Source organism: Macaca thibetana, chromosome 15 (assembly GCF_024542745.1).
Source record: "Macaca thibetana thibetana isolate TM-01 chromosome 15, ASM2454274v1, whole genome shotgun sequence".
Classification (NCBI taxonomy): Eukaryota; Metazoa; Chordata; class Mammalia; order Primates; family Cercopithecidae; genus Macaca; species Macaca thibetana.
The window spans coordinates 64,995,759-65,199,376 of record NC_065592.1 but is presented as its reverse complement, the minus strand read 5'-3'; the positions used below and the strand labels follow the sequence as shown (position 1 = coordinate 65,199,376).

The 203,618-nt window shown below is 41.3% G+C and overlaps 3 protein-coding genes and 1 non-coding gene across 11 annotated transcripts; 1 reads left to right on the top strand and 3 right to left on the bottom strand.

The window, feature by feature from the left end:
* Positions 1–87,945: 87,945 nt before the first annotated feature.
* SNAPC3 (small nuclear RNA activating complex polypeptide 3) lies at positions 87,946–139,862 on the top strand. Of its 5 annotated transcripts, XR_007719878.1 has the most exons (12): positions 87,946–88,459; positions 89,150–89,227; positions 104,050–104,134; positions 113,997–114,101; positions 116,818–116,967; positions 121,051–121,133; positions 123,112–123,276; positions 128,014–128,121; positions 130,080–130,663; positions 132,310–132,490; positions 133,823–133,948; positions 139,524–139,862. XR_007719878.1 is itself a non-coding variant. In XM_050761645.1 (9 exons), the coding sequence occupies exons 1-9, from the start codon at positions 88,143–88,145 to the stop codon at positions 130,225–130,227; spliced, it is 1,239 nt and encodes a 412-aa protein (XP_050617602.1). In that variant the 5' UTR covers positions 87,946–88,142; the 3' UTR covers positions 130,228–131,401. The 5 variants fall into 5 exon arrangements, 2 of the variants coding, with proteins under 2 accessions (XP_050617602.1, XP_050617603.1); XR_007719877.1 differs by lacking the exons at positions 133,823–133,948; positions 139,524–139,862 and having other exon boundaries at positions 132,310–132,874; XR_007719879.1 differs by lacking the exons at positions 123,112–123,276; positions 133,823–133,948; positions 139,524–139,862 and having other exon boundaries at positions 132,310–132,874.
* LOC126938146 (U6 spliceosomal RNA) lies at positions 102,431–102,539 on the bottom strand. The gene has a single exon (XR_007719976.1). It is a non-coding gene; the product is annotated as a U6 spliceosomal RNA (small nuclear RNA).
* Positions 135,032–185,708, bottom strand: PSIP1 (PC4 and SRSF1 interacting protein 1). 4 transcript variants are annotated; one of them, XM_050761640.1, is made up of 16 exons: positions 185,526–185,708; positions 184,837–185,036; positions 181,381–181,457; positions 162,148–162,286; positions 158,665–158,769; positions 157,861–157,923; positions 151,195–151,291; positions 150,095–150,170; positions 145,196–145,424; positions 143,855–143,973; positions 141,165–141,220; positions 140,503–140,573; positions 140,192–140,293; positions 139,868–140,081; positions 137,614–137,725; positions 135,032–136,480 (listed from the first exon to the last, which is right to left on the bottom strand). In XM_050761640.1, exons 2-16 carry the CDS (start codon positions 184,906–184,908, stop codon positions 136,420–136,422), a joined length of 1,593 nt encoding a protein of 530 aa, XP_050617597.1. In that variant the 5' UTR covers positions 184,909–185,036; positions 185,526–185,708; the 3' UTR covers positions 135,032–136,419. The 4 variants fall into 4 exon arrangements, with proteins under 4 accessions (XP_050617597.1, XP_050617598.1, XP_050617601.1 ...); XM_050761641.1 differs by lacking the exon at positions 135,032–136,480 and adding an exon at positions 136,507–137,087 and having other exon boundaries at positions 185,526–185,675; XM_050761644.1 differs by lacking the exons at positions 135,032–136,480; positions 137,614–137,725; positions 139,868–140,081; ... (1 more) ...; positions 140,503–140,573; positions 141,165–141,220 and adding an exon at positions 141,888–142,550 and having other exon boundaries at positions 185,526–185,695.
* Positions 185,709–199,324: 13,616 nt separating this feature from the next.
* Positions 199,325–199,471, bottom strand: LOC126937295 (thymosin beta-10-like). Its single transcript, XM_050760702.1, has one exon. The coding sequence runs from the start codon at positions 199,469–199,471 to the stop codon at positions 199,325–199,327; it is 147 nt and encodes a 48-aa protein (XP_050616659.1).
* Between the last annotated feature and the right edge of the window lie 4,147 nt (positions 199,472–203,618).

Genomic DNA, 203,618 nt, shown 5'->3' with positions numbered 1-203,618 from the left:
ACTAAAAAATACAAAAAACTAGCCAGGGGAAGTGGCAGGCGCCTGTAGTCCCAGCTACTCAGGAGGCTGAGGCAGGAGAATGGCGTGAACCTGGGAGGCGGAGCTTGCAGTGAGCTGAGATCCGGCCACTGCACTCCAGCCTGGGCGACAGAGCGAGACTCCATCTCAAAAAAAAAAAAAAAAAAAAAAAGATACCAGGCCAGGCGTGGTGGCTCACACCTGTCGTCTCAGCACATTGGGAGATGAAGGTGGGCGGATCACATGGTCAAGAGATCAAGACCATCCTGGTCAAGATGGTGAAACCCCATCTCTACTAAAAATACAAAAATTAGCTGGGTGTGGTGGCATGTGCCTGTAGTCCCAGCTACTCAGGAGGCTGAGGCAGGAGAATTGCTTGAACTCAGGAGATGGAGGTTGCAGTGAGCTGAGACTGCACCACTGCACTCCAGCCTGGCAACAGAGCAAGGCTCCATCAAAAAAAAAGATACAGAATGGCAGAATGGACAAAAATCCACAAACCAGAGTCCTAGCATAGTGGTTCATGCCTATAATCCCAGCACTTTGGGAGGCCAAGGTGGGCAGATCACCTGAGGTCAGGAGTTTGAGACCAACCTGTTCAACGGGCAAAAGCCTGTCTCTACTAAAATTACAAAAATTAGCCAGGTGTGGTTGTGGGTGCCTGTAATCCTAGCTACTTGGGAAGCTAAGGCAGGGAGTATTGCTTGAACCTGGGAGGTGGAGGTTGCAGTGAGCCAAGATCATGCCACTGCACTCCAGCCTGGGTGACAGAGCAGGCTCCATCTCAAAAAAAAAAAAAAAAAAAAAAAAAATTCACCAACCAGGCCAAGTGTGGGGTCTCATACCTGTAATCCCAGCAGTTTGTGAGGCCAAGGTGGGTGGCTCACTTGAGGTCAGGAGTTCAAAAACAGCCTGCTCAACATGGTGAAACCCCATCTCTACTATAAAAACAAAAATTATCCAGGCATGGTGGCACAGGAGAATCACTTGAACCAGAAAGGCAGAGACTGCAGTGAGCCAAGATCATGCCATTGTACTCCAGCCTGGGCAACAGAGCAAAACTGTGTTTCTTTTTTTTTTTTTTAGACGGAGTCTCACTGGAGTGCAGTGCCACAATCTCGGCTCACTGCAAGCTCCGCCTCCCAGGTTCATGCCATTCTCCTGTCTCAGCCTCCCTAGTAGCTGGGACTACAGGTGCCCACCACCAAGCCCGGCTAATTTTTTGTATTTTTAGTAGAGATGAGGTTTCACCATGTTAGCCAGGATGGTCTCGATCTCCTGACTTCATGATCCGCCCACCTGGGCCTCCCAAAGTGCTGAGATTACAGGTGTGAGCCACTGTGCCCAGCCCTAAAACTCTGTTTCAAGAAGAAAAAGAAAAAAAAAAATCCACCAATCAAGGATCTGCTGTCTTCAAGAGACTCACCTAACACATAGTGACACACATAAACTTAAGGTAAAGGTGTGGAAAAAGATATTCCATGCAAATGAAAACCAAAAGTGAGGAGGAATAGCTATTCTTTTTTTTTTTCTTTTTTGAGACAGAGTCTCGCTCTGTCGCCTAGGCTGGAGTGCAGTGGCATAATCTCGGCTCACTGCAAGCTCCACCTCCTGGGTTCACACCATTCTCCTGCCTCAGCCTCCCATGTAGCTGGGACTACAGGTGCCTGCCACCATGGCCGGCTAATTTTTTTGTGTGTGTGTATTTTTAGTAGAGACTGGGTTTCACTGTGTTAGCCAGGATGGTCTCTATCTCCTGACCTCGTGATCCACCCGCCTTGGCCTCCCAAAGTGCTGGGATTACAGTCATGAGCCACTGTGCCCTGCCAGGAATAGCTATTCATATACCAGACAAAACAGACTTTAAAGCAACAACAGTTAAAAGACAAAGAGGGACATTAAATAATGACAAAAGTATAAGTCCAACAGGAAAATATCACAATCATAGATATATATGCACCAAACACTGGAGGTCTCCAATTTATAAAACGATTATTACTAAGCTTAAGAAATGAGACTGATGGCAACATGATAATAGTGGAGTACTTCAATACTCCACTGACAGCACTAGACAGCCATCAAGATCGAAAGTCAAAAAAGAAACAATAGACTTAAACTATACCCTAGAACAAATGGACTTAACAGATACTTACAGAACATTCTACCCAATACCTGTAGAAAATACATTATTTTCATCAGAATAGGGAACATTCTCCTAGGTAGACCATATGATAGGCCACAAAACAAGTCTCAATAAATTTAAGAAAATCAAAGTTATACTAAGTACTTTCTCAGACCACAGTGGAATAAAACTGGAAATTAACTCCAAAAGGAGCCCTCAAAACTATACATATACATGGAAATTATATAATGTGCTCCTGAATGATCTCTGGGTCAACAATGAAATCAAGATGGAAATTTGAAATTCTTTGAACTGAATGACATAGTGACACAACCTATGACAACCTCTGGGATACTGCAGAAGAGGGGCTAAGAGGAAAGTTCATAGCACTAAATGCCTACATCAAAAAGTCTAATAGAATACACATAGACAATCTAAGCTCACACCTGAAGGAACTATAGAAACAAGAACAAACCAATCTCAAACCCAGGAGAAAAAAGAAATAAGAAGGATCAGAACAGAACTAAATGAAATTGAAACAAACAAACAAAAAACAGTATGAAAGATAAATGAAACAAAAACCTGATCTTTTGAAAAGATGAACAAAGTCGATAGACCGTTAGCGAGATTAACCAAGAAAAGAAGAGAGAAGATCAAAATAAGCTCAATTAGAAACAAAATGGAAGATATTACAGCAGATACCACATTACTACAAAAGATCATTCAAGGCTACTATGAACACCTTTATACACACAAACTAGAAAACCTAGAAGAGATGGAGAAATTCCTGGAAATATACAACCCTCCTAGATTAAATTAGGAAGAATTAAAAACTCTAAACAGACCAATAACAAGTAGCAAGATTGAAACAGTAATAAAAAAATATTGTGAACAAAAAAAGTCCAGGACCATATGGATTCACAGTTGAATACTAACAGAAATTCAAAGAACTGGTACCAATCTTACTGAAACTATTCCAAAAGACAGAGAAAGAGGGAATACTCCCTAAATCATTCTATGAAGCCAGTACTACCCTAATACCGAAACCAGGAAATGACATAACAAAAAAAGAAAACTACAGACCAACATCCCTGATGAGTATTGATGCAAAAATCCTCAACAAAATACTAGGTAACCAAATCCAACAGCATATCAAAAAGATAATCCAGCATAATCAAGTGGTTTTCACACCAGGGATGCAGGGTTGGTTTAACATACGCAAGTCAATAAATGTGATACACCACATAAACAGAAACAAAAATAAAAGTTAAATAATCATCTCAATAGATGTAAAAAAAGCATTTGACAAAAATCAGCATCCCTTTTGATTAAAACCCTCAACAAAATTAGCATTGAAGGGCATACCTTAAGGTAATAAAAGCCATCTATGACAAATCCACAGCCAACATTATACTGAACAGAGAACAGTTGAATGCATTTCCCATAAGAAGTGGAAGAAAGCAAGTTGCTCACTTTCGCCACTTCTGTTCAACAAGGTAATGGAAGTCCTAGTTAAAGCAATCAGACAAGAGACAGATATAAAGGGCATCCAAATTGGTGAAGAGGAAGTCAAAAAGTTGCTGTTCACCAATGATATGATCGTATACCTAGAAAACCAAGACTCATCCAAAAAGCTCCTAGGAATGATAAATGAATTCAGTAAAGTTTCATGATACAAAATCAATGTATACAAATCTGTAGCACTGCTGTACACCAAAGTGACCAAGCTGAGAATCAAACCAGAAACTCAATCCCTTTTACAACAGCTGCAAAAAAATAAAATAAAACACTTAGAAATATACATAACCAAAGACTTGAAAGATCTCTACAAGAAAAACTATACAACACTGCTGAAAGAAATCATAGATCACACAAAAATAATGGAAATACATCCTATGTTCATGAATGGGTAGAATCAATATTGTAAAAATGACCATACTGCCAAAAACAATCTGCAAATTCAATACAGTTCTCATCAAAATACCATCATCTTTCTTCACAGAACTAGAAAAAAAAATCCTAAAATTCCTATGGAACAAAAAAGAGAGCCCACATAGCCAAAGCAAGACTAAGCAAAAAGAATAAATCTGGAGGCATTACAATTACCTAACTTTGAACTGTACTACAAGTCCATAGTTATTAAAACAGCATGGTACTGGTATAAAAACAAGCACATAAATCAATGGAACAGAATAAAGAATCCAGAAATAAAATCAAATACCTACAACCAACTGATTTTCGACAAAGCAAACAAAAACATAAAATGAGGAAAGGACACCCTATTCAACAAATGGTGCTGGGATAATTGGCAAGCCCCACGTAGAAGAATGAAACTAGATCTTCATCTCTCACATTATACAAAAATCAACTCAAGATGGTCAAAGGCTTAAATCTAAGACCTGAAACAAAATTTTTAGAAGACAACACTGGAGAAACTCTTCTAGACATTGGCTTAGGCAAAGAGTTCAAAGAGTTCATAACCAAGAACCCAAAAGGAAATGCAACAACAACAAAGATAAATAGATGGGACCTAACTAAACTAAAAAGCTTTTGTGCCAGCAAAAGAAATGATCAGCAGAGTAAATAGACAACCCATGGAGTGGGAGAAAATCTTCACGAACTATGCATCTGACAAAGGACTAAGATCTGGCATCTACAAGGATCTCAAACAAATCAGCAAGGAAAAAAACAAATAATCCCATCAAAAAGTGGGCTAAGAACATGCATAGACAATTCTTTTTTTTTTTTTTTTTTTTTTTTGAGACAGAGTCTCGCTTAGTCGCCCAGGCTGGAGTGCAGTGGCGCGATCTCGGCTCACTGCAAGCTCCGCCTCCCGGGTTCACGCCATTCTCCTGCCTCAGCCTCCCGAGTAGCTGGGACTACAGGTGCCCGCCGCCTCGCCCGGCTAATTTTTTGCATTTTTAGTAGAGACGGGGTTTCACCGTGTTAGCCAGGATGGTCTCGATCTCCTGACCTTGTGATCCGCCCGTCTCGGCCTCCCAAAGTGCTGGGATTACAGGCTTGAGCCACCGCGCCCGGCCGACAATTCTTTTTTTTTTTTTTTTTTTTTTTTTGAGACGGAGTCTCGCTCTGTCGCCCAGGCTGGAGTGCAGTGGCCAGATCTCAGCTCACTGCAAGCTCCGCCTCCCGGGTTCATGCCATTCTCCTGCCTCAGCCTCCCGAGTAGCTGGGACCACAGGCGCCGCCACCTCGCCCGGCTAATTTTTTTGTGTTTTTAGTAGAGACGGGGTTTCGCCGTGTTAGCCAGGATGGTCTCGATCTCCTGACCTTGTGATCCGCCCGTCTCGGCCTCCCAAAGTGCTGGGATTACAGGCTTGAGCCACCGCGCCCGGCTGGGCCGACAATTCTTAAAAGAAGATATACAAATGGCCAACAAACATATGAAACAATGCTCAATATCACTAATTATCAGGGAAATGCAGAGCAAAACCACAATATGGTACCACCTTACTCCTGTAAGAATGACCATGATCAAAAAATAAAAAAATATAGATGCTGGCATCAATGTGGTGAAAAGGGAACACTTTTATGCTGCTGGTGGGAATATAAACTAGTACAACCACTATGGAAAACAGTGTGGAGATTCCTCAAAGAACTAAAAGTAGAACTACTATTTGATCCAGCGATCCCACTACTGGGTGTCTACCCAGAGGAAAATAAGTTATTATATGAGAAAGACACTTGCACAGGCATGTTTATAGCTGTACAATTCTCAATTATGAAAATATGGAGGCCGGGCGCGGTGGCTCAAGCCTGTAATCTCAGCACTTTGGGAGGCCGAGACGGGTGGATCACAAGGTCAGGAGATCGAGACCATCCTGGCTAACACGGTGAAACCCCGTCTCTACTAAAAAATACAAAAACTAGCCGGGCGAGGTGGCGGACGCCTGTAGTCCCAGCTACTCGGGAGTCTGAGGCAGGAGAATGGCCTGAACCCGGGAGGCGGAGCTTGCAGTGAGCTGAGATCCGGCCACTGCACTCCAGTCTGGGCGACACAGGGAGACTCTGTCTCAACAAAAAAAAAAAAAAAAAAAAAAAAAAAGAAAATATGGAACCAGCTGAAATGCCCATCAATCAATGAGTGGATAAAGAAAATATGGTATCTATATACCACAGAATACTACTTAGCCATAAAAAGGAATAAAATAATGGCATTTGCAGCAACCTGGATGGAGTTGGAAACCATTATTTTAAGTGAAGTAACTCAGGAATGGAAGACCAAACATTGCATATTCTCACTTAGAGACTATACGATGGAATATAAGTGGAAGTTAAACTATGAGGAGGCAAAGGCATAAGAATGATAGGATGAACTTTGGGGACTCAGGGAATAGTGGGAGAGGGGTAAGGGATAAAAGACTACACATTGGGTGCAGTGTACACTGCTTGGGTAATGGGTATACCAAAATCTCAGAAATCACCACTAAAGTACTTATCTATGTAACCAAATATCACCTATTCCCCAAAAACTACTGACATAATAATAATAAATTATTTTATTTTATTTTTTTTTTTTTTTGAGACGGAGTCTCGCTCTGTCGCCCAGGCTGGAGTGCAGTGGCCCGATCTCAGCTCACTGCAAGCTCCGCCTCCCGGGTTTACGCCATTCTCCTGCCTCAGCCTCCCGAGTAGCTGGGACCACAGGCGCCGCCACCTCGCCCGGCTAATTTTTTGTGTTTTTAGTAGAGACGGGGTTTCACCGTGTTAGCCAGGATGGTCTCGATCTCCTGACCTCGTGATCCGCCCGTCTCGGCCTCCCAAAGTGCTGGGATTACAGGCTTGAGCCACCGCGCCCGGCAATAATAATAAATTAATCAAAAAATAAAACAAAATTAGTCTACCTATCTAAATAAAATTGGTCTCCCCATACAACCCTATGATAGATTTCTACAATTTTATGTTTTTGCTTTGTTTTGTTTTGTTTTTTTGGAGGCAGAGTCTTGCTCTATCCCCCAGGCCAGAGTGCAGTGGTGCAATCTTGGCTCACTGCAACTTCCGCCTCCCAGGTTCAAGCAATTCTCCTGCCTCAGCCTCCCAAGTAGCTAGGATTACAGGGGCCTGCTACCACATCTGACTAATTTTTGTATTTTTAGTAGAAACGGGGTTTTGCCATGTTGGCCAGGCTGGTCTCAAACTCCTGACCTCAGGTGATCTGCCTGCCTCAGGCTCCGAAAGTGCTGGGATTACAGGCATGAGCCACCATGCCTGGCCTACAATTTTATGTTTAACTTGGCAGTTAAATCCATTTTAATTTCCCTCTAGCACACTAGAATTTTTCTCTCTACTTTGATTTTCCACCTAAGAGTTGTTTTCTTTAACATGCAAATTTAGGGCTACTTAGCTGACAACTGCCTTGGGTAATGAAAGAGGTTATCAAGAATTTGGAAGTCTGAAACAGGAAAAAAAGAGGCCTTGTGTATCTATAAAATGTACTTCTATCCACATGCCTAATATATCTCTGTACTTATGTGTAATGTATATAATGTTTCACTACTAAAAATATGTAAAAGAGCTCTAATTAATTGGCTTAAAGAAAAATAAAAACACTGAAATTTTTATTAGAAAAAAATAGAGACTTTAAGTCTAATGCTTTCCCAGGATCATATGACTTAAATAAAATCTTTAATAAATAAGCAGGCTTTAAAATTATTTGTATAACAATATAAATGTCTTAAGAATTGTTAGGATTTTTATTTGCACTTGTTGATCAAGTGGTTTCATGCTCATCCCTGCAGAATACTACAAGGTGTCAGGATTTGTCACAGGGTTATTAAACTATAAACCTAGCCCAAAACAGAATTATCTTTGCTCGTGTAATTTTTGATAAATAAAACATGTAACATTGTGGGTTTAATGAAAACAGCTAAATCCTGAGTTATTGGTAAAAATACCCTTATTTAAGCATAGATTTTCTTACTTAGGTCAACACCTGAAATTCATAGTTTATAAAATTGGTTAACAGGGAATTAACTTTAAGTGATGACTATCACAGTTTTCATAAATAATCTAGGTAAACTATTAAATAAATTAATCAAGTAAATGTAATGAAATAAATGCTTATATATAAACTTGTCATATAATTTAGAATCTAAGGTTATATTAAATAATAGATAATAATTAAAGGTCTGGGTAATTTTTCAATTTAAAAATTATAGGAAAAATTTTTTTAAATGTGTTTTTATTAATAGGTAAACATTTCTGTCTAATTCAAACCTTACTTAAAGGTTATGTATATAACAAGGTAAAAGGAACCAGGAAATAAGAGATGGAAAGAAAGTTACAGCTATGAAGAGGTATTTCGGGTAAGAAAGGTAAAAAACAAAAGTAATTTTATATGAGAAAGAATCTGGTATGGTGAGTTTTTGTTCTAAAATAAGATGACTGATCGGTCAAAACAGTCCAAGTATGTCATGGATGGTCTATGTAAATAGTAATAAAGTTAGTAAAAATAAATATTTTTTTCAAAAAACATTTGTATAATTTGGTTGGATATAATCTTTTAAAATTATCATAATCCATTTAGAGAGATGGGTCTTTGTTATTAAAAATACAGTAATATGCCGGGTGCAGTGGCTCATGCCTGTAATCCCAGCACTTTAGGAGGCTGAGGTAGGCAGATTATGAGGTCAAGAGATCAAGACCATCCTTGCCAACTTGGTGAAACCCCATCTCTACTAAAAAATAGAAAAATTAGCTGAGCGTGGTGGCATGTGCCTGTAACCCCAGCTACTTGGGAGGCTAAGGCAAGAGAATTGCTTGAACTTGGGATGCAGATGTTGCAGTGAGCCGAGATCGCGCCACTGCCCTCTAGCCTGGCGACAAAGCGAGACTTCGTTTTGAAAACAAAAAATTAAATTAAAAAATACAAATACAGTAATACAAAACTAAAGAATTGGTTAAAATAAGATTTTACAGTAATAAATAACTAAAGAATTGGTTAAAATAAGATTTTATTTAAAATATTTTTTCTTAATGCAAGAATTTTTCAATTTTTAAATTCTATAATCTGTTTATTCGAAATTCTTCAAATTGATATCTCAAAAATTCAGTTCTTTTTTGAAAAGACCTTGGATGGTTACTCTCTCCTTCACTTTTTGTCGGCTCCTGTAGCTTTTTAAAATTAATAATCCAAATGAAGGGTAAACATTTTCAAAAACAGGCAAATGAAAAATCTTTTGAGCCTGCCTTTTTACTCTGTGTGCCTGTTATATTTATATGTTTATTGTATCATGTCAAAGAGATATTTCACTACCAAATTATATGAAAGAGCTAATCAATTGACTTTTTAAAAAAGTAGTGTTGCCTGTAATCCCAGCACTTTGGGAGGCCGAGGCGGGCGGATCACAAGGTCAGGAGATCGAGACCACAGTGAAACCCCGTCTCTACTAAAAATACAAAAAATTAGCCGGGCGCGGTTGTGGGCGCCTGTAGTCCCAGCTACTCGGGAGGATGAGGCAGGAGAATGGCGTGAACCCGGGAGGCGGAGCTTGCAGTGAGCCGAGATCGCGCCACTGCACTCCAGCCTGGGCGACAGAGCGAGACTCCGTCTCAAAAAAAAAAAAAAAAAAAAAAAAAGTAGTGTTTATCAGATTGGTACAGGGTAGTTCAGATGCTTTTAATTTGCATAACCTTAGTAATCTCTGGTAAGATTAATTTGGTAAATTTAATCTCAAAATTATCTTTAGTAGTTTAAAAATCTTAAAGTCATGTTAAACCCTCAAGTTTTTCACTGGAAACTTGGGTTACTAAGAGTTAAAATAGTAGGAGCATAAAATATGTTTTTGGTGAAGCTTATAAAACACAAAGATGTGGCTTTTGCTAAAGAAAATGTAGGGGGTTTTTTTCTAGTTAAGAGACTATTCAAGAGTTGCTTTAAAATAAAGGAAAAATTACACACAAAACTAAGTGTATAAAAAGAAGAATTAAACCAGGGCAACGAAAGTTAGAACTCTAAGACCTATGACTACCAAGAAGATAGTAAATGTGGGGGAAGGGAAAACCAAGTAACTATTAAAACCAGCGGGTATAGTGTAAAGGAATAGTTCTGTTTTGTAAATTGGTATCATCAGCTTCTTGAGAAACCTTTACTATAATGGATTGTAAAAATAACCACTTTAAGGACAAAATCCTTAATTTTAACTGCTACAGAATTTAAGAGCTTGTTTGGGTTGATGCAGGACACACAGCTCACTATTAAACAATCACTGAACATATGTGATCCACACGCATGGGGGTTATCCCTGAGAAAACAACCAGCCTAGTGAACCAGTAAACACCACTGTAAAGTCTCTTTGCCCTGAGAAGGGAACTGCCCAACTCTCCCTATAAAATACCAAGTGGAGCACTCCAGATGAAGTTGTTAATATGCTTCATGTGCAAGCCATGTTGGACTGGCCTTATAATAACTGGGATATCCTCCCACCAAATATGCCTATTACTCAGGTCATGCTAAATTTTTTGGGGGGAGGGTTCCCCTTTTACATGGGTGCCCCTCCCACAGAATCATAAGACTGTTTGAGAAGACTTACCAAATTTGCTGTCTTTCATGGGTCCTTGCATATGCAACTCCCTGCTGGGAACCCAAATCCCTTTTCACCAGAAAAGGTAAAATAGTCTGGGGCAGAAAAAAAAGTTCCTGGAACTGAAATATAAAAACATATAGGTTAATAAAATTAGGAAATTCAAGGTGTTTAAACAGGCTTTATGTAAGGTAATTGTAACCCCTTTACCTAAATGTCTTCTGAAAATGAGTATTGTATCTAACTGGGGGATCTTTTTCCTATCTAGTACTATAAAACTGAAGGCATGTAAATCTGCTTTCTTGGGAAATGTTAATGGGACATGCTAAATAGGAACTAGTAAGATTGCTTGAGCCCACAAAGTATAGCGTAGAAGCTGGAGTGCTAGTTGGGACAAATCCTCCATTTCATAGCCCTTTGTGGAGCATTTTTTGGTTGGGGCTGATGGCAAAAGACTGTGAGTACTTCCCAACGACAAAAATTGGACTAAAGAATTTCCACTTGAGGGGCATTTACTGCCTTGCTATGAAGTGCTAACTGAAGCTACCCCTATGCTAATGGAAATAATGATGCCCAAGAGTTCCATGATAAAACAAAAGTGGCTTACATAGAATCTTGCTACCTGGGGATGCAAAGAGGAGATACTCATGAGCAGAGAGCCTCTTTTCCTCAGAGCTAGTTCTAACTATGTGAGGAGCTGCTAGATTCTACAGTGCCTGATAGGCAGCTCTCGTGAACTGTTTGGCCTGTGAATGGCATTTCGAACAAACATCTTGTTTGAAATCTGCTGCTCTGGTTAAAGAAAGATCAAGAAACTCTTTTTCTTTTGAATTATTTCTGTGAAGTATGGTTTTGTAAGCAAATTTGCCTTTCTCTCTGGTTCTCCAAAATTCGGAATGTAATTTTGTGACAACATAGTTATTTGTGTAAGTTTAATAAGAGTTTTAAAAACAGAACAATTGGAGACACTGGTTATTTTACCAAGACTTTAAAATAACATATTGTTAGGTCAAGTTCCAGCAAAGCCAACTTAAAAGGAGCCTATATGACCAATCAACTCTTGCTGCATTTTATACAAATAGTCAGGCCAAGCATAATAAGCCTAAAACTTATTTAGCACATAAATTAGTCTATAATTTCTCTTTAATAGAATAAAAGGGGAGCTAGAGAAAGAGAAATTGTTTCCAAGAAAATATATAACTAGATTTCAGCCCTAACTTTTGTTTTTTGGTTTGTTTTTGTTTTTGACTGCAGATTTCAAGAATTATTGAAATTCTTGGCTACAATAATCCTACAGAGAGTCCCAGATTATAATTTTTCTTCATATCTTTAGTTGGTACCTTAATGGAATAGGTTCCTTTTTCTGTTCTAACACACACATACTCTTTCGATAGTCAAAATAATAATATTATTTATCTCTCCTTGTTTTAGTTCCAAGGAAACCAAAATCGTGGTATTCTGAAAACCAGAGATGCGAATCTCCCTCATTTGGCATCATACTGCGCCCAATCTGTTTTTCACTGCAAATGTTCTGATGCTAAAACTATACAAACACCCTCCCTCTAGGCCCAGGGACTGCCGTGGAAGAGGTGGGCACATGAGATTGTAACGGCCGGTTTTGAGGGATAGAATTAGGTCAAGGTCAGATCCTCCAAGTCAAGGAGGGGTACAAAGATGCCTAAACATCTGGTAAAATAAGGGACTTTGCCTCCTAAGCTATCATGTGTCACTTTTGCATCCACCCCCAACCATAGAGTACTTTCTGCTTCCCATAGACTTAAAAGAAAATATTTACCGACAGGATGAAGATACTTTGTGAGAAAACCTCCTGAGCATAATACTCCCAGTTATGAGTTACGAAGATTGATATTTTTTATGATTTTTTTCAGAACAATGCTTATGTTTTGTATAGCTAGTTGTCATAAGTCTGTAACCTAAATCCAAGCTTTCAGTAGCTCAACGCATGGAAGTTAAAGTCAGTTTTGTAACTTTGCCTTCGGTTTTTGTTTGTTGGCTTTTTACTTAAAATAATAATTTTAAGAGATAATGAATGACTGTCCATGTCTCTTGCTATCTGGCCTAGAACAATTAATTGCCTGTAAGTCTTTTGACTCTTATGTGCCTCAGTCATAGAGAGTCCTACCAAGGGACAGGATGGACCCAGGGCAGGCAGCCCTGCCATCCTTGCAACGCTATGGGACAAAATAAAGATTTGCTGGCCTTTGATGTTGCCTCTGGCTAATCTTGGCCAGAAGGGAGAGAACGTAAACCAAAAAATAAAATTCTAAGGCCCCCCCTAACCATCTGAATGGACTTTCTCCTTGGCAAGGGCACATATTCTCAGAATCTCCTGAGGGATGTGTCACGGGCCATGGTCACTCATATTTGGCTCAGAATGAATGTCTTTAAATATTTTACAGAGTTTGACTCTTCGTCAACAACACTCAGGGCTATTGTAGATGGTCAGGCCCCAAACTCCATACCATAGACACAGATGCAAATATAACATCTTAGGAAAAAAAATCCATTGCCAAAAGATGTAAATTTTCCACAGACATAAGCCATATGTTACAGAGCCCATACCAGTCTGTGGCCAGGAATGAAGTCACATTAACATCAATAACCTTGTCTGGCTAGATCATTCAAATACCCACATCCCCCTTCTTCCTTACCAACTAAAACCCAAGTTTATTAAGTGCAGCAATGTGTTAAGCTACAAAAAACTACTTTCTCAGCTTCTTTTCAAAGGACAACTGATGAGATATGAGTGGTGATTCTTGGGGTGGGGGGACTTCAGAGAAAGCTCTTTAAGGAGGGCTGATTAGCTGAGACACACTTTTTTGCATTTTCCCCTTTGCTTTGGGATGAATTAGGTGTCCTCACCCACCCCACTCCAAAGGTATGTGTTAAAGTCCTAATCCTCAGTATCTCAGAATGTGACTGTATTTGGAGATAGAACTTTTAATGAGGTCATTAAGTTCAAATGAAGTCATTAGAGTGGGTCCCACTCCAGTATGATTGGGAGCTGTATAAGAAGAGGAAATCAGGACACAAACAGGTACTGAGGGAAGACCATGTGAAGACACACGGAGAAGGCCATCTACAAGTCAAAGAGAGTGGCCTCAGAAGAAACCAACCCTAATGACACCTTGATCTTGAACTTCCAGCCTCCAGAATTATGAAAAAATAAATTTTCACCCAGTTTGTGTTAGTTTGCTATGGCAGCCCTAAAAATGAATACCCCCTCCTCCATCTTCCTGCCTCAAAGTGGATATGATAGAAGGAGCTGCAGCAGTCATTTTGAAACCATGAAAAACCTTGTGCTCCTTGTTAAGGATGTGGAGCAGAAAGTTGGAATAAACTCAGGACATGAATGATACTATGGAGCCACCCTCGCCTGAATTGTTTAGGCCTCTGTAATTTCAGCCAATGATTTGGCTGTCATTAACAGTCAATTGCAATTCATAATGAATACACCTGGTTACTGATTTTGCCTTTTATATTCAAACAGGATCTCTAACTCTCCTTACAAAGATATCATCCCTTTACCCTGATTTTCTGGGACTCCTCAAAAGAGAGCCTCTCACGCAGTAGCCTGCCCACTCCAGGTTTTTCATCTCTTTCTTTACCTTCCACTTGTGCACAACCCCTGGGCATTCTGGCACTTGGGGATCTTCCTTGTTGCCACTGCTAATGACACCTTTGAGAGATCTCTAAGCTGACCTCAAAGGTGCTATCACCCAAACCTAAACCTGATGCCAGAGCAGGCTGACCTCTGCCTCCATCAGTGCCACAATCTGCCACCAGGCCCTGAAGGCCCAGTTCTTCAGATCCTCAAAGTCTCTCAACAAATCAGCTCCTCCAGCTTCAGGCTCAGCCCAGGCCAGAGATCTGGGCAGGAGCACACACCATACTCATCTCTGGTCTGCGTCCCTCTCTCTTCTCTGCCCCTCGAAACTCCCGAAACTCCTCTCTTCTTTAATTACAAGGTAAAGTCATCTTGTATTCACTTTTCCTTTTCTCTAAATATTTGAACCAGCAGAAGCATTCATGGAAATCACTTATGCTTAAATAAAAATAATCCAAATAACCTTAAATATCAAATTCCAGACCTCTCCTATAATATTCAGGGGAATGCCCAATTGTAAAAAGGGTTAGAATTGCCAATTACTATAGTAACTCTGGTGGAAGGGGTATATCTGTGAAAAGAAAACAAGATCTCAGGACCCCAAACTCACTATGCCAAAGCAAAAAAGTTAAGCTTGAGAACTGAGTCATGAGAAAATTGCCTTCCTTTCCTTCCCAAACAGATAGCTGTAATTTCACATATTTATTTTGTCTTATGTAAAATGTAGATTTACTGAGCCAAGAGGAATGCAAAACTGACTCCTCCCCTTTCTCTTCACATGTAAAATGTAGATTCACGGAGTGCTAATCAGAGTTTCACAAGAATACCACCACTTGCCTCATTGCCTACCCTCCTTTTTTTTCACTTTCTTCGTCCTCCTGTTTGCTCTTTCCTATGTAAATACTGAAGTTTCCAAAACTCTCTTTGAAGAAAGTGCAGGACACAGATACTACTGTGACTTGTGTTTCTTGCCCCCCAGCCCCGGGCACATCCTCAACCTTGGCAAAATAAACCTCTAAATCGATTGAGATCTGCCTTGGTCACTTTTCAGTTTACATGTCTATGAGAGCCTGAAAGTGTTTTTTTTTTTTTTTTTTTGAGACGGAGTCTCGCTCTGTCACCCGGGCTGGAGTGCAGTGGCCGGATCTCAGCTCACTGCAAGCTCCGCCTCCTGGGTTCACGCCATTCTCCTGCCTCAGCCTCCCGAGTAGCTGGGACTACAGGCGCCCGCCACCTCGCCCGGCTAGCTTTTTGTATTTTTTAGTAGAGACGGGGTTTCACCGTGTTAGCCAGGATGGTCTCAATCTCCTGACCTTGTGATCCGCCTGTCTCAGCCTCCCAAAGTGCTGGGATTACAGGCTTGAGCCACCGCGCCCGGCTCTGAAAGTGTTTTTGAGCAATCTGAAAGTTCACACTGTCTTCTGTTACTAAGAACTGATTATATCAGAGCAAGGGTAGAAAGCATTGAAAGGTTTCTCAGTTGGTTCACCTTCTTTCCCTTGAATTTTGGGCAGTGACTTCACTGATCCTATTATTTTCCAGCTGGATTCTTTCCATCTGAAGAAATCTCTTTTCTTGGCTGGAGAGAAACACACACTAGAAGGTTCACAGTAGCTGTCTCCCGGAGGAGGAATTTGGAATTGTTATTTCTTCTTTATATGTTCCTGTAATTTCCAAAGTTTTTATAATAAGACACATGGGTACTGAAAATAGAAAAATGCTGTTTTTAAAAAGAAGAAAATCTGTTTTCATTTTATATGTATCTTTATTAAAACCCAATTCAAATAATTGGACATTTCTATTTTTTCCTCCCTATATGAAAAAATTAATGTCTAAGCAGCTTGCATTTATTAATACCACTAACATGATGATTATTCTCTACCCTCCTTAATACTGAAGAATTTCCCTCCACATTTTGCATCCTAGTTAAATTAGATTTTTAAAGAAAGTATGAACATAACTTCAATAATCTAAATCATAGAATTAAAAATAAAAATTCTGGCTCATGCCTGTAATCCCAGAACTTTAGGAGGATGAGGTGGGTGGATCACGAGGTCAGGAGATCAAGACCATCCTGGCGAACATGGTGAAACCCTGTCTCTACTAAAAATACAAAAATTAGCTGGGCGTGGTGGTGTGTGCCTGTAGTCCCAGCTACTCAGGAGGCTGAGGCAGGAGAATTGCTTGAACCCCTGTTATATATAAAGTTTCAGTGCCGCAAAAGAAATAGCACTCGAATATAAAATTTTCTTTTTAATTCTCAGCAAGGCAAGGTACTTCTATAGAAGGGTGCGCCCTTACAGATGGAGCAATGGTGAGCGCACACCTGGACAAGAGAGGGGAAGGGGTTCTTATCCCTGACGCACGTGGCCCCTGCTGCTGTGTTGTTCCCCTATTGGCTAGGGTTAGACCACACAGGCTAAACTAATTCCTATTGGCTAATTTAAAGACAGTGTGTGAGTGGTTCAGAGGGAAGAATGGTTCTGACAGAGTAGGTAATCAGAATGAGTCAGGGTGGAGCAGGCAGTTGGAATGAGGGTGGAGCAGGTGATTGAAATGAGTCAGGGAGGCCGGGCGCGGTGGCTCAAGCCTGTAATCCCAGCACTTTGGGAGGCCGAGACGGGTGGATCACGAGGTCAGGAGATCGAGACTATCCTGGCTAATTCGGTGAAACCCCGTCTCTACTAAAAAATACAAAAAAAAAAACTAGCTGGGCGAGGTGGCGGGCGCCTGTAGTCCCAGCTACTCGGGAGGCTGAGGCAGGAGAATGGCGTGAACCCGGGAGGCGGAGCTTGCAGTGAGCTGAGATCCGGCCACTGCACTCCAGCCTGGGCGACAGAGCGAGACTCCGTCTCAAAAAAAAAAAAAAAAGAAAAGAAATGAGTCAGGGTGGAGCAGGTAATCAAAAAAGGTTGCTTTATAAGGATGTTAAGTTTAAAAGTAGAAAGTAAAGATTTGAACATACTGACATATTGATTATTTGAAAAGAAATTTAGAACTCATATCTAACACCCAGGAGGCAGAGGTTGCAGTGAGCCAAAATCGTGCCACTGCACTCTAGCCTGGGTGACAGAGTGAGACTCCTGTCACCCGCATCTGTGTGAAAAGACCACCAAACAGGCTTTGTGTGAGCGATAAAGCTTTGTAATCACCTGGGTGCAGGCGGGCTGAGTCCAAAAAGAGAGTCAGAAAAGGTTGGTGGGATTATCATTAGTTCTTATATGTTTGGGATAGGCGGTGGAGTTAGGAGCAATTTTTTGTGGGCAGGGGGTGGACCTCACAAAGTACATTCTCAAGGGCAGGGAGAATATTACAAAGTACCTTCTTAAAGGCGGGGGAATATCACAAAGTACATTATTGCAAGGGTGGGGAGGGTGTATTGTCATAAGGTGAATTGATCAGTTAGGGTGGGGCAGTAACGTATCACAATGGTGGAATGTCATTTTTTGTGGTACTTCAGTTGCTTCAGGCCATCTGGATGTATACGTGCAGGTCACAGGAGATATGATGGCTTAGCTTGGACTGAGGCCTGACAACTCCGTCTCAAAATAAACAAACAAACAAACAAACAAATAAAAATAAAAATTCTAACACCAGAAGAAACCGCAACTATAATAAGAAAATCAATCTGAAAAATAGCTCTCAGATGATAAACTGGAGAAGCTGAGCATATGACAACATGAAACAGAATGGGCTTTTTTTTTTTTTTTTTTTTTTTTTTTTTTGAGACGGAGTCTCACTCTGTCGCCCAGGCTGGAGCGTAGTGGCGCGATCTCTGCTCACTGCAAGCTCCGCCTCCCGGGTTCACGCCATTCTCCTGCCTCAGCCTCCCGAGTAGCTGGGACTACAGGCACCCGCCACCTCGCCCAGCTTATGTTTTGCATTTTTAGTAGAGACAGGGTTTCACCATGTTAGCCAGGATGGTCTCGATCTCTTGACCTCATGATCCACCTGCCTCCGCCTCTCAAAGTGCTGGGATTACAGGCGTGAGCCACCACGCCCAGCCACCAGCATGGGCTTATTGTAAGACTGCCCAGGTAGTCAAATTTTATTACAAGAGAGTTTTCGAAATCAAGAGAGAGGAAGTAAATGTGCTGAAAGTCAGTTGTCTATACTGCACAGTACTCTTAACAGCTGGTGGGTAGGAAATAACACTCGAGTTTATTTGGAATCATTTTAGAAATATTGTCTAATCTCTCTTGCCCTCAGTTTCCTCCTCTGTAAAGTGGGATAGTAACACCAGTAGAGGTGTTATCAGAATAAAAGGAGATGTTCATTCATTTATTCGGCTAGTAGTGACTTCATTTTGATGTGAATAGTTGAGGAATTGATTAACCAGTTTAAAGATTTCCCCACCCTTTTCTCTCCCTCCTCTTGTCTGGCTTTTGATAACTTCAATCCCTTTCATTTCCCTGCCTCAGTGTGCAGATAGGGGTGTAAAAGGAAAATCAGTCCATTTTGTTTTCTATTTCAGCAATTTCTGGTTAGAGAGTGTTGTTGAACAAATAAGGGCTTTAATTGACCAGTCCTCAGTTTCATTACCCATGCTCTCTTGGTCTTTTCAACCCTGGGATTCTTTTTTTTTTTTTTTTGACAGAGTCTCACTCTGTCGCCCAGGCTGGAGCACAGTGGTGCGATCTTGGCTCACTGCAACCTCCGCCCCCCAGGTTCAAGCGATTCTCCTGCCTCAGCCCCCAAAGTAGCTGGGATTACAGGCATGTGCCACCACACCTGGCTAATTTTTGTATTTTTAGTAGAGACAGGGTTTCACCATGTTGGCTAGGCTGGTCTCAAACTCCTGACCTCAGGTGATCTGCCTGCCACGGCCGCCCAAAGTGTTGGGATTACAGGCGTGAGCCACCATGCCCAGCCAACCCTGGGATCCTTTTTACCCAGAACACTGAACAAGAATATTTGTTGGTTTAAAAAAAAAAAAATCAAGGTCTCATTAAAGAGGCAGCAGCTCCACTGACTAGAGCCCAGAGCTGGAGGTGATCTCACTATCCCCTGTCTGCCTGCTCCAGGAGCTGAATTAAAAGCCTCAGAGCTATCTTTGGCTCTTCAGGTCAGAGTTCACCTCAGCCTCCAGCCCAAGCCTAAACCTGTTAATAAAGATTGATCCTCCATAATGTACCTATATCCCATCTATTCTTCCACTTAATATCTAGCCCATTTGCCCTTTTCATATGAAATTGCCATTTCTGTCCACCAAAAAAATGGTTGAATATCTGTAATTTCACATGGTCCGTATCTGTCATTATTGGTATGCCCATTTCACAGATGAGGAAACTGAGGCTCCTAAAAAAGCCCCCAATCTTTTCACTATGGCCTCCTGAGCCACTTGAAGGAAAGAGTCCAGCCTGGGAAACACCATTTATAAAGGGAGGCCCCGTTCTCACCATGTTAACCCCTTAACCTCTGGCCCTCAGTCCTGCTCCTTCTCGCTCCTTCCAGCACCTTGTTGGCTTTCTGGCTTAGTCAAAACTTGGAGATGAACATTCTGAACTAACCATTTTTAATCTGTATAAAGATCCACTTCAGGGGTGGGTTATGGTGGCTCACATAATCATAGCATTTTGGGAGGCCAAGGCAATAGGATTGCTTGAGGCTAAGAGTTTGAAAAAATTAGCTGGCCACGGTGGTACATTCCTAGCTAGATTCCTAGCTACTTGGGAGGGTCAGGTGGGAGGACTGCTTGAGCCCAGACTACAGTGAGCTATGATCCTACCACTGCCTGGGTGACAGACCAAGACCCTGTATCTAAAAAAAAAAAAAAGAACCACTTCAAAGCCTTCTTATTTTCCTCTTAAAATGTTTTAATTGGTACCACAACAATTAACAGTAAAATAATTTTGATCAAAGTTTATTAATGCCATATTTCCCCCATCTAGAATAAAAGTAATTGGATGGATATACTTCATGTGTCCATGTATCTAAATTTGTCTAATTCACAAATATATGTATTCTCTCTCTGTTTTTTGGAGGGCATTCTGATGGCATCCTGCTCAATGAACAAAATCTGATTATTCTATTACTCGTTAAGAACATTTTGGCCGGGCGCGGTGGCTCAAGCCTGTAATCCCAGCACTTTGGGAGGCCGAGACGGGCAGATCACGAGGTCAGGAGATCGACACCATCCTGGCTAATGTGGTGAAACCCCGTCTCTACTAAAAAATACAAAAAACTAGCCAGGTGAGGTGGCGGGCGCCTGTAGTCCCAGCTACTCGGGAGGCTGAGGCAGGAGAATGGCGTAAACCCGGGAGGCGGAGCTTGCAGTAAGCTGAGATCCGGCCACTGCACTCCAGCCTGGGCGACAGAGCGAGACTTCGTCTCAAAAAAAAAAAAAAAAAAAGAACATTTTAAGTCTGGAAATCCATGTCAAAGCCCATTGCTCTTTTCTCTGAACTTGTGTAACACTTACTGTGTTGAATGAATAAATCTACTCATTTATTTATGCAACAAACATTTATTAAGCACTATGATGATCAATTTATGTGTCTTCTTGGCTAGTCTATGGTATCCAGTTGTGTGGTCAAAGACTTGTCTACGTGCTGCCCTCAAGGTATTTGTGACCAAGGTATAACATTTATTATCAGTGGACTTTCAGTTAAGCAGATTACTTCAATAAAGATTCATCTGATCAGTTGAAGGCTTCAAGGGCAAAGACTGAGGTTCTCTGAAGAAGAAGCAATTCTGCCTCCACAAAGAAATCCTACCTGACCTTCCAAGCTGCTGACCTCCCTGAAATTTTTCAAGGCTGCAATGTCAGCTCATACCAGAATTTCTAGCCTGCAAGTTTCAGACTTGCCAGCCCCCACAACGATATGAACCAATTCCTTGAAATTAATCCTAATAGTTCTGTTTCTCTGGAGAACCATAAATAATATAAGCACCCACTGTGTGGTAGGCACTATGCTCATCAATGAGGACCCAGACTGGCCAGGTGCGGTGGATCATATCTGTAATTTCGGCACTTAGGGAGGCTGAGGTGGGAGAATCGCCTGAGCCCAGGAGTTCAAGACCAGCCTGGGAAACATAGTGGGACCCCTGTCTCTACAAAAAATTAATTAAAAAAAAAATTAGCCAGGTGTGGTGATGCATATTTGTGGTTCCAGCTACTCAGGAGGAGGCTGAGGCAGGAGGATCCCTTAAGCCAAGGATCACTTAAGCCAAGCAAGGAGACCAAGGCTGTAGTGAGCTATGATCACACCATGGCACTCCAGCCTTGGCTACAGAGTGAGACCCTGTCTCAAAAATATATATAAGTAAATAAATATGGACCCACCTATTCATGAGGTGACCCCTTCAATGCAGAAGAAACAGGTCGAGAGAGAAATCAGGATACCTCAAGGTAAGGGCTATGAGACTGAGAACAAAGGGCTGAGGAAATAAGCAAGGAGGTGACTAATTCTGCCTGGGGGACTGGAGAAGTTATACCTAAAGAGGTGATATTTTGTTTGGGACTCAGGGTGAGTGGGCATTCCTACGGTTGATTAGTGGTAGAAGGCATTATAGGAACCAGGCCAGGAGCGTTTGTGATTCAAGAACATGTCCTAAGGCCTATATATTGCAGAAGCACATGATGAAATGCTGTAAGACCAGGATGAAAAAGATCAGGACCAAGTTGTGAAGATTATATTGAAACTGAGATGCCAACGGCTGAAAACTTCTTAGCTAACGTTGGTAGGGAAGTCTAGAATTAAGTGCTAGCTGGGACATAGAAAGAAAAGGCAAAATAAACATCATTTCAACATGGGAGAAAACTCTTCATTTTGTAGATAAAAGAGAGAGAGCACGTCAAGAGAATGTAGCTCTTCATTCAAAAAACATTTAGTGAGTATCCTGAGCCATGAAATGTTTTAGAAACTGGAAATATAACTATGTATAAGATATAGTCCTTAGGTTCAAGGAGCATGTCATCTAGGGAACAGGTAGAAAGTTAGTAAATCCTCCCCACCCATCCCAACCTGGAAAAACAGATTACATTCACAGCGTCATCCATCTCCTTGTAAAGTTTCCTGGTTATTTTTAGGAACTTCGGTAGTATCTACTATTCTCTCCATGTTTGGGTCTTGTTCCCATCAAAGCTGTCTGCTATTGAGGTCTCTGCTACCAGGGAAATCTGCCTGTGGCCAACCCCACCGCTCCCACCCACCTCCACAGGGCGCCCACCTTCAATCCAGTGTCCCAGGTGGTGGTTTCACAGACATATACTATATTTTAAAAATCATCAGGGCCGGGCGAGGTGGCTCAAGCCTGTAATCCCAGCACTTTGGGAGGCCGAGACGGGCGGATCACGAGGTCAGGAGATCGAGACCATCCTGGCTAACATGGTGAAACCCCGTCTCTACTAAAAAAAATACAAAAAACTAGCCGGGCGAGGTGGCAGGCACCTGTAGTCCCAGCTACTCGGGAGGCTGAGGCAGGAGAATGGCGTGAACCCGGGAGGCGGAGCTTGCAGTGAGCTGAGATCCGGCCACTGCACTCCAGCCCGGGCGACAGAGCGAGAGTCCGTCTCAAATAAACAAACAAAAAAAACAAAAACAAACAAAATCATCAAGCTGTTGTATTAGTTCTCTGTGGTAGCTGTGAAATATTGCAGCATTTTAAGAATTAAAATGATGAGGCCGGGCATGGTGGCTCAAGCCTGTAATCCCAGCACTTTGGGAGCCCAAGGCGGGTGGATCACCTGAGGTCAGAAGTTCGAGACCAGCCTGGCCAGTATGATGAAACCCCTTCTCTACCAAAAATACAAAAAATTAGCTGGGTGTGGTGGCAGGCGCCTGTAATCCCAGCTACTCAGGAGGCTGAGGCAGAGGAATTGCTTGAACCCAGGAGGTTCAGCAATGAACCTCCTTGTGGTGAGCCAAGATCATACCATTGCACTCCAGCATGGGGAACAAGGTGGCGGGCACCTGTAACCCCAGCTACTCGGGAGGCTGAGGCAGGAGAATCGCTTGAACCCGGGAGGCAGAGGTTACAGTGAGCTGAGATTATGCCACTGCACTCCCGCCTGGGTGACACAGCAAGACTCCATCTCCAAAAAAAAATAATAATAATAAAAAAGAGAATAATTAAGGAAGAGAGGAGGTGGGGAGACAGTCCAACCCAGAGTAGTTAAAGTGACTTATTCAGGCCACAAAACTGCCTTTCAGTACCAATTTGCCTCTGGGAACAGAGAAAATAATACCTCTTGACATAACGTTTTTCTTTTCATCACCTTACCTTTTCCTTGAAGCCGGTATCAGTATATTTAGCTTGGACACTGGAAACAACTAAGCTTGGCTCTGAGTGCTGAGATTTCCGCTGGGAATTGCTTTGGTTCAAGCTAGCCAAAGAAACCAAATCCCATGTGTTTTTCTTAATTGCTGGTTCATACTTTTAGCTCATTGGTTGTTTTATTTGGAGCCCTTTAATGAAGGGCTGGTAGGATTGGGCGTGATGGCTCACACCTGTAATCCCAGCACTTTGGGAAGCCAAGGTGGGAGGATCGCTTGAGGCCAGGAGTTTGAGACCAGTCTGGACAACATAGCAAGATCCTATCCCTGCAAATACAAAATAATTAGTCAGGCACATTGGCATGCACCTGTAGTCCCAGCCACTTGGGAGGCTGAGGCAAAAGTTCCACACTGCAGTGAGCTGCGATTGTGTCACTGCACTCCAGCCTAGGCAACAGAGCAAGACTCTGTCTCTTTATAAAAAGAAAAAAAAAAAAAAAGTCATAATTTAAATACTCGCAAACTGTATGAGCAACATATGGTATAACTATTTTGTTCTGGAAAATTCTGAAATGGTAGCTCTTACCGAGAGACTGGTTTTCATTACAAGCTGTCTTCTTTTTGGATAAGATCTTTAGCGACGCTAAATCTGGGTCTATGTGTTCCACCCTTGAGGAACCCTTCAGAGCCAACCCAGGACTGAACATAGCCTGTTTCCACTTGGAAGTATGTTCTCCTGGGGCTATTCCAGGTGTGGGGGGATGATACCAGGCAACCCTCTTCTGACACCTTAATTTAACCAAGACATGCTCTGCAAGAGCAAGGCAGTCACCTTGACTGCCAGGTGTTGATAAATAACCCTCTACTGAAAATTCAGGGAGCACAAGCCTATTGTGTAGCCACACCTGTTGATCAGTTCCCAGGTGCCTATCTTCAGGCCTCTTTCTAGTAAGTATTATAGAGTTTTACTCCAAGCATTATTAAACATAAATGGAAGCTTTCTATAATCATTTATCTTTCTTCCTTTCCCTCCTTCTCGTCCTTTCTTACGTCCTTCCTTTCCTTCTTTCCTTTGTAAAAGCTATAAGATGCTTTATTTAACAAGCAAATGAAAAGGTACTCCTTGTAAGGGCACTATATTTTCCCTAGAAATTGATTTTACTGATATATAATTTACATTTTATTTATTTATTTATTTATTTATTTTTGAGACAGAGTCTCGCATTGTTGCCTGGGCTGGAGTGCAGTGGTGCAATCTCGGCTCACTGCAACCTTTGCCTCCCAGGTTCACACAATTCTCCTGCCTCAGCTTCCCGAGTAGCTGGGATTACAGGCACACACCCCCATACCCGGCTAATTTTTTGTATTTTTTTTTTTAGTAGAGATGGGGTTTCACTATGCTGACCTCGTGATCCACCCACCTCAGCCTCCCAAAGTGCTGGGATTACAGGCATGAGCCACCAGGCCCTGCCTACGTTTTTTTTTTTTTTTTTTTTTTCAAGAGAGACAGGGTCTCAGTCTGTGGCACCCAGGCTGCAGTGCACTGGTGTGATCATAGCTCACGGCATCCTCAAACTCCTGGCCTCAAGGGATCCTCCTGCCACCGCCTCCCGTGTAGCGGGACTACAGGCACAAGCCACCACACCCAACCAACTTTTAGATTTTTTTGGAGAGACAGGGTCTGGCTCTATTGCCTGGTCTCGTCCTGAACTCCTAACCTCAAGTGATCCTCCCACCTCAGCCTCCCAAAATACTGGGATTACAGGCATGAGCCACTGCTCCCAGCCAGTTTGATAAGTTTTGACAAATATATACTGTCTCACAATCATGACCAAAATCAAGGTATAGGACATTCCATCACACCAAAAAGTTTTCTCATGCAAGTTTGCAGTCATTCCTCTCTCCCAACCCTCAGGCCCAGGCAACCACTGATCTATCACAATGGTTTTGCCTTTTATAGAATTTCACACGAATAAAACTCTTGTTTTGCTTAGCAAGCTTTAATTAATATCAAATTAATATTATATTAATCAATATTTTTGCATGTATCAGTAGTGCTTTCCATCTTATTAACGACTAGTATTTTATGGACTGGAATTATCACAATTTTTTGTGATTTTTAAAAATATCACAATATGGCCGGTCACAGTGGCTCACGCCTGTAATCCCAGCACTTTGGGAGAGGCCGAGGCTGGCAGATCATGAGGTCAGGAGATCAAGACCATCCTGGCTAACACGGTGAAACCCCGTCTCTACTAAAAATACAAAAAAAAAAAAAATTAGCCGGGCATGGCAGCATACACCTGTAGTCCCAGCTGCTGGGGAGGCTGAGGCAGGAGAATGATGTGAAACTGGGAGGCGGAGCTTGCAGTGAGCCGACATAGCACCACTGCACTCCAGCCTGGGTGACAGAGCAAGACTCTGTCTCAAAAAAAAAAAAAAATATAAAATATATATATATTTATTATTTATATATTATTTATATTATATATATTCACAATATAATTTATTATAGTCCCTATATGCCTATTATATCCTAGATATATTGATATACAATATTATTTTATATAGCCATTATGAGTTTTTTATAGCCTGGACAAAGCAAGACCCCCATCTCTACAAAAAACTTTTTAAAAACATTAACTGGGGCCAGGAGCGGTGGCTCACACCTGTAATCCCCAGCACTTTGGGAGGCCCAGACAGGCGGATCATCTTGAGGCCAGGAGTTCAAGACCAGCCTGGCCAACATGGCAAAACCTACTAAAAATACAAAATTAGCTATGCATGTTAGCGCATACCTGTAATCCCAGCTACACTGAAGGCTGAGGCTCGAGAATCACTTGAACTTGGGAGGCAGAGGTTGCAATGAGCAGAGATCACACTGCTGCACTCCAGTCTGGGCGACAGAATGAGACTGTTTCTAAAATTAAAAAAAAAAAAAAAATTAGTTGGGGGCAGTGGCGCATGCTTGTAGTCCCAGTTCCTTGCAAGGCTGAGGTGAGAAGATCGCTTAAGCCCAGAAGTTTGAGACTGCAGTGAGCTATGGTAGGCACCACTGCGCTCCAGCCTGGGTGACAGAGCAAGACACTGTCTCAAGAAAAAAAAAATCACAATGTGTTTAGCCATTCAGCAGTTGGTGAACACCTGGATTTTTTCTAGTGTTTGGATGTTGTCAATAAAACTGATATGAACATCTTAGTACAGGGTTTTGCATGGATAAATGTTTTCATTTCTTTTGGGTAACTATCTTGTAGTGAGATTGCTGGCGCATATATTAAATGTATTTCAACTTTAAAAAAAAAAAACCCCAACTATTAGTCAGAGTAGTAGTTGCTTCATATGCTTGCCAAAAATTAATATCACCACTCATTTAATTTTATCATTCTAGTGCTTTGTAATGCTACCTTATTGTGGTTTTATTTGCATTTCCCCAATGAATAATGATGCTGAGTATCTTTTCATATGCTTATTTTTCAGTTTTAAAATATTCTTTGGGGTCGTTGAGGTGGCTTACGCCTGTAATCGCAACACTTTGGGAGGATGGGGGAGGGGTGGGGGGTGGATCATGAGGTCAGGAGTTCGAGACCAACCTGGCCAACATGGTGAAACCCCGTCTCTACTAAGAATACAAAAATTAGCTGGGTGGGCGTGGTGGCACACACCTGTAATCCTACCTACTCAGGAGGCTGAGGCAGAATTGCTTGAACCCAAGAGGCAGAGGTTGCAGTGAGCCAAGATTGTGCCACTGCACTCCAGCCCGGATGACAGAGTGAGCCTCCATCTCACAAATAAAATAAAATAAAATAAAATAAAATAAAGTAAAATATTCTTTGATGAAAAGTCTATACTGTTTTGCCCATTCTTAACTATATTACTTAATTATTGAATTATAAAAGATTTTTATATATTCTAGATACAAATCCTTTGTAAAATATAAATTTTTAAATATTTTCTCTGTGTGGTTTGTCATTAGAGTTCTCAGAGCGTCTTTGGAAGAGCAAAAGTTTTCAATTTTGATTAAGTTCAACTTATGGATTCTTTTTATGGCTAATGTTTTTGTGTCCTAAGAAAACTGCCTAACCCAAAATCACAAAGATTTTCTCCTTGACTTTCATCTGGAAGTTTTATAGTTTTAGCTCTTATTTTTACATCTATGACATATTTCAAGTTAATTGTTGTAAATGGTATGAGGTAAAGGTCATGTTTCTTATATATATGTATATATTCTTATGTTGATTCAGCATGCTTTAAGATTATACTGCATTGGCCGGGCGCGGTGGCTCAAGCCTGTAATCCCAGCACTTTGGGAGGCCGAGGCGGGCGGATCACAAGGTCAGGAGATCGAGACCACAGTGAAACCCCGTCTCTACTAAAAATACAAAAAATTAGCCGGGCGCGGTGGCGGGCGCCTGTAGTCCCAGCTACTCAGGAGGCTGAGGCAGGAGAATGGCGGGAACCCGGGAGGCAGAGCTTGCAGTGAGCCGAGATCGCGCCACTGCACTCCAGCCTGGGCAACAGCGTGAGACTCCATCTCAAAAAAAAAAAAAAAAAAAAAAAAAAAAAAAAAGCAAAGATTATACTGCATTGAACCTTGAAAATCAATTGACCATATATAGGTGAGTCTAGTTCTGACCATGATATTCTGTTCAATTGCTATCATTATATGATTATACCATCTTAATATTGTAGCTATCTCATAAGCCTTAAAATCATGAAGTATAAATCCTCTGATTTTGTCCCTTTTCAATATTATTTTAGCTATTCTAGGTCCTTTGCATTTCTACATACATTTGAGAATCAGCTAGTCATTGTCTACATACAAACTGCTGGGAATTTAATTAGAATTGCAATTAATCTATAAATAATTTTAAAAGTGGGAGTGTTATTAACATCTTAAGAATACGGAGTCTGCCAATCTCTGAATATGTATACATCTCCTAAGTAGGTCTTTAATTTCTCTCAGCAATGTCATATAGGTTTCATTATATAGCTCTTACACTTATTTTATTAAATGCAAACCTAAGGGTTCATGTTTTTGGTGATATTTTGACTTTTTATTTTAACTTCCAATTGTTTTTTGCTATAATATAGAAATACTGTCTATTATTTATCTTTTGTCCTGCAGCCTTGCTAATTTACTTATTATTTTTAGTCATTTTTAAATAGATTCCTTAGGAATTACTATGCAGGCAATCACGTTGTTTGTGACATTTTCTCTTCTGTTTTATCTGTAAACTTTTATTCCTTTTTCTTGCTGTATTAAACAGGTGAGGACCTCCAACACAATGCTGCCTAAAAACAGTAGAAGTGAAGATCCTCACCTTGTTCACAGTCTTGGGAGAAAGCATTCAGTCTGTCATCATTAAATATAAAATTAGCTGTAACTTTTTGTGGATGTTCTTTATCAGATTAAGAAAATTCTCTACTGAGTATGGTGGCTCACACGTGGAATCCCAGAACTTTAGGAAGTCCAAACAGGCCGATGGCTTGAGTCCAGGAGTTCGAGACCAGCCTGAGCAACATGGCAAGACCATGTCCGTACAAAAAAAAAAAATACAAAAAATTAGCCGGGCTTAGTGGCAGAAACCTGTAGTCCCAGCTACTCAGGAGGCTGAGGTGGGAGGATGGCTTGAGCCCAGGAAGCAGTAGTTGCAGTGAGCGGAGATCACTCCACTGCACTCCAGCCTAGGTGACAGAGTGAGACCCTGCCTTAAGAATAAATAAGGAAAAAAGAAAATTCTCTTTTTTTCATAGTTTGCTGAAAATTTTCAAAAATGGATGTTGGATTTTGTGAAATTCTTTTTCTGTGTCTGTGGAGATATAATTTCTTTCCCTTTATTCTGTTAATATCATGAATTATACTGATTGATTTTTGTTTGATACAAGCTCTCACTGTGTTACCCAAGCCGGAGTGCAGTGGTACAATAATGGCTCACTGCAGCCTCAACCTCCCAGGTTCAAGTGATCCTTCCATCTCAGCCTCCCAAGTGGCTGAGACTACAGTTACGACTGTGCTCAGCTTGAGATTTTGTAAAATTACAAATTCAATTTATTTAGCAGTTATGGACTTACACGTATTTTCTATTTATTTTTGTATCAGTTTTGGTTAAATAGGTTTTTCTAAGAATTTGTATATTTTCGCTAAGTTGTCAAATTTATTAGCATAAAGTTCATCATAATATTCCCTTATTACCTTTCTTTCCATAGGATTTCTTGTGATGTCCTCTTTTTGACTACTGATAATTTTAATTTGTCTCTTCTCTGTTTTCTCTTTATCATTTTCCCTCAATTTTTTTGACCTTTTCAATGAATTAACTTTTGGCTTTAATAGTTTGATCTCTCTTTTCTGTGATTTATCTTTCTTATTTACATTCTTATTGGTTCTTCTACTTACTTTTTGTTTATTTTTCTTCCAGCTTCTTAAGGTGGAAACTCAGAGCATTAATTCAATGCTCTGAATTATTTATTTTCTAATATAATCAATCATTTTAGACTATAAATTTCCCCCTAAGTGCTGCATTAGCTACATTACACATATTTTGATATGTTGTGTTTTCATTATCATTCAGTTTTAAATACTTTAAAACTTCTCTTGGAATTTCTTTTCTGACCTGTAGGTTGTTTAAAAGTATGTCATTTGCCAGGCACGGTGGCTCACGCTTGTAATCCCAGCACTTTGGGAGGCCGAGGCGGGCGGATCATGAGGTCAGGGGATCCAGATTATCCTGGCCAACATGGTGAAACCCTGTCTCTACTGAAAATACAAAAATTAGCCAGGCATGGTGGCACAGGCCTGTAGTCCCAGCTACTCAGGAGACTGAGGCAGGAGAATCGCTTGAACCCGGGAGGCGGAGGTTGCAGTGAGCTGAGATCACGCCACTGCACTCCAACCTGGATGACAGAATGACACTCTGTCTCAACAAAAAGAAGCATGTCATTTAATATCCAAAATATTTGGGCTTTTTTTGTTTGTTTGTTTACTAGAGACAGGGTCCCACTCTGTTACCCAGGCTGGAGTGTAGTAGCACCATCATGGCTCACTATAACCTTGAACTCCTGAGCTCAAGTGATCCTTCCACCCCAACCTTCCAAGTAGCTAGGACTACAGGCACACGCCACCATGCCTGGGTAATTTTTTAATTTTTTTGTAGAGACAAGGTCTCACAATGTTGCCCGGGCTGGTCTCAAACTCCTTAGCTAGAGCTATCCTCCTACCTCAGCACTGAGATTACAGGCATGAGCCACCATGTCCAGCTTGGGCTTTATTATTTTTAAAGATGTCTATGGCAACTCATTTCTAGTTTTATTTTTCAGTGATCAGAGAACATACTCTGCATTACTTCCATCTTTTGAAATTTGAGACATATTTTATGGCCCAGCATATAGTTTATCTTGCTGAACATTCCGAGTGACTTGAAAAGAATGTACCCTCTGCAGTTCTTGGGTTAGTGTTCTCTAAATGTCAATTCGGCCAATTAGGATATGGACCTCAAATGTTCCATATCCAAGATAATTTGTCTTTTTGTTCTACCAATTGTTGAAAGAATGGTTAAAATCTCCAGCTATAATTTGAACTTATCTACTTCTCCTTTCAGTTCTTCAACTTTTTGCTTTTGCTAGGCCTTGCAGATCCTTGCCTTACATACACCCACTTCAGCCTCAGCCAAGAAGCCCACAGGAGCTACCCCACAAACATTTCTGGCCCCTTTCTTCTCCATTCTCCTTCAAGTGCAGAGCCCCCTCAATGGTTCATTGTACCACAAATTCCAACCCTCTCAGCAGCTTCAGAAACCCATCATTGTCTGCTTGGGCTCTGTACTCTGCAGTCCAGACAGTACCGGCAGATAAACTTCGAGCTCACCTCACTAGTTTCCCTTCTTTAAAGGATTATAACCCATAATATCTGTCATCGCAAGCCTGAAAATAGTTGTTCTATATATTTTGTTTAGATATTTTTAAACTTTATTTTATCTTTTATAAGTAGAGACAAGATCTCTCTACGTTGCCCAGGCTGGCCTCAAATTCCTGGCCTCAAGCAATCCTCCTGCCTCAGCCTCCCAAAGTGCTGGGATTACAGGCATAAGACACCAAACTCGGCTAGGACTTTGACATACAAAATATTTCAATAACAAAAACAAAACCAACTCAGAAGGAAGAATATAAAGAAGAGTAGAAAGCATAACTGGCTACTAGTTTCAGGTTTTTGTAGTTCCGGTGACTAAATCCCTGTCCATCATGGTTTTTGGTGATGGATCCCCACCAGGTTACTTAAGGATGCGTGTCCACTCCTTGAGCCCTGAAGGCTGGGCAGTGAGCCAAGGCTGTGATGACCAGCTGAAAAGAAAGTGTCCCTAAGAAACTAAACACCCCACAGCATGTCTGGGAACATACCAAGATAAACAGTCTCATTGCACACAGTAGGCAAAGAGCCAAAAAAAAAAAAAATAGCTTAAAAGCAGTTTAGAGATGGGTGGCAGAGCAGTTCTCTGGAGATGTCCTGCTGCGGCCCAGGAATGTCCTGTCCGTAAGTCCTAATTAAGTAATCTACTCATCAAACTAGACTTCTCTGGTCATTCTTTGGTCTCCCGACTCCGTCCCAATTTGGAAGGATGTTCTTCTACACAGTCATGGGTCTTTCCCATAACACATGGGCAGCCATAAAGAGCAATGACTGGATTACAGATCACGAGGTCAGGAGATCACGAGATCAGAAGATTGAGACCATCCTGGCTAACCTGGTGAAACCCCGTCTCTACTAAAAATACAAAAAAATTAGCCAGGCATGGTGGCGGGCCCCTGTAGTCCCAGCTACTTGGGAGGCTGAGGCAGGAGAATGGCGTGAACCCAGGAGGCGGAGCTTGCAGTGAGCCCAGCTTTAGCCACTGCGCTCCAGCCTGGGCGACAGTGTGAGACTCCGTGTCGAAAAAAAAAAAAAGAAAGAAAAGAAAAGGAAAAAAAAAGGAACTATAGGTAAGTTGCAAGCTTCCTTGGGAATCACACTGGTGTGGCACTCAGTCCTGCTTCATTAAATTATATGGAGTTTGGAGTCAGGCAAATCTGAATTCAAGTCTTATTCTCAGCATTTGCTCCTTGGATAACTTGGTACAAATAATGTGTATTTTCCCCAAGAAATATTATTATTTCTTGAAAACAGAAATAATAATAGGCTCTAATTCCTAGAATAGTTTAGAAGATTAAATGTATCAGATATATTGCCTGGAACCCAGAAGCACTTGATAAATGATAGTTTCTGCTTTCAATGAATTAGTTTTCATGGAACTCAGTCCTTTTCCTTATTTTGCACCCCTACTACCCCCCCTACACAAACAAACAAAATGCCCAAGTTACATAAGGGCGTTAGTGTATATAGCAGACAAAGTTGAGGAAATGGGCAGGATTTAAATCACGGAAACCTAACACCTTAAAATCGAACATTACACACATCTACTCCTAAAAAGGTCTTACCATTAATTCCAGGAATCTTGAGCTCCAGCCCATCACTCTGTTGCTGAGCCCTCTCTACCCATTTCCATGCGATCCCTCTACCTTCACATTTCTGTTAATTTCTTATGCACAAAAGTTTGCCTCACATTCTATCCATAAAGGTATTTTCAAATTCAAAAACCTTTTTTTCCCAGAAGGATATTTTTCCTCAGTTGTTGATAGAACTTTCTTTCTTACTCATTTACATTTGGTTTACATTTTGGAATTCTGAATAAGTACTCCATTTGAAAAAAAAAAAAAAAAGGTTTTCATTTCCAAAAATTGGGAGGGGGATAGTACAAAAACTTTTATAGACCAGAGAAGTAGAGAAGACAATATGCCAAATTCTACTTTAGAAACTATAGGGGCTGGGCGCGGTGGCTCATGCCTGTAATCCCAGCATTTTGGGATTACAGATCACGAGGTCAGGAGATCACGAGGTCAGGAGATCGAGACCATCTTGGCTAACATGGTGAAACTCTGTCTCTACTAAAAATACAAAAAATTAGCCGGGCGTGGTGGCGGGTCCCTGTAGTCCCAGCTACTTGGGAGGCTGAGGCAGGAGAACGGCGTGAACCCAGGAGGTGGAGCTTGCAGTGAGCCCAGCTTTAGCCACTGCACTCCAGCCTGGGCGACAGTGCGAGACTCCATGTCGAAAAAAAAAAAGAAAGAAAAGAAAAGAAAAAAAAAAAGGAACTATAGGTAAGTTGCAAGCTTCCTTGGGAATCACACTGGTGTGGCACTCAGTCCTGCTTCATTAAATCATATGTTATGTGTAAAAAAAAAAAAAGCAAAGAAGTAGAGAAGAATGTCAAGGACACTGGCATATTTTTGTGGAGGCTAACAAAATGTGGCACCAGTATGGCATAGATCTGCAGACCAAATTAAAGCTCTCTAAGGCAGAAGTGATCTCTAATTGCCTTAAAGGCTGTAAAACCAGAGGCAAGCCATTTTTAGAGCAATGAAAGAGCTTAGATGTCATCTGATCAACCCCTCACTTTACAGATGAGAAACAAAGCCACCAGCTAATTAACAGCACAGCTGAGTTACAGTGGAAGGTTCCTGACTCCAAGTGCATTCTATTGTCCCTGACATATTGGCTGGCTTATAGTCAACATCCAGACAGGTACCATGGGCCCTGTCTGCATGTGATGAGACTCAAGAGGACCTAGAGGGCGCTGTGATAGGGAAAATGTGATCACTGGAGGCTCAGATAATTTTGTTCATGTTACTTTACCTTCCTCTGCTTAAATTAATTTATCTATCAAAAGAGTCCTAATCCTGTAAGGAAACTTTTGGAGGTAGGATATGTTCATGGCATAGATTGTGGTGATGTTTTAACGGGTGTATACTCATCACCAAACTCATTAAATTGTATACATTAAATATGTACAGCTTTTTATATGTCACTTATACTTCAATAAAGTGTACTTTTAGGCTGGGCATGGTGGCTCATGCCTGTAATCCCAGTACTTGGAGAGGGCAAGGTAGGTGGATCACCTGAGGTCAGGTGTTCAAGACCAGCCTGGCCAACATGGTGAAACCCCGTCACTACTAAAAATACAAAACTTAGTCAGGCATGGTGGTGGGCGCCTGTAATCCCAGCTACTCGGGAGACTGAGGCAGGAGAATCGCTTGAACCCAGGAGGTAGAGGTTGCAGTGAGCCAAGATCACGCCACTGCACTCCAGCCTGTGTGACAGAGCAAGACTCTGTCTCAAAAAAAAAAAAAAAAAAAATTGCATTTTTTTTAAAGATGCTAAAATTTGCCCTCAAATGGCCATTTTGGGGAATAAAAATGTAATAATGTGTATGAGATCCGAACCACTAACTGTCTGGAGCATAGTAGGTGTGAAATGCATGCTAGTACTCTCCCCTGTCTCAGTCACACCAGCATAGAAGTTGGATTCAACGTCAAATAACATGAACTAGAGGCCGGGCGCAGTGGCTCAAGCCTGTAATCCCAGCACTTTGGGAGGCCGAGATGGGTGGATCACAAGGTCAGGAGATCGAGACCATCCTGGCTAACATGGTGAAACCCCATCTCTACTAAAAAATACAAAAAACTAGCTGGGCGAGGTGACGGGCGCCTGTAGTCCCAGCTACTCGGGAGGCTGAGGCAGGAGAATGGCGTGAACCCGGGAGGCGGAGCTTGCAGTGAGCTGAGATCCGGCCATTGCACTCCAGCCTGGGCTACAGAGCAAGACTCCATCTCAAAAAAAAAAAAAAAAAGAAAGAAATAACATGAACTAGAAAAAAAATAACAAGCACCAATAGTTAGCAGACAATGAAATACACAAGTGTTTAGTTGGTATATTTTGTGAGGATTAAGGCAGGCTGCCCCTGTCCTTCACAGTGGTGATGCGTGAATTTAGATGCATGCATGGATAGGTCTGCTCCAAGTTCTGTACCAAGGAACAATGCGTGCCAGGCCCAGGTTGGCTTCCAAGCTGAACACTCATTTCCCAAGGGCAGGCTCAGTCTTCTAGTTCCCACAGCCAATCTTGACCTGAGGCCATATGTGTTCAGTTGACTCCTACTCCACATTTGGCTGCCAGTCTAATCCCAATCTATTGCCAACCTCTTGGTGGCTGGACTTCTGCTTGCTGTCCTATCTGAGTCCCTGCCCCATTAACCTGCTTTCTACTTTGCCCTGGCTTCTTTGTCACTCTACCACACATAACCAATAGGAAGCCCACCTACTTGTCACTTTGGCACCTCTAGTAGTTAAAAATTGCAATGGTTTCCCAGCACATAGTGATTTCCTGAGAGGTCTTGCCTGTGTTGATCCATTCTGTCCTTTAGCTATGCCTAAATGAGCCAAAGGAAGGAGCTGCTGACCTATCTGGCTCTTTTCTGAGAATTTTTGAGAACCTAATGAGAGACAAGAAATAGTAAGAGCTGAATTGTCTCCAGAAATGCTCAGAAAAGAAGCCCACAAGCTCTTCCTGTTTCAGAAGCCCTGGCCTTGTTACCATTCTTCCTGAGACTTGGCTGTTCAAGCCTTCTATTGTAAGCTTCCACAATCAAATTTTTGCTTAAATGATGGAAGATCCATTTCTGGTGTTTGTTTCCAACATGAACCTTATCCAGCACTTATCTGAGCTCCTGTGTCCTGCTCCTGGTTCAGTACCTCTGAGTCAACTCACGCAGCCAGGCCAAATACTAAAGCATAACAACACACACTGATATTTAACATTGACACCTGTCTCAGGTTCTCCATAGGAAAATAATTTTTGGAATTTACTCCAGTCCTAGTAATGTCCTTGGCTGTATTCATTTATTCATCTATAATCCATCCATGTATCCACCCAGCCATCCATACTGAGTATCTACAATACACTGGGCACTGTCTGTGGTTCTGGGGTTACAAAAAATATAGCCGACAGCATCCCTGCTTTCCAACACCACAAACCAGTAGAGGAGACTGCCATACCAACAGGTAATCTCAGTACAAAGGGCTAAGAACTATAATGGAGCTACAAATATGGAGCAATGAGAGAATAGAGGTGGGAGCAAGCCTCACAAAGCAAGAAAGTCTTCAACAAGTAGCTAAAGTGAGTATTGGAGAATGAAGAAGAGTTCACCAAGAGAAGAAGAGTAGTACTGCATTTTAAACACGCACACACACACACCACAAGAATGACAAATTTGGTAACTATTAAACCTAAGAATGCGTTTTCTGGGGTTTATTCTACAGACATATTTGTATATATAACAAACAACTTATACATCAAATTAAATATTGAAGTACTGTTTGTGAGAGTAAGAGACTGAAACCAATCCAAATGTAAATTAATAGAGCACTGGGTAAGTAAATATGGTATATCCACTTGATGGAAAACTATACAACTGCAAAGAAAATGGGGAAGATCTCTGTTTGCCAACATGAAAGATCTTTAAGATACAATGCTAAGTTAAAAAAGAAAGGTGTAGGCCAGGCACAGTGGCTCACCCTGTAATCCCAGCACTTTGGGAGGCTAAGGCAGGCAGATCACAAGGTCAGGAGTTCGAGATAAGCCTGACCAACATGGTGAAACCCTGTCTCTACTAAAAATACAAAAACTAGCCGGGCATGGTGGCATGCATCTGTAATCCCAGCTACTCAGGAGGCTGAAGCTGAAGAATCACTTGAACCCAGGAGACAGAGGTTGCAGTGAGCTGAGATTGCACCACTGCACTCCAGCCTGGGTGACAGAGCAAGCCTCTGTCTCAAAAAAAAAAAGAAAAAAAAGAAAAAGAGAAGAAAAAGAAAAAGAATGGTTTACAACAATACTACCTGTTATTTTAAACACGGTAAAATATAAATATAATTTGTTATTTGTTCACTTTTATCTTAAAAGCTGCAAGAGTACTATACACCTGATAAAAGTGGTTCCTGTTAGGTATGGGGTGGTGATTGTTAAAAAGTGAAAAAAGTGAAAGTGAAAATTTTCACTCAATGCTAACTAATTGAACTAAGTGAGAATACCATCAATTAAAGATTGTTTTCAAAGAATACATTGCAAGGAAACACCAAAGTTAGATACAGGACTCAGAAGATGACACTTTTTAAAGACTTTTCAAATAGCTATCTGTTCACAGCAATTACGTAATGTGAGAATGGGCACCTTTAGAAACACAGACATGAGTGGAGATCTAAAGCTGATGAGAAAGAAAGATGTTGGCAGGGAAATCTACAATACAGATTTGGAAGCAGAATTTTTATTTCTTCTTATGTGAGTGTATTCATTCCATTTAAACAACACTTTCTGCCTTATTCCTGAAAAGATGTGAAGACTTTTCATTGAAAACACTGGGAAAAGAAGACAAATAAAACTGCTTTCTTACTTGGGAGCTGCCTTAACAAAATACTATAGACTGGGTGGCTTATCAACAACAGAATTTTATTTCTCACAATTCTGGAGGCTGGGAAGTCCGTAAGCAAGATGCCTGCAGATTCCATGTCTGGTGAGGGCAGCTTCCTGCTCCACACATAACACCTTCTCTCTGTGTCTTCACCTGGTGGAAGGGACAAGGCACCTCTCCCGGGGCTTTTTTTCCTTTTCTTTTTCTTTTTCTTTTTTTTTGAGACAGCATTTTACTCTTACACCCAGGCTGGATTGCAGTGGCATGATCTGGGGCTCAGGTGATCCTCCTACCTCTGCCCCCAAGTAACTGGGATTACAGGTGTGTGCCACCATGCCTGGCTAATTTTTGTATTTTTAGTAGACACAGGGTTTCGCCATGTTGCCCAGGCTGGTCTTGAATTCCTGGCCTCCAGTGATCCTCCACCTTGGCCTTCCAAAGTGCTGGGATTACAGAACCACTGTGCCTGGCCTTCGGGGCTCTTTCATAAGCACTCTAATCCCATTCATGAGGCATCTACCCTCATGACCTAATCACCTCCCAAAGGCCTCCCACTTCCTAACATCTTCACATTGGTGAGTTTCAACATATAAATTTAAGGAGGAAACAAACATTCAGACCATAGCAACTGCATACCCTAAAGTCATCTTGCAATTTAAAAGTCTGAAATTTTGATCTTTAGAAGCCTCCCTTGTGGAGACCATAAGATACAAGGCTGAAAAGTAATTACTTTCCCCTAAGCAATGGCTTGTGAATGTTATTAGACAGGATTGGCTTTTTTGTTTGTTTGTTTTTTATTTCATAGGTTTTTGGGGAACAGATGGGGTTTGGTTACATGAGTAAGTTCTTCAGTGGTGATTTGTGAGATTTTGGTGCACCTGTCACCTAAGCAGTATACACTGAACCCAATTTTTAGTCTTTTGTCCCTCACCTTCTTCCCACTCTTTCCCCCTGAGTCCCCAAAGTCCACTGTGTCATTCTTATGCTTTGCATCCTCATAGCTTAGCTCCCACTTATGAGTGAGAACATACAATGTTTGGTTTTTCATTCCTGAGTTACTTCATTTAGAATAATAGTCTCCAATCTCATCCAGGTTGCTCACTGCAAGTGCCATTAATTCATTGCTTTTTTTTTGGCTGAGTCATATTCCATTCTGTGTGTGTGTGTGTGTATATGTACATATGTACATATATATACACATATATATACACACACATACTTTAGCAACTCATTGATTGATGGGCATTTGGGTTGGTTCCACATTTTTGTGGAACCACATTTTTGCAATTGCGAATTGTGCTGCTATAAACATGCATGTGCAAGTATCTTTTTTGTATAATGACTTCTTTTCCTCTGGGTAGATACCCAGTAGTGGAACTGCTGGATCAAATGGTAGTTCTACTTTTAGTTCTGTAAGGAATCTCCACACCATTTTCCATAGTGGTTGTACTAGTTTACATTCCCACCAGCAGTGTAGAAGTGTTCCCTGTTCACACCATCCATGCCAACCTCTATTATTTTTAAATTTTTTGATTATGGCCATTCTTGCAAAAGTAAGGTGGTATCACATTGTTTGATTTACATTTCCCTGATCATTAGTGATATTGAGCAGTTTTTCACATCTTTGTTGGCCATTTGTGAATCTTCTTTTGAGAATCGTGTATTCGTGTTCTTACCCCATTTTTTGATGGGGTTGTTTGGTTTTTTCTTGCTAATTTGTTTGAGTTCATTGAAGATTCTGGATATTAGTCCTTTGTCAGATTTATAGATTGTGAAGATTTTCTCCCACTCTTTGGGTTGTCTGTTTACTCTGCTGACTGTTCCTTTTGCCATGCAAAAGCTCTTTAGTTTAATTAAGTCCCATCTATTTATCTGTGTTTTTGTTGCGTTTTCTTGTGGGTCCTTGGTCATGAAATCCTTTTCTAAGCCAATGTGTAAACGAGTTTTTCCAATGTTATCTTCTATAATTTTTATGGTTTTAGGTCTTAGATTTCAGTCCCTGATCCATTTTGAGTTAGTATTTGTATAAGGTAAGAGATGAGGATCCAGTTTCATTCTCCTACGTGTGGCTTGCCGATCATCCCATCACCATTTGTTGAATAGGGTGTCCTATCCCCACTTTATGCTTTTGTTTGCTTTGTCAAAGATCAGTTGGCTATAAGTATTTGGGTTTATTTCCCAGTTCTCTATTCTGTTCCATTGGTCTATGAGCCTATTTTTATACCAGTACCATGCTGTTTTGGTGACTATGGCCTTATAGAATAGTTTGAAATCAGGTAATGTGATCCCTCCAGATTTGTTCTTTTCACTTAGTCTTGCTTCGGCTATGTGGCTCTTTTTTTGATTCTATATGAATTTTAGAATTGTTTTTCTAGTTCTGTGAAGAATGATGATGGTATTTTGATGGGAATTGCGTTGAATTTGTAGATTGCTTTTGGCAGTATGGTCATTTTCACAATATTGATTCTACCCATCCCTGAGTCTTGCTCTGTCGCCCAGGTTGGAGCGCAGTGGCACAATTTCGGCTCACTGCAAACTCTGCCTCCTAGGTTCAAGCCATTCTCGTGCCTCAGCCTCCCCAGTAGCTGGGATTACAGGCACACACCACCACGCCCAGCTAATTTTTGTATTTTTAGTAGAGACAGGGTTTCACCATATTGGCCAGGCTGGTCTCAAACTCCTGACCTCGTGATCTGCCGGCCTTGACCTCTCAAAAGTGCTTGGATTACAGGCGTGAGCCACCGCACCCAGCCAAGAGTTTTAATCATAAAGGGACACTGGATTTTGTCGAATGCTTTTTCTGTGTCTATTGAGATGATCATGTGATTTTTGTTTTTAATTCTGTTTATGTGATGTAACACATTTATTGACTTGAGAATGTTAAACCATCTCTGCATCCTGGTATGAAACCCACTTGATCATGGTGGATTATCTTTTTGATATGTTGTTGGATTTGGTTAGCTAATCCTTTTCTTTTGTTAACGATTTTTGCATCTATATTAATAACGGATATTGGTCTGTAGCTTTCTATTTTGGTAATGTATTTTCCTGGTTTTGGTATTAGGGTAATACTGGCTTCACTGGATGATTTAGGAAGAATTCCCTCTTTCTCTATCTTGTGGAATAGTGTCAATAGGATTGACACCAATTCCTCTTTGAATGTCTGATAAAATTCTGCTGTGAATCCGTCTGGTCCTGGACTTCTATTTGTTGATAATTGTTTTATTACTATTTTAATCTTGCTGCTTGTTATTGGTCTGTTCAGGGTACCTAATTCTTCCTGATTTAAGCTAGGAGGGGTATATTTTTTCAGGAATTTATCCATCTCCTCTAGGTTTTCTAGTTTATGTGCATAAAAGTTTCATAGTATCCTTGAATGATCTTTTGACTTTCTGTGGTGTCAGTTGTAATATCTCCCATTTCATTTCTAATTGAGCTTATCTGGATTTTCTCTCTTCTTTTCTAGGTTAATCTTGGTAATGGTCTATCAATTTGGTTTGTCTTTTCAAAGAACCAGGGTTTTTTTTCTGTTTATCTTTTTTTGTTTGTTTGTTTGTTTCAATTTAATTTAGTTCTGCTGTGATCTTGGTTATTTCCTTTCTTCTTCTGGGTTTGGGTTTGGTTTGTTCTTGTTTCTCAAGTTCCTTGAGGTGTAACCTTAGATTGTTTGTGTCCTTTCAGTCTTTTTGATATAGGCATTTAGGGCTATGAACTTTCCTTTTAGCATCACCTTTGCTGTCTCCCAGAGGTTTTGACACTTTGGGTCATTATTGTCATTCAGTTTGATGAATTTTTAAATTTTCATCTTGATTTTATTTTTGACCCAGTGATCATTCAGGAGCAGGTTTTTTAATTTCCATGTATTTGGATGGTTTTGAAGGTTCCTTTTGGGTTGATTTCCAGTTTTATTCCACTGTGGTCTGAGAGAGTGCTTGATATAATTTCCATTTTCTTAAATTTATTGAGGCTTGTTTTGTGGCCTATCATATGGTCTGTCTTGGAGAAAGTTTCATGTGCTGATGAATAGAATGTATATTCTGTGGTTGTTGAGTAGAATGTTCTGTAAATATCTATTAAGTCCATTTGTTCATGGGTTTGATTTAAACCCATTGCTTCCTTGTGGACTTTGTGTCTTGATTACTTGTCTAGTGCTGCCAGTGGAGTATTGAAGTCCGCCACTATTACTGTGTTGTTCTCAGTCTCACTTCTTAGATCTATTAGTAATTGTTTTATACATTTGGGATCTCCAATATTAGATGCTTATATATTTAGAATTGTGACATTTTCCTGTTGGACAAGGCCTTTTAGCATTATATAATGTACCTCTTTGTCTATTTCAACTGTTATTGCTTTAAAGTTTGTTTTGTCTGATGTAAGAATAGCCACTCCTCCTTGATTTTGATGTCCACTTACATGGAATGTCTGTTTCCACCCCTTTACCTTAAGTTTATGTGAGTCTCTTAAAGGCAGCTGATAGCTGGTTGGTGAATTCTTATTCATTCTGTAATTTATATGTGTGTGTGTGTGTATATATATATATATATAGTTGTTGTTGTTGTTGTTGTTGTTGTTTTGAGACAGAGTCTCACTCTGTTGCCCAGGCTGGAGTGCAGTGTTGCAATCTCGGCTCACTGCAAGCTCTGCCTTCTGGGTTCACGCCATTCTCCTGCCTCAGCCTCCTGAGTAGCTGGGACTACAGGTGCCTGCCACCACACCCAGCTAACTTTTTGTACTTTTAGTAGAGACAGGGTTTCACTGTGTTAGCCAGGTTGGTCTCGATATCCTGACCTCGTGATCCAACTGCCTCAGCCTCCCAAAGTGCTGGAATTACAGGCTTGAGCCACCATGCCCAGTCTAATTCTATATCTTTTAAGTGGAGCATTTAGGTCATTTACATTTAATGTTACTATTGAGATGTGAGGTACCATTCCATTCATCATGATATTTTTTGCCTGTATGCCTTGCTTTTGGTTTTGTTTTTTAATTGTATTTTTGTTTTATAAGTTCTGTGAGATATATGCTTTAAAGGGGTTCTGTTTTCATGTGTTTCCAGGATTTGTTTCAAGATTTAGAGCTCCTCTTAGCAGTTCTAGTATTGCTGGCTTTGTAGTGGTGAATTCTCTCGCATTTGTTTGTCTGAAAAAGACTGTATATTTTCTTCATTTATGAAGCTTGCTTTTGCTGGAGAAGTAATTATTGACTGGTAATTGTTTTGCCTAAGGAGGCTGAAGATAGGGCCCCAATCCCTTCTAGCTTGAAGAGTTTCTGCTGAGAAGTTTGCTGTTAATCTGATAGGTTTTCCTTTATATGTTACCTGGTGCTTTTGCCTCACAGCTCTTAAGATTCTTTCCTTCATCTTAACTTTAGATAACCCGATGACAATGTGCCTAAGCGATGAGCTTTTTGTGATGCATTTCCCAGGTGTTCTTTGAGCTTCTTGTGTTTGGATGTCTAGATCTCCAGCAAATCTGGGAAGTTTTCCTTGATTTTTTCCCCCAAATATGTTTTCCAAACTTTTAGATTTCTCTTCTTTCTCAGGAACAACAATTCTTCTTAGGTTTGGTCATTTAACGTAATCCCAGACTTCTTGGAGGCTTTATTCATGTTTTCTTTTTTTTTTTTTTTTTTTCTGGTTGGATTGGGTTAATTCGAAAACTTTGTTTTCGAGCTCCGAAGTTCTTTCTTCTGCTTGTTCAGTTCTATTGCTGAGACTTTCCAGAGTGTTTTGCATTTCTGTAAGTGCATCCATTGTTTCCTGAAGTTTTAATTTTGTTTATTTCTGCTATCTATTTCATTGAAAATTTCTCCCCTCATTTCTTGTATTTTTTTTTTTTTTAATTTCCTTAAACTGGGCTTTGCCTTTCTCTGGTGCCTCCTTGATTAGCTTAATAACTGACCTTCTGAATTCTTTTTCAGGTAAATCAGGGATTTCTTCTTGGTTTGGATCCACTGCTTGTGAACTAGTGTAATTATTTGGGGGGTGTTAAAGAACCTTGTTTTGTCATATTATCAGAGTCGGTTTTGTGGTGCCTTCTCATTTAGGAAGTCTCTGTCAGAGGGAAGGTCTAGGGCTCAAGGCTGTTGTTCAGATTCTTTTGTCCCACAAGGTGTTCTCTTGATGTAGTACTCTCCCCCTTTTCCTAGGTATGTGACTTCCTGAGAGTCAGGCTGTAGTGATTGTTACCTCTCTTCTGGATCTAGCCACCCAGCAAGTCTCCAGGCTCTGGGCTGGTACTGGGGGTTGTCTGCACAGAGTCCTGTGATGTGAATCATCTGTGGGTCTCTCAGCCATGGATACCAGCACCTGCTCCGGTGGAGGTGGGGGGTGAAATGGACTCTGTGAGGGTCCTTAGTTTGGGTTGTTTAATGCACTATTTCTGTGCTGATTGACCTCCTGCTGGGAGGTGGCGCTTTCAAGAAAGCATCAGCTGTGGTACCATGGGGAGAATCAGGTGGTGGGCAGAGCCCTAGAACTCCCAAGAGTATATGCCCTTTGTCTTCAGCTACCAGGGTGGATAGGGAAGGACCATTAGGTGGGCGCAGGGCTACGAGTGTCTGAGCTCAGACTCTCCTTGGGTGGGTCTTGCTGCGGCTGCTGTGGGGGATGGGGGTGTGGTTCTCAGGTCAATAGAGTTATGTTCCTAGGAGGATTATGGCTGCTTCTATGGTGTAATGCAGGTTGTCAGGGAAGTAGGGGAAAGTCTACAGTCACAGGCCTCACCCAGCTCCCACGCAACCCAAAAAGCCAGTCTCACTCCCACTGTGCCCCCACAAAAGCACTGAGTCTGTTTCCAAGCAGTGGGTGAGCAGAGCTGAGAACTTGCCCCAGGCTACCCACCTCCCAGTTGCAACAGTAGGTAGGGACTTTTTTCTCTGTCCCTCCTCCGCTCCCCCCCCCCCCTCCCTCCCCACTCCCCTAACCTCTGCCTGTGGCATCTGCACACCAGATTCACACTATCCCCTGAGTTCTCGCCAGGAGACCTCTTGTTCAAATTGTTACAAAGTTCAGATGGAGGTTTCCTTCTCCTTGTGGCCTTTTCCCAGTTTCTCTGGCACCCCTCCCCAAGGATCCCTGTGAGGCAAGGCAGAAATGGCTTACTAGGGGACCCAGTGAGCCCACAGGGCTTTTCCCACTGCTTCTTCTACCCCTGTGTTTCGCTCAGCTCTCTAAATTGACTCATCTCCAGTTAAGGTCAGAGTCTTCTCCCGTGATCTAGACCTTCAGGTTCCCCAGTGTTCAGGGGAGGATAATCCCCCTCTCCCACTTCCACAGTTTGGGCACTCACAATATTTGGGGTGTCTCCTGGGTTCTGCAGGAGCAATCTGCTTCCTTCAGAGGGTCTGTGGGTTCTCTTGGCTTTCCTGCAGTCATTCTGGGGCAAAAGTTCACAGTGCAAGTCTCCACACGCTGCTCTGTCTGTCCAAGTGGGAGCTGCAATCTAGTCCTGCCCCCATCCACCATGATCCCCAGGACTGGCTTCTTTCTTTGTTTTTGTTTTGTTTGCATCCCTCCAAGACTCAGTGTACTGTTCTTTCTTTTCTTTTCCTTTCTTTTCTCTCTTTCTTTCTTTCTTTCTTTCTTCTTTTTTTTTTGAGAAGGAGTTTTGCTCTTGTTGCCCAGGCTGTAGTGCAGTGGGGCAATCTCAGCTCACTGCAACCTTTGCCTCCGGGGTTCAAGCAATTCTCCTGCCTCAGCCTCCCGAGTTGCTGGGATTACAGTGGCCTGCCAACATGCCCGCCTAATTTTTTGTATTTTTAGTAGAGACAGGGTTTCACCCATTTGGACAGGCTGATTTTGAACTCCTGGCTTCAAACAATCCATCTGCCTCAGCCTCCCAAAGTGCTAGGATTACAGGCATGAGCCACCACACCCAACCAATGTACTACTCTTTAAAAGGAGAACAATTATCCCATCTTACACTTTCTATGCCATCTGGTTATCATAAAATTTATTCTGACACTCAAATGAAAGAAAATATAATTAAAATCAATATTATTCAAATCAGAGTATCCTCTAACAGGTATCACTGGCTGAGAGTTTAGTTCTCATTTTTATAGTTTCAAAACTTTTTGTTTATAATTCGCCAAAGAATGACCAAATTTGAAGGGTCTAGGTCATTCTACCAAAACTTAGAAGAACATTTATTTTTAGATGGCTATTGTTTCTGTCTGTCCATTATTGCCAGTTCCACCTGTTGATACTCATCCACTGTTTCTGTCAATCTGGTGGGACTATCAATCAGAGCATCTAATCATATGGCCACAGTGATATGGTTTGGATCTTTTTCTCCACCAAATCTCATGTTGAATTGTAGTCCCCAGTGTTGGAGATGGGGGCCCAGTGGGAGGTGATTGGATAATGGAGGCGTTTCTCATGAACGATTTAGCACCATCCCCTTGGTGCTGTTCTTGTGATAGTGAGTGAGTGAATCATCATGAGATCTGGTTGTTTAAAATGTGTAGCACCTCTCCCCCAACCTCTTGCTCCTGCTCCTGCTCTGTAAGACATCTGCTCTCCCTTTGCTTTCAACTATGATTGGAAGCTTCCTGAGGCCTCCCCAGAAGCCAAGCAGATGCTAGCATTATGCTTCCTGTTCAGCCTGCAGAACCATGAGCCAACTAAGTCTCTTTTCATTATAAAAGAGGACTGGTGTGGCCAAAGTGGGCAGCAATATGTTGCCAGAACCAAAACTACAGTGCAACCAGCCCAGCTGGTAGGGAGAAGGAGGCCTGCCTAGCAGGACCATCCACCCCTGTCCTGGCCTCAAGCCCAGACTGCCTGCCTGTACTGGACATTGCCTGGTCTGGGAGGCCTGGGCATGATGGTCAGGTGGTGTGTCCCTGGGTTCCAGGCCTTGGTGGTCCCTTGGGAGCTGAGCATCCTCTGGGCAGGAGGAGGGCCTGTGGTCCACTGTTTGCATTTGCCCCTGGGGGTGTGCCCCCACCCCAGCTTCTCAGCCCCATGGGGATGTGGCCAGGGCTCCCCACCTGCTCTGTGGCTCAAGTTCTGATCAGCTCACTTGGTGACTCTGACAGCTTCCTCCCCAAAGCTTGGGTCCTCATCTGTGGGAATGGGGTGTCCCAGACCCCCTGCAGGCAGGAACCCACCCCCAGCTCCTCTGGTGGGCCCTACTGGGCTTTCTTACCTACTGGTTTGTGAGATCCGGTTGGCCAAACTTGGTGTCCTATTTTTATTTGGGCCTTTTTCTTAGTGTGTGTTTTCTGTAACTACTGCTGTGTAGAACTTCTATATGAGTTTTAGGTAGAGAATCTTGCCCACCCAGAGGTCCCCCACCCCAGAGAGCCTCCACTTCAGCCCCCGCTGGTCCTGCCTGTGCTCCGCTTGGTGTGAATGTTGAGTGTGATCGATCCATGCGGCTGCTTGACCCTGCATCTCCTTCCTTCTTGTTGCTGAGGCCAGTTCTGTTCTCTCTTTCTCCACCTGAACTGCACTTGAAGCCAAGATGAAGGATGAGAAGTGGTTGCTAAGAAGGACCTTCCTGCAGCGAATCCACTGTGAGGAGCTGCGCTGGCCCAGTCTGTCATTTCCTTCTCTAAGCTCATTCCAGAGGTCGGCAAGGGGCAGCCTGTCCCTGTCTTGTGGCCCATGAATCAAGAATGGATTTTACATTTCCAAATGGTTGAACAAATAAAAAAAAACCACTTCATGACACTGAGAAGTTTCCATGTCCATAAGTAAAGTTTTATGGGGGTGCAGTCATGCCCATCTCTTCACAGGTCACCTGCAGAAGGCTGCTGTTGTGCAGCCATGGCAGAGTTGCATCCTTGAGGCAAAGATCAGTTGGCAAAGCTGAAAATACTGACTCCTGGCTCTTTAGGGAAACAGTTTCCAGTCCCTGGTTTAAGGGCTGTGTGGCAGGACCCCAGGATCTTGGTCAGATTGTTCCTCATTCAGGGCCTGCTGTGGCCTTCGCTAGTATGTCTCCTAAGTCTGTGTGCTGTGGTGCATGTCATCGGGGCGTTGAGCTCTGTCATGCCAGATTTCAGGGTGTCTGCCTCATGGTCATCTGTCTAACCAACAGAGACCCTGTGGCCAGATTCAAACTAGCAGGAACAGTTGGTCTTTGGCAGCAGGGATACCTTAGAGCTGAACTGCCACCCACCCTGAGGTGGTCCCATGACACCCACTATCTGGGTCAAGGTTGGGGCAGGGCTGGTGTCCTGAACTGCTCTGCGATGTGGACCTTAATAGCCAGTGGGGAGAGGGGGTTGCTATTACTGCCCATATCGTGGAGGTGCCTCACCCCCCTGCCATGTGTGTCGTAATAGCCAATTACTCCCCCCGCAATGTGTGTCCATTATTAGCAGTCTCTTTTGTTCAGGATATTAGGAACAATTTCACAGGTTGTGTGTACACAGCCTGCACCTCTGGCTATTAGGAACCATATCACACAATGGGTATACACTTTTTGGGAGATTTGGGGTAATGTCGTCCTGTGTTTCCCTGAATATTTGGAGAAATATCACAGGGCGGCTGTATACCCACTACTGTCTTGGCAGGAACATCATACTTTACCTACCAGAAATTAGGAGCAATATCACAGACTGGGTGTCAAGCCACTGTCATATTGGAAGTGATATCATGCTCTCCCCCACAAGTTATGAGGAACAATATCACAGGGGTGTGTGTACCTTCTCTGGTAGTGGGAGTAGTATCATCATCTCTTCCTTTAGATGACAGGAACAATATCACAGGGTGGGTGTACACCCCATGTATTTTGGGAAGCAATGTCATTCTCTCTTCTTCTAGGTTTTACAATTCATATCACAGGCGGGGTGTACACCCCCTGTTACATTGGATGGAATCTCATCCTCTTTCTGTATCTTTAGAACAATATCCCATGGGGGCTGTCCATCCCTTCCATATTGATACTAATACCATCTTCTCATTTCCTGGATATCAGAAACAATATCACAGGAGGGGTGTACACCCTTTGCAATATTGGTAGTAATATCACCTCTCCCCTGTGGTTATTAAGGACAAAATCCCAGGGTGGCTGTATGGTTCCTACTTTATTGGGAGTAATATCATCCACTCAGCCCCTGGATATCAGGAACCATATCACTGAAGAGGTGTCCACCCCCTTCGATATTGTCAGTCATGTCATCTTCTTCCCACCTGGATATTAGGAACGATACGCCAGGTTTGGGGGCAGTGTACACCCACTGCGATATCGAAAGTAAAATCAGCCTCTTTCCTGATGGATTTTAGGAACTATATCACAGGTGTGTGTGCACCTTCTGGGATATTGGGAGTACTATCAGCTTCCACCCCGCTACATATTAGGAACAATATACGGGGGGCAGGTTGGTTACACCCTCTGTGATATTGAGAGCAATATTCTTCTCTTTCCCCTGTACATTAGGAACTACATAACAGGGGTCTGTACACCTTCTGCGATATTGGGATTAATGTTATCCTCTCCCCCACTGAAGGTCAAAAACAATATCACAGAAGAGTGTACACCCCCTGTGATATGGCCAGTAATATCATTGTCTCTACCTTTGGATACTAGGAACAACATCACAGAGGATATGTACACTCCCCTGCGATGTTGGGCATAATGTTATCCTCTCTTCCCCTGGATATTAGGAATGATATCCCTGGTGGTGTCAGGTGTAGTACATTAAGAACAATATCACTGGGTGGGTGTACACCCCCTGCGATATTGGGTGTAGTATCATCCTCTCTTCCCTAAGATATTAAGAACAGTATCACAGGAGGGGTGTACAGCCACAGCCCCTGCGTTATTGGGAGCAATAGCATCTTCTCCCCCTCTCGATATAAGGAACAATATCCCAGGGTGGGTATACATCCCCTGCCATATTGAGCATATTGTCATCGTCTCCCAATGTGGATATTGGGCACAGTGTCACAGAGGGGTGTACACCTTCTTTGATATTGGGAGTAATATCATCCTCTCCCCTCAGGATTGTAGGCAAAATATCAAAGGGGTTTTACAACTCGTGCGATATGGGCAGTAATATCATCCTCTCCCCACCTAGATGTTAGCAACTATATCACAGGCGGCTGTACACGTCTTGCGATATTGGGAGTCATATCATCCTCTCCCATCATGGATATTAAGAACAATATCACAAAGTAGGTGTACACCCCCTACGATATTGAGAGTAATATTATGCTCTCCCCTACTGGATATTAGGGACAATATCGCAGGAGATGCGTACAACCCCTGCGATATTGGGAGTAATATCATCTTCTCCCTCTGAATATAAGAAACAATATCACAGGAGGATGTACAACCCCTGTGATATTGGGAGTCACATCATTTTCTCTCCCTCTGGCTATTCGGAGCAATATCACAGTGGGTTTGTACACCCCCTGCAATATTGCCACTAGTATCATTGTCTCCCTCCCAGGATATAGGGAAAAATATTACAAGGGGGTGTACACCCCTGCCGTATTGGGGATAATATCTTCCTCTCCTCAGCTGGCTATTAGGAACAATGTCACAGAAGGGGTGTACACCCCCTGCTCTATTGGGAGTGATATCATCCTCTCCATCCCTGGATATTAGGAACAATATCACTAGGGAGTGTACACCTCCTGCAATATTGAGACTAATATCATCCTCTCGCCCCCTGGATATTAGGAACCATTTAACAGGGGTGGTGTACACCCCCTGCAAAATCGGAAGAAATATCATCCTCTACACCTTTGGATGTTAGGGACAATATCACGGGGGAGATCTACGCCCCCTGCGATATTGGGAGTCATACCATCCTATCCCACCCAGGATATAAGGAACAAGATGACGGAAGGGAAGTACACCCACTGCGATAGTTTCAATAATGTCATCCTCTAATCCGTTGCTATTAGGAATAACATCATAGAGGGTTGTACACTTTCCTTGATATTGGGAGTAATATCCTCTCCCTGCTGGATATCAGGAACAATTCTATCAATTATTAATATTAATAAACATAATAAAAATTAATAGTAATCATCGATATTAATAATCACAATAAAGATAGTAAAAATTAATACTGGTTAAAAATGTTACCGATTAGTAACAATAATTAATAGTAATATCACTATTAATAATAAAATAATGATATCAGCAATTAATGTTACTTAAATCAATACTGATGTTGGCAATAAAAAAATTAATATTAGGAACTAATAATATTGTTAAATGCCATTAATATGAACAATTATATTAAGCGTGCATAATGATATATTTAAAACAACCATCCATAATTAATAAAAGTAATCTGTTAATAGTATCATTGATAATTATTAAAATTAATAAATATAATAAAAATTAATAGTAATTATCAATATTAATGATCCCAATAAAGATAGTAAAAATTAATACTGGTTAAAAATGTTAACGATTTGTAATAATAATTAATAGTAATATCACCATTAATAAAATAATGATATCAGCAATTAATGTTACTTAAATCAATACTAAGTGATGCTGGTAATAAAATACTAATTAATATTAAGAATTAATAATATTGCTAATGATATTAATATGAAAAATTAATTTTAATCGTGCATAATCATGTATTTAAAACAGTCATCTATAATTAATAATGGTATCCTATTAATTATTAGTATCACTGATAATTATTAAAATCGATCATTGATGTTTAATAATCATAGTATTCCTCCTAATACCACAGGGAGTGTACACCTACCTGTGATGTTGTTCCTAAAATCCAGGGACGAAGAGCATGATTTTAGTATTAATATCGCAGTAGGTGTACACTCACCTTGTGACACTGATCCTAATATCCAAGGGGGTAGAGTATGACATGACTTCCAACATAGCAATGAATGGACAGCCACCCGGTAATATGGCTCCTAATGTTCACGGAAAAAGCCTATGCTATTACTCCCAATACCGCAGGAAGAGTACAGCTCTTCTGTGATATTGTTCCTAGTATCCAGAGGGGGAGAGGATGATAATAATTCCAGTATCGCAGGCTGTGTTCACGCGCCCTGTGATATTGTTATTAATATCCTGGAAGGGAGAGGGTGATATTAGTCTCCGTACAGCAGGAGGCGTACACCCAGCCTGGGATATTGCTCCTAATATCCACGGAGGGGAGAGGCTGATATTATTCCCAATATGGCAGAGGGTGTACATCCACCCTGTGACATTCTTCGTAATATTCCAAGGCCGAGGGGTTGATATTACTCCCAGTATCGCAGGCACTGTACAACCCCGTGTGATACTCTTCCTGATATACACAAGGGGAGAAGATGGTATTAAACCCCGTATCACAGGAGGTGAACACAAACTATGCGATATCTGTGAGGCACCCCCCACGATGTGGGAACTAATAGCCAATCCCTCTCCCCCCTGGCTACCGGGAGCCGCAACGCCAGGGGATGAGGCACTCTCCCATATGGCTCCCAATAGCCACCCCCCCACCCCCCTGGCTATTGGGAGCCACATCGCTGGGAAGTGAGGCAGCCCCCGCGATGTGGCTCCCAATAGCCACCCTCCTTGCCCTCTCTCTATTGGGAGCCGTATCGCCGGGGGGTGGGGCAACCCCCAATATGTGGCTCCCAGTCGCCACCCCCTCTACCCCCCTGGCTATTACGATCCACCTCATAGGGGGTTGAGGCACCCCCCGCGAGGTGGGGAGTAAGAGCCACCCCCTCTCCCTCCCTGGCTGTTATGATCTAGGGTGGACTCACAGCCTGTTTACGATATTGTGAGTAATAACTTCTCTCCCTCTGGAAGTTAGGAACTATTTCACAGACGGGTGTATACCTTCGGTATACAGAATGTGTACACCTGTGTGTATTGGTAGTAATGTCATCCTCTTCCTCCCTGAATATTAAGAACCGTATCACAGGATTGTTTCTACTCCCTGTGATATTGGGTATCTTGTCCTCCTCTCCCACGTTGAAATTACAAACAGTATCATTGGGGGCGTGTACACCTTCTGTGATATTTAAAGTAATATCATCCTCTTCCCTCCAGGATCATGGCAACAATATCCCTGGGGGAGTGTACACTTTCTGCGATATATGTAGTAATATCCTCCCCTCCGCCTTGTAATATTATTAAGGACCATCTCACATGGGGTGTATGACCCTTGCAATACTGGGAATGTTACTATCCTCTTTCCCCCCTGCATATTTGGAAAAATATCAAAGTGAGTGTATCCCTCCTGCAATATGGGGATTAATATCCTCTTCTTCCTTTCTGGATATTAGAAAGAATATCACACCGGGGTTTACACTTTCTTCGATATCTGGAGTCATGCCATCCTCTCCTGTTTTGAATGGCAAGAACAATATCTCAGGAGGGATGTAGACCCCCTGCCATTTTGGGAGTAATATTCCGCTCTCACCTCCTTGATATTAGGAACAAAATCCCAGCGTGGGTGTATACCTCCTACTATATAGAAGGTCACACTGTCCTCTCCCTTCCTGGATTTTAGGAACAATATCACAGGGTGGGTGGGTGTACACAGCCTTCAATGTGGAATGTAATATCATCCTCTTCCCCACCAGATATCAGGAACAATATCACAGAAGGGTTGTACACTCTCTGCGGTATTGGGAGTAATACCTCTTTCGCCTTCCCTGAATATTAGGAGCAATATCCCCGGGTGGCTGTACATCCACTGTTAAATTGGGAGTAATGTCATACTCTACCCCCTGGATATTAGGAGCAATATCACAAAGTGGGTGTACACCCACGGCAAGACTGGGGGTAATATCATGCTCTCCCTCCCTGGATATTAGGAACAATATCACAGGTGGGTGTACACCCCCTGCAGTACAAAGAATAATATTTTCTTCTTTGCCTTTAGCTATTGAGAACAATATCACATGGTGGGCGGGTACACCCCCTGCACTGTTGGGAGTAATATCGTTCTCTCTTATTCTGGATTGTAGGAAAAATATCACAGGCGGTGTGTACAGCCCCTGTGATATTGAGAGTAAGTTCATCCTCTCCCAGCGTGCATGTTAGGAACCATATCACCGGGGGCGTGTACACTTCTTCAATATTGGTAGCAATATCATCCTCTCCTCCCCAGATATAAGAAACTATATGACATGCGGGGTGGGCACCCCCCTCGATAAGGGAAGTAATATCCCTCCCTGGATATTGGGATCCACGGTGGACACACAGTGTGTTTACGATTTTGTGAATACTATTGTAGCAGGATGAGCCGCAGACAAAACTCCTCAGACACTAGATTAAAGGAGGAAGAGGTTTTTTATTTGGCCGGGAGCGTCTGCAGACTCACGTCCTAAGAGCTGAGCTCCCCGAGAAAGAAATATTTGGCCTTTTTAAAGGCTTACAACTTTAAGGGGTCCACGTGAAAGGGTCGTGATAAATCGAGCAAGCGTGGGAAATGTGACTGGGGGCTACATGCATGAGCTAACAGAACAAAAAGTTTTACAATGCTTTTTCCATAGTGTCTGGAATTTACAGATAACACAAGTTGTTTAGGCCAGGGGTTGATGTTATTATTATTACTTTGTTTAACTCCTAGGACTGGGTGGTGGTGCCAAGGTTGTCTGGCTATTTATCTTACTTTTGTTTCTCTCTCTCTTTTCTCCTGTCTTTGAACTAGGCAAGGTGGGGGGAGGAGGGCAGCAGGAGTAGTAGTGGTCTCCTCCCTTACTATCATCCCCTCTTCTAGAGATTGTGAACAATATCAAAGATTGCATACACCCTCTGCAATATAGAGAGGAATATCATCCTCTCCACCGCCCTGGATGTTAGGAGCAATAGCAAAGGAGTGTTTTTGACCCCTGCAATATTGGGAGTAATATCATCTTCTCCCACGTGGAAATTAGGAACAGTATCACTGGGGGCCTGTACACCCCCTGCGATCTTGAAAGCAATATCATCCTCTTCCCTCCTGGATCATGGGAACTCTATCACTGGGGGGTGTATACTTTCTGCGATATTGGAGTAATATCATCTTCTCCGGCTTGGAATATTAAGGACAATATCACAGGGGCGGGGGGGTGTACACCTTCTGCAATATTGGGAATAATATTATCCTCTCTCCCCCTTCATATTCAGAAAGTTATCAGAGTGGGTGTTCACCTCCTGTGATATGGGGAGTAATATCATCTTCTCCCCTTCTGGATATCAGCAACAGTATTACACAGGGGTGTACACTTTCTGCGATATTTCGAGTAATATCAACCTCTTGGCCTTTGAATAGTAAAATCAATATTATGGGGTGGATGTACACCCCATGGCATATTGGGAGTAATATCAGCCTCTGCCCTCCATGGATATTAGGAACAATATCCCAGGGTGGGTGTGCACCTCCTGCTCTATGGGGACTAATATCATCCTCTCCCTTCCAGGATATTAATAACAATATCACAGGGCAGGTGAACACAGCCTGCAATACTGGAATTATCATCCTCTCCCCCTCTGGATACTAGGAACAATATCACAGAAGAGGGGTACACTCACTGCAATATTGAGCATAATAGCATAGGCTTCTTCTGTGAATATTAGGAGCAATATCACTGGGTGGCTGTCCATTCATTGCTCTGTTGGGAGTCATGTCATACTCTAGCCCCTGGATATTAGGATTAATGTCACAGAGTGAGTGTACACCTACTGCTATGTTAAAACTAGTATCATGCTCTCCATCTCTGGATATTAGGAACAATATCACAGGTAGGTGTACACCCCCTGCGGTATTAAGAGTAATAATATTACTAATGACCAAACATCAGTTTTATTAATAATTATCAATGTTAGTATTAATAGTATAATGTCATTAATTTTTAATAAATATTATAAATATATGATTATGCATGGTTCAATTAACTATTACTATTCATGTTGTTTATCAATATTTGTTATTAATCTTAATATTAATTATTATTTTATTACCAATGTCACTTATTGATTTAATTAAGTAACATGGATTACTGACATGATTATTCTATTATTAATAGTGATATTACTATTAACTATTAGTAGTAACTGTCAACATTTTTATCAGCATTAACTTTTACTCTTTTTATTGTAATTATTAATATCAATGATTACTATTAAATGTGCTTATATTTATTAATACTAATAATTAATATAATTGTTCCTGATATCTGGGGGGGAGAGGATATTACTTACAATATCGCAGAAAGGGTACACCCCTCTATGATGTTATTCCTAATAGCCAGGGGGTAGAAGATGACATTATTGAAAATATCGCAGTGGGTGTACGTCCCTTTGGTCATCTTGTTCCTCATATCCTGGGTGGGAGAGGATGGTAAGACTCCCAATATCACAGGAGGTGCAGACCTCCATCGTGGTATTGTCCCTAACATCCAAATGTGGAGAGGATGATATTTCTTCCAATGTCGCAGTGGGTGTACACCACCCCTGTGATATTGTTCCTAATATCCAGGGGGCAAGAGGATGATATTAGTCTCAATATAGCAGGGGGTGTACACCCCTTCTGTGACATTGTTCCTAATAGCCAGCGGGGGAGAGGAAGATATTACCCCCAATATCGCAGGGGGTGTACACCCCCTTGTGACATTGTTCCTTATATCCTGGGAGGGACAGGATGATACCAGTGGCAATATCACAGGGTGTGTACACACCCACTGTGATATTGTTCTGAATATCCAGAGGGGGAGAAAACGATATTACTTCCAATATCGCAGGCGGTGTACATCCTCCTGTGATATTGTTTCTTACATTCAGGGGGAGAGGATGATATTACCCCCAATATCACAGGGGTTGTACACACCTCCTGCGATGTTGTTCCTAATATCACGAAGGGGAGAGCATAATATTACTCTCAATGTTGCGGGGCGGGGGGGCCTCCCTGGTAATATTGTTCTAAATATCCATGATGGGAGAGGATGATATGACTCCCAATATTACGAGAAGTGTACAGCTGCCTGTGATATAGTTCCTAATACCCAAGTGGGGAGAGGATGATATTACTGCCCATATCGCACAAGTTGTAAGACCCCTTCGATATTTTGCCTACAATCCCAAGGGGAGAGGATGATACTACTCCCAATATTGAAGAAGGTGTACACTCCCCTGTGACATTATTCCCAATATCCACGTTGGGAGACGATGACATTACGCCCAATATCGCAGGGGATGTACACTCACCCTGGGTTATTGTTCCTTATATCGAGAGGGGTAGAGGATGATGTTACTCCCAATATCGCAGGGGCTGTACAGCCCTCCTGTGATATTGTTCTGAGTATCCTAGGGAAGGGAGGATGATACTACACCCAATATCGCAGCAGTTGTACACCCACCCAGTGATACTGTTCTTAAGGTACTCCACCTCCCCAAACCAGCGATATTGTTTCTCATATCCAAGGGAAGAGAGGATAACATTATGCCCAATATCGCAGTGGGTGTACACATTCTTTGTGATGTTGTTCCTAGTATCCAAAGGTAGAGACGATGCCATTACTGGCCATTTCGCAGGGGGTGTACACCTTGCTGTGATATTCCTTTTGATATTCGTGGGGGGAGAGGATAACATTGATCCCAATATCCGCAGAATGTCTACAGACCCCTGTGATATAGTTCCTAAGGTACAGAGAAAAGAGAATAATATTACTCTCAATATTGCAGGGGGTGTAATCCCGCCGCCCCCCATATATTGTTCCCAATAGGCAGCAGGGTAGAGGCTGATATTACTCCCAATATTGCAGAAGGTGCACACACACCTGTGATATAATTCCTAATATCCAGCGGGAAAGAGGCTGATATTACTCTGGATCTCACAGTGGATGTACACCCCCGACCCCCCGTGGTATTGTTCCTAATATCCAGGTGCGAAGAGGATGATGATATTGCTGATGATATCGAAGGAGGTGTACAACTCTTCTGCGATGTGGCTCCTGATATCCAGGGGGTGAGTGGATGATATTACTCCCAAAAACGGAGTACGTGTACATCACCCTGTGATTTTGTCCTTAATAAGCACATGGGGACAGGTGATATTACTTCCAATATAGCAAGAGGTGTACACCCCACGTGTTATATGAATCGTAAAATTGAGAAGAAGAGTGAATGACATTGCTTCCAAAATACACGGGGTGTACACCCGCTCTGTGATCTTGTTCCTATCATCTAAAGGAAGAGATGATGATATTATTCCCAATATGGCAGAAGGTATACACCCCCCCGCCCCGTGATATTGCTCCTCACAACTCGTGGAGGAGAGCATGATAGTACTTGAGATACGTCAGTGGCTCTACACCCCATCTGTGATATAGCTCCTAATTTCCAGTAGCTAAGGTAGGATGTGCCTCCCAACAGACTAGCGGATGGACACCCGCCCTGTGATATTTCCCCGAATATTCAGGGAAACCAAGGATGACATTACCCCAAATCTCGCAAAAAGTGTACACCCGTGGTGTGATACAGTTCCTAATCTTCGGAGGTGCAGAGGATGCTATTAGTTTTCATATCGCAGGCTGTGTACGCACACCCTGTGAAATTGTCACTGATACCAGAAAAAAAGAGAATGGTGATAATGGACACAGAACGCAGGAGGGTGAGGCACTCCCCACGATATGGGGAGTAACAGCCACCCCCTCTCCCCCCGGCTCTTACGATCCACATCGCAGGGGACCTTTACTAGGCACTCTGCTGAATAACTGGAGTGGCACTTGTACTTTAAGTCCAATTGGCTATCCCTTTCCCCATGGCATTTCATCAACCAGAAGGAAAAAAATAATAATAAGAAGAAGACATCATAAAGCGAGAGAAGCCCCTTATGGGTCTTTTGACTCTCATGTCTATTTAGACACAATTGGAGTCCCACGAGGAATACCAGATCAATTTAAAGCTTGAAATCAAATAGCTGCAGGATTTGAGTCAATATTTTAGTAGGTGGCAGTTAACAAAATTGTAGATTATCTATTACAACCAATAGCAACGAACTTTTCATGAGTTAAAAGAAAAACTCATGTGGGCCCCAGTCCTGAGGCTACCTGACCTGACAAAACTCTTTACACTCAATGTGTCAGAAAGAGAAAAAATGGCAGTTGGAGTTTTAACCCAGACTGTGGGGCCTGGCCAAGGCCTGTGGCCTATCTCTCAAAACAACTAGACAGGGTTTCCAAAGGCTGGCCCCCAGGTCTACGGGCCCTAGCAGCAAAGGCCCTGTTAGCACAAGAAGCAGATAAACTAACCCTTAGGCAAAACCTGAATATAAAGCCCCCCCATGCTGTGGTAACTTTAATAAACACCAAAGGACATCATTGGTTAAAAAATGCTAGATTAACCAAGTACCAAAGCTTGCCATGTGAAACTCCCCACATAGCTGTTGAAGTTTGCAACACCCTAAACCCCACCACCTTGTTCCCAGTATCAGAGAGCCCAGTTGAACATAACTGTGTAGAGGTGTTGGACTCAGTTTATTCTAGCAGGCCCGACCTCCAAGACCATCCTTAAACATTAGTAGACTGTAAGCAGTACATGGACGGGAGCAGCTTCGCCAATCCCTGCAAAGTGACTCTGAAGAAGACGACAAGCCCTGCTCCAGTCACACCCGGAAGCTGACTGGTCCATACACGGCTGAAGCATGAGGAAAGTCATTGCGGGACTCATTTTCCTTAAAATTTGGACTTGTACAGTAAGGACTTCAGCTGACCTTCCTCAGACTTACGGCTGTTCCCAGTGTATACATCAAGTCACTGAGGTGGGACAAAAGGTTGCTACGGTCCTATTATTTTACGGTTATTATAAGTGTACTGGAACTCTAAAAAGAACTAGTTTGTTTAATATTATTCTATACAAGGTATGTAGCCCAGGAATTGACCAACCTGATGTGTGTTACGACCCATCTGAGCCTCCCATGACCACAGTTCTTAAAATAAGATTAAGGGCTAGGAACTGGTGGGAGCTCATAAATGATATTAGTAAAGTATTAGCCAAAACAGGAAAAAAAAAAAAAGAGTGTCCAAACAAGTCACCTTAAAATTTGATGCCTGTGCTGTCATTAATAGTAATAAGTTAGGAATAAGATGTTGTTCTCTTAATTAGAAAAGAGGCTATATGGCAGAAAATAAGTACATCTGTCATAAATTAGGACTGCGTGGAAATAAATGTAAATACTGGTCTTGTGTCATTTAGGCCACTTGGATAAAAGAAAAAAAAAATGATCAAAAGGATCCAGTCAACCTTCAGAGAGGAAAAAATGGTCCTTCCTGTACTAAGGGACAAGGTAACCCCTTAGAGCTAGTAATAACCGATACCCTTGATCCTTGCTGGAAAAAAGAGGAGTGTGTGACCTTAGGAATTGATGGGGCCAGACTGGATCCTCGAGTAAGTATCTTGGTTTGACGAGAAGTTGACAAACGCTCTCCTGAGCCAGTGTTTCAAACTTTCTATGATGAACTAACTGTACCAGTACCAGAAATTCCAGGAAAAACAAGAAATTTGTTTTTGCAATTAGCCGAGTATGTAGCCCAGCCTGTCAATGTCACTTCATGTTATGTATGTAGAGGAACTCTAATGGGAGATCAATGGCCATGGGAACCCTGAGAATTAGTGCCTACAGACCCAGCTCCTGATGAATTCCCAGCTCAAAAGAATCACCCTGATAATTTCTGGGTCCTAAAAGCCTCAATTATTGGACAATATTGCATAGCTAGGGAAGGAAAAGAATTCACCCACCCCATAGGACGACTTAGTTGTCTGGGGCAGAAACTGTATAATGGTACCACAAAAACAGTCACTTGATGGAGTTCAAATCACACAGAGAGGAATCCATTTAGCAAATTCCCAAAGTTACAAACCGTGTGGACCCACCTGGAGTCCCACTGGGACTGGACAGCCCCCACTGGATTGTATTGGATATGTGGGCATAGAGTTTATGCCAAATTACCTGACCAGTGGGGAGGTAGTTGGGTTACTGGCACTATTAAACCATCTTTCTTCCTACTGCCCATAAAAACAGGCGAACTCCTGAGTTTCCCTGTCTATGCTTCCCGTGAAAAGAGAAGCACAGCTATAGGAAATTGGAAAGATGATGAACGGCCCCCTGAGAGAATCATACAATATTATGGGCCTGCTACTTGGGCACAAAACGGCTCATGGGGATACCGGACTCCCGTTTACATGATCAACCGAATCATACGGTTACAAGCTATCTTAGAAATAATCACTAATAAAACCGGCAGAGCCTTGACTATTCTGGCCCAGCAAGAAACTCTGATGAGAAATGCTATCTATCAAAATAGATTAGCTCTCGACTACTTACTAGAAGCTGAAGGAGAGATCTGCAGGAAATTTAACCTTACTAATTGCTGCCTACGCATAGATAATCAAGGGCATGTAGTTGAAGACATAGTTAGAGATATGACAAAACTGGCACATGTGCCCGTGCAAGTGTGGCATGGATTTGATCCTCGGGCCTTGTTTGGAAAATGGTTCCCAGCGCTAGGAGGATTTAAAACTCTTGTAATAGGAGTTATAATAATAATAGGAACCTGCCTACTGCTCCCTTGTTTGATACCTACACTTCTTCGAATGATAAAAAGCTTCATCGCTACCTTAGTTCACCAAAATGCCTCAGCACACATATACTATATAAATCACCATCGATCTGTCTTGCAAGAAGACATGGGTAGTGAAAATGAAAGTAAGAACTCCCACTAATAAAATGAGTGAGAGTCTCAAAAGGGAGGAATAAGGGAAGAGACCATCCCTCATATTGTCTTACGCCCAATTTCTGCCTCCAGAGAAAGAAGTAGAAACTAAAAGGCAGAAATGAAATCCACAGGCAGACAGCCCAGCGCCACACCCTGGGCCTAGTAGTTAAGGATCGACCCCTGACCTAATTGGTTTTGTTATCTATAGATTACAGACATTATATAGAAATGCACTGTGAAAATCCCTATCTTGTTTTGTTCCAATGTAATTACCAGTGCATGCAGCCCCTAGTCACGTACCCCCTGCTTGCTGTATCCCCTGCTTGCTCAATCAGTCACGACCCTCTCACATGCACCCCCTTAGAGTTGTGAGCCCTTAAAAGGGATAGGAATTGCTCACTAGGGGAGCTGGGCTCTTGAGACTGAAGTCTTGCCGATGCCCCCGGCCGAATAAACCCCTTCCTTCTGTAACTCGGTGTCTGAGTTTTGTCTGTCACTCGTCCTGCTACAGGATTACAGGCATAATAAACTATTTCTGTAATGGTGTGAAAGTAAATATTTCAAATTTTGCAGGCCACACAGTTTCCTACAACTTCTCAACTCTAGCATTGTAATGCAAAAACAGCCATAGACAACATGAAAATAAATGACCTTGCCTGTGTTCCAATAAAACTTTAACAAAAAAAACGATGGCAATGTATTCTCCAGTGATAGAAACCTGGGCTCCTTGAAGAAATGGCTGATTCTAGGCATGGGGCAGGGAAAATATAAGATGAGCCAGGGCATCTTATAGTGCCAGAAAGTAAAGAAGTACTCAAAACACAAGAGGACTGGGAGCATGTCAAAGGGACACAGGAGTCAAACTAAAAGAGCTCTCAATAGCTGTGAGAAAGAAAAATCTAGGGCTGGGCATGGTGCCTCATGCCTGTAATCCCAGAACTTTGGGACGCCAAGGCGGGCGGATCATGAGGTCGGGAGATCGAGACTATCCTGGCTAACATGGTGAAACCCTGTCTCCACTAAAAACACAAAAAATTAGCCGGGTGTGGTAGTGGTCTCCTGTAGTCCCAGCTACTCAGGAGGCTGAGGCAGGAGAATGGCATGAACTCTGGAGGCGGAGCTTGCAGTGAGCCGAGATCATGCCACTGCACTCCCACCTGGGCAATAGAGGAAGGAAGGGAGGGAGGGAGGAAGGGAAGGAAGGAAGGAGGGAGGAAGGAGGAAGGAAGGAAAGGGGAAGGAAGGAAGGAAGGAAGGAGGAAGGAAGGAGGAAGGAGGGAGGAGGAGGGAGGGAGGGAGGGAGGAAGGAAGGAAGGAAGGAAGGAAGGAAGGCAGGTCTTTTTTCTACAACCTCCTAGGAAGGTCAAGGAAGGAAGGAAGGAAGGAAGGAAGGAAGGAGGGAGGGAGGGAGGGAGGGAGGGAGGGAGGGAGGAGGAGGAAGGAAGGCAGGCAGGGGTCTTTTTTCTACAACCTCCTAGGGATGGGAGGAAGGAAGGAAGGAAGGAAGGAAGGAAGGAAGGAGGGAGGGAAGGAGGGAGGGAGGGAGGAAGGAAGGAAGGAAGGCAGGCAGGAAGGCAGGCAGGTCTTTTTTCTACAACCTCCTAGGTTCACTAGATGGGTCAAGGAAGGAAGGAAGGAAGGAAGGAAGGAAGGAAGGAAGGAAAGAAGGAAGGAAGATCTTTTTTCTACAACCTCCTAGATTCATTAGATGGGTCCTGGAAATCAAACTGAGAAAAGACAAACCAGAGCAAAACAGTTTTAATTACAAACCTGTGCAGAGGACTTCACAAAGAAAAAACTGTGGTTCAAGGAGGCAGCCAGATGATTGAGGCTTATATATCCTATTAGACTAAACAAAGGAAAATGGGATTGGAGATTCCAAGTCAGGCAGAATTTTACAGTTGAAAAATGCTTTTCTTCTATGATGGGATCAGAATCTTATGTTAGCATCAGATTACCCAGTCCCATAACTTTTCACCTTCAATCATTTCATTTCATTTCCAGGATCCATTACCTTTGTTTCAGGGTGTGTGTCTCACCAGAGGTACAGGGTAACTTAAGCACATTTTAAAAAATGGTTGATTGGCAGAATCTAAGGATGATGTCAGCCTCATGTCATGGGAGTCAGACAACATCCTGGTCCAAGTCACTCTTCAAAAAATTACAGCTTCTCCCAAATGTCACCTCCATGTTGACAATCTTTATAACCCAAAGGGGCCAGAATATTTTCTCATATATTTTTCTCTGATTCTCTATTTTCTATCAGTAGACTTTCTTGCTCTCTTTGCTAATCCCAAGATTTAAAACAAGTTATAATAAATTAGTCACTATTATTGGAAAAAGCTAATTACCTAATTTTTACATATCAATAGAGCTGGGATGGTGGGGGTGGAAGAACAAGGAACAGTAGAGATATCCTAAGGCAATTAGTTGGAGGCAATTTAAAGAATAAAAATAAAGTTATTATGCAAATATGTATCTATTAGCAGTTAATCAGCCTTGAAAAGAAGCATGGCTTAGAATTAAAGAGGACAGGAGATTCAGGTTTTTCACCTCAGCTTTTAGAATTCCATATAACTAGGCCAGGGTGGGTGGCTCACGCTTGTAATCCCAGTACTTTGGGAGGCTGAGGAAGGAGAATCGCTTGAGCCCAGATGCTCAATAACAGCCTGAACAACACAATGAGACCCGCATCTCTGAAAAAAAAACTGAAAAAAAAAAAATTCTAGCCTGGTGCGGGGGTAACCAGACCCCCATCTCTAAAAATAAATAAATAAATGAATCCACCCTGGCATGGTGGCTCACGACCGTAATCCCAGCACTTGGGGAGGCCAAGGTGGGCAGATCACTTGAGGTTGGATCACTTGAGGTCAGACAACATGGCAAAACTCCATCTGTACTGAAAATACAAAAATTAGCCAGGCATAGTGGTACGCACCTAAGTCCTAACTACTCAGGAGGCTGAGGCAAGACAATCCCTTGAACCTGGGAGGCAGAGTTTGAAGTGAGCTGAGATGGTACCACTCCATTCCAGCCTGGGGAATAGAGCAACACTCCATCTCAAAAAAAAAAAAAAAGAAATTTCCTGTAATAAATGCCAGACCTTAGAATGATTATAAATCTGCCAGGCAAGGTGGCTCATGCCTGTAATCCCAGCACTTTGGGAAGTGGAGGCGGGCAGATCATCTGAGGTCAGGAGTTCGAGACCAGCCTGCCCAACATGGCGAAACCCCATCTCTACTAAAAATACAAAAATTAGCTGGGCTTGGTGGCACGTGCCTGTAATCCCAGCTGCTCAGGAGGCTGAGGCAGGAGAATCGCTTGAACCTGGGAGGTGGAGGTTGCAGCGAGCCGAGATAGTGCCACTGCACTCCAGCCTGGGTGACAAGAGCGAAACTCCATCTCAAAAAAAAGAGTGATTATAAATCTATTCCTTACTAAATGTTTATTATTATTTTACCAACTGCCTTTCCGACTAAGAGCTCTTCAGCTGTCTTTCTCATTCGCATGATTCTCCTTTCATTGACTCTATTCCTCCTTTCTTTTTTTTTTTTTTTTTTTGAGACAGAGTCTCACTATGTCACCCAGGGTGGAGTGCAGTGGCCGGATCTCAGCTCACTGCAAGCTCCGCCTCCCGGGTTTTTACGCCATTCTCCTGCCTCAGCCTCCCGAGTAGACGGGACTACAGGCGCCCACCACCTCGTCCGGCTAGTTTTTTGTATTTTTTAGTAGAGACGGGGTTTCACCGTGTTAGCTAGGATGGTCTCGAACTCCTGACCTCGTGATCCGCCCGTCTCGGCCTCCCAAAGTGCTGGGATTACAGGCTTGAGCCACCGCGCCCGGCCTCTATTCCTCCTTTCATTGACAGAGAAGCCCCTATGTGGTAACTTGGATTCAGGAAAGCAACCTGAACAATCAACCTGTTGAAGCAGAGGATCCAGGAAAAACACCAAGCAAAGATTTTCTCCTTTTCATATCTTCAACAAGTCCCCAACCATTTTGCAGGGAAGAGTTTGCTAGTTATTTTCCTAAAGTCCCACAATGCCTAAGGCATGGGTGTGGACTGGGCATTTGCCCCTCCCCACTGCTCACTAGAAATGCCAAAGTGATGTAGTCATACTTACAGCTATTTCAGAGCAATGCAGGAACTTTTTTTCTGAACCTGATGCGAATGCCTGCCCTTCAGAGCAGGAAGGAAAGACCACGCACTTTGTAATTGTCACTAAAAAGAATTGGGCCGGGCGCGGTAGCTCACGCTTGTAATCCCAGCACTTTGGGAGGCCGAGGAGGGTGGATCAGGAACTCAGGAGATCGAGACCATCCTGGCTAACATGGTGAAACCCCGTCTCTACAAAAAATGCAAAAAAAAAAATTAGCCAGGGGTAGCGGTGGGCGCCTGTAGTCCCAGTTACGTGGGAGGCTGAGGCAGGAGAATGGCATGAACCCGGGAGGCGGAGCTTGCAGTGAGCCGAGATCCTTCCACTGCATTCCAGCCTGGAGGACTGAGCGAGACTCCGCCTCAAAAAAAAAAAAAGTTAGAATTGAGGTATGCTTCTGTCTTAGTCTGTTTATGCTGCTGTAACAAAATACCACAGAATAAGTGATTTATAGACAAAAGAAATTTAGTTCTGGAGGCTGAGAAGTCCAAGGTTAAGGTATGGTTGTCATGTGTGTCCGTGTCCCTGTGAAGAGACCACCAAACAGGCTTTGTGTGAGCAACATGGCTGTTTATTTACCTGGGCGCAGGCGGGCTGAGTCTGAAAAGAGAGTCAGCGAAGGGAGATAAGGGTGGGGCCGTTTTATAGATTTGGGTAGGTAAAGAAAAATTACAGTCAAATGGAGGGTTGTTCTCTGGAGGGCCAGAGTGGGAGTCACAAGGTGCTCAGTGGGGGAGCTTTTTGAGCCAGGATGAGCCAGGAAAAGGACTTTTGAAAGAAATCAGGCACATTCCTCAGCCCTGGGCTCAACACAAACAGGCCCAGTACAAACACCATATATCTCTCAACTTCCTGAGCCCAGTACAAACACTATATATCTCTCAACTTCCTGAGCCCAGTACAAACACCATATATCTCTCAACTTCCTGAGCCCAGTACAAACACCATATATCTCTCAACTTCCTGAGCCCAGTACAAACACCATATATCTCTCAACTTCCTGAGCCCAGTACAAACACATCCCACCATATATCTCTCAATTTCCTGACAAACACCACCTGGAAAATCCCCGATAAGGACACAGCGTTTGAGGTTTTACTGAAAGCGCGGGAACCAATAGAAAAACTACTAAATGTATAACTTAAAATGTAAACCAATTGTAATGCTGTAACCAAAAGAATTCCCTTATTCCTCTGTAACTTCACGTATCCTATTTACATCGGGCTATAAAAAGCAAGCACTCGCATTGTTCGGGGCCCTCTTGTATGCTGTGGAATGGAGGGACCAAGTTCGAACTTGCAGTAAAAGATCCTTGCCGCTTGGCTTTGACTCTGGACTCTGGTGGTCTTCTTTGGGGAACAAACGGTCTGGGCATAACACTTTCACATAGTAATGTCATCACTTAAGGCAAGGACTGGCCATTTTCACTTCTTTTGTGATGGAATGTCATCGGTTAAGGTGGGGTAAGGCATTTTCACTTCTTTTGTGATTCTTCAGTTACTTCAGGCCATCTGGGCGGACGTGCAAGTTACAGGGGATGCGATGGCTTGGCTTGGGCTCAGCGACCTGACACTGGCATATTCAGTGTCTAGTGAGGGCCGGCTTTTTGGTTCATAGATGGTACCTTCTGAGACAGCCAAGGAGAAAGGGCTCCCCAGAGAACCTCCAACCAGCCTGTGCACTGGGAGGAATCCACATTGGGGTGGAGCCTCAGAAAGTTCACACCTTTTGCAGCAGGGAGGAGCCTGGCCTCTTCTGTTCCAGGTTGGTAACTTACTGGGCTTCAGTCTGTGAGGCAGGAAACCTGCTGAAAGGAATGAGGCACATCCCCCATATATCTCCCAAATTCCTGAGCCCAGCACAAACACATTCCTCCATATTTCTTTCAAACTTCAGAAAAATATCACCTGGGAGATCTCCGATAAGGAATGCTAAATGTATAATGTTAATCAATTGTAATGCTGTAACCGAGAGAATTACCTTGTTCCCTGTAACTTTACATATCTTGTTTACATCGGGCTATAAAAAGCAAGCACTCACATTGTTCCAGGCCCTCTTGTATGCTGTGGAACGGAGGGACCAAGTTCGAACTTGTAGTAAAGATCCTTGCCACTTGGCTTTGACTCTGCACTCTGGTGGTCTTCTTTGGGGAACAAACGGTCTGGGCATAACACTGCTAGCAGGACTCTCACTGTACTGAAAGCCCGTTTCCCTTTTTTTCTCTTTTTGCCCAATAAATTCCATTTTGCTTACCCTTCTATGTGTCTATGAGCCTAATCTTTCCTGGTTAGGTGACAAGAACTCTAAGGAGAAAGTCCTACAACACTTCTACCTGTGTCCTCACATGGTAGAAGGGGCTAGACAGCTCTCTAGGATCTCTTTTATTTATTTATTTATTATTATTATTATTAAATTTTTTTTTATACAGTCTCACTCTGTTACTGTTATGCCCAGACCGTTTATTCCCCGAAGAAGACCACCAGAGTCCAGAGTCAAAGCTAAGCAGCAAGGATCTTTATTACAGGTTCGAACCTGGAACTCTCCCTCGCTCGTGAAACGAGACGGGCAGGAGAGCTCCCCCACTCAGCTCCGAACAATGTTATATAGTCTAAGAAAAGTGGGCATAGAGTTATTCTACAAATCAGATATATGATTGGCTAGTGTTTGAACAAGGCGATTTGGCTAACTATGATTGGTTCCTGCCATTTCTGATATTTTGGTTCAAACTTTGAGGCGGGAGAGCAGGTTTATGGCAGCAAGAGTTTATCTTACTTAAACACGTCTTGTGACCTTGCCTCAGAACTTACAAAATCTCTGGTATGTGCAAAACAAAATCTCTGGTACGTGCAGAAAACCAGGTACTCACAGAACTTACGAAATCTCTGGTATGTGCAAAGATTAGAGAGCAGAACAAGGGTGTAGCGGGTGGGGGGCGGGTACACATCTATCTTTGTGTCCTTTCATTTCCCCCTTCTCATAAGTAACTGGATGTCCAATCTTGGATTTCTAGAGTCTTATAATATAGCCTCACTTTCTGGGTGCAGGAGAGGCTGGTGATGGCTACGGAGGACCATTAGTTGTATGGTATCAAACCTTTCTCTGACAAATTGTAAAATTTTATTTACCACACAGGGGCCTATAGTGAATAGAAGTAGTAAAGACATTAGGGGGCCTAAAAGGGGTGCCAGAAGGGAAAACATTGAAGAGCTCCACCAATTGTTAGCGGCTGTAGTGAATTGTTGCTTTTTCATTTCTAAGCTTAGTTCGTGTAGGCATTGGACTCTTTCCTCAACTAACCCTGACTCATTTATATAGAAACAGCATTCTTCTTTGAGGAACATACAGGTACCTCCTTTCTCAGCTGTGAGTAAGTCTAAGGCTCTGCGGTTTTGAAGGGTGACCTGTGCTAGGGAGGTGAGCTGCCACTGAAGGGAGGCTAGGGAATAGGCGGAGTCTTCCATAGCAACAGAGAATTGTTGTAACAGCTTGTCGTTTTCTATCATGGAGTGTTGTAGGGCCTCTCCTGCTAACCCCGCTGCGACAACAGAGGTGGTTAAGGATATTCCGGCAATTAGTGGTAGAAAAACTGCTCGTCTATGTCACGCAGTTTTAGTTGGGGCGGTCCTTGCCCAGCCTATGAACTCTGCCGGGGTTAGCAGTGTCAGTCGGGGAACTAGGGTAACAGGGATACACAACTGTCCGTCAGAGATGCTTTTGGACAGAGTTTTTAACAGAGTCATATTACACCAGAAGAACACACCAGGGGGAGCATATATGGGACTATTAGGGTATGTAGCCGATTGGTTACAGAGGCTGTTGCTAAATGCCGAATAACAATAGGGGTATTTCTCTTGGTATGGGTCACGGTACAGGGCCACATCAGGTATCGTGACTATCGATGAGTTAAAACCTGTATAGTTTGTGGGAGGGGAGGATAGAGGAACAGCCGTTAATGGTGGTCTTCCTAGGGTTGCACACATAAAGCAAGAGGACAGGTCGCCTAAACCAGTGAGGTTGGCGAATGCTAGCCCTTCCCGTAATAGAGTTAGCCAGGAGAAGGGCTGCAAGTCTTGTGATAGCTTGGTTTCTTGCCTGTGGATTTGTGTGTGGATTAAGGGTTGAATCTGGACTAGACTTCTCCACAGATATAAATGGCTACTGGGCCAGGTATTAGCTGATGAGTAATATACTCCCCCATGTTGTGGGGTTGTCCACCGGGAGTCCTATGGGTCTTTAATTATCCAAGTGTAAGTGACGGGAGACTCAGTTTTGTAAAAATACCACCTTTGTCATTCTCTCCAGTATCGGACAGAGTGCGTCTTACAGTAGCTATATGGGCAACCTGCACTCTGGTGCCACCAATAATTTTTACAATTATATTCAGTTTGATTATATTCAAAACAGATCATGGGTATTGCTGGTTGGGCAATCTGGAACCTAGTGAAATTGAGGTAAACTATAGTATTACACCCTGAGTGGGGGCAGTCTGCGCTAGCTAGCAGTTTACCTGCTTGGGGGGTTTCCCTGGGGTGAGTTTTGTTCTCATAGAGCCAGAACCTCCAGACATAGGGATTAGACGGCGCAGCAGTGAGGAGAGTCAGGTGCATAAGGCATAAAAGCATAGGTAAGCTAGACATGGTTACGGCTATGGGGATGACGGCGCAGGGTTAGCTTTAAGGGATTGTTCTTAGCTTTGTCTACAGTCCATGTAACCGGTGCTCCAGACGGCTCGAGAAGGTCGGATGTTGGGTCCACTGGTTTGACGTGTGTGTAGTGGATCCACGAAGCGATGCCTTCTACTTTGAGAGCGGTGGGAGTAGTCAGGAGTACTTGCAGTGGTCCTTTCCACCTGGGTTGAAGAGTTTCTTGCCGGTGGCGCTTGACTAGGACCCAGTCTCCCGGCTGGAACGGATGAGGCGTCGGTGGAGGTCCTGCCTCGTACAGTTCTCGTAGTCTGGGCCAAATTTCCTGGTGAATTTTCTGTAAGGCTTGTAAGGAGAACAGGAGCTCAGAGACATTTTTAGTTTCAGGTTTGAGTAAGTCATCTTTTAGACTGGGGACCAGGGGTGGGGGTCTGCCATACATGATTTCATATGGTGTGAGGCCCAGTCTGTAAGGGGTATTTCGGGCCCGGAACAGAGCGTAGGGGAGAAGTACTACCTAATTAGCACCAGTCTCCATGGTCAATTTAGTTAAGGTCTTCTTCAGAGTCCGATTCATCCTTTCTACCTGTCCTGAGCTTTGGGGCCTATAAGCACAATGTAATTTCTAATTTGCCCCTAGAATGGAAGCCAAATCCTGACTTACCTTAGCAACGAAGGCTGGTCCATTGTCTGACCCTATTTGGACAGGAAAGCCATACCTGGGGAGGATTTCTTCCAAAATTTTCTTTGCTACAACCTGAGCAGTTTCTCTCTTAGTTGGGAACGCTTCTGTCCATCCTGAAAAAGTATCTACAAAGACAAGTAAGTACTGATACCTATATTTTCCAGGCTTTATCTCAGTAAAGTCTATTTCTTAATAGATACCAGGCCTAGTTCCTCTACACCTAATTCCTGCGGTGGTCTGGGTTTGGGGGCAAGCGTTGTTTAGTTGGCAGGCTTTGCAATTTGTTGTGACATCGCTGGCCAGTTCAGCTATGTGCCTGATTCTAAACTTGGCGTGCCTGATTAAGTCCATCATTTGCCGGGCACCCAGGTGGGTTGTCCGGTGGATGTGTTCCAACACCTGCCGTCCTAATTTTTCTGGTAGGATGGTTTGGTCATTTATATCAGTCCACCACCCATTTTGAACCTGTTTTAGGGGAAGCGTGTTCATCCATTCGCCATCCTGTTTGGTATAGTCGGGAAAACATGGCAAATTTCGCGGGCCAGGATCGGGGAGCTGGAGCGTGAGGAGCTGACTGGGAGCTTTTGCTATGCTCCTTGCGGTTTGGTCGGCTAAGAAGTTGCCTCGAGCAATTGGCGTAGTTGGTTTCTGATGCCCAGGGCAATGTACGATAGCCAATTTCTTTGGTTTCCACAAAGCAGTTAATAGAGCTAGGATCTCTTGCTTGTTTTTTATTTCTTTGCCTTCGGCTGTTAATAGTCCCCTTTCTCTGTAGATGGCCCCATGTATGTGCGCAGTAGCGAAAGCATAGCGGCTATCCATGTATACTGTTAGTTTTTTCTCTGCCCCTAGGGTGAGGGCCTGTGTAAGGGCTATCAGTTCGGCTCTTTGGGCCGATGTCCCTGGAGGCAAGGGTTCCGCCCAGATTACCTCAGTCTCTGACGTTACAGCCGCTCCTGCATACCGCTGGCCTTGGTGGACATAGCTGCTGCCATCAGTGAACCAGGTGAATTCTGTGTCGGGGAGCGGACGATCTTGCAGGTCCTCCTGCACCCCATGCACCTGAGCCAGTATCTCAGTGCACTCATGGGACGGGGCGTCCAAGTCTGGATTTGGCAGCAGTGAAGCAGGGTTTAAAGAGGTTGGGGGCAGAAAAGTTATTCTGAGGGGGTTTAACAGCAGTCCTTGATAGTGGGTGAGCCGGGCGTTACTCATCCATCGGTCCGGCGGCTGCCGGAGGATGCCTTCAATGGCAGGAGGGGTTATAACGCGCAACTCTTGCCCCATGATAAGTTTATCAGCGTCTCGGACCATTAGGGCGGTCGCCGCGATTATCCGGAGGCAGGGTGGCCAGCCAGCAGCCACTGAATCTAATTTTTTTGACAAATAGGCAACTGGCCTCTGCCAGGGGCCTAGGTACTGTGTTAACACGGCTTTTGCAACACCCTTACTTTCATCCACGTATAAGTGGAAGGGCTTGGAGACATCAGGGAGCCCCAGCGCGGGGGCTGATAACAAGGCAGTTTTGATTTGCTGAAAGGCCAGCTCAGCCTCATCCGTCCAATTGAAGGGCTGCCGTTCCTTTGTTGCCTGGTATAGGGGCTTGGCTAACTCAGCAAATCCGGGTATCCGTAACCTACAGAACCCTGCCGACCCCAGGAATTCTCTCACTTGCCGTGTCGACTGGGGTCTAGGGATGCATAGGACTGTTTCCTTTCGGGCTTTGGTTAGCCAGCATTGCCCCCTTTTAATAGGTACCTCAGATAAGTTACCTCCGACTTGCAGATCTGAGCCTTTGTTGCTGAGGCTCGGTAGCCTAGCTCCCCCAGAGTCTTCAAGAGGTCCTCAGTCCCTTGAACACAAGTTTCCGGGGATCTGGCTGCTATTAAGAGATCATCAACATATTGCAAAAGAGTTATTTCAGGGTGTTGCCGCCGGTACTCACCCAGATGTTCATGAAGGGCTTCATCGAACAGGGTTGGCGAGTTCTTGAACCTTGTGGCAGCCTGGTCCATGTTAGCTGACCGTTGATGCCCCTCTCAGGATCCGTCCATTGAAATGCAAAGAGTCCTTGACTTTTGGGAGCCAGAGGAAGGCTGAAGAAAGCATCTTTTAGATCAAGAACGGTATACCACTGTTTTTCGGGATGTAAAGCACTCAGAAGGGTGTATGGATTGGCCACAGTGGGATGTATGTCCATGACCCTTTTATTAACTTCTTTTAAATCCTGTACTGGCCTGTAGTCCGTACTGTTGGGTTTACGAACAGGTAACAGTGGAGTATTCCAGGATGAGTGGCAAGCCCGTAGGACTCCCTGGTCTAGGAGTCGGCGGATATGGGGCGTAATTCCTTCTTTTGCCTCCAGGGGCATAGGATATTGCCGAACCCGAACCGGGTCCGTCCCTGGCTTAACTTCCACAAATATGGCAGGTCGATGTTTAGCTAGCCCTAAGCCCCCAGTTTCTGCCCACGCTTCAGGGAAACGCTGGAGCCAAGAGTCAATTTCCTGATCAGGGGGCTTTTGCTCTTGATGGAGTCTGTACTCATCTTCTAAGGTGACAGTCAGGATAGATATTGGCCTGTTTTGGGAATCAGTTATCTTGGGCCCTTCTGGCTCAAAGTGGATTTGGGCCCCCATTTTTGTCAGCAAGTCCCTCCCTAGTAGAGGGCAGGGGCTCTCTGGGATGACTAGGAAGGAATGGGAGACTTTTCCCGTTCTTAAGTCTACAGTCCTCTGGGTTGTCCAGGGGTATTTTTTGATGCCTGTGGCCCCGTGCACCTAGGATGTTTTCTTAGACATTTTTCCAATTGGTTTGGTTAGGACTGAGCGTTCCGCCCCAGTATCGACCAAGAAGTGAACTGGGGACCCCTCCACTTGCAAAGTTACCCTGGGTTCGGGGAGGGGGTCCGAACCCCGTCCTCTCTAGTCAGAGTCCTGGGTAACGAGTACGGAGGTAGGGTTAGCTAGTCTCCGTTTCTTTGGGCAGTCCTTAATCCAGTGACCACATTCCTTGCAATAAGCACACTGATCCTTTTCTAATCCTTGCCTAGAGCCTTGCTTTGTCTGCTTTCTGCTTTGGCCATTCCCTGCCTGGGGGAAAGCTGCTACTAAAACTTTGGTCATTTCTTTGGTTGCCTTGAACTGTTTTTCTTCTGGAGTATCCTTATTATTATAAACTCGCTGGGCCATCTGAAGGAGGTCCTGAATCTGCTTTCCTTCTAAACCTTCTAATTTCTGGAGTTTTCTTCTAATATCTGATGCTGCCTGGTTTACAAAGGACATTACTACCACAGCCTGATTTTCCGGTGCTTCCGGGTCCATAGGGGTATACTGTCTGAAAGCTTCCATTAATCTCTCTAAATACACAGCGGGGCTTTCTGTCTTACCTTGTAACACAGAATATACTTTAGCCAAATTGATGGGCTTGCGAGCTGCAGCCCAGAGACCCGCCATTAGAGTCTGGCGATAAATGAGCAGTCGTCCCCTACCTTCTGCCGTGTTGTAGTCCCATCTGGGCCGGGTCAAAGGAAAAGCCGCGTTAATGAGTTCAGGATTTGCAGTTGGCTGGCCGTCATCTCCTGGAACCAGCTTTCTGGCCTCAACTTGGATTCTTTCCCGCTCCTCCGTTGTGAACAGGATTCGGAGGAGCTGTTGACAGTCATCCTAGGTTGGCTGGTGAGTAAACATGACACTGTCTAACAACGAGGTTAGATCTTTGGGATTATCGGAGAACCGAGCATTTTGGGACTTCCAATTGTATAAATCACTAGTGGAAAAAGGCCAATACATGAGACGGGAGAGCCCGGTGTCATCGAGCGATCCTATTTCTCTGAGAGGCAGGGCTATGGTGGAGTCAGGGAGTCGGGAAGCTTGGTCTTGCAGTACGCGGCCTCGTGTTCGGCCGGCCGGCCTCCCCGGGTTACTTTCGCTCTCGGCTGCTTCCGCTTCTCGGTTTCCTTCTACGGAAGCACCACCCTGGGGGACTGGGTCCTGCGGGATAAGGTGCGGATATGGTGGGGGAAGTGTGGGTTCTAACGTTAGGGGGTCCTGGCTGTCTGGCAGCACAGGGGCTGAGGGAGCAGAGGGAGTCCTTTGTCTTGTAGGTCGCATTACTAGGACCTTGCAAGGCTCAAGGATGAATGGAGTTATCCAGGGCGGTGGGTCTTCCACAAGATTTTGCCACACTAGAATATAAGGAATTTGATCAGGATGTCCTGACTGCCCTGGCAGGAAAATCTTAGTTTTTACCTTAGTAATAATAGAGAGACAGAAAGTTCCTTCGGAGGGCCACCCTACGCCGAAAGAGGGCCACTCCGAACGGCAGAAAGTAACTAGCTTTCCTTTCTTTAGTTCTACTCTTAAGTTACGCCCCCGAGCCTTCACATCCTTAAAATTGGTAACAAGGAGTGAGAGCGGCGTGCTCTGGTTGTTGCCTATCTTTGGACTGCTCCTACAAAGAGAAGGGGGGACGAAAATGAGTGTGAAGCAGAGGGGAGTATCCGACAGGTCCGGTCCTGGAAGGGGAAGAAAAGGTTTTATGTTTCGTTTTGGACTTACACTTAACACTTAACAATAACGGACAGACAGTGAGAAACGATGAGCCTTCGCGAGTGCGTGTCGGACTTCCGACCTGAGTCAGATGGGGCAACCAAGGATGGAGGCCCCCAGATGGGCACTGGGGGACGTCTCCCACCAGTCCCGAGTGGCTGTCTTTTAGCGCGTCCGCCAAGACCATGCCACTTATAAAACAGACCAATACAGATTACAGATTACGGATTTCGCGAAATTTCAGGGAGACAGACAGAGACAAAGACAGAGACAGTAACAAAGCCGGCTTACCTACAGATTAAGATCCATTGACTTGGGGGTCTGGTGGGCTTGGGGGAAATCCCGGACGAGCCCCCATTTGTTATGCCCAAACCGTTTATTCCCCGAAGAAGACCACCAGAGTCCAGAGTCAAAGCTAAGCAGCAAGGATCTTTATTACAGGTTCGAACCTGGAACTCTCCCTCGCTCGTGAAACAAGACGGGCAGGAGAGCTCCCCCACTCAGCTCCGAACAATGTTATATAGTCTAAGAAAAGTGGGCATAGAGTTATTATACAAATCAGATATATGATTGGCTAGTGTTTGAACAAGGCGATTTGGCTAACTATGATTGGTTCCTGCCATTTCTGATATTTTGGTTCAAACTTTGAGGCGGGAGAGCAGGTTTATGGCAGCAAGAGTTTATCTTACTTAAACACGTCTTGTGACCTTGCCTCAGAACTTACAAAATCTCTGGTATGTGCAAAACAAAATCTCTGGTACGTGCAGAAAACCAGGTACTCACAGAACTTACGAAATCTCTGGTATGTGCAAAGATTAGAGAGCAGAACAAGGGTGTAGCGGGTGGGGGGCGGGTACACATCTATCTTTGTGTCCTTTCGTTACCCAGGCTGGAATACAGTGGCACGACCTCGACTCACTACACCCTCTGCCTCTAGAGTTCAAGTGATTCTTTTGTCTCAGCCTCCAGAGCAGGTGGGATTACAGGTGTGCCCCACCACGCCTGGCTAATTTTTTTGTATTTTTAGTAGAGACGGCATTTTGCCATGTTGGCCAGGCTGGTCTTGGACTCCTGATCTCAGGTAATCCATCTGCCTTGGCCTCCCAAACTGCTGGGATTACAGGCATGAGCCACTGTGCCCGGCCTATTTATTTACTTTTCTAGTTTTAATTTTTTTCCTTTTTTGGAAAGAAGCTTCCCTAGTCAGATAAGGAAATTCCAGAAAGAGTTCTTCCCAGTTCTTTGGGAAAGAAATGTTGGGGACCACTGGTCTAAGGTGTCAAGTTTACATAGCTAGAAAGATTATTATAGAAATAGGAAACAATGTCCTGGCACAGTGGCTCACGGTTGTAATCCCAGCATTTTGGGAAGTCAAGGCAAGCAGATCACTTGAATTCCGGAGTTTGAGACCAGCCTGATCAATATGATGAAACACTGTCTCTACTAAAAATACAAAAATTAGCTGGACATGGTGGCATGCACCTGTAATCCCAGCTACTCAGGAGGCTGAGACAGGAGAATCACTTGAACCCAGGAGGCGGAGGTTGTAGTGAGCTGAGATCGTGCCATTGCATTCCAGCCTGGGTGACAAGAGCGAAACTCCGTCTCAAAAACAAAAAAAGAAAGAAATAGGGAACAATGGAGGGAAAAGCAAATGTATGAGAGAGAAATAGTAACTTTCAGGCCAGGCGTGTTGGCTCAAGCCGGTAATCCTAACACTTTGGGAGGCCGAGGTGGGCAGATCACTTGAGGTCAGGAGTTCGAGTCCAGCCTGGCCAACATGGTGAAATCCCATCTCTACTAAAAATACAAAAAAAAAAAAAAAAAAAAAAAAAAAAAGCTGGGTGTGGTGTCAGGCACCTGTAATTCCAGCTACTTGGGAGGCTGAGGCAGAAGAATTGCTTGAACCTGGGAGGTGAAGGTTGCAGTGAGCCAAGATCACTCCACTGTACTCGAGCCTGGGTGACGGAGCGACTCTGTCTCCAAAAGAAAAAAAGAAATAGTAACTTTCAGAGTAATCTTCTAAGATATTTTTATTTTTATAGAAATTTGTATTTTCCCCAATTAAGAATTTGAGGGTTAGAGAGACAGGGTAATGGAGGAAGGACAGAGAGACCTTGGTTCTGAGGCTTATTGCTGAAGCCTTTCAATTTTCTTTAATTCAAAGCAACCAGCACGCCACAGCAACATCTTTTGAGGCATTGTTTTCTGAGGTCAGCGTCATAACTCTATGAAACCAAGCCCATCACTGAATCATTCTCAGCCTCAAATTCTTAACTGGGCAAAATACAAATTTCTATAAAAATAAAAATATCTTAGAAGATTACTCTGAAAGTTACTATTTCTCTTCCATACATTTGCTTCTCCTTCCATTGTTCCCTATTTCTATAACATTGCCACCATCTTTCTAGCTATATAAGATGGAAACCTTACACCAGTGGTCTGCAACCTTTTTGGCACCAGGAACCGGTTTCCTGGAAGACACTTTTTCCATGGACAGGGCCAGTGGGGATAGTTTTAGGATGAGTCAAACACATTCCATTTATTGTGGACTTTATTTCTATTATTATACATTGTAATATATAATGAAATAATTATACAACTCACCATAATGCAGAATCAGTTGGAGCCCTGAGCTTGTTTTCCTGCAACTAGTCAGTCCCATCTGGGGGTGATGTAAGATAGTAACAGATCATCAGGGATTAGATTCTCATAAGAAGAGTGAAACCCAGATCCCGCCCATGCACAGTTCACAATAGGGTTTACACTCCTACAAATCTAATGCTGACACTGATCTGACAGGAGGCAGAGCTCAGGCAGTAGTGCTCACTCACCCACCACTCACCTCCTGCTGTGTGGCCCAGTTCCTAACAGGCCATAGACCAGTAACAATCCATGGTCCGGGGGGTTGGGGAACCCTGCCTTAGACCTAGCCTTCTTCCTTGAGTCTCTCATGTTTCCTTTTCTTCTCTACTTCTCTCATGAATCCCTTTCTCTATTCTTAAACCGTTATTGCCTCTGACTGGACTATCATACTTGTTTTCTGAAGTATTTCCATTTCTAGTCTGTCTCCCTAGGCCCACTTAGATTTACCCCACAAACACATGGTTCTGTTCATATCGTTGTCTATATTAGTTATCTATCGCAATGTAACAAATTATTCCAAAACTTGGCAGCTTACAAACATAAATATTTATTATCTCACACATTTTCTGTGGGTTGGGAATTTGGGAGCAGCTAAGCTACGTCGTTGTAGCTCAGGGTATCTATGAGATGGTAGTCATGACATTGGCAGGACTCTAATTACCTAAAGGTTCAACTGGAGCTAACGGGCCTGCTTCCCAAGTAACTCACTCACATACCTGGCAGGTTAGTGCTGGTTATTCACAAGAGGCCTTTTCACATTTACCTCCCCATAGCCCTGTCTGAGTGTCTCATAACATAGAGCTAGCTTCCTTCAGGGTGAATGATCTAACAGAGTGCAACAGAAGAAATGTTTAAAAAAAATTTTTTAAAGAGATAGGGTTTCTCTAAGTTGTCCAGGCTGGACTTGAATCCTAGGTTCAAGCAATCTTCCCACCTCAACCTCCCACGTAGCTGGGTTTACAGGCATGTGCCACCATGCCCAGTTTAAGAATAATCTTTTGGCTGGGCACAGTGGCTCACGCCTATAATCTCAAAACTTTGGGAGGACAAGGGGGGTGGATCACGAAGTTAAGACAGAGAGACCATCCTGGCCAACATGGTGAAACCCTGTCCCTGCTAAAACTATGAAAATTAGCTGGGTGTGGTGGTGCACGCCTGCTAGTCCTGGCTACTTGGGAGTCTGAGGTAGGAGAATCGCTTCAACCCCAGAGGCGGAGCTTGCAGTGAGCCGAGGTGGCGCCACTGCACTCCAGACTAGCGACAGAGTGAGACTCTGTCTCAAAAAAAAAAACTAAAGATTTTTTTTTTGTTTTTTGAAATGGAGTCTTGCAATGTCACCCAGGCTGGAGTACAGTGGCGCCATCTCGGCTCACTGCAAGCTCCGCCTTCCAGGTTCACACCATTCTCCTGCCTCAGCCTCCCCAGTAGCTGGGACTACAGGCACCCACCACCACGCCCGGCTAATTTTTTTGTATTTTTAGTAGAAACGGGGTCTCACTGCGTTAGCCAGGATGGTCTCGATCTTCTGACCTCGTGATCCGCCCGTCTCGGCCTCCCAAGATGCTGGGATTACAGGCATGAGCCACCGCGCCCGGCCTTAAATAGATTTATTAATTAAGGTCAGAGCACAGATATACATGAGCAAAATGACTGTAAGATTATTCATTGTTGCCTTATTTGTAGTAGCAAAAGACTACAAATAACCTAAATGTATTTCAAGAATAGAAGAATTAGGATACTTTTTATATGTTAATATATGAGGAAGTCTAAGATATGTGGTGAAGTAGGAAACCTGAAGTATAGACTATAGAACAGTGTGTGTAGTATGTATGCTATCACTGTGTGCCAAAAATTGTGTGTGCCTGTGTGTTTCTGTGTGTGTGTGTATCTGGAATACCAAAAAAATCTGCTAACATAATTACAGTTGTCTCCAGGAAAGAGCTCTACATGGCTGGGGAAGAGGGAAGGGAAAATTCTCTTTTAGTGTATAAAATCTGTACATTATAAATATTTAATACTATTTTCATAAATAGAAACAACAATAATATAAATAACAAATGTATAATTTATTATATCTTTTAAATTATGTGCCTTATAAAGTTATTACCTATTCAGAATTATTATTTTATTTTATTTTTTTGAGACAGAGCCTTGCCCTGTCACCAGGCTGGAGTGCAGTGGCGTGATCTCGGCTCACTGCAACCTCTGACTCCCTGGTTCAAGTGATTCTCCTGCCTCAGCCTCCCGAGTAGCTGGAATTACAGGCACACGCCACCATGCCCAGCTAATTTTTGTGTTTTTAGTACAGACGGGGTTTCGCCATGTTGGCCAGGATGGTCTCGATCTACTGACCTTGTGATCCACCCACCATGGCCTCCCAAAGTGCTGGGATTACAGGCGTGAGCCACCATGCCCGGCCTTATTACTATTTTTTTTTAATTCTTTTTGAGATAGGGTCTCTCTCCGTCACCCAGGCTGGAGTGCAGTGGTGCAGTCTAGGCTCTGTCACTCAAACTCAAGCCATCCTTCCACTTCAGCCTCCTGAGTAGTTGGGACTACAGGCATGCACCACCACACCAGACAAATTTTCTTTTTCTTTTTCTTTTTTTTTTTTTACCAGGCAAATTTTCTGTATTTTTAGTAGAAAAATACTAAATGCCATGCTGCCCAAGCTGGTAAAAATAATTGTTAAAAATCTAGACCAATTCTACACTCAGAGAAAAAGAAACTGAAGCCAGAGAAGTAGAATAAAATAAATGATTTATCATAGGAAAGATTTAGACAGTAGGGGAAACTAACTGGAAATACAACTTGGATAGCCAACACTGAAATGGTGGGATACACACATGACCTCAATCCCAGGGAGACTCCCAGGTACCTATAACCTTATTACAAGAAAGAAGGCCTTCGGGCAGTGGCAGAATTAAACAAACTGAAAGAATTTTACATGTGGAATTGCATAAACTGGGAGCTGGATGGATTTTAGAGATATGAAAGACCAGAAATCACAGTACAGATCAGAGATCACGAACGCCAGATGCCTGTGAGTTGTGTTTGACTTGAATACTGCATACTGTTGTTATTTATTTATTTATTTATTTAGAGATGCAGTCTCGCTCTGTCGCCCAGGCTGGGGTGCAGTGGCATGATCTCGGCTCACTGCAACCTCCACCTCCCAGGTTCAAGTGATTCTTTTACCTCAGCCTCCAGAATAGCTGTGGTTACAGGTATACACCACCACACCTGGCTAATTTTTGTATTTTTAGTAGAGACGGGTCTTGCCACGTTGGCCAGGCTGGTCTCAAACTCCTAACCTGAGGTGATCCACCCACCTCAGCCTCCCTCCAAAGGTGCTGGGATTATGGGTGTGAGCCACTGTGCCCCGCCTATTGTTTTAATTTTTTTTAGAGACACAGCCTCACTATGTTTCTCAGACTAGCCTGGAAGGAAATACCGTGTTTAAATGTTGTATAAGTTAATTGCCAACATTTTAAGATCAAGAGATTTCACACTTAAACAAATTGGCTATCTGGCTTCTTTTGAAATTCCTATTTTTTATTTTTATTTTGTTATTTTTTTAGACCTCTATGGTTTAACTCTGGAATCTTTTGAAATTATGAAAACTCTGGTAGATGAGGCCCACATTCTCACATGGCACCATCATAGCTGCCCCCATTAGAGAGGATAGAGTACTCGCCAGTTTGCCACAGTTCCCACCAGCCAGTGTTTCTCATTTTCATCACCTGCAGAGCCCATATAAGTATCTCAGGTGAGGAAGCTGGTTCAGAGGCCAACTGTAAGAGTTAGTGGCCCCTTTTCCTACTCCCCAGTTTTTAATATTTTCTTCAATAAGCAGAGTTGGGAACTCAAGAGCCAGATAACACTCCATAATGATCTTGGTTTGACCCACTACTCAGTATTCCTGATTCTAAATTCCACACCACTACCCCAACCTAGTGGTCAGGTGCAATAACCATAATCAGGAAACCTTAGGGGTTTTTCCCCCAGGAATTATAGAAAGCTCATACAGAATTTCAGGAACTATTCTTATCCCAGGACCTTGGAGTCTTTCCACTTCCTTGCTGCTATTCCTAGTGCCAGGACTACGACACTCCCATCTTTTGCCAAATTTGCCACAGACCTAGAAGCTGCCTTTGCCATGACCTTATCCCAAGAAGGGCAGCTGCTAATATGATTATGGTTGCTTCCAGGAAGGGGCGTTACATGGAGGCTAAGACCCAAATGACTGCCATGTTGTTGTGACTGCTGCTGATGCTCACCATGAATTCTTCTTTCCCCAGTGATCCCTGTAATTCCCACCTCTGAAGCTGCTGCTCCCAAGTGGTACTCCTCACTGTGACAATGAACCACCTCCCTTGGTTACAGCCATTCTGATCCTGCCTTTGCCCACTGCTGCCCGGGAACCTGTGTGGTCACCAGTCCTGAAGCCAATGCTACTAAATCTCTAGATAATATGTTAGACCAGTTCTACCTGAAACATGACCTCATTCTCTCAAGTGAGGGCACCCCCTGTTGAGGAATTTGGGTCAAGTATTTCAGGACCTCAGAAGACTTTAGGTTGCAAGAGAATCCAACTCAAACTAGTTTAAGATTAACACAAAAAGGCCGGGAACGTAATCCCAGCACTTTGGGAGGCCGAGGCGGGTGAATCACGAGGTCAGGAGATCAAGACCATCCTGGCTAACACAGTGAAACCCCGTCTCTACTAAAAAATACAAAAAATTAGCCGGGCGTGGTGGTGGGCGCCTGTAGTCCCAGCTTCTTGGGAGGCTGAGGCAGGAGAATGGAGTGAACCCGGGAGGCGGAGCTTGCAGTGAGCCGAGATTGCGCCACAGCACTCCAGCCTGGGCGACAGAGCAAGACTCCATCTCAAAAATAAATAAATAAAAACATAAAAAGTTACTAGTAAAGGAGTTAAGAATATACCACCCCAAAGTAGTGGCATACTATTTTGAGTTAAAGGCACTTGTGTGGTAGGGGTTTTTTGTTTGTTTGTTTTCTTTTTTGAGACAGAGTCTCACTTTGTCGCCCAGGCTGGAGTGCAGTGGCACACTGCAACCTCCGCCTCCCTGGTTCAAGCAATTCTCCTGCCTCAGCCTCCTGAGTAGCTGGGATTACAGGAGCCCGCCACCACGCCCAGCTAATTTTTGTATTTTTAGTAGAGACGGGGTTTCACTAAGTTGGTCAGGCTGGTCTTGAACCCCTGACCTTGTGATCCACCCACCTTGGCCTCCCAAAGTGCTGGGATTACAGGCGTGAGCCACCGCGCCCGGCCAAGAGTTATTAAGAAATTATTTTAGGCGGGGGGGGGGGAAGGGGTCCCTGGGGAGTTTATGGTTTTTAAAGCCTCTCTGGAAAAGTTTCTTGTAAAGCTCGGGCTCTTAGAGCCAGGCTGGCAACCTTTGATATGCAAATGCAGGCCGTTAGAAACTGGGTCCACCTAATATAGCAATTCCTGCGGACTTCTTGCCCTTGCCCCACATGTTCCTGGCAACATGGCCTCCCCACATATCTCCACATGTGTAGAACATCCAGAGTGCCCTGCATTTGCATATTAAAAGGCTAGGATGAGAGGGCCAGCTTTTTCCGAGGGCTACATGAATGACATGCCTGGTCAAACCAATCCCCTGAGCCCTATGCAAATCAGATATCGCCTTCTCCAGCCTCTGCATATATACCTGGCTGGTATCCGCGGCAGGTGGGGACCTCCTCTTTCGGCTTTGGAGCCAGCCTCCCTCTGTCTCTCTACTGGGGAGCTTCTTCCCTCTATCTCCTCCCTTCCTTCTTGCCTAATAAACTCTCCGCTCCTTAAAACCACTCCACTTGTGTCCATGTTGTTTTATCTAAACCGGCATGAGGACCAACAACCCCGGTGTTCCTCCACTCATCTGAGCTGTATCACTTGGAAAACGGCAGGTGCAAAGAGTTCACTCTGACTTTTCTTCTGTTTCTTAAAAGCAGGAGATGAAATTCCCATGTAAAAGGTGTCCTCCCTATACCCAGAAGGAAAACATCATTCTTCTCATCAAGGACAGGAAGTTGAGGCTGAGGGAAATCTGTACAAACCAACCTTGTTAAACTAACTCTTATCTTCCTAGTCACTCCTCCACTCAATTAACTACCCTATCCTCGTGTGCTTTGTGTCAGGCCTCCGAGTCCAAGCCAAGTCATCGCGTCCCCTGTGACTTGCACATATACACCCAGATGACCTGAAGTAACTGAAGAATCACAAAACAAGTGCAAATGCCCTGCCCCACCTTAACTGATGACATTCCACCACAAAAGAAGTGAAAATGGCCAGTCCTTGCCATAAGCGATGACATTATCTTGTTCCTGGCTCATCCTGTCTCAAAAAGCTCCCCCACTGAGCACCTTGTGCCCACTCCTGCCCGCCAGAGAACAACCTCCCTTTGACTGTAATTTTCCATTACCTATCCAAATCCTATAAAACGGCCCCACCCTTATCTCCCTTCACTGACTCTCTTTTCGGACTCAGCCCGCCTGCACCCAGGTGAAATAAACAGCCATGTTGCTAACACAAAGCCTGTTTGGTGGTCTCTTCACACGGATGTGCATGACACTTTGCCTTGTCACATTTTCATAATTCACTACTCTTTATCCAATTCAGTTTATAAGTGTTCAATTGTAACTGCTTCTTTGGGTCTTCATTTCCTTATGAAGGATCGTATGCCACATAACACTTGTATGAAATTAATTTGTACGTTTTTCTCCTGTTGCTCTGTCTTACGTCAATTTAATTCTCAGGCCCAGCTGAAAAATCCTAACAGAGTAGAGGTAAAATTTTGCCTCTTTTACCTAATGGCAAATATAAGGAAGCACATGGCCTCAGCCCCAATACCTCCAAGTCACTGGACTTCTCTCTTCTCCATTTTCTGCCTTTGCTTTTTCAAACTCTTGCCTCTGTTCCTTCTGACTCTTCCACTGGCAGGAACAGTCTGTGTCTAGGACACATTATTAGGTCCTTAGAACAGATAAAGAGCTTCTTGGTTTATAGATAAAACCCCACAGAATTCTGATTGGCTCTATTTGAGACACTCGCTCATCCTTGGACTAACCACTATGGCCAGACTGGGAATGGTTCTGTGACTGGCAGCCACAGGAGGATCAAAAGTAGTAGGGAAGGTCAGTTCTAGTAAACAATACTAGGCTGACAAAAACAACAGATATTCCCTACAATGATATACTGATAAAAACCAGAGCTCCAGCTGGGCGTGGTGGCTCATGCCTGTAATCCCAACAATTTGGGAGGCCAAGGCAGGAGGATAACTTGAACCCAGGAGTTCAAGACCAGCCTGGGCAATATGGCGAAACCTCTTCTCTACAAAAAATAAAAAAATTAGCTGGATGTGGAGGCAGTGTACCTGTAGTCCCAACTACTCAGGAGATTGAGATGGGAGGATCACCTGAGCTTGGGAGGTCTATGCTGTGTCACGTTCGTCTGTGTGAAGAGACCACCAAACAGGTTTTGTGTGAGCAATAAAACTTTTTAATCACCTGGGTGCAGGTGGGCTGAATCTGAAAAGAGAGTCAGCAAAGGGTGGTGGGATTATCATTAGCTGTTTTCTTTTTTTGTTTTTTGAGACAGAGTCTCACTCTGTCGCCCAGGCTAGAGTGCAATGGCACAATCTCAGCTCACTGCAACCTCTGCCTCCCGGGTTCAAGCGATTCTACTGCCTCAGCCTCCCAAGTAGCTGGGACTACAGGCATCTGCCACCACACCCAGCTAATTTTTGTATTTTCAGTAGAGATGGGGTTTCACCATATTGGCCAGGCTGGTCTCGAAGTCCCGACCTTGTGATCCGCCTGCTTCAGCCTCCCAAAGCGCTGGGATTACAGGCGTGAGCCACGCCGCCCAGCCTATCATTAGTTCTTATATGTTTGGGATAAGCGGTGGAGTTAGGAGCAATTTTTTGTGGGCAGGGGGTGGGTCTCACAAAGTACATTCTCAAGGGTGGGGAGAATATTACAAAGTATGTTATCACAAGGGCAGGGAAGGTGTATTGTCATAAGGTCAATTGATCAGCTAGGGTGGGGCAGGAACAGATCACAATGGTGGAATGTCATCTTTTGTGGTTCTTCAGTTGCTTCAGGCTATCTGGATGTATACATGCAGGTCACAGGGGATATAATGACTTAGCTTGACACGCTTCGGTGAGCCATGATTGTGCCAGTGCACTCGTCTCGGTGACAGAGCAAGACGCTATCTCAAACAAACAACAACAACAAAACAACCAGAAGGCTGGGCGCGGTGGCTCACCCCGGTAATCCCAGCACTTTGGGAGGCTGAGGCAGGCGGATCACAAGGTCGGGAGTTCAGAAGAAAGAATTTAACTGAGGAGCAATAAGGCAGAAAAAGAGGCAAGTTTCAGAGCAGGAGTGGAAGTTTATTTAAAAGGCCTTTAGAATAGGAAAGAAAGGAAAGCACGCTCGGAAGAGTCCCAAGCCATCACTGAGTTCAACTGTGATATTGACCTTGATCCTAGGACTTTATAGGCTGGCTCCTTTCCCATGATTCTTCCCTTAGGGTGGGCTGCCTGCATGCGCAGTGCCCTCCTTATCATTGGGAAGTGAGCACAGCGCAGTATGTAGGCAGTTGCACGCATGCCCATCTGAGGCTTTCTTGCCTTTTCCGATAGAGTCCTCTTGGAAGGTCATACTCCCCGATTTTGTCTCTTAATGCATATGCCCAAGAAGTTGCTTCTCCCTGTCATCTGCATTCAACTAACACTTTAGTGCAACAGGTGTGGGCCATCAGGAAATGGCCTCTCCCCGGCACCGGCTGCCAATTTATCACTATCAGAGGCAATATGCATTCCTAGTGGGTGAGGGAAGAGCCCTCTCCTGCCCTGCTCATGCCTAACTACCTGTAACAAACCTTGCAAATATTAAGCCAGCCACCAAAAGACCATATAATTCCATTTATATTAAATGTCCAGATTAGTTAAATCTAGAGAGACAGAAAGTAGGTTCTTGGTTGGCTAGGGCTGGAGGAGGTGGGAGGATCAGGGGTGATAGCTAAAAGATACAAGTTTCTTCTTTGGAGTGGTAAAAGATGTTTTCAAATAGTGGTGATGGTTGCCCAAGTCTGTTAATATACTAAAAAGCATTGAACACTTCAAATGGGTGTATTAAATGGCATGTGATTACAGCCTAATAAATAAATAGTATGTCCTGCTATATCCTTTAGGGCCTCTGAGAAATGGAGAGGGCTCCATCTGAAGCCAGACTGATTGAGTTCCGATCCTGCTTCCATTTTCCCCGCAGGTAACTCCTTCCTTAACAGCATCACGGGGTGATACTCTCTATCCGGAAAGGTCATTGTAATTTTTAAAAACATTAAAAACATACACCAGGGTTAATCATGTGCAGTGTGTGATACACAGACGCTCTGAAACACTACTGCACACACACACACACGCACATGGCGCCTCTGGGAAGGTTCTGAAAGAACCAGATCTGGAGGACTGATCGTGTCCCTGGTCTCGGCCCTCGCCCTCCTTGTTTCTTAGACTCTAAAGCAAGCAGGCAGCAGAGCAGTCCTTGAAATCCAGAGTCAAGAAAAAGCCCTGCACCCCTTGGTCCAAGAGCCGCAAGGAGCGGGGCCTAAGCGCCTGGCGAGGCCGCCCTACCCAGCAGAGGCAGTTGCTTTGTAACTCGGGGACCAGACACCCAGCCTCACCCGCTGCGGTTAACCGACAGCCGCAACGGTTCCCGCCCCGCCCAGGTCGGAGAACAATGCTGCACCCTGCCCGTAGAGCCTCGCGGTGCCGCGCCCTGGGGCGGGCCTGCCGGGAAATGTAGTTTCCGAAGCCCCGCCCTTGCCGCCCCGTGGCTCGCCGGCCGGGAGCTCCAAGCAACTACAAGTTCCATCACGCTCTGCGAGGCCTTGATCGCCAGGCTTTTGCAGGGAAGGGAGTGGGGCGAACATGGCTGAAGGAAGCCGAGGTGTACCAACGTGTAGTGGGGTGGCTGGCAGGCAGGACCCAGTCTCCGGCAGTGGCGGCTGCAACTTTCCAGAGTATGAGCTTCCGGAGCTAAATACGCGCGCTTTCCATGTGGGCGCCTTTGGGGAGCTGTGGCGGGGCCGTCTGCGCGGGGCCGGGGACTTGTCGCTGAGGGAGCCGCCGGCGTCCGCTCTGCCTGGGAGCCGGGGGATTGCGGACTCCGACCGGGAGGATGCCGCGGTGGCCAGGGATCTCGACTGCAGCCTGGAGGCGGCGGCTGAACTGAGGGCGGTGTGCGGGTGAGTGCGGAGCAAAGGGGCTCTTGCAGCTTAGGGTCAAACAGGGTGCGTCCTTGCTTTTGCGCTCCTCTGGGACTCATCCCTGAGAAGGCCTGTGGTTTGGACCTGCTTTCAACCCGCTGGAGCCTCCCTGGAACACCAGGAGAAGTCCTGGGACCCGAATGTCCAGTTTCCGCGAGTTGGAGCAAAGGGCCAAGACAGCTGCATCAAAGACTAGTTTTTCTATTTGCCTCTTCTAAAAGTGCTTGTTAATAAAGAATAGCAGTCAGGGCAACAGCGAGGTGTACCTGCCATTGACAGACACTTTGACAGTGGAGGAATCTGAGTAATGGTGAAGCTGCGGTAGACTTCATCAAAGGAGTGTTAAAACCCCGACTAACTGGTTTCTTTTGGGGACCTTCCGGGTATTCTGGTACTGAAATTTTTCCTAAAAGTGCCTTATTTGGGGATGAAAATATAAAAATAAGTTTAATCTCTTTCTCCATTTAACAGTACTGGCTGCCTTCATCGGCCTTTTCATTATAAAATATAACCACAGAAATCTTTGTCTTAAGTTCTGGTCTCTCTGAGCCGCCTGCTGGATTTTATCTGACTTCGTAATTCAGTAATGTATTTAGGAAAACAACCCTAACTCGCTGTGAACCAGATGCAGAGTCGACCTTAAAGTATTGCTTTTCCTTTTTGTTTTAGCCTTGATAAACTGAAATGCCTTGAGGACGGTGAGGATCCTGAAGTCATTCCGGAGAATACTGACCTGGTGACTTTGGGGTATGGAGGACTTGGGTTTTATGACGTATTTATTTAAACATTTTTTCAACCTTATGTTTTGAAAAGTTGAAAGTACAGTGTTGATTGTTATCTGTATACGCACCCCCTAAATTCAGCTGTTCTTAACATTTGGCCGTATTTACTTTAGCCGTGTGTATGGGATGCCTGCTGTGTGTTTTTTCATTTTGCTATCCCCAATTCAGTAAGTTAGACATGATGATTTACCCTTAAATACATAAGCATATAGCTTCTAAAAGTATCATTCTCCTACATAATTATCGTGGTATTATTATACCTGAGAAAATTAACCATAAATGCATAATCTGTAATATTCAGTCCATATTCAAACTTGTGTTTATTTTTTAATATTCTTGAATGTGTGTTTATAGAGGTGGAGTTAATCTACTTAGATCTGGGGGGCAAGCTAAATACTCTGATAGTGTTTCTCAAACTATTTGTGGTAAAGGACAGTTTTTGTTTTTAAAAATTTTAAATTTTTGACAGATTTATACTTTGATAAAATACTACAAAAAGAATTGCTAGAAAAATGGAATTAAAAAAGACAAACACAATGTAAGTTCAAATTTTTAATTAAATTCAACAGACATAAAAATACTGTCAACTGATAATGGAAGTTTCTAAATGCTTAATCGCATTTTCTGTACAGATTGGTTAACAAATAGGTCGTAGATGAATTCTGGTCTGCCTACCACTCTTTGAGAGGCACTGTTGTATGATAATATAGAGAAATTGTGCATGTAATAGTGAAATTTATAATTTCCAGTTTATAGTCCACTTATTTCATACCACCTCAGCTATGTTCTGTCGTTCTTGATCCTCTGATATTATCCCCCTCAAATATTCAGGCAGTCATTTCAACTCTACTTGGGTTTTCTTTCATAATAACTGCCAAATCTGTTCCCCTGGTCCCTACTGCTAACTTTTACAGCAGCAACACCTGGAGCGCTATGCAAGGTTCTTAACTGTCTTTGCTAAGTACAGTCGTTTCTCCCACTGATTTATCCATCATGCTATCGCCTGAGCATGTATTTTGCTTAAAAATGGTCTATGGCCCTACACCTCCTATATGGAAAAATTTCAAACTCCTTAGCTAGACATTTGAAGCCTTCCACATGTATCCCAAATCTGCCTTTCCAGATTTATTTTCAACCACTTTCAGATGGCTCAGGATGCATGTGGCCTCTCTCCCATCTGAAACATACCACTTATGTTATGTTATGTTTTGTTATGTTATGTTATGTTATGTTATGTTATGTTATTTTTTGAGATGGAGTCTCACTCTGTTGCCCAGGGTGGAGTGCAGTGGCGTGATCTCTGCTCATTGCAACCTCTGCCTCCGAGTTCAAGTGATTCTCCTGCCTGAGCCTCTGGAGTAGCTGGAATTACAGGCGCCCGCCACCTGGGCTGGCTAACTTTTTTGCATTTTTAGTAGAGACTGGTTTCACCGTGATGGCCAGGCTGGTTTCAACTCCTGACCTCAAGTGATCCGCCCACCTCGGCCTCCCAAAGTGCTAGGATTACATGCCTGAGCCCCACCACACCTGGCCCATACCAACTTCTTTAAAAACCTAAAGATTCCTTTCCAGATTACCACAACCCATCTTTCCCTTAGGAAACAGGTACATTTGTACTGCCTTAAACTCTGCCATTTCTAAAGTCCTTGAAGGCTCAATGAGAGTCCAAACTCCCATCTATGTATTGTTCTCAGAGCCACTATACTGCCTTACTCCAATTGGTGCTCTGTAACTATTGTTGATTGATTAGTTGTATTTGTCTAAAATGCACATCTGATTGTTACTCCCTTGCCTAAAACCTTTTGATGTCCCTTAGGCTGAAGTCCTGAGTCTGTAGTGGCTCACAAAGGCCTCTAAGGAATGGACATTGCTGTTTTCATTTTGTTTGTTTTTGAGATAGAGTTTTGCTCTTGTTGCCCAGGCCTGAGTGCAATGGCCCGATCTCCACTCATGGCAGCCTCCGCCTCCTGGGTTCAAGTGATTCTCCTGCCTCAGCCTCCCAAGTAGCTGGGATTACAGGCATGTGCCACCATGCCTGGCTAATTTTGTATTTTTAGTAGGGATGGGGTTTCTCCATGTTGGTCAGGCTGGTCTCAAACTCGCAACCTCACGTGATCTGCCCACCTTGGCCTCCTAAAGTGTTGGGATTACAGACGTGAGCCACCGTGCCTGGCTGACCTTGCTGATTTTTTTCAACTTTCTCTCTGCAGTGTTAACAGCCACACTGCACTGTGTTTCAGTTCCTGGAATGTGTTCTCTCACTCCAGGCTTTTGCCCAGAACAGTCATTCTTGCTTATCTCCTGACCCTGCTGACTTCTACTCATCCTGCAAGTGTTAGCTAAAGGATTACGGACTCCATTTAGGTCCTCTTGTATGCTTATGTAGCACCCCATGCTTCCCTAATGAAATGCTCATCACATCTGTAATATACGTGTTTAATTTTCTGTCTTCTTAGCTACACTTGAAAGTTCCTTAAGTTATATCTGCCGCACTCACTGTTCTAGGAATTGGTATATAGCAGTGAGTGTGGCAGATATAACATGAGCATACAAGAGGACCTAAGTGGAGTCCATAATCCTTTAGCTAACACTAACAAATATTTGTAGAATGAGTGGAATAAATGAAACTTTCAGAAGACTCAGGAAGTGATTTCTGAGATAGACTGAAAAAAGAACGTTGATGATAATCATATTAAAGCAGACTCTTTTTGCTATAGTTAACACATTAATTGATTTATAGTAAATTTTGTTAAGCCATGTTAAATAGTAATTTTAAGACTACTTAAACATTGCTTCTCATGACTACTTTGCACTACTAGGTCAACTAGATCTCTCTGGTTATCTTCTAGTCCCTCCAAACAGGATTTGTGGGTAAAATTATATATAATCTAATGTAAATCAGTACAGTATTCTTCAACTGGGGTTATTTTGATATACTGTGAAGCTAGTATATTTAATACATGACCATTGTTAACCTTAATGGTCCTGCCAAAAAAAAATTAAGACTTGTGGCAAAAGCCTAAATTTGTGTTTTTATGCTTTATTGTTCTCTGAACCTTCCTTCTCCTCACCAGTAATTTAACATTATTCTATTATAAAAATAAAACATAAGTACATCATCTCTTTATTATGACATAAAATAAATTTCTGGTACTTTTTCTTTCCTACATCGAATGATAGAGCTCATTTTATGCATGTGAGAGACAAAGGGTAGTTGGTAGATATTGATTCTTCCTTGATACTTGTTGTTCCCTTAATCTATAGTATAGGTTCAGCAGTTTTGAAATTTTTTTTGACTACTTAGTTGGAAGGTTTTAATTCCTAAGAATAGGAGAGAGAATTGTTAATACATGGGTGCTGCTAAAACTTACTTGTCATTCCAAAAGCTTCAGCAGCATTCCTTTTTTTTTTTTTTTAGACAGAGTCTCACTCACTCTATCGCCCAGGCTAGAGTGCAGTGGCTCAATCTCTGCTCACTGCAACTTCTGCCTCCTGGGCTCAAGCGATTCTTCTGCCTCAGCCTCCCAAGAAGCTGGGATTACTGGCATGTGCCACCATGCCTGGCTAATTTTTTATATTTTTAGTAGAGATGGGGTTTCACCGTTTTGACCGGGCTAGTCTCGAACTCCTCACCTTAAGTGATCTGCCCGTCTTGCCCCAAAGGGCTGGTATTACAGGCATGAGCCACCGTGCCCAGCCCTTCAGCAACATTACTTTTAATACAATAGAAATTTTAGATTATTCTGCCCATCCCCCTCACTTTTGTGACCAAGAAAGTACTGTTTACAGGTCCAGAATGTACTGTTTAAAGGCTAAAAAAGGGAACTTTAGAGTCCTGCAAAAAAAAGAAAAAAACCAAAAGAACCATGAAATTAGAGAACTCAAAACTCTTATCCCACCAAACCAACCACAAATGACTTTTTAAAAAAACTCAAACAGGGCGGATCACTTGAGGTCAGGAGTTCAAGACCAGCCTGGCCAATATGGTGAAACCTCCACCTCTACTAAAAATACGAACATTAGCTGGTCATGGTAGCACCTGCCTGTAGTCCCAGCTACCTAGGAGGCTGAGGCAGGAGAATCACTTGAACCCGGGAGGTGGAGGTTGCAGTGAGCTGAGATCACACCATTGCACTCTAGCCTGGGTGACAGAGCGAGACTCTGTCTCCAAAAAAAAAAAAAAAACACTCAAACAACTCTCATATATCTGAGGTTGACTAGAATGACAGAAATGAGCACCGTCAAACTGGGAATCTTGTAAACTATCACTATACCCCAGATTTTACAAAAATGAGCAAGAGGAAATAAAATTTAAAGAGAGCTTATTGTAGATAATGAGGAAATAACTGTAACTGTTTATACAAATCAACTTTGGAGACTACCTGCTTCCACCCAGAAAACAATGAGGAAACAGAAGAAAACCTGTAAGTCTACACTCCACACAGAATTGAATATACTCAGATAAGCATTTGAGGGTATAAAAATGTTTACCTTGGCCTAGAAATTTTTTTTTTTTTTGGAGACGGGGTCTTGCTCTGTCACCCAGGCTGGAGTGCAGTGGCGCGATCTCAGCTCACTGCAAGCTCCGCCTCCCGGGTTCACACCATTCTCCTGCCTCAGCCTCCCGAGTAGCTGGGACTACAGGCGCCCACCACCACGCCCTGCTAATTTTTTGTATTTTCGGTAGAGACGGGGTTTCACCGTGTTAGCCAGGATGGTCTTGATCTCCTGACCTCGTGATCCACCCACCTCGGCCTCTCAAAGTGCTGGGATTACAGGCATGAGCCACCACGCCCGGCTGGCTTAGAATTTTTTTTTTTTTTTTTTTTTTTTTGAGACGGAGTCTCGCTCTGCCGCCCAGGCTGGAGTGCAGTGGCCGGATCTCAGCTCACTGCAAGCTCCGCCTCCCGGGTTTACGCCATTCTCCTGCCTCAGCCTCCCGAGTAGCTGGAACTACAGGCGCCCGCCACCTCGCCCGGCTAGTTTTTTGTATTTTTTAGTAGAGACGGGGTTTCACCGTGTTAGCCAGGATGGTCTCGATCTCCTGACCTCGTGATCCGCCCGTCTTGGCCTCCCAAAGTGCTGGGATTACAGGCTTGAGCCACCGCGCCCGGCCGGCTTAGAATTTTTAAAACTATTAATAAGAATGGAAATGATGACTAAAGGAGAAATGAAAAGAGTTGATGAAACGCAGGAAAGAAATGGAAGAAAAGACAATTACTTCATAAGCGAATAAATTTTAAGATACCTAAGGGAAAATAGACTGAAATGAAAGCAAGAGGCAATGAAGAAAGACATAAAAACAAGCAAGAAAATTGAAAATGACAAAGAAAAAAAGTAAGATGAATCCGAGAGAGTAGGGAACGGTAGATAGGCAAAGATATAATAGTCATATTATCAGAGTCCCTGAAGAAGAAACAGAAATGGAGCAGAATTCGTATTTAAAAACATAATCTAACAAAAGTTTCCAAAATTGAAAAAAAAACTAAATCTGGAAAGGGTTCGCTAGGTACCTGGAAAAATTAACCCAGACTTACTGGCTTTTGGGATATATATTAGTAAAACTATTAGATTTCAGAGATAAAGATGAAATCATCACGTCTTCCATGCCCAAAAAGAACACATTAACTTGCAAAGGCAAACTTACAGAAAGCATCAGATGTTGCAAAACTGACATACAAAGCAAGGCAACATAGAGCAGTGTTTTTTTAAAGCTCAATGAAGGTGTGAATTAAGGATTTTGTATTTAACTGAATGTCCTCAAATATCAAGGTTATAGAAAGAGAGTTTTCAATATACAAGAACCTGGGTAATTTCTGTACCTGCTGGCCGTTTCTGAGGAGCATACAAGAGAATGAGCTTTATCCAACCAATTGATGACTGGGAAATTTTCAGCAAAAGGACTAATACAGAAAGGATGAGGTGGAAGATTTGTGTAACTGTTGGGTATTGTGACAAAGTGCGGTATTGCAACTAAAACGATGGAAGGAGAAAAATGGATAACGTGTGGGCAATAGATGGGTTTTTTAAAGACTACCGCAGAGGGAAAACAAAATCTGACACATCGGATAGTAAAGTGTTAAATAAGAAAGTGGGTAACTGTAGGATTTTTTTTTTTCTTTTTCTGGAGACGGAGTCTCGCTCTGTCGCCCAGGCTGGAGTGCAGTGGCCGGATCTCAGCTCACTGCAAGCTCCGCCTCCCGGGTTTGCGCCATTCTCCTGCCTCAGCCTCCTGAGTAGCTGGGACTACAGGCGCCCGCCACCTCGCCCGGCTAGTTTTTTGTATTTTTTAGTAGAGACGGGGTTTCACTGTGTTAGCCAGGATGGTCTCGATCTCCTGACCTCGTGATCCGCCCGTCTTGGCCTCCCAAAGTGCTGGGATTACAGGCTTGAGCCACCGCGCCCGGCCAACTGTAGGATTTAAAAAATATGAGTACAAAGGTAACCAGTAGAACAATAATAGAAATACCAACTCCCCCTCAATTTCTAAAAAATAAATGGAAAAGAATACACATTTCATAATGAAAAACAGCTAATACAACAAAATACAGATAATTAGAAAATATTGTGATAGAGTTGATACCAAATACATCTATCAGTCTTAAGCAACCTATTAAAGGATTTTCAGTTTGGCTTGTAAAACAAAAATCTTGGGGAGACAAGAGACACATCTAAAATAAAGTGATTCAGAAAAGCTAAAAATAAAGGGTTAGACAAAAGTATACCAAGTAAATGGAAACAAAAATTGAGCAGGAGTAGTGATGCTGATATCAGACAAATAGTATTCAAGCCCCAAAGTATTACATGGGATAAAGGACACTTTTTAATTTATATCTTATGGAGGTACGTATACATAAAATTTGCTCCCTGCTAATGAAAACTATATGACATCTTCACAAAAATTGAGTATGTATTAGGTCACAAAGGTAACATCAATGACATTCCAAAAATAGAATATTACAAACAGATTGGGTGCAATGGCTCATGCCTGTACTCCCAACACTTTGGGAAGCCAAGGTGGAAGGATTGCTTGAGCCCTGGAGTTTAAGAACAACCTGGGCAAGATAGGGAGAATCTGCCTCTACAAAAAAATAAAAACAGTTAGCCAGCTGTGGTGGCACATGCCTGTGCTCCCAGCTACTCAGGAAGCCGAGGTAGAAGGATCACTTGAGCCTGGGAGATTGAGGCTGAAGTGAGCCATGATTTTACTGCTCTACTCCAGCCTGGGCAACAGAAAAAGACCCTGTCAAAAAACAAAAAGAAAATAAATTTCCAGCTCAGAAAACGAGAAAAGAACAACAAAGTAAGCGAAAAGAAAATACTAGAAAGGAAATAATAAAGATAACAGAAATTAATGAGGAAAATGATAGGAAAACCATGGGTCTAGTTAATTTTTTTTTTTTTTTTTGAAACGGAGTTTCACTCTTGTTGCCCAGGCTAGAGTAGATTGTGCATTGGCACAACCTCGGCTCACTGCAACCTCCGCCTCCCAGGTTCAAGCAGTTCTCCTGCCTCAGCCTCCAGAGTAGCTGGGATTATAGGCATGCCACCACCACACCCAGCTAATTTTGTATTTTTAGTAGAGACAGGGTTTCTCCATGTTGGTCTGGCTGGCCTCGAACTCCCAACCTCAGGTGATCTGCCTGCCTCAGACTCCCAAAGTGCTGGGATTACAGACGTGAGCCACTGCCCCGGCCCTAATTAAATTTAAAATGGTGACTTTCTGAAACAATTTAAAAGTTAGTTAACTAACATATAAAACAAGGCAACAATAGAGCTGTATTTTAAAAGAAAACTCAAGGTGTGAATTAAGGATTTTATATCCAACTGAATAGTTATAAAGCTAACATCTTGTTTATTTTATTTTATTATTATTACTTTTTGAGATAGTCTCACTCTGTTACCCAGGCTGGAGTGCAGTGGCCTGATCTTGGCTCACTGCAACCTCCACCTCCTGGGTTCAAGAGATTCTCCTGCCTCAGCCTCCTGACTAGGTGGGACTGTAGGCATGTACCACCACACCAGCTAATTTTTTGTATTTTTAGTAGAGATGGGGTTTCACTGTGTTGACGAGGCTAGTCTTGAACTCCTGACCTCAGGTGATCTGCCCGCCTTGGCCTCCCAAAGTGCTGGGATTACAGGCGTGAGCTACCACACCCAACCTTATTTAATAGAGGAACAATACATGCATTTTCTACTAAGATCTGGAACAAGGCAAGCATGCCCACTATCTCTATTACTTTGCAACATAGTCTACCGGTGTTAGCCATGCAGTCTGACAAGGGAAATTAATTAGAGGCATAAGAGTAGGTAAAGAAGAAAAAGTCCCCCTGTTGGCAGATGATGTAATAGTTAACTTGATTAAGAAGAAATGGAAACTTTTTTTTTTAATGGCTGAGACTGGTTAGCAGTACTTTTTTCAAGGGTTGGCAAACTGCAGCCTATGGGCTGGCTGGTTGTTTTTGTGTATAATCACGCCCATTTATTCACATATTGTCTGTGGCTGCTTTTGTACTATATGGCAAGTTCAGTAGTTGTGTGAGAGAGGTCATATGGCCTACAACCTAGAATATTTACTATTTGGCCCCTTAAGGAGAAGTTAGCTGATCCCTGCTCTAAGCAAATAAATTTGAAAACCTAAATGAAATGGATAATTTCCTAGGGAAAAACAGATTACTGAAATTAAGCCCTTAAGACTTATAAAACTTACACAGTTTCTGTAGAAAAACAGAGAAAGTTATGTAAGGAACTATTTCAAAAAGACTGCAAGTCCAGATGGTTTCACAGAATTCTACCAGACATTCGAAGACTAAATACTCCCAGTGCCTCAGGGCCTTGAAGGAAGAAAAACTTCTTAATTATTTTTCTGAAGCAAACATGACAGATACTTAAACTAGATACTGACAATACAGAGAAAGAAAACTTGACATGGGGATCATTCAACACAATATTACCAGACAATCCAACATCATATTAAGATGATACTCTATACCATTGCCGAGTGGGATTTAGTTCAGGAATGGAACATTGGTTCAGTATGAGAACATGTATTAATGTCATATACCATGTTAATAAATGACAAAGTATTATTTCCAGAGATGCTGCAAAGGCCTTAACAAATTCAGCACACATTCATGATAAAAATACTAAGGAAATAGAAGTTGGAGGAATACTGTTCCAACATGATAAAATATATATATATATCTTTTTTTTTTTTTTCTTTTTTTTGAGACGGAGTCTCGCTCTGTCACCCAGGCTGGAATGCAGTGGCCGGATCTCAGCTCACTGCAAGCTCCGCCTCCCGGGTTTACGCCATTCTCCTGCCTCAGCCTCCCGAGTAGCTGGGACTACAGGCGCCCGCCACCTTGCCCGGCTAGTTTTTTTGTTTTTGTATTTTTTAGTAGAGACGGGGTTTCATCGGGTTAGCCAGGATGGTCTCGATCTCCTGACCTCGTGATCCGCCCGTCTCGGCCTCCCAAAGTGCTGGGATTACAGGCTTGAGCCACCGCGCCCGGCCATATCTATCTATCTTAGTTGTAAAGCTAGCACCTTATTTAGTAAGGGAGCAATACATGCATTTTCTAAGATCCAGAAAAAAGCAAGCATGCTTACTATCTCTACTACTTTGCAACATAGTCTATAGGTATAGCCATGCAATTTGGCAAGATAAATTAATTAGAGGTATGGGGTAGGTAAAGAATAAAAACTTCTCTATTTGCCGGTTATGTGATTAGTATGCATGGAAAATTAGTCAATGTGAAAACTAACTCAAATAGAAAAATAATTTAGTGAAATAGGATCCAAAATTGATATATAGAACTTAATAGCCTTCATATATATGACAATAAACAATTAGAGATGGTGGAGAAAATTCCTTTTATGATACCCCAAAAGAAGGTTAAATACTGAGAAATAAATTTAACAATAAATGTATAAGACTTATGTGAGGAAAATTCCAAAACAGTTCTGAAAGACTGAAGAAAACCTGAACAATTTGAAAGATATTCTCTGTTTTGGATAGGAAGACTAAATATTACAATGATGTCAGTTCTTCCTAAATTAAATTATAAATATGGTGTAATCCCAATAAAAATACCATAAGTATCTGTTATGAAGTTAAACAAGTTGATAATAGTGTTCGTGCAGAAAACACATGCAAGAATAGGAAGACTCTGGAGGGAAAAAGAAAACCCACCACTCGCTGGTGGGGCGATGGCTTACGCCTGTCATCCCAGTACTTTGGGAGGCCGAAATGAGTGGATCACCTGAGGTCAGGAGTTTGAGACCAGCCTGGCCAACATGGTGAAACTCCGTGTCTACTAAAAATACAAAAATTAGCTGGGCATGGTGGTGGGCACTTGTAATCCCAGCTACTCAGGAGGAGGAGGCTGAGGCAAGAAAATCGTTTGAACCTGGGAGGCGGAGGTTGCGGTGAGCCAAGGTCACACCATTGCCCTCCAGGCTGGGGGACACAGCACGACTCTGTCTCCAAAAAAAAAAAAATATGAGGAAGTAGTAATTTTACCAGATATTAAGATATGCCACAAAGCCTTTATAATTAAAATGGTGGGTAGTAGCTCATAAATAGACCAGTGGAACAGAATAAAAAGTCCAGAATTAGAGTCAAATGCATATACAAATGTAGTATGACACTATACACAAGAATAATAGATAGGGATCAAAGTGTAGAGAATGGCCGGGCATGGTGACTCAGGCCTGTAATCCCAGCACTTTGGGAGGCCGAGGTAGGCAGAGATCAAGACCATCCTTGCTAATACAGTGAAACCTCGTCTCTACTGAAAATACAAAAAATTAGCTGGGTGTGGTAGCACACACCTGTAGTCCCAGCTACTTGGGATGCTGAGGCAGGAGAATGGTGTGAACCTGGCAGGCGGAGATGCAGTGAGCCCAGATGGCACCACTGTACTCCAGCCTGGGCGACAAGAGCAAGACTCCATCTCAAAAACAACAACAACAACAAAAAACAAAGTGTAGCGAATGAAACATGCATACCATGGTGCGTAGTGAAAGGATTTCTGTTACTAAAATCCAGAGGAAATAAAAAGATGGATAAAACTAACTAAAAATTAAAATGTTTTCACAACATAAAGTCAAAAGACAGCTGCCAAACTTGGAGAAAAATATTTATGACATATACCACAAAGGGGCTAATATCCCTAATATGTAAGAACTCTTAAAAGTTGAGGAACAATGACCAAAAACCCAATGGGAAAAAGACATGAACCAGTAATTCACACAAAAAACATGAAAGTTACTCACAAACATGAAAAAATGCTCAAACACACTCAAAATTAGAGAAGTGAAAATTAAACCTACACTGAGATACCTTTTCTTCCTATCAGACTGGCATAAATTTTAATATGTAATACATTTTTTGACAAGGCTGTGGGAAACAGGTGGTTTTTTGTTTGTTTTTACATTTCTGAAGAGAATGCAGATTGTTAGAACTTTTCTGTAGGGTGGCCGGGCGCGGTGGCTCAAGCCTGTAATCCCAGCACTTTGGGAGGCCGAGACGGGCGGATCACGAGGTCAGGAGATCGAGACCATCCTGGCTAACACGGTGAAACCCCGTCTCTACTAAAAAATACAGAAAACTAGCCGGGCGAGGTGGCGGGCGCCTGTAGTCCCAGCTACTCGGGAGGCTGAGGCAGGAGAATGGCGTAAACCCGGGAGGCGGAGCTTGCAGTGAGCCGAGATCGCGCCACTGCACTCCAGCCGGGGTGACAGAGCCAGACTCCGTCTCAAAAAAAAAAAAAAAAAAAAAAGAACTTTTGTGTAGGGTAAATTTTGTAATACTTAACACAGTATTACATATATGTGTACTTTTTGTCCCAGCAATCCCACTTCTAGTAATTTATACCAAAGATACCCCTCCAACAATATGAAAACATGTGTGTTCAAGGTTATTCCTTGAAGTATTGTTCATAATTGCAAAATATTTGAAATACCTTAAATATACAGACATAGGAGAGGAGATTGTTGAATATGCTATGGGAAATCCACACTGTAATATTTTGCAGCCGTAATAAAGGATGAGAAAGGATTAACTCAGAGTAATTTCTAGTACATTCTATTAAGTGAAAAAAGCAAAGTCCCAAAGTATATGCCACCTTTCATGTAAGAAAGATGTGCCAGGTGTAGTTTATTGGCTCTCATCTTCAAATTTACTTCTTTTTCCTGCTCTGTAAAAATGGACCTTGGCCTTTTAAATACTTTTCTTTTGCCAACTAGCACATCGTTAAGCTTTGTCAGTGAAGGGCGATGGAGAGACCTTTCAGGACTCTCAAGGGTTTTGCTTCCTGATCTGATGTGCTGGCCCAGCAGGATTCTGCAGTGCACACAGCTTCCCCAGTGCCCAGCTCCTGCAATACACTGCAGTCTGAAGCACTCCGCACCCAGCAGCTTTCCCTGCCAACCCCATTTCCCTCCACAGCTCCCCTGAACAGGTTTTCTTGGTGCCCTTAAGGGTAGATTTCCAGCAAGTTCCACTGATGCAGCACTATAGCAACTTCTTTCTCTTGCTCCTCTGGATCTCAGTCCTGGGAAGAAAAAAGGACTTCCTTGAGTTTTTTCTCAACCCTAGGGGTAGGGTGCTTCTTGTATTTGCGATTATTCTGTTCTTTAGTGTTCCCTTTTACTGCTTCCTTGCCAGTCCCTCATTATTCCAATCCTCTGTTAAAGTTGTTGAATCCTTAACCTTTGTTCAAATTGCTATTCATTTTTTTCTTTCTTCCTAATTGAACTCAGATTGATACAAAAGGAGATAAAAGAGTATACACAAATATCTGTTTATTTGAACAAAAGAAATGGAAAGGATAAAGCAAAACTGTAGAGACTGATTGCCTGCAGGGGTGGGTGCGAAAGGGGTGGAAAGAAGGGAGGGAATGGGATCAGGTTAGTAGGGACAAAGAGGGAATGACACTTTTGACTCTTAGGATCATAGTGATGTGTCACATATTTTTCACATACCCTAGATGTAATCAGACAATTAAAACCAACTAGGATGTAGGGGGAACCCAAAACTGAATTCAAAAACTAAAAAATAAGCCTAGTTGCATTACAAATGTGTAATATAACATCACTGAAGAGGGTGGGGAAGAAAGAACTAAAGTCTTTATTAAAGCCTATCTTTTTTTTTTTTTTTTTTTTTTTTTTTGAGCACTTCATGAATTTGCATATCATCCATGCATAGGGGCTGTGCTAATCTTAACTATATTGTTCCGATTTTTAAATAATAAAATGCTACCAAAGGCATATCTTGATATAATGTAAGGGTGAAGACAGAACTTTTTATAAGTTAGTGTTTCTCACAGGGGTATAGGTTAGCAATTCTGTAACCATTTTATGTATTTACTAGAATTGAACAAATAGTAGGTTGCCGACAGTGAAAGCTGGATTTCTCACTTGTGGAGAAAGAAGTTATAAACAAGGAAATGTTAAAGGCTAAAATGAATCCTGTGGTTTTAGTTTGGGATCAGAAGTATCAGTATAAACTCATAGTTTTAAATGTGTAACAGTAAAATACAGAAATACAGATATTTATACATGTATAGGTTAGTATACATACATATATTTCCTACCTATCTCAGCTGAGAAGCCTAGAAGCAGTGACTCCAGTGACAATGAGAATGCCTAGAACCCAGATACTGGTCTCTAAACACCTTTTTCCAGTAAAGGAACTACGGCTCTTACAAGTGGTCGATTCCTGGGATGAGACAAGAAAAGTACAGGATGGGCCTTGAGCATCTTGTGGTGCCAGAAAGTAAGGGAATGTTCAAAAAATAAAAAATAATTTTAAAAAGGAGAGGACTTGCTGAAAGAACAGGAGCTCCTAATGACTAAAACTACCAATTTGAACAACAAAATAATGGTAATATTAGATTTTAACCCCAGAATAAAACAATTATCTGTAGGTTCATACTAATAGAAATGATGAAGTAAACAGATGGGAGGAAAGAGGCAGGTCTTCCTCAAAATATAATTCCAATGAATAAATGTAGAAGAAAGGAAAGACAGAATTGCTGTTAGGCATACGCCACAGTAACAAATATTGCAGAGAAAATCTATCAATGAATGCTAAAATTCCTGGGTGAAGTTTGAGGAGAAACAAGATTTGCATAGTGTCAAAGTATCTTCCCCAAAATATTTACCAAGTTCATAGAAAATAAGGTATCATTCTGGTGCAGGAAACTGGCAGACAGAAATAAGCTAAACATCACTAGTAAAATGTCATATTAATATCATGAACCTCTTGATATGATATACTGAGAAGGACATCATTGTAGTGTTCTTACCAAAATGCTAAATTTATTCCTATCATGAGGAACTAGCAGTCAAACACAAATTGAAGGACATTGTATAAAATAACTGATTAGAGCTGTTTGAAATTGTCAAGATCATGAAACATAAGTAGAGACTGAAGAACTTTAACAAACTCAAGGAGACTAAGGACAAATAACATGCCATGTGGGATCCTGAATAGGAATCTGGAACAGAAAAAAAAAAAAAACCGAGTAAATTAAAAATTGTGTGAAATTTTAAAAAGGCCTATAGCTAATAATATTATATAATAATTTATTTCCTGTTCTTGATAATTGTCTCATGATCATATAAGATGTTGACATAAGGGAAGCTGAACAAGAGAAGGGAACTTTTTCCTGCTTTTGCTACTTAAAATTAGTTCAAAATAAAATATACTGAATGTTTTGAAGTCTGAATAACAGATGTTGAACTTCGATTTTTTTTTTCCTTTTACATCTACAACAGGGTTAGAAAAAGGTTCTTGGAACATCGGGAAGAAACCATTACAATAGATCGAGCCTGCAGACAAGAAACATTCGTTTATGAGATGGTAATTAAGAGTCTCATCTTTTTCACCCTTTTCTCTTAAAACAGTAAACTGACATTGGCTGAGGGTTAGTAATGACAGTATGGTAGCTTTATACTGGATATACTTAGTTGAAAACAAACTAGAGAAACTCCTTTGAGTCTGGGAACTAGTGAGAGAAGAGGACCCTTAGAACTCAAGTGACTACATATTTGACTTTTTCAGATCTCTGCCTTTATTCTTGTTTGGTTTTATCTTGCTGTTGGTATTAGGCTAAATTTATGCCTTTTCACTACCTTATTTCTGGTCTTTTTGTTCTGCTCCTGATTTTGGTTTAACCACATTCTTAATCCTTATCTATTATCTGTTGTGTAAAACTCTGGGAAAATTTAAGGTGATGACTCTTGAGGAATTGGGAGCTAGTAGACACGATGGGTTCAGAATCAGTGTGCTGGCACTTGATCATGCATATGAGCACCTATTGTCTCTCCCACTTATTTTACTTTTATTGTGGTAAAATTTACATAACATAAACTTTACCATTTTGATCATTTTAAAGTGTTCAATTAAGTGGCAGTAAGTACATTCACAATGCTGTATAATCATCACCACTATTTCCAGAACTTTTTCATCATCGCAAACAGAAGTTCTATACCTATTAATCAATAACTCACCAGTTTTTCCTCCTGCAGCCCCTCCTAACCTCTATTCTACCTTCTTTCTCGATGAATTTGCCTATTCTAGATATCTCATGTAAGTGGAATGCTTTTTTTGTCCTTTTCTGTATGGGTTTTTTTTTTTTTGAAACAGAGGCTCACTGTGTTGTCCAGTCTGGAGTGCAGTGGCGCCATCTCGGCTCACTGCAGTCTCCACCTCCTGGCGATTCTCCTGCCTCAGACTTCTAAGCAGCTGGGATTATAGGCACCTGCCACCATGCCTGGCTAATTTTTGTATTTTTAGTAGAGACAGGATTTCATCATGTTGGCCAGACTGGTCTCGAACCCTTGACCTCAAGCAGTCTGCCCACTTCGGCCTCCCAAAGTGCTGGGATTACAGGCGTGAGCCACGGTACCCAGCCTATGGCATATTTTACATAGCATAATATTTTATAGGTTCATTCATATTGTAGCATGTATTAGAACTTCATTCTTTTTTATGGCTGAATAATATCTATTGTATGGATATACCGCATTTTGTTCTATTTATCTGTTGATGGACATTTGGGTTGTTTCTATCTTTTGGCTATTGTGAATAATGCTGCTATGAAAATTGGTATACAGGTATCTTTTTAAGTCCTTTTTCAGTTCTTTTGTATCTGCACCTAGGAGTGGAATTGATGGATTGTATGGTTAATTCTGAGAAACTTGTTTTTCATAGCGATGATACTATATTACATTCCCATCAGTAATGCATGAAGGTGCCAATTTCTCCATGTACTTGTGAACGTGTATTTTCTAGCTTTTTTAAATAATAGCCATCCTAGTGGGTGTGAAGTGGTATTTCAATGTGGTTTTGATTTGTATTTCCCTAATAACTAGTGATACTGAACATCTTCTTATTTGGTTTTTGGCCATCTGTATATTTTCTTTGAAAAAGATCTATTGAAATATTTTGTCCATTTTGAAATTGGGTTGTTTATCCTGTTGAGTCATAAAGAGTTCTTGGCCGGGTGCCGTGGCTCACACTTGAAATCCCAGTACTTTGGGAGGCTGAGGTGGGTGGATCATCTGAGGTCAGGAGTTCCAGGCCAGCCTGACCAACATGGTGAAACCCCATCTCTACTAAAAGTACAAAAATTAGCCGGTCGTGGTGGCATGCCCCTGTAATCCCAGCTACTCAGGAGGCTGACACAGGAGAATTGCTTGAACCTGGGAGGTGGAGGTTGCCGTGAGCCAATATCATGCCACTGCACTCCAGCCTGGGCAACAGAATGAAATTCTGTCTCAAAAAAAAAAAAAAAAAAAAAAAATTAGCCAGGCGTGGTGGCAGGTGCCTGTAATCCCAGCTACTCTGGAGGCTGTCAGAAAAATCGCTAGAACCCAGGAGGCGGAGGTTGCAGCAAGCTGGGATTTGTGCCATTGCACTCCAGCCTGGGCAACAAGAGCGAAACTCTGTCAAAAAAAAAAAAAAAAAAAAAAAGAGTTCTTTGTATATTCTGCATACTAGACCCTTACTGTATGTGTAATTTAAAAATATTTTATCCCATTCTTTTTTTTTTTTTGAGATGGAGTCTCGCTCTGTCACCCAGGCTGGAGTGCAGTGGCCGGATTTCAGCTCACTGCAAGCTCCGCCTCCCGGGTTCACGCCATTCTCCTGCCTCAGCCTCCGGAGTAGCTGGGACTACAGGCGCCCGCCACCTCGCCCGGCTAGTTTTTTGTATTTTTTAGTAGAGACGGGGTTTCACCGGGTTAGCCAGGATGGTCTCGATCTCCTGACCTCGTGATCCGCCCGTCTCGGCCTCCCAAAGTGCTGGGATTACAGGCTTGAGCCACCGCGCCCGGCCTATTTTATCCCATTCTATATGTTGTCTTTTTACTTTCTTTTCTTTTCTTTTCTTTTTTTTTTTTTGAGAGTTTCGCTCTTGTTGCCCAGGCTAGAGTACAATGGAGCAACAATGGAGCAATCTCAGCTCACTGCAGCCTCTACCTCCTGGGTTCAGGTGATTCTCCTGCATCTGCCTCCCAAGTAGTTGGGATTGCAGGCGCTCGCCACCACTCCCAGCTAATTCTTGTATTTTTGGTAGCCAGGCTGGTCTCGAACTCCTGACCTCAGGTGATCGATGCGCCTCGGACTCTCAAAGTGCTGGAATTACAGGTGTGAGCAGCCACACCCAACCTTTTTACTTTCTTGATAATGTTATTGGATGTACAAAAGTTTTTAAATTTGATGAAGTCCAGTTTTTCTTTTTCTTTTGTTGTCCTTGTTTTTGATGTCATACTTAAAACATTGCCTAATGCAGCATCACGAAGATTTTCCCATATGTTTTCTTCTAGGAGTTTTTTTTTTTTTTTTTTTTTTTTTTGAGACGGAGTCTGGCTCTGTCGCCCAGGCTGGAGTGTAGTGGCCGGATCTCAGCTCACTGCAAGCTCCGCCTCCCGGGTTTACGCCCTTCTCCTGCCTCAGCCTCCCGAGTAGCTGGGACTACAGGCGCCCGCCACCTCGCCCGGCTAGTTTTTTGTATTTTTTTAGTAGAGACGGGGTTTCACCGTGTTAGCCAGGATGGTCTCGATCTCCCGACCTCGTGATCCGCCCGTCTCGGCCTCCCAAAGTGCTGGGATTACAGGCTTGAGCCACCGCGCCCGGCCTCTTCTAGGAGTTTTATAGCTTTAGCTCCTAAGTTTGTCTTTGATCCACTTCTGAGTTGATTTTTCTATATGATGTAAGGTAAGGGTTTGACTTCGTTCTTTTGCATATAGATATCTAATTTTTCCAGACTGTCCTTTCCCTAGTGAATGATCTTGGCACTTTTGTCCAAAGTCAGTTGACCATATAAGTTTCATTGTTACATCCTGTTGGTCTAGATGTCTATTCTAACCTAGAACTACTCTGTTTTGATTACTTTGGCTTTGTAGTAAATTTTGAAATCAGGGAGTATGATTTCAAAATCCGGCTTTGTTCATGTTATTCAAGATTGTTTTGACTATTCAGAGTCCCTTGAAATTCCCTATGAATTTTAGTATGGGCGTTTCTATTTTTGGAAAAAATGCCATTGGGATTTTGATAAAGATTGCATTGAACCTGTAGATTACTTTGGGGAGTATTGAGATCTTAATGATATCAAGTTTTCCAATCCATGGATGAAATTTCTTTCCATTTATTTAGATACTTAATTTCTTTCAGCAGTTTTTGTTTGTTTGTTTGTTTGTTTTGAGACTAAGTTTTGCTCTTGTTGCCAAGGCTGGAGTGCAATGGCACGACTGTGGCTTACCGCAACCTCCGCCTCCCAGGTTCAAGCGATTCTCCTGCCTCAGCCTCCTGAGTAGCTGGAATTACAGGTGCGTGCCACCACGCCTGGCTAATTTTTTGTATTTTCAGTAGAAACAGGGTTTCTCTGTGTTGGTGAGGCTGGTCTCAAACTCCCAACCTCAGGTGATCCACCCGCCTCGGCCTCCCAAAGTGCTGGGATACAGGCGTGAGCCACCGTGCCCGGCCTATCAGCAGTGTTTTATACTTTTTATGTATACAACCCTTTTACTTCCTTGGTTAAATTTATCCTAAATATTTTATTCTTTTGAATGCTATTAATAGTAAGTGAAATTGTTTTCTTAATTCCTTTTTTTTTTTTTGAGACAGAGTCTCGCTTTGTCGCCCAGGCTGAGCGCAGTGGCGCAATCTCGGCTCACTTCAACCTCTGCCTCAGCCTCCCAAGTAGCTGGGACTACAGGCACCCGTCACCATGCCTGGCTACTTTTTGTATTTTTAGTAGAGACAGAGTTTCACCACGTTGGCCAGGCTGGTCTTGAACTGCTGACCTCAGGTGATCCACCCACCTTGGCCTCTCAAATTGCTGGGATTACAGACATGAGCCACTGCACCCAGTCCTGTTCCTATTTTATTTAGTGTTTTTATCATGAAAGGGTATTAGATTTTTGTCAAATGCTTTTCTGTGTCAATTGAGGTCATGATCTGTTTTTTTTTTCCTCATCATTCCATTAGTGTGGTGTATTATATTGATTGACTTGCTAATGTTAAATTACCCTTGCATTTTGAGGATAAATAAATTCCACTTGGTTGTGGAATTCAGTAAAAATTGTAATCATGAAAAGTATCTTATAAACAGAAGAAAAGTTGGAAAATTCACAAAAATTAACGCATTTGACAAAATCCTTTTAATATGGCTCTGAATTTGCTTTGCTAGTATTTTGTTGAGATTATTGCATTCCTGGCCAGGCGCGGTGGCTCAAGCCTGTAATCCCAGCACTTTGGGAGGCCGAGACGGGCGGATCACGAGGTCAGGAGATCGAGACCATCCTGGCTAACACGGTGAAACCCCGTCTCTACTAAAAAAAAAAAATACAAAAAAAAAAAACTAGCTGGGCGAGGTGGCGGGCGCCTGTAGTCCCAGCTACTCGGGAGGCTGAGGCAGGAGAAGGGCGTAAACCCGGGAGGCGGAGCTTGCAGTGAGCTGAGATCCGGCCACTGCACTCCAGCCTGGGTGACAGAGCCAGACTCCGTCTCAAAAAAAAAAAAAAAAAAAAAAAAGAGATTATTGCATTCCTATTTATAAAGGGATATTGGCCTGTAGTTTTCCCGTAGTGTCTTTTTCTCACTGTGGTATCAAGATAATGCTGGTCTCTGGCCGGGCGCGGTGGCTCAAGCCTGTAATCCCAGCACTTTGGGAGGCCGAGACGGGCGGATCACGAGGTCAGGAGTTCGAGACCATCCTGGCTAACACGGTGAAACCCCGTCTCTACTAAAAAATACAAAAAACTAGCCGGGCGAGGTGGCGGGCGCCTGTAGTCCCGGCTACTCGGGAGGCTGAGGCAGGAGAATGGCGTAAAAACCCGGGAGGCAGAGCTTGCAGTGAGCTGAGATCCGGCCACTGCACTCCAGCCTGGGCGACACAGCGAGACTCCGTCTCAAAAAAAAAAAAAAAAAAAAAAAAAAAAAAAAAAAGATAATGCTGGTCTCATAGAATGAGTTAGGAAGTGTTTACTGCTTTTCAAATTTTCTGAAAGAGTTTGAGAAACTCTGATATTAATTCTTCTTTTAATATTTGGTAGAATTTACCAGTGAAGTCATCTGGTTCTGATAACTTTTCTTTTTTGGGAGGTGTTTCATTGCTGATTCAACCTCCTTACTTGTTACATGTCTATTTAGATTTTTTGTTTCTTTTTGAATCACTTTTGATAGTTTGTATGTTTCCAGGGTTTTGTCCTTTTCATCGAGATTATCCAGTTTGTTGGCAAACAGTAGTTCATAGTTTTGTCTTCTAATCCTTTTTTTCCTGTAAAATCAGTAGTAATGTCTCCACTTTTACTTCTCATTTTAGTAATTTGAGTCTTCTTTTTTCTTAATCAGTGCAGTAAAAGTTTGTCAAATTCGATGTTTTCAAAGAACCAGTTTTTGTTTTTATTGATTTTTCTATATTTTCTCTTCTGTTTCATTTGTCTCCACTCATCTTTATAATTTCCATTTTTTTTGCTAGCTTTGGGTTTAGTTTATTCTTTTTAATTCCTTATCTAGTTATTGAGATTGTTCTTTTTATATAAAGTTATACAGCTATAACTTTTAAAAATCACTCTTTTTACTGCATCTCCCTAAGTTTCCTGTGCTGTGATTTTTGTCAAGAGTGTGTTGTTAAATTTCCACATACTTGTGAATTTTCCAATTTTCCTCCTGTTACTGATTTCTAATACTTATGATCAGAAAAGATACCTTTATTACTTTAATTTTTTTTAATTTAAGATTTGTTGATTTATCCTGGAGAATGGTTCATATGCACTTGAGAAGAACCTGTATTCAGCTGTTGTTGGATGGAGAGTTCTTTGTATATCTGTTAGGTCTAATTGTTCCAGTTGTTCAAGTCTCCTGTTTCTTTATTGATCTTCTGTCTAGTTGTTCTACCCGTTATTGAAAGTTGGATATTAAAGTCTCCAACTATTACCATAGAACTGTCTATTTCTTCAATTCTCTTGGCTTTTTGCTTCATATATTTTAATTTACTTAAGTTTTTTGAGACAGGGTCTTGCTCTGTTGCCCAGGCTGGAGTGTAGTGGCGCCATCACTGCACATTGCTACCTCAACTTCCTGTGCTCAAGTTATCCTCCCACCTCCACCTCCCGAGTAGACAGGACTATAAACGTGTGCCACCATGCTGAGCTAAGTGTTTGTATTTTTTGTAGAGATGGCGTTTTGCCATGTTGCCCAGGCTGATCTTGAACTCCTGGACTCAAGCAATCTGCCCACCTTGGTCTCCCATGCTTCTTAAATTTTAGAGTTCTGTTAGCTGTATATAAGTTTGTAATTGTATATGTATATATCTTCTTGCTGGATGGCTTCTTTTCCCAATGTATAATATCTTTCTTTGTCTATTGAAACCTTAAAAAATTTTTGTTTTTAGAGATGGGGTCTTGCTATGTTCCCCAGGCTGGCCTCAAACTCTTAGGCTCAAGTGACTCTCACACATCAGTTTTCTGATAGCTGGGACTGCAAACACATGTGAAAACATCTTATTTTTCTGTAACTTAAGGATTACTTTTTTTTCTTTGAGACAGAGTCTCAGTCTGTCGCCCAGGCTGGAGTGCAGTGGCCTGATCTTGGCTCACTGCAGTTTCTGTTTCCCGGGTTCAAGTGAATCTTGTGCCTCAGCCTCCCGAGTAGCTGGGACTACAAGCACCCACCTAGCTAATCTTTGTATTTTTGTAGAGTCAGGGTTTCACCATGTTGGCCAGGCTAGTCTGGAACTCCTAACCTCAAGTGATCCACCTGCCTCAGTCTCCCAAAGTGCTGGGATTACAGTTGTGAAACACTGCCCAGCTAGGATTACAATTAAGTCTTAGAATTGAAACAACTTCCTTTTATACAGACAGTCCTCACCCTACAGTGGTTTGACTTAAGGTGTTTTTATGATGGGTTTATTGGGGTCTTAAATGCATTTTCCACTTGTGATGTTTTTTATTTATGGGGTTTATTGGGGCATCATCCCATGATTGTTGAGCATTTATGTCAGTTTTGTTTCCATAGTATTCAAATACTCTGCTTCCACATCTTTGTCTGTCCCTCTTTGGGTTGTCACAGATCATGTCTTTATATATTGGGTGTCCATTAACATAACCTTGTAAGTATTGTTTAATCCACTTATTTTGCAATTATATTGGAAAAACAGAAAAATCATAGAGGAGTGAGTTACAAACCAAAAGTACAGTGATACTGGCTTCTATATTTACCTATGTAGTTCCCTTTAGCAGCATTCTTTATTTCTTCTTATGGCTTCAGTTTACTGCCTAATGTCTTTTCATTTCAGCCTGAAGAATCCTCTTTAACACTTCTTACAGGTCACGTCTACTGGGAGTAATTAATTCCCCTAGCTTTTGTTTATCTGCAAATGGCTTAATTTCTTCTTCATTCCTGAAGGATAGTTTTGCCAAATACAGAATTCTTGGTTAACAGGATTTTTTTTTCTTTCATGGGGTTAAATATGTCATCCAGAGGTAAAAAAAGTTAAAAGCTGAACACAGTAGTGGGTTCTCATAGTCTCAGTTATCACAAGGCTGAGGCAGAAGTAGCACTTGATCCCGAGGTTGAGGCCAAACTAGGCTACACAGGTAGATAGATTTTAAAAATCAGTCAGTTCATCTGTCTATCTGCCCATTCTCTGGTTTCTTACCTCCATGGCTTCTGATGAGAAAACTGCTGTTAATCTTATTGAGGAATCTGATTTTCTTTAAGTATTTGTGGTTTCCTTTAGCTGATTGAACACATTTTTAAAGTTGATACATAATGAATTGTGCAAATTTCTGGGGTACTCGTTGAGCACATTTAAGTCAGTTGCTTTAACATCTTTGTTTAGTGGACTTTTATTTATATGTGAATGTAGTTATTGCCTGTAGGAATAATTAATTGACACTTTGACTAGTAATTCCAGTGTCTGGGCCTCCTCAAGGTTGGTTTTGTCAAATTCTTATTTTCCTAAGAATTGTCCATACTTTCCTCTTTCGTGTGTTTTATATGTTTTTGTTGAGAACTAGACATTCTAGGTATATTTTTTCTTGTGCATTGCTGGAGTTGCCTGTGACTTTTCCAAACAATTATTGCAGCATGTGTATTACTTACTGTACGTGGTCACTGATGTTTCTGTTTCATTATCTCTGTGGTCAGTCAGTGATCTGACAAAGATTTCCTTAAATACCTGGCTCCAAAAAGAAAAAAGACATCTTGTCTCTAAGTCTTCCAATATAGATCCTGCTGGGGGAAGCTGCTGCCACCAAGAGGGTCAAAACCAATGCACGTATCTGGGCCAGGCACTCGGTATCACCACACCAACCAGAACATACAATCCCCAGTTCTTAGAGAACAGGTCCTCACTGTCTGCCCTGGCACCAGCCAGCTTCTCCAGGAATTCAGGCTGCTGTCTCATCAACAGAGGGGTGAAGGAGTGAGGGTGGTAGTTGATTTGCACACAGTGCTTACTAATAAAAAGCAGCAACTTCTCCCTTCATCAAACACTCCCCTGATTGTTATTAGTGTCCCATTAGGTTCCAGAGTTCCAAAGTAGTTTATTCCAGTCTTTCATTCCAGCTTACTGGTTGCTTCTGTTAGAGGGAGTGAGCCCTGGAGCTGCCTACTCTATTTTGTGACATCATTCCCACTTATTTTTAAAACATCCTGCATCTAAACCAATTCAGCCTGGCCCCTGTTTTATATTAATTCAGCACACATAAAAGATCAAAATATATTAAAGATGTCATGGTGTTATAAAAAGCATGGGGTTTAGAGCCAAACAAATCTGTATTTGCATCCTAACTCTCTGGTATGGCCTTGAGTAAATCACTGAACCTGTGAGCTTTATCTGTAAAATAGCTTTCATAGGAATATTTGATAAGGAATGTAAAAATATAATTGGAAATGCCAGTGTTATACCAACATTAGTTGATACTCCTGTTTGCTCATCAACTGCTAAGTATTCAGTACCACACATCTTATTAGATGCATTATGTACACATTCCCAGCAACAGTTTTGTAAAGTAAGTATTTTCTGGTTTTGTTTGTTTATTGAAAGAAGATGAAACTAAAGCTTAGAGATGTCTTAACAATTTTCCTGGAGTATAATTAGGCTTCAAACCCAAGGCTGCTTGACTCAGTCCCTTGCTGAGAGCCATTGTACCACACTGCATCTTACCTGAGTTATAGTATCTGATTTCACTGTCTCTTTTTCTTTCTTCAGGAGTCACATGCCATAGGAAAAAAGCCTGAAAATTCAGCAGACATGATTGAAGAAGGGGAGCTTATCCTATCTGTGAATATCCTGTACCCTGTTATATTTCATAAGGTAAGTAGTAAAACCTTTTGGATTTCATGGATAATAGTAACTTTTGTACAAGTTTTTAATTATTTGAAGAGTCATGTCCCTATGCTTACGTTAAAAAATAAATGATCTGGGCATGGTGACTCATGCCTGTAATCTCAGCGCTTTGGGAGGCCACGGTGGGAGGATCACTTGAGGCCAGGAGTTTGAGACCCATCTGGCTAACATAGTGAGACCTTGTCTCTACTAAAAATCAGAAAAATTAGCTAGGCATGGTGGTGCATATCTGTAGTCCCAACTACTTGGGAGGCTGAGGTGGGAGGATCACTTGAGCCTAGGAATTCAAGGTTGCAAGCGAGCTGATTGCACCACTGAACTTCAGCCTAGGAGACAGAGTGAGATTTTGTCTAATAAATGCAAGTATATGCTGCCTATCTGACATTTTCTTTTTAGAGTTGACAATCTGTAATGTTGTGTCATCTGTTCTAATAAGGAATATTGGAAATAAGGTCAAATTTCAAACAATCTCTCGATCCAATAGGATTACAGCTATAATATTGAAATATATGCCTGATTTCTACACTAGAAGCAACTGAAAGTATATGTAAATCCATAATGATTCTAATTCTACAAATTCTTGAGAGATTTTTGCAGAATAGGTGGCTAACGGAGGAATGGAGTGACCTATGTTCACTAATTTAGAATACTTGGGAAGTTATTGAACTGACCAGAGATGACTCTTTGATGAAAATACAGAACGTTATTAAGTCAAGGGTATCCAAGACTCTCTTAGGAAAAGGAACTCTTTCCTAGCCCAGAGTGTATATATTCTTGATTCCTTAAATAGATGTGTCATAAATTCTGATGAGTTGTCATTGAAATATTAATATATATAAATTACACTTACGAATAAATAGGCTTTTACGAAGCATCTGGGATGTAGTTAGTACTAATTATCTTATTTAATTAAGATCTCAAATTGCTAGCCAGGTGTAATGGGCCACACCTATATCCTCAGCACCTTTGGAAGGCTGACGTGGGCTGATCACTTGAGCTCAGGAGTTCAAGACCAGCCTGGGCAATGTGGCAAAACCTCATCTCTACAAAAAATACAAAAACTAGCTAGGTGTGGTGGTTTGTGCCTGTAGTCCCAGCTACTAGGGAGGATTGCTTGAGCCCGGGAGGTCAAGGCTGCAGTGAGCCAAGATCATGCCATGGCACTCCAGCCTAGGTGACAAAATGAGACTCTGCTCCCACCACCACCCCCTTCCCCCCAAAAAAAGATCCCAAATGACCAATCATAAAAACAAACCAAACCAAAGTAATGCATCTGGGTTTATAACCTTAGGTTGCAGTATAGATTGCCTGACCTCAATGAAGTAACTTTTAGGAAATTTTAAGACAGTCTTGCTAAATGAAGTTATTTTCCAGTGACTGTTAATGCTCATGTCAGTTTGGTATCATCTTGATTATAAGCTTTAGTTGAAACCAGAAAATTTCCATGGCTAAGTATGTCGGTTGTACCTATGGGATTTTTGTTTGCTTGTTTGTTTGTTTTTGAGACAGGGCCTTGCTCCATTGCCTAGGTTGGAGTGCAGCGGTACAGTCGCAGCTCACTGCATCTTTGCTCGAGCAATCCTCCTGCCTCAGCCTCCCAAGTAGCTAGGACTACAAGCATGTATCACAAAGCCCAGCTAACTTTTAAATTTTTTGTAGAGATGGGGTTTTTCTGTGTTGCCCAGGTTGATCTTGAACTTCTAAGCTCAAGCAATCCTCCTGCTTCAGCCTCCCAAAGTGTTGGGATTACAGGCATGAGCCACTGTGCTTGGCCATTCCATACTATTCTGATTTATGGAGGTGACTGAGTGATGACATGGAGAGGCTATAATGCCTTTGAAAGAAGATTTTTATTACATTTCCTTAGAGGAGGGCGCATACCATGTAGGGCCACAGGAAGAAGCACCATTCTCAGTCAGGAGGCTGAAAGGGGAGAGGGGAAGGCATAGACCACAGTTTTTATTGGGATTTCTGTGGGAAAGACAAGGTAGGGAAGAGTAAACAGTTTAGGATTGGCTAATTTGAATAATTCCAGTAGGTTTGGGGGCAGAGGGGCTGTCCCTTGTAGCCTGGTGCTGGGCCCTGGGTGGATTGAGGTTGAGGGAATACCAGGTTGAGGGAAATAGTGGCTTGTTGTGTGATAAAGGAGGTGGTTTCAGAGTGGCTCTGGATCACAGGGGAGCCACTCTGAATTTTGACCATTAGTTTGGCCTTATAATTATTGGATGTGAAAATATAGAATATCAAGTTATGGGGACCATTTAAACTTAAGAAAATTGGCTGGGCACAGTGGCCCACGCCTGTAATCCCAGCACTTTGGGAGGCCGAGGCAGGCAGATCTTGAGATCAGGAGATCGAGACCATCCTAGTTAACATGGTGAAACCCCGTATCTACTAAAAACACAAAAATTTAGCCGGGCGTGGTGGCAGGCGCCTGTAGTCTCAGCTACTCAGGAGGCTAAGGCAGGAGAATGGCGTGAACCCAGGAGGTGGAGCTTGCAGTGAGCCAAGATTGTGCCACTGCACTCCAGCCTGGGCGACAGAGCAAGACCCCATCTCAAAAAAAAAAAAAAAAAAAAAAACTTAAGAAAATCAGCAATTTAGTTTTGTTCTAGTCATGACAGGATTTGTAGTTTTATTGCTTTGTCTCTAAATGAACACTTATTTATTCTTTGACTTTTAGCACAAAGAACACAAACCATACCAAACAATGCTGGTGCTGGGCAGTCAAAAGCTCACAGAACTGAGGGATTCAATTCGCTGTGTCAGTGACCTCCAGATTGGTGGTGAATTCAGCAACACTCCTGACCAAGCCCCTGAGCACATCAGCAAAGTAAGGTGATTTCCTCCCATAAAACAAAAGGAAATAGCAAGCTAAGAAAATAGTGATTACTCTAGCAGGTTCATAAATGTCCCAGTAAATCCTTTTCTTCTCCTGTGGGATTCCATCAAGCTACTACACTATCTCATTTTTTCCCTTTATCACTGGAACTTTTCCAAAGAAGAGGCTAGACTCTGTTTTGATTTCTTCATCTCTCATTTGTTTCTAAACTATCGTATGGAGACTTTTCCTTCTGGGCTAATAGTGACCACCTAATTTTCTAAGCAGTTGGTCACTTTTCCATTTTTATATAACTTGACCTCACTGTAGCATATGACTTTGCTGTTCATTCACTCTTGTTTTAAGCTCTGTCAGCGTTGCGATCTGTCATAATTGCCCCCAGCAAAAGGCTGGAGTCGACCTGAGAGCCTTAATAGTTAGCACCCATTCTTTGCCTTTTGCTGCCCAAGGACCAGTACCAAACAAGGAGAGACCATATAAAGTTGGTCCTTGCTGGTGTTTCCCCAATGTGTTGCTCTCAAAAGGAAAGAGAAGTCCTGCATACCATAAGGATGGAAAGGAGCAGTGTGGTAGACTGGCTACCCACAATGTTTTCAGAAAGGATCGTTTACCTAATAAAGCAGGAGGGCCTTGCTCCCTTCCACATTTCATCATAGGGCAGGATTGAACTATACCTGCTACAACTCTGGCAGAGGGCCTCAGGTTTACAGGGCCATTTCAGGGGAGGGATAGCATCTCCTAGAGATAAGTAAAAAGATATTTGGAACAACAAGGATGGAGATAGTGTTTGGACAGGAACCAATACAATCTCCTTTTTTCCTGATTCCTGTTCCACCAGCCACATAAATGTTGGTGTAACTTAGGTTTAATGTTAGCTTTTTTTTTTTTTTCTCCCTAGGCTGACATATAAGACCTTTTATAATGATGATTCCCAAATTAACTTTCTGTACTATTCACTTACTGCCTTTACACCTTATTCATCCATAGTGAATTTGTGTATTTTCATCAGTGTACCATACTTTTTCATGTTTCTGAGTATTTGAACATGGTAGGAAGCCCTTTCCTTCCTTCCATCCATTTTGTGAGTTCATTCTCAGATTTCCAAACCCAGCTCAAAACTCACCAATTATATACAAGTTTTCTTGACTCCTTTCTTTTTTACCCTGGCACCTTTTCATTTGTCCATTGTAGTGTATATTTCAGTATGCTGATTCAGTGTAATGCGTGTGTGTCTGCTCCACAGGCTGACTGTATTCCAGTTTTTGGTGACCAGTGTGGAGACTAGCATCATGGCTCACATGTAGATTTCACTTAAGTACCTGTTGAGTTATGCTAAAAATGGTTTTTAGATATTTAGGTTCTTCAGGGTTGCCATCTTAGTGCTTTTGGAGAGAAACATTAGGATAAAAAGAAAAGTAGAATTTCAAAATTTTATGCGAACCAGGAAATACGAGTTTTATTTATTTTATTTTATTTTATTTATTTTATTTATTTTGTAGATGGGGCTCTGTTGCCCAGGCTGGGGTGCAATGATGCAATCTCGGCTCACTGCAACCTTCACCTCCCAGTTTCAAGTGATTCTCGTGCTTCAGCCTTCCAAGTAGCTGGGATTACAGGTAGCCCCACTGCACCCAGCTAATTTTTGTATTTTTAGTAGAAACAGGGTTTCGCCATGTTGGCCAGGCTGGTCTCGAACTCCTGACCTCAGGTGATCCACCTGCCTCAGCCTCCTAAAGTGCTGGGATTACAGGCATGAGCCACCATGCCCGGCTAGTAGAGACGGTGTTTTAGCATGTTGGCCAGGATGGTCCGAACTACCGACCTCAGGTGATCCAGCCACCTCAGCCTCCTAAAGTGCTGGGATTACAAGGCGTGAGCCACTGCGCCTGGCCAAGATTTATCTTTTCTTTAAAGCAGCAGTGGCAATCTTCTGCAAAGTTAATCTTGTCAAAAAAAACATAAGATGTAACTGTTAAATAATAAGATCAATCTAAGAAGAAAAATCTGAATTTATCCTCTTCATTCCGACCATCTGAACATTGCTCAGAGCAATTTGAGTCAGATCTGGGAATCATTCTTACCTTCAGGAAGCCCTGGAGAATGTTTGTCTGTTTTTGATCAAGTCCAGTCTGGGCAACAACTCACTGTATTGCCCAGGAGAAGGTTTTAATCAGGCTTTGTCAATTTACTTGGTCTGTACATTGGTGCTGATACCTTCCGAAGTTTTCTAAGCAGGGATTAAATAACCCATAATTGTATTTTAAAATATTTACATATCTACTATTATATTGTTTCTGTCTCTTCTATTTTTTTTTCGAGACAGAGTTTTGCTCTTGTTGCCCAGGCTGGAGTGCAATGGTGCGCGGTCTTGGCTCACAGCAACCTCTGCCTCTTGGGTTCAAGCGATTCTCCTGCTTCAGCCCCCTGAGTAACTGGGATTACAGGCGTGCACAACCATGCCCAGCTATTTTTGTATTTTTAGTAGAGACGGAGTTTCTCCATGTTGGTCAGGCTGGTCTCGAACTCCCGACCTCAGGTGATCTGCCCACCTCGGCCTCCCAAAGTGCTGGGATTACAGGCGTGAGCCACTATGCCCGCCAGGGAAATTTATTAGTGGATGACTTTTGATTTAAATGGAAAACATTCTTGTTCTTTTAGAGTTCACCTTGTAATTAATAATTATGCCAAAAGATATTAAGTTGCTTAAATCACCTAAGATGAGGTTTTATGGAAGTGTTTTGTAAAACACAATTATATATATTAAACTTCATTTTGTTTCCAAAATAAGTCAATAGTTATTTATTTAGAACCTTTATTTCAGACCCTGCTTACCTCTTTGAGGGTGTAGAAGTATATTAAGTGGCAGATTTTGTATTGTAGCAGCTGGTCATATGACATTAAGTACATTATACATTTTAATCTCCATAACAACCAATGAGAAAGGTAAAGGCTTTACTCACATTTTACATGGGAGAACAGAGGGTGAGTGAGATTTAGTGACTGGTCCAAGAAGAAACAAGATAGCCAGTCTTACAAGAGTGTCTGATGCGAACACAAGATGATCTGTAAGTGGGGGAATGAAGACAAGAAAGAAAAATGGAAGCTTCAAAGAAGTAAGAGAAAAAAATAAAATATTAGGGTAAAATTATTTTAGTACCTGAAGCATATATCTCCTATACATAAATTGCTTTTGGTTTTCACCACAATCCTGTAAGACATCGTGGCATATACTATTATTCTCATTTCACAGATGAGAAAACAGGTCTGAGAAGTGATTGCTACATACCAGAATCACAAAGCTAGTAAGTGGTAGGTTAAGGAAAAGAACTCAGGTCTTCTGACCCTCATCCAGGGGTCTAAATAGATGGTGAAGGACCAGTTTAACAGAGTGCTTCTCAGCTCTGGTTGCATGTTTTTTTCTAGAGAGCTTTGGAAAAATACTGATCCCCAAAGATTCTTAATTAATGAGTCCGAGTTTACATTTGGTGTTTGGTTTTTTTGTGATTTGATTTTGCAGTCAGGAGTGAGAGCCACTCCTTTGACGGAAGCTGTGGTAGAATGAGTTAAGAAACCTTGAAGGTTCCCACCAGTTGTGGTACAACTATGGTACCTGGGGCAAGATTGCTTGAGTAAAAATAGAAATTCAGATTCTGTCTGCCTAAGAGTTACTGAAAATATAAAGAGAGAATTTTTGTAAAAACATTGCAAATACAAAAAATGCCAGAAAAACATAACTTGATGATCATTGTTATCACTGGGGAAACATTAAAGATAGGACTTTGTTTAATTTTTAGTTCTAGTATCCAACACTACTTACTGCTGTATATTCATATGATAAAATAATGATGTTTATTTGATTTCTAATTGGGTTTCTTTCATGAATCTCGGGAGAATATACACATTTGAATCAAACGTAGTGATTAAAACAGCAGTAGGGTAAAATTGAAAGTAGCAGCAGTTTTTGTAACCTGTATTAGTGTGATTTTATGATACATAAATTTTGAATTAATACTTAGAGCAATTTCATAATTGTTAATAGTTGACTTTCTCTCAATACCATCTGTTTTCTTGTAGGACCTATACAAATCAGCCTTCTTTTATTTTGAAGGAACATTTTATAATGATAAAAGATACCCGGAATGCAGAGATTTGAGCAGGTATAGTTTCCAAAAATCTTCTCAAAGTCCTTCCTATTTCTAGTTATCAAAATAGTGTTATCTCCACAAATCCTATTATTGGCCTATTAAGGACCTTTGCCAAGGAATTATTGATAAATCTTGTCTTGAGCATTACATACATCCAAAAAAAAAAAAATTAGCCAGGTACAATAGTCCCAGCCACTCCAGAGGCTGCGGCAGGAGAATCTTTTGAGACCAAGAGTTCAAGGCTGTATAGCATGCTATAATCTCACCTGTGAATACCCACTGCTCTCCAGCCTAGGTAATATAGCAAGACTCTGTCTCTAAAAAATATAATAATAAATTAAATCCCATTAACATGCATTATTAGTCTCTGGCCTTTACATATAAGTAATAGTGGTAAATTAACCTGTCACTGTTTTTTCTGCCTATCTAGTATATACTATTGTTTGTGCTAGATGATGGTGATATATATGTTGCTTAAGTACATAATATAGAAAAAATCTATATCTAAGCTCATTTTAATGAGACCATACTTTCATTATCAATGTCTTAGCAATTAGAGTATATAAGTATACATATTATTGTTGCCTTTTAAGAAAAAAAAAAAAGTGTCGTTCTGTCATCGTACAGTGGCACGATCTCAGCTCTCCCTGCAACCTGTGCCTCCTGGGTCAAGCCATTCTCGTGCCTTAGCCTACCAAGTAGCAGGGACTACAGGTGTGTGTCATCATGCCTGGCTAATTTTTGTATTTTTAGTAGAGACAGGATTTCGACATGTTGGCCAGACTGGTCTTGAACTCCTGGCCTCAAGCCGCCTGCATCAGCCTCCCAAAGTGCTACATTACAGGTGTGAGCCACAATGCCCAGCCTATTATAGCCATTTTTTTTTTTTTTTTTTTTTTTTTTTTTGAGACGGAGTCTCACGCTGTTGCCCAGGCTGGAGTGCAGTGGCGCGATCTTGGCTCACTGCAAGCTCCGCCTCCTGGGTTCACGCCATTCTCCTGCCTCAGCCTCCTGAGTAGCTAGGACTACAGGCACCCGCCACCGCGCCCGGCTAATTTTTTGTATTTTTAGTAGAGACGGGGTTTCACTGTGGTCTCGATCTCCTGACCTTGTGATCCGCCCGCCTCGGCCTCCCAAAGTGCTGGGATTACAGGCTTGAGCCACCGCGCCCGGCCTTATTATAGCCATTTTTAATCTGTATTCTAACCCAACAGTTCAAACCTATTGGTTTCAGCATTTTTGGTTTTTTTTTTTTTTTTTTTTTTTTTTTTTTTTTTTTTTTTTGAGACAGTTTTGCTCTTGTTGCCCAGGCTGGAGTGCAATGGTGTGATTTCGGCTCAATGCAACCTCCGCCTCCCAGGTTAAAGCGATTCTCCTGCCTCAGCCTCCCAAGTAGCTGGGATTACAGGCATGTACCACCACACCCAACTAATTTTGTATTTTTAGCAGAGACGGGGTTTTTCCCCATGTTGGTCAGGCTGGAATCGAACTCCCGACCTCAAGTGATGCGCCCACCTCGGCCTCCCCAAGTGCTGGGATTACAGGTGTGAGCCACCGTGCCCAGCCTTGCATTTCTTTATACTGTAAATAATTGAAGACTTCGATGAGCTTCTGCTTATGTGGGTTATAACTATCAATGTTTATGATATTAAACATTGAAACTAAGAAATATTTGAAATATTAAATCTCATTACATACTAACATTTTGTGCAAAATATTTTTCAAAACTCAATGAGTGACGTTGTTACACATTCTGCATTTAAGCTAAAGTGATACACATCATGTAACCTGCAGAAAACTGATCCCTTATGAAAATTCAGCATTCCTAATCTCAACATGTATCAAACATTTTGGTCTTCATCTCAAGATGGCAACTGTCCAGTTAGTTGGGTGAGCTAGGTTAATGTGAATTACTGCAGTCACAAACTGTTTTCTGTAGTTTTTAAGTTTTTGTGGAAAAATGATATATCCTTGCCTTTTCCCCCCTTAGAACTATCATTGAGTGGTCAGAGTCCCATGATAGAGGATATGGAAAGTTTCAGACTGCTAGAATGGAAGATTTCACCTTCAATGACTTGTGTATTAAACTGGGTTTTCCTTACTTATACTGTCATCAGGGAGACTGTGAACATGTCATTGTCATTACTGACATAAGGTAGGTTACTTTTTTTTTTTTTTTTCCTTTACTTCAGAGTACAAAAGCAGAGATAGTTTTTTTAAAAATCAGAGGAGTAAAAGTAATGATCATTGCAACTTGACTTGGAAGCAGCAAAAATGCTGTTTTCTTTCCATGCAAAGACCAACTCTTTCCATCCATTTGCATCCTCTGTTGTTCATTATTTTGGAAAATCTATAAGAAATACTTTACTATTAGAAGGTTAAAAATCTGTTAATACTTTAAAAAGTATCTCCATTTTGTATTAAACAGCTGTTATTCAGGTAGTAGTTATCCATTTACAGATAACATTGCAACTTTGTTTTTAGGTTTCTCTTTTTGCCAAAATTTGAAGGAGATAAAAGGGAATTGGAGGAAGAGTAATTCTAATATTTGACAAATGTGAAGTCTTAATGCTTTGACAAATATTTAAATTGGGAAGGAGCTAAGATAGTCTAAAATGAAATTTGGGGATGAGTTATAAATTTAAACAGCTAATAGCTGAATAAGGCTATTCATTTCCTCTTTATTTAGGAAATCTGTTTAAGAAGGAATACTATGTACGAATAAACCCTGCTCCAGTGCTGGTTTGATTCCTTAGGAGAGACCATTTAAAACTTTTTTGTGGAACAATAACGTACCTATGTTTGACCAGTAATTAGAAACCAGTAATTACTAGTATTAATTAGTAATTTATTATACCAGTAATAGAAACAGATGCCTGCCAGGTGCAGTGGCTCACGCCTATAATCCCAACACTTTGGGAGACTGAAGTGGGCAGATTGAGCCCAGGAGTTCGAGACCAGCCTGAACAACACAGTGAAACCCTCTCTACAAAAAATACAAAAATTAGCTGAGCATGGTGGTGCGTGCCTGGAATCCCAGCTACTCAGGCTAAAACATGAGGATTGCTTGAGACCAGGAGGTCAAGGCTGCAGTGAGCTATGATCATGCCACTGCATTCCAGTCTGGGTGACAGAGTGCGACCTTGTCTCAAAAATAAAAAATAGGAAAGAAAGAAACTGATGCTTTCAGAAAGTCCCTGCTTCTATTTTTGGTCTTACTGACTCACCTCCAAAATTTTGTATCTCATGCACTCCATCTCCGGAAACTACCAGAAGATGTAAAAGTGCTTCACAGAAAGTGTACACCATGAACAAGAAAGACATGGAATGCAACACAGAATAGGCAGAATAGGTTAAATAGACATAAAAGGGATTCTCAGAATGATGGAAAAGTGAAACCCCAGTGTGAGAGCTTTGTACCAGATCTGGAGATTTGATCCAGGGTCTGGAGCCAGGAGCATACAGAACTCAGGAAGGATGTCTGCGGGGGAAAATAAACTGGTTGACTCCCGGTTGTTCACTGTTCTGTCAGAAAATAGGTGACTGAATTCGTGATAGGTACATTGAAAATTAAGCAAATGGGCCAGGTGTGGTGGCTCATTCCTGTAATCCCAGCACTTTGGGAGGCCAAGGCAGGTGGATCACGAGGTCAGGAGATTGAGGCTATCCTGGCTAACAACGGTTAAACCCTGTCTCTACTAAAAAATAGAAAAAAAAAATTAGCCAGGCATGGTGGCGGGCACCTGTAGTCCCAGCTACTCTGGAGGATGAGGCAGGAGAATGGCGTGAACCCGGGAGGCGGAGCTTGCAGTGAGCTGAGATTGCGCCACTGCACTCCAGCCCGGGCAACAGCAAGACTCCGTCTCAAAAAAAAAAAAAAAAAGAGAAAATTAAGCAAATGTAAATGGGAGGGAATTAATAGATTAATAGCTAGAAAACAAAATGTCGTCCCATAAATGTCAACTGTGTGGCTTAGGTAGAAATAGTACTAATTCGTCATGAATTAAATATCTGTTTAACCAAAATTATGGTAGTTCTGTGGGGAGAAGTTGAGGAGCTAAATTCTAAACAAACAATTAAGAATGGAAAACAGTTGTCCCTAGGGAAGAAGAATGGGGAGGCAAGAGCCAGAAGCATATATAAACCTTGGATTTATATGGCTTTTAAAATTATAGACAGTACATTTATGTCTTGGATGTTATTAAAATTTTATATCAGCAGCCTAGGCACTGTGGCTCATGCCTGTAATCCCAGCACTTTAGGAGGCCTAGGTGGCCAGATTACTTGCGGTCAGGAGTTCGAGACCAGCCTGGCCAACATGGTGAAATCCTGTCTCTAAAACTACAAAAATTAGCTGGGTGTGGTGATGGACGTTTGTAGTCCCAGCTACTTGGGAGATTGAGGCACGAGAATCACTTGAATCCGGGAAGCGAAGGTTGCAGTGAGCCACGATTGCACTCCAGCCTGGGCGACAGAGCAAGACTGTATCAAAAGAAAAAAAAAATTATATAAGCTGTTCTGCCTGCTCTTCCTTTCAAATGTGGGAAAATATGCTAGCCTTGTAATAAACATAAGATGGAAGGCAACCCCCAGTTCTCTCTGATGGCTTTATTTTCCATACATTTCTTTTCTTTTCTTTTCTTTTTTTTGAGACAGAGTTTCGCTCTGTTGCCCAGGCTGGAATGCAGTGGCATGATCTCAGTTCACTGCAACCTCCATCTCCTGGGTTCAAGCAATTCTCGTGCATCAGCCTCCCAAGTAGCTGGGATTACAGGTGCGTGCCACCTTGTCCGACAAATTTTTGTATTATTTATTTATTTTTTTTGAGACCGAGTTTTGCTCTTGTTGCCCAGGCTGGAGTGCAGTGGCACGATCTCGGCTTACCGCAACCTTTGCCTACAGGGTTCAGGCGATTCTTCTGCCTCAGCCTCCTGAGTAGCTGGGATTACAGGCATGTGCCACCATGCCCAGCTAATTTTGTATTTTTAGTAGAGATGGGGTTTCTACTCTATCTGTTGGTCAGGCTGGTCTTGAACTCCCGACCTCAGGTGATCTGCCCGCCTCAGCCTCCCAAAGTGCTGGGATTACAGGTGTGAGCCACCGCGCCTGGCCTAATTTTTGTATTTTTAGTAGAGAAGGGGTTTCACCATGTTGGCCAGGCTGGTGTCGAACTCCTGACCTCAGGTGATCTGCCCACGTCGGCCTCCCAAAGTGCTGGGATTACAGGCATGAGCCACCGCGCCTGGCCTTTTCCGTACATTTCTTACAGTGTAGGCCTGTTTCTATAAACAATGTGATTCCAAGGCTGAAGGATAAAAACATGACCCTTAAACTCATGGTAATTTCTTGATACAATGATCAACAAAAGAAACATGATCTGTTTGAATGTCAAAGAAAAAGCAATTTACACTTTTTTTTTTTCTTGAGAAGGGGGTGTCACTCTATTGCTCAGGCTGGAGTGCAGTGGCAAAATCATGTCTCAATGCAGCCTCGGCCTCCTGGGCTCAAGCAGTCCTCTTCCCTCAGTCTTTCCCATAGCTGAGATTATAGGCATATGCCACCATGCGTGGCCAATTTTTTTATGTTTTGTAGAGACAGGGTCTCACTCTGTTTCCCAGGCTGGTCTTTAACTCCTGAGCTCAAGCGATCCTCCTGCCTTGGCCTCCCAAAGTGCTGGGATTGCAGATGTGAGCCACCACATCTGCCCTTTTGTTTTTTTAAAAAAGTTTACATTTATTAAGAGTATGCAATGTAGGGCTTTTTAAAAGGCAATTTAGAGAAGTCATTTTTATCTTACAGGTAGATTTAATCATTCAGTGCCATTCCATAATACCAGCTATCAAAAGGTTAATTATTTTCTGATGGTGAAAGTTTTAATTTAAAAAAAGTGGTATTTTAGAATTGTTAGAGACCTTTAGAACAATTTTGTGTAGTCCTTTCATCTTTCAGAATAATCTGAAGTCTGTCATGATTTACAGGATTTACCCAAAGCCGTGGAGCTGATTAGTGGCAGAGTAGAGACTGACTTCAATTTTTTTTTTTAATAAAAGTTATGAAACTTCTTAAAGGTTTCATAATTTTGACACTTAAAACTAAGATTCTACTAATTCATATTATGCCATGAGTCAGAATTAGATTTTAATAAAGGAGACATTAAAAAAACAAGAGCCACATTCTAACAACCAGTTAATCTAGGTAAAATATTACTGAGTAGCTTTGCCCAAATTGTTTCATTATACGGTACTAAATGTTAGCCAGGTGTGGTGGCTCACACCTGTAATCCCAGCACCTTGGGAGGCTGAGGTGGGAGGATTGCTTGAGGCCAGGAGTTTGAGACCAGCCTGGACAACATAGTGAGACCGTGTCTCTACAAAAATTTTAAAAATTATCTAGGTGTGGTGGTGCATGCCTGTAGTCCCAACTACTGGAGAGGCTGAGGTGGGAGGACTGCTTGAGCACAGGAGTTTGAGGAGGCTACAGTGAGCCAAGATTATGCCACCGTACTCCAGCCTGGGTAACAGAGTAAGACCCCATTTCAAATAAATAAAAATAAAAGGTACTAGTGTTAAGCAAAGCAAGGATTCTCTGGTAGAATACATTCAAGAAATGCTCTATATGATGACCCCCTCTTAGCGGGGGTCACAGTGTACATTACCGTAAACGGATTTGAGAAGTCTAAGAAAACCTTGTTTAATCCAAAATGCTCTTGGAGAAAGTATTTTGTGGAACACAGTTTGGTCAAACATGGTATAACAAGTAATTTAGCAACATCTTGTAAGCAAAAATTGAAAGTATTTTCCTAATACTCAGGTACAGATTTATTTAATAGCTCATAAAAATTTGTCACTTAATATTTATCACCTTAATATCTTTATTTTCCCATGAACAAAAGGCTTGTGCATCATGATGACTGCTTGGATAGGACACTGTATCCCCTCCTTATCAAGAAGCATTGGCTATGGACCAGAAAATGTTTTGTTTGTAAAATGTATACAGCTAGGTGAGTGATAATGTATTTTTTTTTCTTTGAGAAATGGTAGTTTTGACTTTTGGTATTTGTTTTCCACTTTGGATCTAAGAATATTTGTACTTTAGGTTATAAATATGAAGTATCATGTAGTAGGGAAGTGCCACAAAGCCAGTTTAGTGAGTTAAAACTGACATTCTTAAATAGTAAGGAAATATTATATGTACACAAGTCCAGGGGTAGGTCAAATTTCAGGCTTATAAAATGTATACAGCTAGGTGAATAAAAATAAAAGTTAATAGTGTTAAGAAAGCAAGGATTCTTTGATAGAATACATTCAAGAAAAGCTCTGTACAGTAACTCCCTGTTAGAGGGTCACAGTGTACATTACCATAAAGGGATTTGGGAAGTCTAAGGAAAGAAAACCTTGTTTAATCCAAAATGCTTGGGGAACCATGTTCTTTCTGCCTCTTGTCCACACAGTTTACATAATCAGCTTCATCAATAAAACTTCATCAATTAAAAAAATACCACAGCACATCACATGAAGTTAAAATATAGTTTTATAAAATTTTTATTTCATGTGATTCTACATGTTTAGATTATAAAGCATTTCTTACTGTGGGTCAGTGAAAAAAAAAGTTTGTTGCTTTTGGAGGTTGAGGTGGGAGGATCACTTGAGGCCTGGAGAGCAGCCTGGACAACACAGCAATAACTATAAAAAAAAACCTGAAAGCCACTCAGAGGACAGGAAATTTAGTATAGGTTGAGCATTTCAGATTTCAAGAATCAGAAATCCAAAACTTGAAAGTTTTTGAGTGGTAACATCTGATGCTGAAATGATCAGTGGAGCATTTTGGATTTCACATTCTCAGTGGAATGCTCAGCCGGCAAATATATGCATAATATATTTAAAAATCTGAAAAAAATCTGCAATTTGAAATACTTCTTTCTGGTTCCAAGCATTTCAGATAAAAGATACTCTTTTTTTTTTGAGATGGAGTATTGTTCTGTCCCTTGGGCTAGAGTGCAGTGGCACAATCTCGGCTTACTGCAACTTCTGCCTCCCGGGTTCAAGCGATTCTCCTGCCTCAGCCTCCTGAGTAGCTGGGATTACAGGCGCACACGACCACACCCAACTAATTTTTTTTTGTATTTTTAGTAGAGATGGGGTTTCGCCATGTTGGCTAGGTTGGTCTCAAACTCCTGACCTTGTGATCCACCCGCCTTGGCCTCCCAAAGTGCTGGGATCACAGGCGTGAGCCGCCGCACCCAGCCCAGATAAAGGATACTCAGCTTGTATCTTCAGTTTGTTTTCGCCACCCCACAATATTCTTTTCTAAAAGATCAACAGGAAAACATGATAAATCAGATAAAAGGGAAAATAATGTTAAAAGCAAACATTCCATGAGATGCATAATTCAAACATACCATACAATAGCATCTTCATGCCATTCAACATTTTGGTTGAATAATGTTGCCCATATTGCCATTTGTATATACTTTATAACATAATCTTGAGTTATAGGTAAATAGAGTTACATAAGTTTTCAAATTAAGCAGTACTCATTTATCAGTTTAGAAGGTATATTAAGCAAAAGTGTATCAGATCTGTAGCATCTAATTTTGTTACAGTTTTTCAAGATGGTCTGTTAGAAGAAAATGACTATATTCATACTTGGAGGATAGGTATGTCATGGCAAATGTGTGATACTTTCAAGTAGATTTATATTCTTCCTTTACGGGTAACTATTACAGAGAAACAGCATTCTGCAGTGTTTCTTAATATTAGATGACCTTTTGGCTTTGTAGAGAGTGTTGGTGGTATTTGCATCTATGTATACAAAATTAAAGATTATGCATTAATAACAGACTGATAAGGAAATAGTGAGAATGTTATATTTACATATTGCTACAGGTCATAACTTAAAGCATGTTAAGGTATGGAAAATTTGATTGTAATGATGTACTTCTTTTTTTAAAAACTACAGATGGGTGACGAACAATGACAGTTTTGCACCAGAGGACCCATGTTTCTTTTGTGATGTTTGCTTCCGAATGCTCCACTATGATTCAGAAGGCAACAAACTGGGGGAATTCCTTGCTTATCCTTATGTTGATCCTGGAACCTTTAATTAAGAATAGCTACACTCACAAAAGTACCCCCTCATGAAATAACTGTTCTCTTGGATGGTTACCTTTTTTCTAAGAAACGCCACTGAGGAGCAGGATCCACTTTGAACAGTCTGCTAAAGCTACCAAAAAAAATTCCAAATCACAGATTTTCTTATAATGATTGTACATGTTTATAACATAGTTAAATTTCACATTTATTCCAAAGAGTATTTAATTTAGTGCTTTTTACCCATTGAGTTGTAGTACTTTATATATTCTGACTTTAAATCCTTTGTCAGACACACATATTCTTTCTCCCAATCCATGCCTTCCCTATTCATTCTCTGTCCATAGTGTTTTTTTGCTAAAGATAGAATTAATGATACATCAAGTAGTGGAAGTGTTTTGAAAATGCTTTGAAGAATGTGAGAGCTACACCTTCTACCATGAGGCTTCCAAGGTAAAGATCCTTCAAATATCTGTAACGGAAATTAGGGAGAATGAATTATTTACAAATAAGACAAAATTAATAGCTTTGGGATAATTTATTTTTGTTTTTGAGACAAAGTCTCGCTTTTGTTGCCCAGGCTGGAGTACAACGGCGCAATCGCGGCTCACTGCAACCTCCACCTCCCAGGTTCAGGTGATTCTCCTGCCACAGCCTCCCAAGTAGCTGGGATTACAGGCACCTGGCACCATGCCTGGCTAATTTTTGTATTTTTAGTAGAGACGGGGTTTCACCATGTTGGCCAGGCTGGTCTCAAACTCCTAACCTCAGGCGATCCGCCCGCCTCAGCCTCCCAAAGTGCTGGGATTACAGGCATGAGCCACCGCGCCCGGCTGCTTTGGGGTAATTTACTGTTCGTGTGCTGTTGAGTAATGTTAAGTTTTGTTTTGAAGGAAACTAGGCATACAAGATATGTTAATAAGACTTTGTGAATAATGGATTTAAAAAGATACTGAGTGTATACTCACAACTCCAGAAATAACATTAGCTTGAAGCTTTATTTCTTGACAAAAGCTTTATGAATGCTATGAGTTTAAAATGTCAATTTAATACTATGATTTAAAAAACAATAGATTTCGTATGACTGTGGAGACATGGAAAAATCAAGATCCTATTGATATGCTAGCTCTGGCTCACTTATTCTTGGGTAATGATACTATTGGATATATACCAGTATTCTATAAGCAAAAAGAAAAAAATAAGTTTTTCTGGCCCAGGTCTTCCATATTTCTGGTCCCCTTACTATAGTAATCCTAGTTACTCTCATCTTATTCTGAGAAAAAAAACTTTTTAAACTTATTTTTTGATACAGGGTCTTACTCTGTCACCCAGACTGTAGTACAGTGGTGTGATCTTGGCTCACTGGAGCCCTGACCTTCCCAGGCTCAGGTGATCCTCCTACCTCAGCCTCCCAAGTAGCTGAGACCACAGGCACAGGCCACAGGCCACTATGGCAGGCTAATTTTTTTATTTCTTGTAGAGGCAGCGTTTCACTATGTTGCCCAGGATAGTCTCGAACTCCTGACCTCAAGTGATCCACCCGCCTTGGCCTCCCAGAGTGCTGGGATTACAGGCATCAGCCACAGCACCCAGCAAAAGAAACTATTTATTTTCAGGTTTAGACCATCAGATAGATTTATAGCTATCTACATTCAAATATTTTCTGGAAACCTTTATGGGTAGAAAATTTAATACTGTTTAAAAACGTTTAGGAATACTATAGATTGGCCGGGCGCGGTGGCTCAAGCCTGTAATCCCAGCACTTTGGGAGGCCGAGACGGGCGGATCATGAGGTCAGGAGATCGAGACCATCGTGGCTAACACGGTGAAACCCCGTCTCTACTAAAAATACAAGAAAATTAGCCGGGCGAGGTGGCGGGCGCCTGTAGTCCCAGCTACTCGGGAGGCTGAGGCAGGAGAATGGCGTGAACCCGGGGGAGCGGAGCTTGCAGTGAGCCGAGATCGCGCCACTGCACTCCAGCCTGGGGCACAGAGCAAGACTCCGTGTCAAAAAAAAAAGAAAAAAAAAAAAAAAAAGGAATACTATAGATTTCAAATGCATCATTTAAAATAAATAAATTCCACTTTTTCTCTCCTAGGTTGTATTAAAATTTGACTGAAAAATGGATGGCTAAGAACAGACATTTATATAAATGGAAAACTGACGAAACCTATAAGCCTATGTGTTTAACAAAGATTGACAGTGAAGTATGTTTTATGGACTTAAATGCCACAAACAGTTAAGTCCGTTGGCTTGGAGAGGACAAGCACGTGCTTCTGGTATGTCTAGTGTTCTCATTCACTGATTCAGTCAGTATGCAGATAATCAGTATAGAGAACTGAGAGGCTGGCTTATGTTATACCTAAATTTTTACTTTCTTGTATACAACAATGCTAAAATTGAGCAGATTGATAACAGCCAGCAAACCATAGATTTAAGATAAATGATTTACCCAACCCTAAAATTCCATGGGTAAAAATTTTGATTCCTTTATTTGTAATACTGCATTCCTTATAGGTCTTACATGCATATGCAAGGATATTTTATTCATTTTCATTTCATACTCTCAAACTTCAGAAAGTTAAGTATTGTCATAATGCATTATTCCGTGTGTGGTGTCAATTCATTTTAGTGGACAAAGAAGAAACATGCCAGTTAAAACATTTCTGCAAGGGCCGGGCGCGGTGGCTCAAGCCTGTAATCCCAGCACTTTGGGAGGCCGAGGCGGGCGGATCACAAGGTCAGGAGATCGAGACCACAGTGAAACCCCGTCTCTACTAAAAATACAAAAAATTAGCCAGGCGCGGTGGCGGGCGCCTGTAGTCCTAGCTACTCAGGAGGCTGAGGCAGGAGAATGGCGTGAACCCAGGAGGCGGAGCTTGCAGTGAGCCGAGATCGCGCCACTGCACTCCAGCCTGGGCAACAGCGTGAGACTCCGTCTCAAAAAAAAAAAAAAAAAAAACATTTCTGCTACTGGCATTCTATTATTTGAGGATGTTTTCCTGCTAGTTCTTAAGGTTAACCTTTTCATCAAAGACTCAGGTACCTATTATTGTTTCCTGGTGAAACTGAGGAGAAAAGTTAACCAGGTTACTCCCAGTTTGCCCATGTGTTATGTATCAGTTATACAGGTATCCAACCAAGTTCAAGTCAAAAGAAATTTCTAACTTTGTATATTTCTGGAGCTATAAAACCCCTGATTTAAGACAGCTTTTCTCTTTTTTCGAGACAGCTTTTCTTTATGCTTATTTCAATCAAAACAACACACCTGTCAAATTACATGTAACACATTATCTAATGAAGAAAGGCAAATGTGAAAATGTTGTCATGAACATGTCAATCAACGTGCTTGGTAGTTGAATTTGACTTTTATATAATAGTGGATGCACATGCACAAAAGTCACCAGAGAAGCAATAGCTATTTCTTTAAACGTTCTTCAGGCCTCAGTACCGTTTTAAGGATAATTAGACATTTTAGTTTTACTAGGAGAAAGGTCATCTCTAACATTGTGTTGCAGAATTACACAGCCCAAACACACACATTTCTGCCTATTAAACCAGCTTCTTTGTTTCTAAAGAGTTTAATGATACGGGTTTGCTATTTCCATTAGAGCATCCTTTCTCTGGCCAATCAGACAAAATAAAGTTAGCGAAGCCCTCACAGCACCCTATGAAAAATCTTTGCTCTTATACAGGATTAGATGCAGACCTCATCTTGACCTGACATCTGTAACCAGGTAAGTGTATGTGAGTAGGAACATAGACAGCAGTACTGTATCAGCAAAATCTATCATATTATTTGAAATCACCGGATATAATATTAAAGTGCATGGTTCTCTCCAGTTGTTCACATACCAAATCCAGATGGATGTATCTGCGATTTCTCCAAGCAGCCAAGAAAACCTTCAATAGTTCTGCTCAGTCATGTATGACTTTTTTTTTTTTTTTTTTTTTTTTTGAGACGGAGTCTCGCTCTGTCTCCCAGGCTGGAGTGCAGTGGGGCAATCTCAGCTCACTGCAACTTCTGCCTCCCAGGTTCAAGCAATTCTCCTGCCTCAGCCTCCCTAGTAGCTGGGATTACAGGCACGTGCCACTGCGCCCGCCTGATGTATGACTCTTTTACCCAGTAATCAAAACACATACGTACACACACACCAGCCCAAAAGAGGTGTTAAAACATACATATTATTTTACCCAGTAATCAAAACACATACGTACACACACACCAGCCCAAAAGAGGTGTTAAAACATACATATTACACATACTTTTTGCGGGGCAGGGTGGGGGCTATCTCAAAATTACCTCTTGGTGCCTTGTCAAGCTGTGGAGTTTTGACCACACACACCAATTGAGCCAATGAACAATTTCAATGATCCTGAAAGTTCTTAAGTCTTACGAATAATTATCAAGAGTTCTCAGATGATAGTTATCTGTAAATCAGCCTATGACAAAGCAAATTTCTTGAGTTACAATTAAAAGGCAGTTATGCTTGAGGCGAACATCAACTAGTTAGAGCAAGGTCAGCTTGTACAAGCTGACATAAATTATGAGAATGATGCTGTATCTCTAGAAGTTGAATATTCTGTGGCTTCTTTGTAAAACTACAGATCTAGTGGGTTATGGGAAGAAAGGGAGGGTGAACAAAAGATAAATATTTCCTTTATTTTTATCATCTTGAGCTGTTTAGTTAACCCTGTTTCCCAAAACAACACAACCTCTGTGACCAGTTAACTAAGAAATTATTTCCTTGGCAGCAAACCCAGAATTTCATCACTTACTCTTGTAAATAGGAAGAAAGTAATTTACTAGTAGAGTTTGGTAGAAAAATTCTTTAATCAAAACAAGTTTACACGTTGAACTTATGGCTTAACTAGAATAAATCTAAGTTAAAACTGTATAAGGATCAAACAGATAATGACTGGTATATATGCAGGTTCTCTCAAAACAGTGATTCCTAGTTCCACTATAAGACCTCATAAAAGCAAAACTTCAATTCTGTAGATGAAAACAGTTATCCCAGAGAGTCAACCATACAATGTCATACACAGACACTGGTCTTAAGCCATTTTTTTCCATATTCATATAGTTTCAAAACATGAGAAGTATCCTATTTACTGAAAAATGCCAAATGACCTAATATTCAAAATATCTTAGAAATGCTATCATTTAGTTAACATACCCTTAAATTCTGTAACATTGATTTCACCCTGGATTTAGTCCATACACGTCAATGTACAGACTATCAAAGTACTATGTTGGAAGAACTAGTGTTTGTATTTTTGGAATCTAGAAAATAAAAATAATATAGCCATAATTTCAAATAGGTGAGTTTCCTTATATAGCATTTATTTATATTTATTGTCTAAGCATCATGATTTTTTCTTCCAATTAAGTACTACTTAGTGATTTCCTGAAGACATCTTTAACGTTTCTCAAAAATAAACTTACTTAGTTTTCAGTTTTAATTACTAGTGCCTGCCTATAAAAGGACCTTAAATGATTTAACCCTAAAGCCAGATTCATTCCTATATATAGCCAGTCAGTTATCTGCAGAGAAGTCCTAAGACTTCACTGAATGTCCAGCCACAAAACTAAATTACCTTCAAAAATTAACATCATGTTTTATAGTTTGTAGATTTCTGTCAGTTCAATGTCAGTTACTTAACTAGTTGTCATACCAAAACAAACCATACAGACTTTTGATAAAAAGGGAGTGAGTACTTGTATAGAAGTAACATTTTATCTACCATAAAAATGCTCAACTTCTACAAAACCCACAAACAGTGAAAAGACAGTCTGGTAAATCCAAGGTTTGTAAAAACTATGCACAAAACCCACGGTATTTGGGGAAAGAGGCAAGGTTTATACAAGTAGCAGTTTTAAAAATGTAACTTTGTTCTACTATCAATTACACATTAACATACACACACTAATTGAAAATATGCTACAACCATGTCTGGAAAAGCAGTTTAACATTTTCTAAATGGATTTTATCCCACATTTACTGTATAATGTAGCTGTTAATACTGCACAAGTATACTTAGCGATAATGTTTACTTTAAAACAAAGATAAAGGGATCTTCTCCCCCGTAACAAATTTTCAACATCAAACCTATGCTTATAAAAATTTAAAACTTTCAGCAGTCTATTTCAAATGAAAGCCATTACAAACTTCTCAAGTGTTCTCTATATTCCCGGTATGTCAACCTAGTTATCTAGTGTAGAATCCTTCAGAGAGATTTCAGTCTCTCTCTCTTCACTGGATGGCCTGAAGAAAAGGGGGAAAGAAAGGTACAATAACTGGAATTAGGATTTTCTCCTAATGAAGAAAAAAAGACATTAAGTCTGCATTATATTTTTAAACTCATGAAAAGACTGAAATCAAACCAAAAATAAATTTGACTTATTAGAACAGTCATTATTTTTTTCTTCTTCAAAACTGTTACATCTTCTTCCCAAAGTAATATGCAGATGAAGCAAAATAACTCAGGAAAGTGTCACAGACCAAGCCTTTTCCATCATTTCTAGCTTAAAAGTGATTATTAAAGAACATGAGCGTGTTTTGTATCTGTGATACCAACACATTTCAAAATCTTAACAAAAAGTGAGGTTGATATACACATAGACAAGATTTCCCTCAATTTCAGAATTAGAAGGGACGCTTCAAAGTCCTTCAAATACACAATGGAACAAACCAAGACTTCAACTATGGCTCCATAGCCTATTTTAGGGTGGGTATTAAAAAACAGCCTGTGATGGCCGGGTGTGTTGGCTCATACCTGTAATCCCAGCACCGTGGGAGGCCGAGGTGGGTGGATCACCTGAGGTCAGGAGTTTGAGGTCAGGCTGGCCAACATGGTGAAACCTCCTGTCTACTAAAAATACAAAAATTAGATGGGCGTGGTGGCAAGTGCCTGTAATCCCAGCTACTGGGGAGGCTGAGGCAGGAGAATCACTTGAACCCAGGAAGTGAAGGTTGCAGTGAGCAAGATCATGCCATTGTACTCCAGTCTGGGCAACAAGAGAGAAACTCTGTCTCAAAAAAAGAAAAAAAAAATAGCCTGTGATTCTCCATCTAACTGTTTACAATTATCCTCTCACAATTCACAAAAGTGTGAATGCAAGTCATTACTAACAGTATCTCAGTAAAAGAAGTCCAGGAGCAGATATTTTCTTTTTAACTGCATTCCCAGCGAGCTCCATTCCCTTGAATTCAGTGGCAAAGTCCTTGTCAATAAAAGGTTTTTACTCTTCTGCCTTTTTGAATTGTATCTTGCTTACTGAATTCAGGAATTGGGTGATCAAAAGATAATTGCTTATACTAAAATAACCTTGGAACAGAACTGTGATTAAAAACTTGAATAATAAAACACACAAGACCCATTAAAACCTATTCCTCACTTTTTCTTTGTGCTGGCTTCATGGTTGTCTTTGCTCTCTTCATTGCTCTCCCCGTTATGTTGTGGTTGATTACCGTCTTGAGCATCAGATCCTCCATTTAGAGTCTTTGACCCTTGAGAAGGAATCCAATGGAAAAACTTTGTTAAAAGCTTACAAAATAATAACTGAAGGTGTCTACTAAAAAGTTCCAAAATCAAAATACAACATGGCCCTCGTGTTTCTACAATTTAGTTTCTTTTATTTGAAATTACATTGTAATACAGCCCTCTCTTGAATGTTAGAATTGGGTTTTGATGCTTTATCAAAAAGAGGGGAGCGGATCACCACCGGAGGCTTTGGGTAGCTAAGGTACCATAAAAAGCAGTTTAACTGTATCTATGGTACAGGAAGTGGATTATTAATCTGGTTATTCTGGTGGTTACTATTACCAGGAAGACTACAGGGTGTTACAATTGTTAGCATATTGATTTATTCTACTACTAAGAAAAAGCAATGTGAATCAAATTTTAAAATTTATTATTTTAGAACAAAGTGCTAAAGGAGTATTTCCTAATTGATATTTTTGTGCCTAATAAATAAGGGGGGGTTTTCCTGTAAGTCATATTAATAATTCTCTAAGGGGACCCATATCATTCCCCAAAAAAGCAACAACAACAAAAAAAAAACAAAGAAACAACCGCTTTTGAAATGCCAGCTTCTACCTTAAGCAGATGCCACTAAGATGTTTAATAACAAGACTGGAAGAGCTGATAACGGTACTATGATTCTGTTTTAAGAGTATTTGATACATTCTGAAATGTTGATGAGTGAAATGGTATGTCTGGGATTTGTCATAAAACAACTTTTAAGAGGGGCACAGAGAAAGCTTTTGGGCTACAAAAGCACAATGATCATAAACTGAACTACCAAAGCTGGATGACAGGGATATGGGAAGTTATTTCTAATGTTATAAATTTTTACTACAAATGAAAATAACTACTGTTAGTAAAAAAATACTAGCAGGATTTAACTACTACTAAAAGTTAGTAAAAAAGCAGCTAGGGTTGAGTGCTTTACATATATGCTACACATCTAAGTGCTTTATAAGACTTTCTCGCTGGGTGCGGTGGTTCATGCCTATAATCCCAGCACTTTGGGAGGCCGGGGCGGGTGGATTACCCAAGGTCGGGAGTTCAAGACCAGCCTGACCAACATGGAGAAATCTGTAATTTTTCCATGTAAATTTGTAAAAATACAAAATTAGCTAGGTGTGGTGGCACATTTCTGTAGTCCCAGCTACTCTGGAGGTTGAGGCAGGAGAATCACTTGAAACCAGGAGGCGGAGGTTTTGGTGAGCCGAGATCACACCACTGCACTCCAGCCTGGGCAACAAGAGTGAAACTCCATCTTTAAAAAAAAAAACAAAAATACTTCCTCATTTAATGTAGGTAAGGTACAGAATTGTTTTGGAAATATTTGAATATACGTAAGTTTAACTTGCAGATGGGACCCAACTCTAAACGTGAAATTAGTTTATGTTTTGTACACACCTATAAACATAGCCTAAAGGTAATTTCACACAATCTTAATTTTATATATGAAAGTTTGTGTACATTTAAAACCATTAGAAAGCAAAGGTGTATCTTAGCGACCCACATGGACAATCTGTGGTTGCTTGGCATCACCATCATTGTTGACTAAATTTATATGCTACCAATGAGAAATCATTGTCTTTATTCACACATAAGTACTTTATAGTAAAAAATATGACGTGGCATTAATACAGTGAAAATACAGTCTGTTCAAGGTAACTCAGGAGCATCATCAGAATACTTGTATTAGCCTGTCAACAGCAACAAGTAATGGCAGGTGTAGTCTCCACCTATGATGCTGTGTTTTAAAAGGCTACTGTATGCTATTTTACTTTTTAGGTGAGAAGAAAACATCAGAAGCAGTTGAGCAACCAGGAAGTAGGTCCTCTAGGGATGAGGAGGCATTGTGATGGATGGCTTTTTAAAAATGTTTATCCAGAGTCATCTGCCTCATGAACAATGGTTTCTGCCTTAGAAGTCTAATAGAAACTGACATGACTTTTTTGTTCTGAATGCACACTGCTCTAGTCCTTCAATAAGCCCATCACATTTTCACCATTTTGCCTATGTATACTTTTTCTGTGGTGTTAACACTGAAACTATGCATCAAAGCCATTTTTAAGAGCAGTCCTGGCAAATGGTTCAAAAAACTGGCGTGAAATTGTTGGCTTTTTATCACATACCTGTTTGTTCCTTTTCTAGCTTTTTGTTTGGCCCTTTCTTCCCTTGATCTTTGGTTTTATTCGCTTCCTCATGCTGTCTTTGTTCAGCAAGAGATTTATTCAGCACTTGTGTGATCACGGAATCTCCTTCACCAACCAAAAACATGTTCTTAAACTTGTTATACAACATTGTAGACTTTTCCATGATAACCTGACTAACTTTGAATCGTCGTATCTGAGAAAACAATATACATTCATCATAATTGTTTGCCTAATTGATTTAAATAATTTTTAAATGAAGTAATGACAAAATTCAAAGAATCTACATGACTTGAAATCACTTACTTTTTTCAGTGTAGTGATCATCTCTGTGTGTTTCTGAGCTTGTTGCATTGTGACCTGAAGTGAAGCAAGTTCATCCAAGGCCTCAATGCATCGGTTCACATCCTTCATGACAAAACAGTAATTTCATAGCTGTTAATTATCATAATACTTATAATCTGTTACTAAAGATCACTTAAAAAAAATAAGGTAGTGCAAAATGACCAGTAATTTATCCCTTATCTTAAATTTACATACTCATAAGATCATGTGAGAAAATCAAAGATGAAGCTATAAATGCAGTACTGTAGTTTTAAATGAAGTTAAACACTTACAAGATTATCAATTTTGAGGGAATTTTTAATCTCAGCATGTATCCTTTGAAGTCGAGAATCCATTGATGTTTCTATAAATTAAAATATGTGAAAAACAGTGAACAGTTTTTCCAAAACCAGTATTTCTGTATACAGGCTAAGTATAATGAATTAGTGGACTCAAAAAAAAAAAAGTTCTGTGATCTTTACTAAGAAGCTCACAGATACACACAATAGCTTAACGTAAGTACTTATTGCCATTTTTAGCGTCTGGATGCGGAAAGCAACATGCAGTGTAAAAGCACAAAACCACCGCCTGGCTGCGTTTTTTCTACAATGAATAGTCTGCATATGATAACTCCTCTGCTCTCCAGTCCCTAAACACCGGCTTTTCCTTATGTTTAACCAAGGGATTTGTCTGAAATGGGAAAGCATCCAGCTTTCAGCAAGTGTACTAAAATTTGACACTGTCAAATAATGAGCATTAAACAAAGACAACTTAAGTTCACTTGATTATGCTTAAAATACAATGCAATTTATATAAAGCCCATTAGGGATTTGAAAAAGTATATTTGTAGGATATGAGTATGAAATGATTCCAAAACCAATACACGAAAAGTTATGTCTATGTAACTTCCTTTCCATGTATAATTTTATGTATCTTAGAAAGTGAAATAACTAACCTCGCTTCTTCTCCACTTTCTTAACTTCTGGCTTCTTTACTTCATCTTTATTCTGCCTATCAAATGTTAACACAAATATTTCAAAACATTGGAACTTTGTGACTGATTACTAAATGCCCACAATCCCTATGCAAAAACTAAAAATGTTTTCCTTAAAACAAGTCAGTAACCTAGACTGCAAAGGAATTGACTGTAGGAATTGAATGGTGCAGTTCCATAGCATAAATATAAGCAAAACTCAAATTAACATGCTAAATTAAATCATATCTAACTTTTCAGTGACATCATAAATAGTGTGTTGCTAGAAGAACGATTTCAGGGTCACTGGACAGATAGGCCACAATGGGAAGATAATACCTATAAATATTTAATGGCTTCTACATCAATTCTTTTTAAAAGCCGCATGTTAAAATAGACCAATTTAATTGTTGTGCACGTAACACGTAGATAAATGAGTTTTGAAGTTAGCCTTAACGTTAAATAGACGTAAGATACCATTTTTTTTTTTTTTTAATTTTGGCCAATATATCAAACTTGAATGACGTCCAGTAACATTCACTAACATTTCACAAATTAAAAGGTACCATTTTATTGTCAATCACAAAAATCACCACTTAAAATTAAAATCTTAATTTCTAGTATCTTAGCTTAGAGTTCAGGCCATATTATGAACCAATTCAAATAGACAAGAACAAAAAATATCTAAAAATCAGGTTTTTTTTAAAAAAAAACTTTATTTTAAAATTTTGGTTACAGTTTCATTTTTTTCTTAACAAGTCTACTACTGTTTAATCTCTCAGGATTAAAAAAACATTTATTAAGATTCTAAAGAATTAAACAACAAAGGAATGTCAAGGGAAGGGCCCCATTCTCAGGGGGTATAACTGCTATTCCAGTTTAATAACTAGCTTCAAAACAAAATGAATTTTTATATTTTCTAAATGAATAATGTACAACCACCATCTTCGTCTGAGCTTATTACTTTCAAACACAAAGCTTCATTTTAAGCTTGGTTAAAAAAAAAAAAAAACAGGAATGATGGCCGACCTTAGTATGTAGTGTGTACCTTACATGAAATTTGTTAACAATCATAACACAGTAATGCCATTAATAATGAAGTCCTCAATTTAGAATCTGGAACATTCTTCCATCAATGGGGGGAAGGGGGAAATTCAGTCCAATGAGTCTGTCTCAAGATCTTCATCTCTTGTTTGCTCCACTTGTATTCTCTTTTCAGTAACTGGATTAATGCTTTGAGCCCAAAATGAGATATATTTTTTATTACTGTAGATTACATGTTGTTTGGCTGGGAATACAATACAATAAACTTTATTTTGCATAATGCATTTCACACAAGCTGCATCTGAAATGCTTTACAGAGCAAAACTGTCCAAGTACAAAGTTTTGTAATAACAGGAGAAGGAAAGAAAACACAAATATTAGAATTTGAGAAAGTTACATTGGAGGACATTCAAAAGAAACTGAAATACATAAAGTTAACTTTAAGATACTAAAGAAGGGTTGGGCTACATATACTAATAACAACTAATTTTATATCTTAATTTTGGGAGCACAATAAAGTCAAAAGCAACAAACAGTCCAACAGCTTTTCAGTGAAAAGATAGAATAGAAAATGATAGGTGACAAAGAATAACTTAAATATTTACAGAAGTGCTTAAAGTCTAACAGATTAGAGGGAATAATATTTTTGAGCTTTAGATAAGTTATTTAAATTACTCCCTCAAGGAGCTAAACTACTTGTATATCCTCCAAACTAAGAAAGCAGAGTAAAACACTGTACTTGTCAAGAAAGACTTTGGCTTACGGATATATTATATAAAGAAAAAGAGTACAAAATTATTCCAAGAATCGTTTCACTGCTCATGATTAACTTTGTCTTATTGACCTAGAGCATGTTTTAAAAATCACCTCACTAAAACAACAAAAAAAAAAACAAAGTTTAGTCAGAATGTAAGACGCTTCACAAGGAAAGAAAAGCATGTCAGAGAAAGAACTCAGAAGTGACAGTCTAAAGGTAACTAGGAAAGCAAATGTAATAAAGACACGAAGTCTGTTTATTATCATTGCTATTACTTTTCCTTCTAGTAATAAAATAATAAGGGGAAAGAAATTCCCCATGGCAAGTACGGTCTCTATCAAAATTTAAGAGAAAACAGCTTTGAATTTGATTTATATTGCACATATATAATAATGTATACCCTGTCAGCCTTCAGTTTTACTTTTACTGGCTTCCTGGGTTTCCAAATGTGCTTTTGTTACTTTTGCTGGTCTTTAGGGTGAGGCCTGCTTGGTGGTGTGGTGAATAAGGGTATTTCCTGCATTCTTTCTCCACCAGTATATTATCAACCCTCCTTCTATATGTATTATATCATACAAACAAATAGTAGAGGATGAGTACACTTATTGCAAAGCCACTATCAAATCCTATCTGCACTTTGTTTAAATTCAAAAATAATTTACAGAGTGACTGCCTGAGTCAATTTCATCCTCTCAGAAAAGAATGAAGCCTGAAATAAGATCATCATCATATACTGAAGATTTTTCTAACACATGGGAAAAGTCACTTCTTCAAAAGGCTTCATAAAGTCTGGAAAATGAAAGTCTATTATTTAAAAATTCCATGCTAGCCTTTAAAAAGAACCCAAAATTTAGAAAAAAAAAATACTTACTGCTCAGTTTCCATTTGTTCTTCTTGCTTGCGTTTTCGATCTGCTGCTTCTTTCTCATGTTGGCCTTTCAGCATATTCCTTCGGTGAGCAGTCTGAAAGTTCCTCCCACCTTTTCTCTTCTGTTTTGAGAATTAGGATGGTTTCAGTTAACTATAAAGTCAGTGACTAGTGCTTATGGAATTACAACCTTGTGAAAAGCAGCAGCTAGTTTTTAAAAAAGGGATGAATACTCAAATTAGCAACCTAAAAATAGTCTTTGAATTACACCTATCTCTGCAAGTTTAACTTTGATTAATGACCATGAAATAATCATCTTGTTTTATGCCCGGCTGTAGGAGTGATGTCCTTTGGATAAAATGTAGTATGTCTCTCTGTTTGCCTCTCTACAGAGTGAGTTAACTTGAGTAGTGACAAGCACACTACATGACCTATCCAGTTTAAAATTTTTGGTTTCTAAAAGATTAAGAAATGAGCCAAAAATCAGATAAAAGCAAACAAAAGATTTGCATGACCTGGATCTGTAAATCTCTAAGGCTATACACAAAATTTTATTTTCTACACAAAAGGATACACAGCTTTAGTAAGATTCCCAACCACTATGGCATCCAAATAAAGTTACATACCACTGATAAAATGTACAATAGGCCTGAAGAGTGTTAAGAATTTCTTGGGGGTAAATAACAAAAATCTCTATATAAATCCACCTCTTTTAACATGTATCTTCACTGGGCACGGCCTATTTCATCTACCTTTTCTAGACAGATGGAGTTATTGGAAAGGTACTGTTTAATTTCCAGATCATAATTGTAAAACAGTAAGATAAATTTAGAGAACGGACAATAAAGGGACATTTTAAATATGCTTTGTAACATAGCTAATTCAAGTCTATTCAAAAACGTGAACAAATTCAGTTTAACTGCCACTGATATTTATAGACTTCCTCCAAAATATTAAAAGCTCCTTAACTAGGTAAAGATTAAGAAATACATAAACGGCCAGGTGTGGAGCCTGTAATCCAGGCACTTTGGGAGGCCAAGGTGGGAGGATCATCTGAGGTCAGGAGTTCAAGACCAGCCTGGCCAAGATTGCAAAACCTCGTCTCCACCAAAAATACAATAATTAGCTGGTAGTGGTGGCACACGCCTGTACTTCTAGCTACTCAGGAGGCTGAGGCTGGAGAATTACTTGAATCCAGGAGGCAGAGGTTACAGTGAGCCAAGATCGCGCCATTGCACTCCAGCCTAAGCAACACAGTGAGACTCCATCTCAAAAAAAGAAAAGAAAAAAATATACATAAAAACTAAGAATAGAACAGCCATTTTATATATGTAGACTTCATACCTTTTCACCTTCTTGATCATCTCCTTCTTCTTCAGAATCGGAAGTTGATGTAACCCCTGTTTTAGCTAGATTTTTCCTTTTTGATTCAACTTCTTTCTTCCCCTCTTTTTTGTCTGGCTCTTTTCTTGGCTTATCTTCCTCCTTCTGGCCCTCTTCATCCTTCTTAAGCTGCTTTTTAGGTTGTTTTTCCTCTTGCCCCTTTTTCTTACTTTTGTCCTCTTCAGTAATGCTATTTCAGAGAACATAACAATGTATATTTGTCATTCAACTATATTCTCCCAGTCAAGTGAACAGTATTTTAGGTATCAGTAAGCTATAATTTTTAATTTAAAGGCAACCTAAAGTAAAACAGAGTGTCTTCACTATCCAATCATAAAAGGAATTCTGTCGCAGAACATCCTTTTGGTATAAATTAGAAGCTATAAGGTGGGCAGATCCCTGGCTCTTATCGAACTTAAATTCTACATATTTGTTAAGAATAAACTATGTTTAAAAAGTAGACATACTGGGAGAAATGGAATTGCGGAAGTGAAATCAAATACGGTCATTTTAGAACTCATACAAATATTCTTTGCAGGGTAAAAAGGTCGCAACTTAAGCATGTAATGATAAATACATAGCCAATTAAGCATGTTTTCAGACAGTGCTGTGCTGACTAGCACCTAAGTATTCCCATCACCACTGAATTTCACAGAGACCACTAAAACAAGAGAAACTACCTAAACTGCTCAATAATCCTAATTACTGCTACATATTTATGCAAGTTGGTACTACAGAAATAGGCTCTAAGAGAATCAAATTATGCAAATACTAACCACGTAATTACTTTTATGGTTGATACATATTCTTCCAAAACAATTCCTTTATAAATAAACACTTAAAGCTCGAATAAGCTGTTTAAAAACTATAACCTTTTGACTGTCCAAAGAATTTCATTGAGATTTTCTCAAATTATTCAGTTAAATCAATGAATTTGAGAGCTCAAAGAGACTTATTCAGTTCAACCTCTTCCATTTGACAGATGAGAAAATGATGATGCAAAAGGTCAAATAACAAGCCCAGTATCTGAATTCCAAATCCATTAACCTCTTTCCAGACAAGTGATTCCTTGACCACTTAAGAACTATTAAGTTGGAAGAGAAGAAATTTACTTTTGCCCCTTTACAAACTTTTTATTACATAATTATCATTGGGTATGCTTATTTTCTAATGGTCCTATGGGTTTCATCCTTTTAACTTTAGCCTCTCTGGGATTAAAACCATCCTTTTAATAAATGAAAGTAAAAGCATGCAAGTGAAACTATTTGCTTTCTTCAGGATATCTACTGATGTATATCTTTTGATAATCAGTTTCCTAAAAATGGGACTAGAGTCCCATTTAAAAAGGCATTTCTTTGTCTCTTAAACAATACTGGCCAACTACTTTTCCCAAAATGTTACACCTGTATGGAAGGAAATAGCTATGAAAAATACAAATACCATTTGACCCAGCAAATCTGCTTCTAACAATGTATCCTAACCAATATATTTGCATTATGTACAAAAGAATAGATGATAATGTTTTTAAAATCGTGTATCAATACATAGGATAGATCTTAAGAATTATAAAACATATACAGTGGGATACCATACAGCACGTCTTTAAAAAGTGACTTTAAGGATTTATTTTAAAAATTTATCCTAAGGTCATAAAAAAGACTATTTCAAGGTGTGAAATAATCTTTGTGCCAAAACAAATAATTTGCATAAAGATGACTATCACTGCTTGCTACCAATGAGTCTTTTCCCAGTGGTTCTTCCATAAAATACAGACTTGTGACAATTTCCCTTTTTAGTAGTTCAAGAGATATTAGCAAAGTTGTATTTGTAAATTTCTTAATATTTTAATATATGTTAATATAAGCAAAGACTAATGTAAACACAACCCCAAATACTTCAGTAGGCTTTAACAAACATTTCTGAGGATTGTGAGTTGGTTTTTAGCTCTTCTGGGCTCTATTTTACTGTCGTGTCACATCAGTACCCATGGCAAAGAAACAGACGCTAAGAGATACATGGTGTTCTAATGGTGAAGAGCAGAAGTTTAAAAAGAGCTTACACAGTTTAGTTCTGCACTCCACTGAGTATGTGCCCAGATACACAACCAAGAGTAGTTACAGCTCACACTCAGCCTACGTACAGCATGAATAAGAAATAAATGTTGTAAAGGCTACTGCTGTTTTAGGGTTGTCCACTGCCTCAGGAAAAAGCTCACTAATAGAGAAACTGACACCAGGACCAAAAACCTAAAACATGTAGTGACTTGCTTTGGGGCGGGGAGACTGGAAACCCTAATACGTTATTATACAATGGGTAAAACCATTGGACAGTAGCACAAATAAGAAAATACATTCAATGAACTTGTGGCTTTGGATGAAGAAGCTTCAAAATGGAATACTGGCAGCATGAAATGACCATCAAGATAAATCTGATAGTGTTCAAGAAAGAGATGTGTTCAAAAAAGATTAGCCTATTTTCAAGGAAGGATGTAGGACTTTCGAACAGGGTGATAGCCTGAGTCAAAGACCCAATAAAGGGTATAGCTGCAATCCTTAAGAATTAAAACTGGGCCGGGCGCGGTGGCTCAAGCCTGTAATCCCAGCACTTTGGGAGGCCGAGACGGGCGGATCACGAGGTCAGGAGATCGAGACCATCCTGGCTAACACGGTGAAACCCCGTCTCTACTAAAAAATACAAAAAACTAGCCGGGTGAGGTGGCGGGCGCCTGTAGTCCCAGCCACTCAGGAGGCTGAGGCAGGAGAATGGCGTGAACCCGGGAGGCGGAGCTTGCAGTAAGCTGAGATCTGGCCACAGCACTCCAGCCTGGGTGACAGAGCAAGACCCCGTCTCAAAAAAAAAAAAAAGAAAAAAAAAAAGAATTAAAACTGGACTTCCTTAATCCTTCAGATGGACAAATGATTCCTGAGGGATGGTTTCTCAGAAAAACCTATAAACTCAAGTATCTGTTATTAAATATATAAAGATGAGCATGTCTGAGAAAAGCCTTACGAATAATTGCATAGGAAGCTGACCAGAATTAAACACACATACAAAAGTATTATATTACCAAAAGTGACACCAGACTGCATCAAGAGAAAGTGAGAGAAGGATAAGTTCCTAAAAAGGAACACCGGGCCCTCAGATTACTATGGTCTGAAAGCAGGCTGAGAAAGCTGCTCAGCTGATAAGCAGGGCGGTATTTTCCAATGACCTTTTCAGATGCAACAAAGGATGATACTGAAAAAGTAGAGAAGTTCCAGAGGAATCAGCCAAAAGCCATGAATACAAACGGAGTGGGAAGCATACTCCCAGGGAAAACTGGGACCTAATCAGGGAACACTAATTATATCCAAAATTGAGGGATCTCACAATATTTTCCCAGCAGAATTTCAGATTTCCAAGGGAATAATGACTGCAAACTCACCTGTTAAGTACCCAATTTCTTAATTCCACTACAATAAAGTATACTGTATTTTTTCTGCCACTATTTTTAAAAATTGACAGGTAAAATTCTATGTGTTTGCGGTGTGCAACACAATGTTCTGATGTATGTATACATTGTGGAATGGCTAAATCAAGCTATTTAATGTACTACCTACCTCACATACGTATTTTTATTTCGTGATGAGAACCCTTAAAGTCCACTCTCTCAGTAATTTTCAAGTATACAATATATTGTTATGTGTCACTATTTTTCAAAGTAAATACAGACCGGCAGTAAAATTCTTTAAATATATTTTGGTTGAAACATACCAATTCTCTAATAGTGTTCTACAATTAGAATTTTCTATAATCAGTTCATTCAAAACAATGTAAATCTATGCTTAATAGACATACCCCACTTAAGCCTTTCAAATCTTTAAATACAATAGCCACAAAAAGTTTTTCTCCTCCTTTGTCTAAATATACTGTATTCCTTCTGGCAAAGATGCCCCAAAAAAGCCAAAGTAAAAAGGATCCGGCCGGGCGCGGTGGCTCAAGCCTGTAATCCCAGCACTTTGGGAGGCCGAGAAGGGCGGATCACAAGGTCAGGAGATCGAGACCATCCTGGCTAACATGGCGAAACCCCGTCTCTACTAAAAACACAAAAATTAGCCGGGCGAGGTGGCGGCGCCTGTGGTCCCAGCTACTCGGGAGGCTGAGGCAGGAGAATGGCGTAAACCCGGGAGGCAGAGCTTGCAGTGAGACAAGATCCGGCCACTGCACTCCAGCCTGGGCGACAAAGCGAGACTCGTCTCAAAAAAAAAAAAGATCTGTAGGCTAGCCACAGTGGCTCACACCTATAATCCCAGCACTTTGGGAGGATGAGGTAGGAGAATCGTTTGAGACCAGCCTGGGAAAGATGAGACCAGTCTCATGAAAAAAAATTAGGCAGGTGTGGTGGCACATGCCTGTGGTCCCAGCTACTTGGGAGGCTAAAGTGGGAAGATCCCTTGAGCCCAGGAGTTTGAGGTTACAGTGTGTGACTGCACCACTGCACTGCAGCCTGGGCGACAGAGTGAAACCCCATCTTTAAAAAAAAAAAAAATTTTTTTTGACATTGCTTCAAATATATTCTGTGTAAAATTCCCGAAACATAACATCTTGCCCAATTTCTCTATTATGTATTTGACTTTGTATTATCTAAGTATCTATATAAATTGATATACCCAAAAGTCTTAATTAATGAAATGATAAACAGCCATTCCTTACCAATTTTTACTTTACAAAGTTTTTCCAGTTTTTTCTGTAATTTTAAGAAATATCAAAATAACAAACATCCTGTAAGAGAAAACTGATAAAAACGCAGAGATATGTGCTTGTTTAAAGTCAAATGTCTCATTTATTGCATAACTAATTATACATTAAAAATAAACTCACATGTCACTCTCTGAAGGACAGGGTTGTTTTACCATTTTGGGTCGGCCTCTTGGTTTTGGAATCTTGACTTCTGTAGCTAATATACACATGGAAAAAAAATCAGTAACTACTAGTTTCTAGTTAAGATACAAATCTGATATAAATATTAGAAATGATACATACTATATAAGAATATGAGTAGCTTATTAGATACAATTATTGCTAAATTTAAAAAACACCTCCCCACCATGATTCAAATGAGCAACAACAAAAAATTTATAAAGAGGTAAACTGAGTAATCCTCAATTTGTCCTTATTATGACTGAGAGGGCTTAAAACATTTTTCTCTATCATTTTGACAGTAATGTCACAAAATTCAACTTTAGAATAGGAAGCAGCACTTATATTTAATATTCATATACATATTATATATAATATTACTTATGCAGTTACATATCTTTGGAAGTTCATACTAGAATTCACTGAGTTTCCTAGCACTATTTTATCCACTACAATATTAAACTCCAAAATATTATGTAAATAAAAATTTTTTTTCTTTTCTTGGTATTACTCATCTTACCCCCCATTTTCAGTAAGAATCCTAGTAAAAAGTAGAAAAAAAATTCAATTTTGGTTTTGTTTTACTTTGTATTAGGAAGATCTTTCCAAAATATTTCCAATTTGCCAAATTAAGAAAATACTTTTACAGAGCTGCATACTGTAAAAATCAAAATCCCTATCAACAGAGAACGCAAAAATTTAAAATATTAATGGCTTTAATCAAATGCTATTTCTCACTCTCTGATTATAACTCCATTTTGAAATCTTATGACTCTTAAGTGAAAGGTAAAATAAACCCATTATTCATGATAATTTTAACCTCACCACAGCCTCTCTTACCACTATTTAGGGAAAACATAACAGAGATAAAGCAAAGTTTATTTCAAATTTAAATACTTTGAAACAGAGCACAAATCATGTTTACCTCCTTTGAAATCTGTATGTTACACACAATCAATTGCCTATTCGCTTCATTCCAAAATATCTGAGGCAGCAACACTTTAAATGGACTGGAATATTAATCACAAGCCAAACAGATATTTAAACATCAGTAATCCTACCTGCAGGTCGTCCTCTTTTAGGACTCACTTTTAGATTAACAGATGCTGTTGCTGTTGTCACTACTCCTGCCTCCTCAGTTTCTACTTGTTTTTCTGCCTGAATTACAAAAATTTAATTAACTTATTTAGCAAATAGTAGGCACTCAGAAAGTTTAATTCCATGGCAAAAATATGCCAGTCTATGGTAACATGAATTCAAGTACAGATATAACCTCTATACGATCTTTGTTATTTTTCAACAATCAGAGTAACATCTTCAAACTTAGTTTATAACTCTAGTGAACAATTCTTAAAAATTAACTTCTTAGAAATGAAGTCATTTGTAAAAATAAAGCTAATATTCTTGATGCAACATGGAGAACAAAGTATGTCATTACACTGCAACTAACACACTGCTTTTTCTAATTCTTCGTTCATATAGACACGTTTTATTTCTAAACTGAGACTCTGACCTAACAGTTCTCTAGGAGTTATTCTTATTTCCCATAAGAAGGGATTTACTACAGCATAGAGTAAGGAATCCTCTGACCATTTGCAAACTCTAATGCCCTTTGATAATTGCTGGTATGACTCTCCTGGAGAGAATGGCCTCAAAAGAGAATCAGTATTATTGATTTAAGCATTAGCATGGAACAAAGGTTAATAACCACAAATTAGAAACGAAATGTAAACATGAGGCAGCAGTTGGTACTATCATAACTGCAAGAGGAGGAAAGAGAGAGACCAAAGGAGATGGGCTCCTTTCCCATCTCCCCCAACTCTTTAGAATTCAGCATTAACTGTATCACTAAAGATATAAGCAAGGCACTCAAAAACATGCATAATCCAATCTCATTGATTAAAAAAATTAAAAATTGCCTTTTCATCAATGATTTGATTTGTAAACATAATGCCCAGTGTTGGTAAGCAGGCGGAGAAGCATTCATACATTGACTATCAATGATCAATAAGCTGGTACCAATAAACTAATACTTTATGATAAAGAGCATAATTATGAATGAGTATTGGCAATATAGAATGTGCTAATCTCTATATAGGGCTGGACACAGTGGCTCACGCCTGTAATCCCAGCATTTTGGGAGGCCAAGGTAAGTGGATCACTTGTGGTTAGGAGTTCAAGACCAGCCTGACCAACATGATGAAACCCCTTCTCTACTAAAAATACAAAAAATTAATTAGCCAGGCTTGTGGTGCACACCTGTAATCCCAGCTACATGGGAGACTGAGGCAGGAGAACTGCTGGAACTCAGGTGGCAGAGGTTGCAGTGAACCGAGATTCGTACCACTGCATTCCAGCCTGGGCAACAGAGCAAGACTGTCTCAAAAACCAAAAACAAAAACAAAATCTTTATACGGCAATTCCACTTCTACGAATGTATCCATTTCTTTATTACGTTTTTAAACATTTCTTTTAATAACTGAAACATAATGAAGCATATTAAAAGTATTATTAAAACTCATCTAAGGTAACCCTTGAGTTCTCAGAGAACACTGAAAATTCCTCCCTGAACATTATTAGCTCAGGTTTTATTTCTAGAGTTTTAAGAACTTACAAAGTTGACCTGCCCCAATCCTGATTCGATAGCTCTGAGTCAGGGAACCAGGATTCTGTGTTTTTAAAAAGCTCCCCAGGTAACAAAGCTTAATAACTCAAGACTGAGAGCTCTTTTCCTACTGAGAAGAGGGCATAATTTGGCTAAAATTATAACTGATCAATTCTTTGGTGCAAAGACTACTCTCTTCACTTAACTTTCTGCTTTTGGAAATAAGACACTGAGTAAGAATTATAGGTAGGGTTGGGCGCAGTGGCTCATGCCTGTAATCCCACTCAGCACTTTGGGAGGCTGGGGCGAGCAGATTACTTGAGGTCAGGAGTTCAAGACCAGCCTGACCAACAAGGTGAAACCCCATCTCTATTAAAAATGCAAAAATAAGTCAGGCGCCTGTAATCCCAGCTACTCAAGAGGCTAAGGCAGGAGAATCACTTGAACCCAGGAGGTGGAGATTACAGTGAGCTGAGATCCTGCTACCACACTCCAGCCTGGGCAACAGAGCAAGACTCCATCTCAGAAAAAAATTAAAAAGTTAAAAAAAAAAATTATAGGTAGAAGAGATGGTTTCTAAGGAGGTACCAATAAGTGTAACAAGTTCATCGATAATAATTAAAAATATCTTAACACTAAGAGATCAGCCCTACCATGCATGTGTGTTCATGACTATTATAGCAAAATCATGCAAGTCAGAACCATTCCTCATGAAAATAAAATCAGAAACATTTTATCTAAAGAAAGGACCAATGAAGTTATGAAATACACATATTTAAAGTTTTTTCCACTCTTAGGATATGCTTAAATATTTAAACATCTTAAATGCAAATATTTTACACTACTGACTACAGATTTATTTCTTCCGTATTTTACTTGCTCTGAGACCTCTAACCCTTTAATTCATTTTCTCTTCATTTTTTACCCCACTTTCTAGCTCTAACAGCTTCCTTGATCTTAACTAAAAACATGCCACCTCACACGCACACAAAAACCTCATGGGATTACCATTCAAATGCATTCATAAGTCCTCCACATCCTTGTTTTGCTATATCTGTCCCACAAATCCTCAAGAAAGAGGTTACTATACAATTCTACCTTCTCTGTTCTATTATTCCCAGCTGCTGAGGCCTGCTGGGAAAAAAAAAAAAAATGTACATGCATTCATTTTATGCAATCTCAGTTGAGATCTCAAAGTCACTTTACCCTCTCTGATCAGGCCTCCTTCTCCCATCAACAGCTGCATCAACACTCAATCCATTCTTCCTGACTTGTACCACACCCAAAGTCTTGCTTTGATGTGGGTAGGGCAGAAGGGAGTAACGGCCATAGAAAGGAATTCCCTTAATTTCCTAGTGTCCCAAGAAATTTTCAGAGCCTCTTTCATCCCTCCCCTTCAGTGTTAGAGACTGTAACATCCATCTCTTCCTTAAGTCAATTCCTTCAATGTCCCCTCCATTCTCTCATCCAACACATATTTATGTAGAATAATTTATACTGACTCTACATCTTTGATCTTTCCTAATTTTTTTTTTTTTTTTTTGAGACAGAGTCTTGTTCTGTCGCCCAGGCTGGAGTGCAGTGGCCAGATCTCAGCTCACTGCAAGCTCCGCCTCCCGGGTTTATGCCATTCTCCTGCCTCAGCCTCCCAAGTAGCTGGGACTACAGGCACCCGCCACCTCGCCCAGCTAGTTTTTTGTATTTTTTTCTTAGTAGAGACGGGGTTTCACCGTGTTAGCCAGGATGGTCTTGATCTCCTGACCTTGTGATCCGCCCGTTTCAGCCTCCCAAAGTGCCGGCATTACAGGCTTTCCTAATTTTGCAAAGAAAAAGTGTTAGGGCATCTACTGTCTTTTGTCATTTTAACACTTTCCCTTAGCCATGAAAACCCCTATTAAGTTGCCACATTCTCCTTTCCTTCAAAGATTTCAAAAGCACAGTGTAACTTTACCATTAAACATTTATTCTCTAACCCCTTAATCTAGTTTCTGTCCTTACCATTCAACTAAATGGAGTTCACCTGAAAGTATCCTAGAAGAGTCTATTTGGCAAGTATCTTACTGGGACCCTCTGTAAATCAGGACATTACTGACCACTTCTTCATTCTGGAACGTTCTCCCTTCCCTTGTTTAGCTTGATATCCTCTTAGATTTTCTCTTGACAGTTCATTCTCAGCCATAATTTCACAGAGCAACCTTCCCCGCTCTCCATTATATTCCTTCAGGATTCTGGTTTCTGCATCCTCTCAATAAACAATTCTCCTTTGACCTCATCTATTACCCTGTCTTCATGCCAGAGACTGCATCTGTAACTTACATCTTCTCTCTTTTTGGTGCCAGAACAATATATATACAAAATATATATATCTCTTCACTCCAATTCCCACAGGTGCTTCACCTTCCCCTTACTCATGCCTGTGATTCCAAACCAACATCCTCTGTAATCCCAATAACTAGTTATTCAAGTAAAGACCTTGGAGCCACCTTAGATTCTGCCCCCCCGCCTTCACCAGCCACTTCTCATCAACCATCAACTTAACCTCTTTAAGTGCTCTTAAATCCCATCTCTCCTCTATACCACTTAAAAAATCTGCTATAAGATCCTTGTCCTTCCAGTCTCATGCCAACTCCTTAGAAAGGCCTTTTGTAGCCTAGTCGGCTGCCAACTCACTAACTCCCCATTTAGACCCTCTTATTTTAAATATTTATTTTTTGTCTCAAAAAAAAAAAACACAAAAACATTAAGTTCAATGGAAACAAAGACCTTGTCTTCTTTATTGACTACTCAAATCCATGCCAAGGCCAGTAAAGTTAGTACTAAAATTCTGAAAGAATTTTACAGTGAACTGGTTTCAATGCCCCAATCCAATCCCCATCATTCACACTGCTTTAAAAAATGATGCATTCTTTGGGAGGCCAAGGCAGGCGGATCACGAGGTCAGGAGTTCCAGACCAGCCTGGCCAACATAGTGAAACCCCGTCCCTACTAAATATACAAAAAATTAGCTGGTTATGTTGGCGGACGCCTGTAATCCCAGCACTTTGGGAGACAGAGGTGAGCGGATCACTTGAGGCCAGGAGTTTGAGACCAGCCTGGCCACTATGGTGAAACCCCATCTCTACTAAAAATACAAAAATTAGCCAGGCGTGGTGGTGCACGTCTGTAATCCCAGATATTCAGGAGGCTGAGGTAGGAGAATCGCTTGAACCCAGGCGGTGGAGGTTGCAGTGAGCTGAGATCACGCCACCGCACTCCAGTCTGGGTGACAGAATGAGACTCTGTATCCAAAAAAAAAAAACCAAATTTATATCAAAAAAAAGAAAAAAATGAGGCATCAAGTTGGGCACAGAGGCTCACGTCTGTAATCCCAGTGCTTTGGGAGGATTACCGGAGGCTGGGAGTTTGAGATAAGCCTAGGCAACATAGCAAAACCCCATCTCTACTAAAAAAAAAAAAAATTGGCCAGGCCCGGTGCCATAATACCAGCGCTTCAGAAGGCTGAGGTGGCCGGATCACCTGAGGTCAGGAGTTCAAGACAAGCCTGGCCAAATGGGGAAACCCTGTCTCTACTAAAAACACAAAAATTAGCCGGACGCGGTGGCTCATGCCAGCACTTTGGGAGGCCAAGGCGGGTGGATCACTTGAGGCCAGGAGTTCAAGACCAGCCTGGCCAACATAGTAAAACCCCATTTCTACTAAAAATACAAAAAAAATTAGGCGGGCATGGTGGTGTACACCCGTAATCCCAGCTAATCGGGAGGCTGAGGAAGGAGAATCACGTGAACCTGGGAGGCGAAGGTTGCTGTGAGCCGAGATGGTGCCACCGCACTCCAGCTGGTGCAACAGTGTGAGAATCCATCTCAAAACAAAACAAACCACCAAAAAATACAAAAATTAGCCAGGCATGGTGGTGTGTGCCTGTAATCCCAGTTTGGGAGGCCCAGGCAGGAAAACTGTTTGAACTCGGTAGGTGGAGGTTGCAGTGAGCCAAGATTGCTCCACTTCACTCAAGCCTGGACAACAGAGCGAGATCCGTCTCAGGAAAAAAAAAAAAAAAAAGGCCGGGTGTGGTGGCACACTTCTGTAGTCCCCACTATTAGAGAGGGTAAGATGGGAAAATCCCTTGAACCCAAAAGTTTGAGGCTGCAGTGAGGTGTGATTGCACCAGTGCACTACTCTAGCCTATGTGACAGAGCGAGACCCCATCTCTTAAAAAATTTTTTTTAAAGTAATTTGAAGTAATTCAATCATTTCCCATCACTTCTGTAAGTTCCAAGGTCTTTAGGACAACATCAGGTTTTTTGGGTACCTATTCCCTCAAACTTTATGGTGTGTTAATACTGAAATACAATACTCAAGATGCTTGAAACGGAATTTCTGCTATGTGTCTGTATATGCTATTCAAATTGCTTCATGTGTCCTTCCCTGCTCCTTCATCTGCCTGACAAAATTCTGCCTGTATTTTAAAATCCTGTTATCACACCACCTCCAACCCATACTACATAGCTAATAAGCCACTATAATTATTTATTTTCACAGTTTACCTCCTCATGAGATACTGAACTCTTGGTTTTCTTTGTATCTTTGGTATATAATAATAATTTGAGACATAAATAGGTCAGAAAAGGGTGTGAACAAAACTTCGTAAGTTTCATATTAATTAAAAGCCTACTATGTACCTAACCTTGCACTGTCACTCACACTCATTTCTCACAACGTTGTGAAGTAACAATAACAAAAACATAATGGACAACACTTATATAGCACTTACTAGTGTTTAGGTACCAGGATTTAGCATAAACATTTTACATATGTTAAATCATTTCATCCTCCACAACCTTCGAGTATGTATTTCTAGCCATTTTAGAGAAACTGAAGCAGTCATTAAAATGAATGAAAACTGGTGCATTTCATTTCCTTTACCACTCAAGTTATTTTAAAGGTGCTACATCACTAAGAAAGAAACACAGATAGCTTTGCCAAGTAAAACATAACCCATAAAAAATTAAAGGGTTTAGAATAAAAGCTGAAGTTTAAAGTTTCATTATATCTACTCTCCCTCAACCCAACTGAAATAAAAATTCTTTTCAGATCCCTGTGGTTGGTAAGTCCGTGAAATTACCTTTCTCTTTCTCCCTCTTCTGGCAGCTTTTGGAGTAGTTATGTCAACTGCTTTAGTCACATCCTAAAAAAGAAAAAAGAAAACTGAATACTGAATAAATCATTCCAGGAATGAAAGAAACCTTCTTAAACTAACAGTCACAAGCATGTTTAACTAAAAGCACTGGGGAAATTTGTTTTGCTCTGTAGAGTTCTGAAATTATAAACATTATGTCTCAACATTAATAAAGTGAGAAAAATGCATTTCCACTGTCAGATCAAATATAAAAGTCATGCTTGCTAGTACACCAGGAAGTTTGTCTATTTACATTTATAAAACTACTTTTTCTACACTAGAATTCTGAATTTTAGGATTGTGAATTTTAAAGGGTGGCTGGGACTTTGAAGATCGTCTAACAACCACTTCATGAGGCCTAGAAGGGCTAAATGAGTAGTCTTTATACACAGATCATATGCAGTTGGACATCAATCTAGGTTTTTAAAAATTTAGTCTAATGCTCTTTCCAGTACATCCATCCCACAATACTTCCCTTTAAAAAATATTCTTAACACTACCACACCCTATAGTTGTACTTCATGTTTTACGCATAAAAATAACTTCAAATAATAACATGTATGCATCTTAAAGATGCACAACTTGTTTAGCAATACTGTAATACTTACACAAGGAAATAAGCCTTAAATATTTTCTAATTCACTTTTTAAGTACTTTAAAAATTACTTACTAATAATCATGGCCAACTTATTTCATTATTTGTTCCTTGAAACAAAACAGGTTTAAAATGTTAGGAGAAATAGAACATACCTCATTGCTGGTTTTTTCTTCATGGTCAGTATCTTCCTTTGAAACACTAGTTTCCTTTTCTTCAACTTCAACATCAGATGATGCATTTGATTGTTTAGTTGCTGCCTGTGAGCAATCAACTCTATTAATTTTGCAAAATAAGTTTTTACCCCAATAATATACGCAATTCTTTATTTTTATTTTTATTTTTTTTTAGAGACAGGGTCTCACTCTATCACCCAGGCTGGAGGCAGTGATGCAATCGTGGTTCACTGAAGCCTCAATTTCTGGGCTCAAGGCATCCTCCCTCCTCAGCCTGAGCCCAGGAGGTCAAGACTGTTGTGAATCATGATTGCACCACTGTACCCCAGCCTCTGCAACGCAGTCTCAAAAAATAAAAAAATTCCAAGACTATATGCTGACAAGGCTTGGCAATTTGGAGGATGAAAAAGACCATAAAGGTGCAATCACAGGACAAATGATCCAAGAGAAATTACAAAACGTAGTCAGGCACTGTGGCTCACATCTGTAATCCCAGTACTTTGGGAGGCTGAGGCAGGTGGATTGCTTGAGGTCAGGAGTTCAAGACTAGCCTGGCCAATATGGTGAAACCCCATCTCTACCAAAAATACAAAAATTAGCCAGGCACGGTGTGATGCGCCTGTAATCCCAGCTACTCAGGAAGTTGAGGCACGAGTATAGCTTAAACCCAGGAGGCAGAAGTTGCAGCGAGCCAAGATCAAGATTGCACCACTGCACTCCAACCTGGGTGACAGAGCAAGACTCTGTCTCCGGAAAAAAAATAAAAAAGAAAAGAAAATTACAAGACATTATTTTTCAGAAAACAATCACTTCCGTCTGTTAGAAAGATGTCTTCCCACTACACAGTCAAGGCAATAATGATGAGAAATCATGTAGCCATTCAACAAATACTTAGTGATTAGCTATTCTTCTCACACGTGCACATGCTGGGCACACAGGACATTAACCTTTGTTCACAGAGGCAACATAACTGTAGCAGGTACAGACAAGTACAGAAACAGTTATGATATGGTTTGATGAATCCATTAACAAGTAAGTACTCGGAGGTAATGAAGTCACTTATGATCATTTAATGTGGCCTTGGAGCATCAATGAAAGATTTGTATGTTCCAGATAGAACAGTATCTAAAAAGTTCTCTAAGAAAAAGCATGGCACATGTGAAGAAATAAAATGTACAGGTTTAACAGTAAAAAGCGGGCCAGGCGCAGTGGCTCAAGCCTGTAATCCCAGCACTTTGGGAGGCCGAGACGGGCGGATCACGAGGTCAGGAGATCGAGACCATCCTGGCTAACACAGTGAAACCCCGTCTCTACTAAAAATAACAAAAAACTAGCCAGGCGAGGTGGTGAGCACCTGTAGTCCCAGCTACTTGGGAGGCTGAGGCAGGAGAATGGCGTAAACCGGGAGGCGGAGCTTGCAGTGAGCTGAGATCTGGCCACTGCACTCCAGCCTGGGCGACAGAGCGAGACTCCATCTCAAAAAAAAAAAAAGTAAAAAGCTAGGCCGGGCATGGTGGCTCATGCCTGTAATCCCAGCACTTTGGGAGGTCAAGGCGGGTGGATCACAAGGTCAGGAGTTCAAGACTTGCCTGGCCAAGATGGTGAAACCCCGTCTCTACTAAAAATACAAAAATTAGGCAGGCATGGTGGCAGGCGCATGTAATCCCAGTTACTCGGGAGGCTGAGGCAAGAGAATAGCTTGAACCCGGGGGGGGGGGCGGGTGCAGAGGCTTCAGTGAGCCGAGACTGCGCCACTGCACTCCAGCCCGGGCGACAGACTGAGACTCTGTCTCAAAAAAAAATAATAATAATAAAAATAAAATAAAAAAGGCTAAAAAGCTGCAGAATGTCCACTTTGTTGCTACCTCCCTTCTTTAGGTTTACTCATGCTCTTCCCAATTTTTGGACCTCAGGTCTTAAAAAGAGGACATTTATAGATGAATGAGAAACTGTCCCAATTATCTTCATAAAGACCTCCTCTCATAGCGCTCTGATCCTATTATAAAGCCATCTGTTTACTTTAAATCGTAAGAGCTCTGAGACATTCATTTGGGAATATGTACAACAATTGAAGAGTGCAATCGACAATACAAAAAATTTTTCTAAGCCTATAATCCCGGCATTTTGGGAAGCCGAGGCAGGCAGATCACAAGGTCAGGAGATCGAGACCATCCTGGCTAACACAGTGAAACCCCGTCTCTACTAAAAATACAAAAAGTTAGGCTGGGCGTGGTGGCTCAGGTCTGTAATCCCAGCACTTTGGGAGGCTGAGGCAGGCGGATCACAAGGTCAGGAGATCGAGACCGTCCTGGCTAACACGGTGAAACCCCGTCTCTACTAAAAGTACAAAAAATTAGCCGGACGTGGTGGCGGCGCCTGTGGTCCCAGCTACTCGGGAGGCTGAGGCAGGAGAATGGTGTGAACCCAGGAGGCGGAGCTTGCAGTGAGCTGAGATGGCGCCACTACACTCCAGCCTTGGTGACAGAGCAAGACTCCGTCTCAAAAAAAAAAAAAAAAAATTTTTTTTCCCTCTAAATCACATCAATACCAGCACAAAGGAAAAGTTAAGAGAACAAGTGTTTTCTGTAGTATGATAAAAACGAAACAAATTGGATAAAGGCAAACCACTCCATGAAAATTTAGTATCACATGTAAATTAATAAAAAGCTCTGGACCCATGGAAAAAAACACAGAAAAGAAAGTATAAGGTGGCTGCTGACACCAATAAATATAATTTGCACAGTGTTATATTTGTCACATATTAATTTAACTCATGAGGTTCATATTTGAATACAATTCTATGGATTTAGAAATTAAAGGCTGGGTGCAGTGGTTCACGTCTGTAATCCCAGCACTTTGGGAGGCTGAGGCGGGTGGATCACCTGAAGTCAGGAGTTTGAGGCCAGTCTGGCCAACATGACAAAATCCTGGCTCTACTAAAAATACAAAAAGTTAGCCAGGTGTGGTGGCGGGCACCTGTAACCCAGCTACTCGGGAGGCTGAGGCAGCAGAATCACTTGAACCCGGAAGGCATAAGTTGCAGTGAGCCAAGACTGCACCATTGCACTCCAGCCTCGGTGACAAGAGCGAAACTCCATCTCAAAAAAAAAAAAATTAATTAATTAAAGAGAATAAGAAAATTAAAGCACACATCATGTAAGTTGCAAAACCTAAATTTAGGAGAATAGTACATACAGCTTTAAATTCAATGATGTATTAAACCCTCAATCAGGAAGAGTTAAATAACTGAATAGTTCCCAGTTTCTTGAGATCTGTTTACACAAAATAATGATTTCGTCAATTCGTTTTGATATAAAATGTCCAAGGTTCAACCTCACAAATAAGAACACAACAAGCTAATATGAAATTCACAAGGCTTTTAGTATTTATTTTCCTACAGCCAGGATAGTGATTATTCCCCAGGATTAAATAAGTAATACCAGATTTTATGTAATGACTTACCTGTTGACTTGAAAATTTCACTTTTGGATTGTTATCTATCTCCCATAAACCTTCATTAAAACCTTTTCTTTTATTTGGTTTGCCATATTTTTCCTTATTTTCTGAGTAAGGAAATATATCCTTTGGTCCTAAAAAAGCACTAAAAGAGGAAGGAGGACATGAGTACAAAGCAAGCTCAAATATATAATTTATTAAATAATACACCCTATTATGCAATTATCAAAAATGCATAATCTAAACTGCATTACAAATCTTATATAAGTTAAAATACAATTAATAATTCCAAATACTTTCATTAAATTCAGTAACAAGCTACTACTTAAATCTGTAATTCTATTAAGTAAAACCACAGAGGTTGCACAATGTGAATGTACTTAACACTGCTGAATGATACACTTAAAAATGGTTAAATCACCAGGCGCGGTGGCTTACACCTATAATCCCACCATTTTGGGAAGCTGAGGCGGGTGGATTACCTGAGCTCAGGAGTTTGAGACCAGCCTGGCCAACATGATGAAACCCTGTCTCTACTAAAAATACAAAAATTAGGCGGGCATGGTGGCGCACGCCTATAGTTCCAGCTACTTGGGAGGCTGAGGCAGGAGAATCACTTGAACCCAGGAGGCGGAGGTTGCAGTGAGCTGACACGCCACTGCACTCCAGCCTGGGCGACAGTCAGACTCCATCTCAAAAAAAAACAAAGTTAATAAATTTGTTTTTTTTTTAACCTACAATGATAAACTACAAATTTTGACACATTAGCATTAATCAATACATTTAACTGCACCCCAAATATAGTTTCACTTCAAAATAACTTCGTATATTATACAACTCACAAAACTTACCACGTTTTTAAAATGATCAATGAGTATGTTAAGAATTTTATTTTACTCAATGAGAGAATCAGACATGTTATAACCCACTCATTCATATATGTACAATCAATTCTTGCTATCTGCGGTAGTAATGTTCTATAAAGTCACTGTGAAAACTGAATTAGCAAATAACTCAACCATTGCTCCTAGGGGAAATACAGGGTTAAGTTCCTGTAATCACAAGGTTTTCATAAACCAATAAATACATAAACTCATTTTACGTGTGTTTCCATTTTAAAGACACCTTATTTAATACAGATTGCTAACTCATTAACACTGAACTCATAGCCAACAGCGTATGTAACATGTGCTTTCTCTGTAAAGCACATTATAACCTTCTTGTACTTACCAACACTGAAGAACACTTTAGCATTAGGCTTGGGTGCTGGTTTAATTGGCAAAATGACCAACAAAAGCACAAAAATGCAAAAACCCATGGTTTGCAAAAAAGATACCTGCTTACAGTATGAGTGTTGAAAAAAAGAAGGCAAGCATTCCCTTGTTCAATCTCAGCTAAGAATGTGTTGTATCAGGACACTCAAATGTTTCTGCTACTCAGTGCATGTTTGTGACTGACCTGTACAACAAGTACTACTGATCTGGGCTTACAAATAAATTTCAGTGAGTAGGTACATTCGCAAATATGGAATCCACAAATAATGAGCCTCAACTGTTTGCATGTGTGTGTACATATATACACAGACAGTTCTTAATTTACTAAGAGGTTATGTCCCAATAAGCCCACTGTAAATCTAAAATATCTTAAGTCAGAAATCCATTTAAATACCATGAAAAACCCACTCAAGTCAGAAATCTAAGTTGAACCACTGTAGGCGTGTTAGCCCATTCTCACACTGCTACGAAGAAATACCCGAGACTGGGTAATTTCTACAGAAAAGAGGTTTAATTGACTCACAGGTTCCACATGGCTGGGGAGGCCCCAGGAAACTTACAATCATGGCAGAAGGCACCTCTTCACAGGGCCTCAGAAGAGAATGCATGCAAGCAGGGAAAATGTCAGATACTTATGAAACCATCAGATCTCATGAAACTCACTATCACAAGAACAGCATGGGGGAAACCACCTCCATCATTCAATAACCTCCACCTGGGTCCACCCTTAACACATGGGGATTATTAGAATTCAAGGTGAGATTTGGGAGGGGACACAGAGCCAAACCATATCATTCTGCCCCGGCCCCTTTCACAATCATGCCCTTTTAACAGTCGTCCAAAGTCTTAACTCATTCCAGCATTAACCCAAAAGTCCAAGTCCAAAGTCTCATCTGAGACAAGCCAAGTCTCTTCCACCTAGGAGCCTGTAAAATCAAAAGCAAGTTAGTTACTTCCTAGATACAATGAGGGGACAAGTATTGGCTATATACACCCATCCCAAATGGGAGAAATTGGCTAAAACAAAGGGGCTACAGGCACCATGCAAGTCCGAAATCTAATAGGGGCAGTCAAGTTCCAAAATGATCTCCTTTGACTCCATGTCTCACATCCAGATCATGCAAATGTAAGAGGTATGCTCGCACAGCCTTAAAATGCTCTGCCCCTATGGTTTTGTATGCTACACACCCCACCTTGGGCTGGCGTTGAATGTCTGCAGCTTTTCCAAGTGCATGGTGCAAGCTGTCGGTGGATCTACCATCATGGGGTCTGGAGGATGGTGACCTTCTTCTCATAGCTCTACTAGATAGTGCCCCAGTGGGGACTCGGTGTGGGGGATCCAACCCCACATTTCCCTTCCACACAGTCCTAGCAGAGGTTATTGAACCATGAAGTCTTTGTCCCTACAGCAAACTTCCACCTGGACATCCAGGCATTTCCACATGTCTTCGGAAATCTAGGCAGTTTCCCAAACCTCAATTCTTGTCTTCTGCACACCCGCAGACCCAACACCACGTGGAAGCTGCCAAGGCTTGGGGCTTGCACCCAATGAAACAACAGCCTCAGCTATACCTTGGTCCCTTTTAGCCAAGACTGGAGCAGGTGGGACACAGGGCACCAAGTCCCAAGGCTGCACGCAGCAAGGGAGCCCTGGACCCAGCCCAGGAAACCATTTTTCCCTCCCAGACCTCCGATCCTATGATGAGAGGGGCTGCCATGAAGGTCTCTGATATGCCTTGGAGGCGTTTTCCCCCTTGTCTTGGTGATTAGCATTTGGTGGCCAGCTTGAATTTCTCCCCAGAAAATGGGTTTTTCTTTTCTACTGCATCATCGGGCTGCAAATTTTCCTTTTATGCTCCATCACTTCCTAAATGCCTTGCTGCTTAGAAATTTCTTCTGCCAGATACTCTAAATCATCTCTCTCAAGTTCAGAGTTCCACAGATCTCTAGGGCAAAGGAAAAAAGCCACCAGTCTCTCTGCTAAAGCACAGCAAGACTGATCTTTACTCCAGTTCCCAACAAGTTCCTCATCTCCATCTGAGACCACCTCAACCTGGAGTTCATTGTCCATATCATTATCAGCATTTGGGTCAAAGCCATTCAACAAGTCTCCAGAAGTTCTCAACTTTCCCATATTTTCCTGTCTTCTTGTGAGCCCTCCAAACTGTTCCAACCTCTGCCTGTTGTTACCCAGTTCCAAAGTCACTTCCACATTTTCAGGTATCTTTACAGCATCACTCCACTTTCTGGTACCAATTTACCGTATTAGTCGGTTCTCATGCTGCTATGAGGAAATAGCCAAGACTGGATAGTTTATAAAGAAAAGAGGTTTAATTGACTCAAAGTTCTGCATGGCTGGAGAGGCCTCAAGAAACTTACAATCATGGCAGAAGGTACCTCTTCACAGGGGCGCAGGAGAGAGAATGAGTGCAAGCAGGGGAAATGCCAGACACTTAGACCATCAGATCTCATGAGACTCACCATCATGAGAACAGCATTTGGGAAATCACCTCCATCGTTCAATTACCTCTACTTGGTCCTGTCCTTGACCTGTGGGGATTATTACAATTCAAGGTGCGATCTGGGTAGGGACACAGAGCCAAATCGTATCAATAGGTCAGGGACCATCTGTACATATATATTTAGATGCACTATCCAGGACGGACCCTGTGCATCTCCTCCCCACATCAGTGAGTCATATAGAAGTCTGTCAGTTCTATAAAGCTAGACGTAAGTATGTTGATAATTTTACTATGACAGCTGATATACATATACTCCCCAAAGCAACAGGAAAATGGAATTGATACTTTTTTCCTCTAAAATGTACTAACTTTTAAAATTATTACTATCGTTAGATGTATATCACAAATTCCTTATCTGCTAAAATTCTTTAAGAATTAGGGAACTAATGAGTACAGTTAACATTCTAGTTAGAATTTTTAAAAGGCTCTAAAATAAAATTTCAATTAAAAGAAAGCTTAAGAGTTCTATTTAAATATGGCCGGGAGTGGTGGATCATGCCTATAATCCCAGCACTTGGGAGGTCTAGCCGGGGGGATCACCTGAGGTCAGGGTCAAAAGCCAGCCTGGCCCACGTGGCAAAACGCTATCTTTACTAAAAATACAAAATTAGCCAGGCGTGGTGGCGGCGCACGCCTGTAATCCCAGCTACTTGGGAGGCTGAGGCAGGAGAATCGCTTGAACCCGGGAGGTGGAGGTTGTGGGAAGCCAAGATTGCACCACTGCACCCCAGCCTGGGCAACAAGAGCAAAAATGCACCTCAAAAAAATAAAATAAATAAATATATATACAAAATGAGGGTATATAAAAGTCAGCTTTAATATTTAAATTCTGTAATGTTCATTGTATGCATGTATTTTAACTGCACATCCCATTTTCAAAGTAATATTATGCTAGGATTAAGGCAAACCAATTATTTACCAAATTTACTTTGGAGTTAAACTGAAATCATCTCATTCCATCAAAAACTGAAGATTTTACTAGACATCATTAATTCCTGTCCATAATCTCAAATTACAAAAATTAACACATTTAGCTATAGCCGTACAACATTCCTCTTATGTAACAGGTTTCAAATTCCAAGTAAATGACTTGAGTTAAATCTCCATGAAAACATATTTCTGGTCAGAACAAACCAATTCAACACAAATTCTCCCTCCTGAAAAACAACAGTAAAGAGATTATTTTAAAAGTATAAACTCTTGGCCGGGCGCGGTGGCTCAAGCCTGTAATCCCAGCACTTTGGGAGGCCGAGACGGGCGGATCACGAGGTCAGGAGATCGAGACCATCCTGGCTAACACGGTGAAACCCCGTCTCTATTAAGAAATACAAAAAACTAGCCAGGCGAGGTGGCGGGCGCCTGTAGTCCCAGCTACTCGGGAGGCTGAGGCCGGAGAATGGCGTAAACCCGGGAGGCGGAGCTTGCAGTGAGCTGAGATCCGGCCACTGCACTCCAGCCTGGGTGACAGAGCGAGACTCCGTCTCAAAAAAAAAAAAAAAAAAAAAAAGTATAAACTCTTAAGACAAAAATAAAATTTGGAAGCTAAAAACAAGACTGAAGAAGTTGAATCTTAAGCACCCCCATTTACTAAATTAACATCCCCAAAGGGCTCAAAATTGCGGTCACCAGGAACTTCAGGAGTAGAAAAAGACCTCAAAAATAATTACAAGAAAATGTTTTAAAACCTCAAATGTGGATTTTTTTTTAACGGTATGGCTGGCTCTAAGTCTAAAAGCCACTGAAGACTGATCTACCATAAAGTTACTGTATATAGACATAAATTTTTTTACATGAATCATTTTTCTTAACCTCAAAGCAGTTCTTAAAAATGACCAAGCAAGGCAATCTTAATAATCAATTGGAAAAGTTACAACTGTTCTGTGACCTTTAAAAACTGTCAGAACATTAAGCAGTCTGTTACTGACAGTTACGTAAACGCATACGGAAACGAAACAGTAAAACCAATACTTACTTAGTATGCTGTAACTTAAAACATTAGGAGGCCGGGCGCGGTGGCTCAAGCCTGTAATCCCAGCACTTTGGGAGGCCGAGGCGGGTGGATCACGAGGTCAGGAGATCGAGACTATCCTGGCTAACATGGTGAAACCCCGTCTCTACTAAAAATACAAAAAACTAGCCGGGCGTGGTGGCGGGCGCCTGTAGTCTCAGCTACTTGGGAGGCTGAGGCGGGAGAATGGCGTGAACCCGGGAGGCGGAGCTTGCAGTGAGCCGAGATCACGCCACTGCACTCCAGCCTGGGAGACACAGCGAGACTCCATCTCAAAAAAAAAAAAAAAAAAAAAAAAAAAAAAAAAAAAAATAGTTTTCAACAGGGCCGGGTGCAGTGGCTCACGCCTTTAATCCCAGCACTTTGGGAGGTCGAGGCGGGTGGATCACAAGGTCAGGAGTTCGAGACCAGCCTGGCCAATATGGTGAAACCCCATCTCTACTGAATATACAAAAAAATTAGCTGGGCGTGGTAGCACATGCCTGTAATCCCAGCTACCCGGGAGGCTGAGGCAGGAGAATTGCCTGAACCCAGGAGGCAGAGGTTGCAGTGAGCCGAGATCGCACCACTACATTCCAGTCTGGGTGACAAAGCGAGACTCCATCTCCAAAAAAAAAAAGAATAGTTTGAACAGTGCTTGCCGCCTTCTAGTGATACTAATTATGATATGGCATGAGTCTATCTTCTATGCCTTGGCAAATTGTTATACTCCTTTCTAAGTTTGGATCAGATTCCAATATTTTACCCTTCATGCTTTCAGTGTTGTGAAATATCCTCAATGTTTTTTGTTGGTATCACCTCTACTAATAGGATATCTTCATCTTTTCCATTACAACTACCTTTTTCATTTATGCTGATAAGCTTGCCTCCACTAAGTTTCTCTGGCTGGACAATTAGTGTCTGTCCAACTGCAAACCATCTATATTTACAAGGTAAGCTATTTATTCTATTATTCCATTTATATTAAATTCAAATTTCCCATCTAGCATTATGATTTTTGCTGCACTATCATCTTTGATGATCAATTTCCTCATTTATTTTGGTAAACTGTCACATGGGGACATCATTAGGAGAGAGAGGCCAACTATACATCCCACTGTGCATGATTTTGAGAAACTGATGCACGGTGACCAATCACCAAGAAACTTTGGAAGTGACATTATATGCACCTGTAATTTACATCTCAATTTGTGGGTTGAAAGACTAGCAGCAAATTTTGTAGTTGATGCAATTACAGTTAATACGGCAGGGTAGGTGAAATTTTAACCATGTTGTTAGGGGACTGTTATTTAGCTAAGTCATGGCAATTGAAATTTGTGCCTACAGGAACTATGTAAAGCTAAGGACTGCCTATTACAGGTTTGAGCCACTGCGCCCGGCCTAAATTCCACTTTTAACAAACAGCAGTATTGCCATTCCTGCTTTCTTTGTGACATTATATCATTACTTGGTCTTGTTTTGTTTGAGCTTTGTCTCACAAAATTAAGACATAGCAAACTCAAGCCTGTAATCCCAGCACTCTGGGAGGCCGAGACGGGCGGATCACGAGGTCAGGAGATCGAGACCATCCTGGCTAACACGGTGAAACCCCGTCTCTACTAAAAAATACAAAAAAACTAGCCGGGCGAGGTGGTGGGCGTCTGTAGTCCCAGCTACTCGGGAGGCTGAGGCAGGAGAATGGCGTAAACCCGGGAGGCGGAGCTTGCAGTGAGCCGAGATCCGGCCACTGCACTCCAGCCTGGGCGACAGAGCGAGACTCCATCTCAAAAAAAAAAAAAAAAGACATAGCAAAATGGTTTATTAACACAAAGTATTAATGAAACTATATTTATTCATAAAATGTAATGTTTACATTTAGCTTTATTCACACCACCTCATTTTACACGTACCTTTTCATTACAATTGGTTTTTAATTTTGCTAAGTAAGTTTTTTAAAAAATTCACCCCTTACTCCTACTCCCAGATTCAGATTTACAAGTTGTACCTTTCACAAATTTTTTTTTTTGGAGAGGGAGTCTCACTTGGTCGCCCAGGCTGGAGTGCAGTGGTGCAATCTAGGCTCACTGCAAGCTCCGCCTCCCGGGTTCACGCCATTCTCCTGCCTCAGCCTCCCAAGCGAGAAGCTGGGACTGCAGGCGCCCGCCACCACGCCTGGCTAATTTTTCTATTTTCAGTAGAGATGGGGTTTCACCGTGTTAGCCAGGATGGTCTCGATCTCCTGACCTCATTATCTGCCCGTCTCAGCCTCCCAAAGTTCTGGGATTACAGGCATAAGCCACTGCGGCCGGCCCTGTACCTTTCATTAACCATTACGGTTCAACTGATGTCATACATAAATTCACGAATCTTAATATACCAAAAATTAACTGTGTCCTTCCAACTGAAAGACTTTTACAAATGTAAATTCATGATAAGTACAGAAAACTTTTAAATTTGCACATTTTTTTTTAGTTCACATAATTCAACATCATTAAGTTATTCAGGAAATGTAAATCAAAAATCACAAGATACCACCCTCACTGCCACTCAGGCGGCCAAAAAATAACAAGTAATAACAAGTGTTGGCAAGGATGTGGAGAAACTGGAACCCTCATACAATTGCTGGTTGGATGTTAAACGGTGCAGCTGATTTGGAAAGTCTGAGAGTTTCTCAAAATATTAAACATGAAGTTACATCTGACCCAGGAATTTTCTCCTAGAGAAATGAAAACTTACGTTCACAAAAAAACTTCGACACAATTGTTCACAGCATTATTCATGAAAGCCAAAAGTAAAAATAACTCAAATGTCTATCAAGTGATGAATAAATACAATACGGTAACTCAATATAATGGAATATTTGACAATAAAAAGTAATAATGCACTATCACATCCAGGCGAGAGCATGGATGAACCTTGAAAATCATCATCCTACGTGAGAAAAGCCAGCCACTGAAGACCACTTGTTCTAGGATTCCATCTTTTTTTTTTAGACAGAGTCTCGCTCTGTCACCCACGCTAGAGTGCAGTGGCGCGATCTCAGCTCACTGCAACCTCTGCTTCCCAAGTTTAAGCAATTCTCCTGCCTCAGCCTCCTAAGTAGCTGGGATTACAGGCATGCGCAACCACGCCTGGCTACTTTTTGTATTTTTAGTAGAGATGGGGTTTCGCCATGTTGTCCAGGCTGGTCTCGAACTCCTGACCTCGAGATCCGCCTGCCACAGCTGGGATTACAGGCATGAGCCACCGCACCCGGCGGATTCCATTTATAATGAAGTGCCCAGAATAGGAAGAAAGGAGGTTAGCTGCCACCTAGACCAAGGTGGGAAAGAATATTGGGTAGAAATGGAAAGTAAATGGATACATGGTCTCTTTTTGGAGAAATGAATTATATTTGAATAAAGCTGTTAATAGTTTTTGACAATAACATATCCTATCAAAGAAAACTAATCCATAATTTCACTAACTCAATCTGTTTTCAGCCCACTTATTTGTATATATACATATACAACTATGCAATTTTAATGTATATGATACAAACGTACTCAAAAGCAGACCTCTTCAAATTAAAATGAGTATCTTTTTTTTTTTTTGAGATGGAGTCTCACTCTGTCGCCCAGGCTGGAATGCAGTGGCCGGATGTGAGCTCACTGCAAGGTCCGCCTCCTGGTTTACGCCATTCTCCTGCCTCAGCCTCCCGAGTAGCTGGGACTACAGGCGCCCGCCACCTCACCCGGCTAGTTTTTTGTTATTTTTTAGTAGAGACGGGGTTTCACCATGTTAGCCAGGATCGTCTTGATCTCCTGAACTCGTGATCCGCCCGTCTCGGCCTCCCAGAGTGCTGGGATTACAGGCGTGAGCCACTGCACCCGGCCTAAGATGAGTATCTTTTTATGTCAACAATTACTCAACACCTACACAGTACTTCACTGAATAGCTAAACCTACTGTTGGGCCATTTTCCATACCAAATTTTATATTATAAAATCACACTGCTGTAATAAACATATTGCTCAATCTCTACATCTATCTTCACAATAAATTCTAAGAATAAGTGGGTCGGCCGGGCACGGTGGCTCAAGCCTGTAATCCCAGCACTTTGGGAGGCCGAGACGGGCGGATCACGAGGTCAGGAGATCGAGACCATCCTGGCTAACATGGTGAAACCCCATCTCTACTAAAAAATACAAAACAAAAAAACTAGCCGGGTGAGGTGGCGGGCGCCTATAGTTCCAGCTACTCGGGAGGCTGAGGCAGGAGAATGGCGTAAACCCGGGAGGCAGAGCTTGCAGTGAGCTGAGATCCGGTCACTGCACTCCAGCCTGGGCGACACAGCGAGACTCCGTCTCAAAAAAAAAAAAAAAAAAAAAAGAGTAAGTAGGTCAAGCCAGGAATGGTGGCTCACATCTGTAATCCCAGCCCCAGCACTTTGGGAGGCCAAGGCGGGCATATCACCTGAGGTCAGGAGTTCGAGACCAGCCTGGCCAACACGGCAAAACCCCATCTCTACTAAATATATAAAAGTTAGCCAGGCATGATGGTAGGCACCTGTAATCCCAGCCACTAGGAAGGCTGAGGTAGGAGAATCCCCTGAACTCAGGAGGCAGAGGTTGCAGTGAGTCAAGATTGTGCCACTGCATTCCAGCCTGGGTGACAGAGTGATGCTCCATTTCAAAAAACAAAACAAAACAAAAACACTAAGAGGAAGTAGGTCAAAGATATGCTCAAGACTCATGAGCTCATAATGAGACTTAAAAATGACAGAAGATGAAAAAAAAAAAATCTTCCTTGGGCACACAGTCCTACGGGTTTGGTAAACAATGAACCAGATTAGTTTTTCGAGACATCACTATACTACTTCCCAAGGGTACAACCTTATGCAGCTGTGGTTTTGATGCATTCTTCAAAGCATTCCACTTTAAAATTACATATAAAAAAATCCTTAATATGCTAAGTAAAAGCAGGATATAATTATACATAATAGCAAATACCAAAAAATTGTAAAAGTCAGTCTGAAATAAAATATATCAAAATGTTAACAGTAGGTCTGACTGATTCATTCTTCAAGGCATTTCATTTTAAAATAACATACCAAATGCTTAATACGCACATGCACACAAAAGCAGGACATAACTATATACGACAGAAACTCCTTTAAAAAATGCATAGACAAGTTTGAAAAAAATACACCAAAATACTACCAGGTTTAGGGGTTATTTCTAAAAATAGGCATAAAAATGATTTGTTTCCTTTTATATTTTTAAAAATTTTAACAAGATACACATTCAAGGTAACTTATCTACCAAATTTCAGAGCTGAAAGGAAACTGAGGGATCACCAAAACCTCATTTTAAATATTAGAAAACTAAAATTCAAAAAGACAGACTCAGGCAAGGTCATCTACCTATTAAAACAGCAGAGTCTTAACTTGCAGTGTTCCTTAAAGAGGTTTTGGGCTTTCCTTTGACCACTGTAATACAGTCTTTGAAACATCTCCGAATAAAATATTCATGCTATTTCTCTGTATGTACGAACTCAGACCTCAAACACCAATGTCAAAGCTTGTAAGAGTCAAGACTAATGTAAAACATCCTAAGAAAACTGCAAATCATTAACTGAATTCAATACTAGTTTTGTAATACTGAGGCAACTCAAATCCTACAATGTGTTTCTTACATGGCACACACTTTGAAGCCCTAAGTGTACACATGTGCATCCCTATTTTCCTATGATTTATAAACAGAGAAAAGCAGTTATTTCTGTTAATTCATTTTTTGTAAGTAATATGTATACCCACAAGAACACACACAAAAATTCAGCTGTTACCCAACTAGAACCCTTTTTTTTTTTTTTTTTTTTTTTTTTTTGAGACAGAGTATCGCTGTCACCCAGGCTGGAGTGCAGTGGCCGGATCTCAGCTCACTGCAAGCTCCACCTCCCGGGTTTACGCCATTCTCCTGCCTCAGCCTCCCAAGTAGCTGGGACTACAGATGCCCACCACCTCGCCCGGCTAGTTTTTTGTATTTTTGAGTAGAGACGGGGTTTCACCATGTTAGCCAGGATGGTCTCGATCTCCTGACCTCGTGATCCACCCATCTCGGCCTCCCAAAATGCTGGGATTACAGGCTTGAGCCACCGCGCCCGGCTAGAACTCTTAAAAGAAACAAGTCACAGGCCAGGCATGATGGCTCACGCCTGTAATCCCAACACTTTGGGAAGCTGAGGTGGGAGGATCACTCAAACCCAGGAGTTCGAGACCGGCCTGGCCAACATGGTGAAACCCGTCTCTACTGAAAACACAAAAATTAGCTGGGCTTGGTAGCGCGTGCCTATAAACCTAGCTACTCAAGGAGGCTGAGGCAGGAGAATCACTTGAACCCGGGAGGCGGAGGTTGCAGTGAGCGAAGATCACGCCACAGCACTCCAGCCTGGGTGACAGAGCGAGAGACTGTCTCCAAAAAAAGAGTCACATATACAAAACAGAAATCCTATCAGAGCCAAATATATGAAGCTCAAAACAATAACTGTTGCCAAGTAATATTGCTAAACAGAAAAATCCCATTTTTAACAACATATTAATTCTAACTTGCTGCTTCATTTCTACATTACTAAATCACAAAATATGAAAGTTTATTATAAATATTTTATATTTTATAATAGCATGTATTATTCTATAATAGAAAAATGATTCAACAGACAATTGAATATGCATGCACTATTAGTCATGAACCTGCTGGTAAAAAGAGATCAATAGGGCCAGGCGTGGTGGCTCACGCCTGTAATCCCAGCACTTTAGAGGCCAAGGTGGGCGGATCATGACGTCAGGGGATCGAGACCATCCTGGCTGACACAGGGAAACCCTGTCTCCACTAAAAATACAAAAAAATTAGCTGGGCATGGTGTCGGGCACCTGTAGTCCCAGGTACTAGGGAGGCTGAGGCAGGAGAATGGCATTAACCTGGGAGTCGGAGCTTGCTTCGAGCGGAGATCGCACCACTGCCACCGCACTCCAGCCTGGGCGACAGTGAGACTCTGCCTCAAAAAATAAAAATAAAAAATAAAAAAGAGATGAATAAACAGTTCATCTCATTATTTGGTGTAAAATTTAAGAGAAATCATACAAGTCCCACACCAATACATGCAGCTATGAAACTTGTATAGAACTACCGTAGAAGAAAAAAACCCTATCCTATGATTCATTATTTTCTTCTTGTGACCACTATCAGTACCTCTGCATTGACCTTCACTCCTAAAACTATAAATTAGATGGGTTTTAAAACAGCCTGTGATGTATATTTAAAGTTCCTAAAACTAAGCACCCAACTTCTTTGCATTAAGACAATTAAGAACAGTAAGGAGGAAAAAACAGCAAAATATCTTTATTTAAATTTTCTAGACTTCAAAGATATAGAGCTAGATAGGAATATTCCCTCAATTAGCAAAGGTAAGTCAGCAAACCTCAAACTGAGCTGCATTTCAACTTAATAAATACTACTAGTAGAAGTCTTAGAAAAATGGGTAAATCCCCACAAGTCTTGTTCCCAAAATGAAACATAAGTTTGCCAAAGCTGAACATTTTAAACAAATAATAGCCGCTATTTAGTCTTCAATACATGCCAAGCATTGTTCTAAGCATTTTTCATGTCATGTCTTACTAGCATCCCATAATTCCGAGGCAAGATATTATTATCCCCACTTCACAAACGAGAAAGAAAAAAACACAAATATAAGTAACCTGCCCAAGATTATATAGCAGGTAAGTGGCAGTCAGGATTCAAAAACAAACTTCTGATCTAGTTGTCTTAAACTCTACATAAACGTTGGCTAATGGACAGCAGATGCATAATCAACAACTGACTTTATCTAGTGCACGAAGCTTTCAATCACCAAATATTTATTTAACAGCTACTAAGTGCCAGGCACTTAAGTTAATGATGACAAGACAGACAAGGTCCCTGCTGATCCAGCTCTTCGAGTGTGGGTGAGAAAAAGAAAAAAGGAAAAAAAAAAATTCAGTCATTGTTGCAATGGAGAAAATAAACACGAGGAGGAGGATGTGAGCTAACATCTAAATGACTTCAAATATTCGATGGCATAACCTTTCCTGCAAAGGGAAAACAAAAGACCTGAGACAAGATGAGGCTTATTTGTACAACAGAAATAAGCGGTGAAAAATGTAATAAGGCTGGAAAGGTAAGCATGGGCTAGTTCGTATAGGGTTTTACAAATAGCATTTGTAGGTAGTTTTTGGTTTTGATTCATTGCTAATGTTAAAATAGGGAGTCACTGAAAGTTTTCAGTGAAATGACATGATCTAATTGGGATATAAAGATCTCTTTGACTAGACAGTTGTACCTCTGTATCCGTAAGATTGTGGATTATCCTTCCCCCACGCCTACAGATACCAAAATTCATGGATGTTTAAGTCCCTTACATAAAACAGCACATATATATAATGCACACCCTCCCATATACTTTAAATCAGGGATTCCCAGTCCCCGGGCCAAGGACCAGTACCCATCCGTGGCCTGTTAGGAACCAGGCTACACAGCAGAAGGCAGGCATTACCACCTGAGCTCTGTGTCCTGTCAGATCAGTGGCAGCATTAGATCCTCACAGAAGCACAAACCCTATTGTGAACTGCACATGCGAGGGATCTAGGCTGAGTGCTCCTTATAAGAATCTAAGTAATGCCTGCTGATCTGAGGTGGAACAGTTTTCATCCCAAAACCATCTCCCCAAACCCCTGCGGAAAAAATGTCTTCCACCACTGCTTTAAATCATCTCCAGATCACTTACAATACCTAATATAATGTAAATGCTATATAGTTGTTAACACTGCATTAAGGTAACGACAAGGAAAAAAAACTATACATATTCAGTACAGCCATAACCATCTTTTTCCCCCAAATATTTTCTATCTGTGACAGGTTGACTCCATGGATACAGAACCCACAGATACAGCAGGCCAACTGTATATGAAGAGTGGAAACTGAAACCAACATAGAGTAAGTAAGTAAAAAAAAAAATTTAATTTTTTTACCCCCCAAGACAGGGTCCTACTATGTTGCAAGCCTGATTTGAACTCCTGGGCTCAAGGGATCCTCCTGCCTCAGCCTCCTGAGTAGCTAGGACTACAGGCATGTCCCAGTGTGCCCAGCTTAGGACATTATTTACAGAAGTCATTACACATGGACTTGAATTACACAAAGATGATCAAGAGTGGACAGATCCGAATGCATTTGAAAGGAAAAGAAGATTTGCTGACTGACTAGATGTAGAAAGGGGAAAGACTGTAATATGTAATCAAGGATAATACCAAGACTTGGCTTCAGCAAGAATTGAGTCTACGTCATTCCCACTTACTAAAAATCTGCTTGAATATGTTACGTTTAAAATATCTAGTACACGGTCACAGTTAGGGCTCATTGTCTAATATTCAAAACTCGATCGCTGAACATTTACTATGAATGTCTTAAGTAAAATCAGATGTTTGTAGGCCAGGAAAAGAATGCAGTTACAAAAGAATTCTGCTCTAAATTAACAATTAAAAAATCTTAATCTATAAATCAGTTATGAATTAGTACAATTTTCCAAATACCCCTTTCTTCTTGTATGTTCTTACTATCCCATCTCCCTAACTCCTGGCTAGCAGACTAAACTACTTATGCAAAATCCAAACTAAAAAGTTCAAACAGGCCAGCCACAGTGGCTCATATCTGTAATCCCAGCACTTTGGGAGGCCAAGGCAGGTGGATCACTTGAGGTCAGGAGTTTGAGACCAGCCTAGCCAACATGGTGATAACCCTATCTCTACTAAAAATACAAAAATTAGCTGGGTGTGGTGGCGGGTGCCTGTCATCCCGGCTACTTGGGAGGCTGAGGCAGGGGAAACGCTTGTATCTGGGAGGTAGAGGTTACAATGAGCGGAGATTGTGCCACTGCACTCCAGCCTGGGCAACAGAGGAGACACCATCTCAAAAAAAAAAAAAAAAAATCAAGTAGCCTGTAATCTCAGCACTTTGGGAGGCTAAGGCAGGAGGATCACTTGAAACCAGGCCCAGGAGACCAGTCTGGGCCATGTAGCAAGACTCCGTCTCTAAATAATAACAACAATAATAATAATAAAAAATACAAAAATTAGTCAACTACTGTAGTATCAGCTACTTGGGAAGTTGAGATGGAAGCATCACTTGGGCCCAGGAGTTAAAAGGCTACAGTCAACTATGATCACCACTGTGCTCCATCCTGGGCCACAGAATGAGACTTATCTCAAAAAAAAAACCTTCAAATAACTACCCTCCCAAATTTTGAGGGGAAAAAAGATCATCAGCAACTTAAGTTTCCAAAAATTAATCTTTTTCGTTTTTTAGAGACAGAGTCTCACTCTGTCACCCAGGCTGGAGTGCAATGACATGATCTCAGCTCACCACACCCTCTGCCTCCTGGGTTCAAGCAATTCTCCTGCTTCAGTCTCCCGAGAAGCTGGGACTATAGGTACACACCACCACGCCCAGCTAATTTTTATATTTTCAGTAGAGATGGGGTTTCACAATATTGGCCAGGCTGGTCTTGAACTCCTGACCTCGTGATCCTCCCGCCTCAGCCTCCCAAAACGCTGGTATTACAGGCCTAAGCCACCACGCCCAGCCCAAAATTAATCTCAAGTCACCGCCCGACCAACATACATATGGGGCAGCACTGCTTTTCCAAAGATAAATGATATAAGAACACTAAGGCAAAAACCAAGTGCATTTTGAAATGAAAATTCAGTATCATTAACTTAACTTTAAAGTTAAATACATTTGAATTCCTTGAATATATCCTAAATTCTTGAATTATTAGTAATTCATTGTCTTCATTAACTACCTAATTACCTATTAACTAAACAACAGTTAAGTTTAGTTACTTGGTTTAGTTTGCTTTGGTTTAAAACGTACATATATTTGGCCAGGCCACGCTTGTAATCCCAGCACTTTGGGAGGCAGGTGGGCAGATCACGAGGTCAGGAGATCGAGACCACGGTGAAACCCCATCTCTACTAAAAATACAAAAAATTAGCCGGGCATGGTGGCGGGCACCTGTAGTCCCAGTTACTCAAGAGGCTGAGGCAGAAGAATGGCATGAACCCGGGAGGTGGAGCTTGCAGTGAGCCGAGATGGCGCTACATTCCAGCCTGGGCAACGGAGTGAGACTCTGCCTCAAAAAAAAAAAAAAAAAAGTACATATATTTATAATGTGAAAATCCTTTCAAATGCTAGGGAAGGGATAATCATTCCTCTTCTGAATTTAAAATAGTAATGTAAGAAGGGACTGTGTGTTCTATAAGACTATAAGGATATACAGAAGTATAAAATCTGTTCCATTTCAGGCTGGGCATGGTGGCTCACGCCTGTAATCCCAGCACTTTCGGAGGCCGAGGCAGACTGATCATGAGGTCAGGAAATCGAGAGCATCCTGGCTAACATGGTGAAACCCCATCTCTACTAAAAATACAAAAAATTAGCTGGGCATGGTGACGGGTGCCTGTAGTCCCAGCTACTGGGGAGGCTGACGCAGGAGAATGGCATAAACGCGGGAGGCAGAGCTTGCAGTGAGCGGAGATCGCGCCACTGCACTCCAGCCTGGGCAACAGAGCAAGACACCACCTCAAAAAAAAAAAAAAATCTGTTCCATTTCAGACAAAAATCAGAATTAAAGAATTCTAAGCTTATAAAACTGAAAAATGCTAAGGAATGTCCACTCACATTACCACAGTATTTCCAAACTTCAATTTCCAGATCAGAATCCAAACTTCCAGATCAGAATCATCTGGAAGGCTTGTTAAAACAGATTTTTGGCTCCACACTCACAGCTTGATTCAGTAGGTCTACAGTAAGGCCTAAGAACCTTTTTTTTTTTTTGAGACAAGGTCTGCAATGGTGAGATCTTGGCTCACTGCAAGCTTTGCCTTCCCAGCTCAGGTGACGGTTCCACCTCAGCCTCCGGAGCAGCTGGGACCACATGTGTGCCACCACGAATGGCTAATTTTTGTATTTTTTGTAGAGACACAATTTCACCATGCTGCAGGCTGGTCTCCGAACTCCTAACTCAAGCGATCCTCCCGCCTTGGCCTCCCAAAGTGTTGGGATTACAGGTATGAGCCACCACACGAAGCCAAGAACTTACATTTTAACTAAAGTTCCCATGAGATGCTAATGGTGCTAGACCTGACAACACACTTTGAAAAGCCCTACTCTAATATACACTGCACAATTTTCCATTAAAAGATACCTTTGTCCTCTACTAAATTTACTGAAGAGTTTCTTTAGAGTATCCCATGGAATCAGAAATTTATCACTTCTTAAAAATTCTATTATTATACATAGAATACACTTGAACCTAACTCTAATTATGATGAAGGCCAAATCAATTCTGGATCCAAAGTTGTATTTTTTAAAAAACTAATTATGAAATATTGTACTATACCCTTAAAATAAAATATCCAGAACTGGTCAGTCTACAGACAGTAGACTAGTGGTCGTTTAGGGTTGGAGAGGGGAAAGTGATCAACAATAGGTTATGATAGTAAATATACTAAAATCTATTGACTTACACACTTTAAGCAGGTGAACTTCTTTGTAAATTCCATCTCAATAAAGCTATTAAAGACATTGTGTGAAAGTTTATACAGTAGCTAAGCAACATTAAACCAAATATTGCCATCGTAGCCACTCTTAGGAATAGGTAATTCTAATCAGAATAGCAATAGTTTTGTTTCTCCTCATCCCAGGTAAACAACACTACCAAAATTATGACAGACTCCAAACTTCAAGTCCAAAATCAACCAGATCATATAGTATTTGCAAGGCCATTAAATTATAAGTACATAGGAATATTCTTTGGGAAATTAATGGTGGCCTCCAGAGTGATCCCATGCACTTGGCAGTAACATGCTTCAACATTCAGCTGCAATTTTTGAAAAATTTGCTTCACCACATTAGTTCTCTGCCCACATATCCATCAGAGGCAGCAGAGCTTCAGGGACGATATAAACACAAGGAGGGAACTATCTAGACTTCCTCTTCTCACCTTCCCCACAATATACACAGTTTGTATATCTGATATCATAAAACCAAAAATTAGGTACCAAGTAGTCCTTATAAAAAGCACTTACTGCATAGGAATATTAGATAACTTATTAAAACTTTCCCTATATATTTTCATCCATCAATCATTCTTATTGCTGAGAGAATTTCTACTTTCCTTTTTGGTTAAGGAAATATCAATTCCAATAAAAAATAAACCCACAGCATCTGTAAACACTACCTTAAAAATAGAGACTTAAAGGCTCTTTCCAAAGTTCAAAGATTTTAAAGTTTCCTATTACGTTACTATTTCCCCCTTGAATTAATGTCCACTGCCCAATAACCCTGTTAAATTAGCTCTGATTTGCCTTTAAAGCTAACAGGACTTACGTCTCATGAGTTCCAAAAAAGAAAATGGGTAGTTTGTTTGTGGGTGGCTTTACAGCTCCATCAGGAACTTCATCTACCTAAAAGAAAAGTGAGAAAAATTAAAATATTTTAAAACACACACACCTCAACATTTATCTGAATAAACGAGAGCAAAACATCCAAAAAGGATCTGTTATAAAATGGACCAGTTCTGCAGGCCCATAATCTCCTATCCCCAAATCTGAAACCCAAGAAACTCTGAAAACCAAAATTTCTGTTAAAACTCATTTGGTGGCAAAACCTGGACTGACACTGTGGGTGTCAGTCATTTCTTTTGTCCACCTACTGTTTCCACTGTTCTTTGCAGATAATTAAGATTATCATGTGCTATTCCAGACCACACCAGAAGCAAAATATATGGTATATGTACTCTCCCTGCCTTCCTAAAATCCCAAAATTTGGAATTATTAATCATATCATCATTTCAGGTAAGGAGTCTGAATCTATTTGACAACCCTAAATGTTAGTTCTGCAGGAAATCTATACAAATAACAGAATAATGTAAAAGCAGACATTGACAAAAGTTTAAATTAGTACCTCCCGAAGTCTGAAAAGCTTATGAAAAGATCCTTCACTAATATGCCTGAATCACATGAGGCTAGCTGTTCCTTTTTCACTGCTCTTTCAACCTTTTAAATTATGTAAGGCAGAAATCATCAGGTGCTATCACATCTAATATATCCATAATACTTGTTACTTTCCCTTATCAATAAAGGAAAAGCAGACCTCAGGACTAAAGCAGTACTACCTAGCTAAAATTTAACAACATGTCGGCCAGGCATGGTGGTTCACGCCTGTAATCCCAGCACTTTGGGAGGCTGAGGCTGGTGGATCATGAGGTCAGGAATTCAAGACCGGCCTGAGCAATATGGTGAAACCCCATCTCCACTAAAAATACAAAAATTAGCCCAGCGCGATGGCAGGTGCCTGTAATCTCAGCTACTCGGGAGGCTGAGGCAGGAGAAACGCTTGTACCTGGGCAGCAGAGGTTGCAGTGAGCCAAGATGACGCCACTGCACTCAAGCCTGGGTGACAGAGTGAGACTCTGTCTTTTGAAAATCAGCTGACTTTGTTAAGAAGGGGGCTGACCATTATAGGACCTACTATCCCCTCTGTAATCATTATGGTGTTGCAGAAAAGACCATGAGGATGACTGAACTGGTTATTTGTGAGGGAAGTCTAAAGGCTCTCACACATCAACAGAATCATTACCACCCAGTATCTCTAGGGACCTATTTCCCCACCAATATGATGAAGATCACACCTGTTATCTGAACTTTGTGGGAAGGTCCCGATAATTGCAAAAATGCTTAATCCCTTAAGATATAATTTCTGTTAACCCAGTTCATATGCTTCTTTCTGCTAGCAAACAACTTTAAGAGTTTATGCAAATACCTAGCACCTATAGCCTTTAACAAATGCCAGGCAAAATTCGACTTTTTTTAAATGATTATTACTGGTAAAGGATTATGTACATGAATGTTTAAGACTTAAAAATTAAAGTCTGGGACATGTAGACATAAATGTTAAAGCAAAAATTGCAACAAGAGGTGTCACCTTTACAGCTCAGACTTTAAATATGTACTCTAAACTCTCTACAGCAAAGATTTCAAATTTCTAATGAAGACAGAAAAAGGAAATCATTGTTGGACACAGAATACACCAAAACTAAATGCAGCTGTTTCTCAGAACAAAATGACGGGGAAAAGGGAAAAGACAAACACTTCCCTTCCAATCCAAATGAATTGTTAAATAAGGAAAACACTGTGGTCTTCCAAAGGCTACCCTATTTTATTTTCAGTAGCACTCTTAGTCACTTAACGTGAGCGTGGGGAGGGTGATTTGGGAGATTTTTAAAACATTTCATTGGCTTTCAACTGCACTGTGGCATGCAAATCAGAATACAGATGTATTAGACAACCTCAGATTTTCAAACACCTCAAAATAAACAAGGATACCTCGATAATCATGAAAAAGTATATTAGAGGGGCCTTAAACCTGATCAGTTTCCCTAGGCTCCATTTGAACGTGAATTGTGTGCATTATATGTACTACAGGCTGTGGAGGGTATAAAGAAATTCCATTTAAGGTTGTTGCCCTCAGGCTCACAATATACTTGGAAGTCAAAGCATACACAGAGTAAGAATTAAAACAAAAGATTATCACGAAAGGAATAGATTAGAAAGTAAAATATATAGACAAGGATTATGACTAAGGATTGTTCAAGTAAGACTGCACCGAAAAGGCAGACTTTATAGGCAAGGAAAAAAGCTTTGGAAGGAAACTTGTGAACAGGAGTCTACGTAGAGCAGCTAGATGGAAGAAAGTCAAGGAACAGTGATCATTTTACACTTGGATGGCACTCTCAACTCCTAGACAGGACTCTGTTATCTAATGGGTGTGTTCCCCCATTCCTCTTCCCTGCTGACATAACTAAAACTATAGAATTTAATTATTTTTAAGAAACATTTTCAAAGGAGAGTAAATTAGTCGAAAATAAATGGCTTGGAAAAATACAACTTCAGAACACCATATAAGTATATTTTTAAAGGATCTCGAGTTTACCCAATCTAATGGATTGCAACATATTTTAGGTCCTATTTATCACTGTTTTAGAGCCTGGGTACCACCATAAACAAAAATACCCCTTTTTCTAAAAATGGAGCGTATGTCTTTAAACAGTCTCAATTCCTAAATGTCACAAAACATCCTGGGTCCTTAATCATTTCTCTGTACCACTAGATGTGAACTCAGGAATCTGGTCCACACCTCCTTTTTGCCTATTGGAAACAAAAAGGTAAAACAACTTCTTCAAGGTCATAAACACCTCAAATAAAAAAGGGGAAATGAATTTTCTGGCCCTTCCTCGGTGCTAAACTACTGTAATACTTTCAAGAATATCCAGTCCTGAATCTCTGTATTAAACAAGCAAATCCAGAAGGCCTCATCAAGTACAAGGTATTTTTTTAAAAACCCTGTAAATGCAATTTAACCACATACGCACTTCTCTGACATCCAAGAGTTTGTGTGTAATCTGCACAAATTCCAGATATTTTGTACTTGATCCAAAATTACGGAAATGTCAATGTTTCAATAATTTTTAAACCAAATTCATTCTTCATTATTTCACCTACAATGGAATATTAACTAGTAACGTATTTAAGTATTTCCTAGGAAAAAAATCTGTCCAAGTCGGCCAATAAACCATAGAGAAATACACAGGTATGTAGAAACGTCTGAATTTTTATAATTACATGGGAGATTATTGGGTAAAAAACTAAAGTGAAAAATCAGGTTACAAATGAGACTAAAGCGAGGGAGAGAAAGGACAGAGGAAAAAATGAAGAGACACGGTGGGCAGCAGGCCTCCGGGGAAGAGGGTAGCACTGCTAAGCGCAAGGGCTACAAATCACTTACTCGAGCTGGCCAATGGGGATAACCTTTCATCTTGGCGAAGATGAGGTCTCCAGGTTTGAAATCGCGAGTCATGTTTCGGGGGCGAGACCGGGGGTCCGAAGCCCGGGAGGCGGCTAGGAGATGCGGCGGCGCGGGGATGCGGGCGGCGGACACTGGCCGCCCACGGGCGGGGGATGATGCCTCGGGGCGTCCCGACGCGCCTGCCAGGGAGAGCACCGAGGGCGGTTAAAGCGAAGAACCCCGAAGGGAGGGGCCGCAAGGGGAGGGGGAGGGGAGCCGGCGGGTGGGGGTGGCAGAGCGAAGGGAGGGCCGCCTCCCGCTCCTCCCCCGCCAGTGCGCTGCCTCCGCGCCGGGGCAGGTCCTCCGCCCCGCCACCGAAGAGACGCCACCACCTGAGGCGGGGATGCTGCCCGGCCCGAAATCTCCCGTCCGCTCGCCCCATCTTTCTCCGGGCTTTTTCCACCGGGCTTAAGCCCTAGAAGGGAGGGGTTGCATGGGAGAGAAAAAGGCAGGGATTCCGAGAGGCGAGCGGCCCCCTTCCGCCCACGCAAGGCCTCCCCCGCAACCTGCTGCCCAGCGACTGCAGCCTCGGCCCCCTCGGCTCCCGGGCGGGCCGCGTCCACTTCTCCGCTACAGCCAGGAGCGAGGCCACCGAGGGGGGGCGGGGCGAATCCCCGTCGCCCGCTCACCTGCCGGGGCCGCGGGCGCCGACGCTGCGGTTGCTGGCCGGTCGCCTTTACCCGCGTCCACGCAAGCCACCTGCGCCACCAGCTGCCGCAGAGGCGTCTCAACGGCTCGGAATCGCAACCGCGCCGCCGCTGCCGCCGCCGTAGCTGCGCTGCTCCCGCGCGGCTCCCGCTCGGCGCCCGCTAGCACTGGGGCGCGACCACCTGCTTACCGAGAGAGGGGGGATGATGCAGCACCCGGCGAAGGCGTGTGGCTGCGAAGCCGATTTTCTGAAAACCCTAGGTCCCCAAGTTCGCTTTCATGTAACAAGTGCATGCAGATGGAGAGGGAGACGCAAGCGAAGAAGAAAGGACTGGGCGAAAATAGCTCGGCCTGCCGCAAGTTCCCCCTGCGGTTTGCAGAGTGGTCGGGCCCGGCCCGCCCCTGCTGGCCTCTCTGCGTGTGTGTATTTGTATGTGTACTGTATGTAAAAGGCGGGGAGGGAGGAAATGATTGTTGTGGACGCGGTTTGGGGGCGGGTATCCGGGCCTGTATCCCTTGGCTGCGTGTTAGGGAGAAACTGGCAGTAAAGCTTCATGTTCTTGTATCGTTTTCCAGGGTGGGGAGGCCTGAAGGCTGCTTTTGCGCGGTTTGCATCATCCAAAAAAGAGGAGCTGTACGAAAACCCAAAGATGAAATTGGAGCATGCGGCGGTTGCAGGGTGTGCTGCATGTAGGCCTCTTGCACCTCGCTGAATGGGCCTTGTAGTCTCCTTTTCCTTGAAATTGTAATATGAGAGAGCCCTATTTGATTTCTTTTACATTTGAATCACCAAGAACTATTAAGAAAAATGCAACCCTACCGAATGCAAAATGCGAAGGGTGGAAAACAATGACAGGAAAACAGAAATCTTTTAGATAGGATGTGGGTTCGGGCCCTAACTAAATTTTAGCTGCATCTAAATTTTTTCTCCCTAGTAGAATAGGAGCTGGTAGGTGGTACAATGTATAAGTGTTACTAAACCTCAAATATTTTCTCTCTTAAAATGCTTTTCAAGGGATTTTAAAGATTATTTTATTTTTTGATCCTTTAGAGAGGCTGAAAATATTTTTAAACAGAATGTTAAGATATAAAAATAAGAATAATAAGACGTATTAGCACCTAGATAATACTGCTTTAAATACGGGACTCAACTGGAAATGAATTAGGAAAAGTTGTTTTGAGCTGGTAAAAATTGAGAATTTTTTGAAAGCAATACAGCATGTCTTTAAATAGGAATGAAAGAAGACAGTCCCAAAGTAAAATGTCCTGCAAGGAGTTTCGAGAAACTATACATGGGCAATACACGGAGAGTTCCAAGTGGAGCAAAAAGAGAAATTGGCTGCCAAAGGAGAAGGAAGGGTTGGTGATATGTCTTGAAGCTTCTCATTCTAAATTTGAATTTAATGTGTGTAGTAGGAAGCTACTATAGGTTGCTGAGCAAGAAAGGGGTAAAAATGATTATTTAACCAGTTCTTGATGTTTCAAGGTAAATAATAGTAGAAAGAGGCTGGGGGTAAGTGGAGTACTCACGAAATGACCCATTTCTCAGTGAGACTGGTGACTAAGAAAGGGGAAGGAAGAGCACAACTAAGTAATTACACAACGGAATAGTTGTCAGGTGTTGGCTATAAATTATGCATAAGAAAATGTGGAAAAAGATGTATTGAAGAAAAGCCCAAGATACAGAGAGAGAGACCAAAGCATCATCCAGCAACCATTTTTGTGTGTGTGTTTGTGTGCACTTTATTTGTTCTAAACCCTGTAAGGCCTTGCTACTTCAAGTGTGGTCCAGGGCCCAGCAGCAAGGGCTACCTGGGAGCTCAGGTAAAGCTCAGCCCTTCCGGAGGCCTTCTAAATCATAATCTGCGTTCTAACAGGATCCCTAGGTGATTCTTACGCATATTCAGTTTGAGAAATTGCTTTAGAGGATACCTCAGACTGTAAGAACTTCAAACTAAGGAAAACAGACATAAAATAAGTTATATTTAATATTAAAGATAACTTTTCATTAGTACTAATGGTAGGACCAACAAGTAAAGAGGGGGTAGTTAGTGTTGGGGGGGACCTCAGAAAAGAAAAAACAAAGAGAAAATGGAAAAGCGTTGATGTTTTAGTATTAGTGGGTTTTTTTTTTTTTTTTTAAAAAAAGGAAGTACCATACTTAGCTCTTGCTGCCTTTAAGTTTTGTCCGTTTCAACCTGTGGTAGTTTGTAGACAACAGGAGATACCCTTTAAACAATAAAGGCAAAACAGGTGGTGGTTTAAGCTTCCAGAGAACAAAAGCCCAGGATCCCTGGGAGCAACAGTTCTGAATCTGAGAGGAAAGGGGGAGGGGAGGGCAGGGAACAGGGAAGGAAAGCTGGGCACATCCTAGCCACTTGGAGAATTTTCTGTGCTCTTCTCCAGCTGTGATCTTTTCCAGCCATGCTTGGTGCAGCCGTCCCCCATAGTCAGCCTTCTTAGTGGGGATGCTTGAAAAAGTATACCAAAATGGAGATCAGAGGAGCAATGGGAAAAGTTGTAAGGAGAAAGAATATAATTTCCAAAACAACTGAATAAAAGGTGGGGGGCAGGAAAATCTAAATGAGTTGAGGCAGGAACTTGGCCTACATTCTCTCATTTAACCAAAGTGCCACTATCCCCATTTCACAGATGAGAAAATAGGCTCACAGGAGATAAGCAACTTGCCCAAGATCACACTCTAGTCCAGGGGCCGAAGTAACATTCTGGCCCCTCTGGCTAGTTGCCCATGCCTTTTCGCGATTCCACATCGCCTCTAGGTGGGGCAGGGAGTCAGCAAGGCTGAAGGAGGAGTGGCTTATAATTAGAAAAAGATGCTGGAAGGAAAAGCAGCCCAGTACTTACTCTTCCACCTTCCGCCTTTGGGCTTGAAAGTATTCCCAGCTTAAAATTTCCTAACAACCTCCCTCCACGCCATGCCATTCCCCAGCTTGTCCCCCGCACTTAACTCCTTGTGGTCCTAAGAAACTCAACCCAAAAATCACCTCTGGAAAGGCTGTGACCTAATCTTACAGTAACGATTTCTTATTTACACTCTTTCCTACTAATCTGTAAACTGCTTAGAAGTCGGCACTATCTTATTCATCGGTGCAGGTACTCAATAAAAAAGTGCTGGGCATGGTGGCTCATGCCTATAATCCCAGCACTTTGGGAGGCCAAGGCAGGCAGATCACAAGGTAAGACCAGCCTGGCCAATATGGTGAAACCCCGTCTCTACTAAAAATACAAAAATTAGCCGGGCATGGTGGTGCGCGCCTGTTAATCCCAGCTACTCAGAAGGCTGAGGCAGGAGAATCCCTTGAACCTGGGAGGCAGAGGTTGCAGTGAACCAAGATAACCCCAATGCACTCCAGCCAGGGCAGCAGAGCAAGACTCTGTCTCAAAAAAAACAATTTGTTTTCAAAAATGTTTATTGAATGAATGAGAGGGAGTGGCAAGTGAAAAACCCCAGCAGACTCATTAATCCTTTAGGGTGAGAAAGCAGGTAAGTATGACACATGAAAGTTTTTGTTTTGACTTTATGAATTTTTCTTGTACAATGCTTCAAGGTTAACCCTTTAACAGCAGTGACATTTTTCACTCACTGCAAATACATTCATTTTAACCATTTTAATGAAAATCTTTCTAAATGAGATCTCTATTCTAAAATAGCCACAGTCTCTTCCTTCGTATCTTTTACATAATTTCCTACCTTGATACACATTGTTAGTGATGCACCTTCAACTTATTGGTATGAACAAGTATTGAACTGTTTTCTCATGTTTTATATGTAAATCCTCATGGTGGGTAAATAGTGGGAAGTTAGCAAGAACATGGGGGAAATAAAGAGCATTAATCAAAGAGCTAGTTTAGTTGGGGATGTCGTAAATCCAGCCTAGGACTTGCTTCCCATGAAAATCAATAAGCATTCGAAGCTTTGGCTCTTAGGTAGGCAAAAGCGAAGATGTACTAGCTTATGAGCTGATAACTAGGTTTACTGCTGAGCTGCTTTACCAATGTTTAGAAGAGAGTTGTTTTCGGCACATGAGATGAGAGAAGTCTTAAGGAATCTGAATGCTCTTTAGAAAGACTAGAAAGGCCGGGCGCGGTGGCTCAAGCCTGTAATCCCAGCACTTTGGGAGGCCGAGGCGGGCGGATCACGAGGTCAGGAGATCGAGACCATCCTGGGTAACACGGTGAAACCCCGTCTCTACTAAAAATACAAAAAGAAATTAGCCGGGCGTGGTGGCGGGCGCCTGTAGTCCCAGCTACTCCGGAGGCTGAGGCAGGAGAATGGCGTGAACCCGGGAGGCGGAGCTTGCAGTGAGCCGAGATCGCGCCGCTGCGCTCCAGTCTGGGCGACAGAGCGAGACTCCGTCTCAAAAAAAAAAAAAAAAAAAAAAGAAAGAAAGACTAGAAAGAAGCAAGGCAAAGACAGAGTTTGACAGTTGACCTGTGTGTACTATTGGTGCCTTTTGTGAAGACTGCCTAGACTGTGGGCTGTTCTAGTGGGATTTTTTTTTTTTTTTTTTTTTAGATGGAGCCTCGCTCTGTCACACAGGCTAGAGTGCACTGGCACAACCTCAGCCTGCTGTAACCTCCACCTCCTGAATTCAAGCAATTATCCTGCCTCAGCCTCCCAAGTAGCTGGGATTACAGGCGCCCACCACCACATCCAGGTATTTTTTTTTTTTGTATTTTTAGTAGAGACAGGGTTTCACCATGTTGGCCAGGCTGGTTTTGAACTACTGACCTCCAGTCGTCCGTCCACCTCGGCCTCCCAAAGTGCTAGGATTACAGGAGTGAGCCGCCGCACCCGGCTTTTTTTTTTTTTTTTTTTTTTTTTTTTTTTGAGACAGAATCTCACCCTGTTGCCCAGGCTGGAGTGCAGTGGTGCAATCTTGGCTCACTGCAACCTCCGCCTAGGTTCAAGCGATTCTCTTGCGTCAGCTTCCCAAGTAGCTGGGATTACAGGCTTGTGCCACCATGCCCGGCTAATTTTTTTTTTGTAGTTTTAGGAGAGATGGGGTTTTGCCGCGTTGGCCAGACTGGTCTCGAACCCCTGACCTCAGGTGATCTGCCCTCCACGGCCTCCCAGAGTGCTGGGATTACAGGTGTGAGTCACAGTGCCCGACCTCCAGTGGGATTTTTTTTTTAAATCACTAGATGACCTGATTACTTCTCATCTCAGGTACTTGGTTTGCTGCTTTCTTACATCTCCATCTCCAGTCTCAGTTAAGGCTTCTCTTATCCCACATGTGTGTATGCCATACTCCTCTTTGACTCTGCTGCCTGATTTTGCCTTTGTCCATTCTTCATCTTATTCCTTTGTCTACATTCTTTCTCATTTTCCTCCGTGTTCTTACTCTGTGATTTTGGTGTGTGAGGTGTGTAGCTTTGAAAGTAAAATGATCTCTTGCTCTGGTCAATAGACCTACCAACCTACTGATGTCTTTTATTGTCTTTTTACTATTGATTCTTGTAGATCAGCTTTCTCAGAGTGTTTTTTGAGAACAATAGTATAGCTTGAGAAGTTAAAAGGTGTAAATTAGGGAAAAGGAACCCTCACCTAGGACTAGTGATGGTAAATATTGTACCATGCAACATTTTGGCGATGTGCTTTCTTATGAGCTCATTGATAAGCAGGGAATGTGAGGTTGAGCTCTGATAGCCAGACAGACACCAGAGGCTTTACTTTAAATGCAAATTTAATGTATCTTAATATTTAGGAAAAGTAACTCACATGCTCAATGTTCAATTGCAAAGAAAAAACTAATAGTTACAACTTTGATATGACATAAGAAAAGAGAGCACAGGCTTTGGAGTCAAGCATGAGTTCTGATCATGGCTCTGTCACTTTCCACAAGTGCTATTAGGCAACTCCTTTAACTTCATGTACTTATTTTCTTATCAGTGAAATGTGAATAAGGACACTTGCCTTGGAGGGCTATTGTGAGGATTAAATTAGATCATACATATATAATGTGCATATTAGTATCTTAGCCATATTTACATCCTAGAGGAAAAAATGAATAATTATCTTCCATGTGTGCATAGGGTTATGCCGTGACTGGGTCTAAAATCCAACTAGATATAGAGGGAAAAGTTCTGTATGAAAACTTCACTTCTAAGGACTGCTGAATGACAAATTACTGGTTTGACTTTGCTGTTTGGGGATTTTTTTTTTTTTTTCTTGTTGGAATTGGTCTTTTTTTATTATGATTTTTTGAGACAGGGTCTTGCTGTGTTGCCCAGGCCAGAGTACAGTGGCCTGATCTCGGCTCACTGCATCCTCAAACTCCCAGGCTCAAGTGATCCTTCCCTCTCAACATCTGGAGTAGTTGGGAATACAGTCACATACCACTATCCCCAGCTATTTTTTTTTTTTTAATTTTTTGTAGAGATAAGGTCTCCCTATGTTGCCCAGGCTGATCTGAAACTCCTGGTCTCAAGGAATCCTCCTGCCTCGGCCTCCCAAAATTGTAGGATTATGGGCATAAGCCACAGTGCCTGGCCTGGGTTTTTGTTTTTTTTAGATTTTATTTTTTTGAGAGCAGTTTTAGATTCACAGCAAAATTGAGAAGATACAGATGTATCCCATATGCCCTCTACCCCCACACCTGCATAGCCTACGTCATTATCAACATCCCCCACTAAAGTGTTACATTTTTTATGATCGATGAAACTACATTGACATATCACCCAAAGTCCATAGTTTACATTAGGGTTCACTATTGCTTTGTGCATTCTGTGGGTTTGGACAAATTTATGATGACATGTATCTGCCACTGTAACATCATACAGAATGAGGCAGTTTCACTGCCCTCAAAATCCTTTCTGCCCTGCCTATTCATCCATCCATTCCCCAAGTCATGGCAACCACTTATCTTTTTACTGTCTTCATACTTTCACCTTTTCCAAATCATACAGTATGTAACCTTTTCAGATTGGCTTCTTTCACTTGGTAATCTGCATTTAAGTTTTCTCCACGTTTTTGCATGGCTTAGTAGGTAATTTCTTTTTAGTTCCAAATCATATTTCATTGTTTATTTGAATATTCACCTACTGAAGGACATGTTGGTTGCTTCCAAGTTTTGGCAATTATGAATAAAACTGCTATAAACAACTATGTGCATGTTTTATGTGAACGTAAGTTTTCAACTTATTTGTGTAAAGACCAAGTTCTGTAATTGCTGATTCATATGTTTATGTTTAACAATATGTTTTGCTTTTAAGAAATTGCCAAACTGTTTTCCAAAGTGGTTGTACCGTTTTATATTCCCACCAGCAATGAATGAGAGTTCCTGTTGCTCCACATGCACATCAGCATTTGGTGTTGTGTTTTGGATTTTGGCCATTCTGTTAGATATGTATTAGGTATCCCATTGTTATTCTATTTTTTTTATATATTATAGCTCATAACTTATTAGCTCCTCCACAGTGGTTAGTAGAAGATTTCTGCTTAAGTATGTTTTATGTGTGTCCTTTAGTCAAGAAAATATTTGTTAAGACATTAACCTAGAATACTGTGGAAACCTAAGGTGGCTTGGAGAAAACAGAGTTTATGTACAGATAACAAAATATTTAGAAAATACAAAGTAGTAGCAATGAATTTTTAAAATTTCCGTACCCACAAATTACCCTGTTAAAATGTTGTGAATTATCTTCCAGTCTTCATTTGTATAGTTTTTTTTTTTTTTTTTTTTTCAGACAGGGTCTTGCTTTGTCATCCAGGTTGCAATACAGTGGTGCAATCACACCTCAATGAAGCCTCACCCTCCTGGGTTCAAGTGATCCTCCCAGCCCGAGTAGCTGGGTCTACATGTGTGCACCACCATGCCTGGCTAACTTTTTTTTTTTTTTTTTTTTTTTTTGTAGAGAGGAGGTCTCTGTGTTGCCCAGGCTGGTTTTGAATGCCTGGGCTCAAGCAATCCTCCTCCTTAGCCTCCCAAAGTGTTGGGATTACGGGCATGAGCCACCACACCTGGATTTTTAAACATAGTTTGTAAGCATTGTTTTTAAATAAACTTTTTCTTTTTGAATAATTTTATTTTACAGACAAGTTACCAAGATAGTACAGAGGGTTATTGTATACCTTTTGCTAAGTTTTCACTGTTGTTAATATATTAGCATTGTAAGGGTGTCAAAATTAAGAAATTAACATTTCTACAACACTGTTACCTAAACTACTGAGTGTATTTGTGTTTCACCAACTTTCCCATTAATGTCCTCCTTCTGTTACAGGATCCTGTCCAGGATACCATATTATTTTGAGTTGTCATGTCCTCCCCGGTCTTTTCCAGTCTATGGCAGTTTCTAAGTCTTCCCTTGTTTTTCATGACCTTGGCAGTCTTTTTTTTTTTTTTTTTTTTTTTTTGAGACAGAGTCTCATTCTGTCGCCCAAGCCGGAGTGCAGTGGCACAATCTTGGCTCACTGTAACCTCTGCCTCCCAAATTCAAGCCATTCTCCTGACCGTGACAGTCTTGAGGAGTTCTGGCTAGATACAGTGTAGAATGTCCCCTAATCTGAGTTGGTCTATGTTTTCCTCATGATTACACTGGTGATATGGGATTTTGGAAAGAATACCCCAAAGTAAAATGTCCTTCTGGTCACATCTTATCAGCTATATGATATGAACATGACACCATGAGTAATGTTAACCTTCATCACGATTTTGGTGATGTCTGTTAGGTTTCCTCACTATAAAGTTACTGTTTTTTCCTTTCCCTACTAATTCTTTGGAAACAGTCACTAAGTCTAGCCCACTCCCAGGGGGGTCAGAGGCACCCAGGAATGAAGCTTCACCTCCTAGAGAGGGGAGTATTTCTCTGTATATATAATTTGGAATTCTTCTACAAAAAAGATTTGTTTCTTCCTCCTTATTTATAAATATTGTTTTTAGTGACTGCATTACTGGCTATACTATAGTGTAGCTAAATAGTCTTCAAATGTTGCACATTTAGGTGGTATGCAATTTTTTAATTAGAGAGTATTATATTAATAATTTATAATCATATGATGGGTTTTTAAATTTTGCATTTTTATCTGTAGTGTTTTAAAGACATTCCTTGCCCCAAGGAACATATATTTATAATTTCAAAAAATCAATACCTCTCGAGCATAGGCCTGCATATTTTATTTGACCGAGAACTCTTTTATCTCCAAGATTTTAAACTTGGAGCTTTCTGCTGTGATCATAATCCAGGCAACTCTCCAGCACTGTTCTATCCATTGAACCTCTTTTTCTCAGTTAACTTGACTTTAGTCATTTTTGCATCCCACTTCACTCAGCATATCCCACTTTCCAGCCTTAGATGATGCCTATGACAACAGTCTTCACATTTTTTTGCTGCTATAATTCCCCCTGCCAAACATTTTAAGTTGAAATATAGCATTATTTCAACATTTTAATCATTCCAAAAGATGCAATTTCTAGCACATTAGAGATATTTTAAAATAAAAATGTTACATGAAGTGTAGTATAAATACCCACAGCGATTTCATAGCCACTATTATTCATTTTCAGAAAAATGTGAATAAATACATCTTTATTTTAAGGAATACAGAATTCTTGCTCTTTAATAAAAATTATTAGCATTTAAAATTTTTCCATATTTGCTTATTCTCCTTGAACTCTAATTCCCATTCTACTTGCCCTGTAGAATTTTGTTGTAATCCAATACATTTTATATCTGAAAGTACTTTAGGGCCAGGCGTGGTGGCTCACACCTATAATCCCAGTACTTTGGGAGGCCGAGGTGGGCAGATCACCTGAGGTCAGGAGTTAGAGACCAGCCTAGCCAACATGGTGAAACCCCATCTCTACTAAAAATACAAAAATTAGTCAGGCATGGTGGCGTGTGTCTGTAATCCCAGCTACTCGGGAGGCTGAGGCAGGAAAATCACTTGAACCCGAGAGACAGAGGTTGCAGTGAGTCAAGATCATGCCATTGCACTCCAGCCTGGGCGACAGAGTGAAACTCTGTGTCCAAAAAAAAAAAAAGAAAGTATTGATGAACCCATCATAGTTCTCTGTAACTGTAATATGTATATAAATTGAAATTATAAAGTGCATATTTTTTCTTGTGATTATAAGACATAGATTTTTTCCTCAGATTGTTTTTCATTAAAGTTAGTCTTATATAATTGACCAAATCAACATATATTACACATTTTAATACATTCACGAAAATTATATTGGAAATGCTTCTCAAGCAGATGAGTCATGATCAGATTTTTTCTAAGTATAATATTTAGAAAAGGAAAGGCGTAGATGGTAAATACTATTCAGTCTGGCAGTTAGTATATATTTTAATTTTTTCTTACTAGGAGTTAAATTTTTTAACTTTTTTTTTTTTTTTTTTTTTTTTTGAGATATGGTCTTGCTATGTTTCCCAGGCTGGATTCAAACTCCTGGGCTCAAATTATCCTCTTATGTCAGCCAGGATTACAGGCACGCATCACTGCCTAGCTTAAACATTTTATAAGCTAAAGATAAACTAGAAAAAAATATTATATGATGATAGGTTCTTGAAATATAGTTGGCTCTCTAACAGCAGGTTCTACATTCGTGGATTCGACCAACCCCAACCCTGATGGAAAAAACAGTACCTGCATTCTGCATTGGTAGAATCCGCGGATGCAGAATCTGGCACCTCCTCACCCCACCCCCTCCATCCCACCTCCCCCTGTGAGTGCTAACTAAGGAACTTGAGTATCCATGGATTATGGTATCCACGGGGGTTCTGGAAAAATCTCCCACAGATAGGGCAGGCCAACTGTATATTATTGAATAACTCATTCGATTTAAGAGAATCACTTAAATTTTTACCCTGGATTTTAATCAGTGTATCTGGAAATATTTAGTAGTCATGGGAAACTTTCCAGTTACATTTTAAGAATCAAGTTTCACCAGTTTATACCACTTCATCTGTGCAGAGATGATTTATTTACCAGCTCTAATGACAAGTCTTAGAGATGAGTAGTTAGAACATCTAAAAAGAATTGGCAGGGCACGGTGGCACGTGTGGTAGTCTCAGCTACTCAGGAGCCTGAAGTGGGACAATCACTTGAACCCACCATCACTTGAGTTCGAGGTTACAGTGAGCTATGATCACCATTGTACCACAGCCTGAGTGACTGAGCAAGACCCTGTCTCAAAACAAACAAAATTGTTTATTTGAAGGGAGAGTGAGAAACACTTTAATGTTCCATATTTCTTATCAATGCTATGTTTGTTTTGCTCATGTGGGAGTCTTTCTCACTCTTTTTATACAATTCAAAAGATAGAAGAGGCAGAATTGGGCCATGTCTGCTTTCTCTCTCGTAGGCCACAAGTGTTGCTAAAGAATGCAGCAAAATCATGTAGGTCCCTTAAGTTAAAATTCATATTAATGAGGCAAGTTTGAATCATATTTCACAAAAGCAGCTATATAAGAAACATTTTATCTATTATGACAAACAACTCTGACTTTAATACATTGACTAGCAGGAAATTCAGTCTCACTGTAGGGTTTCCTTCCTCCTTCTACAAGTTCACAAGAAGTAGGCTGATGTGTGCTGGGTACATACAAAAGCCTCCTCATCTTCAGACCATCCTGATTGGATGATCCCTTGAATGTCTTGGTAGCCCTGGAGATAGCAAAAAAATGTAGAGAATCATAGAAAGATTAATAAAGAATCTTACCACTCATAGAAAGATTAATAAAGTATCTTACCGCTCAACAAAGTATCTTACCACTCTTCCACTGAACTCTTAAGATCACTCAACTGGTCCTTCATTAAATTTTGTTTCCTCTCCATTGTATAACCCATTATGACTCTTTCAAGTCATGTCAATACTTCTCAGGTTCACACTTAACCTTGAATCATCCTCAGTCTTAGCAGATAACCTTTTCCCCACAGAGAAGATCTGCCATCAAGCTCTTCTCAAAGTAGTACTTGTCTTTCTTTGTCCCTGCTACCTCGATGGAAAAGTAAAGAATTTCCCTCATACCATCCAAGGTATTTCCCTCATACCGTCTAAGGTATTGTATTTCACAATACAAACTCAAGGAAATAGAATTCTGAAAAAAAAACTTCGCTGTGGGAGAAGAGAAGAAAATGAAGCTTTGTAGGGGTCATCTGTTAGAAAAAAGGCTGAGTAAACACTGCAAATACTGTATTTCTCTCACTGCTGGTCCTTTTCTTGATACCTTCATAATATCTATAAACAAGGCAGATTTTCCTCACCTTAAACAAAAACTTTCTCTTGAACCTACAGTGTATAGATCTGTGTGTTTTCACTTTTTATTTTGAAATAATTATAGATTCACAGAAAGGTGCAAAAATAATACAGAAAGGTCCTTTGAACCCTTCACATATATCCTCCAATGGTTATATCTTAATTATAGTATAATGACAAAATCAGGAAGTTGATCTCGGAACAATGTGTATGTATAATTGTCTGTCACTTATCACACGTTGTAGATTCCTGCCACCGCAATCAAGATACAGAACTATTCCACCACCATGAAGACCCCTTGTGCTACCCCTTTAGAGTCATTTTCTCCTCCTCCCAATTCCTAACCCTTGGCAATCACTAATCATTTCTCCATTCCTATAATTTCATCATTTTGAGAATATTATATATATTAAATCGTAATATGTGGCCTTTTGAGATTGGCTTTTATCACTCATCTTAAGGCTCTTAAAACCCATCCAAGTTTATCTATGTATCAATAATTCATTGCTTTTTATTTCTGAATAGGATTCCATGGTATGAATGGTACAATTTGTGGAACCATCCACCTATTGAAGGACATTGTGGTTGTTTCCAGATTTCCCCTATTACAAACAAAGGTTTGATGAACATTTACATATAGTTTTGTGTAGATATAAGTTTTTATTTCTCTGAGATAAAGGTCAGAAGTATCATTACTGAGGTGTATGATAGTTGCACACTTAGTTTTTAAAATAAACTGCCAAACTATTTTCTAGAATGGCTAAGCCATTTTACATTCTTACCAACAATGTATGAGAAATGTAGTTTTTCCACATCTTCACCAGAATTCGGTATTGTCACTATTTTTTCTTTACACTCTACTCACAGGGTGGTCTTAGTGTGCATTTCCCAAATGGATACTGATATAAAACATCTTTTCGTGTGCTTATTTGCCATCTGTACATCCTCTGATGAAATGTCTCTTCATGTCCTTTGCTTGTTTCCTAATTGGAGTGGTTTTACTGTTGAGTTTCAAGCATTCTTTTTTTATTTTTTTTGGCCACAAATTGTGTTTTATTTTCATTATTCATACAAATAATTTTCATATATACATATTTATTTATTTATTTATTTTAAGACAGAATCTCTCTCTGTCACCCAGGCTAGAGTTCAGTGGCGCCATCTCGGCTCACTGCAACCTCTGCCTCCCGGGTTCAAGTGATTCTCCTGCCTCAGCCTCCCGAGTAGCTGGGATTACAGTTGGCTAATTTTGGTATTTTCAGTAAAGACAGGGTTTCACCATGTTAGGCTGGTCTCGAACTCCTGACCTCAGGTGATCTGCCTGCCTTGACTTCCCAAAGTGCTGGGATTATAGGTGTGACCCACCGCAACCGGCCACAGATAATTTTCTATAATATTCAGGGGCAAGCCGGAGAATTTGGCAGTCCCATTGGAGCGCCCCTCAGAGACTCACAGGTCGGTGGCACGGTGCGGAGAGCCCAGGTTTGGTTCACAGTGTGGTTTGCGGGGCGTATCCAACTTGTAGTTGGCTCTTCCTCCACATCTCAAGTCGGGGCTCAAAGATGACAGGCGTAGGAAATTTCACTCCTCTTCTCCTGCTCTGTGGTCTCTTTGGTCGGCAGAGTGTTCTTCTGCATCTCTGTGGCCTTCAGCTTGACCTTATCCAAGCCGGCAATTTCCCCCAGGTCCAGTTTGTGTGCCATTTTCTTAACCCCTTTCCCATTTGCTCTGAGAACACTCTCCAGCAGCACTTGTGGCTGCAGTGTTTACCCAGAGATAACTTTGCCACAAAATATCTCACTTTCGTTACTGTTTTCACATAGTTCTAGAATATTGCCTTTGGAAACAAAAGACATCACTCTGTTTATAGTATTTTGTTTTTAGTAGTGGTATTTCCATTTGCAAAATATAGTGATTCTCAATCACTGAAATTGCCAGATCCTAGAAAATATAACATTCCTACACATGATGTTAACATCGTTCTCAAACAGTTGTTGCCCGAAGATTCATTTGACGAATCCGGTTTTTCCAAAATAGACAATTCTGATGATTCAGACTATTTTTATGTTAGTTCTGTTTAGAAATAGCTTCAGGAACGGTTTTTATATTTTATTTTCACATCGAAAATCAGTCAGATTTGCTTCAGCCTCAAAGAGCCTGTTTATGTAAAATTAAATGAGCACTGGCAGTGAGCTGCCCCTTGTTTTTCTAAACAGGAAAAGGGTTAAAGCAATCCATGGCATCCTGCTCCAACCCTGGCTTCCTGGTGCTCCCAATCATGTTGCCATGGCAAGAGACCCAGTTTCAAGCATTCCTTATATAGTCTAGATAAGAGTTCTTTGTCACACACGTGATTTGCAAATATTTTCTCCGTCTGTGTAACTTGTCTTTTCATCTTCCCTATAGGTCTTTCACAGACTAAAAGTTTTACATTTTGATGAAGTCCAACTTACCAGGTTTTTTTCTTTGATGGATTACTCTTTTGTTGTCATGTCTAAGAACTCTTCATTAAGCCCTAGATCCCAAAGATTTTTCTTCTGTTTTCTCTTTAAAACTTTAGCATTTAATGTCTGATATTTAACCCTGTGATCTACTTTGAGTTAATTTTTGTAAGGTTTAAGCGGAGGTTCATTTTTTTGTCTATGGATATCTGAATGCTCTAGCACCTTTGTTAGAAAGGTTATTCTTGTTTTCTTGAATTGCTTTTTCACCTTTGTCAAAAACTTTGGAATAAGTTTGTCTGTATCTGTAAAACTTTTACTGGGATTTTTTTTTTTTTTGTAAGAGATGAGGTCTCGCTATGTTGCCCAGGCTGGAGTGCTTTGGGTACTCACAAGCAAGGGCCCACTACTGATTAGCATGGGAGTTTTGACTTGCTCCATTTCCAACTTTGTCCAATTCACCCCTCTTTTGGAAACCTGGTGGTCACCCACTCCTCAGAGGTCACCATATTGATGTTGAACTTAATGTGAACACCTGATCACTCAGCATAGTGCACTATAGCCTGGAAGTCCTGGGCTCAAGCAATCCTCCTGCCTCAGCCTCCTGAATAGCTGGGACTACAAGTATACATCACACCTAGCTTTTTAAAAAATATTTTTTATATATTTGTATATAAATTTATATGTATATAATTATATTATATAAATATAATATATGTATACATTTCTATATTACATATTACATAGATATATAAACATATATTATAGAAATAAGTTATATATTTAATTATATATAATTAGATATGACATCAAAAATATGTCATATATTTATATATAAATTTGAGGAAAATTAAGATCTTTACTAGGTTGAGTTTTCTAATCCTTGAACACAGTATATCTGTTAATTTCGTTCTTTCATTTCTTTGACTGGCATTTTGTAGCATTCAGCCTACAAGTCCCATACATGTTTTGTTAGATTTACAACTAGTATTTTATTTTTCGGAGTGATTGTTTAATTTCAGTGTTCAATGCTAGATATAGAAATACAGTTGATTTCTGTGTGTTTAGCTTGTATCTCAGACCTTGCTGACCTCACCAATTAAGTTTAAAGGTTTTTTTTTTTCATTTTCTTTTCCTTTCTCTGTTTTTTGTAGATCTATTGGGATCTTTTACATAAACCATCATGTTATCTGAAATAGGGACAACAAGTACACTCTGTGTGATTTCAACACTTTTCAGTTTTCTGAGGACTTTTCTGGCCCAGGATATGGTCTATCTTGTATATGTTACTTTGGTGCTTTAAAAGATTGTATGTTCTGCTTTTTGTTGGATGGAATATTTGATAAATGTCAATTAGATCCTTCCGAATGATGGTGTTGTTGAGTTCTTTTTTTTTTTCTTTTTTTTTTTTTTTGTATAGAGATAAGGTCTCACTATATTGCCCAGGCTGGTCTCAAACTCCTGAGCTCAAGTGATCCTCCCACCTTGGCCTCCCAAAGCACTGGTATTACAAGCATGAGCTACTGCACCTGGCCAGAATTCTCTTTTTTTTTTTTGAGATGGAGTCTCACTCTGTCACCCAGGCTGGAGGGCAGTGGCACAGATCTCGGCTCACTGCAACCTCTGCCTCCCAGCTTCAAGCAATTCTCCTGCCTCAGCCTCCCGAGTAGCTGGGACTACAGGCGCACGCCACCACACCTGGCTACTTTTTGTATTTTTGGTAGAAAGGGGGTTTTACCATGCTGGCCAGATTGGTCTTGAACTCCTGACCTCGTGATCTGCCTGCCTTGGCCTCCCAAAGTGCCAGGATTACAAGTGTGAGCCACCAAGCTCGGCTGGACCCTTTTGTCCTTAAATAATGTTTCGGTCTCTGGTATATATTTTTTTCCTCTGAGGTCTACTTTATCTAATATTAATAAAGTCACTCCTGTATTCTTTTTTATTTTTTTTGAGACAAAGTCTCGCTCTTATCCCCCAGGCTGGAGTGCAATGGTGCAATCTCGGCTCACTGCAACCTCTGCCTCCTGGGTTCAAGTGATTATCCTGCCTCAGCCCCCCGAGTAGCTATGACTACAAGTGCCTGCCACCATGCCTGGCTAATTTTTGTATTTTTAGTAGAGATGGGGTTTCACCATGTTGGCCAGGCTGGTCTCAAACTCCTGACCTCAGGTGATCTGCCCACCTCAGCCTCCCAAAGTGCTGGCATTACAGGTGTGAGCCACTGTGGCCAGCCACTCCTGTTTTCTTTTGATAAATGTTTGAACCATATGACTTTTCCAGCTGTTTATTTTCAACCAATCTTTTAATATTTAAAGTACGTTTCTTGTAAACAGCAGATAACTGGATCACATTTTTTTTTTAAAGATAGGGTCTTGCTATGTTGCCCAGGCTGGACTTGAACTCCTGGGCTCAAGCAATTCTCTCATCTTAGCCTCTTGAGTTGGGCCATATTTTTTAATCCATGCTGCAAATCTCTGTCTTTTAATTGATATGGTTAGATTACTTACATTTAATATGATATTGATATGTTAGGGCTAAATTCTGGCATTTTGCTTTTTGTTTTCTGTTGGTTCCCTTTGTTTTTGGTTTATTTTCTTTCTCCTGCCTTCCTGCAGGTTATTTGAACTTTTTCTTAGAATTCCATTTTCATTTATCTAGTATTTTTGAGTGTATTTCTTCATATAAATTTTTAATGTTTGCTGTAGGTATTACATTATACACACATAATTTAACATAGCTTACTTCTGTTGACATTTACCAGTTGGAGTGAAGTATACAAAACTTTTAGTCCATTTACCCTCCTCTATTTATAATTGTCTTAAATATTTCCCTTATATACATTGAGGAGCACATCAGACAGGCTTCACATTTTTGCTTCAACCATTAAATATAATTTAGAAACCTCAAGGGGAGAAGTAAAGTCTATTGCATTTACCAATATTTCTTCCTCCATGATGTCCCAAGTTTCCTTCTATTATTTCCTTTCTGTTTCAAGAATTTCCTTTGGTCATTATTTCAGAGTAGGTCTGCTGGCAACAGATACTCTTAGTTTTTTTTTCAGTTAAGAGTATTCTGAATACAAAAAATTAGCTGGGCATGGTGGCAGGCGCCTGTAGCCCCAGCTACTTGGGAGGCTGAGGCAGGAGAATGGCATGAACTCGGGAGGCGGAGCTTGCAGTGAGCCGAGATTGCACCACTGCACTCCAGCCTGGGTGACAAAGCAAGACTCCGTCTCAGGAAAAAAAAAAAAAAAAAAGAGTATTTTGATAGCCTCCCTTTATTCATGAAACGCATTTTCCTAATACATAAGATTCTGCATTGCCAGGTATTTCCTTTAGTACTTGAAAATTGTTTGCTAAATCCTTCTAACATCCATGGTTTTCAAAGAGGAACTGGCTGTCATTTGAGC

Coding starts and splice junctions, on each gene's coding strand:
- PSIP1 (XM_050761640.1), bottom strand. CDS start 184,908: ATGACTCGCGATTTCAAACCTGGAGACCTCATCTTCGCCAAGATGAAA. Junction 150,171..151,194: donor TAAAAGAGGACGACCTGCAG/GTAGGATTACTG, acceptor TGTGTATATTAG/CTACAGAAGTCAAGATTCCA. Junction 140,082..140,191: donor TGATCACTACACTGAAAAAA/GTAAGTGATTTC, acceptor TTGTTTTCTCAG/ATACGACGATTCAAAGTTAG.
- LOC126937295 (XM_050760702.1), bottom strand. CDS start 199,471: ATGGCACACAAACTGGACCTGGGGGAAATTGCCGGCTTGGATAAGGTC.
- SNAPC3 (XM_050761645.1), top strand. CDS start 88,143: ATGGCTGAAGGAAGCCGAGGTGTACCAACGTGTAGTGGGGTGGCTGGC. Junction 89,228..104,049: donor ACTGACCTGGTGACTTTGGG/GTATGGAGGACT, acceptor CATCTACAACAG/GGTTAGAAAAAGGTTCTTGG. Junction 104,135..113,996: donor AAACATTCGTTTATGAGATG/GTAATTAAGAGT, acceptor TTCTTTCTTCAG/GAGTCACATGCCATAGGAAA.